The sequence below is a fragment of the Jaculus jaculus genome, chromosome 23 (assembly GCF_020740685.1).
Source record: "Jaculus jaculus isolate mJacJac1 chromosome 23, mJacJac1.mat.Y.cur, whole genome shotgun sequence".
Classification (NCBI taxonomy): domain Eukaryota; kingdom Metazoa; phylum Chordata; class Mammalia; order Rodentia; family Dipodidae; genus Jaculus; species Jaculus jaculus.
In genome coordinates, this window is record NC_059124.1 from 7,157,323 (window position 1) to 7,442,756 (window position 285,434).

A 285,434-nucleotide genomic window follows, 5' to 3' on the forward strand; every position below is an offset into this window, starting at 1 on the left:
CAGATGCTTGATCACACTTTTTTTTTTCTGGTTTGTGATTACATCTCACCCCCTCCCCTCTGCCCCCCCCCCCCCCCGCCAGCCCTACTTGCACCTAGAGGACCACAGCTCACTGCCACCCAAGCAGCCCACTGCCGCTTGGTGGCCTCTGAAGGAGAAAGTGTCTGGAAAGAGGTAGAATGGGCGGCGGGGGCGGGGGGGGGCACATCAAACCTGCTGACTGCACAAGTGACATTCTTGAAAGCAGATTCCTGCAATGATGACACCAGGAGAAAGAAACTCGAGGCTTTCAAAGATCTTTGCTCCGAGGATGTGCACCAAGATGCTTGGATTGTGCACGGGACACACGTCTTCCTTGGCCATTTCCTGCTCACAGGGTCACATGCCGCAAGCGTCGTGTATACCTTCTCTTTCAGTCTGAAATGCCAGCTGCAGCCCCCTCACCTGGGTGGGTTACAGGCCACGTGGTCCAGTGGCCAAGGATTTCAACTCAGGTTGATGAGATAAGCCTGAATTAGAAGTCACAGGGCGCAAGAGGACTGCTCTCTTGTGCAAAAGTCTAGCTGTCACCCTGTGATCCTTCATTCATGGGTCCTTATATCCTAGGAAGGAAGTGGGTAACAGTCATGATCGGGGACACCTTGCTGCCCCGCTTTACCCGTCCATATTTGCTCAGGGCGATGTAGGTCCCTCGGTACAGGTCGGACTCATAGGCGTTGTAATTGTTGGGCAATAGAGTCTCCCTGAACTTGCATTCCTCTTGGAAGCTGGGCTGTGAAAGAAACGGACAGACTTAGCGGTCAGCGAACGTGCGGCAGACACCCGCTGGCCACGCAGAGCCGGCCCCTGTGGCGTCCCTTCCCTCCCCTTTGGACTACCACGGGCTGCACATTGTCCTGGGATGACAGAAACATCCAAGCGTGTAGAAAGAGAGAGAGGTTTCAGAGCCCTCTCTCTCTCTCCATGCAGAGGAAGCCCAGGCCAGGGATGTGGTAGGATGGGTGGAGGTCTGTATCCTGTCTGATGGTGGGAGCTGAAGCTACATATTATGCATCCTCTTAGATTCCAGGTGAGGAGCCTCCTAGCAAATCCTCAGGTGAGGGCACTTTCCGTCCAGAGGAAGAGGGGCAGTCACACAAAGCTGTTTCCTCAGGATCGAGGCTCAGGGTTTTAGCCAGTGACCTTTCTACATCTTAGTTGCGTGGGCTTGGACAAGTTCCTCCCCTCTGAGCCTCAGTTCCTTCTCCTGAAGACCCATTTTGTGTGTGTGTCTGTGTGTGTGTGTGTGTGTGTGTGTGTGTGTAGATAGGGGAGAGCATAGAACGTTCCTGTCTTTTTCTTTCCTCTTGTGCTTCTCAGTTCTAAGTTCATTTTCCCTCAATAAAAGCACGTTATGAGCTGGAGAGATGGCTTAGTGGTTAGGACGTTTGCCTGCGAAGCCTAAGGACCCATGTCTGACTCTCCAGATCCCATGTTAGCCAGATGCACAAAGGTGAGGCGCGCACAAGGTCGCACATGCCCACTAAGTGGCGAAAGCATCTGGAGTTCCACTGCAGTGGCTGAGGCCCTGATGCAGCCATTCTCTATCGCTCACTTAAAAAAAAAAAACAAAAAAACAAAGCACATCCTGTTTTGACTTTGAACCCAGAAAGTAGGTAGGTCCTCCTAAAACTGCATCATTCCCTAGGATCACATGGGAGCTGAGATAGTAAGGAGTTGCCATTGGCACAGAAAAAAGAACCTGGTTTCCAGTGAGACAAGTGGTGCCAAGGTACCTGGGGACCATAGTAAATGTCCCTCTTCACCCCCTAGTTTGGAAGAGAACCACGTGAGGACCACCAGCTCATGAGATGAGTGTTGGAACTCTTGCCACACATCAACAAGCTCACCTCCGACAAATCACTCCATTGCCTTTTCCTTTTACACAACAAGAGGACCCCAGGGGTTGCTGCCCTGGGGCTGTCCGCAAGATTGCTCTTGAGCATCTACGGGAAGACAGATCAAAGCAGCAGCTAAAAGACCCCAGGTCTAGGGATGGAGGGATGGCTCAGCGGTTAAGGCCTTTGCCTGCAAAGCCAAAGGACCCAGGTTCAATTCCTCAGGACCCACGTTTAGCCAGATGCACAAGGGGGCGCACGGGTCTGGAGTTCATTTGCAGTGGCTGGAGGCCCTGGTGCACCCATTCTCATTCTCTCTCTCCCTCTCTCCCTCTCTCTCTGTCCAATAAATAAATAAAAATAAAATATTTTTTAAAAGAATGACCTCAGGCCTAAACTTTGATTTAAATGGAGAATTAATAATTAACAAACAAAAGAAATGGAGAATGAAACTGAGAGAAATAGAGTATAATTTCTGTTTCCAGTGGAAGATGAGACCATCTTCCACTGGAAATAACCCAACAAAACACTCGGTGTTGCCTCCCCCTCCCCATGCCAAAGGTGTCCTCTGCTCTCTTCTGAAGGCACCCTACCATGGGCTTCCTGGCCTGGCCAGCAGTGGGGACAGGTGGGCACCCCTTCCTGTTATCGTGAGAGAATGAATGGTAGAAGACAGGACATTAAGATCGCCAGACTCTAGAGCCCTCAGGGCACACCTGACAGCCTTTCAAACAGCACTGGGACCTTGTAGAAATGAGCTTCTTTCCCAGTAGCCTTCAAGATCCCTGAGAAAACTATGTCTGAACAACACTGAAATGGAAGCCTAGAATGAGAGTGGGGGACAGTGAGCCAGGGGTCGTTTGGCCAATGGGAACCTACTTTTATTTGTTTGAGAGAAAGAAAGAGAGAGAATGGGCACTGCAAACGAACTCCAGATGCATGTGCTGCCTTGCGCATCTGGCTAACGTGGGACCTGGGGAATCGAGCCTCGAACCAGGGTCCTTAGGCTTCACAAGCAAGTGCTTAACCACTAAGCCATCTCTCCAGCCCCAGTGGGAACACTTTAATTGCCCCTCTTCATCTCCGTACACACCGTTGAGCGCATTTCCCCTTTCCTCTTTCTCCTGTTTGTCATTTAGAAAGCACATTCACATATAAGGATTTACTTGAGATAAATGTGAAAATTTGTCATTGGCTCATTCATTCCAAACTATGGATATAACTTTCCCTTGTCATGGCTGCTTGGTAAATACTTGTGGAAGGCATGAAAAAAAGTAAGCCCACAAGTAGTGACAAAAACCTAACCAAATCCCAGCACTCGGGAGGCAGAGGTAGGAGGATCACCATGAGTTCGAGGCCACCCTGAGACGACATAGTGAATTCCAGGTCAGCCTGAGCTAGTGTGAGACCCTACCTCAGAAAACCAAAACCAACCAACCAAACAACAAAGAAAAAAGCTAATCAAAGTGGATTATTACTATTTAAATGGTTTATTTGTGCCATAGCTTTGAGACTTTTTTTTGGTGTTCTGGAGAAAAAGTCTTGTTATAGTTCAGGCTGGTCTTGAACTCACAGAAATTCTCCTCAACCTTCCAAGTGCTGGACATTGTGCTACCACAATGTTGGGTTGAGCTCAAGACTAATTATCAACATGAACCTGGGCCTCAGTTCACGCACTGGCACATTGAGAAGGGTGTCACGGGAGCGAGGGTCCACAGAAACAGTGCACGAAAAGTCCTGGGTCCGGAAAATAAAGCAGAAATCTTAGTAACAATTCTTTTTAATTATTTTGTTTTTATTTATATTTATTTATTTGAGAGTGACAGACAGAGAAAGAGGCAGTAGAGAGAGAGAGAGAGAGAGAATGGGCGTGCCAGGGCTTCCAGCCTCTGCAAACGAACTCCAGACGCGTGCGCCCCCTTGTGCATCTGGCTAACATGGGACCTGGGGAATCGAGCCTTGAGCTGAGGTCTTTAGGCTTCACAGGCAAGCGCTTAATCACCAAGCCATCTCCCCAGGCCCTTAGTAACAATTTTATTGCTCTTTTATGATCTTCTAGCTGAATTATGTATTCGCTTACCGTTAAATCCCTAGAGGACCTTTTCTTGCCCCCAAAAACCAATCCCACCTGATTTGCTTCCTGGACAACTGAGCGTTGAAGCTCTGCAGCTTTTGAGCGACTGACAGGGAGGGGAGACTGTGACCTTGCCTCAGCAGGACGAGGGACGACAGGATGGCCAGTGTCACGCCGCTGGCCAGCAGACGGCATGGACTGTGGGCTTTTTACCTGTGTACCCTGGGCAGCGTTGGCCACAGGACTTAAGGCTGCGGGTGTGCAAAACTTGGAGTCATGAGCCTAGGAGGAACTGAACTCGAGGTCAGTTGTCAAAGTGAAATTCGAACTGAAGAGACTCTAGTTAAAGGTCTGCCTCAGACCAGCAAGCAAAGCCAAGAGCCCAGCCGGTGATCCAAGATGAACTCGTGTCCATGGGTCCACCAGGCTGCAGAGAGATGGCTGTAAGCCCAGCCCTGTGGACAACAGAGACTGGACTGGTTGGTCGGCCAGTCTGACCCAAACCGGCAGTTCCAGGCTCAGTGAGAGACTCCACCTTAAAGTCACATATGAAGGAGCAATGTCAGAGGGCACCAAGCTTCTCCTTTTGCCTCTGCCAGTGTGTGCATTGTACAAAGGCATATGCACACCCTACACCACTCACACCGTATCATACACACACACACCACACCCAGGGCATCCATATGGAGCAACAAAAATTAAAAATTAATCTCAAAGGAATATAAATTACCAGGGAAAATCATGTTGGTAAGAGTAAATCATATCATAATTAATACGTTTAGCTGGGGATGCCTGCCCGCTGTACTCAGGGAGCGGACACTGGAAGATCTCAAGTTTGAGGTTGGCTCGGGCTACGTAAGTGAATCTCTGTCTCAAAACAAACCTAAGGGCTGGAGAGATGGCTGAGCGGTTAAGGCGCTCATGCCTGCGAAGCCTAAAGACCTAGGTTCGATTCTCCAGGTCCACGTGAGCCAGATGCATGGGGTGGCCCATGCATCTGGAGTTTGTTTGCAGTGGCTGGAGGCCCTGGCGTGCCCATTCTCTCTCTCTCCCTCTCTCTGTCTCTAGTAAATAAATAAATAAATAAAAATAAAATCTTTAAAATAATAATAATAATGCTCAAGTTTGATATATGTATGGCTTCTTATTTCATTTCATTTCATTTATTTATTTATTTTTAGGTGAGTTCTCGTTCTAGTTCAGGCTGACCTGGAATTCACTATGAACTCACAGCGATTCTTCTACCTCTGCCTCCCGAGTGCTGGGATTAAAGGCGTGTACCACTACGCCCAGCCAAGGCTTCTTATTTCAAACTACCCCCCCAAAAAAAATTAAAAATGAAAAAGGTAATAATTGAAGTCTAGGGAAAAAAATAAATAATTTCAGAGTCAGAAAGCTATTTCTAAGCAAGATACACACACACATACACACACACACAGAATCACAGGACATGAAAAAGAACTAGTAAATCTTACTTCTGTCTGAAAAACGTTATCTCAAACAAAATATAAATGGCAAACTGGATTAAAATACAAGCTCACATAGGTCAAGGAGAACATTTCATAACTACAGTCAGAATTCTCCACTTACTGGAACATGAATATTTATAAACAGAAAAGTCTTAGAATGGAGCTATAAATAGCATTCACGCATAAGAAAACATGGCTAATTAAAGAAATGCAAATCATGGGGCAGGGATCAAGTGTGGGGTTGTGAATTCTCACTTAGTGCTCTTTGCTGTATATTGCTAAAACCTCTATTAAAAAAAATCGGACAATATCTACCAGAATTAAAAATGGCAAGCCAGGCATGGTGGCGCACGCTTTTAATCCCAGCACTCGGGAGGCAGAGGTAGGAGGATCACCGTGAGTTCAAGGCCACCCTGGGACTTCATAGTGAATTCCAGGTCAGCCTGCGCCAGAGTAAGACCCTACCTCGAAAAACAAACAAAGAAACAAACAAACAAATAAAGAGATAAAATATCCAGCAGCTCTACTTCTAGAAAATTGCCTTTCTCTTGTCCTTCTACTTGCACAAAAGTTGTCAACGTTCCTTGTAACAGTAACGGGCCAAAACCAACCAGAGCATCTAAAAAGGAGGGAGCAACTGACTCAGTTATGATGGGTCCATGCAATGGGCTACTAGAAGCTACAAGAATGGGGCTGGAAGGATGGCCTAGCAGATAAGGCTCTTGCCTGCAAAGCTAAAGGACCTCGGTTCAATTCCCCAGGACCCACGTTGGCCAGATGCACAAGGGGGCGCATGCGTCTGGAGTTCGTTTGCAGTGGCTGGAGGCCCTGGAGCACCTATTCTCTCTCTCTCTCCCTCCCTCTGTCTCTTTTCCTCTCTCAAATAAATGCATAATAATAAAAGAATATAAGAAACCGGGGATGGGGAGCTGGCTTGCAGGGTACAAGCACTTGCTCTGCAAGGATTAGGGTCTGAGCTCAATCCCCCAGAACCCACTATGTTTACAGCCACCCACGGAGAAAAAAAAGTGTAAGTGGGACGTTCTGGTTTTCTAAGAGTCTCTGTCTCGGGGAGGTAAGGCAGGCCAGGTATTGAGCAGCACACCCGATGTTTTCCTTTGGCTTTCTTTCACATGGATGTGCACAGGGAAGGTGTGTGCATCTACACACACATGCACATACCATGCATAAACACACACTCTCTCACGCACACACACACAAAAGCCTTTGTGCATTGACATGCAATTATCTCGAAGACATATTGCCAAGTGAAGATGCACGGTTTGTGTAGTGTGCTCCTGTTAGCATGATTTAAAAAAGAAAAATAAGTGTGTCAGGCTGGAGAGATAGCTTAGTGGTTAAGCGGTTGCCTGTGAAGCCTAAGGACCCCGGTTCGAGACCCGATTCCCCAGGACCCACGTTAGCCAGATGCACAAGGGGGCGCACGCGTCTGGAGTTCATTTGCAGTGGCTGGAGGCCCTGGTGCACCCATTCTCTCTCTCTCTCTATCTGCCTCTTTCCCTCTCTGTCTGTCACTTTCAAATAACTAAATAAAAATAAACAAAAAATTGAAAAAAAATAAGTGTGTCGGCACACATGCGCATACCTAGTCATTCCTGGAATAGTTCACAAAGGAGTTTCTGAGGAGGACTTCATAGGTACCAAGACAACGCACGCCAGTTCTCTGGAAAATTCTTCTGTGATTAATTATGTTCATAGTTTTCTACCTGAGTATTTCTTTTAATATTTCATTTTCATTTTTTAGGGTTTTTTAAATTTATTAGAGAGAGAAGGAGAGAGAAAGAGGCAGATAGAGAGATAGAGAGATAGATAGAGAGAGAGAGAGAGAGAGAGAGAGAGGGAGGGAGAGAATGGGCACACCAGAGCCTTCAGTCACTGCAGATGAACTCCAGATGCATGAGCCCCCTTGTGCATCTAGCTTACATGGGTCCTGGGGAATCGAACCTGGGTCTTTGGGCTTCATGGGCAAGTGCCTTAACCACTAAGCCATCTCTCCAGCCCCCAGATAAGTAATTTATTTAAAGTGGGGAAGGAATTCAGGGTGGAAGAAGGGCTGAGAAGTGGAGTGAGAAAGCTCATTTATTTATTTTTCCAGCAGCAGTGGTCTCCCTGGGTGTTGCTTCAACCCCTCGACCCACTGCTTTTCCTTTTGTCCTAACTTGGTGTCTCTGGAGAGGGACCTGCCCTGCCGGTTTGCAGGAGAATTTATTTATTTATTTGTTTATTTTGGTTTTTTGAGGTAGGGTCTCACTCTAGCCCACGCTGACCCGGAATTCACTGTGTAGTCTCAGGGTGGCCTCGAACTCATGGCGATCCTCCTACCTCTGCCTCGCAAGTGCTGGGATGAAAGGCGTGCGCCACCACGCCCGGCAGAATTTATTTCTGATCCGGATGGTGGTTAAGGAGGAAGGTTTGTGTGCTGCTTGCAGACGTCAGGATCTTAGAGTGGTAGGAGACAGGGCGGAGGAGGAGAAAGGGTGCGTGAGGAGCTGAACGTTTGGTTGGAGAAATGTAACAAGCGCTGCCCACAGCTGTGGTCTAAGTGAGTCCACCTGAGAACCAGCCTGCCCACACTTGGGTCCCTTGAAACATCACTGAACTGGGCATCACTGCTATATGCAGGTGGCCTTGCATACTGCAGGGCTTGTGCCTCCACATCCAATCAACCACGGACTGAAAACGTTTGGAAAAAGCTTCTATCGAGCGTGGTCAGAATGTTTAAACCATCCCTTAAAGAAATCATCTGACACCCGTGTACAGAGTATTTACCGTGTATTAATCATTAAAAATCATTTAGGGGTCTGGGCGTGGTGGAGCACACCTTTAATCCCATCACTTAGGAGGCAGGGCTAGGAGCATCACTATGAGTTTGAGGCCAACGTGAGACTCCATAGCGAATTCCAGGTCAGCCGGGGCTAAAGCGAGAGGTAGGGACTTAGAAGAAGAAAAAAAAAAAAAATTTAAAGCTGAGCGTGCTGGTGCACACCTTTAATCCAAGCACTTGGGGGAGGCAGAGGTAGGAGGGTCACAGTGAGTTTAAGGCTACCCAGGATTACATAGTGAATTCCAGGCCAGCCTGTGCTAGAGTGAAACCTTACCTCGAAAAACCAAAATAAATAAATAAATAAATAATAATAATAATAACTTAGAGGGCTGGAGAGATTGCTCAGTGGTTAAAAGCATTTTAGCCTGAAAGCCAGATGCATTAAGCGGCACAGGTGTCTGGAGTTTGCTTACAGTGGTGAGAAGTCTTGGAATATCCTTTTGTTTCTCTCTCTCTCTCTCTCTGCTTGAAAATAAAAATAAAAATGAGTAAAAGCGTCTAAAAGAACTTTGCTCACTGATCATCATACTTTGCGGGTGGGGGTTGTTGAGGCTGGAACCCAGTGTCTTGCACACCCTAGACCAGCATTCTCTCTAGCTAAGACCCCAGACTCGCTCGGCACGTTTGTGAGGATTAAGTCCGTCACCCGCTTTTAAAGGATTTTCTACTTTTGTGGGTCTCCTGTCTCTTCTCTGTAGCCTGTTGTGTCCCTGGCCTTCCTATAGCTCTGTGTGAACCTGACGGGGAAAACTGACCAAGAAGTTCTGGTTCTGTCAGTGGCCTGCCCTGTTGTGCCCCCAAACCTCTCTGATGCACTTTGGGACCACCATAATGCTCAAAGTGAATGTCATTTTAATAAAAACAACTACCACCTATCATTACTTGAACAAACGAACATGATTCTGCCAGGTCACATGTCCCAGGCCTTCCAGTCTCAAACACAAGTGTGACAATGTTTTATATTGCACGGAAGTCTAAAAAGACACGTGTGGAACAAAATCTACTTGAAAAATAGCCTTCAGGGCTGGAGAGATGGCTTAGCGGCTAAGGTGCATGCCTGCGAAGCCTAAGGACCCAGGTTCGATTCTCCAGGTCCCACGTAAGCCAGATGCACATGGCGGCGCATGCATCTGGAGTTCATCTGCAGGGGCTGGAGGCCCTGGCATGCCCATTCTCTCTCTCTCTCTCCTTCTCTCTGTCTCTAATAAATAAATATAATGAATGAAAACTAGCCTTCAGCTTTTCCTGTGGAGAAGGGCACTTTCAAAGGAGCACATTTCTGTGTGTTTGAAGTGAGATGCCTCTGGCATAAATACACCTAAATCACCTATCCTCTTTTCTTTATTCAGAGTCAAGCCACACCTGTCCTCAAAGATCTTTGTCCTGTGACTACTGGTCACATGCAGGGAAGGGCACCAGGGAGAGGCAGGGCGTAGGGAGGTATGAAATGAGGGGCAAATATCAGAAAACTGTTTTGTAGCCTCTGACTGCTTCTTTTCCCATCTTAGGTAAAACGGGGGAAGCTTTTCTAGCTCTGCAGATGTAAACTCTTTCTTTCTTTTCACATGTGAACGTGTGTGTGTATGTGTGTGTGTGTGGTATGCATGCACGCAGATTCCCGTGTGTGGGCACGTGTGTGTGTGCAGATGTGGGTGCTCTTGTGTGCATGTCTGTGGAGAGGCCAGGAGTCTATGTCCAGTATTTCCTCTCTCCATTTCATTTTATAAAATATTTTATTTATTTATTTGCAAGGAGAGAGAGAAATGGTCACCGCAGAGCCTCCAGCTGCTGCAAAGGGAATCCAGATGCATGAGCCACTTTGTGCGTCATCCGGCATTATGTAAGTACCGGGGGAATCGAACCAGGGTCATTAAGCTTTGCAGGCAAGCTTCACTGTACTTCGTTGAGACAGGGCCTCTCGCCGAGCCAGGAGCAAGTCCCAGGGTTCTGTCGGGTCTCCACTTGTCCAGTGCCTGGCATGCCAGGCGTCTGCTGCTATGCCCAGCTTCTACGTGGGTGCTGGGGATCCGAACTCACGTCCTGGTGCCTGCATTTCACCCACCGAGCCATCTCCCCAGCTCGCGGGAGATTCTCCAGCCCTCACCCTAACACACGATTGGCCGGAAACTTGTGTTGTTTAAACTGCACTGGCGACGCCAGTGGCGAAGTCCTATCATCAGCTGTACTGCACAGCCCCCCTTTTGGCTGCGTGTCTCCCTTCCTGTAACCCAGGCCCACATTGCTGTGCTCCCCCACAGAGGGAGGCACCCCCTTCTCTGCTAGGTGACAGTGGCAGCTGAGTGGAGGAGGGAAAACCCGGTCCTCTGGGCCCCAAACCCATGTCCCAGATAGTCACCAGGAATGAATTCTGCGTCTTGCGTGTTGTCATCCCACTGCTGGTTGAGAGTGCAAACACAGGGCTGGAGAGATGGCTTAGCGGTTAGGGCACTTGCCTTCAAAGCCTCAGGACCCTGGTTCGATTCCCCAGGACCCATGTAAGCCAGATGCACAAGGTGGCACGTGCGTCTGGAGTTTATTTACAGTAGCTGGAGGCCCTGGTACACCTATTCTCTCTCTCTCTCTATCTGCTTCTTTTTGTTGTTGTTGTTCACTTTATATTTATTTATTTGAGAGCGACAGACACAGAGAGAAAGACAGATAGAGGGAGAGAGAGAGAATGGGCGCGCCAGGGCTTCCAGCCTCTGCAAACAAACTCCAGACGCATGCACCCCCTTGTGCATCTGGCTAACGTGGGACCTGGGGAACCGAGCCTCGAACCGGGGTCCTTAGGCATCACAGGCAAGCGCTTAACCGCTGAGCCATCTCTCCAGCCCTCTATCTGCTTCTTTTCCTCCCTCTCTCCCTCCCTCGCCCCCCTCTCTCAAATAAATAAATAATTATTATCATTATTATTATTTTTGGTTTTGGGGGTAGGGTTTCGCTCTAGCCCAGGCTGACCTGGGATTCACTATTTAATCTCAGGGTGGCCTTGAACTCACAGCGATCCTCCTACCTCTGCCTCCTGAGTGCTGGGATTAAAAGCGTGCACTGCTACGCCTTGCTGAACTTTTGTTGTTGTTTATTTTTATTTATTTGAGAGTGACACACAGACACAGAGAAGGAGACAGATAGATAGAATGGGTGCGCCAGGGCCTCCAGCCACTGCAAACGAACTCCAAACGCGTGCGCCCCCTTGTGCATCTGGCTTACGTGGGTAATGGGGAAATCGAGCCTTGAACAGGGGTCCTTAGGCTTCGCAGGCAAGTGCTTAACCACTAAGCCATCTCTCCAGCTCCTCCTTTTTATTTTATTTTTTGTTTTGTTTTAAACTTTTTTTTATTGACAACTTCCATAATTATAGACAATAAACCATAATAATTCCTTTCTCTCCCCCATTTTCCCCTTCACAAATCCACCATCCATCATCCCCTCCCTTTCTCAATTAGTCTCTTATTTATTTACTTTTTTTTTGAGGTAGGGTCTCACTGTCAGCTCCCCCTTTTTAAAAGAGTGTAAACACAGTTATCATCAGTAAAACTGAAATCACATCAAAGCACAACAGAATTCCTAGTAACACGTCAGTGTGTATTTTTCTCTATCAGTGAGGCCAACACAGCCTCCTTCAGATTCTTATAATTTTAACGGGAATGAACAGGTTGGACTTATCTTATGTCTCCCCTCCAGTCTGGGGACAGTGACTATGCCCAGACTCAGGCAAGTAGCTAGAGGTAGGGCCACAAGTTAGAACTTGGGTACCAGTCTGTCCTGCCCAGTGAATGCATGTGAAGATCTTCCGCAGGACGCGGGGTAGGAGCCCATGGACTCCCCAACGTCCCCATCTGAAAAGAGGGGAGAAAGAACGCACGCTTTTCCCCGGGGGTGCTGTGGAATCATGCTGGTGACAATCTGTGGGATCCCAGAGAAAGAGTAGGAATCAGGTAGATTTAGAGGGGACTATTCATGTCATTCGAGGAGAGAGCGGGGTGATCTGCGCTTAAGCTCTGTACCCCGTTGTCTGAGAAAGGGGATGTTGGGGAGCCTTTCCTAGGTGATCTTTCTCATTCCCTGACCGCACGCACGTAGCTGATTTGTCCCTTCTCGTCACCCCCTATACGCTGCCCCGCCCGCCCTCCCCCCTCCCCCCTCCCCCCAGCCATGAGGACTGTCATTTAGAGGCGGTAGCAGCTGAGCCAGAGGGGGCTTAGAGAGAAATAGTGTGAATGAAATCACCGCCCCGCAGGAGTCTTCCTGGCTCCCTGGATCAGTTGGCAATTGTTTTTTTAGACTGTGATAACTGCCTCTGAGGGGTAGGGTGGGGGAGGCCTTGTTCAGGACCATCTGGTCCCCAGTCACACAAAGCATCAGGTGCCCTGCTTTGGGGCACTGCAGTCCAACTGCACTTTCCAAGGAGGCCCCTCCTCCGCCTTAGAGATGTACGGGCAGGAAAGGCGTTGTCTCAGAGATGCCCTGCCCGCCCCCCTGGCCACCCTTGGGCTCTACTGCTTAGTGAGCCTCTGGAGTTGCCTGATGGGTCTAGGTGCCCCACATTCCCGTTTCTCTCTCTAGGTCAGCGGATTCTAAGGACTGCGGGGCCTGGTGGGAAGGGACTCTTTGGAAAAGACTCACCCCACGGAATGGGGGTGTCTGTTTCACCAAAGCCTCAGCTGGCCACAGGCTGTTCTTGTCACTTTTCCAGAGATTGGCACGACAGGCCCTGGAGAATCCCAACTCCAGCATTTTCCCTATCTGGCCCTGTAGCCCCTCCCCCCCAACCACACACACCCCAGGACTGGCCTGACATTGAAGCAACATGATGCCCCTCACCTGACCGCCTACCCATGCCTCAAATGCACCCAAGGACTTTAAAACGCAAAAGTGGACAGACAGGCGGCCCAAATCCGCCACTCTGTCGAGGCAGGTCTCTTAAGCCGGTCTCTGGAAATCCATGCTTCCAGGCAAGGTTGACACAGACGCACAAGTGCCCCCAAAACTGTGCTGGAGAACCCCTGGCTAGGCCGTAGACCTACCCAGACTTGAGATGTCCACAGTACAGGTTGGAAAGCAGAGGGCGTGTGGTCAGCTCACCCCAGATGTCAATGGGTCAGCTTTGCTTAGATGGTCCCTGAAACCAAGCACCTGTCCTAGGTCTGTGGTTCGCGTCCTGATCCTCACGTCTGTCCTGCCAGGAAAAACCACTTGTTCCACCCCGGGAACAACTCCTGCGTATCTTCACGAACATCTTTCTTGTTTAAATATTTTTAATTTTTCTGGTTTTTTTTTAATTTATTTATTAGACAGAGAGGGAGAGAGAGAATGGGCGTGCCAGGGTCTCCAGCCATTGCAAATGAGCTCCAGACGCATGTGCCATCATGGGCATCGGGCTTACGTGGGGCCTGGGTCCTTAGGCTTTGCAGGCGAGTGCCTTCGCCTCTAGGCCACCTCTCCAGCCCTCTTTTTTTGCTTTCTTATTCCTCCTCTTTCTCTTTCTTTTCGGTGCTGGGGATGGAACCTGGAGCCTTCTGTAAGTGCTCTACCACTGAGCGACACTCCCAGCTCCTTAGCCTCCTTATTTCTGTGAAAAGAACTCTCCAGTCCGTGAACTTTGCAGGATGTTTTCCTAACCTGCATTTGGATTAGGCCAAGTCATGAGCTGAGAGCCCTTGGCAGTGACTAGGTCAGAGAAAACAGGCATTTGGAAAACGTGTTTGCCACTGCACGAGAGCGTGGCATTGCCTCTCCCAAGTGGGCCATGGCAGCAGACAGGTGGGTTGAGACATAGTTCCTGCCGAGGACACTTCTCCAGCCTGTGGGGACTGGGGTACAGGACATAAGACCTCTAAGGATATAGATTTCAACCCACTAATGAAGATGAAAGATGCAGCTCCAACAGGGTGTCTCTAGAAAGGGGGCCATGGGGCAGTGCACCTCTGAACCCAGATGAGAGCTCATACTCTGGTATGGGCTTCTCCCCGCCCTGGAGCTCTCCGAATCACAGTTCTCTTTCATTGCAAAGGTCCCGGCGGTGGAGAACGAGACCACCACGGCCCAGTGCAGAAGTTTTCACTGTGACTCTAGGAGGCGCGAGCTCCAAGCCTTTCACTGGCAACTGTTCCTGTCCCGGCCTTTCTTTTCTCTTCCTAGGCAAAGATTCACCTCTCCAGATTGTACCTGTATTGGCTCCTTCAACTATATACGGCCAGACTTCATGCAGCCTGGAGCGTCCCCCAGCCCGAAGAACTTACCGTGGTGTACAGTCTTCCTTTACTGTTCATGGCAACGAAGAGGGCACTTTTCACTCCAAAGAGGCTCACCACACCTCGCTCCACTGTAGAAATTTCCAGCAGACCTGACAAGGAGATGGGGCCGACATTACCATAGGCTCATGCAAATCGGGAGTGGGGACTTGAGTCCCAAGGGGTATCTAGTTAACCCTCTCTTTTCTAGGTCAGGCCCTCCGTAACCTCTGCCCTTGACCTCTCGAACTTTAGGGTTGCTATGCCCGTTGAACATCCAGTTCCGCAAAGAGGAGTTCTGCATTGGTATTGGAGGCCACTGAGCATCTACTTAAGATTAGCTTTCAGGGCTGGAGAGATGGCTTAGCGGTTAAGGCGCTTGCCTGCAAAGCCAAAGGACCCAGGTTCGACTATCCAGGACCCATGTTAGCCAGATGCACAAGGGGGTACGTGTATCTGGAGTTCATTTGCAGTGGCTAGATGCCCTGGCACACCCATTCTCTCTCTCCCCCACCTCTGTGCTAGCAAATAAATAAATAAAATAAAGATTTTTTTTTTAAAAAAGATCTAGCTTTCAATCTGGCCTTTCACTGACTTGTCTCCCAAAGTCCTTGACTTGGGTAAAAAAAAAAAAAAAAAAAAGGGAGGGAGGGGAGCTGGTAAAACAAAATGTACCTCAACAGTGTGGCACATGCCTGGCACCCTCTGGGTTTAATCCCTAGTGTCATAAAAACACCCCACCTTTTTTTTTTGTTTGTTTTTCGAGTTAGGGTCTCACTCTCATCCAGGCTGACCAGGAACTCACTCTGTAGTCTTAGGGTGGCCTTGACCTCGTAGTGATTCTCCTGCCTCTGCCTCCTGAGTGCTGGGATTAAAGGTGTGCACCACCACGCCCGGCACCCCACCTTTTTTGTTGTTCGTTTAAGATAGGGTCTCATGTAGCCCACGTTGGTCTTGAACTCGCTATGTCATCAACGATGATCTTGATCTCCTGATCCTCCTGCCTCCACCTACAAAGTGCTGGTATTACAGGTACACACCATCACCACCATGCCCAGCTTAAAACATCAGTGTTTAAAGAAAAAGATAGAAAAAGCCAGGCATGGTAGTGCACACCTTTAATCCCAGCACTTGGGAGGCAGAGGTAGGAGGATCGCTGTGAGTTCAAGGCCAGCGTGAGATTACATAGTGAATTCCAGGTCAGCCTGGGCTAGAGTGAGACCCTACCTCAAAAGGGGTGGAAAAAAAAAAACAGTGTTGATCATTATTATTTTAAAAATATTTTATTTATTTATTTATTTGAGAGATAAGGAGAGAGAGAGAATGGGTGCGCCAGGGCCTCCAGCCACTGCAAACGAACTCCAGACGCATGTGCCACCTTGTACAGCTGGCTTACGTGGGCCCTGGGTGATCGAACCTGGGTCCTTCGGCTTTGCAGGCAAGCGCCTTAACGGCTACGCCATCTCTCTAGCCCTTGATCATTATTATTCAACGTGTGTTTCCCACGTTCCGATCTCGTAGACAGTGTGGCTGCCCAAGGCATCCGATGCCTTGTCTGGGCCCAGCAGCTTGCACTCAGCCTGCACCGAGAGGTATGGCCCATGCAGCCGCGGGTCAACACGCAAGACCGGGTCCCGGCGGGGAGAAAAGCGCAGTGAGATAAAGGAGGCGTGCTCTGCCTGGCAACCTCACATCCTTTGCATTTCCTTCTCAAAGAGGGGCGTGTCATACAAGTAGGCGCGTGTCTAATTTGGTCCAGGTATCCTAATTTATCTTGCCGGGCACTGCCTCGTGGTGTGATGGCTCCCAGTGGCCACTGTGGTAAGAACCGGTAATGCTGTGGAAAGTGCTAGCCCAGGAATGGAGGAGCCCCTGGCATCACAGCCTCAGCCTACTGAACCTGCACCTGCGTGGGCAGGGTCAAAAGCAAGATGCCTAGGCGGGCATAGCGTTCCTCCCTTTCTTACTGTGCGGCCCCACCCACCAACCCCAGCCCCTCCATCTCTCTGCCTTGCTTGCAACCCCCCCCCCCCACCAGGCCCATGAGGCACCCAACTGGCCGCTTCCAACACTCACTGTAAGGGCTCTCCTCGTGTGTTCCACGGATCCGGCCGTCGGGGGGCACCTGGAGGTGGAAGCCGATGCCCACGTTGCAGTAGAGTCTCCGCTGCCGTTTGATCCCCACCAAATAGCCACTTTCCCAATTCACCCCTGCGATCTCTCCGGCTAGCCCAGCACGAGACCTGGACAGCAGGGTGCCCCAGCCTCTGGAGTCCAGCGGTGTGCTGTTGGTACGGGACCCCGCGGGCGAGGGCACCGCCGTGCCCACGAGGGCGCCCAGGAAGACAAGAGCCTGCAGCGTGCCCTGGAGATGTGCTCCTCTCCGGAACATAGTGATGAGCAGCCTCTGTCCCCGGGCCATCCACCTTGCCTCTCAGGCACGTGGTCAGAATTAATGGCCCTAAAAATACCGCCCTTCTGGTTTTCCTCCCCTCGGCATGGTGGCAGGGGCTTATTTTTGGAAGGCAAATGAAGGCTGCTGACATGAAACCGAAGCTTGCTTCAGGCACTTGGGTTGAGGCTGAACCCGGGCCGGTGGGGACCATGGCTTTGGGGCTGCCCACTGGTGCCTACCCAAGTTTATTCGATGTGATTTGACCTGTCTTTATAGTTCAGCAGCCCAGCCCTCCCCTCCACCCTGACGTCAGCCAGCCCAGCTCACTTATCCAGAGCTGTAACATTAACCTGCTCCTGGGCCTGGCTGCCTCCCCAGAACCCCCCCCCCCATCACCCTCCCCACTCCCCAGGGATTCTGGGAGTCTACTGTCATTCCAACTATGAGGTAGGAATGAAGTTAGCAGGGAGCATCTCTGGGGGAGGAGGGAGCTGGCTGGGGGCCCAGGGGAAGAGAGAAGCTGAGGCCACCAGGACCCAAATTGGGCAGCACTTCTTGGCCTGGCCACTCTAGCTTCCTTATTTAGAGGGCAAAGGGTAAAGCCGGGGATGGGAGAAGGCGTGCTGGTGACAGGTGATGACAGTGACCTACGAGCCATTCTCAATACCTTTTTCATGGAAAGAGCTCAGGGCTGAGGAGGAGGGCCCTTCTAGCGGGAGAGACCAGAGATTTGAGGCTCTGCATGCAATTGTCTCTCCAGGGAGTCTAAGGGTTGCAGAGGCGGAGAGTTGGGACCACCTTCTCCTGCCCACCATCCTTCTCCTGGCTTTCCTCCAGGCTGGAAGTGCCCTTCCCACAGCCCGCTGGCCATCCTCCTACTTCAGCTCTCCCCTGGCTTCTGATGGATATTATTTTCATTTTATAGATGAGCAAGCTGAGCTTTAGCGAGGTCATGTGGCTTGCTTGAGTTACTGTGACCAATAAGCGACAAGGCCAGAGTTGAAAGACGCTGTGTAGGCCCAAACTCTGTGTGACATTCCTTGGAAATAGAATTCAGAAACCAGGCGCGGTGGCGCATGACTTTAATCCCAGCGTTCGGGAGGCAGAGGTAGGAGGACTGCTGTGAGTTCAAGGCCACTCTGAGACTACATAATGAATTCCAGGTCAGCCTGGGCTAGATTGAGAAAAAAAGAGAGAGAATTCAGATTTCCAGACTGGCCTACACTCAATTTTGTTCTTTTTTTTTTAAATTTTTTTTTTCGTTCATTATATATTTATTTATTTGAGAGTGACAGAGAGAGAGAAAGAGGCAGATGGAGAGAGAGAGAATGGGTGCGCCAGGGCCTCCAGCCACTGCAAACGAACTCCAGACGCGTGCGCCCCCTTGTGCATCTGGATAACGTGGGTCCTGGGGAATTGAGCCTCGAACCGGGGTCCTTGGCTTCACAGGCAAGTACTTAACCACTAAGCCATCTCTCCAGCCCTCAATTTTGTTCTTTCTATGCCAAGTGGCTATCACAGAATTGTTTCAGTAGCTCAAAAAGTGACTGTTATTTATTTGTGCAGGCATGCATGTGTTCATGTGAGTGTGCATGTGCCCTGTGTGCACATGCATGTGGAAACCAGAGAAAAACTTTAGGGGTCAATCCTCAAGAACGCCTCAGGGTCTCTCGCTGGACTGGAACGTGCCCGGTTAGGCTCAAATGAATGGACAGAGAGCTCCAGGAATCTTTCTGTTTCTGCCACCCCACTGCTGGGATTAACATGCCACGACTCTGTGTGTGTGTGTGTGTGTGCGCGTGCGTGCGTGTTTGTGTGTGTGCATGCGTGTCCAATATATCGTAATCCCACTTACACCTAATTATCTTCTCACTTACCTCTTCCTCCTGGAAAAATCTTTCTTCTCTCCATTTAATCCCCTTCCCATTTTTCTGCCTTTTGTTTTTTACCTACTCAGTTAAAATAGGGTCACTTGGCATAATGATGAGTGGGGTTATTTACTGGAGAATGGGCTATAACTGGAGGCCATAACCCCCTCCCCAACTCCCAGCAATTGTCAGATGCCACCTAGCTATTCTGAGAGGTATGGGGGTCTCATGGACCCTTCCCCAATCCATGATGAAATATAGGCAGGCTCAGTCTTGTTCAGAACGCATTTGCTGTGAGTTCATGTGTGCAACCATAATGTTATACCCAGAAGTCAGCATTCCTCCATTCCCATTTTTTTTTTTTTCCGCTCTCAGCCACATCCTCTGCCTTGGAGGGTGTGGCTTAGATGTTCAGGGTTGAGCATGCGCCATTGCTTATTCTTGGTTACTTTGCCAGCTATGCGTCTCTGCCCGTTGCATAAAAATCTTCTGTGGCCAAGGCTAGAGCCGTTCCACTCTGCGGAACAAACACAGATGTTTAGAAGGCAGTTGAACACGATGTCTGTTTAGCATAACCACAGTCATAGTTTCCTTGCTAAGGCTTATTTCCCTAGCCACAGGCTTTTGGCATCATTTACAGAACCAGACATGTGATTTACCTTCTGTGAAGCCGGCCTCATATCCACGCGGAGAGCAGTTAGTTACTTCCATAACTTTCATGCCATTCTTGCTCCAGTGGGCACATCTTGCCTGGCAGTCAGTTACGAAGTACACTGGATCCACAGCTTGTTGATGAGTTTTCTCCCCCAGATGCTTGCATGTCACAGAAAGAAAGCTGGCTGGCAGGGCTGGATAGATGGCTTAGTGGTTAAGGCGCTTGCCTGCAAAGCCAAAGGACGCAGGTTCAGTTCCCCAGGACCCATGCAAGCCAGATGCTCAAGGTGGAGCATGCATCTGGAGTTTATTTGCAGTGGCTAGAGGCCCTGGCATGTTCATTCTCTCTCTCTCAAATAAATACATTAAAACAAAAAAAAAGCTAGCTGGCCAAGAGAAAGCTTCTGGCTCCGTTGCAGCATGGGCTGTGGGCACAAGCTCAGGCCTTCATGCTTGCAAGGCAAGAAGCTTACTGACGGAGCCATCTCACTCTTCCCACAAAATGATCCTTATGTTTTAAAACTATTTATCTGAGCTGGGCGTGGTGATGCACGCCTTTCATCCCAGCATTCGGAAGGCAGAAGTAGGAGGATCACTGTGAGTTTGAGGCCACCCTGAGATTACATAGTAAATTCCAGGTGAGACCCTACCTCAAGAAACAAATCTATTCTACTTATCTATCTATCTATCTATCTATCTATCTATCTATCTATCTATCTATCTCAAACATTTCTCAAGTACACAGTAATTTCTGAATCTGTAACTAACTTTTTCAAAGTTGATGTTATGGTCAGAAACTAGTAAAAATATTTCTACAGTTATTCCTACATGGAATTTTCCTTCTATGTCACTTTTAAACAGATTGCATGACTATTAGATGAAGTTAAAAAAAAAATCTTTAAAAAATCTGGACCTGGTGGCGCACGCCTTTAATCCCAGCACTTGGGAGGTAGGAGGATAGCCGTGAATTCGAGGCCACCCTGAGACTATATAGTGAATTCCAGGTCAGCCAGAGCCGGAGTGAGACCCTACCTTGAAAAACCAAATATATATATGAAGGAGCTACACTTTGAGAATGAAATAAATCAACAAGGATCACATGGGGAAAGAAGTTGAGTTTAACATTTCGCTTCCTTGCCCTTCAATCCAAGTCTTTAATGGTTAATGGACTGTTAGTGCCCAGTACGCCCAGCATAGCGGATTGGAAGGGTGAACAGTGGGGGAGGGAGTGGGGGTGGTCTTCCAGGCGGGCACAGCTTCTACAGGGCAGGATGCACTGGCTTGGGGAATTAGGAGAGGGTTTGGATACCCCATGCGGGTAGGATCTGCTCTCAGGTCTTATTCTATGCAGACAGCATCTGGTAGTTCACCCACGTACGTCCCACACTCCAGCTTCTGGAAACCTGGAAGAGCTCCCACGGCAAGTTCCACTGCTCAGGAATGATTTCTCTCATTCTAAACGTCCTGCTGTGGCCTGCGGTCCAGCCTCTAGTCTTGGATGCTTTCTACCCCTCTGCCTGTTCACATTGGATCAGTGCTTTCTCTCTCTCTCTCTTCTTTTCTTTTCTTTTCTTTTCTTTTCTTTTCTTTTCTTTTCTTTTCTTTTCTTTTCTTTTCTTTTCTTTTCTTCTCAAGGCTGGGTCTCGCTCTAGCTCAGGCTGGCCTGGAATACACTATGTAGTCTCAGGGTGGCCTCGAACTCTCCATGAGCCTCCTACCTCTGCCTCCCGAGTGCTGGGATTAAAGGCATGCGCCACTACTGCTCGGCGTGGATCGATGCTTTGGTTACCATTTCTTTGAATTGTATGTATTGATTTTGCCCTAGACATGTTCTCTTAGATCCCCGGGAGCCAAGGCATCTCTTGTTGTTACCCTTGATTGGTAAATTAAGGGAGTTTTTATATCTCCTGTTGCTTACTATGTCCTCACAGTTGGGCCCCTGGCTTCCTGACCATCTGTCACCAGTACCTGTCACCTCTCTTGCACAACCTCACCCTCACCAGCAGCCTCATTTGCCACAGCAAATAAAGACTTACGCCTTGTGGGCACAGATGGAATTTAGTGCAGAAGGTTTTGCTGGGAAATTGCTTAAAAAGTCAAAGAAACAAAAGGAGTTTTGTGGGGGGCACATGCCTTTAATCTCAGCACTCAGGAGGCAGAGGTAGGAGGATCGCTGTGAGTTCAAGGCCACCCTGAGACAACATAGTGAATTCCAGGTCAGCCTGAGCTAGAGCACTACCTCAAAAAAAAAAAAAGAAAGAAAGAAAAGAAAAGAAAAGAAAAGGAAAGGGAAAGGGAAAGGAAGGGAAGGGAAAGGAAAGGAAAGGGGCTGAGGACATGGCTCAGCGGTATTTGCTGCACAAGTTGGAGAACTTGGGCTAGGATCCCCAGCACCCATGGAGAAGCCAACACGGCACTCTGCACCAGGGAGGCAGAAACAGGAGTCCTGGGGTTGGCTGGCAGGTAGTCTAGCCAAATAGATGAACTCCAGGCACAGCAAGAGACCCTCTCTCAAAAACATAAGGTGGGAAGCCGGGCGTGGTGGCGCACGCCTTTAATCCCAGCACTCGGGAGGCAGAGGTAGGAGGATTGCCGTGAGTTCAAGGCCACCCTGAGACTACATAGTGAATTCCAGGTCAGCCTGAGCCAGAGTGAGACCCTGCCTCAAAAAACCAAAAAAAAAAAGAAACCAAAAAAACATAAGGTGGGGCTGGAGAGATGGCTTAGTGGTTAAGGCGCTTGCCTGAGAAGCCTAAGGACCCATGTTCGACTCTCCAGATCCCACGTAACCCAGATGCACAAAGGTGAGACAAGAGCAAGGTCGCACATGGCCACTAGGTGGCGCAAGCATCTGTAGTTCGATTGCAGTGGCTGAGGCCCTGGCCATGCCAATTCTCACTATGTGCCTCTCTCTTTCTAAAATAATAATAATAAAATAAAGTGAAGAGTGATTGAGAAAACCAGTTGACCTCTGGTTGCCATGTTCCCCCACACACGTATGCACCAATTTACATATGAAGTTACATACATATGCCACATACAAGTGCAAAAAAAAATATAAAAGTATATAGCAAAGACCATAGTGTCTATGAATAAATACAAAGGGTTAATCTTGGGACTTGAGATGCTCAGCGGTTACAGGTGCTTGCTTGGAAAGCCTGCTGGGCCCGGGGTTCAATTCCCTGTTACCCACGTAAAGTCAGATTCACAAAGTGGTACATGCATCTGGAGTTCGTTTGCAGTATTAAGAGGCCCGGAAGTGTCCATTCTCTCTGTCTACCTCTCTCTCTCTCTCTGTTTCTCTCTCTCTTTCAGATAAATAAATAAGATATTTTAAAAAGGGTAAATCTCCTTGGATTTACTTCCCCCATGTTCCTGTAAGTGCAGAGGCTGAGGTTTGGGGTTTTTGTTTTGTTTTTGGTTTTCTGAGGTAGGGTCTCACTCTAGCTCAGGCCGACCTGGAATTCACTGTGCAGTCTCAGGGTGGCCTTGAACCTCAGAGCACTCCTCCTACCCCTGCTTCCCAAGTGCTGGGATTAAAAGTTTGTGCCCACCACACCAGGCCCTGTTTTTTTTTTTGTTTTTTTTTTTAATGAAGCAATGAACTTTGGAATGGACACATCTGGATTTAAATTCCAGTGGTATGTCTTGCTGGTTGTGTGAATTTGAGAAAGTTTTGGGCCTTCCTGAGCCTCATTCCTTCTCATCTGCGAAGTGAGATCATCTCCTCATGCCACGGTCCTAGCAAGGAGCATGAATCCAAGAGGCCCCTGCACAGCCCTCAGCCGGGGCTCTTAGCAGAAGGTTCTCCGAACACACCCCAAACCTCTCACCCAATCAGGGAGGCAGAAGCTCTAATTGAGAAGCCTGTGGGGGTGGGAGAGGCTGGGTGGGCTTCCCTCTACAAAAGCTATCCCGGGGGCATAGGCAGGGATGGCTGTTAGCATAAGCAGAGGCCAGCGGCCCAGATTCCTAAAACATTCCGAAAACCAGTAATAGCCTCGGTGTCGTCCCTTGTTAAATATAAAACTTAAGTAATTTGTTCTATTAAAAAGCCCGGGGTGGTATTTTTACCGGGTGATGTGATGAGGCGCTGTTCTAAGCGCCCTCCTGTGCCCGTCTCTATGGCGACTCCACCGTGCTCAGAGATCCAGATAATTTTCCCGAAGGCTAATTAAGCTGACAACTGCTCGGGCTTCTTGGCTTACCACACTTGTAGTTGACCCTTGCCTTGGGGCTTAGGGACCCCCTGTGGATGAGCAGTGATAAAGAAGAGAGGAACAGATGAGGGAGGCCTCCCGCGGACCCCCTCTTTCAAAGGGTTGCTCAGCAGCCTTTGGGGTTTGTCAATCACTCCTGCTGGATGAGCCAGGATTTAGTGGACAGGAGTTCCATCGCCTTCTATGAGCAGCAAGTGGACGTGGCTCTGATCACTGGTGGACTCCACCTACCTTTCCTCGTAGCTGCTCAGGGTGACTGGCTTGTGCTGTAGCAAAGCCGGTTTATTATGTCATACCATAGGCTCAGACGGCACAGGGCAGTGAGTGAGCTCTGCAGAGCCTTGGATATGCCTGCTGATTGTCAAGACTGCTGATTTCTACTTCCTTTTTAAAATATTCTTTTGTTGTTTATTTTTATTTATTTATTTGAGAGCAACAAACAGACAGAAAGAGAAAGAGGCAGAGAGAGAGAGAGAGAGAGGGAGAGAATGGGCACGCCAGGGCCTCCAGCTGCTGCAAACAAACTCCAGACGCATGTGCCCCCTTGTGCATCTGGCTAACGTGGCTCCTGGGGAATCGAGCCTCAAACCCGGGTCCTTAGGCTTCACAGGCAAGCGCTTAACTGCTGAGCCATCTCTCCAGCCCATGATTTCTACTTTTTGTATTTGGCTTTGATTTTCTTTTTCTTTTAAACTTTTTTTGTTCTTTATTTGTGTGTGTGTGAGAGAGAAAGAGGCAGATATATATAGAGAGAGACAATGGGCGTGCCAGGGCCTCTAGCTACCGCAAATGAACCACAGATGCATGCGCCACCTTGTGCATGTGGCTTACATGGATCCTGGGGAATCGAACCTGAGTCCTTTGGCTTTGCAGGCAAGTGCCTTAACCGCTAAGCCATCCCTCCAGCCCTGTATTTGGCTCTGAAACAATACCATTTGCCTTTTTCCTTTCTGTTGGTCATTTTCAGAGGCCTCCCCTCTACTCCTGTCTCATGCTCAGACTGGCATCTTTGTGCCTGCTGAAGTTGCTCACCCATCTTAATCAGCATGAGGTGAGCATGCAGTGAGGTGAGAGTGAAGGAATGACCCCACAATAGATCTGAGCCAAGATGAACACTTAGACCTCAGGAAACTTGCAACCAGAGAGAGAGAAATCACGGAGAAAAGTTTAAGCTAGACCCAAGGCCTCCCAGTGTAGCTTCTGCAGGGTAGAATCTACTGCCCCAAGGGGCTGGGGAGATGGCTGTGTGGGTGAGCATATTGGCTGATTTAAGCACGAGGGCAGGAGAATGCCCACGTTTGATTCCCCAGCACATACAGAAAAAGCTGGGCATGGCCACGCTTGCCTGTAGCCCTGATCCTGTGGGGGTGGGGAGTCAGGGGGTAGGGTCCGGAGGAAGGAACCAGAGAATCAGTGGCAGCTTTTGGTTGAGGGACATTTCAAGCTGGGTGATAGAGGAGGGCACTGGATACTCTCCTCTGGCCTCTGATCACACTCAGTACACGCACAACTGTCCACACGTGTGCATACACCACACATCACATCATATTACATAACACACACACACACACACACACACACACACACACACACACACACACACAATATCTACTGTTGGGTCAGAGATACAGCTCAGCCAATAAAGGCACTTGCTTGCAAAGCCTGATGACCTGGTTTTGATTCCTCAGTACCCACGTAAAGCCAAATGCATGTGTACCTGGAATTCGTCTGTGGTGCCAAGAGGCCCTGGAGTACCCATTCTCAGTTGCTCTAGCATGTTCTCTCTCTCTCCTTGCAAGTACATAAATAAAATATATTTTTTTAAGGGCTGGAGGGATGGCTTAGTTGTTAAGGCATTTTCTTGCAAAGCCAAAGGAGCCAGGTTCGATTCCCCAGGACCCACGTTAGCCAGATGCACAAGGGGACACACGCGTCTGGAGTTCGTTTGTAGTGGCTGGAAGCCCTGGCGCGCCCATTCTCTCTCTTTCTCCCCCTCCCTTCCTCCCCCCTCCCTCTTTCTCTGTCAAATAAATAAATTAAGTTAAAAAAAATTTTCTTTTTAAAAGAATTCACTGTCTTACTGGCTGCTTAGTGGGAAAACCAGTGTCTCATGCTTCCCAAACAGAGCTCAGCGTTGTCCAGGCCAGTCAGTGGAGGTGGAGCTGACTCAGTCTTCATCCAACTTTCGGTTACCGTGAACCCTTCTCCAGGGATTTCTGGAGGTGCTGAGCATACCTCACACGTGGACCTCAGCATGTGACTGCTCCTGCCTGGGGCCACACTGGGGCATCTGCCTCTACCGCCTTCCTCCTCTGACTGGCACCTCATGCACATATAACTTTATCCCAGCAGCCAGTGGCCGATGCCCTGACAGAGCCAGAGCAAGCGTGCCGACCTTACGCCTTTCCTCCTGCTGCGCCTGTGCAAGCTCGGATCTCATTTACTTACTTCTTGCCCAGCTCAGAATGACGATGGGCTGAGCTCATCAGGGTGGGCTCCGTTTCCTTTCCCTTCTGGATAATTCTTTGCCAGGAGGTCCGTTAGCTTTTGAACACATTGTCCTGGCATGTCGGAATGTCTGGGGGCTTTCAGACTGGAGACCCTGCCCCACTGTACTTGGGAGGAACCCAGATGCCCAGCGTTGTAGTTAGCCCACCTGCGCGGTTTCCTCTCTCTCATCCATCCTGGAAATCAGCTGCCTGGCTTCACTTGCTGGAAGGACCCGCCGTTTCATCTACCTGACTCTCAGTGTGATGCCTTATCTCCTGTGCCTCACACATTCTCTTTCTGCTGCCTCGGCCCTTCGCCTCCTTGCTGGCCCCCAGCCGTGCATTCCAGCCTAGGAGGCTAGCCAGGGGCAGCCCACGGTCTGACCACCACAGCTGCATTTCTCGGCTGAATCTCAAAAGGTTGCCCAGGAGTCAGATCACCTCCCGGGGCCTCGGAACCTTGGCTCCGCTCACAGCTTGCAGTTTCTCCGGTCTGCCTTCCACACTCACATCGTCTAATACCTGGAGCATGCTGAGCAGGGCATGGCCCCCTGCCCGCACCCTGCACCGTTATGTAAGAGTCTCAGGACCTGAATGGCAGGCTTCCCAATGAGGCACAGAAACTCTCATGTCCTGACCTCTTCTTGCCTCTTCAGCTCCATCCTCTGCTCTCCCTCACTGGGAATTTATGTTTTAGCCATCTCAAACGGTTCTTCCAGCTCTCAGAGACACGTTTACTGTTCCTGCCTCTTGTATCTGACCAAACTGTCCTCTTTTATTTTATTTTATTTTTCTTCTGGTGGATGGATTCTCATTTTAAAGACAGCGTAAATGCCATCGACAGAAGCGATTCCTAAAATTCCCCCACCCGTCCCCATTTGGCCCGGGGTGCTCTCTCTGCACTCACCTCTCCCTCCGTCCTGTTTCACGAGTCATTTTCACATATTATATCCACTGTCTCGCCCTTACCTGACTCACAGTAGTTGAATGAGGTGCTCACTTTGAGAGTGAGACCCTTCAGGTGGTGGGATCGCCTGTTTTACAGTTAACCCTCTGATTGCTGGGACAAACATCTGACCACGTGGGAAGACAGAGTCTCTTTCAGGCTTACAGATCCCGGGAAAAGACTCATGATGGTGGAGAAAGCTGGCTCCGCAGCACAGAGGCGGAACCAGCAGTCTGAGCTGAAACTGGCTCTCTACACCCCTAGGGGAGCTGCCCCTAGAGACACACCTCCTCCAGCAGGGCTCCACCTGCTGAAGACTAAGTAGAAAGCTTAATCTTAATCAAAAATACTCTAGACTATGGGGAAGGGCACGTGCAGCTGCATTCAAACCATCACGTTCAGCCTTTGGCCCCCATAGACTCATGATCATCTCACAATGGGAGATAGACTATCCAACTTACCACCTTAAAAAGTCCCCATAGCCTTTGCCAACTTTTGTTAAAAATATTTTTTGTTCATTTTTATTTATTTATTTGGGAGTGACAGAGAGAGAAAGAGGCAGACAGAGAGAGGGAGAGAGAATGGGCACGCCAGGGCCTCCAGCCACTGCAAACGAACTCCATACCCGTGCGCCCCCTTGTGCATCTGGCTAACATGGGTCCTGGGGAATCGAGCCGCAAACCGGGGTCCTTAGGCTTCACAGGCAAGTGCTTAACCGCTAAGCCATCTCTCCAGCCATACCAACTTTTTAACATTGTTCAAAAGTCCAGTCTCATCCCAAGATTCAAGTCTGTCCCTACAATGTGAGCACGATCAAATCAAAACACAAGTTACACACTTCCAGCACATAATGGTGCACAGTGAGCACTCTCATTTCAAGATGAAGGCATAACAAGGAGAGACTGGACCAATAAAGAAATCCATCACCAGCAGGCAAACGTGAAACACTTGGAGTCCCAACTCCAGCTATTACCAGAGATGAAGTCTCTGGGTTTCCAATTCTGTCCCTGCAGATGGGTTATTCACAGGAAAACTCCATCTGCAGCTGGTATTTCTGCTTGGCAGCTATTCCAGAGACCTGACATCCAAACTCTGGGGTAGGGGGAGGGATGTTCTCACTGCAAACCGCGATCCATCTTCATAGCTCTACACATGCCCTTGCTTGGTCTCCACACAGAGATGTTAACACTGCATCACACTGCCACATCTCACTGGCTCCTGGAGCTGACTCCATACAATGGCCTCGCTGGGTCTCCACACAGGGATTTCTACGTCCCAGTGCCAAACAACCAAACAAAAATGTTGGCTCACCTTTAATAGTGGTAATCTCCCTTACAATTGCAGCTTATGTAACCTAAAATCAGTTTCCATGCCTACGACTTGAAACTTGCTTATATTTTTCCTGTGAAAAACTACATACCGTTCATATCTTTCTGTTCTATACCGTCTGCCAAACACACCATCCCATTACTTTTTAAATTCAACCTTGCTCAAATTCTCAGATACGGGCAGAACACAGCTAGCCTGTCTGCCAGCCGCACAGTTCCCACAAAGTTCTCTCCTTTCCCTTCAGAAGCCAGGCCTTCACAGTCCACAATTCCCTCTGCATTTAGCTTTTTTTTTTTTTTTTCCAAAATCAAACCAGAATAGCCCATAAAACTCTGCTTACAGCAATTGCAAGGCTTCTCCAGCCCAAAGTATCAAATCTTTCCATATCCTCTTGCAAACACATTCCAAAAGACCAAAAACCTCACTGTCCGATTCTTCACAGCAACAACCCCTGCCACCTCCACCCCACCTCCGCGCCTCGGTACCGATTTTTTTTTTCCTGTCACAGTTACCTTCTCATTGCTGGGACAAACACCTGACCGGAAGCAGTTTATGGGAGGAAAAATGTTTATTTTAGGCTTGCCCATTCCAGGGGAAGCTTCATCATGGAGGAGGGGGCCTGGCTCACTTCATACATCCACAGTGCAGAAGCAGAACCATCACCAGAGCTCACACGGGTTCTCTACACGCTAACTAGAGCTGGACTTGAGATCTCATGACATACTCCCAGCAGGGTTCTGCCTGCTTGAAGACTAAACAGGAAGCTTAATCATAATCAAAAATACCCAAGGCAGGCTGGAGAGATGGCTTAGCGGTTAAGCGCTTGCCTGTGAAGCCTAAGGACCCCGGTTCGAGGCTCGGTTCCCCAGGTCCCACGTTAGCCAGATGCACAAGGGGGTGCACACATCTGGAGTTCGTTTGCAGAGGCTGGAAGCCCTGGCACACCCATTCTCTCTCTTCCTCTATCTGTTTTTCTCTCTGTGTCTGTCCCTCTCAAATAAATAAATAAATAAATAAATAAATAAATAAATAAATAAATAAATACCCAAGGCTACGGACGACATGTATTTACATTAAAACTACTGAGGTTTGAATCAGATGGTTCCATGTACACTCACGTGTTTTGAATATTTGGTTTCCCACTGGTGGCGATTTGGGGTGTTAGAGCCTTGCTGGAGGAGCTGCGTTGCTGGGGGCAGGATCTAGGGTGCCGTAGCACATCTCCCCTCTTGCCACAGCATAGCCTACTCTCTTGCTGCTTTCTGCCAGCTGCTGGGGCAAGAGGAAACGTCCAGCTTCTACGCTACTGTTCCTTCCCCACCGTGCTGAAATTCCCCACCTCCGTAGGCCAAAATAAACCCCTTCCTCCCATCAGCTGCCTGTGGTCAGGTGCTTTGTCCCAGCAGCACAGGGATCTCTACAGCTGGGAGCAAGGGTGCACTCCTGGTGTTTGTACACTGAGGACCACGTGACGTCTGCTACATAGCGTCGCTTAAGGGACGTGTGAACGAGTGTTGGATGAAAGGCTTGAGTCCTTGGATTTCGGTGATTGAGTGATTGTCAAATAAAGGGAAAGTCCTTTGTGGAGGGTTACTTGGATAATTGGCATGGGTGGGGCACATTAATTTGAAAAAGAAGCACTTTCTTTTTAAATTTTTATTTATTTATTTGGGAGTGACAGAGAGAGAGGCAGAGAGAGAGAGAGAGAGAGAGAGAGAATGGGCGTACCAGGGCCTCTGGCAACTGTGAACGAACTCCAGACGACTGTGCCCCTTGTGCATCTGGCTTACGTGGGTCCTGGGGAATCGAGCCATCTCTCCAGCCTTTTTTTAAAAAAATATTTTTATTTATTTATTTGAGAGTGACAGAGAGAGAAAGTGGCAGAGAGAGAGAGAGAGAGAGAGAGAGAGAGAGACAGCACTTTCAATAGTAGGAATCACATTTTGTCATTAAAAAGTTACATTGGGGGGCTGGAGAGATGGCTTAGAGGTTAAGCGCTTGCCTGTGAAGCCTAAGGACCCGAGTTCGAGGCTTGATTTCCCAGGACACATGTTAGCCAGATGCACAAGGGCGCACTCGCAACTGGAGTTTGTTTGCAGTGCCTGGAGGCCCCAGCGCACCCAGTCTCTCTCTCTCTCTCTCTCTCTCTCTCTCTCTCTCTCTCTCTGCCTCTTTCTCTGTTCGTCGCTCTTAAATAAATAAATAAATAAAATTTTTAACCAGTTACACTGGGAATGAGAATAATAAAGGACAAACTATTCCAAAGAGAGAAAGAGCATCCGAAATCACAAAAGAAGTAGCAGGACAGCTTAAAAAAAAATCCAGAGAAAATAAAAAGGGTCACTGAATGAAGAAAGCTGCACAAGACTCCAGCCTTTCGGTTCCCTAGGAAAGGGGGGGTAGAAAGTGCCCATGGTGGAGTGATTGGTAGTGTTATCACAGGATGGCCAGTTCTCACAAGCCTCACATCTTGTGCAGGTCTTGAGTCCTGTGGTAAGAAAAGTGGGGAGTCCCGTGGTGGGAAGAGGGGCACACGTTGTCACTGAGTCCCACAGTGGTGAGACAGGGGAATGCTGTCACTGAGTTCTGTCGTGGGAAGAGAGATGCGTGCGGTCATCCTTGTGGCCTCTGCCTGCAGGGTTCTGGCTGAGCGTCATGTTAAGAGGGGGGAAAAGATAGAGCTTAACTGGGAGCCTGGAAAACAAGAAACAATCACGAGTCAGGTGGTTTGACATCAGCCTGCCCAGCCCCAGCATGATGGACTGACCAGAACCGGTCCTATGGCGAGGGAGGACCAGAAGCTGACAGGTCAAAGTGCACAGGTGGCGGGAAGATCTGCCCAGGACGGGAGGTGCAGAGAGGGAGGCACAGTCACAGTTGGGTGCTCAGGGTTGACATCATTTGATAATAACTTTAGAGTCTGACCCTGAACCTTTGGTCAACAAAGTGACCAAGCTCTGGCTCCACCTATTCCCCACAAAGCCCATTGCTGTGGACGGCAAACCCTCAAGCCCCTACTTGATGCCCTCCAGCTGGGTGCTTAAGGCTTGGTGGGCGATGGAAGAGCCGAGACGCGTCCGCCGGCTCTGACCTCAGTGCTGGGCTCATTCCCCTCGCTTCCAAACCTCCCCCCCCAACACGGTAGCCACCCTTCCACAGCTTAGGACGTTAGCCACCCCATGACGTGCACACCGAGGAATCAAGGAGACAGAGAGAAGCTGCCCAGGCTGCAGACTATAACACTGAGGGTGACCAGAGTTCCTTTTACACACACAAAAAGGGAAGGTACCACAGTGGGGACAGCTAGCTGGACACCAGGTACTTGTGATGTATACGAGCAGCCATAGCAACATTGCAGGAGAGATAAAAGTCTCCAAGTCACCATCCACCAATACCTCAGTCACCTGGTGGGCTCTGAGTTTTAGGAGACCCAGAAAAAAAAAAATAATCCCAACATTTCATCTCTCTCATTTTTGCCTCTTTTATTCCTCACTCACTCCTCCTTTTTTATTTTTTAATTTTTGAGGTAGGTTCTCACTCTAGCTCAGGCTGACCTGGAATTCACTTTGTAGTCTCAGGGTGGCTTCGAACTCACAATGATCTTCCAACCTCTGCCTCCCTACTGCTGGGGTTAAAGGCGTGCACCACCATGCCTGGCTTCCCTCCTTTTATTAGTATACTTTTACTGGCATTTTGACTTCCATCTTTTTTTTTAAACTAACTTTAAGTTTTTTGGTTTTTTTTTTAGAGAGAGAGAGAGAGAGAAAGAGAGAGGGAAAGAGAGAATTGGTGCACCAGGGCCTCAGACACTGCAATCAAACTCCAGGAACTTGTGCCCCCTAGTGGGCATGTGCCACCTTGCTCTTGCCTCACCTTTGTGCTGCTGGCTTATGTGGGATCTGGAGAGTTGAACATGGGTCCGTAGGCTTTGCAGGCAAGTGCCTTAACCACTGAGCTATCTCTTCAGCCCAACTTCATCTTTGTATGATTTTTTTTTTGAAAGCATTTAGAGACATGTGTAGGCCACCTGCCCAGAGCAAGGAGGACCTGGCTGGTTGGCACAGGCCCCTGCCTCTGACTTACATAGACCACCTGGAGTAGTTCAGGCCCAGGTGTGACAAACTTGCAGTCCAGATGCATGTCTGTTACTGGAGCAGTCCCAGGCCACCCAGCGACTCCCAGGAGAGCAGCTGCTGTCACATTCCTGGAACGACAAAGTGATTATCTCCAGATGGGCAAAACCAAATGCAAACCCAAGTAACACAAGAAACCAAGACAAGATATCCCCACCAAAAATACCATAGTTGAAGTCTCCAATGAGAACTGCTTAGAGGAAACTCCAAATAATTCTAAAACATGACCATGATAAGGACATACAAGGAACTTAAGGAGGATATGAACAGGTGGCTGAATGAAATGAATCAACTAGAAGAACTCAATAGAACGAATTTTAAAAAGGGCACGGGGGCTGGAGAGATGTCTCAGAGGTTCAAGCGCTTGCCTGTAAAGCCTATCAACCTGAGTTCGATTCCCCAGTACCCATGTAAAGCCAGTTGTACAATGGTATGTGGGTCCGGTATTTATTTGCACTGGCTGGAGGCCCTGTAATACCGATTCTCTTTCTTCTTTCTCTCTGTCTGTGCTTGCAAATAAAAATAACTAAGTAGACTTAAAATTCAATAAACACCCTTAACAAAATGGTGGTATCACCATACCTGATTTTAAGATATACTACAAAGTCATAGCATTAAAAACAGCATGGCACAAAATCAAACATATAGCTCAATGGGATGGGATGGAATGAAATAGAAAAGAAGAGAAGAGAAAGAATATAAGATAAGACCCAGGTCTAAGTTCAAGTAATTATGGCACCTGATGTTTGACAAAGATACCAAAAACACTCCCTGGAGAAAAGTTGGCATTTTCAACAAATGGTTCTGGGGAAGTTGGATAACCACATGTAGAAAAACAAATCTAGACTCTCTTCTCTCACCCTGGACAAAACTCAAAGCCAAGTGGATCGACTTCAACATAACACCTGAAACTGGGAGGTGACCAGAAGAGAAAAAGGGAGAACGCTAAAGACTAGGCACAGGGGAAGATTTTCTGAACAAGACTCCAGTAGCCCAAGGAATAAGACAGACACTCAACCAACGGGATCTCACGAAACTGAAAGATTATTGTAGAACTAAGCAAACCATCAACCAAGTTAATAGACACCTTACAGAATGGCAGAAAATCTTTGGTAGCCATATATGTGACAGAGGTTTCATATCTACCATATGCAAAGAACTCCTCAAAGCACTAAGTCATTAAAAAAATCAATCATGGCATGGTGGTGCATGCCTTTCATTCCAGCATTTGGGAGACAGAGATGGGAAGATTGCTGGGAGTTTGAAGCCATTCTGGGATTGCAGAGTGAGTTCCAGGTCAGCTTGGGCTAGAGTGAGACTCTACCTTGAAAACAAACAAACAAGGCTGGAGGGATGGCTTAGCAGTTCCATCACTTGACTGCAAAGCCCAAGGACCAGCTCTCCAGGTCTCACATAAGGCAGAGGCACAAGGTCACGCACGCAGGCAAGGTTGCCCAGGAGCACAAGATGGACCACGGCATCTGGAGTCACTACAGCGGCTAGAGGTCCTGGCATGCCAATTCTCCCCTCTCTTCCCCCCGCACAAAACAAATGAAAAAAAAAAAAGAAAGAAAGAAACCTGTTTGTTGGGCTTGCCTCAAAAACAAAAACTCATCAGTCAAAAAATGCATCCATCAACCCAGTCAAAAAATAGGGCAGGGAACTTAACAGAGAGTTCTCAAAGGAAGAAATGCAAATGGACCATAGACATTTAAAAAATGTTCCATACCTGTAGCCATTAGGAAAAGGCAAATTTAAACTCCTTTGAGATCCCGTCTCATCCCAGGCAGAATGGCTTTCATGAAAACATCACAAATGAGGACACATGCTGGCCAGAGTGTGGGGAAAGAGGAACCCTTTATTTACTGTTGGTGAGGTGTAAACTGCAATAGCCACTATGGAAATCAGTATGCAAGGTTCACAAAACCTAAACAGTTATCTACCATATCGTCCAGCTGTACCGTTCCCGGCCATACACCCTGAAAATTCTCTGTTTTGCTGTAGATAGTGCTCCGGGGTTTCGTAGCCGCTCTGTTCCTTCACAATAGTGGGAAATGGCATCAGCCCTGACGCACATCGACCAAAGAGTGGAGAGAGAGGCAGTACCTGTGCGTAATGGAGTCTTATAAGCTGTGAAGAAAAAGGAAATTCACGGGGAAATGGATGGATCTGGAAAGAGCTATAATAAGTGAGGTAACACAGGCTCAGAAAGACAAATGTTGACTGCTCTCTTCCCATGCTAGCTCAGACTACTGAGATGTGCTTGTAAGTTATAGCGAGCTTCGGTCATACTTCTCCCGGAAGCTGCTTTGAGGCCTGGAGAAGGGACTCATGGAGGGGATAGTAGAGAGTCCAGGGGAGGCACCGACTACGGGGAGTGGGGACTGGGGAAAGGGAGGGCCGTGAGAGGGATACACAAAACTAGCCATGAATAAGCACTATAGCCGGGCGTGGTGGCGCACGCCTTTAATCCCAGCACTCGGGAGGCAGAGGTAGGAGGATCGCCGCGAGTTCGAGGCCACCCTGAGACTGCATAGTGAATTCCAGGTCAGCCTGGGCTAGAGTGAGACCCTACCTTAAAAAACTAAAAGACTAAAAAAAAAAAAAAAAGTACTATAGAGACCTGTTTCTTTTCTTCTTCTTCTTTTTATGATTTTTCGAGGTAGGGTCTCACTCAAGCCCAGGCTGACCTGGAAGTCACTATGGAGTCTCAGGGTAGCCTCGAACTGTCGATGATCCTCCTACCTCTGCCTCCTGAGTGCTGGGATTAAAGGCATGTGCCACCACACCTGGCTAGAAACCTATTTCTTTCTCAGCTAATTAAAAGATATAACTTCGGGGGGGGGGGAGAGTTAGCTTGGGAGGCAGTACCCTGAGTGGAGAAACCTTTACTCTAAAGCAACAGGCAGTTGCAGGTAAATTCCAGTGCTGAGATGGATCACCTACCCCAAAGAGTTGACCTGTTGGTCCGGGAGGCCCATGAGACACTCAATACATTGCAGGCCACTGCCAAGAACCTTCTTTTCTTTTCTTTTTTAATTTTTTTGTTTATTTTTATTTATTTACTTGAGAGCAACAGAGAGAGAAAGAGGCAGGGAGAGAGAGAATGGTCGCACCAGGGCCTCCAGCCACTGCAAATGAACTCCAGACTCATGTGCCCCCTTGTGCATCTGACTAACGTGGGTCTTGGGGAATCGAGCCTTGAACTGGGGTCCTTAGACTTCACAGGCAAGTGCTTAACCACTAAGCTGTCTTTCCATCCCTTTAAAATATTTTTTTAAATTTTCTTTTTGCCAAGCACTTTCTTTTTTAAAAAATATGTATTTATTTTCTTTTTTCTCAATTTTTATTAACATTTTCCATGATTATAAAAAATATCCCATGGTAATACCCTCCCTCCCCCCACTTTCCCCTTTGAAATTCCATTCTCCATCATACCCCCCCCACCATCTCACTCAGTCTCTCTATTATTTTGATGTCATCATCTTTTCCTCCTCTTATGAGGGTCTTGTGTAGGTAGTGTCAGGAACTGTGAGGTCATGGATATCCAGGCCATTTTATGTCTGGAGGGAGCACGTTGTAAGGAGTCCTACCCTTCCTTTGGCTGTTACATTCTTCCCACCACCTCTTCCACAATGGACCCTGAGCCTTGGAAGGTGTGATCGAGATGTTACTCGGTACTCCAGTCACTTCTTTCCAGGACTATGATACTTTCTGAGTTGTCCCAAGGTCACTGCCCATCTAAAAAGAGAAGATTCTCTACCCAAAGTGAGAGCAGCGTTACTATAAGGGTATAAATATTAAGGGAAGTGGCCAAGCACTTTCTTACTCACCGGAAGTAGACGGTCGGACCCTATTGCTTGGGGACACCGCAGACCGCAGTTGTACAATGTTGACCCCTCAAGCTGGAACCGAGATGAAGGTCAGCCCCATGCTGACCAGCTTTCATTGCGCAGCAAGTGCTACAGGAGCTGCTGGGCATGAAAGTCCTGCACAGGGTGAGCAGCAGTGGATCCTACAAGCTACAAAAATCAACCAGCTCGGCAAGATGTACCCACCAGGGCAGTAGTGGCACATAAGTTATAGGGGTAATCAACTGATCGCTGAGTGTACATGAGGTCCTCTCCGTGGGAGGGAATTTATGCTTGGAACTCAGAACCAAGTCAAGAATCCTATGGCTTAGAAGGTCATTGACCTCTAAAGGAAAGCTTCCACTGTTCTTTGGCTAAATGGAGGCATTGTGCATTACCCAAAAGCCTTCTAAGTATATATATATATTTTTTTTTGGTTTTTCGAGGTAGGGTCTTACTCTGGTCCAGGCTGACCTGGAATTAACTCTGTAGTCTCAGGGTGGCCTTGAACTCACGGCAATCCTCCTACCTCTGCCTCCTGAGTGCTGGGATTAAAGTTGCCCGCCACCACGCCCGGCTAAGCCTTCTAAATGTATATGCTTATCTCCTTTGATTAATGCTGCTCTCACCTTAACCAATGGCAGTGAATACTGGGGAGACTTAAGACTCACCAAATGACAAGAAGAAGAAGAAAAAAAACAAGTGCCTCTCCCTGGAGGGGTCATCTCTCTTATACCCTTCAAGGCAGGGATAATAGTGTGGAGGGAGTGACAGACGGAACTTGAGGGCTGCTCTCACTTCTAGCCAGAGAACCTTCTCTATAGAGATCGTGGACACACTGAAGAGATTCAAAACTTGCCAAAGCAGAAACCCAGAAGCTATGAAGAGCCCAAACACTAAAGGATATGACTGCCGTGCTCTGCGATGTTCAGGGAACACTGTAGAAGAGGGGGCAGCAAGAATGTAAGAGCCACAGGATAAAAAGGCAGAGCCACAGGGTAGAAAGGCATTTCGCGGGACACTGTCCTCACTGTCCATCAACACAAACTGACCGGCGCTGTCAACACCTACCGTGGTTACCAACACCCTCACAAGACCTGCCCTGTTCTGAGCCCATACACGTTGTGACAGAGAGGAGGATGGAGAGAACAACATCAAAGCAGAGGAAGGGGATGAAGGGATGGCTTAGCAGTTAGAGCACTTGCCTGCAAAGCCCAGGGACCCAGGTTCGATTCCCCAGGACCCACGTAAGCCAGATGCACAAGGTGGCGCATGCATCTGGAGTTCATTTGCAGTGGCCTAAGGCTCTGATGTGCCCATTCTTCCCCTCCCCTCAAATAAATAAAATTAATTAATTAAAGAAAACAGAGGAAAGGCTTCCTTGAAAGAAGAAGGGCTTCAGTGGAATGGGGTGGGAGAAAGGAGACAGACGTTAACATGATGGGACTACAAAGTATGGTCATATATTAAAGTGCACAGTAAAGTTGTTTTTTTTAACTTTACCTCTCTGGAGCTAATTTTTAAAATTTTATTTATGCATTTGAGAGAGAGAGAGAGAGAATGGGCATGGGCATGACAGGGCTTCCAGCCACTGAAAACCAACTCCAGACACATGTACCACCTTGTGCCTCTGGCTTACATGGGTACTGGGGAACTTCACTTGGGTCCTTAGTTTTTTGTAGGCAAGTGCCTTAACTGCTAAGCCATCTCTCCAGCCCTAAATTTTTTTTAAATAATTTATGTTTTTATTTCTAGCCTCTTCTTATAATCACCTAATTTTGTTTATGAATTTTTTATTTTTTTTCTGTTTTATTTATTTATTTGAGAGGGACAGACAGAGAGAGAATGAGGCCGATAGAGAGAGAGAGAGAGAATGGGCGCGCCAGGGCTTCCAGCCTCTGCAAACGAATTCCAGATGCGTGCGCCCCCTTGTGCATCTGGCTAACGTGGGTCCTGGGGAACCGAACCTCGAACCGGGGTCCTTAGGCTTCACAGGCAAGTGCTTAACCACTAAGCCATCTCTCCAGCCCTATGAGACTTTTTAATATTTTGTTTATTTTTTGTGTATTTTTATTTATTTATTTGAGAGTAGAAAAGACTTAAGAAGAACAATGCTAGAGGTACCTCAGTACCCGATCACAAATTATATTACAAAGTCAGAGAAACAAAAATGCTTGCACAAAACAGCCATTTAGACCAATGGAACACAAGGAAGGATCCACAGATGAACTCCCGCAGTTAAAGACCATATTTCAAAACTTTTCTTGTTTATTTTTTATTTTTATTTATTTATTTGAGAGCAATAGACAGAGAAAGAGGAAGAGGGAGAGAGAGAGAGAGAGAAGCGTGCACCCCATTGTGCATCTGGCTAACGTGGGTCCTGGGGAATTGAGCATATATATATATATATATATATATATATATATATATATATGTATGTATATATATATGTATATATATATGTGTGTGTGTGTGTGTGTGTATATATATATATATATATATATATATATATATAGTTGAAAAGAGCAGACAGATGGTTTCTGGTATAACATATAAGAACTTTTGAAGTTCCCACTCTAAAAGCTTAGACTGAAAATTCACATTTTCTCATATTTGTCATAGAAATTAAGCCACAGAATAAACAACTGTTACCAAAGCCAAGAGACCAGATCGGTCAAAACAGGAAATTCAGTTGCTGATACAAAAACTGGCATCTCTTTGGGTCACAGTAGTGGATAGGGAACCCTGAGCTAGACAGAAACGAAAACTCCAGGGGGACCCACTTTTGGACCAATTATTCTAGCTGGAGTATTCATCATCCCTCTATCAAAAATGGATATATCCAGGGCTAGAGAGATTGCCTAGTGGTTAAGGCGCTTGCCTGCAAATCCAAAGGACCCAGGTTCGATTCCCCAGGATCCCCATAAACCAGATGCACAAGATGGCATATGTGTCTGGAATTCGTTTGCAGTGGCAGGAGACCCTGGCGTACCCTTTCTCTGTCTCTCCCATTCACTCACTTTCTCTCTGTCTGCGTGCAAACAAATAATCAAAGGAAATGAAATCAAACCTGGCTTTTTATTATTTATTTTATTTTTAAATTTTTAAAATAAACTTTATTTATTAGTTGTAAGCAGGGAGAGAAGGGGGGAGAGAATGGATGCACCAGGGTCTCTTAATATGCAAATGAGCTCACCACATGTGCTCCCTTGTGCATCTGGCTTCATGTGGGCACTGGGGATTCAAACCTGGGTCATCCGGCTTGCAGGCAAACGCCTTAACCACTAGGCCATCTCTCCAACCCAAACCTGATTTTTTTGAAAATCATGCTAAAACATTAACTTATTGTCAGGATAACTAAGAAATCGAAAGTTGGGGATGTAAGTTTCTAGCATTAAAAATGAGAGGAGGGCTGGAGAGATGGCTTAGTGATTAAGTGCTTGCCTGTGAAGCCTAAGGACCTTGGTTTGAGGCTCAATTCCCCAGGACCCACATTAGTCAGATGCAAAAGGGGGTACAAGCGTCTGGAGTTCGTGTGCAGTGGCTGGAGGCCCTGATGCACCCATTCTCACTCTATCTATCTGCCTCTTTCTCTCTCTGTCTGTCTGTGTCAAATAAACACATAAATAAAAATGTTTTTTAAAAAATGAGAGAGGACACATCATTAGTTTCCAAAGATACTAAAATGCTCATGGCATACTATGGACAATTCTGTGCACAGATTTGACAATTCTAGGTGAAATGAATTGTCACAGTCAGGTCCGCATTGCTGGTAGGAATCACCCAACCAAGAGCAGCATGTGGGGGGAAAAAATAAGTTTATTTTGGCTTATAAGCCCGAGGGGGAAGCTCCACGAAGGCAAGGGGAAACGATGGCATGAGCAGAGAGTGGACATCACCCCCTGGCCAACATAAGGTGGACCACAGCAACAGGAGAGTGTGCCAAACACTGGTAAGGGGGAATCTGGCTATAACACCCATAAGCCCACCCCCAACACTACACTGCCTCCAGGAGGCGTTCATTTCCAATGACCATCAGCTGGGAACCTTCAGATCACCTAAGTTTATGGGGGACACCTGGATCAAACCACCACATGGACCAAGCCCTTGAAAGACACAATCTGCCCGAATGCACGCCACGAGAATGGCACCTACTTGCTAACAGAAGGTAATCTGTACTTAATAACTGCTAGGATTTGAGTCTGGAGTTCTCCCTCCCACATTTATACTTTCTAACTATGCATGTGTGTGTATAAATGTGTGCATGTTCGTGTGTGTGTGTGTGTGTGTGTGTGTGTGTGTGCTTGGAGACGTAGAGGACGACTTCATTCCTCAGGAAAGCCATTGTGGTGGTTTGGTTCAGGTGTTCCCCATAAACTCAGGTGTTCTGAATGCTAGATTCCCAGCTGAGGGAGATTTGGGAATTAACGCCTCCTGCAGGGAGTGTATTGTTGGAGGCAGGTTTATGGGTGTTATAGCCAGTTTCCCCATGCCAGAGTTTGGCACACTCTGCTGTTGCTATGGTCCACCTGATACTGGCCAGGGAGTGACGTCCACCCTCTGCTCATGCCATTATTTCCCCTGACATTGTGGAGCTTCCCTCTCAAGACTGTAAGCTAAAATAAACCTCTTTTTCCCACAAGCTGCTCTGAGTTGGGCGACTTCTACCAGCAACGTGAACCTGACTGCAACAGCCGTCCACCTTTTTCTAAGACAAAGTTTCTTGTTGGCTCAGAACTCATCAATTTAGGCTAGAACTTAACCAGAGAACCCCTAGTGCTGGCCGCACAAGACTGTGCCACCAGCCTGGCACTGTGCATGGGTTCAAACTCAGGTCTCCGTGCTTGCCAGCTGTGGTGGTTTGGTTCAGGTGTCCCCCATAAACTTAGGTGTTCTGAATGTCAGGTTCCCAGCTGATGGAGATTTGGGGATTAATGCCTTCTGGAGGTAGTGTGTTTTGGGGGCAGGCTTATGGGTGTTAGAGCCAGTTTCCCCTTGCCAGTGTTTGGCACACTCTCCTGTTGCTGTGGTCCATCTTATGTTGGCCAGGGGGTGATGCCCACCCTCTGCTCATGCCATCACTTTCCCCTGCCATCATGGAGCTTCCCCTTGAGCCTGTAAGCCAAGATAAACCTCTTTTTCCCAGAAGCTGCTCTTGGTTGGGTGATTTCTACCAGCAATGCGAACCGGACTGCGACACCAGCCAAGCGCTTTACCAGCTAAGCTATCTGTGAGCCTCAAGGCTCATGTGTTGAGTGTTTTGTCCCCAGATTGTGGACCCTTTTGAAGGCTGTGCGACCTTCAGAAGACGGGGCCTCGCTGGTGGGCGTAGGAGCAGGCGCAGGGCTTTGAGGGTCCTAGCCATTCCCGGTTCCTGATCCCTGGCTGTGGTTCACTTTACCGTCCGCCTTCTCTGGGCCGGTGGACTGCCGTCCCGTGAAGCTATGAGCCAAAGCGAGCCTTTCCTGTAATACTATCAAGTTGTCACAGCAGCGTCAAAGCAGGCTGGCACAGAAAGCTGGTGTCAAGAGTGGGGGTGCTCTTGCCGTGCCTCATTCCACTTCTGGCCGCAGATGTCCCTTTGCAGGTCTCACTCACGTTTGGCCCCAAGGTACACGTGCTTGTGGATATTACATGTCAAGACCCCCGCACCACAGAGAACACGCCGTTTTGGTCTTTCTGAGTTTGGAATTGATTTGCTTAGTGTGATTCTTTCCAACTCCATCCATTTTTCCTGCAAATTTCACATATATATATTTTTTCTGTCCTGCTGTATAGAATTCCACCGTGCATATGGAGGGCATCTTTATTACACACTCATCCATTGATGGGGCATTTTGGCTGATTCCAATTCTTAGCTATTATATTATATTTATTTATTTTTTTTTTGGCAGAGAAAGAGGGAGAAAGGGAGAGAATGGGAGCTCCAGACCACTGCAAACGAACTCCAGATGTGTGCGCCCCCTTGTGCATCTGGCTAATGTGGGTCCTGGGGAATCGAACCTGGGTCCTTTGGCTTTGCAGGCAAATGCCTTAACCGCTAAACCATCCTTCCAGCCCAATTCTTAGCTATTATAAATAGAGCAGAAATAAACATGGCTGTGCACGGATCTCCTTAGGATATGTGCTCAGGAGTGATATTACAGGGCCACATGGGAAATCTATTTCTAACTTAAAAAATTTTTTGGGGGGGGCTGGAGAGATGGCTTAGTGGTTAAGTGCTTGCCTGTGAAGCCTAAGGACCCCAGTTCGAGGCTCAGTTCCCCAGGTCCCACGTTAGCCAGATGCACAAGGGGGCGCACGCGTCTGGAGTTCGTTTGCAGAGGCTGGAAGCCCTGGCGCGCCCATTCTCTCTCTCTCTCCCTCTATCTGTCTTTCTCTCTGTGTCTGTCGCTCTCAAATAAAAAATTTTAAAAAATTTTTATTTATTAATTTATAAGAGAGAGAGAGAGAGAGAGAGAGGGTGGGGGAGTATGGGTGCACCAGGGCCTCCTGCCCTTGCAAACAAACTCCAGATGCAGGTGCCACTTTGTGGGTACTGCGGTATCCAGCCCAGGCTCTCAGACCTTGCAAGCAAGCACCTTATCTGCTAAGCTGTCTCTCTCCCCAGCCTTCTTTCTAACCTGTTGAGATGCCTCTGTAGTAATTTCCGCAATGGCTGCGGGGAAACAGGAGCCCTCGTCCACGGTTGGCGGGAGTGCAAACTCGATTTCCGCCGTGGCTGCACTAGCTAGCTCTTCCGTCAACCGTGGGCGAGGGTCCCTCATGCCCTGCAGCCTGTCTGTTTTCTGGGGTTTAGCCGAGATAAGATGCTACCTGAAAGTTGTTTTGATCTTCATCTCCCTGAGGGCAGGGGATGTTAAACATTTTCTAAGTACTTATTGGCCATTTTGTTTTCTTCATTAGCCCACTTGGTGATGTGTAGATTTATTTATTGGTGTTTAATTTTTGCAATTCTTTGTAAACTCTGGCAGTTAGTCCCCCACCCCCCCTCTGAAGGATAGGTGGCAAAGATTTTTCTCCCATTCTCTAGGTTACTTATTTTGTTTGGTTGATGTTTTCTTTCGCTGTGCAGAGACCTTGTAAATGTCATGGGGTCCCATTTGTTGATTCTTGGGACTGTTTCCTATATTATTGGGAATCCGGCTCAGAAATTATTGACTATGTCTACATCCTGGACTGTGTTCCTTACTTTTTCCTCTAGCATTTTCCATACTTCTATTTGTACTTTGAGGTCTTTGACCTACTTTGAATTGATACTTGTACAGGAGACACATATGAATCTAATTCCATTCTCCTGCAGACAGCTATCCAGTTCTGCCAGTGCCATTTGTAGAAGCTGTCTTTTTTGTTTGTTTGTTTGTTTATTCAAGGTAGGGTCTCGCTCTAGCCCCACCTGACCTGGAATTCACTATGTAGTTTCCGGGTGGCCTCGAACTCAGTGATCCTCCTACCTCTGCCTTTTGAGTGCTGGGATTAAAGGCATGCACCACCATGCCAGGCTGTGTTTTTTTTTTAAATTATTATTTGTTTTATTTTTCAAGGTAGGGTCTCACTCTAGCCCAGGCAGACCTATAATTCACTATGTAGTCTCAGAGTGGCCTCAAACTCATGGCGATCCTCCTACCTCTGCCTCCCGAGTGCTGGGACGATAGGCTTGCACCACCACATGAAGCTTATTTTATTTATTTGTTTGAGAGAGAGGAGAGAGAGATAGGGCATGCCTGGGTCTCTAGCCACTGCAAACTCCTGGCACTGGTGCCACCACATGCAGCTGGTGTTACATCGGTACTGAACATTTCTGCTGACAGCTATCCTTTTGCCTATTTTTTCTGAAGTTTCTTCCCAACTGCAGGTTAATGATCACATGAGGGCTGCCCCTTTACTGATTACACAGCTCTGAATGAAACAAAGAGAGACTCTCAAAAGCAATACCAACTGCTCAAGCCTGCACATTCATTTCCCTCTACCCCTCAGGTTACCCTGTTTATCAAGGGAGAGGGGAATAGAATGTACCCCTGTTTGAATGTAGCCCACATGCTGTATACCAGACTACATGCTGTGAGGCCACCTTCAGTGTCAGTGTCCCTCCTTTATGACCACAGAGATAAGTGTCAAGGATCCGATGGGAAAGGGAATAGGAGGGTCATGGCCCACTTTTTAACTGGGTTGATTCCTTATGTTGTGTTTCTTTAGTTCTTTGTATAGCCTGGATATTAATCCTCCATCAGATGTGTAGCTGGCAAAGCTTTTCTCCCATTCTGTAGGTTGTCTCTTGGCTTTGCTGTACAAAATCTTTGTAATTTCATGAGGTCCCAGTGGCTGATTAGTGGTTTTACTTCCTGAGCCAACTGGGGTTATATTCAGAAAGTCATTACCTATGCCAACATGTTGAAGGGTTTCCCCCACCTTTTCCTCTAGCAATTTCAGTTTCAGGCCTGATGTTAAGGTCCCTGGTGCATCTGGACTTGATTCTTGTGCATGGAGAAAGACAAGGATCTATTTCTCTCTGTCTCCTTCTCTCCCTCTTTCTTTTCATTGTCTCAAATAAATAAAATAAAATAATTTTAAAAATCCAAGCAGGCTTATGTAGACAGGCAACTCTAAGGAAGTCCGAAGTCGTCCAGACAATTTTGAAAGAGAGAAAAATTGAGGACTTACGGTGTCTGTCTGATTTCAAGCACCCATGTTTTCAACCCTAGGACCAGGGAATGTTACCTTACACTGTTAAACTTGAAGATCGCGTGTATTGCAAACAAAAGCCTTTGCAATAGAAGGAATACTTCTGAATTACTCAGACGGGCTCAATCACAAGGATCCTTAAACAAGGACGAGAGAGGTAGAAAGGAATCAGAGGAAAATGAAGATAGCAAGAAAGTGGGCGCAGAGCAGTATGTTCTTGGCTTTTATAATTAAGAGGCGAGGCCTCCTTGCAAATAGATAAATAAAACTGTAGAAAAAAGTTTTAAAAATCCTTCAAAAGAAAACATGAAGAAACTTTTGATGGCTTTAGTTAGATGGTAACATCAAAATAAAACCTATGCCAGGCATGGTGGCACATGCCTTTAATCCCAGCATTCAGGAGGCAGAGGTGGGAGGATTGCCTTGAGTTCGAGGCCACCCTGAGACTCCATAGTGAATTCCGGGTCAGCCTGAGCTAGAGTGAGACCCCACCTCGAAAAACAATAATAATAATAATAATAATAATAATAATAATAATAATAATAATAAGACTCACAAAACCTTTAAAATTGAACTACTGTTATATGCAGTAAAATGATGAATCTCAAAAGCAGTCTACAAAGCCCCTAAAAGAGTTCATACTTTATGATTACATTTTTTTAAAAAATAAAATGCTAGAATTGGCAAAACATGATCTGCACAGACAAAAGACAGCTGGATGGCCACTGAGCCTGGAATAGTGCGCCCAGAATACCAAGGGGCGTGAAGACACATTCCAAAGTGACGAAAATTACCTGTATCTCATTTATCTCCTCTGCATTTTTGCCAAAGTATATTTGAACAATGTATTTATATATTAATATAAAATGCATATTAATATGTTATTAAATGACATTTCAAATGATTACATTTTCTCCTGTGTAAATTATATTTCAAGAAATGTAACTGGCATAGGAATTTGAAGCTTCAAAACCAAAAAGGAAAGTTGTAAAACGCCGAATCTGATCTACAGAAGCCCTGGCTCAAGCGTACCCAGTCTCTAAGATTATACCTGCTCTGGTACTCTGTAACGTCATGAAATCGGTTAAAAGATTAACTAAAGAGGCATAGATTTGATAGAAAGAGGTAATGCCTGGAACTGCATATAGAAGATTAATTGATTTCGGATGGAACTTAGTGGTCACATTGTGCAATTTGTCACCTTATACAGAAATGAGCAATGGAAAAAAAAAGAAAGACCAAAAACAAGAAAAAATAATAAAAAACAAAAAAATTTAAAAATTTATAAAAAAGAAAAAGAAAAACAAGCCATGAAGAATCTTCTACGTGTCACTCCAGACCCACTGAGGCAGACACCATCCTACAAAGCAAATCCATTGCTGAGTCATTCTACTTGTGTCGAAACCGTTGCCAGCATTGCCCTGGCAGCCTCTGTCCTGGTAACTTTGACTCGTCGGGGTTCGTTCTCCAATGCTGGGCTGCGCCGTCAAAGAGAAAATGTCATCGCCTCCCTGGAGCTCACCGGGGACAAGACGAGACCCTTCTCGCAGTGGCAGTCAGAGTGACTGAGCAGTTTTTTTTTCACACAAAAGTCGTGCTCACGTGATTTCTAATACCAGTCCAGGCCTTGGGGGTTGATCCCCAAGAACCTGGGGCTCAACGTTTCGTATTTACTACAGTTCCTCCCTTGGTTGAAAGGCTCTGTCCCATTTCTGTGGTCATTCTCATTCACTACCGTGGAGGCCACCAGCAGACATGTGGAGCAGACCGCCCCCCACAAAACCCTGTCAAGCTGTGGGTCGGCTAATGCAGTCTGGCTGACTGGGGGACTGTACCTTACGAGAATCCATGAGCCAGACCACGTGGCCATTCTCGGATTCCACAGAAAGGATTAGAAATAATAAATATGTACTTTTAGAAATCACCAAGTCTGTTGCATAGAAACAGACAGCTAACACAAGTAGCAATTCCATTCATATTAGACTCCAATTTTACTCCTTAGTTTATGCTATCTTCCTTGGAACCTACTTGAGGTCCCCCCCCCCAAATTATACACAAATTATGATGCTTATTCCCTGTGTAGCAAGGTCATGAGCCCAGATATTCCAATTATACCTCTTATTTGTTTTTCTTTTTGTGTGTGTTTGATGCAGGGTGCATGGTGTTTACTCCTCACATGCACGTGAAAACCAAGGGAGAAGGCCGGGTGGTCCTCCTCCGTCACCCATCTTCATAGTTCCTTGAGATGGTCTCTCACTGGTTTCTGACCTTGCTGTTTTTGTGACCCTCAGCAGTTCTCTCGTCTTTGTCCTGCACAAAATTGGGATGGCAGACCTGCATCGCCAGGGCGATTATGGAGGCGCTGGGGAATCACACTCAGGTGTTCTCAAGAACCCCCTGGCTTCACGCTTACACAGGAAGTGCTCTTGCCTGCCGAGCCATCTCTCTGGCCGTTTTCTAAAGACAACCATAGTCTTCATCTCTTTCTACTCTACTTTGCTTCGCCAGCCTTTCTGATTCTTCACTTATTCTGAATGTTTCAAAGGCTGGAGAGACTGCTTAAGCAGTTAAGGTACTTGCATGCAAAGCCTGAGGACCCAGGTTCGATTCCCCAGTACCCACATAAACCAGATGCACAAGGCAGCACAAATGTCTGGAGTTCACTCGCAGGGGCTGCAGGCCCTGGAGGGCTCATTCCCTCTCTATCTGCAGCCCCCTCTCTCAAAATATGTAAATAAATAAAAATATTTAAAAGTTTCAAAGCTAGGCCCTTTATACTCTTACGTACCTCAGGACCAGGCGCAGTAAATTATAGCCTACCAGTCAAATCCAACTGTCTGCCTGTTTTTTTTTTTTTTTTTTTTTTAATTTTTTTTTAATTTATTTATTTGAGAGTGACAGACACAGAGAGAAAGACAGATAGAGGGAGAGAGAGGGAATGGGCCCGCCAGGGCTTCCAGCCTCTGCAAACGAACTCCAGACGCGTGCGCCCCCTTGTGCATCTGGCTAACGTGGGTCCTGGAGAACCGAGCCTCGAACAGGGGTCCTTAGGCTTCACAGGCAAGCGCTTAACCGCTAAGCCATCTCTCCAGCCCTGTCTGCCTGTTTTTAATAAATAAAGTTTCACTTTCACATAGTCATGCTTATTACTTTACATATTAGCTTATGTTGGGATACAACGGCAGGGTAGAGTGGCCATGATAGAAGCCACGTCCTTCACAAAACCTAAAATATTGACTACTTGGCCTGTTATGGAAAGTTTGTCACCCCAGGGTAGGGTTTCTGGTATCTTATATTGAGCGTCACCCCACCCAGGACTCCTATGGCAAAACACCTGGGAGAGCCGGGAGCAATGGATCTTCACGTTCACCTTCATAATTTAGGGAGGCGAGCACTTCCCAGTTTGATCTCTTGCCTCCGATAACCATCAGCACACCACAGGCCAGCCTACTGCAGTGTTTCTGTCTCGCCCATAGAAGACTTTTCATCCATAATCTCCCCACCTTCCTTCTCTCCTCTCCTCTCCTCTCCTCTCCTCTCCTCTCCTCTCCTCTCCTCTCCTCTCCTCTCCTCTCCTCTCCTCTCCTCTCCTCTCCTCTCCTCTCCTCTCCTCTCCTCTCCTCTCCTCTCCCCTCCCCTCCCCTCCCCTCCCCTCCCCTCCCCTCCCCTCCCCTCCCCTCCCCTCCCCTCCCTTCCCCTCCCCTCCCCTTTCCTTTTCCCTTCAATCCTTCTCCCTTCAAAAGAAAGGGTGCCATGACAAAAATATTTAAATACAAGCCAGGTTGGTGGCACCCATCTTTAATCCCAGCACTCAGGAGGCAGAGGTAGGAGGATCGCCATGAGTTTGAGGCCACCCTGAGACCACATAGCAAATCCTAGGTCAGCCTGGGCTAGAGTGAGACCCTACCTTGAAAAAACATTTAAATATGTTATATATGAATTGAAACTCCATGCAATGAGATGAGAATATCTGATTCTGAAAGCAGACACACACACACACACACCCTAACAGCACAAACCCAGAGCCAGGCAAGTTTGGCTCGGAGAGAGAAGCCAGCCCCTGACACATAACCACAGCGCTCTCCTAAGCGCTGCCTGCAAAGAGGAAGAGGAACAAGGGTAATTCAAGTTATTACAGGCTCCTGGGAACCAAATGAAACACTCGGCTGTAAATTGTATATAATCAGTAAGGAAGACTTATTTCTCTGTGGTTATGAATGGGACTTTTCCTTCCTCTTGTCTAGGAGGAAAAGAACTTGTTTAGATCATTCCGGGGGAGTTTCCTTTGGCTGAAATGACCAGTACTCTCTCTGAGTCCTAACAGGGCGCTTGTCCTATAATCAGGGCCGGTGTCATGGAAATTCTGTGTCTCTTATACCAAAATTTCCCTTCTCCTGACCACATAGTTTCTGTCCTTAGGACCTGGCACATCCACCACAAGAGGGTAGAAGTTCTCAGATGGCTGGAAGTGATGCACTCCTCACACAAGCTGTTGTTTGCTCTGTAACATTCTACAACCCGACAGAGTCCCTTCCCTCTGAGAGCTCACCGTGTTGCAAGGGACATGAAGCATTTATAAGAAAACGCAGTTACAAGCATCTCAACCCTTAAGAAGCATGGGGTAGGGAAGGTACCAACCTGGTCCCACACACATTCTTCCTGTACTGAAGCGTGCTAACACGTTCCCTCTAGGTTACGCTGGGATGTCCTACAGGGTGGAGGCCAGAGTGTCCTCCGATTTCACCTATGCAGGAGTCTTGGACAGATCCCTTGACTCCACGGGGAGGGATGCTAGGAGCAGAGTGGAGCCCCTTTCACTGGGGGCCACCGTCTTTTGGAATGGAGAAAAGAAACCACATACATCAAATAGTTAGAAACCCGGACAGAAGAAAACAGACTTCTGAACTGTTATGAGACAGGAACAGAGGAGCTACAAAATACAGAAAGACAGAAATGTGGTCTGGGAGTCAGTGGCGATGGAACACAGATGCGTCAGAGCAGCGTGATGGGTCATGGTGCCGTGGGCACAGAGGAGGAGGGAGGGCTGGAACTAGGAAGCCCTTCACTTTTTATTTTTTGCATCTGTCATGGTTTTTAATATTTATATCTAATGGGCTTTTTCTGTTTCATTCTGAATTTATTACCTATCTATATTACTTGATCTCTGCCACATATTTGTCTTATTTATTTTTTGCTTGCGTGCGTTTGCATGTGCAAGTGGCCAATGCACATGCATGTGCCCATGCAGCAAGCGCACTGTGGACCTGTCTGTGGTGGGGTGCCCTCACCTAAGCTGGCTGGAACTAAAAGGCGACGGGCATTCCACATTGAAACCGTTAACACCGAGATGCACAGAGGTTAAGAGAGACAGCAGCGTCCTGACCTTTCACTCTTCCAGTCACGCTTAGTTGAGCCGGAGTCTCTTACTGATCCGGGAGCTTGTCAAGCCCCATCCCCACCCCACCGCGGTGGACTCTGGCAATTCTCTGGTCTCTGCTTCCCTGTATTATGGGAGTTAAAGACGTATTACTGGGTTCTGAGGATTGAACTGGAGGTGTCTCTAGAGCCTCCTCAGATCCTCATGCTTGCATAGGAAGTGTTCTTAACCCCTGACCAATCTCTCCAGCCTGGATCACTTACAGAATTTTATTAGTTAAATTTGGTCATCAGTTTCTACCTCTATAATGTTTTTATTATGGGAACTATTTATTTCTCAATCTCTGTTTACAATCTAACTTTTTACTACTTACTCTTTGTCAAGTCATTCTGGGTTTTTTTTTTTTGTTGTTGTTGTTGTTTTGTTTTTTGTTTTTTGAGGTAGGGTCTCACTGTAGCCCAGGCTGACCTGGAATTCACCATGTAGTCTCAGGGTGGCCTTGAACTCACGGTGATTCTCCTACCTCTGCCTCCCGAGTGCTGGGATTAGAGGCATGCACCACCCCACCTGGCAAAGTCATTCATTTTTATTTCTAGTTATTTATTATATGTGTTTTTATAACCTATTTAAAAATCTCTTTTAAAACTTTATTCTGAAAATTGTTATCTACACTAAACTGTATCTGCCTACAGATGACATAATCATATATAGAAAATCCCAAGGACTCCACCAAAAACTGACAGAATTAGTAAATGAATCTAATTAATTTTACAAGATCCACAAATAAAGTCAATGACATTTTTATGTAATAATAGTTAACTAATAAAGAAAGATAACAAGAAAAGTAATCCTTTACAATGGTATCAAAAATTAAATGCTTAAGAATAAATTTAACCAAAATATTAAAAGACTTGCATGTTAGAAAGTATAAGACATTGATGAGGCCAGGCTTAATGGTGCACACATTTAATCCCAGCACTCGGGAGGCAGATGTAGGAGGATCACCTTGAGTTCGAAGCCACCCTAAGACTACCTAGTGAATTGTAGGTCAACCTGGGCTAGAGCGAGACCCTACCTCAAAAAAAAAAAAAAAAAAAAATTGAAGAAGAGGGCTGGAGAGATGGCTTAGCCGTTAAGTGCATGCATGTGAAGCCTAAGGACCCTGGTTCGAGGACCCAGATGCACAAGGTGGCGCACGCGTCTGGAGTTCATTTGCAGTGGCTGGAGGCCCTGGCACGTCTGTTCTCTCTCTTTCACTCTCAAGTAAATAAAAATAAACAACAACAGCAACAACAAAAGTACGTGAGATAGAACTTAACGAAAGGAAAAAAGCCTTTGCCTCTGATCTTGAAGGTAGAGGCAATGATTGCTGAGCCCGTGCACCTGAGCGGAACATCAAGGCAGACAGGAAGCATCAGAAAATGAGGAAGAGGCGGGGCATTGGCACACAGCCTTCAACTACATGCCCCAATGGTCTCCTTCCTCCAGCTACACCCCACCTCCTAAAGTTCCCAGATCTAGGCTGGAGGGAGGGCTTAGTGGTTAAGGCGTTTGCCTGCAAAGCCAAAGGACCCAGGTTCGATTCCCCTGGACCCACATTAGCATGATGCACAAGGGGACGCACGCGTCTGGAGTTCATTTGCAGTGGCTGGAGGCCCTGGTGTGCCCATTCTCTCTCTCTTACTCCCTCGCTCTTTCTCTGTCAAGTAAATAAGTAAAAATAAAATATTTTTTTTTAAAAAGTTTCCAGAACCTCTGAAAATAAGACTAAACTGTGACAGACATTTCTTTCACATTTAAACCATACACCTAGATGCACAGAGGTTAAGAAACACACCCAGCATCCTGCAACTAAGGAATCATAGACTCCTATGGGCAGTTACTGGGCAATTAACCATATCACATGACATCTCAACCACACACACACACACACACACACACACACACACACACACAATATGCCAACTTCTTTTTTTGTTTTGTTTGTTTTTTGAGGTAGGGTTTCACTCTAGCCCAGGCTGACATGGAATTCACTCTGCAGTCTCAGGGTGGCTTCGAACTCATGGGTGATCCTCCTACCTCTGCCTCCCCAGTGCTGGGATCAAAGGCGTGCGCCACTATGCCTTTAATGTGACCTTGTACTTCATTGTGCTCCAGTAGCAGCTCATCTCATCTCCTAGGGCAGGGCAAGCTCGTCCCCCTCGCTTCAGCCAGGAGTTTTACATAGAACACAATATTTAGGAGAGCCTTTTCCACCTCAGATTGACATGTTCACTGACCGAGACCCGTGATCCGTGGTGCAGCATTAGGCTCCTCTAGACGTCTTACTGGGATGTAAGAGTCATTAGTGAGTCTCTGAGGCTGGAGGTCTGGGGCTTGGCTGGGCCTTCTAGTGACTGACTGCGTGCTGTCCTTCCTCCTGAGGTCCCTGCTCCTCTTTGAGCTGGAATACACTGGCAGCTTCTAAAGTTTTGGGGAATCTCACTCTGCCTCCTGTTCACGATGCTCTTTGTCTTGCCCCTCGATAGTCCCCTTTTCCCTCCTCCCCAGCATAATCCCAACACTGAGTACCAAATTCCTAAAACAGGATTCGGAGAAGGTTGGGCCTCGCTTTTCCAGTACAGCTACAGAACACAGACATCTCGCTCTGTTTTTAGAATGAGGGTGAGGAAGATAAGAAAAAAAACAAAAAGATGAAGATTGTCTGAAATTATCCATCACAAGTCCAGTGGCCATGGATGGGGTGAGAATATCATTTTGCTTCAGGTCCCCAAGCTGGGACTGATTTTCCAGCTTAGCCAGGATCCTCCCCTTGCAGTTCATCGCCAAGAAAGTGTAAAATGGGCGACGTTCTCAGCCAAGCCATCGGGTAATTAAACGACTGAAGGGCCAGCTGCATGTCCTGTCTGGAGCTTGCGTTAAATCTCAGATGAAGACCTAAACCCTTCTTACTGGGCGTTACTGTCTGATTGAAAAAAAAAATCAAAATAAGGCAAGAACATATGAATCCCTAAGAAATGAATAAAAATGCAAATAATTAACTTATTCATTCATTTACTTTTGCCAGTGTCTACTCAGTGCCAGATGCTAAGTAGGATGCTGATTTACAAAGATGAGGAAGGCGGGCTGAGCAGTTAAGGTGCTTGCCTGTGAGGCCTTAAGGACCCACGTTCGACTCTCCAGATCCCACATGAGCCAGACATGCAAGCTGTTAGTTTGCCTCTGCGTCCCATTCTATTCCCTCCGTGGCCATGCCTGCTCTGGTTGCTAAGCTAATCTGTTTGGAAAACAATTTTATCCCACGAGTTTTCTGTTCTAGGACTGGCGGATGAGGGCTCCCTACCTCAGGGAACACAGTTAAGCAGCATTGAGTTGAAGACTTTGACGGAGTGGGATTCATAGCTCAATTTAATACAAAAAAAGAAAGTCAATATAATCATTCCTCCTTGGCATTAAATTCTAGGTCTGCAAAGCCTTCCACGGTGTGATCTCCCATTGCCTCGCACAATCTTGCCCCCCACTGTTAGCTCTGTTCTCCCCTCCCCGCCCCCGGCCCCCTGTCCTCGGCCGCATGGCTGGCCTTGCCGTCTCCTCCGACTGAAAGCTGCTCCTCTCATGCAGCTCCGTCCCACACTCGCCTGGAGCTGACTCGAGCCCCGCTCCAGGACGACTCCAGCCCTTACCCCTTTCTTCAGAGGATCGCTCTCCACATTCATCCTTTGGTATAGGCTCTGTAGGAAGGATGAGAACTTCCTCACCTTTTTATTTATTTATCTTTTTATTTAAATTATTTTTTATTAACAACTCCCATGATTGTAAACAATATCCCATGGTAATTCCCCCCGACACGTTCCCCTTTGAAACTCACTCTCCATCACATACCTTCCCCCTCTCAATCAGTCTCTCTTTTATTTTGATGTCATCATCTTTTCCTCCTCTTATGAGGGTCTTGTGTAGGTAGTGTCAGGCACTGTGAGGTCATGGATATCCAGGCCATTTTGTGTCTGGGGGGAGCACGTTGTAAGGAGTCCTGCCCTTCCTTTGGCTCTTACGTTCTTTCTGCCACCTCTTCTGCAATGGACCCTGAGCCTTGGAAGGTGTGATAGAGATATTGCAGTGCTGAGCACTCCTGTCACTTCTTCCTAGCACCATGCATGATGCCTTCTGAGTCATCCCAAGGTCACTGCCATCTGAAAAGAAAAGGTTCTCAACCAAAAGTGAGAGTAGCATTAATATAAGAGTATGAACATTAAGGGAAGTGCTTACTGGGCAGTTTGATGAGCATAGTATATACATTTAGCCAGACAGCTGCAGACCCAGGACTCATGACTACCCCTGTTTTAGGTTTTCAGTATCAGAAATGTATTCCCTCCCATGGAGTAGGCCTCCGGTACAATTATAGGGCAGTTGGTTTTCACCATGACAGACGTGCCACTATTGCACCTGTTGGCTCATTTGCCTGGCTGGCAAAATATAAGGCTTGCAGTGCCCACTGTTTTCTCCTCATTAAAAAAAAAAATTTTTTTTTAAAGAGAGTGAGAGAAACAGAGAGAGAGAGAAAATCGGTGCACCAGGGCCTCAGCCACTGAAATTGATCTCCAGATGCTTGCACCACCTAGTGGGCATGTGCAACCTTGTGCTTGCCTCACCTTTGCGCATCTGGCTTATGTGGGATCTGGACAGTCAAACATGGGTTCTTAGGCTTCGCAGGCAAGTGCCTTAATTGCTAAGCCATCTCTCCAGCCTGCCTTCCTTATCTTTGTAAATCAGCATCCTACACAGCATCTGGCACTGCGTAGACACTGGCAAAAGTAAATGAATAAATTAATTAATTAATTTCATTTTTATTCACCTCTTAGGGGTTCATATGGGCTTGCCTTATTTTGATTTTTTTTTTTTCAATCAGATGGTAAGGTCCAGTAAGAAGGGTTTAGAACAACGTGCTTCCCCCAGACATAGAATGGCCTGGATATCCATGACCTCACAGTGCCTGACACTGCCTACACAAGACCATCATAACAGGAGGAAAAGATCATGACATCAAAATAAAAGAGAGACTGATTGAGAGGGGGAGGGGATGTGATGGAGAGTGGAGTTTCAAATGGGGAGGGTGGGGGGAGTGAGGGTATTACCAAGGGATATTGTTTATAATCATGGAAGTTGTTAATAAAAATAAAAAAAAAGAAGGGCTTAGGTCTTTATCTGCAATTTAACACAAGCTCCAGACAGGACATGCAGCTGGCCCTTCAGTCCTTTAATTGCCCAAAGGCTTGGCTGAGAAAGTCGCCCATTTCACACTTTCTTGGTGATGAACTGCAAAGGCAGGAGGATCCTGGCTTAGCTGGGGAGTCAGTCCCAGGATGCCTGTATGAATGGTGGTTGTTCCACCCGTCACCAGAAATGCTTTGGGCATAAGAACATTTGGAAAGAGATGTAGCAATTTCCCCAAGCAGTGGCGGAGGAGGTCTCCAGAAGGGGTTAGCATGCCCAGTCTCGCTTTCTTTCTCTTTCTCTCTCTCTCTTCCCCTTCTTTACTGCTTTCAAATAATAATACATTTGCTAAATATTAAAATATAATATGGGTTTATCAGTTATTGTCTCATTGCTGGGACAAAATACCTGACCAGAAGCAGCTTATAGAAGGAAAGGGACCCGGGCATGGTGACACATGCCTTTAATCCCAGTATTGGGGAGGCAGAGGTGGGAGGATTGCGGTGAGTTCAGGACCACCCTGAGACTACATAGTGAATTCCAGGTCAGACTGAACTACAGTGAGACCCTACCTCGAAAAACCAAAAAAAAAAAAAAAAAAAAAAAAAGGGTTTATTTTGGCTGAAAGTTTTTTTTTGACAACTTCCATAATTATAGACAATAAACCATGATAATTCTCCCCCCCTCACTTTCTCCTTCACATCTCCACTTTCCATTATATCCCCTCCCTCTCTCAATCAGTCTCTCTTTTATTTTGATGTCATCATCTTTTCCTCCTCTTATGATGGTCTTGTGTAGGTAGTGTCAGGCGCTGTGAGGTCACGGATATCCAGGCCATTTTGTGTCTGGGGGAAGCACATTGTAAGGAGTCCTACCCTTCCTTTGGCTCTTACATTCTTTCTGCCACCTCTTCCGCAATGGACCCTGAGCCTTGGAAGGTGTGACAGAGATGTTGGCTGACAGTGGAGGAGAAGCTTGACAGGGCCAGACAGCCAATGTCACACCTTCCTATTAGCAAGGAGGAGATATCAAGAGTGAGCTAAGTGTGGTGAGTGGGACTGGGCTTTGACACCCCAAGACCCACCCCTAGCGACTCCCTTCCTCCCATAAGCCTTCACCTTCCAAAGGCTCCACAACCTTCCCAAACAGCAGCATCAGCTGGAGATTAAGCATTCAAACACAGGGGGCTGCGGTGGCATTTTACATTCAAACCTCCACGGTGGACTCAGCTGTATATAGATGACCTCAGGTAGGGCCTCACGCCTCTCCTAGATATTTTCTGGGGATCTCACAAATGAAGCTATTAACTTTTGTTTATAATAACGATGGATACCCTGATTTCCTGCATCCTTGCAATTTTTTCACCAAGTGCAATCCTGTAGAGCCACCTCAGGAGCCATCTTGGCTCTTACTTAAACTTCTTAGCAGCTCCTTAAAGATAATATCCTCAAGGCTTGAGACATGGCTCAGTGGGTAAAGAACTCTTGCTGTGCAAGTTTGAGGACCTGAGTTCAATCCCCAGCACCCACTCAAATAAAAAGCTGGGCATGTCATGCATGCCTGAAACCCTGGTCATTGTATCGCAATTAACCTCATCTAGAAAATCTTGTCAAAAGTCCCTGTTGTCTTTTTTATTATTTGCTTTTATTTTTTTAAATTTTTATTAGCATTTTCCATGATTATAAAAAATTTCCCGGGCTGGAGAGATGGCTTAGCGGTTAAGCGCTTGCCTATGAAGCCTAAGGACCCTGGTTCGAGGCTCAGTTCCCCAGGTCCCACGTTAGCCAGATGCACAAGGGGGCGCACGCGTCTGGAGTTCGTTTGCAGAGGCTGGAAGCCCTGGCGCGCCCATTCTCTCTCTCTCCCTATATCTGTCTTTTTCTCTGTGTCTGTCATTCTCAAATAAATAAATAAATAATTAAAAAAAAAATTTCCCATGGTAATTCCCTCCCTCCCCCACACACACTTAACCCCTTGGAAATTCCATTCTCCATCATATTACCTCCCCATCACAATCGTTGTACTCTTTTTTTTTTTTTTTTTTTTTGAGGTAGGGTCTCGATCTAGCTCAGGCTGACCTGGAATTCACTGTAGAGTCTCAGGCTGGCCTCGAACTCACAGTGATCCTCCTACCTCTGCCTCCCAAGTACTGGGATTAAAGGTGTGCGCCACCACACTCCCTGTTGTTTTTAACACCAAAACACCCATCCAATTCAACTCTATCAAGAAAACAGCTGGGTTTGTCTCAAGCTGCATATTCAGACCAACCTTTGGAGGGTTTGGGTTTTAATGGGATTTTCAACAACCTTGCAGTGTCGTTTGAATTTAATATATGAGCTACTGTGGGTCTGGCGTCTGGTGATGGTCTGTCACTTGCTTCCATTTGGAAAGTCTTTGGTAGGTGCTTGGATTCAGAATCATCACAGGCCATCTCTGGGTGAGCCCAAGGTCCCTGGACAGTATAAGGGGTAGCTTCTCTGTCTGTGATTTCCCAAGTACTCTTCTTGGGGTTCCCATTGATTGTCTCACTCAGGGGATATATGTCCTGTACTACTGTTTTCTTGATTTTTTTTTTAAATTTGCTTTTTGTTTTGCTTCCTTGGCCTGAAAAAATGCCTTCTTCTCCATTTTGGATAGCTACTACCAATTTTTCAGGTCTCAGAATAAATATCATTTCCCCCTATTTTCATATGAGTCATATTGCCCCTGTTATTTTCTCATGATCAAAATTTACAATTACATATGTTTTGTTTATTTAATATGTCTGTTCTAATAGACAAATGCAGAAAACATGGCTTTCATCATAATCCCACACACACTTCACAGTTATGCTCTGTAGGTCTGCATTAAAACTATAAATACTTGGGGGCTGCAGGGATGGCTTAGCGGTTAAGGCACTTGCCTACAAAGCAGAAGGACCTAGGTCTGATTCCCCAGGATCCACGTTAGCCAGGTGCACAAGGGGGTGCACGTGTCTGGAGTTCGTTTGCAGTGGCTGGAGGCCCTGGCACGCCCATTCTCTCTCCCTCTCTCTGCCTTTCTCTCTCTCTCTCAAATTAATAAGTAAAAATAAATAACTATACATACTGTGGCCAAGCAGATGGCTCTGTTGGTGAGTGCTTTGCAAGCCTGAAAACCTGAGGTCATTCCAAGTCCCCATGTAGATGCCCAGGATCCAGGTGGATGGTGGAACTCCATAGCAAGAGGATGTAGCCTAATTAGTGAGCTACAATTTCGTGAGGTCCTGTCTCAGGAAAGAGCTGTCCTGGGCTGGGGAGATGGCTTCGCAGTTAAGCGCTTGCCTGTGAAGCCTAAGGACCCCGGTTCTAGGCTCGATTCCTCAGGACCCACGTTAGCCAGATGCACAAGGGGGCGCATGCGTCTGGAGTTTGTTTGCAGTGGCTGGAGGCCCTGGTGCACCCATTCTCTCTCTTTCTCTCCCTGTGCCTCTTTTTCTCTCTCTGTCTGTCACTCTCAAATAAATAAAGAAAAAAAAAGAGCTGTCCTACATACCTGAGAAGGATGCCCCAGGCTGGCCTCTGACCTCCAGACACACCCGCTTGCACACACATCCACACGTGTGTGCCTGCCACGCACAGGACTACGCATACGTGCACACCACAGGCAGACACCAGCAATCTCGAAGGACTCTGAACTCTTGCAAAGGGACAGAGAGAAGATCCAGACGGTGGCTCGTGCTGAGGAGAGAGACAGAATGGCCCAGTGAGGGCCAAGCCAGGCCAGGCCTCCCCCCCACCCTGCCCTGGCTCTTCATGCTATTTATATAGCTCCTTCTCATGGAAAGGTGGAGTCTGGGCCAGGCGTGAGCGCGCACCTTTAATCCCAGCACTCGGGAGGCAGAGGTAGGAGGATCGCCATGAGTTCAAGGTCCCCCTGAAAATGCAAAGTGAGTTCCAGGCCAGCACGGGCTAGAGTGAGGCCCTACCTCGAAAAACCAGAAAAAAAAAAGAAAAAGAAAGGTGGAGTCTGTTACCCACCTCTTGAGTCTGGGGTGATTTTGTGACTGGCTCTAGTCAATGGAATGTGGTGGGAGTCATGTGTCACTTGTCTCTTTTTTTTAAAAAAAATATGTTATTTTTAAAATTCTTTTTGTTTATTATTTATTTGAGAGCGACAGAGAGAAAGATTGAAAGAGAGAGAGAGAGAATGGGCACACCAGGGCCTCCAGCCACTGCAAACCAACTCCAGACGTGTGCGCCCCCTTGTGCATGTGGCTAACGTGGGTCCTGGGGAATCGAACCTGGGTCCTTTGGCTTTGCAGGCTAAACATCTTAACCGCTAAGCCATGTCTCCAGCCCCATTTGTCTCTTTTAAACATAATTTCTTTCATGTGTTCATCTGGGAAGACGAGACCCAACGAAGGAAGACCCAGGTGTGCCACACGTCCTTCAGTCCCGCCAGACAACCTCACTCGTGGGCGAGAGCCCGTCATGAGCAGTCCACGAGCAGCTGCCAACTGAAGACTCCAATGAGCAAAACGGAGACCAGAACCGCTTACGTGGCCCACAGCGTCACGTGTGAGCCACGGAGTTTTGGGTGGTTTCTTGTGTCGGAAATAATTGATACAAGAAAGGGGAAAAGGGGAGGTGAAAAATGACTCACTGGGTTCAAAGTGCTTCCTGCCCAAGGGCCTGATTCCCTAGCACCCATGTCACAGCTGGGCAGGGGCATCCACACCCGTGACCCAGTCTTGTGCGGAGTGGAGACTAGAAAGTCGCTGGGGCTCACTGGACAGCCCATGTGATACTAAAAAGGGCAAGAAAACATGCACATGAGCAAAAGAGGAGGACACCGGATGTCTCCTCTGGCCTCTACATGCCTGCGCGCGGAGTGCATGCGTCTGCACACATACATACGTCACAACACACGCACACACGCACACACATGCGTGCGCCAAAAGAAAAATGAAAGGAGAAAATAAAAAGGGTGGTGTTGGTCTGCACTTACAATGCTTCACGGGTTCAAAAGAGAGCCCCGAGTCAAATGTGGTGGCACACTTATAATCCCAGCCCCTGTGAGGTCAAGGCAAGAGGATCAGGATCACAAAGCCAGCCTGGGCTACATGAAGGCCCTTTCTCAAAAAAAAAAAAAAAAAAAGAAAAAAGAAAAAGAAATTAAAAAAAAGAAAAGCAATCCAACCAAACAACAAAACAGAGAATCCTAATAACCCTAATGCTAATCTAGTGAAATATTATGGCTTAATAATGCAGGGATTAGGTGGATAAGTATGTATATAGGTAGATCGCTGGCTACATTCTGTGAATGTTACATGTTTCAAATATTTCACCACAAAAGGAAATCCAGCCAGGCATGGTAGCACCCAGCTTTAACCCCAGCACTGGGGAGGCAGAGGTGGGAGGATCACTGTGAGTTCACGGCCACCCTGAGATTCCATAGTGAATTCCAGGTCATCCTGGGCTAGAGGGAGACCCTACTTCAACAACAACAACAAAAACGAAATCCAGTTCGAAAACATACTAACTACACTAGCCAGGACAGTTTTGGAAACGAACACTTATCTGCTGCCCCTCCGCCCATCCCACCAGGCCCACGGGGCGGGCCTGTAATTTTTGGCGGCAAATCTCCGGCCCTCATTCCAGGATATTCCGTCTCTTCCTTCCTAGCGCTTAATCCTCCTGTCTCAGCTGCTCATCGGCCGGGCAGGAAACACATCCGGGCAGTTCGCTAGCAAGAGGCTTGGAAGCGTGAGCAGGGCAGCCTAACAGGGGGCGATGGTAGCTCGTGTGGGGGCAGACTTTAAGTTTCATAGCTACGTCATGCTCTGGTGACGACTGGGATCTGGACTCACCTGATGAAAATATGCAAGTCCTTCCTGCTGTCACCTACCCTGTGACTTCCTGCCGGCATTGTAACCTGCCGAACCCTTTGTATCTGAAGCTCTTCCCACTCCTGGCACAGGTGGTAGCCTGTCTGTCTGCCAGGAGGATTTGGGCTTAACCTCGCTCAGAGTGGCAAGGGCTCTCAGGCAATGTCACAGAAAGGCAGGGCCACCCCTCCCGCTCCCAAAGGACTCAGCATCTGCTTCTGCCCAGTGAGCTGCTGGGGTTTTAGCCTCTTTTTTTAGGCACTGGCAGTCCACGCCTGGTATATTGGTGCTGTGAGTTACCGTGTGTTCTCTTGTCCACACAATTAGCCCGTAAGCTCAGCGAGGACACAGGGTTTGAAGTGACTTAGTAACCCTACTATGTCGGAGAGGAAGGAAGGAGAAAGGTCAGTCAGGAAGGAAGGAAGGAAGGGGAGACAGGAAGGAATGAGGTAAGGAAGGATAATAACGGCAAATATTTATAGAATGACTATATGCCAGGTAGTGTGCAGTGTATTTCATTCGATGACTCCATGAGGTAGGCACTATTATTAATTTCCCCTCCAGCACAGAGATGAGAAAGCGTGCTTAGGAGGGTTAGGTAAGAGGCTTAATGTAACAAGCTACAGTTAGTGCCAGGGTCACACAACGTCTGTCTAACTCTTGGGTCACATGCCCTTGACCTCTGGTGCTATACTGTTGCTTGAGATGACTTTTGGACACAGTGAGCTAACAGGAAAGCAGGATTCATTCTAAAGAAAGGAACAAGGAGAGAAAGCTAGAGAGCAGGGAGGAAGAGATGTCCATCATTTTCCTCCTGGGTCGTATCTAATCTATGACACCTGAACGTCTGCAGAAAGGAACCACTTGCTCTTCGGGCTGGTCTCCTTGAGAAGTCCCACAGAGAGCTCTCTTGCTGTGAGCAGACAGGCTGGGCTCTCGCTAGTCACAGAAGTGAGTTCATGTCCTGCAAAGTTGCAGCAAATGTAAGTAAGTAAGTGATGTTCCTGTAAGCTTCTGGCCACATGTTCAATAGCTCATCACAAAACTTTATCTAGGGGGTTTCTGTTGAAGACATTTCATATCTATTGTTGGTTCATTACCATTGGATTCTCTCTCTCTCTCTCTTTTTTTTTTTTTTTTTTTTTTTTTTTGAGGTAGGGTCTCACTCTAGCCCAGGCTGACCTGGAATTCACTATGTAGTCTCAGGGCGGCCTCGAAATCATGGCGATCCTCCCACCTCTGCCTGCCAAGTGCTGGGATTGAAGGCGTGCGCCACTACGCCTGGCTACCATTGAACTCTTGATCGACAGCATAATATCCTTGAATCAAAGAAACTTCTCTGACATATTTTCTCCAAAGTTACTTCACAACTTTTTTGCACTTATGAACACTAGGTAGCAGTTCACATTATACTTTAGGGGCATTTTAAATAGGAAAGACCAATGAAAAGCACAAAAAATACAAAACCCACAGCACATTCGAAAAAATTTATTTTCAAGCAGAGGAGAAAGACAGACAGAGAGAGAGAGAAAGAGAGAAAGAGAGAGAGAGAGAGAGAGAGAGGGAGGGAGGGAGGGAGGGAGAGAATGGGCATGCCAGGGCCTTCAGCCACTGCACACGAACTCCAGATGCATCACCTTGTGCATCTGGCTTTACGTGGGTGCTGGGGAATCGAACCATGGTCCTTTATCTTTGCAGGCAAGTGCTTTAACTGCCGAGCCAGCCGCCACAGCGCTTTCAAACCAACTTTCCACTACCTTACCTTGGAGAATGAGACCCAGTGGTCCACTGAGGAAATGCCTGGTCACACTGTGAGCTGAAACAAGGTGGGATGAACGACTCTGCCCCTGGGAACTCGGTGGGGGAGGGGTTACTGATCAACTGGAGCTTTGCCGCTCTGTGAGCACACATGACAGAGCCTGAAGGTGCTGCCCCGGGCCCCACGCTTCATCCCAACACGGATGAAATCATGGCTGTTGTAAACACCGTTGTCGGTTACTTTTGTTGGCCCACATACGTTTTGATGACTGAGTGGATTCGTACATGTAGACGCTGATTGATGTGGCATGAAGTTTGGCCCACTCGAGAGTGTACCAGGAACCGTTTTCCCGTGGGAGAACAGGAAAAGAACAAGGAGACCCCAAATGCAGTGATCTGAGCTGTGTGTACTTGAGTAGGGTGCCACGGTACATCCTGCAGGTAATGTCAGAAGAGACGTAACCCATTCACTCCTCAATACCTCTGTCTAAAGCTGTTGGGACCCCTGGTGTTAGTGGGACTGTCACTGGGCTATTTAAAGAATGGTCCTCACTCGGGAGGCAGAGGCAGGAGGATCGCCGAGAGTTCCAGGCCACCCCGAGACTCCATAGTGAACTCCAGGTCAGCCTGGGCTAGAGCGAGACCCTACCTTGAAAAGCCAAAACCAAAACCAAAAACAACAACAACAAAAAAAATCAGTTTGACTAGACCCCACAGGTTAAACCCAAGTTTTTATACAAGTCAATATACCGTATTATCATACTATGTTAGAAATGATGCAAGGCTAATCTTACGTGATTAGCACTATGTGCTGCTTGCTAATCACAGTCTTACCTCTTTAACAACAACAACAACAACAAAAAAAAAAAACTGCTTAAATTGCGGATTTAAGAGCCAAAGGAAGGGTAGGACTCCTTACAACGTGTTCCTCCAGATGCAAAATGGCCTGGCTAGCCATGACCTCACAGTGCCTGACACCACCTATATAAGACCATCATACTAGGAGGTAAAAGATGATGACATCAAAATAAAAGAGAAACTGATTGAGAGGGGGAGGGGATATGATGGAGAGTGGAGTTTCAAAGGGGAAAGTGTGGGGGGGAGGGAATTACCATGGAATATTGTTTACAATCATGGAAATTGTTAACTAAAAAAATTTTGAAGGAAAAAAGTAATAATAAACTCAGGAGTCAAAGTGAAAAAACATTTTTAAAAAACTGCTTAAGTAACTCCAACTGTTGGCTAAGTTTTCAAGACATAGAAATATGAGAAAACTAACGGGGAAAGTTCTCAGATGGTTAAAACACAGAAAAATACTAACTTGGATAGTTTTTGAATCAATAAATGTAATAATCGGGAGATGGAGAGATGGTTTAGCGGTTAAGTGCTTGCCTGTCAAGCCTAAGTACCCCGGTTCGAGGCTCGATTCCCCAGGACCCACGTTAGCCAGATGCACAAGGAGGGCGCACGTGTCTGGAGTTCGTTTGCAGTGGCTGGAGGTCCTGGCGCGCCCATTCTCTCTCTCTCTTTCTGCCTCTTTCTCTGTCTGTTGCTGTCAAATAAATAAATGAAAATATAAAAATGTAATAATTTTTTATTACTTCACATTTATGATAACTGTTTTTTCCCAGTGTGATCGCACTTTTTGAGCAAGGCAATCCAATGCAGATGGGCAAACGAAGTCACAGGAGAGCAGCTGTTTTCTATGGGAACTGGAGGCTAACTATACGCTCCCCAGGCTCTCTCTGTGCAGCTCGGGGCAGAAATGCTTCTGTCGTGAAGGAGTTTCCCTTCTACTGAAGTGACATAAATGATGGCATGCGCTGTGTCAACAACGGGACTGCCAACTCCCAGGCAAGCGGGTTTCTCCTGGTGAGATCCTTCTCCGTGCAGTTTCTCCATGTCGGTCACAGCTTCGTGCGGAGGCGTGGCTAGCGCCGCACTTGCAGATCCATGGCAGGGCCCGGGGACAGGTGGGCAGCGGGGGCCTGCGGCTGGGCACTCTGCTCCGGCTTCCTAAGCATGCCGCTCAGCCTCGAGGACTTCCCTGCCCCCTATCTCAGGCACGTTCACGTGCACTGCAGACATCAAGGATGTGCGCTAAGACGCTTCTCGGCGGTGCTCCGCTAAGCGCGCCGCTGCCGTCCCTCCAGACTTTCTCCGCGTCCCGGCAGCTCAGGCATTGCCTGCATCTACAGACCCAGGATGTATTCCGAGGCCCCTGTCTGTGCTTAGCTTGCCCAGGCCCTTTCCTCACATCTGGCATGACCTGAACCTGCAATGTTCCCCAGGAGCCTGTGGATGGGAGGTCTGGTCCACACCAAGCGGCGCAATGGGGAACGTGGTGGGACATGTGAGATGCAGCCTCACCAAAGGAAGTCAGGTTACTGGGGGGGAGGGGGGCGGGGCCTTGAAGGTGGTGTGAGGAGGACTCCGCTTCTCCTCCTTTTTACTTCCTGGTCTCAATAAAGTCAGCAGCTTTTGCTCTCACCCCCCCCCCCCCCCACCACCACAATAGCCTGTGCCGTCAGAGGATCAAAGCCAAGAGTCGAGCGCTCAAGCACGGGCTGAGACCTCTGAAACCAGGAGCCAAAACAGATCTTTGCTCGTACTAAGGGGATTACCTCGGAGTTTTTTAAAATAGTAACCTCCCTTTTTATTTATTTACTTGACAGGGAAAGAAAATGGGCATGCTAAGGCCTCCAGCCACTGCAAACGAACTCCAGATGTGTGCGCCCCCTTGTGCACCTGGCTAAGGTGGGTCCTGGGGAACTGAACCTGGGTCTTTTGGCTTTGCTGGCAAACGCCTTAACTGCTTAGCCATCCCTCCAGCCCTACCTCGGATATTTTGTTTCAGGGACAGAAAGCCAAGCTAATAGCCCTTCATGAAAAGCTTTCCTCCAAGAGGTCAACTGGGACACTTGGAAATGGATCATAATCTCATCCTTTTTGACTCAAATATAAAATTCCAAGCTTCCTTAATTACTGCACTGAAGTTCTCCCCCATTTCAGCACATCTGATGGATGCTTTAAATGACACAGAACCATGAGCTTGGTGTCCCGTGCGTCCTCACGGGCGGTATTCATACTGTAGCGTGGTTTTCCCGTTCTACCACCGATGGGTATCTTAGGAACGGTCCCAACTGAAAGCTGAGTCTCATTAAACTTACCTTGATTTTACAGTATGAGAACTACCTTCAAATTGCAGTTAGGCAACAGCCCGGTTTATACGTGACTTAATAGAACGGCCTTGAGGTGACAGGAAGAGCTTTCAACAGGCTGCGCTGACCAAGCTCTGTGACTGAGACTGCTCGTCTATCTTGACGCCTGGAACACGTCGCCCCCAAGTTGTTGAGTTAGATGAGCTAAGTTCCTCAGAATCTGTGGACTCCTAGGACATCTCTTGTAAGTCCTCCCCCACTGGGGAAATGCCAGATAGCGCCTACCGCTGAGCTGAGCCCCAGTCTTGAGTGGCTTTTTCTAATCCCACTACCCCTAACTCCAACTCAACCGCTCATAAATGCGGAAACAGTCTCTGACACAGGTCTGTCCTGCCCTGGCTCCTGCCTGTCTGTCCTGCTCTACGTTAGAATCAACCTTAGTGAAGACGGCGGTGGCGGGAGACTGTTTCCTCAAGGTGCCGAGTAGAATCTGTGAGATGGGTCAGCGGGCTCCAGGACAAAGAATCCGGGAAGTTTAGCGCCCAATGGGCGTGACGTTGGAGCGGGGTGGGTGTTCTTAGTGTTGTTACCGGGTGCATCACCGTGAGCAGACAGCCAGGAGACAGTCCGTTCTGGAAAGGACTGTGCTTGCCAGGAGACCCTCCATTCTCACTCACACCTTCACGTGTGCTAAGTGGTAGAGTGTTTGGTTTCTTGTACTCGGGAGACACCACTCTACCCTCCCTCCCATCCTACCGACTAGGTTCAGTAGCTACACAGCATGGACTTGATGACCTCTTGTTCATACACGTTTGTAAATGTCTTTGTTAAATGCAGTCACTATTCTTCTTAGAAAGAAGTTATAATGGGAGAAGCAAATGACAGGCAGCATCCGAAGAACCAGCACCCCAAAGGCGATTCAGAAAAAGGAGGGGGACAAGGTGGAGTTTCTATGATGACCCACAGGGCCTGTAGAGGAATGGGGGGAGCTTCAGGGAAAGCAAGGAAAACGGAGGAGTAAAAGTGATACTCGCCGTCTGGTTGTCTCGACGTTGCAGGATTCCAAAATAATGCCAGGTGCCGGGTTAGACTAACTTTACATCAGGCTGGCAAAAAGAACACTATTTTCTCAGCCCATGAAATGTTATTAATAGACAAGGGCAGGGTCACAAAGGGAAGATGAGGCAGAGGTAAGGAATTCAGAGACTTTTCTGACTCTAGCTTATACAACCTTAGAAAGAGTACAGGGGCAGCCAGAGTTAGAAACAGGAGAACTGAGAATAACGTGCACAGGTGTCCTACGTATTCATACAAAAACATTTGCATAAGAAATTTTGACTTGAGTGTGTATTTAAGTTTTGATTAGACAAATAAAGCAGACAAACATTTTATCCACATGCATAATTAGCCTTGTACTTGTACGATTCATGCTTCTGGTGACGTCGCAGGCCTTCGTGAAAATGTAGCGAACAGCGTCTTACAGGCCGCGTCCGTCTGCGATGTCTGGCTAAGCCTTAACTTACTAACACTCCCCGGCAGGACAGTAAGTAGAAAAAGAAGAAGAAATGCTTCAGCTGGAGCCAGGCTGGTCACCGGTCGGCCGCACACGGGCATTTTTGGAATGATTAGCAAACACAGCATGTCGTGATTTGTGGCTGAAGTCGCGGGTTCTGCCAGGTGCTCAGCTGGGCAGATTCCAGCTCGGCTCCCGTTCCTGGAGCGCGCGGCAATCCTCTCGGCCGTGCGTCCATCCACCCGTCACGCTCAGTGCTTGGATGTCAGAGTGAGTGTGGAGGAGACTCGGAAGATCTGGGGGAGCATGTTGCTAAGCTGATAAAACATTTCTTCAGAAATACTCTGTAAGAGGTAAAAATAAAACGGGGGGGGGAGTTTGCACTTACTAAATCATCATTGATGTTTTTAGTTTTTAGAAATATTTTACAATACAGACATGAGGATGCTTGGCTAGCTCAGTTGGTAGAGCAAGAGACTCTTAAGACATGGGCCTAAGCACACGTTTGACCCCAGCACTCAGAATAGGAGGCAGCAGAGGTAGGAGGACTGTCATAAGTTTGAGGCCACTGAGAGACTACACAGAGAATTTCTGGTCAGCTTGGACTAGAGTGAGACTCTACCTTGAAAGAACAAAAAAAGCAAAACAATACAAAACAACAACAACCACAAAAAATGTGCCTAATTCTAGACATGGAATGCTATGTGGGAAAATCACCTTACGTGGTACATGAAACTGTGTAACTGGATGGAGGCTGTTTACCTGACTACCCTCTGATAACTTGGTTCTGCTAAACAGTAAGTTTGAGAACTACAAAAATCCTTACATAGCACCAATGTAATTAGAAACAAATTGCACTAATTTTGCTAAATTCTATATAGGAGGGGCAGGAGAGATGACTCAGCGGTTAAGGCAATTGCCTACAAAGCCTAATGACCCAGGTTTGATTCCCCAGTACCCATGTAAAGCCAAATGCACAATGTGGCATTCATTTGCAGAAGTTAGAGGCCCTGGCATGTCCATTCTCTCTCTCTCTCTCTCTGCTTGCAAATAAATAAATAAATAAAATATTTTTAAAAACAAGTAAATTCTAGATAGAATAGAGTCATTTGCTGCTAATGTCCTTCTTTTTGTTGCCTCCATAATCTTCGTTAGTTATGGGAACGAAGACAAGTCGAGGTGTGTCTGGCTTGGGGGTTGCAGAGGGTGGGTGCTGCCACCTGGGGTGGTCACTAAGCACCCCATGGTGTTTACGTGCTTCTCCCATGAAACAGAAAGCTGCTAGTACTTTGGGTGACACTGAGCAGCTGAGGGCAGCACACACAACGATCTGTGAGGAATATTTTAAAAGACAGTGCAGGGCTGGAGACACGGCTCTGCAGTTAAGGCACTTGCCTGCAAAGCCTAAGGGCCCAGGTTCAACCCCCCAGAACCCATGTGAGCCAGGTGCACAAGGGGGCACACTCGTCTGGAGTTTGCTTGCAGTGGCTGGCGCATTTCCTCTTTCTCCCTCTGTCTCTCTCTCTATTAATATGCGGGTAAGTAATAAAATAGAAGACATTACAATGAGGTGACATCTATTCAAATAGCACACCTGTGGTACCAGAAATTGTACTGTCCTAGAAATTCCTCCATCCCATGAAGCCATTTCCATCATGAAACCTGAAACAGAAAGCAGACTCTGCATTAGGAGTTCTGGCCTTGTGCCCAGCAATCACTTGCTGTGATGGGCGGGCGGAACTTCCGCTGTGAGGCCTCGGTCCTGCCCAGACAGGTAAGCGCCTGCATGCTCCCGTCCACACTGCAGAGCTTAAACAGTTTTCTTTTTTTAAAAAACCTTATTTTTATTTATTTATTTGGGAGAGGGAGAGGGAGAGAGAACGAGCATGCCAGGGCCTCCTGCCACTGCAAACGAACTCCAGACGCACGTGCCACCCTTGTGCAGCTGGCTTACATGGGTCCTGGGGACTCAAACCCGGGTCCTTTGGCTTCACAGGCAAACACCTTAACCGCTAAGCCATCTCTCCAGCCCCATAGTTTCCTTAACATGCTCACAGGCCTACGTGGCCTCCATAAAATGAAGTTAAGACAGATTATAAACATTTAATTTGGGCTGGAGAGATGGCTTAGCAGTTAAAGCACTTGCTGGCAAAGCCAAAGACCTAGGTTTGATCTTCCAGTGCCCATGAAAAGTCAGATACATAAAGTGGCGCATGCATCTGGAGTTTGTCTGCAGTGGCTGGAGGCCCAGGCATGCTCATTATCTCTCTGGTTTGCAAATAAAATATTTGAAAAAAAAATTTAAAGTTAATTACATTTGTGGCTCTATTGTTTTCTTTTTTAAGAAACTAGAATTAAGAACACGCTAGAATCAGAGGAAAATGCCAATTACATCCAGCATCCTTACATTGCAGAAAGGCTGGCATTCACTTTGTGACAGTCTGTGGTAACATGTGCTTAACTATCTCACCCAAGGGCCCCGTGGTAGAGATGACTTGACATTCTTCTAGCTTACTCATTCTTCAACAATGGGAAGAGACACAGGCTAGACTCACCTTTGACACACTTAAACACCAGCTCTGCTCTCCGTAAGCACCAGGGAATAGTCATTTCCTAAAAACACAAGCAAAAAATATGTTTTCAACAAAACTGCACTGAAAAATAATCAGATTTTTTAAGAAAAAAATTTAGAGTATGCGAGAGAGAGAGACAGAGAGAGAGGGAGAGAGTTGGTGTGCCAGGGCCTCAGCCACTGCAATCGAACCCCGGACGCGTGCACCTCCTAGTGGGCATGCGTGACCTTGCACTTGCCTCACCTTTGTGCGTCTGGCTTATGTGGCATCTGGAGAGTTGAACATGGGTCCTTAGGCTTCGAAGGCAAGTGCCTTAACCGCTAAGCCACTTCTTCAGCCCAACTGTCCTTACTTTGAATAGTCAGGGTAACTTATTAATCCCAACAGGATTTCTTCTGCTGTTCTTTTAAAAATATTTTCTTTATTTGAGTGTGACAGAGAAAGACGGGGGGGGGGGAGGGAGAGGGAGAATGGGCACACCAGGGCCTCCAGCCACTGCAAAGGAATTCCAGATGTGTGTGCTCCCTTGTGCACCTGGCTAACGTGGGTCCTGGGGAATTGAGCCTTGAACTGGGGTCCTTAGGCTTCATAGGCAAGTGCTTACCCGCTAAGCCATCTCTCCAGCCCCTGCTGTTCTTTTTAGATGTAAAACTTCTAGTTATGAGGTTATACAAGTAGAGTGCAAACTCACTCAATTAGCCTAGTAAATGTGATTTTTTTTAAATGGGCAAGTTTTTCAAAGTTTCCAGATAATTTTTTAAAATATTTATTTATTTGATACAGAGAAAGAGGGAGAGGGAGGGAGACAGGGAGGAAGGAGGGGGGGAGAGAGAGAGAGGAAGAGAGAGAGGGAGAGAATGGGCACACCAGGGCCTTCAGCCACTGTAAACAAACTCCAGATGTGTGTGCCCCTTTGTGCATCTGGCTTACGTGGGCCCTGGAGAATCAAACCAGGATCTTTTGGCTTTGCCGGCAAATGCCTTAACTGCTAAGCCATCTCTCCAGCCCCAAAGTTTCTAGATAATTAAAAAAAATTATTTGCTCCTGTGTATTTGTGTGTGTGTGTGTGTGTGTGTGTGTGTGTGTGTGTGTGTGTGTGTAGGGGGCGGGCCAAAGTCTCCTGCCGCTTCAAAAAAAAAAAAAAAAAAGAGCCAGATGCTTGTGCCACTTTCTGCATCTGGCGTTGGCAGGTAACTGGCAAGCAGGTGCTGTAACTGTTGAGGTACCCCCCTAGGTCCCTATAGTTAATTTGAAAGATAATTAATAGGCTGAGGCGATGGCCCAGCAGTTAAAGGTACTTGCTTACCAAGCCTGCTGACTCAGGTTGGATGACCCAGTATCCACATAAAGCTGGATGCACAATGCAGCGCATGCATCTGGAGTCTGTTTGTAGGCAAGAGGCCCTGGCACAGCCATTCTCCTCCCCACCCTCGAGTAAATAAATAAGCTGAAGATAACTAGTGACACAGGAACTCACTGACTACGCCCAGTGCTGGCGGGAATCAGTCTACTGAACTGTACAACAGTAAAATGAATACAGAAGAAAATATTTACTATGTGCCCCTACAAAACCAATGAAAATAGACAGATCAGCCTATCCCACACACCTAATACACTAGATACATTCACTTTTTTCATTTTTCTTTATAATCTTTAGCCCAATACACTCATAAATGAATCACACCACAACCAATACCCTTTACTGTCTGTTTTGTTTTCAAAAATATTGTGTGTGCATGCCAGGAATTGTGTGTGTGTGTGTGTGTGTGTGTGTGTGTGTGTGTCTACGTATGTATACACCAGGATCTCAAAAAGGCAATCAAATGCTTGTCTGGCTTCATGTGAGTATCTGGGGAATTAAAATGGGGCCAGAAGATTTTGCAAGCAAGCACCTTTAACCACTACGCCATCTTCCCAGGCCCCATTACACTTTAGAACTTTCCATAGCATGACGAGTGAGCATGCCATTTTAAATTCTATTTCTTTTTGCTGTTGTCAGAACTATTTTCCCATTTTGCAATCTTTATACTTATAAGACATGGTTGCTATTTCATTATGGTTAATCTCAGATTTTCTGTCCTCATAATCTTTTTATACTTTTAAAAATTACCAAGGACCCCAACAAGTTTCTGTTTGTGTGAATTATAGCTTATCATATTTATTACATTATAAATAAAACATTAATTTCATTAGAAAACCAATGGTAAACTATTAAATGTTAAACATAAAAACATCTTTTAATGGAAAATAGTTCCCCACCCCAAAAATATTAGTGAGAAGAACAATGATGATGTATTCTTTAAAAATAGCATCAAGGGCTGGAGAGATGGCTATGATCATGGCTAAGGAACTTGCCTACAAAACCAAAGGACCCAGGTTCGATTCCCCAGGACCCATGTAAGATGCACAAGGTGGCACATGCATCTGGAGTTTGTCTGCAGTGGCTAGAGGCTCTGTCATGCCCATTATCTTTCTCTCTCTCTAATAAAAAAAAATTAATATCCATCAACTATTCATGGTCTGAGTCTCCAGTGTGTGTATCGGTTTTGCTGCTCAGTTGTTCTTGTTGGTGGTCACGTAAGCTGTCTCACCTCCGTACAGGCCTCTTTCCACTTACGTTAAACACTGTGTTCAAAGTCACATGTAGGACAACCATGCACATTATCTTAAAACATTACTCTAGGGGCTGGGGTGATGGCTCAGTGGCTACAGATACTTGCTAGCCAGGCCCGACTGCCTGGGTTTGGTTGACCGGTACCCACATAAAGGCAGGTACACAGTGGCCCATGCTTGTGGAGTTGGCAGTGGCAGAAGGCCCCAGCACACTTTTTCTCCTTGCAAATAAATAAATAAATAACATATTTTTAAAAAATTACTCTCTAAAACCTGTTTTTATTTATTTGTGAGGAGAGCGCGCGAGAGAGGGACTGAGTAGGCGTGTCAGGCCTCTTGCTACCACAAAGAACTGGAGGTGACTGTGCTACTTTGTGCAACTGGCTTTCCATGGATGCTGGGGAACCGAACCCAGCCCAACAGGCTTGACAGGCACGTGCCTTTAACTGCTGAACCGTCTCTCCAGCTTGAACATGTCACTTTTGAAACTCTACATTAATAACTAGAATCAAGGAATTATTATTCAACTATTTTAATGAAGCAGATAAAAGCGTTACTTGACAATAACCCGACTTGTAATCCATACACTAAGATCAAGTGTAAGGAGAGCAGCTGCTGAGGACTATGAGCCCCAGCGGGGAGGGCAGCGTAGATGTGCATCATGACCAGGGTGACGGTGCAGGTCTGGTTCAGGTGTTCCCCCATCAACTCAGGTGTTCTGAATGCCAGGTTCCCGGCTGATGGAGATTTGGGAATTAACGCCTCCTGGAGGGAGCGTATTATTGGGGGCGGGCTTATGGGTGTTACACCCAGTTTCCCCATGCCAGTGTTTGGCACACTCTCCTTTTGCTACTGTCCACCTGATGTTGGCCAGGGGGTGATGTCCACCCTCTGCTCATGCCATTGTTTTCTCTGCCATCGTGGAGCTTCCCCTTGAGCCTGTAAACCAGAATAAACTTTGTCCCCACAAGCTGCTCCTGGTTGGGTGATTTCTACCAGCGATGCAGACCTGACTGCAACAGTGACCATGGTACTGATGGTGGGCTGCCACGTTGGAGCACACAGAACACAGGCAGATGAAGAGAAGGGATCAAGTCTCTGCTTGCCCAGAGAGCCCCGCATTTATCCATGGACACAATGCTTTCCTGCGTTTCTATAGATGACTGGTTAACAGTGTGGCCTAGAATGAACAGCTGTGAGGCAAATGGAGAACTCCCTACTGTTCGGGATGATGTGAACTGACAAGGTTTCGACGCTACTTCAAGGACATACCAGAGACCAATCCACGGTAAGATCTTAGCATGGCTATAAAGGGAGGGCTATACTCTAAAACTCTAACTTTCTGATGGTATGCACCCTAATATTCAGTTTATTTAACTTGGTGTTGCTTAACAGTCTAAGAATTTGTACAGCAATACTGGAGAGCTATATGATACGTAGGCTTCCAAATCTGTCCAATAGCTACACGAGGCTCCATCTCATGCACAAGAGAGATGGCTCCCGGGTGCTACGGCTGTGCTGTTTCTTGAGCTGAGAATCAGTGACAAGGGCGTTCAGTGTGTGAGAATGAGCTGGGCACTCACGTGTGCTTTTCTACACGCGGGCCACATGCCAGTACAAAGTTTAAATCAAATGGTCTATTGTTGAGGCTCAGTATAAAACTGGAAGTCCCAAGCCCCAAGCAAAGTCAGAGCTCAGGATTCCCAATATACCGATTCTTTCTACAAGAGGTAAGAATGAATGCAGGGCTGGAAAGATGGCTTAGTGGTTAAGGCGCTTGTCTGCAAAGCCAAAGGACCCACACAAACCAGATACACAAGGGAGCACAGGTATCTGGAGTTCATGTGCAGCAGCTGGAGGCTCTGGCACACCCATTCCCTCTCTCTCTCAAACAAATGAATAAAAATTAAAGATTTTTTTAAAAGATGGGAAAAAAAAGAATGATTCCAATAGGATGGTGTTTGATCACAAAGATCACAGACTTGTAAGAGGGTCATTTTCCTGCTGAGAACTTCAGGTTTCACTTTTTTTTTTCTTATTAAGATTACACAGCTCTCTTAACAACATATAGGTGTTGGAACTATCTGGGACCTCAACATTACCATGAACACAGAAACATGTGGCCACTATGTCCAGATGTCTGTGAGAAGAGGAAAACGGCCCGTGGAAATACTCTGGGATCCTGCACAAAGCTAATCCACCGCCTCTGCAGCCTGTGCAGCGTCATCTGAGTTTGCAGAATGAACTTCTCAACCCGGAATGGATGGTTAGATACAACAAACAGGAGGATGATGGCTCAATATACTTTTGTGAATAAACCGGGCACTTCCGAAACAAACAATGTTCTGCAGCTGGCTGTCCCGATTTAAAACACGAGCTTTGTAGCGCTGTGGGGAGCGGCTGCCTGTAGTGTTAGATGTCGGCAGTAAATCTGAACCGAGTGACTTTTGGAAACCCTGTTTTTGAGGTTGTTTCCCACCTACATATAACCATTTTTATAAACTGGTTAACCAGGAATCCAGCTGCAGGAATGTTCGGATGTTTCCTTGTGGCAGGAATTCATCACGGTCATCACTCCCCAGAGACCTTTGACAGATGGCCTGGTGACGGCAGCGTAACAGCAGCTCGGCCTCCCCAACGACACTAAACTTCCCCAGAGCTGCGCCCTTCCTGTCTGACACCACAGCAGGTACAAGAGGCTTGAGGAGCGAGTGAAGTGAGCTGCGCAAAGTCTGGGGCAGCCTCGGCAGGACGGTCCCGGAATCTCCTTGGGCACAGCAGTCATGTGCCTGGAGGGCGAGTCCGGAGCCGCCGACCGAGCTCAAATGAGGCCTTTCCCCACGCGACCCGTCTAAGCAAGGACGTCGTTCAAACGCCAGCCATGACATCTCCTGTGCCGCCTTCTACGCTGTAGTCCTGGCACACATTTTTATTTTTGGAGATCATGTTTAATACGTGATGGTCAAACTCTGCTCCTGTGTTATATCTGCCCAGCAGTGAGCAATTCCGCCATCCATTTAAAGTTCCTCTAGGTCAGTGGAGTGCACCTCAGGAGGCAGAGACAGGAGGATTGCTCTGAGTATGCTGCCAGCTGGGGTTACATGGCAAGACTTTGTCTCAAGAAAATAAACCCAGAAATAACTCACACTAAGACATGCCAGTCCCCAAGCAAACAGATGGCTTCTGATCCCAGGGGCACGGTCAGCAGCGCGGAGAGTGCCCGCACCAGGGGGGATTTAAGAATCCCACACAGACATCTGGCCTGCAGCGCACTTTGTCTGTTAAGCCAATTCAAAGTTGAGTTTTACCCTCTGTGTTATTTCTACAACTAATGCTCGGCACTGACTTTTTGTGTAGGGGAGGACAGAAAGTAAGAGGCCATATATGGAGACTATAAAATTATAAATGGTTATAAAATTATAAATGGTTAAAGGCACCTGCTTGCAAAGCCTGATGGGTTCAATTCCCCAGTACCCATGAAAAGCCGACGCACACACTGTTATGGATATCGGGGTTGATTTTCAGTGGTAGGAGGCTCTGGTGTGCCCGTTCTCTCTTCTGCCTGAACATAAATAAAAATATTTTTTAAACATTAAAATGTCAAATAAACCAGGTGAGCACTCAATAGAGGAGGGCTGAAGTCAGTTAAAGACATCCTGGGCTACAGTGAGACCCTGCCTCCACACAAGAAAGCCAACTCAGTTATGGCCCATAGTCAAATGGATGGGCGACTGTTACATCTTGAGTGGAGAAACCAGTATTTGTACCATCCAGAGAGTGTCCTGGAGCAGCTGCTGCCTAGAATCTCTTCACGGCCTCCCCATGACATGAAGGCAGATCCGCTGCTATCTAAGGCTGGAGGAGGCTGGGGAAGAGAGAGGGGGTGGAGAGGGCCCCTCTATCTCATCTCAGGCTAAAGATTCTTGACTGTCCAGTTTACCAGCCACAGGCAGGCCAGGGCAGGGCAGGGCTGTCAGTCTCTCAACACGAATGGCTGGGCATTATCGTTATCTTGTATGTCATGTGGTTTTGTTAGCCAGACAGGCAATACAAAGGTGTGAGACTGGAAGGAAAAGAGGGCGTGAAAACGTGGATTATGAGTATTAATACAAAGCGCTCCAGTCGCTGCTTACCTCCGACATGTCATGCACCAGCAGCAGAGGAATGCTTATTGTTGTGATGTCGTGGGTGCAGCAAACCTTGAGAATATTTCTGAGTCCCATGATGGCAGGATCACGAGCAGTGATATTTCCTGACTTCACGTTGTCGTCCACACACAGATGGAAGGCAACGTGGATTTCTGAGAGATTAGAATGCCGCGTGATGTAAAACTCGCCTGTGAGCAAGAACAGAGGCGTGATCTTCAAATGCGTGACTCGCGTTCATCAGCAGGCTTGTTCACAAATAACTACAGGGCAGTCAACGTGCTGAACTGGGGTCAGGAACCTACAAGGGGCTCAGGAAGCAGCCACGATTACTGCTCCTCATTCTCGGAAAGAGGGCAATGAACATAAGAGACAACAGCCAAGCTGTCGGGAGGTTCCTAAGTGACCACCACGCGGTCCGCAGGCGAGCCCTCATGATCCCCGTGATGCGCATGCTTGTATGTGCTTCCCGCCATCACTGCTCTTCCCATGAAGCTGAACAGCCAGGACGACGCTCATCCGTTTTCATTTCCTACAGGTCTGTCACGATAAAGAGCTAACCTACAAAACGCATGTGAATGCTTTCACAGGGGCGCGTGTCTCAGTGGAAGCGTCACCTGTCCTCGTAGGAAGTCTGCTTATCTGAACTCTTCCACTCTTTGCATGTGGCGCTCACTATTCTGCTCTCCCTTGCCTCGAAGTAATTAGCCTATGGGGTTTCTTTAAAAAACTCAGTAGGGGCGCGGAAGACTGCTCAGTGGTTAGAGGTACTGGCTTGCAAAGTCTTTCAGCCAAGGTTTGATTTCCCACTACCCACAAAAAGGCAGACACAAAAAGTGGCACATGCGTGCACACACACAAAAATAAATACAAATATTTAGAAAAAATGGGGGCTGGAGAACAGGTACAGCAATTAAGGCAGTTGTCTGCAAAGCCTAATGACCTGGGTTTGATTCTCTAATACCCATGTGAAGCCGGATGCAGAGTTGCACATGCATCTGGAGTTTGTTTGTAGCAGCTAGAGGCCCCGGCAGGCCCATCTTCTCTTTCTCTACTTGCAAATAAATAAATGAATAGTTTGAAAAACACTTGGTATATTTGTCCTTAAAAGTACTGAACAGATCTGTGCAAGGAGCTGGGGCTGGAAAACAGGGACAAGCACTGAGAGGGAGCTGGTGGAGAAGTGTCTGGGGTGGAGGACGGGAACAAGCACGGAGCGGGAGCTGGTGGAGAAGTGTCTGGGACTGAGTAAGGGGAGCAAATACAACTGTGCCTAAGTGACAGGTTCTAGTTCTTCAATCAGCGGCCCAAGCCTGACAGGACTGACTCGTACAGCAGCCCACCTTGCCAGGCCCAAAGAGCATCTGGAGAGAACCGGTGAAGAAAAGGCAGGAGGTAACAATGGTTAGATCACAGTAGTATGAGGACATCCCACTGCTCCAGGGACTCGGTGACCTGGGAGAGGAAGGCTGCCTGGTGAGACCGGCTTTTCCTCAGCAGACATGCTGCTACACTTCCCTGCTTTAGAGCTGAGGAGACAGTTCAAGAAAAGGAAGCCCATCTCAGTGGGTCTCGCTGGTTCTGTCACATTCAGCATTACCCGGGCCACATCAGGCGAGATGGTCTTCGTTGGTTACAGACTACATTCTAACCCCACTACAAGTTATCTGCGCCGTTCAGAAGTGTGACTGGAAGTGTTTTCACATGTACTCTGGACCACAGCCACCAACACAGTAAATATCTGTGCTGTTCAGGAATGTGACTGGAAGTATTGACAAACTAAATTGAAGTGTAGTCACTACTTATTCACAGATGCTGGGAGAATGTGCAAAACGTTAACTCCTACCTGAATATTTGGTAGAGCACTAAGAAACCCTGGTATGTATGTGCATGCACATGCAACACACACACACGAAAATAACATTTTAAAGTGGTTATAAGTATTTTAATCCTAAAAGTTAGGTAGACCTTTCAATGGCTGACATATCTAGCTATTTATATTCCACTTTCATACTTTAAAATTAATTTTCCTCTTGTGGGTACTTTTGTTTACTGAAACATCAAGAAAGGGAAGACATGTTCACAGATTTTTTTTTCAAATTTTTTTAGTTTTTATTTGAGAGCAACAGACAGAGAGAGAAAGAGGCAGAGAGAGAGAGAGAGAGAGAGGGAGAGAATGGGCGTGCCAGGGCCTCCAGCCACTGCAGACGAACTCCAGACGTGTGCGCCCCCTTGTGCATCTGGCTAACGTGGGTCCTGGGGAACCGAGCCTCGAACTGGGATCCTTAGGCTTCACAGGCAAGCGCTTAACCGCTAAGCCATCTCTCCAGCCCCCCCCCCGTTTTTTTTAAATTTTTGTTTGTTCACAGATTTATGGGGGATGGTAAATGCAGCTGGAAACTTAAATGCAAGATATACCCACAGATGCCTCTCACGGGCTCCAAATTTTCTTTCTTTTCCTTTGCTTTTTAAACTGGAAAAGCTAAGGAAATGCACAGACGACAGTGATAAAGACATGAAAGTCAAGTGGAGAAGGAGAAGCAACAAGGGAACTGTCTGGCAGGAACTGTGCAGTTACCGCCTCCTGACCGGGCAAAGAGAAAGGACAGACTTGCGGGAAGCCCGGTGGGCGGCGCGAGGCAGCACTCCGGCGACCCAGGGCGGCGGCCCGCCTCCCGCACTCCCGCTCACGGCTGATCCGACCGGAGTCGCAGCACGGCCTTCGGGCCCTGGGCCAGCAGTGAGGGAAGGGAGAAGGACGTACTGAGCAGTCAGGTGCTCTAATCCCCGTCTGGCACTGCTTCACTTGACCTTACATGGCTTGCCTCTAGTTCTCGTTTTACCCATTAATAAAATGGGGTCCAATCCCGGAGTTGGCTGCAGTAACCAAATTACTGTACTATTGAAAGGGGACGATATGCTCTACAACTTTTTGGCTAAGTGACATTGGGACCTTAACTCGACTCATCCATTATATGTTAATTTTTATAGGAAGCAGACAAATAATGCCTATTTTCTTTCTTAACAAGACTGTTGTGGGAATTAGATGACAGAAGCTGCAACTACTGAGATCATGATAAATTATGCTTGCCTGAAAAGTGTGTAAATGAAGTTGATTTTTTTTCCATGACTTAAAATAATTTGTGATTGAGGGCTGGAGAGATGGCTTAGCAGTTAAGGCATTTGCCTGTGAAGCCAAAGGATCCAGGTTCAATTTCTTAGGACCCAAGTAAGCCAGATGCACAAGGGGGCGTATGCATCTGGAGTCTGCAGTGCCTAGAGGTCTTGGCACGCCCATGCTCTCCCTCCTTCTCTCTCTCTGTCTCTCTCTCTCTCCCTCTTTCTCTCGCAAATAAACAAGTAAGTATGCTGCTAGTAGATCTGGTGGAATAGTTTAACACTCTAACTCAGATATAAGCCATGTCCTCCTGATTGGATGGTGGGGATGCTGATGCACAGGCCTTTTCAAAACAGAGAGGCAGGAAATAAATGCAGAAATAAAGAGTTAGGTTAAAAAAACAACAACAGCGGACTCGGGTCCCCTCAGAATAGCAATGACTGGCACATTTTAAGAAAGCCACAAGGCACGGACGGGTGATTTAAATTACGGACCCATGGAGAGTATTGTGATAAATCCCTCACGGAAGGTAATTTTAGCTGGAGAGGAAAATGGCTCCCTGCTCCCCAGGGGGAGGAAATGGCTTGTGGCGGCTCCGGCGTTACACGGGAAGCTGGGGGTCTGAAGGTGGGAGGCCAGTGGAGGCAGCTGACCACAGTCTGACTGGCGGGCCATGTAAGAACCACATCAGAAATGGGGGCGGCATCTGCTTACACTAGATGTGCTGTGGCCTGCATGGTGAAGATCTGAGTAAGGAAAAGTGAGGAGCTACCTTAAATGAAGGCAGAGAACTGTCAAGAATGCCTATTTTTAAAACTATAAAACTTACCGTGAGGTTTTAGGGACTTCCCCTCCCTTGCTGTGCTGTGTCATTCAAACGACACTAACGATGACGAGAGCAAACTTAATCAGAAAGAGGGGAGAGACTGAACTCCCGCTGTTAGCCACATGTCAAATCATAATAAAGGAAATGAAAGAAATGGAAGGCAGAAAAATGTCAGAGGAAATGGAAATAAATCCAACAACCGAGGTCCTCTCTACAGATTCAGCTGTTTCATCGCTATGTACTCCTGCTTACATTTCAGGATTAAAAATGATCTCTTGATTCATTTCTTTCTTTTTTTAAAAAATATTTATGTATTTATTTATTTAACACACAAAGAGGGGGTAGGAGAGAGTAAGAGTGCGTCAGGGCCTCCAGCCACTACAAAGGAACTCCAGATGCATGCATCCCCTTGTGCATCTGGCTTACATGGATCCTGGGGAATCAAACCTGGGTTCTTTTGTTTTTGCAGGCAAACGTCTTAACCACAAAGCCATCCCTCCAGCCCTTGGTTCATTTGTTTTTTTTTGTGTGTGTGTGTTTTTATTTATTTTTTATTTAATTAATTTGTTTGACAGAGAAAGGGGAGGAGAGTATGAATGAATGAATATGGGCACACCAGGGCCTCCAGCCACTGCAAATGAATTCCATACACGTGTGCCACTTTGTGCATCTGGCTAACGTGGGTCCTGAGAAATGGAACCTGGGTCCTTTGGCTTTGCAGGCAAACACCTTAACTGCTAACCCATCCCTCTAACTCCCTTGGTTCATTTCTTAAGAAACTAAGAAACACAGCCTAAGAGAAAAATTGAAATAGCAAATAACAACATTTGTGTAACTTTGGGTGATTTTTCTAGTACTGACCTAGAAGTCCTTGCTAGCGTAAGCACAGGGCTTACCCTGGGGACCATCTATGAAAGTGTGTTGCAGACATAAGATGTAGATTCAAGGGATAGACTGGCAGGTGTTTTATAAAGGTTTACCATTAAGATCTATATTTTGAGGCTGGGGAGATGGCTCAGTAGTTAAAAGGGCTTGCTTGCAAAGCCTGCCACCTGGGTTCAATTTCCCAGTACCCATGTAAAGCTAGATGCACAAAGTGGTGCATGCCTCTGGAGTTCATCTGCTACAGCAAGAGTACCTGTTTCTTATTTTCGCTCTCTCATCTCTTTATTTGTAAATGAATTTGTAAAAATATTTTTTTAAAAAAGAATTTGTATTTCAAGTCTATTATTTCACTGTGTGTGACTACATGAAATAGTAATTCGAAACACAGTAATACTTACCAGGTAAGATATTTAAATAGTTTCTCTCAGTGTTCTTTGATTTATCATCACTTCCTCCATTTTGGTTTCCAGAATCTATTCGTGAGATAATTAACGCAATGTGAAATAACTGCAGTGAAACACATCACTAGTACTATTTCACATCAACAGCAGCAGCACTTCACTAAGCACCTTTGGGAGCTTGGCATTCTGCTCCATGATTTCTGTGGATCACCTCACTGAAATCTGACAAGTCCAGACAACCAGAACTCTGTGAGGGAGGAAATACGAATCCTCCTTCCTTCCCTTCCCCACTCCCTCCTTCCTTCCGTCCCTCACTCTCTCCTTCCTTCTCTTCCTTGCTCCCTCCTTCCTTCCCTCCCTGCCTCCCTCCTTCCTTCCATCCCTCACTCTCTCCTTCCTTCCCTTCCTTGCTCCCTCCTTCCTTCCATCCCTCACTCCCTCCTTCCTTCCCTTCTTTGCTCCCTCCTTCCTTCCATCCCTCACTCTCTCCTTCCTTCCCTTCCTTGCTCCCTCCTTCCTTCCATCCCTCACTCCCTCCTTCCTTCCCTTCTTTGCTCCCTCCTTCCTTCCATCCCTCACTCTCTCCTTCCTTCTCTTCCTCGCTCCCTCCTTCCTTCCCTCCCTGCCTCCCTCCTTTCTTCCCTTCCTTAACTCCTCCCCTTCCTTCCCTCCTCCCTCCCTTGCTTCCCCTGTCCCTCTCTTTCACCCCCTTCCTTTCTCTTTTGCTTAGGGCTGAACTCAGGCCTTGTAACCGCCAGTCACGTGTTCAACAGTTGGGCGATGCTCTTAGTGCAATCTTTGTTTTATATGTGAGAAAACAGGGGCTTAAGAAGGTTAAGTAACTTGAGCCGGGCGTGGTGGCGCACGCCTTTAATCCCAGCACTCAGGAGGCAGAGGTAGGAGGATCGCCGTGAGTTCGAGGCCACCCTGAGACTGCATAGTGAATTCCAGGTCATCCTGAGCTAGAGTGAGACCCTACCACGAAAAAATCAAAATAAATAAAAAAAGACGAAGTGACTTAAACAAGGATGCACAGGTAAGAGGTTGAGCTCAGTTTCACACTTGCACCCTGACTCCATGTTATGGTCAGCCACATCTGACTTGCCACGGCTCTGAGTTTCATCTGGGAGTTCAGGGCATGAGACCGACTACACACGGAACAACTTCACTGGACAGCCGTGGCGCGGTCATGGCTATCTTTAGGCTCTGAGTCACTGTTGTTGACACAACGTGCTGAGGAGTACAAATAAATCACCATGGCGGCCAAACGCCACCGCACACTCGCTCCATTCTTGAGAGGTACACTTCATCTACCATGACACGCACTTACTTCAAAAAGATATGTGACCCTGTTCCAAGCAAAACGTCATTCTAGATATTTGATAGCTTTTTAAGGCATATTTTTGTAGAAGAATAAATGCTGGTAAACTGAGAAGCAGGATTAAACAAGTTATTAAGGCTGAACACAAATTACACACACACACTTAAAAGACAATATATCTGCATTTTTAAAGAGTTCTACCAAGACAGATACAAAATACATGTTACTGTTCCCAGAAGCTGCCTTAAAGAAACTGTGTACTGGGATGCGCGATGGCTCAGTGGTTAAAGGCACTTGCTTACAAAGCCTGACGTCCCTGGGTCCAACTCCCAGGACTCATATAAAGCCAAATGCACAATGTAACTCATGCACCTAAGAGTATGTGGCTGCAAAAGGCACTGACACACCCGTATTGTTCCTTCTCTCTCTCTCAAATAATAAATAAATACATATTTTTTTAAACAAGCTACATATTTATTCCAACTGAATGAAGAACCATTCATTTTGGAATGGTCTTCCACATTAGAGAAGTTGAGACTTTCAAATGAATGAACTGCAAGTACCAAAGCATCAGGGCTTACAAGTGCATCCAATGGCTGGAGAGACAGCTCAGTGGGCAAGGTGCTTGCCTGCAGAGCCTAAGGACCCCACAACTCCCCAGTACCCTCGTAGAGCCAGATGCACAAAATGGCACATGGATCTGCAGTCTTTATGCAGTGGCTGGAGGCGCTGGTGTGCCCATCCTCTCTGTCTCCCTTCTACCTCTTGCAAATAAATAAATTTAAAAAATAAGTTCACTCAACATTTTTGTGTAGTGACCAATAACTTTCATGAACTGCAGGATGCCATGTGTATGCACTGATTTTATAACCCAACAGACAAAGAGATAAGAGCAGGCAGACAGAGACTCCATGTTGCTGGAATGAATACATATTCCATATAACATTCTGTTTCTAATGCAAAGTACAGCCAGGTAGCTGACGGGCTTTGAACAGTGTCAGATCATGTACAGGTCACAGGACCAATAAAGATTCTAAATTCTTTAAATTTGAAAGAAGAATATTCTAGCTGGGCCTGGTGGTGCACGCCTTTAATCCCAGCACTTGGGAGGCAGAGGTACAGGGATTGCTATGAGTTCAAATCCAGCCTAAGACTACATAGTGAATTCCAGGTCAGCCTGGGCTAGAGTGAGACCCTACCTCTAACCCCCCCCCACAAGGACCCCCCCAGAATATTTTAATTTTGAACACATGTGGAATGAACAAGCAGAACCCGGAGAAAACAGCTCACTGTACATTCTCCTTTTGAAACTTGCCAGATTTTAATAGGCTAACACCTTGTTTAGTAATTAGGAATGGCTATTTTCATTTAAAAATAAATGAGATGTGCCCCAAACAGCCTTTCCCATCTGAAGCCTGGGCCGGTGCGTGTGGGGGGCACGTGTGTACCCAGGGTGTCAGAGCTCGAGGCCGGGGTCTTCCTCGGTCTCTCCTTGCTCTGCAACGCAAGGGCTTTCACGCTGAACCTACAGCTTGACTTGGCTTGACTAGGTGTCCAGTGAGCCCCAGGGGGCGCCTGTCTGCGCCCTCAGCACTGAGAGACAGGCACGTCTCACCACACCAGGCATTTTACATGGGTATAGGTAGGGATCTAACTCAGGCCCACGTGCTTGCTTAGCAAGCATTTTTACCCACTCAGCCATCTGGCTAGCCCATTTCTTGACTTAACCAAGGATTATAAAAATGCTAATATAATGAACACAGTATTAAAATTAGGTAACTTAGAACACTCAAGTACTTACAAATCAGGCTGTAAACTTGCAGAATGAAAGACCCAGAAGCTAAATGACGCCATGACAGGCTTCAGTAGAAGCCCTGGAACATCACAGACAAAAATGAGATTTTGGGGCTTCAGCAATCCTTCTTTCACCGTTAATTGGATCTGGCACTGGAACTACAGCCTTAATTAGGGCAAATCAATTTCCAGGCCCTAAGTAATCTTATAGATTCAGATCTTGCTCAATTAGAAAAGTCCATTCGTCACTTAGAGCCATCAGTAGGCTCATTAGCTGAAGTGGTCCTCCAAAATAGAAGGGGGCTAGATTTACTCTTCCTACAACAAGGAGGACTATGCCAAGCTCTAGGAGAGCAATGTCGTTTCTATACCAACAACTCAGGAGTCGTTAGTGATAGTTTAGCTATGGTCTGCAAGAAACTGGAGGAAAGGGCCAAATCTAGACAAAAGAATCAAAATTGGTATGAATCTATATTCAGTTGGTCCCCATGGCTAACACCCTACTTTCGGCCCTAGCTGGACCCCTGATTCTATTATTGTTGTTACTAACCCTTGGGCCCTATATAACCAAAAGACGGGTCTCTTTTGTCAGGAATGAATTAATGCAGTGCCGCTCACGGTGCTAAGAGCTCAGTACCATCCTCTACAACCTCTGCCCCAGTAAAGACCCAAGGTGGGGTCTCCCGAAGTTACAAGTAGAGCGGGAATGAAAGACCCAGAAACTCATGACGCCACGTCACGCTTCAGTAGAGCACTGCCCTGGCTAGGCCTAAGTTCCAAGTTTTAGCTTAAACAAAGGGAGAGATTTCCACCTGAGACCCTGAATCAGCCCCCAGCCTCGCCCAGGACATGCCTGAGAATTGTCAAAGCCTTGTCCCGCCTGCTTCCCTGCCCTGGCCAATGGAAAGACTTATTTGTCACTCCTGCTTCCCTGCCAATCAAAAAACATACAAAGGTTATTGCTGCTTGTTTAGCCAATCACAATGGAGATTACCTAGTTCCCCCCCCCCCACCCCATAGTCCCTGCCTGCCAACTTTGCCCGCCAATGTTCTAAGCCAATCAGAAGGGCAGAGGTACAGTCACTTTTTAAATCAACCAAATCATGTACCCATCCCCTACTTCTTTGTTGGAATCCCTATACAAACCCCACCCTCCTGCTGCTTGGAGCTCTTGTACGGATCCACTGCGTTGGAGAAGTCAAGAGTCTGAGCTTAAGCCCGAAATAAAAGCGCCTTGCCTTTGCATACATGTCTGGTTCTCCTGGATGGTCACTGGGGGCGCCGAGAACTGGGCAGAACACAAAACAAAGCACTGGGCAGGCACAGAAAAGGAGGCTCAGGCAATGTGTTTTCACGAGACTTCTACTACAGGCAAGAACCTTACTTGGCCAAGTGAGGAGCATGACAGGTTCAAGGCTGGCTGGGGCTATAAAATTCCAGAACAGCCTGGGGGACACAGTGAATCCCCATCCCCCCCCAAAAAATGCATAAACAATAAAAAAAGGACATTCTTCTATAAACTGACTTGCTTCACTGACTCATAAACCACAAAGCAGTTGCCTTTAGGAAGAGCAGAGGAAGGCTTGGAAGCATGCAGAGCCTTCACCAGAGCTGGGTCAGAGATTTCCTGTCACTTACTACCGGCTTTAGGAAGAGCAGAGGAAGGTCTAGAAGCACGCGAAGCCTTGGCCACAGCTGGTTTGGAGACTTCCTGTCCCTTATTACCGACTTTAGGAAGAGCAGAGGAAGGTCTGCAAGCACGCGGAGCCTTGACCAGAGCTGGTTCAGAGACTTCCTGTGACACTTGTTACCGGCTTTCTCTCACAAATATACTCAGAATCCTCCTCCTGCACACCTGAAATGGTCTCAATGTTCATGCTTTAGGCATTATTAGGAATGGTATTAAAATATTTCACTCATCCCACTGCCCAAGAGGTGGGCGCGATGGAAGTATAAGAAGACAGTGAGGTTTTATGAAGGCCTTTGCCAGGGTATGCATCCGCACTGATTTCCTAATACTCTGCGTGGCTCCGAAACATGACTCCTACTTCCACGGCAAAGCCGCGGCTGCCCTTCGGTTGGAGCTGCTCTAGGGGGGTTGGTTCCCCACGAACGTTAAGTGGGACGTGTGTGCCCTTTGCTCTGACTCTGTAAATCGCCTTAGGCAGTACAGCCATTTCACAGAATTCATTCTGTCAATCCAGAGGCTTTGGGACATGTTTGTATCATCTCATGTCTGCAGGTTTTCTTCTTTTTTACACTGTTTCAGAGGTTTTTCTGTCAAGGTCTTCCTTTCACCTCTTGCTTAGGTTTATTTCTAGATACTTTATTATTTTTTTTGAGGCTATTGTGAATGGGACATTTTTACTGATTTCTTTCTCAGCAAGTTTGCTAGTGGTGCAGATGAAAGCTACTGAAATTGTATGCTGATTTTCTACCTTGTCCCTTTTTATTTAATTATTTGACAGAGAATAAAGAGGGAGAGAGAGAATGGGTGCACCAGGGCCTCTACCCACTGCAAATTGAACTCCAAATGCATGTGTCCTCTTGTGCATCTGGCTAATGTAGGTCCTGGGGAATCAAACTTGGGTCCTTTGGCTTTACAGGCAAACACCTTAACCACTAAGCCATTCCTCCAGCTCTTTTTTTTTTTTGTTTTTCAAGGTAGGATCTCACTCTGGTCCAGGCTCAGGGTGGCCTTGAACTCACAGTGATCCTCCTACCTCTGCCTCCCGAGTGCTGGGATTAAAGGCGTGCGCCTCCTCCAGCTCTATCTTGTTACTTTCATGAAAGTGTTTATCAGATCAAAAAAAATTGGTGGGCTGGAGGGATGGCTTAGTGGTTAAGGCACTTGCCTGAGAAGCCTAAGGACCCAGATTTGATTCCCCAGGACCCATGTAAGCCAGATGGACAAGGTGGCACATGTGTCTGGAGTTTGACTGCAGTAGCTGGAGGTCCTAATGCATCCATTGTCTCTCTCTCTCTCTCTATCTGCCTCTTTCTCTCTCCAATAAATAAATAAATAAATAAAATGTTTTTTAAAAAGAAAACAATGGTGGAGCTCATAGGGTCTTTTAAATATGGCATAATGTCATCAACAACAGGGCTAGTGTAACCTCCTCCTTTCCAATCTGTACCCTTTTATCTCTTTCTACCGTCTCATTGTTCCAGTGAAGACTTCAATCACTGTATTGAGTAACAGCAGAGAGAGGGGCTGGTGAGATGGCTCAGAGAGTTAAGTTTGTTTCCCACACAAGCATAAGGGTCTTCAGGGGGCTGAGACCACCTGAGTCATTTTTTACACATGTAAACAGCCTAGCATGGCCATGCATGTCTGTGACCTATGTCATATGGGGAGTGGAGGCTTCTGGAACTTGTGAAGATGGCAAGCTCTGAATCTGTGAGGACTCTGGCTCAAAGAAACATGCAGATGCCCACAGGAGAGCTCTGGCCTTCACACGCACACACGCCAGACCTGTACGTCTGCACACATGTGAGCACATGACCACACCACACCACACATAACATACTATACACACAAGAAAGAGAGTCCAGAGGGTGGGGACCCTTGCCTTATTAGATTTTAGAGGGAATGTTCCCAGTTGTTCCCATCAAGGTTAAGGTTGGCTGTGGATGTGCCGAATGTAGCCATTATGTTAGGGTGTGTTCTGACTATGCTTAGTTTCCTCAGGAGTTTTATCATGAAGGCACATTGAACTTGATGAAATGTCTGTTCGGCATCTATTGAGATGCTGATGTGATTTTCTGTCTTTAAGTCTGTTAACATGGGATATTAATTAATTAATACGGTTCCTAAGTGCAGTCCATTACAGAAGTGCACGTACTGAACCAACTGTGTAACCCTGGGGTCAAACCAACACAGACAAGATGTATGGTCGCCCTGATACAATCGCCTTCTGTGGTTTGCATGCTCATGTGTGGCAGGGCACATGCGTGTGTATGTGCATGTTTATATACATGCATTTGGAGTCCAAAGGTCAATGTGTGGTTTCTCCTCCAATCACTTTCCATCTCATTTTATTTTTGTTTTGTTTTTTCAAGGTAGGGTCTCACTCTAGCTCAGGCTGACCTGGAATTCACTCTGTAGTTTCAGGGTGACCTTGAAATCACGGTTATCCTCCCACCCACCTCCTGAATGCTGGGATTAAAGGCGTGCACCACCACACCCGGCTTCACCTCAAGTTTTGATACAGGGTGTCTCACCAAACACACATACTTTACCAATCTGATTGGCCTTCCTGTCTTCACCTCCCCATGCTTTAGTAGATAACTTTGCTGGAGACAGTAGTCTTGGTTGACGATTAGTTACTTGGGAGGTTTGAAACTGATCTTCCCATACTTCCCTGTCTTTGTGGTTGCTGGCGACAGGTCTGGTGACATTCTTATGTCTCTGCCTCCATATGTTACTTGGTATTTTTCTCTGATGGATTTTAGCACTGATTCTTTGCTTGTATTTTTGACATCTCAACTATGATATGTTGTGCAGGGGTTCTTCTCTGCTCAGATCCCTTTGGCGTTCTAGATGCTTCCTGGGTTTGAGTGAGAATGCCGGCAAGAGGTGCTGAGAGGACCCTGTGTGAGCCCGTGAAGCTTTAGCATAAGCCGCAGTGAGACCCCAGGACGCTGGAGATGCGGGGACCATGTGAGACCCACTTAGTAAAAGCTTTCGCAGGGGCCGGAGAGAGGGCTTAGTGATTAAGGCATTTGCCTGAAAAGCCAAAGGATCCTGGTTCGATTCCCCAGGTCCCATGTAAGCCAGATGCACAGGGGCACGTGTGTTTGGAGTTCATTTGCAGTGGCTGGAGGCCCTGGCACACCCATTCTCTCTCTGTCTTCTGGTTCAAGGCTTGATTTCCCAGGACCCACATTAGCCAGATGTACATGGGGGCGCAAGCATCTGGAGTTCGTTTGCAGTGGTTGGAGGCCCTGCAGTGCCCATTCTGTCTCTCCCAAATAAATAAATTTTAAAAAGAAAGAAAGAAAGAAAAGAAAAGTGCAACTTCCAAATCGATGAGCCAAAATAAACTCTTACTCCCTTGTCTGGCATTTTGGTCACAGTACACAAAATAACTAATAGCAATGTATATTTAATCAAATACACAGTCAGTCTTTAAGAAGAAGGGACTCTTGGGGATGGAGAGATGCTTCCATGGATGATAGTGCCTGCATAAAACTGAACGACTCAGTTTGACTCTCTAGAGCCCATGTTTACAAACAAAAGTCTGGACACTATGGCTCTTCTGCAAGCCCAGTGCACCTACAGCCAAAAGGCAGGTAGACACAAGAGAATTTTCAAGAAGCTCAGGGAAAGAGTGATGAATGACAGATCTCAAATAAAGTGGAAGGAAGGAAAGAACCACCCCAAAACTTGTCTGCAGACCTCACATGTACACTGTGGCACGGGAGCCCACACTCACACACATGAACACTCATACAAACATGTAAATACTATTTCTAAAGGAAGGAAATCCTGCCTTATAATTAAATCCACTCTTTTTCTTTTGGTGACAAGGTCTCTAGCTGAGCCTTAAGCGCCACGTCTCTGAGGATGACCCTGAGCGTCTGGTCCTCCTGCTTCCACCTCCAAAGCACTGGATTAGAGATGCACACGACCGCTCAGTTTCTTGTGGAGCTGGGGACCACACACCACATGCTAGATAAACCCTCTAACTGAGCCACATTCCCAGCTCTAAACCCAAGTTATATGTAAGGCTTTCAAACACTTCTAGCAAATTTTCTAAACAATTGAAAAGGACATATGTGTGTGTGTATATATATGTGTGTATATACATATATGTATATATTCTTTTCATATATACGTGTGTGTATATATATATATACATATACATATATATGGTGTATAAATAAAGAAAAAGTAGTCATTCAAGGACATTAAGATATTTCCAAAATAGCCACCAAAACAGGAACGGATGTCAAAGATGGAACAGGGCTAGGAGTGGAGCCTGCTGGGATAGCATGTAATTAGCATGTGCAAAGCCTTGGGTTCCATTTCTAGCATTAAAAACATAAGAACATTTATTACAATGCCTTTTGTAGTAATAATTCTGGCCACTTCAGAGATAACTTAGATGAGAATACTGACTGTTTAGCTATAGTACTTTCGTTTTAATTTTAACTTTAAAACAGCTTGAAGCGTCTGAAGGTGCTGAACTGTGTTCTTAATCCTCTCCCATCTTCTACCACTGCAAATCTCTCTGTGAGCTTTGAAGATCGCACCTCTCCAGCAGGGTGACTGGGGACTCTTAATTCCAGAGGAGTCACATACCCTGTGCTTCCTTCGCTTTGCTCCTGCGCTGGGTCCTTGCGTAGAGCGCCACCTGCTGGACAACTTCCAGCTGCTCTTCAATTCGTGGAAAGTGGAAATCTGTGCATTCTTGGCAAACGGTGGCAAAATCTAAGACACCCAAAATATTAACAACATTTTAAATATGAAAGATCGAATATTTAGCAACTATTAACAGACAGGAAGATAAAGGTAAATAGAATGTAAAACTCACAAGTATAATTTCTTTTGATTTACAATAACAATGCTTTAAATTAAAGCACAATTTTGATCAAACCTAAACCTTCAATCACTGCTAAGAGTAAACAATTAGTAGATAGAAGGATTTTAATATAGTTCCAGGACTTACTTAGACAACAGGTATTCTGAGTATAACCCACAAAGTATTACAAAGTGCAGACATTTGGGGGGAGGAGAAACAAGAGAGAAATAGATGAACTAAAATTCACTTAGTGGGCTCTGCTTCTATACTGAAAAATATATCCACAGCTTAATTTTAGCTACTAAAAAGAATTCTCTCAGCCAGGTGTGGTGGCTCATGCCTTTAATCCAAGCACTTGGGAGGCAGACGTAAGAGGATCGCCGTGTTCCAGGCCAGCCTAGGCTAGTGTGAGAACGTACCTTGAAAAAACTTTCTCTGTATAGGAGTGTTAGGAACAACAGAATTTGGGAAAATTTAATATCAGAAGCATTCTACCGGAGCTAAAGTAGGAAACTAATGTAAAGAACTATGGCAGGTCTGCTGCTTGGTCTGCCTCAGGTGCCTGAGTACTGGGTGATTTAAATGGATGGTTTCCGGGCTGGAGAGATGGCTTAGTAGTTCAGGTGCTTGCCCGTGAAGCCTCAGGACCCATGTTCAACTCTCCAGATCCCACGTAAGCTGGATGCACAAGGCGATGCAAGTGCAAGGTCACACATGTGCATTAATTGGCACACGCATTGAGTTCATTTTCAGTGGCTGGAGGCCCTGGTGCGCCAATGCCCTCTCAATGTCTTTCATTGAAAAATAAAAATAAAAAATGTACAGTTTCCTTTAATTCTCTTCTTTATAAGAATGGTAATAAGCTGGGCATGGTGGCGCACGCCTTTAATCCCAGCACTCAGGAGGCAGAGGTAGGAGGACCGCCATGAGTTCAAGGCCACCCTGAGACTACAGAGTTAATTCCAGGTCAGCCTGGACCAGAGTGAGACCCTACCTTGAAAAACAAAAAACAAACAAACAAACAAACAAAAAGAATGGTAACATTTAAATCTGGGAGGCAGAGGCAGAGGACTGCCTCAAGTTTGCAGCCAGCCTGGCTATAGTGTGAGAGCATGTAAGAAAGAAAGAAAGAGAAAAGGGTGGGGGGAGGAAGGAAGGGGAAAGGAAGAGAGGACTGTGGTACAGGGACGAATGTAACGATGTAAGCGTGCAGGCGGCCCTCACCTCTCTTAACCCCGCTGTATGAGTTAATGCGGTTATCCACCAGCAGCACCAGGCCACAGAGGGACGTGGAGTAGAGAGAGAGCGCCGTCTGCAGCCGATGCAGCTTCACGCCGCTCCGATGGCTTCTCTTATGCTTGCAGAAGTCGAGCGTGTCCGCCCTCAGCAACCTCAGGTTATGCATGGTCTTCAGCTGGGCTCCTGGGGGAAGCAACAGCCCCAGAAAGACATTCACACAGCTACGAAAATCCAGTCTCACAGGATGCAAGCATCTTTGGCCAGAATCCATGTAAATCTGTGTGCCAAATAACAACTAAAACCTGGGCTTGAAAAATAGCATTTGAATTAACCACTACAAATTTTATCTATTGGCAAACAATAATACATAAGCTAAAACACAAAATGTATGCCAACAATCTAAAGGCTTTCTTGGAAGGGACATATTCTGAAATTTAAAATAAGGTGTACTTCTTCACATGCTAAGGATTTTCTCTTACATTGTAAGGGAAGTTTCAAAAGTTATAATACATTATAACTGCAAAAAAATAATACTTACCTAAGTGAATGGTAAAACTTTCTTCTAACTTCCTTTGTTCCTCATAAATCCTTCCAATTGCATCTACAGATTCTCTGAACTGACTTGGCTGAACTTTAATTTCTTCACTGAAATTAATAAAATTATTAATATGCTTTCATTGCATATTTGTCAACAGTGGTCTTAAAGGAAAATGAGTCTTATATAAATTAGTGAGAACAGCTGATAGTCAAGCTTAATTTACTCCTACACTCATTTTTAAAAAAATATTTTATTATATTTATTTATTTATTTATTTGACAGAGAAAGAGGGGGAGAGAGAGAATGGGTGCACCAGGGCCTCCAGCCACTGCAAATGCACTCCAGATGCGTGCGCCCCCTTGTGCATGTGGCTCACTTGGGTCCTCGGGACTTGTTGGCTAACTTCAGGTGCAGTGAGAGACCCTATCTCAAAATGCAGTAGCGCCATTGAAAAGTACATTTAACATCAACCTGTGGCTTCCACATACACGCGTACACTCATGCACATGTACCCACACACACGTGTGCACCCAGATGTATACATACACATAAACCCTCTAAGGATGGACTTGACCTTATGTAACTGCTTTCTCAATAAACCTGCTTTGCCAGGTGCTGGAAATGGGGCTGGGAATGTGGCTTAGCTGGTAAGGATGCTTATGTAGCAGGCACTGGGTTTGACCCCTACCACCACGGAAAGCAGGCACAGAGGCACAAGTCCAGGCTCCCAGGAGGGCCAGGAGCTCAAAAGCAAGCTCACCTACACAGTGGGCTTGAGGTCAGCCTGGGCTACACGAGACCTGTCTCAAAAAAACACTTATTTGGCCAGATGTTGAAAATAGGGGTTTCCACTGTTCAAGGAAAAGTACCACAAATGAACCAAGCAATAGTAAAAGCATTTTCCAAAGTGCTTTTGGTTAAAGAACAGCAGCCGCCAGAGGCCAGTCTTCCCACGGCCGAGGTGATGATTTACAGGAGTGCTGTTCAGGGCCTCCTGCTTGTCACGTGAATGCTTCACCCACCGAGCCGTCTCTGCAGCTCCGGGTCCTTTCTCTTTTCCTACTTAGACGGTATCTGACATTTAGCCAATCATGCTAAGCAAAAAGCAACTTAAAGAAATAAAAGAAGCCAGGAGTGGTGGCGCACGCCTTTAATCCCAGCACAGGGGAGGCAGAGGTAGGAGGATCGCCGTGAGTTCGAGGCCACCCTGAGACTCCATAGTTAATTCCAGATCAGCCTGGGCCAGAGTGAGACCCTACCTCTAAAAACCAAAAAAAGAAAAGAAAAGAAAACCAGGTGTGGTGGCTCACGTTCACCACTATAAGGCTGAGGCAGGAGGATTTCTATGAGTTCAAGGCCAGCTTTGGCTACATAACAAATCGGAGCTTTGTGTGGGTTACACAGTAAGACTGTCTCAAAAAAAAAAAAATCGGAATTTTCATCAACATGCATACAACTAACAAGGCTCAATTTTGTAACAAGGGTTGCCAACAGTGGACTTGTGGGTGCACAGGAAGAGAACACAGTCAATACCTGAGGGAGCTGTTGTTAGGGTTTTTCAGGTCCTGGTGAAGTTTTATCACCCATTCTTGATACTCTTGTTTTTGGATGGCTGTTGACTGCTTCAGTTCATTTGCCCATTTATTCTCTAAGTCCTATGACACACAATGTGCCAAGTGATTAATCTGCTTTTTTTTTTTTTAACAGAAATAAACATGTAAAAGAAAATGCAATGATAGTATCGAAAGTTATTCTGTTTCACTTACCTGCTGGGATTCAAAGTGCTGGGCAGCCAGTGAGTTTACATCTTGATCTGTGAGTGACTTTCCCAGCTCCTGCATCACCTTTTCCATTTCAATCCCTTGTCTAAAACATGAATTAGCAAGTCATATAGACCCAGACTTTCAAGGTACATGTCCTGTTTTCAATAAATTTGAACCACTTAAATCAAAGTTCACTGAACAATATGTACAAAATAATTTTTTTATTTTATGGGACTACATACATATGGCAATTATAATACCTAGCAACTACTCTGAATCCCTAGAAATACAGCTGTGAAATAATGATAATATAGAATATCAGCATATCACTTCAGCAGCTGGATTTTGATATGAGCTTGATGCAGATATGAAAGCCATCGAAATCCAAGAGGCCTTCAGTCAGTGACAGTTCCAAACGTTTCTCACCTCAGTTTCTTTAAAGAAACCACTCTGCAATTTCAGCACAAGCTCATTTTCTATGCATTTTTGAGCTTGATCTCTAAAAACTTGTGCATATTATACCCATAAGCTGTCACTTAGATTCAAGAGAAAACTGTCACAAAGTTGCTTTAAAAGAGAAATGCAAAGCATAGTCAAAAGATATGCTACCAGTACTCGGGAGGCAGAGGTAGGAGGATCTCTATGAGTTCGAGGCCTCCCTGAGACTACATAGTGAATTCCAGGTCAGCCCGGACTAGACAGAGACCCTACCTCGAACCCCACCCCCCAAAAAAAAGCTATACCATTGCCTTTGCCATTTATACAAGGTGGTAATATACTGAAATGGAGGCGGTTCTCCACAGCACAGAGGGGTCAAGCACGGCTACGGCCAGAGGGGCGTGGCTGTCCGCAGCGCTGGCCACGGGTTACCCCACTTGGAGGGCGGCTATGAAAATGCACTTGCTATGAACATTTACTGAGTTGTGCCTCCACAACTTTTTGCCTTTTCTGTTCATATATTTTAATGACTATGTTCATTGACATTGTCAAATTAAGAATTATCTTTAGCAGGGCATGGTGGTACATGTCTTGAATTCCATTACTTATTAGAAGAGAGAGTTCCAGGTCAGCTTGGGCTAGACTAAGACTTTGCTTCAAAAGAAGAAAATTATCATTTGGGCTGGAGAGATGGCTTAGTGGTTAAGGCACTTGCCTAAGTAGCCTAAGGACCCAGGCTCGATTCCCCAGAACCCATGTAAGCCAGATGCATATGGTGGAGCATGCAACTGGGGATCATTTGCAGTGACCTGAGGCCCTGGTGCATCCATTCTCTCTCTCTCTCTCTCTCTCTGTTTCTCAAATAAATGAATAAATAAAATATAAAAAAATATCTTTTAAGACTAATGCATGCAAAAACTTTTTCCTAAAATATATTTTGTTTTTTTGAGGTTGGTTCTCACTCTGGCCCAGGCTGACCTGGAATTCACTATGGAGTCTCAGGGTGGCCTCGAACTCATGGCAATCCTCCTACCTCTGCCTCCCAAGTGATAGGATTAAAGGTGTGCACCACCACACCCAGGCTCTAAAATATATTTTGAATCAACCAAGCTACAACAAAACATACATACAAACTAAGGTTTACTATCATTCCACTTAATTCAAGTAAGTTGCTTTTAAACTTACACTTATTTATAACAATGGAATGGAATACTTATGTATGTGATAAATGAAGTTCATGTTACGAATATATACATTTTGACAAGTATCATCTAAAAGTAAATATCCACTTAACTCCTATTTTGTTCTAATACAGGTGAGCCCACTGACTTTTTGTTTTTGGTTTTTGCAACATAGGGTCTTACTCTAGCTAAGGTTGACCTGGATTGGAACTCTCTATAGTCCTTGACTGGCCTTGAACTCGCAGCAATCCTCCTACCTCTGCTTCCTGAGTGCTGGGATTAAAGGCCTGCAGCACCATGCCCAGCTCTTTTGCAGTTTGGGGGTGGGGTCTCCCCCGTGCAGCCCCGGCTGGCCTCAGCCTGGCACCGACGCTCCCGCCTGCCTCCTGAGTGCTGGCAGCGCAGGCGCCAGCTCCTGCTTGGCCATCAGGCTTTGCTGTTCACTCTTCTCGGCTGGCACCCCACAGTTTCAAGATGGCACCACACAGCCATGACGTTTTTAAGAACTACTACAAATCAAGACGCGGTTGTGATTACAAATGCGATTGGTATTTACAAACAAAAACATCAGGCTGGAGTGATGGCTTAAGCTTGCCAGCAAAGCCAAAGGACTCAGGTTTGATTCCCCGGTACCCATGCTGAGCCACATGCACAAAGTGGCACGGGTGTCTGGAGTTCGTTTGCAGTGGCTGGAGGCCTTGGAGTGCCCATTCTCTCTTTTCCTCTCTATCTGCCTCTTTCTATCTCCCAAATAAATAATTAATTAGAAACAAAAAAATCTGCTAAAAATTTATATACACACAGACCTAGATATACATTTACTTATATGATTTTATATTGTAAGTGTTCCCTCTAGTGGATAAAACTTATCACTGCCAGTCATTTTTAGAAATTTTTAGAAATACCTAGGATATAATTTTATAAAAGCAATTTTTGTAAGAAAAAAAGGACTCAGCAAATAAACTTTTATAAACATTTATTCTACCCAAAATGTGTCCAAAATGCAAAGAGTTAAACATACGGCTAATGATGTATTTCCATGTGCAAGACAAAAATACATTTTATTATATTTCAGAGAAAATACTAGATATAGATTGGCTGAGTATGTCAGGTATGAAAAGTGCAACATGGATTTCTCACGGAGGTGACGGGACTGCATTGAGAGAATGATATTGGCTGAGTATGTCAGGTATGAAAAGTGCAACATGGATTTCTCACGGAGGTGACAGGACTGTATTGAGAGAATGATATAGGCTGAGTATGTCAGGTATGAAAACTGCAACATGGATTTCTCACGGAGGTGACGGGACTGCACTGAGAGAATGATATAGGCTGAGTATGTCAGGTATGAAAACTGCAACATGGATTTCTCACGGAGGTGACGGGACTGCACTGAGAGAATGATATAGGCTGAGTATGTCAGGTATGAAAACTGCAACAGGGATTTCTCACGGAGGTGACAGGACTGTATTGAGAGAATGATATTGGCTGAGTATGTCAGGTATGAAAAGTGCAACATGGATTTCTCACGGAGGTGACGGGACTGCACTGAGAGAATGGTAAGAAAGTGAGCAAAGGTGAGTGTGGCTTCCCAGACACTCGTCTAACGTTTCAATCAACCTTCCTGCTGTTACACTGCTCAACCTTGCAGTAAATGCCACCTACTTTTCAGACGAAGTTTAGACACGTGCAATTTTAAACTATGTGCATTCCAACACATTTATATGTTTAAAAAGAAAAATAGGCCGGGCGTGACGGCACACACCTTTAATCCCAGCACTTGGGAGGCAGAGGTGGGAGGATCGCCATGAGTTTGAGGCCACCCTGAGACTACAGAGTGATATTCCAGGTCACCCTGAGCTAGAGTGAGACCCTGCCTCGAAAAAACAAAACAACAACAACAAAAAAATTGAGCAGTATAATTACAGAAGGCTGGACGGGAAGTTTCCAAGGAAGCAAGTTGACCTCAGTTTAGGGTAGTTTCCCAGTGGAACAAGTAAATTAATGGAAGCCCAGGTGGCTATGAAAGGATTCCTTGGTGCCCTGAGAGGACTGCTTCCAGAGGTCAGAATGGTCAAGTCCTTTATTTGCATGGAACCTACGCCAACCATCAGAATGCTCTGACTCTCTCGAGCACTTTCAAGGTCTAATGAGGCGTAAGTGCTATGCAGGCAGTGGTAAGATGAACATGTGTGGGGTTCACAGGTCTGCACATGTTCAGTGTAGCACAGTGCTTTTTCTTCTGAGTATTTCTGGTGGGCACTTGGCTGAATCTAAAGACACGAAGGCCCACTGCGCTCAAAAAGTCTGGGTTCGATGCATGCCATCACAGATTACCCTAACTACACCTCCGGAACCAAAAGAAAGATCATTTGCGTCTGCTAATCTGGTTTTCTAATGCAACGCTAATGAGAGCCAGAAGCAAACTTGCACTTTAGTTAAGATTACTTCTTTGAAATTATTACTAAATTAGCCAGAAAAAAAATAAGTGTGATTTGGTCTTGACTTACTTTCATGACCAAAACATTTTATATAGTAACAATGAAAATTTTAACTTGATGGTTATACACTGAATTCTTAAGTAAATGCTTTTTGAGGTCATAGGTGATCTGTTGAATTAAAACGGGTTATCCAGGCCTCTTCTCTGACTTTCTGTTCCTCTCATCAGAATGAAGTGCACACATGGCTAAAACAGGCTATTTAAAGTAAATCACTCAAGAAGTTTGATAAACCTTGAGGAGTCTCCCAGTTCAAATTACATATTTAAATCTACCCCAATAGTGAGGGAGTTTTCCTTTAATTTATAAGTGGAGACAAGCTGACCTGCAGCCCATCATACGTAACAATCACATTCTATAATAGCGTCAGGACGAGCAGTACCTCTCTCGTAATTTCTTCAGCTCCACATCTCTTTCCCCAATCAGTTCCGAGATGCTAACAAAATAATTATGTTCCAGATTCAGGAGCGTCTCAGAAGCCGGCGAGTGGATCAGGTCGTGGTACACGTCTGCAAAGTCTTCGTCCCAGCTTGGCTCCTCGGGCCTCGCGTGCTCTAAGGTGGTCTGCGAGACGACACAGACATTCTTCAATCACACGCGGGGCTCCTCCTCAACACGCTACTAGAAAAACAGGCACGTTACAGTTTCATTTTGCACACCAGACAAGGAGGGAAAGACCCTGCATTTGAATTTACACTGTCTGACCACAAACAGGAACATGGAGATGTAGAGAGCACAAGGTCACTGTAGGGAAAGCTACGGAGGTGTGGGTGGCACGGGCGCGGTGCAGTGAGGGGCGCACACACACACACACACACACCCACCCACACACGCACATGCCCCAAAGGGGTGGCCAGCAGGACCATGGACGTTCTGAGGATTGTCACTGTCCTTACATTCTAATGTATTTTATAGTAAAGTAATCTGCATGTTAATGCACTCTAGAAAAGACCTCAGGTTGTGCAGTCACAGGAGGCTACCGCCAGTGCAGTGTGAGGCACCTTCAAACCCAGTGCGCGCATACCTATATCGGCGGAGCATGCACACTTTTCTCACTTTGATCTTTTCATTTGTTCTCCTTTCCAAATGGTTTGAAAACAGGGTGTGGTGGCACACGCCTTTAACCCCAGTACTCGGAAGGCTGAAGTGGGGGATTACCAGGAGTTCAAGGCCAGCTTTGAGTACGCAGTGAGTTCCAGGTCAGCCCGGGCTATCAGGACCATGCTTCAAAACAAAAGCTGCTGGGTTTTTAAAATACAGTATGCCTGTAGGCATTTGAAAATGGTAGCTACCAAAACAAACAAACAAACAAAAAAGATGGCCTGCAGAGATTTCTTAGTTGTTCAAGTACTTGTATACAACGCCTAAGGACCCAGGTTTGATTCCCCAGGACCCATATAAGCCACATGCACAAGGGGGCGCCCGTGTCTGGCGTTCGTTTGCAGTGGCTGGAGGCCCTGGTGTGCCCATTGTTTCTCTCAATCTCTCTCAAATACATAATGAAAAATAAAATATACTTTAAAAAAGACATCCAACTTCAGAATTTCAGAAAAGCAGCAAATAATTTCCAGTGTCAATATGCAGTATAAACTTACGTTAAAAAATTACTTGTCACATGACATTCTAACTTCACTGAGTACCCTGTGTTTTTAATTACTGGATCTAACCATGCTGCTCAGATACACAAAAGCAGCCTCATGTCTCCACAGCTATCTTCCTCTGCAAAGGTGCTCCGTGACCATTTTGTCCTGCAGATGTGTCCTGACAGGAGGCCCAGAAGATCGTGGACCGTCTGTCGTGGGATGCAAGGCAAAGGGGCTGTGCGCACCGTTCACCCCCTTCCCTGAAGCCCCGGGCTCCGTGGCAGCAGCCCGCCCTTCCCGTCCTACCTCTGCGTACGCCTTGGCCCACGCGCTCGCCAGCTGATGCAGGTCGGCCTGGCCTGACGCCACGGCGTCCAGGGAGGCTTCGGCGTCTCTGTCACAGTCCCGCAGGGTCTCCTCTTCTATGAACCGGCTCAGAGCCTCCTTCAAGTCTGTATGGGGGACAAATGCCGTCTTCAGCAACACGCGCACAGTGAGTAGGGACCCCTGGCCCGACAAAGCCGTCCCATGTGCAGTTCCACTCTGCCATGCTAACGCCCTTCACAGATCTGTCCATGAAAATGCCGTCTGCTGTTGACAGGGCGTGGGGGCGCACGCCTTTAATCCCAGCATTCCAGAGGCGGAGGTAGGAGGATCGCTGGGGGTGCGAGACCACCCTGAGAACACACAGTAAACTGAAGGTCAGCCTGGGCTGGAGTGAGACACTGCCTCTAAAAAAAAAAAAAAAAAAAATAGGGCTGGAGAGATGGCTTAGTGGCTAAGCGCTTGCCTGTGAAGCCTAAGGACCCCTGTTCGAGGCTCGGTTCCCCAGGTCCCACGTTAGCCAGATGCACAAGGGGGCGCACGTGTCTGGAGTTCGTTTGCAGAGGCTGGAAGCCCTGGCACGCCCATTCTCTCTCTCTCCCTCTATCTGTCTTTCTCTCTGTGTCTGTTGCTCTCAAATAAATAAATAAATAAAATTTAAAAAAAATAACACAAACAAAAACAAAATCTGCTTTTCCCTGATTTCTCCTTTGGTATTTCTCAAGGTGTCTTGTTGTTTGATGCTCCATAGCGGCTCCCCTCACTTTTATTTTACTTAGTGTTTTATTTTTATTTATTTATTTCAGAGAAAGAGAGAGAGAGAGAGAGCAAGCGCATGCAAAAGGTCCACCAGGGCCTCCAGCCACCACAAATGAACTCCAGACACATGTGCCTAGCTAACACAGGTACTGGGGTATCAAGCCTGGATCCTTAGATTTTGCAAGCAAGTGCCTTAACCACTAAGCTATCTCTCCAGTCCTTCCCCCCTTTAAAATGTTTTTATTTATCTGCAAAGATGGATAGATATGATCAACACATGACAGATACATGTACTTTCGGGGCCCCCTAGATAGACTCAATGGAAAAGTTTCCCAAGTGCCAGACCCAGTGACTCCACTCAGCTCACTGGAGCGAGATCAGCCACTGTCCCAGCTCCCGAACAGTGGCAGGACTGCTTATTCACAGGGGTATTTGCAGTCCAGGGGGACTGGGCCTCTGAAAGTGAAAGCAGGGAGCGTCCTTGAGCCTGCCTTTGCAGCCTCCACTTTGTTAGAGGTCACAGAAAGGTCTGGATTCTCCTCTTCGCTTGCCTGATGCAGCTCCCTAGATCTTTTTTCCCATAAACCCAACCCGAGCTGTTCCCGAGGCAGAATGTCCCCTCTCCTAGAACCAAGACTCCTCGAAGGGGCTGGAGACGGCTCAGCAGTTAAAAGCACTTGCTTGCAAATTACGACAACCCAGATTGATTCCCCAGTACCATGTAAAGTCAGATGCACAAAGTGGCACATGGGTTTGAAGTTCCTTTACAGTAGCAGGAGGCCCCGGCATGCTGATATTCTCTCTCTGCCTACCTCTTTTTGCTTCAAATAATAAGCATATTTTCTTAAAGGTGCCTGGAAGCACCATAGATGGCTAGCTCAGCCCCCAAAACTTGACATCAGAGCTGGTTAGGTCAGTCCTCATTCAAAATCATATCATGGCTTGCCATGGTGGTACACGCCTTTAATTCCAGCACTTGGGGGGCAGAGGTAGGAGGATCACTATGGGTTGGAGGACACCCTGAGACTACATAGTGAATTCCAGATCAGGCTGGGCTAGAGCAAGACCCTATTTCAAAAATCAAATACAAAAACAAACAAACAAAAAATAAAAACTTAGAAATGACCCCAAGTTGGTTGGCTTTACCCCCTCCTGCCTTCTCCTGAATAGGTGCTCTATATAATTTTTCCTCTTTCCTTCTCTTAATCTAATAAAGTCTATCTAAACTTTAAAAGAAAATCTTTTCTACTCACAACTCTGTTAACCTGAGGAACTTTCACATGACTCAGATATAAGGATATGCAGAACAAACGCACAAATCAAACAGTTACTGATAATAAACCATAAAGAAATCTACTTTAGGGCTGGAGAGATGGCTTAGTGGTTAAGGCACTTGCCTGCAAAGCCTAAGGACGTAGGTTCAACCCCTCAGAACCCACATAAGCCAGATGCACAGGGAGACGCGTGTGCAGCAGCTCACACGCACGCGCAGCGTGACGCATGTGTCTGGAATTCGACAGCGGTGGCTGGGAGCCCGGGTGCACCAGTTCTCTCTCTCTCACTCTCTCAAAAAAGAAACCGACTTTAAACCAATTATTTCAGGGGCTGGAACATAGTTCAGCTGGCAGAATTCTTCCTAGAATGCACAAAGCTCTAGGGTTAATCTCCACTGTTCCAGGGTCCATTGCAGAAGAGGTGGCAGGAAGTATGTAAGAGCCAAAGGAAGGGTAGGACTCCTCACAATGCGCTCTTCCAGACACAAAATAGCCTGGATACCCAAGACCTTGTATACAAGGGCAATACAGAATAGGAGGAAAATATGATGACATCAAAATAAGAGAGACTGACTGAGAGGGGGAGGGGGTATGATGGAGAGTGGAGTTGCGAAGGGGAAAGTGGAGCAGGGGAGGGGGAGGGAATTATCCATGGTTTATTGCCTATAATCATGGAAGCTGTCAATAATTAAAGAAATTTTAAAAACCTCTCTCAAAAAATATAATCCAAAGAAACACTAATTTGACATGTTTGGGGAATGACCACAGTAAAGCATCAGTCTTTGTTTTCTAGATTTAAACTCTTATGTTTCGGTAAGCACAGAAAACCTTGCATGCACAGTAAAAACACTGTTATGGGTAATATACAACAACCTCTGCAGTTCATAGCACACGGCGATCCTGAACGTGAGGCCACGTGACGCAGGCGGGTCCGCTGGCACCGTGCGGCCCGGCGGCTGTGCGCGAGGGGTAAAGTTTCCCAGCGCAGCCTGGCACCAGGAGGTACGTGGGGGAGGACTGCTGTGAGTTAAAGGCCAGCGTGGAACTACAGAGTGGGTTCCAGGGCAGCCTGGCCTAGAGTTAGATCCTACCTCAAAAAAAAAAAAAAAAGAAAAGGAGTCAGGCATGGTGGCGCACGCCTTTACTTCCAGCTCTCGGGAGGCAGAGGTAGGAGGATCGCTGTGAGTTCGAGGCCACCCTGGGACTACAGAGTGAATTTCAGGTCAGCCTGAGGTAGAGTGAGACCCGACCTCAAAAAACTAAAAAACAAAAATGTCTGAAAGAATATAAAATAGAGCAGCGGGAGCAATAGAGAGTAAGGAACCAGCCTGTAAAGATGGTAGATGTCGGGATTATCAGGCACAAATGATAAAATTATGCATTGTTACCGGATTAAAAATGTAAAACATAGCCAGGTGTGGTGACACACTCTTTTACTCCCAGCACTTGGGAGGCAGAGGTGGGAGGATCACCGTGAGTTTGAGGCCACCCTGAGACTATATAGTGAATTCTAGGTCAGCCTGGGCCAGAGTGAGACCCTACCTTGGGAAAAAAAAAAAAGTTGTACAATGCAATATAGGTGAACAAGGCCAGAAACACCTTCGATCCATTATACATTTGATTTTGGATTGGTTTTGGTCACTGTGTGTTTAGAAACCTTTTACTGTTGCCAATTTCTCTTCAACTTCCATAAGTCATAACCAACGGTTTAAGAATCTGCATTCTAATATGAAATTTTGAGTGACAGAGATTACAAGAAAATAAACTTCCATGAATTCAAAGAAAACCTGGGGTAGGGAGATTGCTCAGCGGTGAAAGGTGCTTGCTTGTAAAGCCCAATGGGCCAAGTTTGATTCTCCAGGACCCACATAAAGCTAGATGCGTGAAGTGGGACGTGCGTCTGGAGTTTGTTTCAGTAGCAGGAGGCCCTGGTGTGCCCATTCTCTCTGTCTCAAATATGTGTACAGAAAATCAAGTCCTTACCATTTTCTATAAAACAAGGCAAATTGTGCAGCAGCATCAGACGCCCATGCAAGTGACTGGCATTCTCTTGGGCAGGAAACCTGAGGGGCACCCTCACTTCTAAGCACTCAGTGCCTACTTTGAATTTGTATACAAATTCTCTTTCTTTGTTGCACAAACTTTCTTGGGTTTTCTTCATATTCTTCAACAGAATTTCTACAGAATGAACAAAAAGAAACAAGTCATAAGTCCATAAGAAACAATGTAGCCCATGGTGGCGCACGCCTGTAATCCCAGCACTCGGAGGCAGAGGTAGGAGGAGCGCTGTGAGTTCGAGGCCATCCTGACACTACATAGTGAATTCCAGGTCAGCCTGGGCTAGAGCGAGACCCTACCTTGAAAAACAACACTATATTGTCTCATTACTGCTGTACCACTTATATAAAGCATTCTATCAGATTTTATTTTTGTGACATTTTAGTTTTTCCTTCCCTTCCTCTCCTTCCCTCCCACTTTCTTTTGAGACAGGTTCTCACCGTGTGACCCAGACTGGCCTAGAACTCACTATGTAGCCCAGGCTGGCCTTCAATTCGTGATTGAGTCCCTGTGAGGCTCGACTGTACGGGTCCGCAGCACGGCGCTAGCTTCTGATGCTCTCTGGAACGGGTCCCGTCAGGTGTAAGGAATCTGTGTGCTCCCTGCACCAGGCAGGAGCTGGGAATACAGCGGCAGGAACTAATGGAGCTAGTGACGAGGCTCTGACTCGTCTGACGTGTTTACTTTACACTACACATTAGAAAAGGACGGCAGAAAGCAAGTGTTCACTGTGCTTCAAACAGAGGTCACGGGCTGGGGTGATGGCTCAGTGGGTAGTGACTGCTGTGCAGCCGTGAGGACCTGCATTCGCGTCCTCAGTACCCACATAAAGTGCCAGGCATGGTGGCATGGGTCTGTAAACCCACTGCTGGGGAAGTGGAGGCGTGGAACCCTAGCTAGCTAGGCTATTTGAATAGGTAAAAGTAGCTCTAAAGTCATCAAGAGACCTTATGTCAAAGGTGGGGAGAGGCCGAGGAAGATCTGGGGCACACATACACGCGCTCCCACACACATACATGACACAAACCCACACAAGGAAGTCACCTGTCTAGCCAGGCGTGGTGGCGCACACCTTTCATCCCAGCACTCGGGAGGCAGCGGTAGGAGGATCACTGTGAGTTCGAGGCCACCCTGAGACTACAGAGTGAATCCCAGGTCAGACGGCGCTAGGGAGACCCTACCTCAGAAAAAAAAAAAAAAAGTCACTTGTCTGAAGGTAGATAGTTACTTCTAGGACTAGGGAGAATGCTGGGGTTGGGTGAAGTCAGAAGGATGGACGGACGGATGGATGGAGGGATGGGATCAACACGTGTTGGGTGCATGGACGGAATACCACCAGGAAATGCATTAATATGTACAGTTAATATGCATTAATTAAAAAAAGGGCCACATGAACTATAACCCTGACTTTCAAATAACTGAAAGGGAGTGCTTCCCACTTGAACAACTGTCAACTGAGATAATATTTCACTAGAAAGACTGATCAGTAGTTAAATACACACTGGCCGGGGGGGGGGGGGGCACAGGAGGCCAGCTTAAACTTCCATAGTGAATCCCAGGCCAGGCTGGGCTACAGTGACACTTCTTCTCAAAACCCAAAACATAAACAAATGAACGAATGACTTCCCAAAACTAAACAAGAGGCATCTGCCAAAGATAAAGTGATCAAGAAATGGAAGCCAGTAATGACATGTCATCAAACAGTATCAGCATAAAACTCCCAGGCTATGCTTAGCGATTAGGGCTTTTGCCTGCAAAGCCAAAGGATCCCGATTCGATTCTCCAGGACCCACGTTAGCCAGATGCACAAGGGGGCGCGCGCATCTGGAGCTCCTTTGCAGTGGCTGGAAGTCCTGGCGTGCCCATTCTCTCTCTCTTTCATAAAGAAATTATAACATATATGTTACATGTTATATACACATATATAAACATATACATAAACAGATATATATATATACATGTGTGTATATATATATATAAACACATAAATATATGCATGCGTATATATACATATATATATATATTTTTTTTTCTCTCTCTCTCTCTCTCTACCAGGCTAGAAAAGTGCACACCGTGAGATCCGAGTTAGCAGGGAATGAAAAGTTGCAGACAGACGGGAAGGGGGGGGGGTGTTGTACGGTCTCTCCTTCAGTTCAGCGTCAATGCATTCAGTAAACACAGCAACTCCCGATCACAAAGTAGGTTCCACATTTAGCCTCCTGTTTCTCAACAACGAGACACTTCGGTTCCGTTTTGCACCATCCCGTTTTTGTTCCCGGGGTGCGGCAAGAATGGGCCTAGTCTGGCCTTTTGTTACTGGTTGTCTAAAAAAATAAATACATAAAAAGTCTCGCTATATAGCCAGAGTGGCCTCGAACTCGAAACCCTCTGGCCTCAGCCTTCCGGTGTCAGCGCCTGGCATCTGTCCTGCACCGAGCCGGGATGCGCGAGGGCACAGTCGGGGAAGGAAGGATGGCACAGCCGGCCACCCCACCACCACCACCACCACTACCACCCCGAGCTCCGGGGACGCGCCCTGGGTTAGGGGACCGTCAGCCTGATCGGGGGCTTCCTAAGGACTCGGCTCCTCGCTCACCTGGCTGGCTTCGAACCCGCTCCGCACACCCACACAGATAACAACACCCAGGGATCGCCAGCTGACGCCCCGACCTGCCTTGTTTTTACAGCCAGCACATCGGCCGCCGCAGATTCGCTCACGCATCCCCCACCCCGCACACACTTTCCTGAAACCCGGAAAAAAAAATTACCTCTTAGGTATTACACTCCGCTTCAATGTATCCGTCGGAGAGGTGTATCCGTACCGCCAGGCTGTATTTCACACGTGGGACCCGAACCGCCGTGGAGACGAAAGTGCCGTGGCCAAACAACGCACTGAGTTCTGGTCCGAGCGGATGCGGAAAGGCGTAACAGCGCGCGCGCGCGCGCGCGCGCGCGCGCTGGCGGTGCCGGGCGCATGCGCGGCCCGCGGGGCTGACTGGCGCTGATTGGACAATGCGCGTGAGTAAGGGGCGGGGCGAGGGTGGGGGACTGGCGGGAGGAGCGCGACGTCCGGTTTTGAGCGGGAATTCAAACGGCCCGAGCTGCCGTGGGCTCTGCGCGCCCCAGTGCGTCGGGGACCATGGTGCGCTCGATGAGGTGAGTCGGTCCCGGCCGCGCCGCGAGGGCAGGGATGGATGAGGGGCCCGGAGGACGCCGGGGAGCGGACGACAGCCGTCACACTCGGCCTCGGGCGTGCACAGTTGCCGCGGGAGTCCCGGGTGAGCGGCACCCCGAGGTGCCCAAGCGTCCTTGGCGTCCTGCCTCTGCCTCTGCAGCTGCTGCCCTCGGGCCCACCCCGTTCCGCGGACACCGCCTTGCACGCTAGCTGTTGCAGTCAGGCTTGCATTGCTGGCAGAAACCACCCGACCAAGAGCAGCTTGTGGGAGAGCGGGGTGTAAAAAAGAAGAGGGCTGTTTTTGGCCTACGGGCTCCACGATGGCAGGGGAAAACGATGGCGTGAGCAGAGGGTGGACATCACCCCCCCCTGGCCAGCATCAAGTGGACAACAGCGACAGGACAGTGTGCCACACACTGGCAAGGGGAAACTGGCTATAACACCCATCAGCCCACGCCCCGCAATACACTCCCTCGCAGAGGCATTAATTGCCAAATTCCCCATCAGCTGGGGACGTCGCCTTCAGAACACCCAAGTTGATGGGGGACACCTGCATCAAACCACCACCCTAGCATTTCAACAAGCGCCCACTCTTATGCCTTCACTTACCTGTAGTCCCTTGATACACAAAGAGCAGGAACTCTCCAATTTTGTGGGTTCCAAGCTAGGCATCAAGGCCCACTTAACCTGAGTTCCACGGATCTTAAGTACTGAAACCTGTCCTGTGCGTCCACGTCTTCTGTCTCCCACTTTACCAGTGGAAAGCACACCTCTGCGTAAACACATTTGACAGCTAGGGGGATCCAGCCATTCATGTAGTAAAGTTGGTGAATATTACTGAGGGATATTTGCAGCCTAATGATATGTCAGTTGCCTAGGATGTGCGACTCCTGAGGTTCAGTCATGAACATGAAGCTGGAGACTGCACATAAACCTCCCCATGTGAAATAATGGGAAGGAGAGAAACCTTACCCTAAACAGGGTGAAAAGAAACTAGCTAGGTAAGAGAAGAAACAAGGCCAGGCATGGTGGCACACGCATTGAATCCCAGCACTCGGGTGGCAGAGGTAGGATGGTTGTGAGTTCAAGGCCGGTCTTAAGACTCCATAGTGAATTCCAGGTCAGCCTGTGCTAGAGTGAGACCTTACCTCGAAAAAAAATTTAAAAAAATGAGGCACTCCAGGAGCATGGAATAGAAGCCAAGGGCCTAACCTTGACCTTGTTTGAGGAACAGACTGAATCTGTAGCATTAAGAGGCATGAGGAGAACTGAGGATTAGGTCAGATAAAGGGGCCAGTGCCAGAACTGATAAGGCCTCCTTTTCACAGAACTCTTGTTAGTATTTGAAGGAACAGCCAACTTGTAACCTGGGTTATTCCTGAGTGGACATTTGGTAAAAGACAGGAAAGAAAAGTAGAAGATGTTACATTTAGCAGCTAGAGGAGAGGAAAAGTAAAAAAAAAAAACAAAAAAAACTACACTTTGAGTACCATTTTCTTCTAATGCCTACTTTTGGTAGTACAAAGATTCATTTCACATGGCAGAAACAGCCACCGGTTTTAAGTGTCTATTCCATTAAAAAAGAAACTGTTATTTGAAGAAAAAAAAAATTGGTACTGTGGAGGGATTTTTCTAAGACAGTTTATAATAAAACGAGAGAACAAATACAATAGGATGTATAAATGCCCAGCAGCCACTAAACTTAGGTTGTATTTTTAAGAGGCTCCAAATACATTTTCCTTTACTCAAGATTCTTTTTCTTTTTTGTACATGTATGCATGCATAATGCGTGTATGTGTCCGTGCATTTTTTTTTATGTGGGGGACGTGTTTATACATGTGGAGGCCGGGGATCAATGCTGAATCTCATCCTTGGCGCTTTCCCCCTTGTTATTTGAGACAGGAATTCACAATTTACCACTTCAGCTAGACGAGCCAGCCAGCAAGCCCTAAGGATCCTACTGTCCCCACCTTTCCAGCACTGGGATTATGTTAACAGACCACCACATCCGGCTTCCACAGGATGCATGCTGGAGACCAGACCTAACGTCCTCTTGCTTTCAGGGCCGGCACTTTGCCCTCTGAGTCATCTCCCCAGTCTCTATTCAAGTCTATCAGTCATTGTAAAGAATGAAAGTTGAGGGCTGGAGAGATGGCTTAGCGGTTAAGCACTTGCCTGGGAAGCCTAAGGACCCCGGTTCGAGGCTCGATTCCCCAGGACCCACGTTAGCCAGATGCACAAGGGGTTGCATGCATCTGGAGTTCATTTGCAGTAGCTGGAGGCCCTGGCACGCCCATTCTCTTGTCTCTCTCTGCCTCTTTCTCTCTGTCCTCAAATAAATAAATTTTTTAAATGAACAACAAGAAAAAAAAACTTAAAAAGAATGAAAGTTGACCTTTGCATTAATGAAAATTTTCTTGTTTTGATCATAGAAAGCAAAAACCAGTCAATTACTCACAATTTGAGGATTCAAGTAGTGATGGTAAGTACTGCTTTCTTTTTGCTTTTTTTTTTTTTTCAAGGTAGGGTCTCACTCTAGCCCAGGCTGACCTGGAATTCACTATGCAGCCTCAATGTGGCCTTGAACTCAACAGTGATCCTCCCTCCTCTGCCTCTCAAGTGTTAAGATTAAAGGCATGCACCACCATGCTTGGCTCTTTTGCCTTCTTAAGCGTATGTCTGCAATAGTATAGAATATAACTTGTGACTTTCCATCACCGTTATTGGTGTGTCTTCAGATGCTTGTAAACTGTCAGCTGTCTTCTAGATACTGGATAGTATTACATATTTGTGACTTTTCTTGTGACCAAATACCTGATAAGAAGCAAGAAGGGTTTATTTTGGCTTACATTTTTAAGGTGACACAGTTCCCAGAGAACTTGGTATGGCGGCAGAAATGAGAACAGCTGCTCACTTTGTATCTGTACTAAATAAATAGAGAGGGAATAGGAAGTGGGGCGGGGCTATATAAATTTAAAACTTACCCCACAGTGACCTTCTTCCTTTGGTGAAGTTCTAAAAGTTATACAACGTGGTAATGATATCCTTGACAGGATATTGGGAGTACCACTGCGGTAATGAGAGCCTTGACTGGATCTTGGGAGGACCACTGTGGTAATGGGCCCAGGAAGTGCTGCTGCTAAGTAATGGGAGCTACTTCTGCTCCCTGCTCCCCTGGATGCTTCCTCCTCTACTTTGCTTGCCTGAGGTGCAGGAATACACAGTGTACTTGGCCACCTTGTGAAGTTTAGTTGAAAATCATTTTCAGGACTTGTATGTCAACTCAGTTGGTAGCATCCTTGCCTGCCATGCGCTAAGCCATGGGGTCCCTCTCTCGCGCTGCATGAAACAGGTATGGTGGTGCACTCCCGTAATCCTAGCATTTGGAGATAGAGGCAGGAGGGTTAGAAGTTCATGGTCACCCTCAAACAGATAGCAAATTCAAAATCAGCCAGGAATACAAGACCCTGTTTCAAAAAATACTACTTCAACGTAAAATAAAATTGTTTTACTTGGGCTGGAGAGATGGCTTAGCAGTTAAGCGCTTGCCTGTGAAGCCTAAGGACCCCGGTTCGAGGCTCGGTTCCCCAGGTCCCACGTTAGCCAGATGCACAAGGGGGCGCACGCGTCTGGAGTTCGTTTGCAGAGGCTGGAAGCCCTGGCGCGCCCATTCTCTCTCTCTCCCTCTATCTGTCTTTCTCTCTGTCTCTGTCGCTCTCAAATAAATAAATAAATAAATAAATAAAAATTAAAAACAAATTGTTTTACTTATTCTTTTTTTTGTTTGTTTTTGTTTTTTGTTTCTTGGGGTAGGGTCTCACTCTGGTTCAGGCTGACCTGGAATTAACTCTGTCATCTCAGGGTGGCCTCGAACTCATGGCGATCCTCCTACCTCTGCCTCCCGAGTGCTGGGATTAAAGGCGTGTGCCACCACGCCCGGCTACTTATTTATTCTTTTACTTATTAGGAAGAGAGAATAGTCGTCTAGAACCTCTTGCTGTGCAAACAAATTCCACTTACATGTACCACATTGTGTGTCCGGTTTGACACCAGTGCATAAGGCTTTGCAAGCAAGTGCCTTTAACCGCTGAGCCGTCTCCCCAGCGGCCTTCTGCTTCTCTGTGACAAAATTCTAGGAAATTTTTAAAAAGATTCATCATAAATTTTCTTTGACATTTATCTTATATGCCCCCTTTATTTGCCTTTGTAATGTTTTGTAGTGAGTTGATTTTTCATAAATTAGCATTGTTGTTGTTTTGTGGCTGACTTGGCACTCCGAACCCCAGGTTGGCTTCAAACTCACAGTGAACCTCCTACCTCAGCCTCCTGAGCGCTGAGATTATAGATGTAACCCACCACACCCAGCACATGTCGATAAAAAGAGGAGTTGAGATAGAGGAACGAAAATAAAGAGAAAGACAGCATTGATTTTTATTTTCATATTTTTAAGTTTTTTGTTTTTTGTTTTTTTTTTTGAGGCAGGATCTCACTGTAGCCCAGGCTGACCTGCAATTCACTATGTAGTCTCAGGGTGGCCTAGAACTCATGGCGATCCTCCTGCCTCTGCCTCCCGAGTGCTGAGATTACAGGCGTTCGCCACCACGCCCAGCCATATTTTAACTTTTTGACAAAATCCATACATACGTACAATACACTGTGATCATAATCCCCTCCCACCACCCTCTCTTTTCCCTTTCCCTTATCCTCCCTCTACTGAATCCCTCCTTTACTGTAGCATTGAGTTTTAAACTGACTAAATGTGATCATATTGTTAAGAATTCTAGTTGAGAAAATAATTTTACTTCTTTTTAATTTACACAAAAATAGATGATTTTATTTCTGCAACTGTGCCTTTGAACAAGAAGTCCAAAACAGTATCAAAGGAGTTAAAGCAGGAGAAACCAAAACCTAGCCCAAAGAATCTCCAGAAAGAAGTCGTCCTCCCAGAGAAAACACCTAAGAAAAGGTGAGAGAGAAGACCCAGTAAGCGTAGGCTATGATCTTGGATCGTGTGAGAGACACCGTTTCAACACTTCGCATTAGAATTTGAAAAAAGAGGTTCTGCTTGATTACTGTAGGTTCTCTTTGTAGTAACATGGGAGAAGTGGGACATACTATTAACACATGCATGCATACATGCTTACTCACTCACTCTGGGGGGCTTATGAAGACCTTCTGGTTTAAAAACAAAATTGACTGTGGAAGAGGAGGAGGAAGAAGGCAGGAGCCAGAGGATGGGGAGGAGGGCTTGGCCACGCTGTCTTTCAGTTGTGATGGAGCTGTTGAGCTCACCACCTCACAGCGCCTGTCATTACCTGCACGGGCCACGCACATCAGGCCCATCAACATTCTGTCATGTGTGGTGGAGGGAAGCAGAAAAAGAAAAAAGACATAGGGGCTGGAAGATGTCTGTGCTGTTAAAGGCTCGTGTTACAAAGCCTGACGGCCCAGGACCCACATAAAACCAGACGCACAAAACAAAGCATGTGTCTGGGGTGTGTTTGCAGCGCCAAGAGGCCCTGGCACACTGAGTCTTTCTCTTTCTCTATCTTTTCCTGTCTCTCGTTCTCTCTTCCTGTCCTCACCAATAAATAAATTTACAAATATCCTTTTTAAAAAAAATAATTTGGGCTGGAGAGATGGCTTAGCGGTTAAGCGCTCACCTGTGAAGCCTATGGACCCCGGTTCGAGGCTCGGTTCCCCAGGTCCCACGTTAGCCAGATGCACAAGGGGGCGCACGCGTCTGGAGTTCGTTTGCAGAGGTTGGAAGCCCTGGCGCGCCCATTCTCTCTCCCTCTATCTGTCTTTCTCTCTGTGTCTGTCGCTCTCAAATAAATAAAAATTTTTTAAAAAAAATAATTTATTGTTTAAGAGAGAGAGAGAGAAAGAGAGAATGGGCGCACCAGGTCCTCCAGCCACTGCAGACGAACTCCAGATGCATGCACCCCCTTGTCCATCTGGCTGATGTAGGTCCTGGGGAATCGAACTGGGGTCCTTAGGCTTCTCAGGCAAACGCCTTAACCATTAAGCCATTTCCCCAGCCCAACGTTGTTGTTGTTTTAAAGACATCCAAGTAGAAGGGGGACTAGCTGGAAAGGAGGCGTTCAGTGGAAGGGGGAGGGGTGAGAAGTAGAGTCAGGAGAATTTCCCGGAAGGTGCACTTGAATAAGAGACCCCACGAAGTGGAAGGTGGGAACTGACCTGAATGCTGTCCTTTGACTTACACACACACGTGCCATGGCATGCACACATGTACTCGCACACACATACATACTAAGTGAGTGAACAAATAACTTCAAATTGTTTTAAAAGGTAAGGACAAATTGAGTACCTTTAAGCCATTCACTTTTTTTTTCTATAGAGAAAAGGTATTTTCTGTTTATTTTGTTGTAGTTTTTGTAGCCGTGAGAAGGTCCTATAATGCCATAGACAGTGTGTCCAGGAATATCATTCCATTGTTTGATACCAAGAGAGGAAAAGGGGAAGGAGGGAACTCTTAGGAAACCCGAGATTTGTCCTATGGAGGGGACAGGATGGACTGCATTACATTTTACTACTACACGTTCCTCTGTGGAAAATTATCATTCGTGGAGGAACTCAATGTTTTGTGTTCTTTTTTGTTTTTTTCAAAGCATTTTATGCTCTGAAGAAAATGGGCTAGAGGTGAAGCTCAGTTTGCAGAGTGTGCGCCTGGCGTGCCGGAAGCCCTGGGTTCCATCTCCAGCATCTCACAACAGCAAGTGCTGTGACAGATGCCTGGAGTCCACTAGTTGAGGGGCAGAGGTTGGTGACAGACATCCAGGGTGATCCTTGCCCACAGCAAGTTTGAGGCAGGCCTGGGATACATGAGACCCTGCCACAGACCAAAAAAAAAAAAAAAAAAAAAAAAGACCTCTAAAAATATTAAAAGCTAGTGATACATAAAAAAGAATGAATTTTATGGTATTTGAACCATAGTGTCACTTACTGAAAAAAAATATTACTTAAGGTATATTTCAGTGCTTCCTCCTTTATGTATATGACTTTGCCTTACCTGACTGATTTTCCTTCCTGATATAAATATTAGCACTTGAGATCAACTGGATTAGGAGTCTTACCACAATATGCCTTTTATAGATGGTTACTGTCTTATTTCCCACTGTTGCAGTCACGTTCACATTGCTGGCAGAAATCACCCAACCAAGAGCAGCTTGTAGGAAAAAAAGGCTTATTTTGGGTTACAGGCTCGAGGGGAAGCTCCACGGTGGCAGGGGAAAATGACGGCATGAACAGAGGGTGGACGTCACCAGGTGGGCCACAGCAACAGGAGAGTGGGCCAAACACTGGCAAGGGGACCCTGGTTGTAACACTCATAAGCCCGCCCCCAATAATACTCCACCTCCAGGAGGCGTTAATTCCCAAATTTCCATCAGCTGGGAACCTGGTATTCAGAACCCCTAAAGTTGATGGGGGACACCTGAACCAAACCTCCACAGCCTCCTTCCTCGTCACCTCGCAGACTTTTAGTATTCTACCTCGTGCAGTACTTTGTGTGCAACCCTTAGGAGAAAATCCTTTTTAACATCTAACACATACTTGTAAAATTAAATTTAATATGAGAGCTATCTTTTGTTATCTGCCAAAGAGAGAGGGTGATGCAAGAGAGGTCTCCAAGTGAGGGGATGCTCGGAAGTGTGACTCAGGACGAGCCTGAGCTTTTTGGGCAGAACTGACGGTAAGGAGAGGTGGCACAGTTAAAGGACAACCCACATGGGCTGAGGCTGCTGCTGCCCACGTGTGCTATGCACCTGGACCATGACCATGTGACATTTTGGGATTCTCACCATCAAAAACCAGTTAAATGGTGATTGTAAGAACAATTTTGCGAAGTCAGCCACTAAGTTATTAATAGGGAAAATCTGAAGCTTTATCTTTGAGTTGAGTTTAATGGTGTCAGTGCTTTAGCGGAATTGTTAAGCCTCGTTGCTCTTCACGTGTCTGTTTCAGGGCGGCTTTAGATGACAAGGTCTTCCAGAGAGGCCTGGAGGTTGCGCTGGCCTTGTCGGTGAAAGAGCTCTCGACAGACGCCCACCATGCGCAGCAGTCTCAAGATAAAAGTAACTATTTTCTATGTATTCCTCAGCATCTTTAAAAATATCTTTCTTTATTTCAGTTAGAAAGAGAAAAATAGAGAACGTGTGGACCAGTGCCTCTTGCCAGTGCAAATGAACTCCAAATGCACGTGCTACTTTTTGTACCTGGCTTTACATGGGGACCGGGGGATTGAACCTGGGCTGTCAAGCTTTGCAAGCAAGCACATTTATCCACTGAGTCATACCACCAGCCCTATATTTATCTTTTATTTACTTATGTATTAAAGGTTTAGAGAGACTTTATTAGATTAAGAGCAGGAAAGAGGAGGAAGTACGGGCAGCTCCTACCATGAGGGAGGCAAGAAGGGGTACAACCCACCCTGCGACCCATATGGAGGCTGGAGCCCTGGCTCAGGTCTAGGACAGCCCCTCGACTGAGGTCCCATACTGCCGCCCAGCCCACCTGCTCAGCTTAGGGGTTCAGCCTTGCTACGCATGACTGCCGGCCTCGCCCCCTCGGGAGAGCAAAGGAAGATGGGGGGCCATTCAAAACGTCCTTCTCCCCACTTCCCAGATTATCTTGGTTTGTGCTGACCTCGGCTCGTAGCAGTGGTCTGTGATCACAGATGGAAAGAGAGCCCTGAGACCCAGCACAGCAGTCCCGGGTGGAATGTGGGCTTCTCTTAGACTAGATTGGGAAGTAGAATCTGATAAGCAGGCCGGCAGAGGAAACACAAAGTGGCCGATTCCCAAGATGAAGGAAGTTGTAGCCAAGAAAAGGAAAAAAAAAAAAACTGAGTTTCTTAGCATGTGCACCAGTGTGAAATGGGAAGTTTGGAGTTCCTTGGTAGTGCACCAGTGTGCCAATAAATTTAGGAAAGCCCGGATTCTTGTGTTACCGATTTAAAGAGTTAAAATCCATACACCAGGGGAAAGGATGTAGAGAGACGTTATTAGGTTACGAGAAGGAAGGGGGCGCAGGGGGTGACCACCATGAGGGAGGTGAGGGGGCAAAGTGCCTGTATTTATCTTTAAAACCTTACTGTTTTTCATGATGTTCAGCCGGGCGTGGTGGCACATCCCTTGAACCCCAGCACTGGGGAGGCCAAGATACGAGGATCGCCTTGATTCAAGTCCACCCTCAGACTACATAGAGAATTCCAGGTCAGCCTGGGCTAGAGTGAGACCCTATCTCAATAAATAAATAAATAAATAAATAGGGTGAAATAAAAATAAAAAAAAGACTCATAGACATTTATAAGCACAAAATCCTCACTCTCACAAGGGATGCCAAACTTGCCACCTGAATTCTTTGCAACACTTTAAATCAGCTTTAGGCATATCCGTTTAACACTCGTCTCACTGAAAAGCTCCCTTCAAATATAAGCAAGAGTGAAATACTTCACACTGGCCATGGTGGCTCGTGCCTCTAACCCCAGCCCTGACAAGACTTAAAACAGGAGATGCACCATGAATTCAAGGCCAGTCTGGACCACACAGTGAGACCCTGTCTCAAAAAAAGTTAAGGGAGCTGGGCGTCCCAGCACTCGGGAGGCAGAGGTAGGAGGGTTGCCATGAGTTCAAGGCCACCCTGAGATGACAGAGTTAATTCCAGGTCAGCTTGGACCAGAGTGAGACCCTATCTCGAAAAACCAAAAAAAAAAAAAAAAAAAAAAAGTTAAAGGGGGCTGGAGAGATGGCTTAGCGGTTAAGGCACTTGCCAGCAAAGCCAAAGGATCCCGGGTTCGATTCTCTAGGTCCCATGTTTTTGGTGGGCCTTCACAGAGGGAAGAATACAATTTGAACTTCATTTTAAAAAAATTATTGCGCTGGAGAAATGGCTTATCGGTTAAGCGCTTGCCTGTGAAACCTAAGGACCCTGGTTCGAGGCTCGATTCTCCAGGACCCACGTTAGCCAGATGCACAAGGAGGCGCACGCGTCTGGAGTTCATTTGCAATGGGTGGAGGCCCTGGCGTACCCATTCTCTCTCTCTCTCTCTCTCTCTCTCTCTCTCTCTCTCTCTCTCTCTGTCTGCCTCTTTCTCTCTCACTCTCAAATAAATAAATAAAAATGAACAACAGCAGCAAAAATTTTTTTAAACAATGATTTCTCTGCAGGCAGGGAGAGATAAAAGGAAAATGGGCACACTAGAGCCTGTAGCCCTACAGAGGAGCTTCTGATGCACGCGCCACTTTGTGCATCTGGCTTTACACGGGTACTAGGGAATCAAACCCAGGTCATGAGTCTTGGAAGGCAAGTGCCTCATTGGCTGAGCCCTCTCTCCAGCCCTAATTTGACCTTTAAGAAGACCAATTTTACTTAGGGTACCATTGGATTCAGTTCTTTTATTCAGCTCAGTGCCACAAAAACATAACTCTGCTTGACATACAAAGGGAGCCTGGGGAGATGCTTCTACCCTGCTATCCAGCGCAAATCTCATCTTCTGACCGAGTGACCTCTATAGTCCTAACAATGTACTTTTCCTCTAAATCCAGGGAACTTGAACACAACCTAATGATGATAATTTATTTTTCTTTTTGGTTTATAATTTTTTTTAATTTTAATTTTTTTATTTGCAAGCAGGCAGTGAGAGAGATAGAAGATAGACAGACAGAGAGAGATCAGGTGTACCATGGCCTCCAGCCACTACAAACAAACTTCAGACGCTTGGATCCCCTTGTGCATGTGGCTAATCTGGGCCCTGGGGAATTAAACCTGGGTCCTCTGGCTTTGCAAGCAAACACCTTAACCACTAAGCCATCTCTCCAGCTCGATAATTTATTTTATTTAATTTATTTATGTGTATGCATGAGCACACTATGGCTCTTGCTGTTGCAACTGTCTGTACATGGGTGCCGGGGAATTGCGGGTCAGCAAGCAAAAGCCTTGAACCGCAGAGCTATGCCCCTGGCCCAGTGGTCTATGAAGGTTCAAGGTACTAATTTGGTTAGCAAGCTCTGAAGACTTTCTTTTTTTGTTCGAGGTAGGGTCTTACTCTAGCACAGCTGACCCAGAATTTACTCTGTAGTCTCAGGGTGGCCTTGAACTCATGATGATCCTTCTGCCTCTGCTTCCTGAGTGTTGGGATTAAAGGCGTGCACCACCACACCCGGCTTTGACGTCTTTTTTTTTTTTTTGCCACTGTGCAAGCATATAGTGATCTTGTAAAGCTTTTGTTTGGATGCTTTTTAAATTAGTATTCCTAAAACTAAGCAGTCTTGACTAGTGAAACTTTATTAGTCAGTACAAAAAGTTACAAAATAGCCGGGCGAGGTGGTGCACGCCTTTAATCCCAGCACTTGGGAGGCAGAGGTAGGAGGATCACCATGAGTGCAAGGCCACCCTGAGACTACAGAGTGAATTCCAGGTCAGCCTGGACCAGAGTGAGACCCTACCTCAAAAGACCAAAAATGAAAGTTACAAAATAACATTGTTAATGTATTATGTCTCATATTGAGAAAATAAAATTTAACTCTTCTACATAACTGAGGCTGACAGAATGTCGTCTCTTGCTGAGTAACCCACTTTTTAACAATGAGATTTAGTGATACAGATGTCGTGACTTAAAGGTCTCTTAAGGGCTGGGGATGTGGCTCAGTTGGTCAAATACTTAACCAAACATGCATGGAGTGCTGCATTGGACCTCCCAGCGCTGCAGGAGCCGTGCATGGTGGCACCTGCCTTAGTTTCTAGCACTCAGGATGTGGAGGCCGGAGGATCGAAAGTTCAAGTTCAGTGCCAACCTGGGCTCCATGAGACTGGCTGAGAACAAAATGATCTCTCACCCTGCACCGTCCTTAAACCCCCCCCCCTTCCCTCCTCCCTCCCCGTTTCTGGTTGCTGGTGATGCCCTTGGTCACGTCACATTCGCAGTCACGGGAGAATGCTCATGTTCGTGGAAGCATGAACTTGTCCAACTGGAAGTGATAGTCAGTTTTATTGACTGCTTCCTTGCACTTGGCAGCGTAATAAGCCATTTCTGCTTGATATCGACCCTTAATCCCCGTAATCCTGTAAGGCATTATTTTCATGTGCACATTACCGACGACGAAGTTGAGTCTTAGAGAAGATAAGCTAGCTTACATGGTAGATTCAAGCTTTGAACCTACCTGTTTGCCATCTTCTCTAGATAAAACCACGGGGGTAATGTGGGTTTGGGATTATTGGTCGGGATGTGAATGTTATCATCACCAGCCTCCCTATTTCTAGAGGCAGCTCGATTGGGATGCACCTAAATTTTCTTCCTTATTCCTTGTTCAGGCACTGCCAGTCAAGACCACAGTAAAGTGGAAGTAACGCCCAAGTGTCTTCGCATCTCTAATTGCAGTGTGGCCAGTAATTGTTTAGGTAAGTAATAATAATCATTTTTCAGTGCTATATTTTTCTTTTTTCTTTTTTTTTTTTTTTTTTTGGTTTGGTTTTTCAAGGTAGGGTCTCACTCTAGCCCAGGTTGACCTGGACTTCACTCTGTAGCCTCAGGGTGGCCTCGAACTCATGGAGCTCCTCCTACCTCTGCTGGCATTGAAGTCGTGCGCCACCACGCCCGGCTCAGTGCTATTTTTGTAACTCCCTTCCGTTCCTGTAGCAATATACAGCAAGTGCTTCCTTACGTCCCGGCCTCTGTTTCTTCACGCTTTAGTCTTGTTCTCCCTGACTGCTGGACCGTGAGGACTGCCCGTGGCTCCCAGTCCATGACAGTTAACTGGACACTTGATACTTCCCTCCAGTGCCATGTGGAATGTTGGTTGGCAAAGGTGTTCTCCGTTTGGGGGTTGGACTTATCTAAACCAGGGTCCGTTAACCGTGGGACCCAGCCACGCTGCGCAGTCTTTTATTAGGAGCAAGGCTGGAACGAACCTGGGCGAGGGAAAGCCAGAGGGGCCGTCGTCTCTGCTCAGAGCACTCGTGGGTGATTACTTTTTCTGCTCCTGACGACGCAGACGAGGTCACTGAGGAGCAGCAGGAAGAGGAGGACGCACGTGGGCCTCGAGGGAAAAGGCACGCTGCAGCTAAAGCCCAGGCCGGCCAGGGGAAGGTGCTGGCGGACGGCCGCGGTGGCGACAGCGCCGGCGACTCTGAGCCCCGCGCTGCAGCTGGTGAGAAAGTCCTGGAGACCAGCCCGTGTGCAAAGCACCGTGGTCAACCTTTAAAGTGTGTAAACGTGAGGAACACACGGAAAAGTTAAATTCAGCTATGGCATTTGAAGAAAATGTCTAGGAGGTAACCTTTAAGCCACAGCTAGGAAAACATCACATTTGGACAAACTAGAGGGATGAAATCACATTTCTGACTGATGGCAGGGCACAGCAGTAGTGTGGGCAGGGGTGCCTACCGGGTGCAGTGAGGCTTGCCCAGAAGAACGTGGGAGCTGAGGCTGGCACTGTTGTAGAGCATCTCGCTCTACTCTAAGAGGCAGTTACTTGATTTCCATAACTAATAGGAACTCAGGAAACTATATCGAGTTAGAACTGATATGAAGCCTTTTATTTTTTTGGGGGGGAGAGGGGTTTCAAGGTAGGATCTCACTCTACCCCAGGCTGACCCCGAATTCACTATGGAGTCTCAGGGTGGCCTCAAACTCACGGCGATCCTCCTACCTCTGCGTCCCGCGTGCTGGGATTAAAGGCGTGCGTCACGCTGGCTTTAAAGCCTTTTACTGTCGTAATTGTTCTTAAACTCATTCAGAAATTATGGCAAAGAAAAATATGACGATCTTCAAGCATTGTAATGCATTGAACCTTAAAGGGAATAAATATGTCCCTCAGATCAAGTACTATGCCTCAGAGGCAGGAGGATCACGAGTTCAAGGCCTGTCTGGGCCCCACAGCCATCTCAGAAAACAAGAGACAGCTTTGAGTCCCACTCAGTGGCTTAGTGCCTGGTTAGCGTGCACGCAATCGTGGGCGTGGGTTTTATAGTGCAAAAGTTACCGATCGAGTTGGGGCACAAAAGTTTCCCTGTAAGGACCAGACAAGTGTCATCTGTTCTAGATGAAGTCTCCGAGCAAAACGCCGACTCTGAGGAGAGTGAAGGTGATGATGAACTCTACTCTGTGAGAAAAAGTGAAGCCAAAGAAACGAAGAAGAAGGAAGCGAAGGCGAGATCCGCAGCAGGGAAGGAGGAGAAGAAATCGAAACACAGGCGAGACGCGGCAGGTAAGCCCGGTGCGAAACCCTTCCCTGACCTGTTGGCGGTTCTCTGTTCTTGGGCTTCACTTCCGTCGTCCTTAGCAGCTTTCTGAAGTTCATTTCTGTTGAAACATTAAAGGGACTGGGCGGAGAATGCTGAGCCCAGTAGCTGTGTGAACACTGGCCACGTTTCAGCCCTGGCTGGCTCACAGCCATCCGCTGCGAACTCCGTTAGAAGCCCGCGCTTCTGCCCGAAGGCTGAGGGTCAGAGTCTAAATATACCCCGGAGCTGGTGTGGTGGCGCACGCCTTTAATCCCAGCACTCGGGAGGCAGAGGTAGGAGGATTGCTGTGAGTTCAAGGCCACCCTGAGACTCCATAGTGAATTCCAGGCTCACCTGGGCTAGAGTGAGACCCTACCTCGAAAAAGCAAAACTAAATATATACTGGAAAGCATATACCTCGAAAGTGAGGGGCTGAAATTTAATCGCAGACTAGTCCATTCAGAGGTGAAACTCTAGGTTCAAGATATCTGAATAGTTAAATGGAAGCTTCCTGAGTCTTAAGTAAGTGGAATGTTTTCTAAATTGATAAATTCATCTGGTTTCTACACCATAGACTTTTAGCTTTTGTTTGTTTTTTTGTTTTGTTTTGTTTTGTTTTTGGAGGTAGGGTCTCTCTCTGGCCCAGACTGACTTGGAATTTACTATGTACTCTCAGGGTGGCCTCGAACTCATGGCGATCCTCTTACCTCTGCCTCCCAGTGTTGGGATTAAAGGTGCGCGCCACCACGCCCGGCTAATTTTTTTTTTTTTTTTTTTTTTTTTTTGAGATGGTCTCAGCCAGTAGCCCAGGCTTCTCTTGAATTCATAGCCTTCCAGCCTTGGCCTCACAAGTGTTCGGATGGTGGGTCTATGCCACCATACTGGACCACAGATTCAACTTTATATTCAACTTATATATAAAATATATAAATATTTAAATATAAGTACTTTATAAGTTGAATATTGGTTTCCTAATGCTATTACAACAAACTACCATGAACTCTGGCCTCAAAGGATCCATCTGATTTCGGTTCTGAAGCAACAAGTCCCAAAGTGCCTAAAGCTAAGCTGCCCGCAGAGCCAAGCTGCCTTATAGAGCCTCCAGGGAGAGCCCACGCCGCCCGTGCGACTTGCCTTGTGGCCTGCTCCCGTCTCACGCTGGTCTCTTTCTCTCCACCCTGTCTCTTTGACATAGAAGGACTCTGGTGACTGCACTGGGCCCATCCACATACTCAAGACACACTCATTCTCTCAGGATCAAAACTAGCTTGACAAAGTCCCTTGATAAATGAGGTGACATGTTCACCTGTTCTGAAGGTGAAGGTGTGGCTGTCTTTGAGGGGCAGTTCTGCCTATGACAAGCTGGTAATATAAAATTTTTTTTGTAGATGCTTCACCCAAGACAGCAGAAATGAAAAAGAAAATTTTAATTTTCACGTTGGAATATACCACTTAAAGTCTTTTCTGTATGTTTTGGAGTTCCTTTACAAGAGAGATTAGCATGTAAAATTGAAAGTGCAAAAATCACTGATAGCCGGGCATGGTGGCACACGCCTTTAATCCCAGCACTCGGGAAGCAGAGGTAGGAGGATTGCCATGAGTTCAAGACCACCCTGAGACGACATGGTGAATTCCCGGTCAGCCTGAGCCAGAGCGAGACACCTCCCTGTAACTCCGATGTGCATATCCAGGATTCCAGCTCCCTACTGGGCATTCCTCGAGGGTGGCATTTCTCTTAGCACACTGCACTGAACTCTTACTTTGCTGTCCTTTCCACCAGAGTCCAGTCACAGCACCATAAACTCCTGGGAGCAGAATCTATGAGCCTGCCACACAGTAGACTGACATCGTGTGTGCGTGTGTGTGTGTGTGTGTGTGTGTGTGTGTGTGTGTGTGTGTGTGTTGCAACAGTGAATATGAGCAGGACTATGGAGTCAGCCTGGTTTCTAATTGCAGCTTAGACCCTAGCTGTGAAGTACAGGAAAGTCAATTAGCTGTTTTCTTCTATGGCAGTGGCAGTGATCCCTGCGTAGTGACGGGTGAAAGGTGGTGTGTGACACAGGATATCCAGACACAGAAGTGTTCATTGACATCACAGTCCTGTAGTTTTCAGTGATTTTTAGTCTTTTTTTCTTTCTTTTTTTTTAAATTTATTTTCCTATTTTTTTTTAATTTTTATTTATTTATTTGAGAGCGACAGACACAGAGAAAGACAGATAGAGGGAGAGAGAGAGAATGGGCGCGCCAGGGCTTCCAGCCTCTGCAAACGAACTCCAGACGCGTGCGCCCCCTTGTGCATCTGGCTAACGTGGGACCTGGGGAACCAAGCCTCGAACCGGGGTCCTTAGGCTTCACAGGCAAGCGCTTAACCGCTAAGCCATCTCTCCAGCCCTTCTATTTTTTTAATTAACAACTTCCATGGTTATAAAAAATACCCCATGGTAATACCCTCCCTCCCCTCACCCCTTTGAAACTCCACTCTTCATCATACCCCCTCCCCATCTCAGTCAGTCTCTCTTTTAATTTTGATGTCATGATCTTTTCCTCCTCTTATGATGGTCTTATGCAGGTAGTGTCAGGCACTGTGAGGCCATGGCTATCCAGGCCATTTTGTGTCTGGAGGGAGCATGTTGTAGGGAGTCCTGCCCTTCCTTTGGCTCTTACATTCTTTCTGCCACCTCTTCCATATTAGACCCTGAGCCTTGGAAGGTGTGATAGAGATATTGCAGTACTGAGCACTGTGGTCATTTCCATCACCATGATGCCTTCTGAGTCATCCCAAGGTCACTGCCATCCGAAAAGAGAAGATTCTCTACCAGAAGTGAAAGTAGCATTAATATAAGGGTGTGAACATTAACTGAAGTGCTTACTGGGCAGTTTGATAAGCATAGTGTATACATTTAGCCAGACAACAGCAGATGTTAACAACCCTAGGGCTCATGACTACCCCTGTTTAAAATTTTCAGTATCAGGCATGTATTCCCTCCCATGGAGAGGGCCTCCAGTCTAATTAGAGGGCAGTTGGTTTCCCCCATAACAGATGTGCCACTATTGCACCCATTGGCTCATTTGGCCTGGCTGGCCAAATACAAGGCTTGCAGTGTCCACTGTTGAGTATCTTCACTGGTGATTTCTCTTTCTCCCATCGAACTGCATGCAGAATGACTTCTTCCAGCTTTCTGTCACCTGGTCTACATGGAGGAGGTTTTCAGCCCAGATCCAGCAGGATTTTTCAGTGGTCTTGCAGCCCAAATGTATGGAGTCTTCAGCAATAGGGTCTTACGATCTTTTTTTTTTTTTTTTTTTTTTTTTTTTTTTTTGGTAGGGTCTCACTCTAGCCCCAGTTGACCTGGAATTCATTATGTAATCTCAGGGTGGCCTCAAGCTCATGGTGATCCTCCTACCTCTGCCTTCCGAGTGCTGGGATTAAAGGCCACCATACGTGGCTCGCTTTTTTGGTCTTTTAAGGCAGCGTCTCACTTCATTGTCCATGCTGGCTTTGAACTCGCCATACCCCTACCGGCCTTGGCCTCCTCAAGTGCTGGGATTACAGGAGCGTACCACCACCCCTGCCAAGTAAATGTAGACTGCAAGGACTGCTTCAAATTTGTAATCTCACTTCAGGTTTTGTCAGGTTTTGAGACTGTAATTTTTACACATACATTTTAGATTTGACTGCTATCTTATGTAACAAGTGTTTTCTTATGTATATTTTTCAAATCAGTGACCTCAGTAGACCCAGCTCCAGCTGCCGCCAAGTCAGAGTCTCGGACCTCGCCCGAGGCGATTTCTCTCTCTCCTGAGGCCACCAGGAAACCAGCAAAAATGTGCAGTCCTTCAACTGAAAGCAGAAGACCTAAATGGGTCCCTCCAGGTATGAGAGTTTGTTTTGGTAACTATTGGGGACAGGGGCTTAGAAATGACCATTGGTAGATTTTTTTCTTTTAAGTTTTGGTTTTTTTTAATTGACAACTTCCATGATTATAGACAATAAACCATGGTTGTTCCCTCTCCTCATCCCCACGTTCCCCTTTGCAGCTCCACTCCCCATTATGCCCCTTCCCCCACTCAATCAGTCTCTCTTGGTAGGTTTTTTTTTGTTAATTACAAATGTCATATGAATTGTTTCCATATTATTTCATAATCTTTTAGTTGCATTTATGTGTCATTTTACCATCTCATTATTAGGCATGGAGGGTGTACATAATTTTTTATCGCTATAATAAAGTTGCAGTAGTATACATAATTTTTTATCGCTATAATAAAGTTGCGATAGTATACATAATTCTTTGTCTTCCTGGCACTCAGTCTTTGGTTCAGGACGGGCTGACCTCCACAGTCTCGGGCCCTTGCACGTATGAGAATTTCAGCATTTAACAAACGCCCTAGCAAGCTCGGTGTCTGGCTCTTAAAAATGTGACTTTGCAGGCGCGGTGGCGCACACCTTTAATCCCAGTACTTGGGAGGCAGAGGTAGGAGGATCGCCATGAGAGCTTGAGGCCACCCTGAGACTCCATAGTGAATCCCAATCAGCCTGGGCTAGAGTGAGACCCTACCTTGAGAAACAAAAAAAATAAAATTTTTTGACTTTGTTTTCTGAATATTACTAAAAACCTAATCCAGGCCTGAGCCACTGTTGCCTTTCCAACTAATCCAGAGCCCGTTTTTGTCCAAATGCGTTAACTCTAGGCTTCCGTAAAATGAACATACGTGTGTGTGTGTGTGTGTGTGTGTGTCCACTATTTAAGTTCCCATCTGGTATGTTTCTCTTTTCTGTACTCCCAAACCTACTGAGGTTTACTTATGTGTGTGTGTACGTTTACTTTGGTGACCAAGGCCACAGGAAGCTATCCCATGACCTTTGTCACTTTTTTGCCTCTGTGTGTGTGTGTGTGTACGTTTACTTTGGTGACCAAGGCCATAGGAAGGTATCCCATGACCTCTGTCACTTTTTTGCCTTTGTGTGTGTGTGTGTGTGTGTACGTTCACTCTGGTGACCAAGGCCACAGGAAGGTATCCCATGACCTCTGTCACTTTTTTGCCTGTGTGTGTGTGTGTGTGTGTGTGTGTGTGTGTGTGTGTGTGTGTGTGTGTGTATACGTTCACTCTGGTGACCAAGGCCACAGGAAGGTATCCCATGACCTCTGTCCCTTTTTTGCCTTACTTCCGTGAAACAGAGTCATGGAAATGAGAGCTCCCTGTTTTGGAATCAGACTGGCTGACCAGGGAGCCCAGTGCTCCTCCGCCCTCCGCCCTACGCCGAGCTGGGGTTAGACCCGCGGTCTCGTGCGTGCGCAGCAAGCCTGCTTACCCCCCGAGCCGCCTCTCGCGATCGCCCTCGCCAGTCACTGAACGATAACTGGGTTTCCACGAAGTCAGGCTTCCGCGGTGAGACGCCATGGCTCCTTAGCTCGTCTGAGCATTCCTGTCACTGGAACTACCAGGAACCAATATGATCTCTAAAGTCATTTCTGAGTGTTGTTTTGTTTTGTTTTGTTTTTCGAGGTAGGGTCTCACCCTGGCTCAGGCTGACCTGGAATTCACTATGTAGTCTCAGGGTGGCCTCAAACTCACAGTGATCCTCCTACCTCTGCCTCCCGAGTGCTGGGATTAAAAGCGTGCGCCAACACACCTGGCCTGAGTTTTAAATTATAAGATTTTTTTTTTTTTTTTTTGTCAAGTGTGATAGCATGCACCTGTCCCGTTCTTTGGACGTGGACTCGGGAAAATCAGGGGTTCAGGGTCCTCCTCAAGTAAATACCGTGTTTGGCTACATAAAACACACACACACACACACACACACACACACATTTTTTTTCCTTTTAAATAAAGACTTAAGGGCTGGAGAAATGGCTCAGCGGTTAAAGGCGCTCGCTTGCAAAGCCTGCAGCACAGGCTTGACTCTTCAGGACCCACATAAAGGCAGGTGCACAATGTGGTGCACGTGTCTGGAGTTCGTCTGCAGAAGCTGGGGGCCCTGGCATGCCCATGCACACACACTTAACTTTCTCTCTATCTCTGTCAAATATATATATATTTTAGAAAAAGGACTTAAGGGCTAGAGAGATTGCTTAGTGGTTAAGGCATTTGCCTGCAAAGCCAAAAGTCCCAGGTTCCATTTCTCAGGTCCCACGTAAGCCAGATGTACAAGGTGGCACATGCATCTGGAGTTCGTTTGCAGTGGCTAGAGATCCTGGCACACCCATTCTCTGCACATACCTCTTTCTCATAAATAAAGGAAGTGTTGGGGGGGGGGGAATGAGAATTGTGTACATTTCTTGATGCCTGTTGCTTAGTTGCTCTTTCCTATTTTGTCTTTCCTGGCTAAAGTTTGGATTCATAACCCTGGCTTCTTGAGATGTTTGAAAATAAGCAGTGCAGGTTGAATATCCTTTAACCAAAATCCCAGAAGTAGTTTAGACATGGAAAATTTTTGGAGTTTGGATTTTCAGATTAAGGATATTCAGTTTGTATTTATTATTTCTGCTCTTCAGTGTTGTGCTGTGTGTGTGTGTGTGTGTGTGTGTGTGTGTGTGTGTGTGTGCGCGCGCGCGCGCGCGCGTGCATGCGCACGTGTGTGTGTGTAGACCAAAGAACAGCCTCTGGCACTGCTCCTCAGGCATGCCATCCACGTCTTTGTGCCACAAGGTCTCCACTTGGCTTAGAGCTCACCAGTTGGGTTAGACCAGCAGGTCATTGAGTTGAGATCTCCCTGTGTCCGCCTTCCAGTGCCGGGATGACAGGAGCAAGCCGCACCCCTGTCAGTTCTCTGTGGCTCTTGGGACCAGACACCCCGCCAACTGAGCCGGCCCCGGCCCCCGCGCTGGTCGTGGTTTTGATCTCGTGTAGCGCCCGGCAGGCTCGGAAAGGAGACCGACGCGCAGCTTAGCTTCTTGGCTGCGGCCGTCCCGCGAGGCAGTCTTCATTAAGTAACGCCAGCATGCCACCCTGTGTTTCCTTACAGCCCCATCGGGAAGCAGCGGCGGTCCACTGCCCGGAGCGGCTGCCAGGTCCCCGAGTCACAGCCTCCGCCTGGGCTTGTCTCGGTTGGCACGCGTGAAGCCCTTGCACCCAAATGCCACCAGTAGCCAAGTGTGGTAGCGTTGAAAGGACTGCCGGGAAAACCCCGTGTGCCCGACGCGTCTCTCTCCGGTTTGCGTCTGAGGTCGAGGAGCACTAACGTCAGGGGAGAGGGAGCCCCGGACGCATCAGAGACGCCCTCTCTCCCGTCTGTGACTCCGGTCCGGGAAAAGCGTGTTTGTCTGCGCGTTGCTTTCTCCCGGGGTTCCTTCTGAAGGGCAGATTGTGTTTGCCTACGTGTCGTGGGCACGGGCCTCCACGTGCTCCTCTCTAGTCACAAGGTGCCCTTCCTGGCTGAGTGCTCCTCGGTCCTTCCCTTGAGTCTGGCCAGGCGACCGTCCCCCCCGTTTCCCCCAGGAGCCCCGGCCGCACTCCTGTGCCTTGGGCTGCACCAGCACCTGCCCCGCCAGCTCGCCTTCTCCGTGAGCCCGCGTCACCCCGCGCGCTGAAATGACGATTGTCCCGCAGCGAATGTCTGCCTCCCACTCAGAAACAGCTACCGTGCAGCAAACGAACTTTTCATTGCTAACATTTGTAATAAAATTGAAAGAGCTTTAAAATGTTTTATTTGATACCATGTATCTGTCTACTCGTCTCTCATTGTTTACATTTCTTTCTAAACTGAGAGTTCTACCAAAAAAAAAAAAAAAATTAGCCTATCAGATAAACACAAGCAAGGGAGGATGGTTCTTAAATGCTTTAAATTAGTCCCATGCATTAAAGACTGGCCACTGAGTGTCAACCCATTATGTAATTAGATAATATGGCTTTTTAGGAAGCTTATATTTGAATTTGCTGTGAATAAAAAATAAGCATTTTATATTTATGGTGAGACTTGTCAACCTTCTCTTGGTAGATTTTTTTTTTAAACAATGTTAACCATTAAAACGTGTTATACCTAACTCAGTATCTCTGACACTAAAGGACATCTATATCAATATGAAAATACCTAATTTTGAATGATGACTGTCTGTTGCTGCTGTACATCTTTTTCTTTCCCAGTATACATTGTGATATCCCAGTTTACCTACCCTGCCCAGCTACTTTTTAAAAAGCCCATTTTTGCTGGGTGTAGTGTTACATGCTTTTAATCCCAGCACTTGAGAGACAGAGGTAGGATCACTGTGAATTCCAGCTCTGTCTGGGCTAAAGTGAAACCTTACCTTGAAAAAAAAATTTTTTTTTAATAATGTAATTTTTTTGCCTTTGGGTTTTGTTGCTGTTGTTGTTTTTTGTTTTTCTTTTTCGAGGTAGGGTAGCTCAGGCTGACCTGGAAATCACTCTGTAGTCTCAGGGTGGCCTCGAACTCTTGGTGATCCTCCTACCTCTGCCTCCCTAGTGCTGGGATCAAAGGCGTGCGCCACCATGCCCGGCTGCCTTTGGTTTTCGAAGCCGGCTCTCACTGCACAGCCAGCCTGTTGTTGAGCCCAAGGTGCCCCTGCCCCTGCCCCAGCGTGCCAGTGCTGGGATTGCGCACGCAGTATGCCTGGCTGATCACGTGGCGCCGAGCTTCCTGGTGTGGCTTTTCCTGTGGCTCACGGTCATGGTTTCCGTGTGAGAATGCCCTCCCCGTGGGCTGAAACTGGCCTGGCTGCGGGCGTTCGTTATCCGCTGCCGAGCCAAGTGTGAGTGAGGTTCTCCTCGCTCACCTCGCAGCCCCCGGCCCACACCTGATTGACTAAGACACTGCATTCCTTGGCTAACGTGGCAGCTCTCCATTAAACCCACAGTAAGAGCAAGAGGTGTATAGTTTCTTCCCACACAACTCAGCCTGCCTTTGTTGGTTTGTTTTTTAAGTTTAGGTGCCCTCAGTCCCTAGTGGTCACTTCTGTGGTAGTGACCACCAAGGCAGGATCTTTGGTCAACATCCTGCTTGAGACACCAGAGCCACTGCCTAGTCCACGGGGCGAACTGGTGCGAGTCTCGGAGTCCGCGCTGGGGCCTGCCTTCCTGGAGTGATCAGTCAGCCACCGTTCCTTCCCTTGCCTCATCTCCAGCCACCAAGCTTAGTTCCGTGGAGTTTCCCAGAGCCGCGGGTCATCTGCCCCATGATACATCATTCCTGCAGCTCATCTGCACTCCTGCCCGAGCCATCGCCGCCTCCTGATCACCTCTGTGTTGTCGCAGAGCGTGAATTGCCCTCTTGAGACACGTGCATGCACACGCACACACCCTTGGTCTCTAATTCACAAGTTCCTTCACAGCTGGCACACACTCATACACACATGCACCCTTGGTTTCTAGTTCACAAGCTCCTTCACAGCTGGCCCCTGGCTGGGCTTCAACCCTGTCATGGCACCGTGGACCTGTGCCCCATCACACAATGCTGGTACCAGTGGCATCAAGCTTGCCCTCGGCCCAGGCCCTGCGGAAGACGGACTCTAGCTCGCTTGTCAGCATTCTCCTGCTTCACCCGTTTGGATGGTGGCTTCTCCGTGCTCCAGATCCCTCCGGGATAAACTGCAGCATCCCGATCACGGTTCCTTTACATGCAGACCAAGTGCCCCCAATACGTTCATCTGACGGGTACATAAATCTGAGCCACATACCTGTACTGCATACTTACTTGAGGGAAAGAAGCAGGTAGAGAATGGGCACCCCGGGCCTCCAGCCACTACAAACGAACTGCAGATGCATGCGCCACCTTGTGCATCTGTGGTTGCCGGGGAATCGAACCTGGGTCCTTTGGCTTTCCAGCCAGCGCCATAACCGTTAAGCCATCTCTCCAGCCCCCTCATACTTTTTTTTAAAAAATCATGTTTTTTTTTATTTTAAGAGAAAAAAATAACCTTTCTGCTCTGCTCAACCCTCCTTAATCTCTATATCATGGAATTTCACTCACTTCCTTTCTCACCTATTACAGAGTTGGGAGGAGGGAAAGCAAAGAGGAAAAAGATGTGTTCTTTAGGCTGCTGTGATATGGTGAGGTAGGATCACCATGAGTTCCAGGCTAGCCTTGTCTAGAGTGAGAAGACCCTGCCTTAAAAAACAAACGATGCTGGAGGGATGGCTTAGAGGTTAAGGCACTTGCCTGCAAAGCCTATGGACGCAGGTTCAATTCTCCAGGACCCATGTAAGCCAGATGCACAAGGTGGCACATGCATCTGGAGTTTGTTTGCAGTGGCTGGATGGCCTGGCACACCCATTCTCTCTCTTTCCCTCACTACAAATAAAAATAAAATATTTTTTTAAAAATTAAAAAAAAGACACTTTCTGGCCTTAGGTCACAGTTTACCTTCAAAGACCTTGATCACATTTCTGTTCTGCAAGACATCACACTGGTCTATTTAAAAGAAAATGTGGTTTAGGACTTGACCTAAGCCTATTCAGCTCGGAGTCACAAAAAGGGCCTGAGTGGTTTCTACAGCAACGGAAGGAGGGTGTGGCCCTTTCTGCCCCGGGCCCACCTGCCACCCAAAGTCCCGGCGGAGGGAGGCAGAGGTGGCCAGAGCCCCCCCCCGAAGCAACCCTTCCCACTTACTACCCACGCCCCAGACAAAGTAAGGGCCTGAGAGGTGGGAGCGGCTGGGGGGCCCGAACCCTGAGCCAGCTGGGGTCAGCTCCTAGGGGGGAGGCAGGTGGACGGAGAGGATGCCAACCGGACAGCAGAGGCCCGGGTGGGTGCGTGGTGTGGGAAGGGGCTTTTCGAAGTTGCTCCATCCATCCCGCCGGCTGCACGCTCAGGACTCCCTGGGGGTGGTCCATGTGGTTAATAGAATGTAGCCCTAGAGACTGAATAGCTGAATATGGGAAAGGGAGAGAGGGGCCCTAGGGAGCTGCTGAGGCCCACTGTGAAACTGCACCCAGCCCCTGGCCCCAAAAGAAACAAGCCGGGAACTCATTCTTTCTGCCTTTCACCCTCAGTAATGCACGTTAGCTTGGCTGTCTTAAGGGGTCCATGACTTCCCTCTCTTCTCTCTCTCTCTTCTCTCCTTCTCTCTCTCTCCCTCTCTCTCTCTCTCATGATGATCCACCTGCCCTGAAGTCCCCTGTGCAGAGCTGAGCTCCAGAGTATAATTCACAGGAGTTGAGCATCTCTCCTCTTTTTAAAAAAAAAAATATATTCTTATTTATTTATTTGCAAGCCGAGAGATACGGTGCCAAGGCCTCCAGCCACTGTAAATGAACTCCATCCAGATGCATGCTGCCACTGTACATCTGGCTTTAAGTGGGTACTAGGGAATCGAACCCATGTCATTAGGCTTTGCAGGCAAGGGCCATCTCCCCAGGCCTGCATCTCTCCTCCCTCGCTCTCACCCTAGGAAATCCCCCAATAGTAGTGAATTGTTCACTTACAAGGTCATGAGAAGCGCACCCTCTGAGGTTTTTGTTGTTGTTGCTGCTGCTTATTTCTGGTGTTTTCTGTGTTTGAAACGTGCAGCTCCAGGTAGAGAATGTTTGTAACCTTCAGCCACCGCGGGTCTTAACTAATTTCGTTCTTCAGGTCTCAATGGATATTGGGCAAAAGGCACGAGGCCATTTAAATGGAGGTGTTCAAATTGTGGAAGCATCCAATGTAAACGCCTTCCGTCTCACTTGAGGAACATAATGGATGTGGTAGGTATGACTCGGGACATGGGCAGTTTCCTCAGCTCCGCTAAGAACAAAGTCACAACGACTTAAGTCATTGTCTAAATATTTTTAATTTGTTTTTTGAGGCAGGGTCCCACTCTGGCCCAGGCTGACCTGGAATTCACTATGTATTCCCAGGGTGGCCTTGAACTCATGGTGATCCTCCTACATCTGCCTCCCGAGTGCTGGGATTAAAGGCGTGCGCCACCACGCCCAGCTTTAAATTTTTTATGTATTTACTAGAGACAGAGAGAGGGAGAGATTGAGAGAGAAAGCGAGAGAGAGAGGTAATGGGTGTGGCTGTCCCAGTTCTTGAACCACGTCTCCGGGTCTAGCTTGTGTCCTTGTCACTGTGAAGGCAGTGACATAGTTACGTCCCTTGCTGTCGTCAGAGTACTTCGACGAATGCAATCTAGACCAGCTTTTACCTTTCTGTAGCTGCCATGTCACGTGTGTGGGCTCGGGGGTCGTCTAAAGTCGCCGAGAAGCGTGCGTTTTAGACGAGGTGTAGGTGACATGGACTTAGATGGACAGTCAGAGAGGGGTTGGCATATCGCCAAAGATTCCCTTCAGATCTGCATCTTCTAGGTCGACTCCAACAGAGTAGGCTTTAGTCCCAGAACCAATTAGGCATGGTCCACAGTTTTTTTGTTGTTTTTAAAAAGAATATTTTATATATATTTTTATATATATAGTATATTTGGTTTTTCGAGGTAGGGTCTCACTCTAACTCAGGCTGACCTGCAATTCACTATGTAGTCTCAGGGTGGCCTTGAACTCACAGAGATCCTCCTACCTCTGACTCCCGAGTGCTGGGATTAAAGGTGTGCACCACACCTGGCTATCTTATACATTTAATTGAGATAAAAAGAGAGAGAGAGAGAGAATGGGTGCACCAGGGCCTCCAGCCACAGCAAAAGAACTCCAGAAGTGTGCACCACATGGTGCATCTGGCTCACGTGGGTCCCGGGGAATGGAACCTGGGTCCTTAAGCTTCACAAGCAAGCGCCTTAACCACTAAGCCATCTCTCCAGCCCTAAATCATTTTTTTTCTCTTTTTAAAAAATTATTTATTTATTTATTTGAGAGCAACAGACACAGAGAGAAAGACAGATAGAGGGAGAGAGAGAGAATGGGCGCGCCAGGGCTTCCAGCCTCTGCAAACGAACTCCAGACGCGTGCGCCCCCTTGTGCATCTGGCTAACGTGGGACCTGGGGAACCGAGCCTCGAACCGGGGTCCTTAGGCTTCACAGGCAAGTGTTTAACCGCTAAGCCATCTCTCCAGCCCCCTAAATCATTTTTATAAGACTTAGATGATAACTTCAGTGATGCCATCAGCATGAACAAAGCAGGAACCACCTTAAATCCCAGAACTCAGGAGGCAGAGAGAAGCAGGAACATCACTAGTCAACTTAGCAAGCACCAGGCCAGCCTGGCATACAGAATGAGACCCTGTATCACAAAAACAGGCTAAAGAGATGGCTTAGCGGCGAAGGTGTTTGCCTACAAAGCCAAAGGACCCCGGTTCGATTCCCCAGGACCCATGTGAGCCAGATGTACAAGGGGAGCATGCATCTGGAGTTCATTTGCAGTGGCTGGAGGCCCTGGCGCGCCCATTCTCTCTCTCTCTCTCTCAAATAAACATATAAAAAATATTTTTTAAAAAAAAAGAAACTGTGGACCATGCCTAATTGGTTCTGGGACTAAAGCCTACTCTGTTGGAGTCGACCTAGAAGATGCAGATCTGAAGGGAATCTTTGGCGATATGCCAACCCCTCTCTGACTGTCCATCTAAGTCCATGTCACCTACACCTCGTCTAAAACGCACGCTTCTCGGCGACTTTAGACGACCCCCGAGCCCACACGCGTGACATGGAAGCTACAGAAAGGTAAACGCTGGTCTAGATTGCATTCGTCGAAGTACTCTGACGACAGCAAGGGACGTAACTGCGTCACTGCCTTCACAGTGACAAGGACACAAGCTAGACCCGGAGACGTGGTTAAGGAGCTGGGACAGCCACCTTGCAGGCTTTCCCGGTCCCACCTGTGGAAGCTTTGCCACAGACTCGGAGCAAAGCCTTTGCAGAGTGCCTGGAAGGTGAAGTGAAGAGAAGAAATCTGTTTCTTTCTTTATTTATTTCTCTATTCAAATTTTGAACAATCAAGAACGCTGAGGTCGGGCTGGAGAGATGGCTCAGCGGTTAAGCGCTAGCCTGTGAAGCCTAAGGACCCCGGTTCGAGGCTCGACTCCCCAGGACCCACGTTAGCCAGATGCACAAGGGGGCGCACGCGTCTGGAGTTCGTTTGCAGTGGCTGGAGGCCCTGGCGTGCCCATTCTCTCCCTCTCTCTCTCTCCCTCTTTCTCTGTGTCTGTCGCTCTCAAATAAATAAATAAAAGTAAAAAATTAAAAAAAAAAAAGAACGCTGAGGTCTAACCACCTGGCTGGAGGAGAGGGATATCACCGGGGCAGATCCTGGAGTCAGGTGCAAAGGTGTCCTTGGGGTTGGAGGTTGGACCTCATTCCCATCTTAAAGGTATACAGAGAGGTCTGAGCTCTCTGAGGGGCCCTGCTCCTTCCTGCCGCTGTACCACCCTGCTGCCCACCATAGCCCCCTCCTGTTTTGCTGCCCTTCAGTGTTTGTTTGTGCTGCTGGCTGGTGGTGGTTTCTCTCTCTTCTTGGGTCTGTGAAAGGAGCCTGTCTCTTCCACCAGAATGGAACTCGCCCTGCATCTGTAAGGAGAAATAAACCCCTCTTCCTAAAAGCTGTGCCTGGTTGGCATGTCCATCCCAGCCACGTGGAGCTGGCTACAACAACCCCTTTCCTTGCAGCTGCCAGGGTGAAACACAGAAAAGAGCCCAGGCAGGTGGAGGACGCGCGTTGACTCTCACAGTACCGCGTCCCTATGCAGTACAAGGAAGGGCCTGGTACAGGGCCTTAGCAGGAGAAAAGTCTTCATGTTCTCTCGGGGGTTGGGAGCTTATAAATCTCGTGTCCAGCTGGAGGCCAACACTCTACCCGTTCACACTCGCCCTGCCCTCACCTTGGCTGAGGCTCTCCCCCACTGTCTCTTGCATAGATATCAGAATGACTTTCTGGGGGAGGGCGGGACTGGAGAGACAGCTTAGTGGTTAAGGCACATGCCTGCCAAGCCTAAGGACACAGGTTCGATTCTCCAGGTCCCACGTAAGCCAGATGCACATGGTAGCATGTGCCTCTGGAGTTCGTTTGCAGTGGCTGGAAGCCCTGGCATGCCCATTCTCACTCTGTCTCAAATAAATAAAGAAAATTTTTAAAAAAAGTTTTTTTTTAAAAGAATGGCTTTCTAAGGGAGCCTCTCCAAACCATGCCCGATGCTACCGTCACAAAAATGGTCCTGACGCCCAGAGCTGCCTCGTCAGCCTAGACTTAGAAAACCCCACACAGGTCTCAGGCTACTGGGACTGCACGATTTTTCACAGGCTGACCTACCTCCGCAGCCCTCCTCCAGCTGCATCTGGAGGCTGTGCCTGCAATCCTGGGAAATGAATGACAGCTCTTTGACGGCTTTGCCCTCTCCGCCCCCCGTGCAGCCTTGTCCATCTGCCCTGGACCCTGCGCCCGCCCTGCCCTTTCCTCAAGGACAGCCCTCTCTGTTTAGGTGGAAGGCCGCCTCAGCTCTCCCGACGCAATCACACCAGCTCCCATGCACTCTTTGCGGATGCCTGTGGGAGAGCATCGACCCTCTCTGTCTTCTCTCCTGCCGCCTGAGTCCACCTCAACGGTAGAGATCGTGGCCACAGCCCCAGTTGAACTGCCTCAGCCAATGTTTGGAGAACACCCAGGAGGAAGAAGTGAAACCCTGATCTTGATCAGAGAACCAACTGTTACTTTTTGCTGACTTTCACTTGGGATTTAAAAAAAAAAATTATTTATTTATTTATTTATTTGAGAAAGAGAGAGAGAATGGGTGCACCAGGGCATTTAGCCACTGCAAACGAACTCCAGACGCGTGTGCCCCCTTGTGCGTCTGGCTTACATGGGTCCTGGAGAATCTAACGGATCCTTTGGCTTTGCGGGCAAACCCCTTAACCACTAAGCCATTCCTCCAGCCCCTCACGTGGGAATTTTTGTAATAATGTGTGTGTTTGTGTGTGTGTGTGTGTGTGTGTGTGTGTGTGTGTGTACATTAAACATTCCCATAGCTCGAAACCATGGCATGAGGCTGTTGTCCCAGCAACTTTAGGATTAGGTGGGTCACTTAAGCCTGGGCTAAAAAGGATGAAAACCCAAATCTTCAAAATTTTTTTCTTTTGAGGTAGGGTCTCGGTCTAGCCCGGGCTGACCTGAAATTCATTATGTAGTCTCAGAGTGACCTTGAACTCATGGCGATCCTCCTACCTCTGCCTCCTGGGTGCTGGGATTAAAGGTATGAGCCACCATGCCCAGCTTTGTTCTTTTCTTAAATTCTTTTATTAATATTTCATTTATTTATTTGAGAGAGAAAAATGCAGACAGAGAGAGAGAGAATGGGGGTGTGCCAAGGCCTCTGGCCACTGCAAACACACTCCAGATGCATGCACCACTTTGTGCCTCTGGCTTACGTGGGTCCTGGGGGATTGAACCTGGGTCCTTTGGCTTTGCAGGCAAGTGCCTTAACCACTAAGGCATCCCTCCAGCCTGCTTTATTCTTTATTCTATTTATTTGTAAATGGGTTCACCATTGAGCCCACCTTGAAGGTGCTAGCGTTACAGGGGTGTGCACCGTGCCCAGCAGTGACGCGACTGCATATCATTAAAGAGGAACAATTCCCACTCACCTTCCCCAACCCTACTGCCCAGAGCTCCTTACTTTTTTTCAGCTCATCCAGTCCTTCAATGTGCCTGTATATGGACGTGACAATCTTGCCTTTTATTAAATAAATATAGATTCACTTTATACTCTTGCTATACTAGTTTAACACAGTGTATCACAGGTATTATCAGATCTACTGCATTTTTAAATGAACTATGTCATGTTCCGTAAAACATATGCATACCATATTTTTAGCTTCCCATAACATACGGATGAGTTCTTATTTTTTAATATTTATGCTGCACTAAACGTTTGTGTGACTTATCTTCAATTCTATGAATAGTTTCAAAATTATGCTGCTGCCATCACTGGTTGGCTAAAATGCCTGCAAAGGTTCAAAATGGAGTGATTTGCAGAAGCCATGATTATATTTGTATTGATCCTTGTTTTGCCCCATTTCATATATTTGATTCCCTTGGCTCCTGTTAGATGGAGGATAAAAGGGTCTTCCATGGGACACGGAGTTTCAGCAATATTCTGCGAATGTGCCAATAAGTAGAGATGCTTATGGAGCCCTTTAAACCTCACCATCCAGGCAGGCGTGGTGGCTCGCGCCTTTAATCCCGACACTCGGGAGGCAAAGGTAGAAGGATCCCCGTGAGCTTGAGACTACATAGTGAATTCCAGGTCAGCCTGAGCTAGAGTGAGACTCTACCTCACAAAACCTAAATAAATAAATACATAAATAAAGTTAAAGAAAACTCACCATCCATTTATAGGTCACAGCTTTAACTAGATTCCATAATCACATTCATGATTGTGTGTGTGTGTGTGTGTGTGTGTGTGTGTGTGTGTGTGTGTGTGTGCGTGTCCCAGGGGCTCCTCTGTGTCGGGGTGCTCTCTCTCTGCCAGTGCCTATAGTGGCACATTGTGTGCCCTAGTCCATCATTCCACGAGTTCTTGCTTGAGCCAGAGCCTCTTCCTGACGTAGGCAGGAGCTCGCCGTTTTTGCCATGATCTCTAGCAAGTCTCCAGTCTCTACTCCCTCACAAGGCTGGGGCTACAGACGCATATGGCCACAGCCCGCTGTTTGTGTAGGTCCTGTGGATCAATCTAGAACAGTCTCCCAGCCCTCCTTAGTTCCTCGTGCTTACTCGGGAAGTGCAGTGAACCGCCCAGCCATCTCTCCAGTCCATAAACAAGATTAAAAAAATAAAATAAAATCTTGCAGTGAGTTCATTATTCATGGAGCTGTGCACTGAATGAAAGGTACAAAAATGGCAAAATGACACCTTGGTTTCCCTCTTTTTTGTTTTCTGTAGACATTAAATGTGCAAGTACCTCAGCATGGACATAGTTATCATATGGCAGAAGGTATTTTGTGTGTGGCAACACAGTGACGTTTGCTTTGCAGTAACGAGGGGGGGTGGTCTGAAGCATTGCTCTGACAAGTTGACGGTGTTCTTCCCCTCCTCCTCCTCTTCCTCCTCCTCCTTCTCCTCTTCCTCCTCCTTCTTCTCCCTCTCTTTTTTTTCTCTCTCTCTCATGTCCTGCATTCATTTGACACCAGGACAGGAAGAAAGAGGGAAAACAGAATCTCTAACCCTGATTTTCTTTTTTTTTTAAATTAAGTTAATTTAATTAATTTTTACTTATTTATTTGACAGAGAGAGAGGGAAGGAGGGAGGGAGAATGGGCGCGCCAGGGCCTCCAGCCACTGCAAACGAGCTCCAGACACGTGCTCCCCCCTTGTGCATCTGGCTTACGTGCGACCTGGAGCATCCAAGCTGGGTCCTTAGGCTTCTCAGGAAAGTGCCGTAACCACTAAGCCCTCTCTCCGGCCCGCCGCTAGCTTCTCATATCAGCATAAGTATCAGTTTCGAGATACACTCTTGCTATATGGCCAAGCTTGCAATCCTGTCGCCTCAGCCTCCCAAGTGCTGGGATGATAGGCACGTGCCACCATGCCCAGCGCCAAACTTACTTGTTACTCTCTCCTGCAGGATTCCAATGGATGCTAATAAACCACGGAAACGCAGTTTGACTACCTTCCCGAACCTGAAAACAAGAAATCAGCCAAGCTTCACGCCTATGAAGGTAAGCAGCTGACTTCACCCCAGACTGCAACTGAAGCACACCCATGAAAACGTGGGCACCTCAGACCCGCAGGTGATCATCACTTCTTTTTTTAATATTTTTATTTATTTACTTGCGAGCAACAGACAGAGAAAGAGGGAGAGAGAGAGAGAGGAGAGAGCATGGGCGCGCCAGAGCCTCCAGCCACTGCAAACGAACTCCAGATACGTGCGCCTCCTTGTGCACGCAATCTGGCTTACATGGGTCCTGGGGAATCGAGCCTCGAACCGGGGTCCTTTGGCTTCACAGGCAAGCGCTTAACCACTAAGCCATCTCTCCAGCCCGGCCCAAGCACCTTTGAGGCCAGTGTGAGGGTGTGGTGGTATGGATATAAAATGTCTCCCATGGGCTCACGTGTGTGAATACTTAGACTTAATTCCTCAGCCGTTGGCACTCTTCAGGAAGGTTGTGGAACCTTTAGGTGGCGAAACCTTCCCGGGGAAATTGTGTCACTGGGAGGTGGGTCTTGAGGTTATAACTGGGCCCCGTGTGCTGTGCTCTCTCTCTCTCTCTCTCTCTCTCTCTCTCTCTCTCTCTCTCTCTCTGTCTCGCTTTCTCTCTCTCTCCTTCCTGTGGCAATGTGACACCTGCTGTGCTTTTCTTTCCACGATGGACTCTCCCCTTTTGATCTGTAAGCCAAAAGACAGTCTTACCTTCCATAAGCTGCTTCTGGTTGGGTCCTTTTTCCCAGAAATAATAATAATAATAATATAAAGTAACTGATGCAGAAAGTTGGCACAGAGAAGCGGGGTCATTGCTGCTGTAAACCTGACCATGTGCTTCTTAGCCTTTTGGAACGGTTTTGTGGGAGAAATGTGGAAGTCTCTGCAGCTTTGTACTAGAGAAACCTTTCCATGCTGTGAGGAGGGCTTAATGGGCCATTTTAGTGAGAGTATGGAAGACCAGAAGGGTGAGAGAAAAGAAAGAATAGCTTGGTTCATGAGGTTTCAGAGGGGAATAAGGGCTTTACCAGTAACTGGGCCAGAGAGAGTTCTTTTGATATTATGGCAAAGAAACTGACTGCATTCTGCCAGTGTTGTAAGAACTTGGGTGTAGATGAATTTAAAAGTAATGGATTAGGGCTAGAGAGATGGCTTACTGGTTAAGCACTTGCCTGTGAAGCCTAAGGACCCCAGTTCGAAGCTCAATTCCCCAGGACCCACATTAAGCCAGATGCACAAGGGGGCCCATGCATCTGGAGTTTGTTTGCAGTGGCTGGAGACCCTGGCACACCCATTCTCTCTCTATCTGCCTCTTTCTCTCTCTGTCGCTCTCAGATAAATATATAAACAAAAAAATTTTTTAAAGTAATGAATTAGGTGTTTGGTGCAGGAAATTTCAAGGCAGAATGGCGTGTAATCTATGGAACGGCTCCTCTTAGCTACTCTGATTCAGATCTGCAGTGAAATAAGAAAACACAGAGCAGAAAGATATGAAAACTGTAAAGTTTAGACAGAAATGTGAGCCAATTTAATTTCCCAGACTGCTTGGGCTGTAATTGTTAAAGAGATGACTACATTTAAAAAGAAATCTGCCGCTCTGCCCTGGGACGTCAGGAAAGATTTTTCTAAGGGTAAGACCCAACCCATTGAAGGCTTAAGAATGTGAATTCTTTCGAAGTGAAAGGGCAATAAGGAAAAGTGCTGAAGGAGGTCTCTGCTCGGCAAAGTCAGCAGGCACAGTTTTGCTTCACGGGCGTCAGGCCTCATCTCGGGCTGGTAGCAGACCTTGACAGCATCGCCCATGTGATATTGGTCCTAGCGGCATAACAAAGGCAATCTATGCGAGGTTGTAGAGTCTTTTCATGGTTCCAAAGCTGCTGAGGCTAAGAAAGACAAAGCAGAGTCAGGTCAGAATCCCTGCACAGGGGCGAGAGAGAGAGAGAAAGAGAGACAGAGAGAGAGAGTGGGAGAGAATGGGCATGCCAGGGCCTCCAGCCACTGCAAACGAACTCCAGACACATGCGCCACCTTGTTCGTTGGGCTCGCATGAGTCCTGGGGAATCAAACCGAAGACCTTTGGCTTTACAGGCAAATGCCTTCACCGCTAAGCCATCTCTCCAGCCCTCTCATAACTTTAACTAGCGCAGGTGAAATGCTATTCAGCCTTAAATTTTCTTCCACAAAAAATAATTTTGTTTTTCACTTCAAGCTCACTAAGTTCTCAGGACAAGAGCAGCATGCAGCCAGATTCTTTGCCAGAATGTTCCATAACCTGCCTTTAGCTTAATCCCCAGCAGACCCCTTGGTCCCCTCTGAAACCTCGCGAGCTGAGTCTCCGTCGCCCAGGTTTCTGTCAGCATTCTGGCCTTCTAAGCTCAAACCAGAAAGCCCTGCTTTTTTTTTTTTTTTTAATTGGCACACACCTTTATTTATTTATTTATTTAACAGAGAAAGAGGGGGAGAGAGAGAGAGAGAGAGCCAGGGCCTCCAGCCGCTGCAAAGGAACTCCAAATGCACGCGCCCCCTTGTTCATCTGGCTAGCATGGGTCCTGGGGTATCAAGCCTGGGTCCTTTGGCTTTGCAGGCAAGAGCCTTAACCGCTAAGCCATCTCTCTAGCCCTTGCCCAAATTTTTAAAGTCCTCAGAGAGCCCACAATATCTCTAAACAATATTTAATATGTGTCAATTTATTTACTAAGAAATAAAATAAGACAGTGGGATTCAGTCTTCAGATTAAGACCTGAGTTTTAATCAATTGCACTTTACTGCCCCTCTGTGGACAACCACCTCATAACCAAATAGAGGCGTGTGGTTCTAGAAGGGTTTGGGTGTTCTAAAGCCTGGCATCTGTAGACATATATTTTTGGAGTTTCATGAGCTCAGATTTGAAACATACTTTCCTAGAAAACTAAGGAAGTAAGGCTTATCAGTCACACAAAGAATTTCAGTGGGTAGATCTCTTAAACATGGTTATTTAATTCAGAACACATGCATTGATTTCCTACTGTTTGTCAGGCCCTCTGCATGACAGAGATTCAGCGACCAGGACTAGTGAGAAGCCCTGCTTTTTGCAGCATTGCAAGACTTCTCTAACCCAAGGTTTCAAACTCCTATATTCGTCCTACAAACCAGTTGTAAAGGCCCGAAAACCACGGTTTTATCACAGCAACAGCCTTACTTCTTTCTTTTAAAATATATTTTATTCATTTGCAGAGCTAGAGAGGGGAGAGAGAAAGGCAGAGAATGGGCATGCCAGGGCCTCGTGGCACTGAAAACAAACTCTAGATGCATGTGCCACTTTGTGCATCTGGCTGTGTGTGGGTCCTGGGGAATCAAAGCCAGGCTGTCAGGCCTTGCATGAAAGTACTTTCAACCACTGAAGCCATCTCTCTCCAACCTCAGCCCTACTTTTGGGGACCAATTTTTATATTTGTCCTTCTACTTATTGCTGTGACCAAATACCTGACAGGAGTCAGCTGGAGGAAGGAAAGGGTTTAATCTTGTTGACAGTTTCGAGGGGATACATTCCATCACAGTGGGGGAAGGAATGAGGGAAACAGGAGGCCAAGTGGTCATACAGCGATCAGACAGGGAAAGAAAGGACCAGTATTAAGCGGGGCTGGGCTCTAAAGCCTCAAGGACCGCCCTCAGTGGACAACTTCCTCCAGCAAGCCTCCACCTCCTAAAGGTTCCCCAACCTCATCAAACAGAGCCACCCACCTGGGAAACCAGGTATTCACAAGCAGAAAGGGGGACCTTTGACACCATCTACGGACAACATCTAAATAAGGGGTGTTCAGAAGATCATGTTGTTTGGGGTTGCAGTCAGGTTCACATTGCTGGCAGAAAACACCTGACCAAGAGCAGCTTGGCTTATTTATTTAAAAAAAAGGGGGGGGGTTATTTTGGCTTACAGACTCAGGGGGAAGCTCCATAATGGAAGGGGAAAATGATGGCATGAGCAGAGGGTGGATATCACCTCCTGGCCAACCTCAAGTAGACAGTAGCAACAGGAGAGTGTGCCAAACACTGGCAAGGGGACACTGGCTATAACACCCGTAAGTCTGCCCCCAACAATACATGGCCTCCAGGAGGCGTTAATTCCCAAATTGCCATCAGCGGCAGACCCAGCATTCGGGAACACCTAAGTTTAGGGGGGTCACCTGAGCCAAAGCACCACATTTGGAAACTCCGTGTGGAGCGTTTACAGCCGACTTCATCCCAAATCATTCTAGAGTGACTGTTCCTTGCTGCTTCCGTGGTCTGGCTCATAGCATGCGTGGGGCATCCTACAGATTGCATGCTTCTTCCACAAACTCGGGACTCTGGGCTGCCTCCTCCAGGCAGTGTTCCTGATTTAACTCTGGCATTCTGCTCAGGGGAGTAACTCACGAAATGGATCCATGGTGACACACTTGGGAAGAAGAGGCAGAGAGCCTTAACTACATTTTTGAGTTACGTGTTTGTTTATTCTCTCTCACTGTTTATCACATGGGCTTTTGAAGTCCTAACAAGCTAGGCTTAATCACCATCTCCAAGATTCCAATTAAAAAGACAAGTAAAGGCTGGAGCGATGGCTTAGCGGTTAAGGCGCTTGCCTGTGAAGACTAAGGACCCAGGTTCAATTCCCCTGTACTCATGTAAGCCAGATGCACAAGGTGGCACAGACATCTGGAGTTTGTTTACAGTGGCTGGAGGCCCTGGTGTGCCCATTCTCTCTATCTGCCTCTGCTCCCTGTAGCTCATGTAGCCTTCACTACAGAGTGAGTTCCAGGTCAGTCTGGGCTAGAGTGAGACCCTACCTTGAAAAAAAAAAATGATGGATGGATGGATGGATGGATAGGTGGATAGATAGATAGATGATAGATAATAGACAGATGATAGAGCCGGGCGTGGTGGCACACGCCTTTAATCCCAGCAGAGGGAGGATCGCCGTGAGTTTGAGGCCACCCTGAGACTATACAGGGGGATTCGAACCTGGGTCCTTTGGCTTTGCAGGCAAACGCCTTAACCGCTAAGCCATCCCTTCAGCCCACTTTATTGGTTTTAAAGTTGATGATCATTCAGTCTTTTCTTGTTTCTGCTACTGAAAATGGTGCTGTAAGAACACACTGTTTTTGTGCATGTGTGTGTATGTGCAAATGTGTGTGGGGGGAGGGGATAATGCATGCGTATGTGTGGAGGCCAGAGGACAACTTTGGGTGTCACTGCTCTGGAATTCCACTCATCTTTTGTGTGTGTGTGTGTGTGTGTGTGTGTGTGTGTGTGTGTGAGAGAGAGAGAGAGAGAGAGAGAGATAGGGTCTCTCATTGGCTTGGATCTCAGCTATTAGGTTAGACAGACTGTCCAGAGAGCTCCAGGGATCCTCCTATCCCTGCTTCCGCGGTGGTGAGATGCCAAGCGCATAACCACCACACTCAGCTTCCTCACGTGGGCTCGGGGGGGGGGGGGGTTAAAGTCAGGTTCTGATGCTTGCAAGGCAAGTGCTTTGTGGACCGAGACATCTCCCCACCCGCTGCTCTCAGGAGAACTCGTGTGCACATCTCCCGCGTGCAGGTGCGGAGGGATTTCTTTCTAGGTCACTTCCCAGGAGTGCAGCTGCGGGTGAGAGTTCTGAGGACGCTGAACCTTGCCCAGGCGTTGCCAACTGTTTTCCAAAGCACTGGCATCGGTGTGTGCCGTCCTTAGCCGTGCATTCATGCTCTGGTTGTCTCGCACCTCTTTGAACAGTTGAGCCCATGTGACTTTTTTGTTTGTCGGTTTTGTGGATGGGTTGACAGTGTTTATGATATTTGTACTTGGACTTGGCGATTGTTCCTAATGAGTTTGAACTTCCTTTCCTCCGTTTAGTGGCCGTTTGTGTTTCCCCTTCTTTTCCTTCTTTTTAAATATGTATTTATTCATTCATTCGTTTGTTTTAGAAAGAGAGAGGAAGAGAGAGAGAATGGGCATGCTGGGGTTTCCAGCTGCTGCAGACGAACTCCAGATGCATGCGCCACCTTGTGCATCTGGTTTATGTGGGTCCCAGGGAATTGAACCTGGGTCCTTTGGCTTCTCGGGCAAATTCCTTAACCGCTAAGCCATCTCTCTGGCCCTGTGTTTCCTCTTCTTTAAGATTTCCAGTCATATCTTTACTGCTTAAACATGGCTGTTGTTTGTCTTTTTCTTATTGACTTGTAGGCTATTTTATAAATTCTGTCTTCTGATCTTTTGCCACTTGTAAATGAATTCATGACCCACCCCCCCCCCCGCTTCAATGTCCTGAGTGCTGGGATTATAGTCATGTTTTACCAAGCTCTAATATCATTCTAAAATCTATTTGGTCATTTGCATGATATCTTATACTTCACTTATAAATCCAGTCTTTTCATTTTTTATTTTTTAAACATATAATGCCAGGTGTGGTGGCATACACCTTTAATCCTAGCACTTGGGAGGCAGAGGACTGCTGTGAGTTTGAGGCCAGCCTGGAGCTACAGAGCGACTTCTAGGTCAGCCTGGACTAGAGTGAGACCCTACCTTGAACAAAATATATATTGTGCATGGTCAATTTATAATTTTTTTAATTAATTAATTTATTTATTTGAGAGTGACAGACACAGAGAGAAAGACAAATAGAGGGAGAGAGAGAGAATGGGCACGCCAGGGCTTCCAGCCTCTGCAAACGAACTCCAGACGCATGCGCCCCCTTGTGCATCTGGCTAATGTGGGACCTGGGGAACCGAGCCTCGAACCGGGGTCCTTAGGCTTCACAGGCAAGCGCTTAACTGCTAAGCCATCTCTCCAGCCCTCAATTTATAATTTTTATCTGGGGTAGCACTAATACTTGGAGTTTTGAAGGGGGGAGGAATTTGTTTCTAACATCTATAACTTTCTGCCAGTTCTCACTCATGGTGCCTTTTTTCCACAGTATACTTTGTAACATTTTTAAAAATATCTTATTTTTATTTATGTATTTATTTATCAGAGAAACAGGGAGAGGCAGATCGAGAGAGAGAGCGTGCGCCAGGGCCTCCAGCCACTACAAACGAACTCCAGACGCGTGCGCCCCCTTGTGCATCTGGCTAATGTGGGTCCTGGGGAAGCAAACCTGTGTCCTTTGGCTTTGCAGACAAATGCCTTAACCGCTAAGCCATCCCTCCAGCCCATACTTTGTAACTTTTTTTTTAAATTTTTTATTTATTTGTTTGAGAGCGACAGACACAGAGAGAAAGACAGATAGAGGGAGAGAGAGAGAATGGGAACGCCAGGGCTTCCAGCCTCTGCAAATTTTTTTTTGTTTTTGTTTTGGTTTTTTGAGGTAGGATCTCACTCTGGTCCAGGCTGATCTGGAATTCACTATGTAGTCTGAGGGTGGCCTCGAACTCACGGCGATCCTCCTACCTCTGCCTCCCGAGTGCTGGGATTCAAGGCGTGCGCCACCACGCCCGGCTCTTGTACTATCCTTTATTCTGCGAACGTTTAAAGATCACTGCCTGATGAATTCTTTTATACTTCATTCTGCAAGGGCTAACTTAGAGCCAAAGTATTATCCTGTGCAAAAACCATACTTCCTCTGGCCGTGTGCAGGTAGGGTTATGGCACAAACGCGTAAACAGGCAGGCGCAATAAGGCTTGGTAAGGGCTTTCATTTGGGGGCAGAAACAGATTTCTCTGGAAACCCAGAGTAAGTTTTCTTAAGCTCTCGGCTGCTGCCCAGAACGCGTCACACTTTGGTGACGTGCCAGACAGCAGCCCTTCCATTACGTGGCACAGGAATGGTGCCCATTATTTATGTTTCCTTCTGAGCCAGTGAGGCCCCTGGACATGTTCAGAGGGGCTGCGTGTGAGCTGGAGGGAAAGTATTTCATGACCGAATTACCGAACAAAGGCATGGCGTGAGGCCAAACCAGCGGACACAGCCCCCGACGTCATCAACTCCGAGTCCTCCAAGACACACCGGTCTGCTCCAGTACAGAAAACTTGGTGCTTAACGTACACCTGAATTACGTGCTTCTGATGCAGGACTTTGAGGATCACGAGGGGGGCGGCTTCCAACTTATGAACCCCAATTTTGGGTTTTTACCCTGTCCTTAACAAAGAATGAAAATGGACTCGAGAAGGATAAATTATGGATCGATGAGTTTATTTGGTGTTTATTTAAGGGAGCCTGGGGTCCAGGAAAAGACTGGAGCCGAGTCAGAAGCACATGAAAGATAGGAAGCGCACTGGTGTGCAAGGCACAGCATCACCCCGATGCGCCCCACGGAAGAACGCTGAGAGAAGGGATGATGGTTTAAGGAGGACGAGTGCGGGCCAAGCACCCCAGCAGAGGACGGGGACGTCAGAAGAGAAATGAGAAGTAAAGACAGCGTCAGCCACAGTAACCCGAGTGTAGAGACGCTGCGTGGGTAGCAGGCCCAGAGTGTAAAGGAGACACACACGTGTACACTCAGAGATCGGAGGAGAGTCACGTGTGTAATTCAAGTGCGAAGTCACCCCGAGGCGTAAAGCAGAAGCAAGCAGAAACCCCCAGGCCAAGCAGTGGTCCCCTGAGGCCGAGCAGGGGAAAGCCAGACTTGTGCGGGTCCAGACCAGACCACAGGGCAGGGCGAGCGGGGATCAACGCAGACAAGTCTTTATAGTTGATTAAGAAAAGGGATTCGGGCTGGGGTGACAGTTTAGCGGTTAAAGGCGTTTGCCTGCAGAGCCAAAGGAGCCAGGTTCTATTCCCCAGGACCCACGTTAGCCAGATGCACAAGGGGCTCACGTGGCTGGTGTTCATTTACAGTGGCTGGAGGGCCTGGCGCGCCCATTCTCTCTCTCTCTCTCCTTCTTTCTCTGTCAAATATATATATACATAAACTGGGTCAGTCACGACTTTCGGTCCTATCAAGGCGAGTGGCATCTTCTGGCTTCCTCTCTGGGCTTCTGTCCCTAACTGAACCTGCCTAAAAGAAGCTAGCATTCTCCTGTTCCTCCTTCATTTCCTGCAACTGTATCTAGGCACCATCGGAGGTGGGCACGAAATGACTCTAAGTATCTGGGCTTCCAGGCCTGTGCGCCCTTCCTTCAAGGCTGGCCATAGAGACAGAGGCTGGTGGGTAGGACCCCAGGGAGGGCCCTCTCTCTGTGACTAGGAAGCTGTTCTTCCCACAAGGCTGGTCACGTTCATCCTGCTAATGGGTCTCCAGAGTCCATCCTAGCCTGTGCGTTAACAAGGAGGTGGTTCCTTCCCGCCCAGGCACCTCGGCACCCACAGCAGAGGGGGTTTCGGGGTCAAACTCTTAGCTAGAGGTGGCGGTCAGAGAGGACGCTTGACTTGCCTGCGCTCTGCAGCAGAGGGGACTGGCTTAATTCCCTGAGCTGGGCAACAGAGTCCAGAAGTCTCCCCTTCTCCCCAGTTCTTTGCTGAGCTCCCCTGTGCCCCATTGCGTAACATGTCGCGTGCTCTGCACAAAATCCCTAAAGGTTTCTCTTCTCTCTCATCAACCCGTTTCCCGTGCTTCAAGCATTTGTTTTGATGTCGCAGTTGTGCTGGCCTCTGGGAGAGGCTTGCAGAGCCAGGAAGCGGCGAGCTGACAACCTCATCTTCCTCTCACCTGGCCCAAGTCAGCCTCTAGAGATTCAGAGGGATGGAGCAGGAGGAGGAGGAAGAGATGAGGAGGAGCCGACTGAAAAAAAGAAAAAACAATATATAGAACAGCAGCCGGTGAAGGAGGACCGAGGTTGGTGGAAGTGTGGCTTTCTAAACAGTCCCAGTGGCCTATGGGCAAGGAAACTGGGTGACCTGACACCGGCTGAGATCCCAGATGTTTTCTCCCCTGTGCGTTACTGATGCACACATCCAGGGCTCAGTCCAAGGTAATAACACCACATGGTGCATCCTGGGATCCTGCTCCACGTAGCCCTAGATGGAGAACCGACCTACTCTCCTTTAGCTCTCAAAAGCCAGAGGCCGGATGCCGAGCTTGGCGGCGCGCACCTGTGACCCCAGCACTCGGGAGGTAGAGGTAGGAGGATCGCCGTGAGTTCGAGGTCACCCCGACACTACACAGTGAATTCCAGGCTAGTGCAAGACCCTCCCTTGCAAAACAAACAAACAAAACAACAACAAAAAAGTGAGAGGCCGGGACATCTGCTTCTCTGGGGACCTTGAGAACTGTATAGAGCTTTTTTTTTTTTTTTTTTACCCAAGGTGGGAGAGCGTGAGCATGTTGGGGTTGTGGCTTGCTGGGATGAGAGTGCAGACAAAGACAGGGGAAATCGAGTGTCCCAGGCAGGGGACAGTGACCGGAGATTCCACCTTTCTGTGTGTCTAGCACAAGAATGGATGTTCCGTTTTTCTCCTTTGTGACAGGAAGGTTACATGATTGGGTTTTTGTGACTCATAATAGGGATGGACTCCTGCCCACTAGGTCTTGTGAGGACTTTGTTTCTAAGATGGGCCACCTTTATAAAAAAATTAATATTTTATTTATTTATTTGAAAGAGAGAAAGAGGTGTGTGTGTGTGTGTGTGTGTGTGTGTGTGTGTATGGAGAGAGAGGGAGAATGGGCATGTCAGGGCCTCTAGCCACTGCAAACAAACTCAGACGCATGCACTCACTTGTGCATCTGGCTAACGTGGGTACTGGAGAATCGAACCTGGGTCCTCAGGCTTTGCAGGCAAGCGCCTTAACCACTAACCCATCTCTACAGCCCTGGAACACCTTTTCAATATGGTTCGCCCACACCTAAACAGCTTTTAAACTGAGCTCAGCTTCTATCTGAGAAAAGGTGAACTGGCTATTGTGAAGCAAGAGAATGGAACCTGCCTTTGTTTTCAATTTTTTTTTTTTTTCCTGAGGAAACAAAAGAAGTGTGTGAACTCAAGCCCCCTGTGCAGTGAGAACTAGATAGGCCGCTCAGAACCCAGAGGCAGGCGACAGCTGTTAGAGGCGGCCCAGGTCACACTTGCTGGCATGTGGATGCAGGGTGCGGTCCCGCGGGTCTGTCACCAGGCAGTGGCACATGCCACTGGCGACAGCAGAGGAACCTGGGCATCCAAACATGCCTGGGGGCTGGGTGAGGAGGGGTGTGCGTGGAAGTTCAACGACCTCACCTGCTGTGGGCGCAGGGTCTCTGGTTTCCAGCTTCCGAAGCTGTCAGGAGCCCCAGGTCCCTCGCTCTGCCCTGTTCTATGGAGTAACTCAGCCCCATGGCCTCTCATGAGGAGAGTGCTCCCAACTCTCTCTGTCGCGTCCTTCTTCCAATCCCCTGGTCACACTGGGCCTATGGCTCCTAGCTTGTGTGTGTGTGAGTTTCAATCATTTTTACTTATTTATTTGAGAGTGATGGAGAGAGAGAGAATGGGCACACCAGGGCCTCAGCCACTGCAAATGAAGTCCAGATGCATGGGCCACCTATTTTTAAAAAATATTCTATTTATTTATCTCAAAGACAGAGAAAGAGGCAGACTATATATATATAAAGAGAGAGAGAGAGAGAGAATGGGCATGTCAAAGCCTGTAGCCACTGCAAACAAACTCAGACGCATATACTGGCTAACGTGGGTCCGGGGGAACCGAGCCTCAAACTGGGGTCCTTAGGCTTCACAGGCAAGCGCTTAACCACTAAGCCATCTCTCCAGCCTGTATCTTGTGTTCTTTAAATAATGGTATACCTTATTATAAAAGCAGCGTGCCTTTATGAAAGCTTGAACATAAGAAGGTGCTTCCCATTTGACTTCTGGCTGTTTAAAAATCTCCCAAGATCCACCGCTCCCCCGCAATCACTGACTGTTGTTCCCACAACGCATAACCCACAACCCCATGGGGAATAGCAGCAACCCCACTGAGGAGGGCAGGGAGGGGCAAAAGGATGGTACCAACACACGATGTATCCATACAAAGTATATTACTTTGTTTTTCAATTTTTTAAATTAATTAATTTGAGAGAAGAGAGGAAGAAAGAGGGAATGGGCACACCAGGGCCTTCAGCCACTGCAAACGAACTCCAGATGCATGCGCCACCTTGTGCATCTGGCTACTGTGGGTCCTGGGGAATCGAACCTGGGTCCTTTGGCTTTGCAGGCAAGTGCCTTAACTGCTAAGCCTATCTATTCAGCCTCAAAGTATATTCTTTTTTTAAAAAAAAATTATCTTTATTTCTTTATTTATTTGACAGAGGGAGAGAAAGAGAGAAAAAATGGGCACACCAGGGCCTCTAGCCACTGTAAATGAACTCCAGATGCATGTGCCACCTTGTGCATGTGGCTACTGTGGGTCCTGGGGAATCGAACATGGGTCCTTCCACTTTGCAGGCAAGTGCCTTAACTGCTAAGCCATCTATCCAGCCCCAAAGTATATTCTTAAAAAAAAAAACATTTTATTTTTATTTATTAATTTATTTGACAGAGGGACAGAGAGAGAGATAGAATAAGCACACCAGGGCCTCCAGCCACTGCAGACTAACTCTAGACGCGTGCGCCCCCTCGTGCATCTGGCTAATGTGGGTCCTGGGGAATCAAACCTGGGTCCTTTGGCTTTGCAGGCAAACATCTTAACCACTAAGCCATTCTTCCAGCCTCCCCCCAAAGTATATTCTTAAAAAAAAAAAAAAAAATCCTTCCAAGATCCATGATGAACACTAGGGAAAGACTACCTAGAGCTTAGGGGTTCCAGCGACCCCGGGCAGCGTCGGGAAGCGCGGCAATGCTGCGAGCTCAGGCTTGCTGGTGCACACCTTTCCCTCCCAGCAGCTGCGAAGCAGAGGCAGGAGGATCTCTGTGAGTTCCAGGCCAGCCTGGGACTACAGGGTAAGTTGCAGGTCAGTCTTGGCTAACGTGAGACCCTCTGCCAGGCAGAAGTGAGAAAAACAAACACGAGACTCCTGCTGCCTCGGCTAAGGGTCGGTGAGGGGCCAGCGGATAAATCACAAAGCTCACTTTCTGGAAGCCTCTTCTCTTTCTCCTGCCTTTTGGGGGTCCTTGGAGGGGGTGGGGGTAGTAGAATGAAGTGTGCTACAGCATTTTGTGACTCTTGGGGAAACTGCTGGAAACAAACCATCTGTAAATTCACAATCTAACGCAACATATGGCGTGCACGTATTCACGGAATTAGAAGCCACCAGTCCTCAGGGCGGCTTAGCGAACCGAACGGGGGGGGGGGGGGGGGGGGGGGGGGGCGGTAGCGGTGACCCGGCTGTCAGCTTCAGCCTCTCCTTAGCTTAGGTTGCTGTACAGATCATGACATGACAAAGATTGGGAATCTCTTGGTCTGGAACTGTCCTCAGCTTTGGAGCCACAACAGGAAGGGTGAAGGCTTATGCTGGTCGACTTTCCATTACTGTACCAAAACATCTAAGAGAACCAACTTACACGGAGGTGGCTTCCATTTTTTTCTCTTCTTGTTCTACGTGGGTTCCGGGGCTCTTCAGCCACTGAGCCATCTCCCCACCCCACAGTTGCTTTTCTTGTCTTAAAAATAAATAAATAAATAAATAGTTGGGCTGGAGAGATGGCTTAGTGGTTAAGCGCTTGCCTGAGAAGCCTAAGGACCCTGGTTCGAGGCTCGATTCCCCAGGACCCACGTTAGCCAGATGCACAAGGGGGTGCACGTATCTGGAGTTTGTTTGCAGTGGCTGGAGGACCTGGCGCGCACACTCTTTCTCTCTATCTCCCTCTTTCTCACTCTGTCTTTCTCTGTCAAATAAATAAATAATAAATAAAAAAAAAACATGTGAGAGCAATTGAGGAAGACATCCAGTGTTGACCTCTGCCTGTACTGTGTGCATGCACTGTGCACATGTACGTCCATGCGTGTGTGTCCACACACAAATGACCACACGGACACACACACATGCACAGAAAGGAAGGAGGGAAGAAAGAAAGGAAGGCGGGCTGTAACTTCCAAGTCCATATCCATACGAGCATTATTTCTCGCCACATTTTGCCAGAGGGGTCATTCCGAAAGGTTACTCTGCATATATGGGCACCAGCTGTCAGTGGTTTGCTCTTACCCGGAGGATAAAGACCACTTTTCTTAGCCTCGCTTTCAGGGTCTTCCACAATCCCCGGCCAGCCCTGAGGAGCGGTGGAGGCACCTGGCCCGGCCCGGACACTGTTGTGGCCATGGAGTGGCTCAGCTAAAGCCCAGCCCAGCCCCCAGGCCTTCCGGCCCGCGCCCAGCCCGGGCTCTTAGCTGCACTCATGATGATCTCTGCTCTTTGGGTCGACACTTGTCCGTGCTCTCTGTCCGACTCCTGCAGTCCACCATCTTCCGGCAGTCGGAATTGTCTTTGGTTATATTTATATTTATATTTATATATTTATATTATATTATTATTATATTATATTATATTATATTATATATTTATATTTATATGCTTTTCAGTTGCCTGTCAGTTTCCCCACTGTCCACATCCTCAATGTCCCTCGTTGGTATCGATGGCATTTATAAGTTCTTGGTTTGTGTGTGTGAGAGATGTGGTGTGTATGGTGTAGCGTGTGTGGCATATGCCCCACCTGCAGAGGCCAGAGGGAAACTCTGGATGTCCCACTCCATCCCTCTCCCGTTTCGCCAGCCAGAGTCTCTAATTCAGAAGCTTTTTTTTTTTTTTTTTTTTTTGTTATTGCTGTTGTTGTTTTCATAAACCTCAGGGATTCTCTGATCTCTGCTCTCCTATGCATCTGGGATTACAGGCGTGCATAGCTGTAGCAGACGCTTCAGGTCCCTGAGCTGAACTTCCAGAGCAGGCACAGTGATGGAGGAAGGGCTATTTATTGAAGCTTACAGATCCAGGGGAAGTTCCACAATGGCAGAAGAAGCTGGCCTACCTTCCCAGGACCAAGCAGAGAGAGAAAAAAGCACAAGCCAAAAACCACACAGCACAGCACAGCACACTTCAGGAACTCCAGGCGGAACTAGGCACTTTGCATATCTTTAGATTGGAATTTCAAACTCTCCACTACACCTTAAGATCCACAGTGACACCTCCTCCAGGCAGGTGGCTGCAGATCCAGACTACAAACTGATAACACACTGAACATATAGGGGGGGGCATCTGTTCAAACCCCCACAGTGGCCACACCCAGTTGGCACATAGGTCCTGGGGACAAGTAGTCTTTCAGGCCTCCTCAGGTCCTCCGGCAGAGGAATACTCAGCTGCTGGGCCATCTCTCCAGCCCCGTTTATGAGTTTTTAAAAAAAATATTTTAGAACTGGAGAGATGGCTTAGCGGTTAAGTGCTTGCCTGTGAAGCCTAAGGACCCCGGTTTGAGGCTTGATTCCCCAGGACCCACGTTAGCCAGATGCACAAGGGGGCGCACGCATCTGGAGTTAGTTTTCAGTGGCTGAAGGCCCTGGTGCGCCCATTCTCTCTCTCTCTGCCTCTTTCTCTCTCTGTCTGTTGCTCACAAATAAATAAATAAACAAAATTTTAAAAATATTTTATTTCTTTTATTTATTTGAGAGAGAGAGAGAGAGGCAGAAAGAGGGAGAGAGGAAATGGGCATGCCAGGGTCTCCAACCAATGCGAACGAACTCCAGATGCATGTGTCCCCTTGTGCATCTGGCTTATGTGGGTCCTGGAGAATCGAACCCGGATCCTTTGGCTTTGCCGGCAAACGCCTTAGCCGCTAAGCCATCTCTCCGGCCCATACCCCTTTCTAGCTGTGAATTATTTTCTAATTAGATCACTGGTATTCAGGCTAGCATCCAAATTCTGGCAAGTTCCATTAATATACTTCTGGACACACTGAGTGTGAAGGCAGCTCTGGGCAACGTTATAAGCATTTTCTTTCCTAACAAGCAGAAGTCCAGAGTTAATTCCTGTCATGCTCAGGAATTCAAGGTAAATTTTTTAAAAATATTTTATTATTTATTTATTTGACAGAGAAAGGAGAGAGAGAGAGACAATGGGCACGCCAGGGCTTCAAACCACTGCTAACGAACTCCAGATGCTTGCGCCCCCTTGGGCATCTGGCTAACATGGGTCCTGGGGAATCGAACCTGGGTCCTTTGGCTTTGCAGGCGAATGCCTTAACTGCTAAGCCATTCCTCCAGCCCATAAAGGTAAAATTAAAAAAAATATATTTTATGTATTTATTTGTGAGGAGAGAGGAAGACGTGGCCCAGGGCTTATTGTCACTGCAAACAAACTCCAGGTGGAGGTGCCACACTGTTCATCCGCTAGCTAAGATTTTTTTGTTGATGGGAAATTCTATGATTGCTGGTTTTGTAACCCAGGCTGACCTGGAACTCACAATCCTTCTGCCCCAGGCTCCCAAGTATGATTATAAACATATGCCACTGCGCTTGGCTCTGTATTGTTTTTTTTTTTTTCCCCTCCTTTCCTTCTTTCATCTTTCATTTCTCTCTCATTCAAGCATTAAAACTGTGGGGCCAGTTAGTCCACAATTAACACCTCTGGAAAGATCATTCATGTGGGTAATTATTCATCCAGGCATTCACAGAGTCCTTTTTCTGAGTTTCTCCTAACAATTCCTAACTGTAGTATCAGGGGGACTGGCTTCAAGTGTACCTTGCTTATTGAACTGAGACAAATGTCCTTGTGGCAGAGGACAAAGCCAGCCAAACACTATTTCAGTTCTCCTCCACTTAACCCAGGTCGAGAATAAGTCTTTGGTTCAAGTCCAGCAGCCATCTTCCAAGGTTAAGAACACCACAATGACCCGACGCTCACATAAGGTAAGACGTGATGGCTACGGACTGTTCTCGAGAAGAGGGTGGGGGCAAGTGGGTGGCCAGGATAGATATGTCAGGTGTTTCTGTTCAGCTTAGGATGGCGGTGAGGGTACTGTAAATAGTGCTAAGGGTTGGCTGACCCGTAAACCAACCAATGTAGAGAGATGAGGATGCAGTGATGATGTTGTATCTATAATGTACCCATAGAGAAAACGAGGGTCTATAGGCTGCGTGAAAAGCAGGAAGAACTTCCCATTGGCTGTGACCTCTAACGTCCATGCCATGCTCGGGACATTGTATGAGAGTCAGCTAGATACTTCCTTCTGTAGAAAGAGAAAACCTGCCATCTAGTGACTGTTCCCTGCCCCCCCACCACCCCTTGGGGAGGAAGGGCAGGATTCTGACTGAAGGTCAGATAGTATGGTCATAATAATGGCAACTTGCACCTTTGCTGTCTCATGATGCAGGTCCCATTTTTGTCACCTTGGTAGCAATGAGATAGCTGAGGCCAATGTGACCTCCTCAAGGTTTACAGATTATAAAGGGTAGAGGATTCAAACCCAGAGTCCATTGGCTAGATTTCCCTACTGCCACCAGCCATCTCTCCTCCAAGAATCGAACTGAGGTTAGGTTTAACCTTATGGGGACAATGCTAGAAGAAATGACCTCATTTGCTTTCTGTCATGCTTTTTTATTTTGGTTTTTCAAGGTAGGGTTTTACGCTAGTCTAGGCTGACCCGGAATTCACAGGGTGGCATCTAACTCAAGGCAATGCTCCTACCTCTGCTTCCCGAGTGCTGGGATGAAAGGCGTGTGCCACCACGCCCGCCTCAAAATTTTTTATTAACAATTTCCATGATTATAAAAAATATCCCCTGGTAATGCCCCCCCCACCTTCCCCTTTGAAATTCCATTCACCATCATATCCCCCCCCATCAGTCTCCTTCATTTTGATGTCATGATCTTTTCCTCCTCTTATGATGGTCTTGTGTAAGTAGGGTCAGACACTGTGAGGTCATGGATATCCAGGCCATTTTATGTCTGGAGGAGCACGTTTTAATGAGTCCTACCCCTTCCTTTGGCTCTTACATTCTTTCCGCCACCTCTTCCGCAATGGACCCTGAGCCTTGGAAAGTGTGGTAGAGATGTTTCAGTGCTGAGCACTCCTCTGTCAATTCTCAGCACCATGGAGCCTTCTGAGTCATCCCAAGGTCACAGCCCTCTGAAAAGAGAAGGTTCTTACCAAAAGTGAGGGTAGCATTAACATGTGGGTATGAACATTAAGAGAGGTGCTTACTAGACAGTTTGGTGAGCATAGTATATACACTTAGCCAGCCAGCAGCAGACGTTACACGCCTAGGGCTCATGACTACCCCTGTTGTAGCTTCTCAGTCTCAGGGACGTATTCCCTCCCATGGAGCGGGCCTCCAGTCCAGTTGGAGGGCGGTTGGTTTCCACTGTCGTTCTTACAGCTTATCCGATGTCTCCTTCTGCAGAACACAAGCACCAACCTTGCCTCACTCCCTTTTGTGGACACCAAAGGGAAGAAAAACACAGTGAACTTCCCACGAATCGACAACAAAATTGTGCCAAAGTCAACCCACCACGTGAGTACAGACGGTGTGCGTGCCTTGATGTAGACCAGTGGGTGGCCGGGACTCAAGCCCGGACCACGTCGAGAAAGGGCAGCTGGAGGAGGAACCTGTCAGCGGAAGGATGGGCTGCTGGCCCTGCTTTTCTCCACAGCGAGCGAAAGCTGGAGCCAGTGCGCGCTGATGCGCTCCTATCCCTAAACTTAGCTTTCTGTGGCATGATGGGCAACGATCAAGGAAAGGGAAAATGGAATTCTGCTGTGAAGATGGAAGAATTATGCAAAATATTTTTCCTTCCCATGTCGTTTACCTTTTCTGAATAAGGATGAAAAGAGACGATACGGGGGAAAGTAACAAGTTAAAGTGATACCATGCTCACATAACCTCAAGTTTATATGCCCTTGCAACTTACTTTATCTAGTTGAGAATGGGCTTGTATTAATTAGATTTATTTTTTTTTAAAAAAAATCTTTATTTTTATTTATTTACTTGAGAGAGAGAGCAAGAAAGAGGCAGAGAGAGGTAGAAAGAGAATGGGCATGCCAGGGCCTCTAGCCACTTCAAATGAACTCCAGATGCATGCGCCCCCTTGCTCATTTGGCTTATATGCATCCTGGGGAATTGAACTGGGGTCCTTTGGTTTTGCAGGCAAAACGGCTTAACCGCTAAGCCATCTCTACAGCCCATATTTTTAAAAAATATTTTTGTTTGTTCATTTTTAATTTATTTATTTGAGAGTGACAGAGAGAGAGTAAGAGGCAGAGAAAGAGAGAGAATAGGCACACCAGGGCTTCTAGCCACTGCAAACGAACTCCAGATGCGTGCGCCCCCTTGTGCATCTGGCTAACGTGGGTCCTGGGGATTCGAGCCTCGAACCAGGGTTCTTAGGCTTCACAGGCAAGCGCTTAACTGCTAAGCCATCTCTCCAGCCCTCTACAGCCCATATTAATTAGATTTCTTGTTGCAATAACCAAAAGCTTGGCAAGAAGCAATGTGAGGGAGGCGGGGTTCATTTTGGCTTTAGTGTGCAGGCATACAAATTGTCACGGTGGGGAAGGTAAGTTGACAGAAGCGTCAGGTGGCTGGTCACATTGCCTGTGAAGCTGGGAAGCAGAGCTCCATGAAACTGGTGCTCAGCTTTCTCCTTTGTAAAATATTATTTTTATTTATTTATTTGAAAGGCAGAGAGGGAGAGAGGGAGAGATGAAGAGAGAGAGAAAGAGGCAGATAGAGAGAATGGTTGTGCCACGGCCTCGAGCCACTACTGATGAACTGTAGATGCAGCGGTCCTGGGGAATCAAACCTGGGCCCTTTGGCTTTGCAGGCAAGGGCCTTAATTGCGAAGCCATCTCTCCAGCCCTGACTTTCTCCTTTTTATGCAGTCTGGTACCCTAACCCAGGAGGGCTCTTTTTCCCTCCTCATATAAACCTATCTGGAAACACCCTCATAGACAAACCCACAGGTGTGTTTGATTGGGCTTTCTAAATCCAGTCAAGTTGTCAATGAACACTTACCATCACAACTCCATTCCTGGTTAGCTCGACACCAAAACACATCGCATAAATCACAACATGACATTAACCACTGCCCCTGTCTCATTTTCATCTCGTAATGCAAAACGCCTTGAGCCCAGCTTAAAAAGTCCTGGTAATCTTCATCAGTGCCCGCGCTGTTCAGAGGCCCGAAGGGTCTTTGGATGCTGAGGGCACTTTTCCTTTGTAAGTTCCCGTAGAAATCAGAAGGGAACTTACATACCTATGGCACAGGCATTGTCACAGAGTAAATAGTTCCTTTCCAGAAGGGAAGATTGGGGTCACAGCAAGGGAATATTAGACCAGAGCACTTCCGAAACCCAGAAGGACAAACACCGCAATCTGCAGCTGCGAGTCCGGTACCTGGAGCTTACGAGTGAGTCATTCGGGCTCTAAAGGGCATGAGCAGCCCGGCCCCTTCATCTCCGTTGCCGGCATGCAGAAGCCTCGCTCTTGAGCCAGTTCTGCTCCGTGCCTGTAGCTTTCCTTGGCAGATGCCCCATGGTCTTGGCATCTCCATCATCCTGGGGTCTCCACTGTAACTTAATCTCCACCTTCACAGCCCCTCACGGTCACTTCTCGTGGTCTCCTGGCAGGGAACCTGACCACGCCAGCAAATGTCTTGGTCTGAGCAGCTTCATGAAACCTTAGCGCAGGCTGCTATGATTCCCTTCATTACGCATCCCTGGAAAACCAGTACCATGTGGACAATGCTGCAAAGCTCTGCTACCAGTTTGAGATGTTGCCTGAACCCCCATTGCCACAGTGGCCTCGGTCTCTGGGTCCTGGCCCTGGAGAAAGACTTCTCTGAGTGTTTTTCCACCCCCCACTGGAGAACTCCTTCAATGGCATTCTCAGTTTGTGTTCACTTCCTTCATAGGAATTCACATTTTCACAAGATGTAGCCTTTGATAGTTCAGAGGGGTCTTGCCCTCAGAACATATTTTCTATTACCCTAGTTCAGAGAAGGTATATCTCTTTATTGGTGCTAATATCTTTAAAAATACTAGTTGTTTCGGGCTGGAGAGATGGCTTAGCCATTAAGGTGCTTGACTTTGAAGCCCAAGGACCCAGGTTCAGTTCTTCCAGGTCCCACATAAGCCAGATACACAAGGGGGCACATATGTCCGGAATCCAGTTTGAAGTGGATAGAGGTCCTGGTGTGCCCATTCTTTCTCCCTGCCCCTTTCTCTGCCTCTCTCTGTCTTTGATAAATAAATAATTTTTTTAAAAAAATAGCTGTTTTCAGCCGGGCGTGGTGGCGCACACCTTTAATCCCAGCACTCGGGAGGCGGAGGTAGGAGGATCGCCGTGAGTTTGAGGCCACCCTGAGACTCATAGTGAATTCCAGGTCAGCCTGGGCTAGAGTGAGACCTTGCCTTTGGAAAACCAAAAAAAGAAAAAGACAAAAGAAAATGAAGGTTAGCTCCTCAAGGGCCACAGGGAGGTCGCCTCCCTCCTCCTCCCTGAGTCTCAAGCCACTGAGGCTGTCAACTTCGTACCGTAGCGTACCGGCTTTCCAGGGCATGGTGTCATAACCAGCCACATACTTCCTCTGAGAGAGATGAGATACACTCCTCTCTCTTGAGTCTGAACTGTTCTCTCTCTCTCTCTCTGGAGAGGTAAGAAGAGATTTTGGGTCTTTTGGTTCGATGGTTGACTTGTGCTGATGCGGACCTTTGTGGAAACCACTTTCTCTGTGCAGGAGAGTCAAACTCTCAGCCAGGTGCTGCCTTCTGCCCCTAAGGATTCAAAGACGTCGTTCCACACTAACAACAAGTCGCAAGAGTCCAAGCCGCATCCAGAACTTCTGAGACAGCACAAAGTGCCACTTACGGCAGCAGGTATGGCTTTGATGAGGTGGGGGTGGTGTGGGTGGTCAGGGTACCGAGAGCTGAGCTGCCATGGGCTGGAGTAACAACCAAGGTAAAGGGTCAAGATGAGAGCCGGTGTGGTGGCGCACGCCTTTAACCCCAGCACTCGGGAGGCCGAGGTCGGGGGATCGCCGTGAGTTCGGGGCCACCCTGAGACTCCGTAGTGAATCCCAGGTCAGCCTGGGCTAGAGTGAGACCCGACCTCAAAAAACCAAAAAAAAGAGTCAAGATGAACAAAGCCAATCTGGTAACCTCACCCTCACCGGGTGGTCAGGTAAGCTTGAGGCAAAGTGGGGGTGAGCATCAGCTCTCTGCTGCCCGCTTTCCCCGTGGAAGTACAGCGGGCGGGTGCCGGGGCCAGCTGCGGCGGCGCAGGCGGAGGGCACTGTCCTACTACCTGGAGCCCAGACAGAGCGTTTCTGTCAACGTGTAGGCTCCAGGACAGGGGAAAGTTTGACAGCAGAAAAGAGCTAGGGTGAACCAGTACTAGGTAATGGGTCAGATTAAAATGCCGTGAAATTTCCCTCTTTTTCTTTCTTTTTTTTTTTTCATTTATTTATTTATTTGAGAGTGACAGAGAGAGAAAGAGGCAGATAGAGAGAGTGAGATTGAGAATGGGCGCGCCAGGGCCTCCAGCCTCTGCAAACAAACTCCAGACGCGTGCGCTCCCTTGTGCATCTGGCTTACGTGGGTCCTGGGGAATCGAGCCTCGAACCGGGGTCCTTAGGCTTCACAGGCAAGTGCTTAACCGCTAAGCCATCTATTTTTTTTTTTAAGGTATGGTTTCACTCTAGCTCAGGCTAACCTATGTAGTCTCAGGGTGGCCTTGAAGTCATGGTGATCCTCCTGCCTCTGCCTCCCGAGTGCTGGGATTAAAGGTGTGCACCACTACGCCTGGCCTCCCCCTTTTTCTTTTCTTTTTTAAAATTTTTTTAATGTTTTTTTTTTTAATTACTTAGTTATTGGAGAGAGAGAAAGAGAGAGGCAGACATATAGACAGAGAATGGGCACTCCAGGGCCTCTAGCCACTGCAAACAAACTCCAGATGCATGCGCCACCTTGCGCATCTGGCTTATGTGGGTCCTATGGAATCGAACCAATGTCCTTTAGCTTTGCAGGCAAGCCCCTTAACTGCTAAGCCATCTCTCCAGCGCAAAAATATATATTTTTTTAAAAAGTCATGTACTACCGTCTGGCTCCCTTTTTAAAAATAATTTATTTATTTATTTACTTGAGAGAGAGAGAAAGAGGCAGAGTGAGAGAGAGAGAATGGGTGTACCAGGACCTCTAGCCACTGCAAATGAACTCCTTGTGCATCTGACTTACATGGGTCCTGGGGGATCGAACCTGGGTCCTCTGGTTTTCCAGGCAAGGGCCTTAAGAGCTACGCCATCTCTCCAGCCCCGTTTTCCTTGATAAAAGAGCTCTGGTAGAGGTTCCAGGGGAAAGACCTTCCATACGACTCAGACTCGGGGCTCCTGGGCTCGACACGCAGGTGTGCATGAAGACACTGGTAGCCAGGGAAGTTTGGCCTTTGCCTAAAGTTCTAGTCAGTCAGAGATTACCATGCCCAAGCAGGGCACCTGGAATGACAAGGGCAAGCTGCCCCCGTGAGGCCTGACAGGTAGTTACCTGTGGTGGGGCCTGAAAGATCAGAAGCAAGATTTCTCGTGGATTGCAGGGGCTCATGACCTCTTTAGGGTTCAAATAGAACCCAAGTCTCCTGAAGCATCTCCCAGTTGCAACAATGCCCAATGTTTGGGATTCTCCTGCCACAGGACCGTAATGGAAATGGTTTGTCCTTCCGGAACAATCCAAAGAACGACCCAGCTGGGAGACAATTTTAGCTTTGAGATAGGACTGTCACGTCCAAAGGCCGCATCTGCCTCTCTGATGTTTCGGCTTCTATGCTCACAGAGAGAACAACCTGGTTTAGATTCTGTGTGATTCTCCCTCCACATACAGAGAGACCGAAGCCTTGGGTCCAATTGTTTTCCTCCTCTAATTCCTTCTCTAACTCTTCAGCAGTTTGCAAAATAACAGACACTTCTCCCTAGCGCTCAATTTGAGACACCCTTAGTTTATTTATTCAAGTATGACTCTCCAAAAACACAGGATGTAAAAGGCTAGATGTGGTGGTGCATGCTTTTAATCCCAGCATTTGGGAAGCAAAGGTGGGAGGATCACTGTGAGTTGGAGGCCAGACTGTGACTGCAGAGTGTTCTAGGACAGCCTAGGCTAGAGTGAGATTCTATCTCAAAAAAGGGGGGCGGCTAGAGATATGGCTTAGCAGTTAAGATGCTTGCCTGTGAAGCCTAAAGACACAGGCTTGACTCCCCAGAACCCACATAAGCCAGACACACAAGGTGACGTATGCACACAGGTTGATGCACACACACAAGATGGTACACAGGTTAGGAGTTTGATTTCAGTGCCTAGAGGCCCTGGTGTGCCAATCCTCTCTCTCTCTCTCTCTCTCTCTTTCTCTCTGTCTCATAAAAAAATATGGCTCTCTAATTCCCCACCACTGCCCTAATGCCAGAATGGATGTGATGATCTGGCCGCCAATTCTTTCCTGCGCTCAGAGGAGTTCTCTGGGCTGGCTTGCCACAGACTTGGCTAGAATTACCGAATGACCTGCTGGGATCTTGAAGTTGCTTTTCTGTTATCTGCTTGGCTCCAGAAAATGCGGCCATTTTCAGTGCCTCACAAGATAACTTAAACGTATAGGTCCATTCCACGCGAATATGGGCAGATGCCACCTCTGGTGTACTATTGCTGACGCAATGGTTATTCCTGGAACGTTTACCCGTGCTGTGGCAATCTACAGCTCTTCAGGCAGTAAATGATCCTCTGTGTTTCTGTTTTCCTCTTGACTTGCTGAAATAAATAAAAGGCTCCTCCATTTGTCCTTGTTACATTCCCACTGGCTGTGGTCCTTGGGAAGCCACGGGACAGAGGAAAGACCTCCTAACTCCGAGAGGTGGCATATGCCAACCACCTTCTGGGCTGGTCTCATGTTGACTCAACTTAGCTAACGACTTGCATGCTTTTCACACAGAGGCCCTCAAGTTTTTTAAGAATCAACTGTCTCCTTTTGAGCAAAGCGAGATCCTGGGCTACACGGAGCTATGGTTCCTGGGCTTGGAAGCTAAGAAGCTCAAAGTGGCTCCTGAGAAATTCAGCAAGACAAGTTTTGATGACGAACACGGTTCCTACATGAAGGTGCTGGGGGAGTGGGCTACGGAAACTTTGGGGGGAGGGGACTTAGGGATTAACGATAGGACAAAAGAAAAAAACGCAGAGGAAGGCAAGTGTGGTGGCTCACGCCTTTAAGCCCAGCACTCGGGAGGCAGAGGTAGGAGGATCGCCGTGAGTTCGAGGCCACCCTGAGACTCCATAGTGAATTCCAGGTCAGCCTGGGCTACAGCGAGACCCTACCTCAAAAAACAAAACAAAAAGCAGAGACTATTTTACAATGCTTTAGATGTATATTGGCTGTCCTGAAGGATTCTAGTAGGTTCTACAAGAGAAATCATGTTTGAAACATGGGATAGCATACAATTTAGTGAGGAGCAAAATCCTTTGCGGACAAAATGTTGATCTCCCCCAAGAGGGTATGGGGCGGCAGGCTTGCATCCCGGGAGAACTCCCCACAGGCTCTCTGGAACCTTCTGCAAAGGACAGACTGGAAAAAGACCTATCTCCCAGTGCTTCATTTTTCTGCTTCCTCCTTATATACTTTATCCGTAGACACTTTTCAGTTTTACAGTAGAAGTCATTTTCCCCCTGCAGACAAAAAGACAGCCTTCGTCTCTGTAGTCCCTGGTGTACAGTGCTTAATTCCATTTATTTTTTTTAAAGGTGACTCCCACAACTCCTCCTCTACCCCCCCTTTTTCTTCAGCATCCACTGGGCAGAGCCTTTTCCCAGCCCGAGGGTGAGACGGGGGCCGAGTCTCCACTTTGCACCCTGTCTGAGTGTGTGACTCTTAGCCCGGCCGGCTACAAGCTGCCTGGTGTCTCCTGTTTTGCACATTTTATTTATTTTATTTTTAGGAGACGAGTCTGTGACGGCTTCTTAGAAGCAGTGTCGCATAATGACACACAGCGCCCCCTTTTATTTCCCCTCAAGCTTCACTGTGCCTATTTTACTCAGATCTTACTAAACGCCACCGGGTGGGGTGGATACAAGTTTCTGCCTTGGTTCTTAGATCACACTTTGAGGAGCAAACATGTATGTTTTGTCACACAGCCTCCACAGAGAGCTTATCAATAATTTTAGGTCAGGGAGATCCCTTTACGGGGGCTGGGTAAATGCTCAGTTGGGTTTGCAGAGCTTGCCATCCTGGGTCTGATTCTCCAATACCCATGTAAAGTCAGGTTCAAAAAGCCGTGCACATGCCTGGAGTTTGTTTGCAGTAGTAACGGACCCTGGTGTGACCCTCCACAAATAAATAAATTAATTAATTAAATAATAAAAATGCATTTTAAGATATTTAAAGATCGATTTAAAAGCCTGATAAATGTTACGGTGTTCATTCCACAAAAGCAATCTGCATATGTATAAAACTTTAGGGGAGGGGCTGGAGAGATGGCTTAGCGATTAAGGCGCTTGTCTGTAAAGCCAAAGGACCCAGGTTCTATTCCCTACTACTCACATAAGCCAGGGGCACAAGGTGATGCATGCACCTGGACTTCGTTTGCTGGAGGCCCTGGTGTGCCCATTCTCTCTGTTTCTCTCAAATGAATAGATAAAATATTTTAAAAAGTGAATGCGGCTTTGACTGCACACCTGTCCCCTGGTTTCGCACATAAAAAAAAAGACATGGGTGACTGGTCTTAGAAAATATTTCTCAGCCAAGAAACGCCCAAGTTCTACACTTCCTAACTCCAGGATGGCTAAATTGGGGCTGGGGGAGGGGAATGGCAACATTCCAGATCTGGCTAGGAAGAGGCAAGAGCTTTTGGTGAGCTAAGGAGGCGCATCAGGGGCCAGAGCTGCACTGCTCCTTCTCAATTGGAAAAAACCACTTTCAATTTTGTCCAATTCTTTCAACACTGCAGGTCCTAAACCACGCAGAGAACTAGTTTCTTAAAAAGAAACAAACAAACAAAAAACCAGTGTAGGCTGGAGAGATGGCTTAGTGGTTAAGGCACTTGCTTGCAAAGCCTCAGGACCTAGGTTCGATTTCCCAGTACCCACATGAGGCAGATAGATGCACATGATGGCGCATGCATCTGGAGTTCCTTTGCAGTGGCTAGAGGCTCTGGCGCCCCCATTCTCTCTACGCCCCCTCTCAAATAAATAAATAAAATAAAAAAATATTTTTAAGAGGCTTTTTTAAAAAATTTATTTATTTATTTATTTGAGAGTGACAGACACAGAGAGAAAGACAGATAGAGGGAGAGAGAGAGAATGGGCGCACCAGGGCTTCCAGCCTCTGCAAACGAACTCCAGATGCGTGCGCCCCCTTGTGCATCTGGCTAACGTGGGACCTGGGGAACCGAGCCTCGAACCGGGGTCCTTAGGCTTCACAGGCAAGCGCTTAACTGCTAAGCCATCTCTCCAGCCCTTAAGAAGCTTTTTAAAAAAAATCCAATGTCCTTTGCACTCTGGGCATGCATTGCGCGCGCCTGTGGGACTTTTTTTTTTTTTTTTTTTTTTGGTCCCACATGCACGACCTGGGATCTAGAAACAAGGAGACAAGGGCAGAAGTTCCGAGTAGCCCCCTTACCGGGAGTGGGTGCTGGGCTTCGCAGGACCTGGGATGAGAGGCACCTTTGGGCCCAGAGCTCTGTTCCTCACTTCTGCCCTGGCTCCGGCAGGTGCTGCATGACCACATCGCCTACCGCTACGAGGTTCTGGAGATGATCGGGAAAGGGTCCTTTGGACAGGTGGCCAAGTGCTTGGATCACAAAAACAATGAGCTGGTAGCCCTGAAAATCATCAGGAACAAAAAGAGGTACCAGGGAGAGGAGGGGGGGGGACCCGGCCTTGGGGGTCGCGGGGAAGGTGCTGAGAAAGCATGCTGACTGCTGCGCGGCCTGACGGTGATGCCTTTGTTTCCTGTCCCCCTTGCTCACCTTCTCGGACACTCCCAATCGCCTCAGGTTTCACCACCAGGCCCTGGTGGAACTGAAGATCCTGGAGGCCCTCAGGAGGAAGGACAAAGACAACACCCACAACGTGGTCCACATGAAGGACTTTTTCTATTTCCGTAACCACCTCTGCATCACCTTTGAACTCCTGGGGTCAGCTGCTTTTTAATGTTTTATTTATCATTGATTTATTTTTCAAAATATATGTTTATTTATTTACTGATTTGAGAGGGAGAAAGAAGCAGAGGAGGCGGGGAGAGAGAGACAGAGAGGAGAGGGAGAGAATGGGCTTCCCAGCCACTGTGAATGATCACCAATATGCATGCGCCCCCTCGGGCATCTGGCTTACATGGGTCCTGGAGAGTCGAACCAGGATACTCTGGCTTTGTAGAGAAATGCCTTAACCGCTAACCCATCTCTCCAGCCCTTATTTATATATTTATCATTATTTTGGTTTTTCAAGGTAGGGTCTCACTCTAGCCAAGGCTGACCTGGAATTCACTATGGAATCTCAGGGTGGCCTCGAACTCACGGCGATCCTCCTACCTCTGCCTCCCGAGTGCTGGGGTTAAAGGCGCGCGCCACCGCGCCCGGCTGTGCTGCTTGATTTTTTTTTTTTCAAGTCCCTTCAGTTTGCTCCGTGCGCACCTGCGTTTTGGTTCTGTCACTGAGTCTGGTACGCATGGTGAGGGCCGCTCAACATGGGGGCACATGCCGCGGAAGACAGGCTTGCTCAGTGGAGGGCAAGACGGCGGGTTTTGCTCCTGGCACCTTCGGAGTGGCTACTGTGTCCAGTCTAGTCATTAAACAGTCACATTCAGAAAAAAAAGAAAGAAAAAAGAAAAATCTAGCATTCTGACTCAAAGTTGCTCTTCTCCACTTATACAACTTTTCAAACGGAAATAAAAAGCAGCCGGGCGTGGTGGCGCACGCTTTTAATCCCAGCACTCGGGAGGCAGAGGTAGGAGGACCGCCGTGAGTTCAAGGCCACCCTGAGACTCCATAGTGAAATTTCAGGTCAGCCTGGAGTACAGTGAGACCATACCTCGAAAAACCAAAAAAAGAAAAAAAAAAAAAAAAAAAGAATATCCGGCCCGAGCCCTCGGTGGTGGCCAGGGGTTACTGCCCTTGCCGAGCTGGGGGCTTGGCCCTCCTGCCTGCCATGGGTGGTGACCTTCTGGGAACTGGCTGAATTCAGCCCGGAAAGTGGACATTCTACTCACATGCTGTGATCACAACGTGTGGTCCACTCTCCAGCGTTCACAGGTGGATTATCTACTCGGTGGCAAAATGCGCACGGCAGGCTGCCTCTCTGGGGGCCACTAAAGTGCAGAGCTCACGCAGGGTAGCGTTACACTCCCAAGGCAAGTCATGAGACGTGAGTACGAGGTGGCGAATCTGAAACCAAGCAAGGTTGGGGACTTGCCTGGGGTCAAAGGCCGTGGTGGGCCTAGAGCCAACTTTCCCATCTCCATTGTACTCTTCAAGGATGAATTGCTGGGGGCTGGAGAGATGGCTTAGCTGTTAAACACTTGCCTGGGAAGCCTAAGGACCCCGGTTCGAGGCTCGATTCCCCAGGACCCACGTTAGCCAGATGCACAAGGGAGCGCATGCATCTGGAGTTTATTTGCAATGGCTGGAGGTCCTGGTGCACCCATTCTCTCTCTCTCTCTCTCTCTCTGCCTCTTTCTCTCTCGACTGTTACACTCAAATAAAAATAAAACAACAACAACAGTAAAAGAATGAACTGCTTTCTGGGGCTGGAGAGATGGCCTAGCAGTTAAGGCGCTTGCCAGTGAAGCGTAAGGATCCAGGTTCAATTCTCCAAGCCCCACCTCATTTGCAAGCGGCTAGAGGCCCTGGCACACCCATTCTCTCTCTCTCTCTCTCCTCTCTGTCTCTAACAAGTAAATAAATAAAAATAAATATAAAAACGAATGATGACATAAAAAAATAAGAGAGACACTGATTGAGAAGGAGAAAACGTAGGATGGAGAGTGGAGTTGCAAAGGGGAAAGTGTCAGAAGGGAGGGAATTACCATGGGCTATTGTCTATAATTATGGAAGTTGTCAATAAAAATAAGTAAATAAATAAAAAGAGTGCCGGGCGTGGTGGCACACACGGGAGGCAGAGGTAGGAGGATCGCCGTGAGTTCGAGGCCGCCCTGAGAGTACATAGTGAATTCCAGGTCAGCCTGGGCTAGAGTGAGACCCTACCTCGAAAAACAAAACAAAACGAAACAAAAGGACTGCTTCCTAAACGCTGTCAGATGGAAATAATGTCAGAAATGGAGGCTGGGAGAAAACAGCCAGGGGTCCATGCAGAGTCATGGGGCTGAAGGTCTTCCGGCCTTTCCCCACCTATGTGCAGTTAGGAAACGGCAGTCCACAAGTAAGGGCGTCTTTTTAAAACGTTTCGCGTCAGTTTCCAGGACGCGCCGGTCAGCAGGGCTCATGCTGTTACAGGCTGTGACGGGTCTGGCTCCTGCCGGCTCTCTTGCTGACTGACAAGCTAAGGGTCCAAGCAGCCACGCTTGCCTTCGGTTGAGCGGTGGCTCCCCGGCTTGCCGAGGTGTCCATCAGCCCATTCTCTTGTTCCCTTGCGTGTCAGGTACCAAAGTGCTTACAGAGCCTTAGAGGGGGCAACGGGAGTGGCTGGTTGGCTGGGGGCATTGCTGGATCCCACCCAAGGGCCTTTAGAAGTTTGATCCAATTTCTTTCTTATTAAATTTTTATTTATTTATTTATTTATTTATTTATTTATTTATTTATTTTTTCTGAGGTAGGATCTTGCTCTAGCCCAGGCTGACCTGGAATTCACAATGTAGTCTCAGGGTGGCCTTGAACTCATGGCGATCCTCCTACCTCTGCCTCCTAAGTGTTGGGATGAAAGGCATGCTCAACCACACCCAGGGAAGCTTTACCTTTTTATTTTTTATTTTTTTAAAATATTTTTATTTATTTATTTGAGAGTGACAGACAGAGAAAGAGACAGAGAGAGAGAGAGAGAGAGAGAGAGAATGGGCGCGCCAGGGCCTCCAGCCTCTGCAAACGAACTCCAGACGCGTGCGCCCCCTTGTGCATCTGGCTAACGTGGGTCCTGGGGAACTGAGCCTCGAACCGGGGTCCTTAGGCTTCTCAGGCAAGCGTTTAACTGCTAAGCCATCTCTCCAGCCCCTATTTTTATTTATTTATTTGAGAGTGACAGAGAGAGAATGAGGCAGAGAGAGAGAGAGAGAGGGAGAGAGAGGGAGAGAGAGGGAGAATGGGCACGCCAGGGCTCTCCAGCCATCTTGCCTCCTGATACTAGAGGGAAACCAGGCGGCACAGGGTTATCTGCAGGTCCAGACAGCATGGTGTTTTTTGTTTTTTTTTTTAATACCCCAGATCTCTTTCTCTTTCCCAGAATCAACTTGTACGAGTTGATGAAGAATAATAGTTTCCAAGGCTTCAGTCTGTCCATCGTGCGGCGCTTTACCCTCTCGGTTTTGAAATGCCTACAAATGCTTTATGTAGAGAAAATCATTCACTGTGACCTCAAGCCCGTGAGTACACCCTTTGGCCTGCCCGTGGGGGCTGGGACAAGGTGCGTGGCCAGGGCTCCCTGGGTAGAAGTCTCGCAGTGCTTGTTTAGGGGTTCACTGGCAGTGAGAACTAGGAAGAATAGAGGGGAGATGAAGGGAGATGCGGTATAATTGGGGCGTGTTGGAAAGGAAGACCAGAGGACCTTCCCACAGAAGGGAGGGAATGTGATTGGTATCTTACATCAAGATAGGCTGCAAGAAGTCATATGAGTACAGGTTTGCTCTTCTTTCTTTCTTTCTTTCTTTCTTTCTTTCTTTCTTTCTTTCTTTCTTTCTTTCTTTCCTTTTTTTTTTTTTTTAATTTAAAGTAGGCTCTCACTCTAGCCCAGGCTGACCTGGAATTCACTATGTAGTCTCAGGGTGGCCTTGAACTCACAGTGATCCTCCTACCTCTGTCTCCCGAGTGCTGGGATTAAAGGTGTGCGCCACCATGCCCAGATGTTTTTTTTTTTGTTTTGTTTTTTGTTTTTAGGCAGGGTCTCACTCTAGCTCAGGCTGATCTGGAATCCGCTATGTAGTCTCAGGGTGGCCTTGAATTCATGGCATTTCTCCTACCTCTGCCTCCCGAGTGCTGGGATTAAAGGTGTGCGCCACCACGGCTCGCTTCTTTTTGTCCTTTTGATCATCAGTGACTGCAGCCTTTAAGAGTACTCTTACACACACACGCACGCACGCACGCACGCACGAACTCTTGTCATTGACGCTGTTCCACATCCCCATGACCCCAGCACTTGGGAACGTGGAGGCAGAAAGATCAGGAGTTTAAGATCATCCTAAGCTGCTCCATAATGAGTTCAAGGACCTTCTGGGCTACATGAGACTCTGTCTCCTCCTCCTCCTCCCCCTACAAAAATAAAACCGAGGAAATGTAAATGAGAGCTCTGGGGATAACTCAGGCCAGTGTCTCGGGACCCACACAAAGGAAGCATGCTGAATCTGTTGGGGAGACTCATACATATTCATCCCAGCACTTTCCCATGGAGACCCCGCTTGGCATGTCAGAAATGGTGGACAGTCAGGAATGGCCTCACACGCCTGTCCTTCCACTTTGGAGGTGGGAGAGGCGGAAGGATCAGGAGTTCAAAGCCAGCCTCAGCCACAGAACACACTGGAGCCCCACCTAGAATCCCTAAGACCTTCTCTCAAAGACCCAACCAAACAACAACAACGACAAAAAAGTTCTTTCGTCCACTCTGGAGAAATGTGCACCATGCATACGGGCAGGTGGTTTCTCTTCGATGCATTCCAGAGCCACTTTGCTCTCAGCGGCTCACAGGGCACAGCGAGCTCTAGAATATTCTTTGGTTTTTTTATTTTTATTTTTTGGCTTTTTTGAGGTAGGGTCTCGCTCTAGTCCAGGCTGACCTGAACTCACTCTGTAGATCCAAGCTGGCCACAGATTCGCAACAATCTTCCTACCTTTGCCTCCCAAGCGCTGGGATTGAAGGCATGTGCCACCAAACCCAGCTAATTTGGAGATGGCCTTCCTGCCATGTCTTGCCAGTAGTGGGCACTGGGCAGGAACTGTTGCTCTATCTGTGCCACACACAGGGCCACAAGAGCTCTCCCCAGAATAAGGAACTGTCTCCTGTCACCATTGTGTGCCCAAGACGCAATGTGACACCTAACCCAAGCAATGGAAGGCAAGAAATAAATGCTTGTGCGTGACATACGGATTGAAAATATGAGGAAGCCATGCAGAGCAGTATCTAGGGACAGGGTATAAAGAGCTGGTTCAAAAAAAAAAAATGTGAGGCTGGAGAGATGGCTTAGTGGTTAAGGCGCTGCCTACAAAGGCTAAGGACCCAGGTTCGATTCTCCAGGTTCCACATCAGCCAGCTGCACATGGTGGCACATGTGTCTGAAGTTCGTTTGCAGTGGCTGGAAGCCCTGAGGCACCCATTCTTTCTCTCTCTCTCTCTCTCTCTCTCTCTCCCTCTCTGTGTCTAATAAATAAATAAAAACAAATCATTTTAAAAATGTGCACGCCTTTAATCCCAGCACTTGCGAGGCAGAGTTAGGAGGATTGCCATGAGTTTGAGGCCACCCTGAGACTACATAGTGAATTCCAGGTCAGCCTGAGCCAAAGTGAGACCTTGCCTCGAAAAACCAAAAAAAAAAAAAGGAAAAAAGTCATCGTTAGCCGGGCGTGGTGGCACACGCCTTTAATGCCAGCATTCGAGAGGCGGAGGTAGGAGGATCACCGAGAGTTCAAGGCCACCCTGAGACTACATAGTTTATTCCAGGCCAGCCTGGACCAGAGTGAGACCCTACCTCAAAAAAACAAAACAAACAAACAAACAAAAAAAAGTGATCCTTACAAACAGATAGCTGCTCAACTTCTCCTTACTCCCTTAGCTTCATCTTCCACCCAAAATGGTTAATTATTATTATTTTTTTTGAAAACTGTAAGCCCTGTGGTGAACTGGGGATATTTTCATGATAAAAGATTGTCAAGGTACAGTTGCTCTATCATAGCTGCCTCATAAAAATGGGGGGTTTTGCTCCACCTCCATCTCCTAACCCTCAGCTTTGTGGCTTCAGAGAGTCCCACAGCACCCAGAGTCTTTGGGTGTAGGGGTTGATTTTCATTAAGACACTCAGTGAGCAACATATTAGGTAATAGCTTTCTTAAAGAAACAGATCAAGGATTCTCAATATATGCATACATCCAGGAGTGTGTTTTATGCCTATGCATTGAAGAATCAGAGAATACTTCTTTTTGGTTTCTTTCTTTCATTTTTGTTTTTTGAGGTAGGGTCTCATTCCATCTAGTCCAGGATGACCAGGAATTCCATGTGTAGTCTCAGGCTGGCCTCGAACTCACAGTGATTTTGCTATAGGGTGCTGAGATTAAAGGTGTGTACCACCATGCCTGGCTATTCTATTTTTTGTCTGTTTTAAAATGTGCATCTGACAAAATGGCCTGTATGCCCATTACCTCACAGTGCCTGAAACTACCTACACAAGACAGTCATATAGGAGGAAGAGATGATGACATGAAAATAAAAGAGAGACCAATTGAGAGGAGGAGGGGATATGATAGACAGTGGAGTTTCAAAGGAGAAAGTGCGGGGAGGGAGGGAATTACCATGGGATATGGTTTATAATCATGGAAGTTGTTAATAAAAAAAATAATTAAACCGGACATGGTGGCGCACACCTTTAATCCCAACACTCGGGAGGCAGAAGTAGGAGGATCGCCATGAGTTCGAGGCCACCCTGAGACTCCATAGTGAATTCCAGGTCAGCCTGGACTAGAGTGAGACCCTACCTTGAAAAAAAAAATATTAGAAAAAACAGAAAAGAAAAAAATATTTTAAAAAAAACGATTGGGTTAGAGAGATGGCTCAGCAGTTAAAGTGATTGCCTACAAAGCCAAACCACCTGAGTTTGACTCCCCAGTGGCCAAGTAAAGGCAGATGCCCAAAGTGGTTCATGCATGTGGAGTTTGTTCGCAGCAGCTAGAGGCCCTGGCCTGTTCCCCCATCCCCACTCTCCTAAAAGTAAATAAATGAAAACATAAAAAAAAAAAAAATCGTGTGTCTGTATATGCTGGGTGTGTGTTCATGTGTACAGAGGACAGCCTCAGATGTTCCTGGGGCCTCTCACAGGCCTGGAGCTCAGCCATAGACGTTCATAGACTTTCAATAGACTGGGTGACCAGTGAGCCCCCAACGATCCTTCTGTTCCTGCCTCCTCGAGAGCTGGGGTTGCAGAGACGTGTCGGCACACCCCATGTTTTTACTTGGCATTTGGAAATGAAATTGGGTGTTTATGCAAGGGCTTGGCTGACTGGACTCTCTCCAGCCCAAGCATGAGACAAGTTCACATCCTGTGCTCTTGCTTACTGCGCGCGACCTCCAACTGCCCCTCACGTTCCTTCCTTCTACGGAGATCTCTGCCAGTCAGATGGGAGAAGGGGGTGCGTGTCACTCAGCTGGCTTTCCATAGCCGCGTTGAAATATTTTGAAAAATCAACTTTTTTGTTTGTTTTTTTGAGGTAAGGTCTCACTCTAGTCCAGGCTGAGCTGGAATTCACTATGTAGTCTCAGGGTGGCCTCGAACTCACGGCGACGATCCTCCCAATGCGCTACCACGCCCGGCTCTTTTGGTTTTCCGAGGCGCGGTCTCTCTCTAGCTCAGGCTGAGCTGGAATTCACCGTGTAGTCTCGGGGTGGCCTCGAACTCACGGCGATCCTCCTACCTCTCTGCCTTCCCGAGTGCTGGGATGAAAGGCGTGCGCCAGCCAGCCTGGCCTCAACTTCTGGGGGAGGGGATGATTTCTTTTGGTCGTGGTTTCAGCCCATGCTTGATTGTCGCCCTTGTTTTGGGGACCGATGGCAAGACAGGACATCATAGCAGGGAGCCGGTAGTAGTAGGACAAAGCGCCTCATTTCTCCGCGGCCAGGAAGAAAGAGAAGGGAGGAAGCGCTGGTTGTCCACGGCCGCTTCGGCACCATGCCCCAGGGAGCTGCCTCCCGTGCTGGACTTCACCGCGTAAAGGTTCCACCGCCTTCCTATAGTGCCGCAGCAAGTCACTGGGCTTTGTCACGCTGGGGCGGGGAGGTGATTATGCTCCAGCATCATCATCATCATCATAATAATAATAATAGTGAAGGGCCCTCGCTATTGCACAGGAGACATGAGAAATGCATGCTCCTGTAAGGCCTTTGCTGCTCCCGATGTCTACATACATGTTCGTTTCCCATTAAGTAAGACCCTGGCAGGGAGAGCCTTGAGGCACAGTTCAGACATGATTTTATATTTTTAATTTTTTTTGCTCGTTTTTATTTTTTTATTTGGGAGTGACAGACAGAGAGATTGGGCGCGCCACTGCAAACGAACTCCGGACGCGTGCGCGCCCCCTTGTGCATCTGGCGAACACGCGTCCTGGGGAATCGGGCATCGAACCGGGGTCCTTAGGCTTCACAGGCAAGCGCTTAACCACTAAGCCATCTCTCCAGCCCAGTTTGGACATTGTTATTTCACTGGCCAGTACAGTGTCATGTAGGGATGGGAGCCCAGGAGCTCTGCCTCCCACCCATGACTCAACTAAAATACCTGGATGTTCAGTTTCCCTAAATTAGTGTGAGAACCAACCCCTCTCCACCTATCAAATCATTGCATTGGTTTTTTTTTGTTGTTGTTGTTGTTGTTGTCCTTTGTTTGTGGTTTAGTTTTACAAGGTAAGGTCTCACTCTAGCCCAGGCTGACCTGGAATTCACTATGGAGTCTCAGGGTGGCCTCGAACTCATGGCGATCCTCCTACTTCTGCCTCACGAGTGCTGGGATTAAAGGCGTGCGCCACCACTCCTGGCTTAGTTTGTATTGTTTGATTCTTGCTTCTGCACCATCACAGCAGAATGTCAATAGGACCATTTTGTGTGAAAATCACACACATTTAGTCAATAGCATTTGTAAAGCCTGCTGCAAGCCAGACACAGAATGAGATAACGAGGGCCATACAAATTTACACTCTTCAGATTTTCCACAACCACTGTGGGGAGACGGGGAAAGCACGTGCAAAGTGTATGTGCAAAAATATGGGCAGAGGGCTGGAGAGATGGCTTAGCGGTTAAGCGCTTGCCTGTGAAGCCTAAGGACCCTGGTTTGAGGCTCAGTTCCCCAGGTCCCATGTTAACCAGATGCACAAGGGGGCGCACGCGTCTGGAGTTCGTTTGCAGAGGCTGGAAGCCCTGACGGGCCCATTCTCTCTCTCTCCCTCTATCTGTCTTTCTCTCTGTGTCTGTTGCTCTCAAATAAATAAATAAATAATTTTAAAAAAATAAAAAAAAATATGGGCAGAGCCGGGTGTGGTGGCGCACACTTTTAATCCCAGCACTGGGGAGGCAGAGATAGGATCTCTGTGAGTTCGAGGCCACCCTGAGACTCCATAGTGAATGCCAGGTCAACCTGGGCTAGAGTGAGGCCCTACCTCGAAAAAACAATTAAAATAAAATAAAATAGTGCAGAGCACTGAGTACTGGGTCTAAATCAGATACAGATCACTAGTCAATGGAAAGTCCTAGGAGGGGAAGGAGAAGGAAATGTGGAAAGAATGTGGGAGGAAGACCTTGGCGATAGATGGTCATATTTGAGCTGGGCCATATACAGGGATGGCATATGGGTGAAGAGGAAGCCTACAGCAAGATTAATTTTAATAAACTCAACGTGTCATCTTTCCTTCTTCTCTTTAGGAAAATATAGTGCTGTATCAAAAGGGCCAAGTCTCCGTTAAGGTGATTGACTTTGGGTCAAGCTGTTATGAGCACCAGAAAGGTAAGCCCTTGCCAGCCCCTGGGCAGAGTTCTGACCCTGCAGCTTCTCTCCCTTCATGCTTGAGGCATCCTGGGTACCAGCCTGGTTCGGCCCTCACGGTTGCCAGCATGAATTGGAACAAGGTGCTTCACTGCTCCGAGCGCAGGCTTCCTCGTCTATAGCAAGAGGGGACTGGATTCAAAGCTCCTCTGAGCTTGAGGACCTTCTCGCGTCCTGTGACATAGGGACGCTGACCTCACATTCTGTGATGGGGGACGCTGACCTCACATTCTGTATACGGGGACGCTGACCTCACATTCTGTATACGAGGATGCTGACCTCACATTCTGTGATGGGGGACGCTGACCTCACATTGTGTATACGGGGACGCTGACCTCACATTCTGTGATACGGGGACGCTGACCTCACATTGTGTATACGGGGACGCTGACCTCACTTTGTGTATACGGGGATGCTGACCTTCTCACGTTGTGTGACATGTGAATGACTCAGGAGCACTGTGTCCCCAAGCTGACCGGATGCGCAGCAGCGTCACTTCTGGCTCTGCAAAGCTGTACTTCTGGGGACCTCCCCTTGGGTGTGCCAGATCCACATTTCTGGTGAGCTCTCAGGAGTCTACACTTCCAAAGTCAGCTGTTTGAAAGTCTGGGCTTCACTGTCCTGGATTCTCTCTAGATTTGGGGCTTTTAATAAGCTAGATTGCAGAAAGAAGCCCAGAAAGATATGTATAGCAACATTTCCTGAACTTGATTTCAACAGCTCCTTCCTCTTCCACAAGTTTGATGTACAGCACATAGACCATCAGCAAACACGTGTGATCTGTTAGGCGTCACTCACTCAGTCCGGGTACAGAGAAATCCTGTCCTGGGTTGCTAGTAGAGCCAGGAAGCTTTTTTTTTTTTTTTTTTTTTTTTTGAGGTTGGGTCTCATTCTAGCTCAGGCTGACCTGGAATTCACTATGGAGTCTCAGGGTAGCCTCGAACTCACGGTAATCCTCCTACCTCTGCCTCCCAAGTGCTAGAATCAAAGGTGTGCGCCACCACGCCCGGCTAGGAAGCTTTTGAAAAATACAGTAAGTAGCCGGGCGTGGTGATGCACACCTTTAATCCCAGCACTCGGGAGGCAGAGGTAGGAAGAGCGCCATGAGTTTGAGGCCACCGTGAGACTCCATAGTGAATTCTACGTCAGCCTGGGCTACAGTGAGACCCTACCTCAAAAAACAAAAAAAAAAAACAAAAAAAAAAAAGAAAAGAAAAGAAATATAGTCACTATATATTTCTAATCATTGTACTTATTGTATTTTTTCTGTTTTGTTTTTTAAGGTAGGGTCTCACTCTAGCTCAGGCTGATCTGGAATTCATTATGTAGTCTCAGGGTGGCCTTGAACTCATGGCAATCCTCTTCCCTCTGCCTCCCGAGTGCTGGGATTAAAGGCGTGAGCCACCATGCCTAGCTTCTTCTTCTTCTTTTTTTTCTGAGACAAAAGTCTCAAGTAGCCCAAGCTGGACTTGAACTCTTTACATAGCCGAGGATGTCCTTGAATTCATGATCCCCCTGTGTCCCATCTCCTGAGTACTGGGATTACAGGCAAGTGCCTCCACACTCAGTTTATGGGGTGCTGGGGACGCATGCCAGTAAAGCAGTCTACGCACTGAACTACATCCACATAGGCAGCATGAAGGGCATGCAAAAGAGGAATTTTGGGACCACTAGCCTTTTGGTGGTAAGGGTTGTCATAGGAAGCCTAGGAAGTCTGAACAAGATGACTGGATAAATATTCCCTGATATCCTGCAGAACCATCGTTAAGGACCCTGTGTCCATTATATCTGAGAAAATCGACCAGCTACACACTTTTCACAAAGAACGTGTGTGTTTAGTCTCCTCAGACAACAGACTTCATGTACCCGGTCGTCATCTTAGGCTGCAGAGATGCTCAGAGCTAAGTTGGCAAATTTTTCTCTCCCTGATTTCTGACAGTTACTTCCCATTTTATGTGTCACCCGACTTCCCTTTTATCTTCAGTGCAGCCGTGAGGCAGGATGTGGATGTGAGCGCTGTAATTCCAGCTCCTTCCCCGACAGCCAATTAACTGTGACAACTCAACTTCCCTATCTCAGTTCCCTCACCGTGAGGATGGAGACAGTAATGGCATCTGCTTCCCATGGTTCTTGTAAGAACGCAGAGTTCATCCATGTAAAATGCCCAGAATAGTGCCTGGAGCCGGCTTGGCACTATATAGGCCATTCCATTCATGGGTTTCTTTTTCTTATATTTTATTTATTTGAGAGAGAGAAAGAGACAGAGAGAGAGAGAGAGAGAGAGACAGAGAGTGGGTGCTCCAGGGTCTCCAGCCACTGCAAACGAACTCCAGACGCATGCGCCCCCTTGTGCATCTGGCTAATGTGGGTCCTGGTGAATCAAGCCTCGAACTGGGGTCCTTAGGCTTCACAGGCCCACATTTAAATTCTGCACTTGGCATGCTTCCTTTCCCACTGTGACATGCCCACTCCCTTGCAGGTAGCAGCCCTCTCCAAAGCTGCCTACCCAAAGTCAATCTGACAATTTGCAAGCCTACTTGACATCACCTTAATGGTTTGTTTCTGTTATTGGCTTTGGGTTTTCTTTTTTTTTTTTAATTTTCAAAAATTATTTTATTATTTAGTTATCTGATAGAGAAAGAGATTGAGAATGGGCGCACCAGGGCCTCCAGCCACTGCAAATGAACTCCAGATGGGTGCGCCCCCTTGTGCGTCTGGCTAATGTGGGTCCTTTGGCTTTGCAGGGCAAAGGCCTTAAGTGCTAAGCCATCCCTCCAACCCTAATTTATTTGAAAATTTATTTGAAATATATATATATATATATATATATATATATGGAGAGAGAGAGAGAGAGGGAGGAGAGAGAGATGATGATGGGCATACCAAGGCCGCCAGCCAGTGCAAAGAAACTCCAGACACGTGCACCATCTTGTGCATCTGGCTTACATGGGTCCTGGGGAATTGAACCTGGGTCCTTTGGCTTTGCAGGCAAGTGCCTTATCCACTAAACCATCCCTCCAGCACCCCACCCCCTTGCTGTTTTCTTTTATAAAAATATTTCTGTTTACTTATTCGAGAGAGAAGTAGAAATTACAGACACACCAGACAGGACCTCCTGCCACCGTAAATGAACTCCAGGCACATTTGCCACTTTGTGTGACTGGTTTTGCCTGCGGACTGACAAGCAAGCACCTCTAACCACTGAAGCATCTCTCCAGACCTCCCCCCAACTTGTTGAGATACACTCTCACCGTACAGCCCAGGCGCACTTCAAACTTTCCATCCTCCCAAAAATCCAAAATAAATAAGTAAATAAACCACTTACTTAGTCCCCACCTAGTACAGCATTTAGGAGGTGGAACCGTGCTAGAGGAAGTATATCACCAGGGGAAGGCATGTGGGGGGAGGTGGAGCATCTCAGCGCCCCCAGTGACCCCCAAGGAGAACCAAACCCGCATGCAAAGGCAAAGAGCTTTATCTGGGGCTTAAGCTCAGACTCTTGACTTCACCAATGCAGTGGATCCATGTAGGGTTTTTATAGGGATTTGAGCAAAGAAGTAGGGGGCGGCACATGATTGGTCAGTTTAGACAGTAACTGTACTTGTACTCTTCTGATTGGCTGGGGCAGAGAGGCGGAAGGGACAGGTCTTGGGCATGCCTGGACATGTCTAGGGGCTGACTCAGGGCCTCTGGCTAAGCAGGAACCTGACACTCTGGCCTAGCCTGGGCAGCGCCTTACTGAAGCCTGTCATGGCACCAGCCTGGTTTCTGGGTCTTTCAGAGCCTGTTCCTGTGTGTGTTGCTGTTCTCTCCTCTGTGGATGTATGATGAAGTGAGTCGACTTTCTTTCCGCCATGGTGAGGCTTTCCTTGGGAGCTATAAGCGTGAAATCAACCCTTTCCTCCCACAGGCTGCTTCTGGTTGGCTGTTTGTCCCAGCCACAAGACAGACGGGTAACTGCAGTAACCCACTTCCTGGAGAAGAGGGCTGGCTCTTTCTCACGTCGGCTTTCTCTGTCCCTGTCCACCCTGCAGTGTACACCTACATCCAAAGCCGGTTCTACCGGTCCCCCGAGGTGATTCTGGGTCACCCCTACAACACGGCCATCGATATGTGGAGTCTGGGCTGCATCATGGCCGAGCTCTACATGGGTTACCCGCTGTTCCCTGGGGAGAATGAAGTGGAGCAGCTCGCCTGCATCATGGAGGTGAGGTGGAGGGCTGGCCACTGGCAAGGCTGATGGCACCAGAGGCTGGCATCAGTGGGCCCAAGGGCAGCACACTGTGCACCATCCCAACTCCACACACACACCCCGATTGGGTGTTTGAAACAGTATTTTGAAACTTATACTCCTTTGTACACTATTGCATGAATTTCTGGCATTTTTAAAAATTATTTATTTATTTATCTGAGAGTGACAGACACAGAGAGAAAGACAGATAGAGGGAGAGAGAGAGAATGGGCGCGCCAGGGCTTCCAGCCTCTGCAAACGAACTCCAGACGCGTGCGCCCCCTTGTGCATCTGGCTAACGTGGGGACTGGGGAACCGAGCCTCGAACCGGGGTCCTTAGGCTTCACAGGCAAGCACTTAACCGCTAAGCCATCTCTCCAGCCCCTATTTTTTTTTAAATATTTTAAAACTTTATTTCTTTGTAAGGAGAGAGAGAAACAGACAGAGAGAATGGGCACATCAGGGCTTCTAGCCCATGCAAACAAACTTCAGGTGCATGCACTATTTTGTGTATCTGGCTGTATGTGGGTGCTGGGGAATTGAAATCGGGTCATTAGGCTTTGCAGGCAAGCGTCTTGACCACTGAGCCATCTCTCTAGCCCCAGACTTTTTTTTTCTTTCGGAGGTAGGGTCTCATTCTAGTTCAGGCTGACCTGGAATTCACTACGTAGTCTCAGGGTGGCCTCAAACTCATGGTGATCCTCCTACCTCTGCCTCCGAGTGCTGGGATTAGAGGCATGTGCCACCATGCCCAGCCAGACTATTTTTTTTTTTAATGTGAGGGAGAAAAAGAGAGAGAGAGAGAGAATTGGCACACCAAGGTCTCCAGCCAGTACAGTCGACCCCCAGATGTGTGCACCCTCTTGTGGGCATGTGCAACCTTGTGACTTGCCTCACTGTGCATCTGGCTTATGTGGGACCTGGAGAGTAGAACACGTGTCCTTAGGCTTCGCAGGCAAGCACCTTAACCACTAAGCAATCTCTCCAGCCTATTATCTAACATTTTTATCGGTATCTTAAATAGTAGCAGAGGACCTAATTTCCCCCTATTGTAAATACTGACATTTTTAAAATAAAACTTATGCCAGTCTTTTAACTACATCAAACAATAATAAGACCAGAGGGACTCAACACCTACCAAACCTACCTAAAAAGTAGGCAAACGAATTGACCTCTAACAATTGTATGTTTCTTATATTTATTTATTTATTCACTTATTTATTATTTATTTTGTGGGTTTTTTTTTGTTTTTTTTTTTGAGGTAGAGTCTCACTCTAGCTCAGGCTGACCTGGAATTCACTATGTAGTCTCAGGGTGGCCTTGAACTTATGGTGATCCTCCTACCTCTGCCTCCTAAGTGCTGGGATTAAAGGTCTTTCTTTATTTTCTTGTTTTTCTCCTTACAAAAGCAGGAAGGTAGCTAGATTAAAAATAGCTAGGGCGGAAGGAAAACTAACCCAGGAATTAGTTAAACCACGGCGTATCCCTGTCAGTCTTCTAGCAAGACAGACAGCTTCTTTGAAGTGGACTGTAAGGGTGTCAGATAAATGATTCCTAAGGTGAAAGCATTCCTAAGCCCTCCTCTCTCCCAGAACCAAGGAGACTGAGAGGTGGGTGGGTTCGACTTAGGATGCTCAGGATGGGCTCAGCTTCCTCTTGACCCCCAAAGGGCTGCCCAGCTAGAGACCAGGGCTGTGAGAGTCTGAACGTGATACTTTGAATGTATGGTCCCATAGACTCAGGTGTTCTGTTAAAACTGAGCTTGCAGACGGTGGGAGAGGGGGCAATCCTAGCAGGCAGATCCTTGAAGCAGGGACGTGTCGCTAGGCACAGATCTCGGAGTCCGCCCTAAGGTGTATGGAGAGCAGTTTGAGCTCTGGTTTCATGTGTATCTTTTTAATTTTACTTTATTTATTTATTTGTGTGTGAGAGAGAGAGAATGGGCGTGCCAGGGCCTCCAGCCACTGCAAGCAAATTCCAGATGCGTGCGCCCTCTTGTGTACCTGGCTTATGTGCGTCCTGGAGAGTCAAACTGGGATCCTTTGGCTTTGCAGGCAAATGTCTTAACCGCTAAGCCGTCTCTCCAGCCTCACTTTGCATATCTTGAGATTGGAATTTCATATCCACCACCACCCCTTAGGGCCGTGTCCAGCCCAGTGACACCTCCTGCAGCCAGGTAGCTGCGGACCTAAATTACAAACTGTAATAAGACACTGAATATAGGACTGCAGAGATGGCTTAGTGGCTAAGGCACTTGCGTGTGAAGCTTAAGGATTCAGGTTCGATTCAGCAGTACCCACGTAAGCCAGATGCACGAGGTAGCACGTGCATCTGGAGTTTGTTTGCAGTGCCTGGAGACCCTGGTGTGTCCATACTCTCTCTCTAAAATAAATTTAAAAAACAACCACGGGATATATCGGGGACCATCTATTCAGGCTACCACACAGTTATAAGACCTAAGGTCTTGGTCTGCTTCGTCATTGACCTGATGTCGTTACTTAAATCTCCTAATCTTTAAACATAGAAGGCAGTTTGTGCGAAATCTCACCCAGTTCTTAACAACCATTGATTCTGTGACTCTACGAAGAGTGACCCAATCACACTGTGCTTTATTGAAGGTGTTGGGTCTGCCGCCAGCCCACTTCATCCAGACGGCCTCCAGGAGACAGACGTTCTTTGGTAAGTCCACAGGTCTTACTCTCTTTGTCCCATTGTGTCTAATGAAGTGTCAAGGCTTTGGAGAAACCTAGCATTCCCTAGACCATACACGCAATTAGGAGCCGAACAGATCCTGAAAAGTGGTACCCAACAGCACAAGAGAGATTAGATGGGGAGTTGCAGCGGGATGCCAGGAAGCATGGATGGCAACAGTTCCTTGGAAGGTGTGCCAGTGAGGACTGCAACCGGAAGAGATTCAGACTCGACCCTCTCCTAAAAGTCCTCCCCACCTTCCCAAGCATCGTGGCCTGCGTCACCATGCGCTGTGCAGAGAACTCAGACCAGGGACTTCCAGATGGGCAGGAAACTCCATGGTTCTAGCCTCCATTGATAGAACATTGGTCTTTCCTGATAGCTCAGTTCAACGCAACTCAACGTTAAGATAGGCTAGCAAGCGGGTCTGGGTGGTTGTCCTGTGGAGAGGTGACAGTGACAGTGGGGTCCTCTGTCTCATTGCTGGGGACTGAGCCTCTTCGGCAGGCCCCTGCTCCCATTCGCCACAGTTCCCAGACGCAGCGCGGCGACTGCTCCTCTTCCTCTCTGGGTGAGTGTGCCCAGCAAGCGGGACAAGGGGAACAACAGCATGCCAACTGAGGCAGGGTGGCAGGGCTCTCTGCGCCAATGAAATGAAGCGAGTTCCAGACCAAAGATCCGCTGGAAGACCCACCGGAAGTCTAGAGAGTTCCCAGGCAGGACAAGCCGCAGTAGCCAAAGGTTAGGCAAGTGGAGGGAAGCTGGACACCAGGAAGAGAGGCTCCATGGACAGGGTCCTCACCACCAGGACGTTTCTGACCAGCCATTGTTGTCAGGTTGGTTCTTAGGCTCATGCTGGCTATGGAGGCTCTCCCATTCTTCACAGTGTGTTTATTTTTTTTTAATATTTTTTATTTATTTGAGAAAGAGAAAGAAAGAATGGGCATACCAGGGCCTCCAGACACTGCAAATGAACTCCAGACATTTGCACCCCCTTGTGCATCTGGCTAACGTGGGTCCTGGGGAATCGAACCTGGGTCCCTTAGGCTTTGCAGGCAAGCCCCTTAACTGCTAAGCCATTTCTCCAGCCCAGCTCTCCCATTCTTTTTTTTTTTTTTTAGTTTAGAATATGCACACTTGAGACAGGCGTGGTGGCACGCAACTTTAACCCCAGCACTCGGGAGGCAGAGGTAGGAGGCTCGCCGTTGAGTTCGAGGCCACCCTGAGACTCCATAGTGAATTCCAGGTCTGCCTGGGCCAGAGGGAGACGCAAAAGAATGTGCACATTTGTTTATCTAGGGTCTCCTAAATCCCAGGTGGCAGCGTGCTATGCAGCTGAGGATGGCCTTGAATTTCTTTTATTATTATTATTTTTATTAACAACTTTCATTATTGTAAACAATATTCCATGGTAATTCCCTCCCTCCCCCCACTTTCCCCTTTGAAACTCCATTCTCCATCATGTCCCCTCACCATCTCAATCAGTCTCTCTTTTATTTTGATGTCATCATCTTTTCCTCCTATTGTGATGGTCTTGTGTAGATAGTGTCAGGCACTGTGAGGTCATGGATATCCAGGCCATTTTGTGTCTGGGGGAAGCACGTTGTAAGGAGTCCTACCCTGCCTTTGGCTCTTACAGTCTTTCTACCACCTCTTCCACATTAGACCCTGAGCCTTGGAAGGTGTGGTAGAGATATTATATTGCTGAGCACTCCTGTCCATTCTTTACAGCACTGTGGTGCCTTATGCCTCATCCCAAGGTCACTGCCAGCTGAAAAGAGAAGGTTCTCTACCAAAAGTGAGAGTGGCATTAACATAAGGGCATGAGCATTGAGAGAAGCGCTTGCTGGGCAGTCTGATGCAGCTCTCTCTCTCCCATGCTTATTGTCAACTAAGAATGGCCTCAGAAAAGACAGACAGATCACACAAGTTCCCTTGACTGCTTCTTCCGTCAACAGGACGGCCAAGACAATTCAGAAGCGGGGGGCCATTAGGACAAACTGGCTTCAGTTGTGGTGGTCAGTATGTGCCAGTTCAGCCACACGGGGGTTAGGCTGTAGTGTTCTTCTATGCCATATGGTTCAAAAGCCACATCTCTGAACCTTGCCACAGCTCCAGGCTTCCTGGCTTCTCTGTCAGGTCTCCTCAGGCTGCTCATGACCCAGAAAGTAAACGGTGAAGGCCCAGCAAGCGGAAGTGCTCCACTCAGATTGGTCAGAACCGTGCCAATCGCAATCATTACACTTCTTAAATGTCACCTCCCATTGCTGGCTGGAGCTTTGACAGCCTCGCGTCTGAGCGGGACGGTCCTTGTGGCCTCCAGGCAGAGCCCACACACTCCCCTGTCTTCGGAGCTCTCAGCTGACTCCCTGGAGCCAGGGAAATGGACTTTTGACCCCAAACGCTTTCCCCACCACTTAGAGAATTCATCCTTTGGGAAGGATTTGGGGGAGGGTAGAAAGTAGGGGTGTTGGTGTTCCCTCCTGCTAGACAAAGACACCAGTGGAAGAGTCACATCCTAGACCCTCCTCCAGTGTGGCCTTGAAGAGAGCGCAGAGAGGGCATCTTGGTCGTCAGATGCCTGAGCTCTGCAGTCAACACTAGGTTTTAGGGTTTAAAATGTTGGTAACCACATTCACATGTCTGGACTTCTGGTGTAAGAAGAGACTTTGCTGGGAGCTGTACTCCCCACTTTATTGTTCCCCAAACTTTTTTTTTTTTTCTTGTTTTGATTTTTGAGGTAGGGTCTCACTGTAGCCCAGGCTGACCTGGAATTCACTATGGACTCTCAGGGTGGCCTTGAACTCACTCACGGCGATCCTCCTACCTCTGCCTCCCGAGTGCTGGGATTAAAGGTGTATGCCACCATGGCCCAGCTTTGTTCCCCAAACTTTTAAAGAATCATTTGGACACTTGGCAAAGGTGCTCAGTCCAGTGATCCTTCTCTGTGACCCACAATACGGTTAGTCGGAAGCGGGACTCTGTACTCTACGTTTTTGACCAGGTGGCTTTGGGAAACATCTGCCTCCCTTCTTGACTCTTCTCTGAGGTTTGAGCTGTCCGTAGATCCCCAAGCCCACTCACGCCTGGTGAACGCTCCTCATCAGTAGCAAAGAAATGTTGCCTCGTGGGGTGGGAAGGCAGCGAGAAGGAGATGAGGAAGAAGGGTTATCTTTTAGGGAAGTTCAGAGAGTGAAACAAAATTATTCAGAAAAACAGTAGCGGACAGGTGACAGGTAACACAGGTGCTGCGTTATTTGTAGGGCCGATTTTCCTTGGGTACTTGTAACAAGAGCAATATTGGCTAAGGTGGAAGCCCCAGTGCAACGGTCCAAAGGGAAGGATTTATGAGAGTTTATAGGACCAATGCCATTCCCTGGCCCGTTCACATAGCCACATCTTTTTTTTTTTTTAATTTATTTATTTGAGAGCGACAGACACAGAGAGAAAGACAGATAGAGGGAGAGGGAAAGAATGGGCGTGCCAGGGCTTCCAGCCACTGCAAACGAACTCCAGACACGTGCGCCCCCTTGTGCATCTGGCTAACGTGGGACCTGGGGAACCGAGCCTCGAACCGGGGTCCTTAGGCTTCATAGGCAAGTGCTTAACCGCTAAGCCATCTCTCCAGCCCTAGCCACATCTTTTTTTTTGTTTTTGTTTTTTCGAGGTAGAGTCTCACTCTAGCCCAGGCTGACCTGGAATTCACTATGTATTCTCAGGGTGGCCTCGAACTCTTGGCGATCCTCCTACCTCTGCCTGCCAAGTGCTGGGATTAAAGGTGTGTGCCACCATGCCCGGCTGCGTCTGGAGTTTTTTGCAGTGGCTGGAAGGCCCGGGTGCGCCCATTCTCTCTTTCTCTGTGTCTCTTTCTCAAATAAGTGAAGAAAAATACAGGGATGGTAGAATGGAAGCTCAGAAAATTCTAAATAGTAGCAAAAATTGCATTTAGCATTAACTCTATTCACTGCTTAGCACACACAGCCATTTCAGGTTGACTAGAGTGGTGTGTGTGTGTGTGTGTCTGCAAGTGCGCATGTGTAACACGGGGTGTGATGGGGAAGACCCGTGGGACAGAACACAGAACAGTCTGTGGACGCATCCCTGCAGGGAGCAGCGTGGCCGAGAGGATGGCTGTGATGGGACTGGTCAGTGTTTATGCCTGGAACTAAATACACGATGTTGTGTCTCTAAAGATTCCAAAGGTTTCCCTAAAAACATAACCAACAACAGGGGAGAAAAAAGATACCCAGATTCCAAGGATCTCGTGACAGTGCTGAAAACGTACGACGCCAGCTTCCTGGACTTTCTCAGAAGGTGTTTGGTGTGAGTTTCCTAACTTGTCGGTATCCTGCCCTCACAAGTGTGTGCTGGGGAACGCCTAAGGCTGGGGGACGCTTATGAAGATTACATTAAGGGTAGAGCTCTGGTTTCCAGATCACTTTACACAAGGCTGTGTCGGTGATCTCTCCGCTCAGCTCGGTAGACGTGCGGACTGGTCCGAGAGGTCCGGGCATACCCCTGACCTGCACGGTGAGCCAGCGGGGCTCGGCATTTTCTTGGCCTCACACTTCCTGGTGGTAAGATTGCAGGCAAATATTGACGGCTGTTGCTTCATAAATTAAACCAGCCTCTTCAATGGGCTTCCTTCCCAGAAGCAACTTCAGAGACCCACCCAAAAGGGGTTTCTGTGGATTACTAAACAGATCAAGTTGACCACACCTTAACCATCACAAGTCCACCCCTTGTCAACTTGACACCAAACCGTATCTCCTCCTTACGTCATACTTAATTTCCAAATGAACACAGTAACAAGCTCATAATTCTGCCCACATACAACCAGAACCGCAAAATCTTCCCCCAACACAAAGCAAGATTCCTTGAGGAATGCTTAGTCTCAAATATAATAAGCCTAATATAAATTCAACAACAGTTAGCTAGTGATATAATCTTGATACTGGCATAGATATGTACCAACACCCTGTATCAAGGCAGGACAGAAACATGGCCATCACAGTCCTCGGTTCTGTCACTGGTCACGTGGCCTTGGCTGGTATTTGTAACTGCCTTCTGCTGCTGCCCATTCTGTACGTCCTCCACCTTCAGCAAGCACCTCAGAAGGTCTTGGTTCTTTACCTGGAGGGGAGACCCATCCTTCATTCCTGAAGGATCTGGGTCATTTATCACAGTACCTCGATTGGGTTGTTGCCATGGTCCCTTGACTTTGACAACAGGACATGGTAACACCAGGAGACGCCCTAAAGGATCTCCTGCACTCCAGACACGCTCTTCCTTCCCTCCACTGTGGAGGAGCAGTTCCAGTTCCCCCTGGTAGTCTGGATCGGTCACCCCAGCTACCACTGTAACTCCTTTCTCACCCTGTTCACTCAAGGGCATCAGGAGCCCAAAGTGGCCAGGGGGAAGTCTTGGCTTCCAGTTCAATGGAATGTTCCTTGTGCCTCCTGGCAAAAACACTGTAGATGAGCTCACTGGCTCATGGGCCCTTTTCCTGTATCAGGCAACTATACGGCAGGGTAAGCTATAAACTGCAGCTCTTAATAATCTGTACATAGAGTTTGAGTCTTAGAACTCGGGGCAGGGCAAACTACAGACGGCAGTGGGTTTACAACCTGTGGGTAGAGTTTGCATCTGAGAAACTGAGGCCGTGCTTGAGTGATATCTGAGTGAACGGGGAGTTGTCCCATGAAGCATTCGGCCCCCTGTGCCCTGGTAAGGTATTTGGAAAACTGTTGGCTATGGTCGCTATTCAAGATGTTTTCGTAAGTTTTCACCACTGAGCATAAGTAGATTGGCCATGTGCCGTCGCTCCCTTTTCTATAAAATGTCGCTAGTCCTCTGGCTTTTACCTCCCAAAGTGTTGGGATTACAAGCACATGCCACCATGCCAGCCCCCTTTATTAATCTTAATATTCTAGAATTCTATAATTTTCTCTGTCATTCTATGTGAAGGCCCAAATTCTATAGTTTGAGAAGGGAAAGTGTATATTTCTTTGTTTCATCATCTTAGCTTGCCAATTCTAAATCCCATGGCTAAGATTTAAAATATATATATATGTCTTTGATTTTTGCTCATGTTTGCTTTTGTTGAACTGGGGATTTGAACCTAGGCTCTTACACATGCAAAGAAAGTGCTCTACATCCCCAGTCCTAAATAATATATATATATTTTGAGGCAAACCCAACAGACTGGCCTCTTTTATGAAAGAGAGAGAGAGAGAATTAGTGCATCAGGGCCTCCAGTCATTGCAATCACATTCCAGACAAGCGTTCGCCACCTTGTGTGCATGGGTGGCCTTCCATGCTTGCATCACCCTGTGCGTCTGGCTTATGTGGGACCTGGAGAGTTGAACATGGGTCTTTAGGCTTCACAGGCAGCCACCTTAACCACTAGGCCATCTCTCCAGCCCAGTAATATTTCGTGTAAAAGAATTTCTAGCAATTCTGTAATGCTTGGGATTTAATAAATCTCTCGTCATGCCAACTTTCTGAAAAGATTATCTTCAACATTTATTTCTGGCTTTCAAATGATGTCCTCATCTCTGTTCTCTGACACCACCTTCGAGATGTGTCCTAGCGAAAACGAACATACCTTTACTGGGTTTAACGTATTTCAGTACTAAAAAGGGAAGCCAGACAATAACTCTGTCGGTCTTTGTCGCTGTGCAGATGGGAGCCTTCTCTTCGCATGACCCCCGACCAGGCCCTCAAGCATGCCTGGATTCATGAGCCACGGAAACTCAAGACGCTGCCCAAGCTTCAGACCCTGCGGAAATCCAGTTTCTGTCCAGAGATAAGCAAGGACAAGGCGCAGGCGCATCACCACTCCAGCAAAAGCAAGAAAGGTACAGCTAGTCCCATTGCCACAACCCAAGGAGCCTGGTACACACGAAATCCAACCCAGGCTCAGCCAGGTCTGTCTGTGCCGAGAACAGCCTGCTAGGTCTTCATGAAACTTTCTCCTTTTGGAAGACTCGCATTTAGCTGAGCTCCTCCTGTTGACCTGTTGCGATTAGGATTTTGTTTTCCTCCCTCTTCCCCTTCCTTCCACTGTGTCCACTCCGTAGGCTGTATTGTGATGTTGTCAATCCCTTACGGCACAAGGCAAATCTTGAATGGCCAGTGCAGTCTAGAATAAGTACAGGTCACCAAATTCAAGTTAGCTGGGAGGAAATTCTACAGAACTGGGTGGGTCCTTGGGCAGCTGACCTCTGTGTCATTTGTGTACTTGTGAGAATAAGAGTAATGCTTACTTTGGGGTTGGGGAGATGGCTCAGAGGTTCAAGACTCTTGCTTGCAAAGCCTGCCAGCCCAGGGTTCAACTCCTCAGTATCCAGGTAAAGCCAGATATACAAAATAGTGCATGTGTCTGAAGTTCACTAGACAGGTGCCCTAACCAGCTAAGCTACGGAGCCCACATGTGTTTGAAGTTCATTTGCAGCTACAAAAGGCCCTGGCATTCTCATTCTCTCTCTCTCTCTCTCTCTCTCTCTCTCTCTCTCTCTCTCGCATGTGCACGCCTTCTCTTTTACACAAATAAATAAACTTAAAAAATAATGTTTATTCTGTGGGTTTTGGAAAGGATTAGCTTAGTAAGTGTAAAGTGCTCACACTAATGCCTGTCACATAGAATGTGCTTTGCCCGTGAACTATTTTTATATCACCACAGCCCCAACTCCAAACGATGTGTACCTCATGGGAAAGTTAGCTTACACACGGCAGCTCACATTTGAACACGCACTCCTTGAGTCTTTTCTCTCCTTGGCAGATGAGAGTACCAAAGAGCCTTCGGACAAATCAAAAGATGGCATCGAGCGGCATGTTCCGAGCTCAGAAAGTCAACGTGACTCCCCGCAGCACGCAGCTGACACAGTCCAGCTGCCTCACTTAGCAGAAGCTTCTGGAAAGCCGGAGCCTGCTGTTGGGTCAGCATTGTCCATGTCCTCCCCGGAACAAAGCAAAAAGTCCTCTAAGAATGCAAACATTTTACCACCCATCGTGTGACCCTGATGGAAGGTGTGTCCTGTTCCCTTCCACAACGATTTGTATCAGAAATGGCACTTATATTGTACATTGTTTTTTAATGCATAAAGGTTTGGTTAAAAAAAAATTAAAACTCTGTTCACATGGATGGCTGGCATGGTTGCTGTAGTGAAGGGTGGGAAGGTGGACCTCAACTCATGTGTGTCTGTCTCTGTGTGTGTGTGTGTGTGTGTATGTGTGTGTGTGTGTGTGTGTGTGTGTGTGTGTGTGTGTGTCAGGGTGGTGTTAAACATGATATATCGTCATTAATGGAACTGTAAATAAAATAAGCATTTTTTCCTGTCCCATAAAAGAGATACAGTCTTCCTTGCTAACAAGAAAGGTATCAAGAAAGGAAATTCTACAGAACTGGGTGGGTCCTTGGAGAGGTGGCTTAGGGGTTAAGCGCTTGCCTGTGAAGCCTAAGGACCCTGGATCGAGGCTCAATTCCCCAGGATCCACGTTATCCAGATGCACAAGGGGGCACATGTGTCTGGAGTTCATTTGCAGTGGCTGGAGGCCCTGGTGCACCCATTCTCTCCCTCCCTCTCTCTCTCTCTCTCTCTCTCTCTCTCTCTCTCTCTCTCTCTCTGCCTCTTTCTCTCTCTGTCTGTTGCTCTCAAGTAAATAAATAAAAATAAAAAATACTTAAAAAAAAAAAGAAAGGTGTCAGAAATAAATGAACCTGCACCCATCCCTGGGTCTAAGATGGGGCCCCTCTGACGGGCCAGCCTGGGTCACAAGGTCACATCTTTGTTGGGAAAAGGCAACGCGGCTTCTAGAAGGCAGCAGGGGATGGAGGCTTCCCAAAGGGTGGGGTTGAAATAATTGCACAATGGAGGCTGGGGCAGGAGCCAAGGCAGACCACCAGGGGAACCCCAGTTAACAGCAGAACTCGGGCTTTGTTAATTCAGGTGGGAGAAGAGAAGGGTTAGACAAGGTCTCTCATGGCCTAGACTGGCCTTGAACCTGATGTTGCAGCTGGGGGGTGACCCTGAACTCCTGACTGAACTGCTTCCAACTGCCAGGCACTGGGATGAGAGATGTGTCTTACCACGCCCCCCCCCCCCATCAACCTGACTTAGCTTGACCCTCAACTCAGGGAAGCCAGACTCACAGGGGGGGGCGGGGGCCCTTTAATTGTAATCTTTTAATTTTACGTCCTTGCTCGCATGGACAGGAAAATCTGCAAAATCCAGTGAGTAGCATTTGATGGCGGTCTGGCGTGGAGGTAATGTCAGGGCTGTGCGGTGGGGGGTGGGGGGGGCGGGGCGGGGCCCACTGCTGGGACTCGGGGTGCAGGGCGTGGGCCCCGGTCACAGGTTCACCATCAGCCAGTCCAGCAGCTGCAGCCGCGTGACGTTGCCCACCGCCTCGTCCAGCTGCCGCTCCTTCTCGTACTGCAGGACCGACTGCAGCACCTCCCCGACGCTGCGGCCCTTCTCCACGGCGCTGGCCGACAGCTGCAGCAGCTGCGGAGAGGACACACACGGAAAGGGCTGGGCTTGCGGGCGGGCCGGGCGGGCAAGCACCCGCCGCCGCCACCTGGGCACCCGGGAAACCGCCGCCTGGGGGGGGGGGGGCTCTGAGGTTGAGGTCGAAATGGCAAATCTGTAAAGGGTTATTTTTCCTCTCTTATTTTTATTTCTTTTTATTAGAGCAGGGCTTGCTGGTGCACCCCTATTACTATTAGCAATCGTTGTAGTATTTATTTATTTGAGAGAGAGACTGAGAATGGGTGCCCCAGGGCCTCCAGCCACTGCAAACGAACTCCAGATGCGTGCACCACCACCTTGTGCATCTGGCTTCCGTGGGTCCTGGGGCATCAAACCTGGGTCCTTAGGCTTCGCAGGAAAGCACCTTAACCGCTAAGCCATCTCTCTAGCCCAAGGTTTCTTTTAAAGATTTTATTTTACTTATTTATTATTATTTAATTAATAATTAATTTGGTTTTTTTTGAGGTAGGGTCTCACTCTAGCTCAGGCTGACCTGGAATTCACTATATAGTCTCAGGGTGGCCTCGAACTCAGGGGCGATCCTCCTACCTCTGCCTCCCGAGCACTGGGATTAAAGGCGTGTGCCACCACGCCTGGCTTTTATTTAATTTTTTACTATAGTCAGAGAGACAATGAGAGAGCATCAGGGCCTCCAGCCACTGCAAACGAACTCCAGACACATGTGCCACCATGTGCATCTGGCTTATGTGGGACCTGGAGAATCGAACCTGGGTCCTTAGGCTTTGCAGACATGCGCCTTAACAGCTGAGCCATCTCTCTGATGCTTTCTTATTTTTTAATTTATGTTTTAAATTTTAATTTATTTTTATTTGAGAGTGACAGAGAAACAGGCAGAGAGAGAGAGAATGGGCACAACAGGGCCTCCAGCCACTGCAAACAAACTCCAGATGCATGTGCCACCTTGTGCAACTGGCTTAAGTGGGTCCTGGGGAATCATCAAGTCTCGAACCGGGGTCCTTAGGCTTCACAGGCAAGCACTTAACCATTAAGCCATCTCTCCAGCCTTTTCTTTCTTTCTTTCCTTTTATTTATTTATTTTTTTTTTTTATTATAGGGTTTCACATAGTTCAGGCTGACCTCAGACCTGCTTAGTGTAACTGAGGATGAGCTTGGATTCCTGATTGTCCTGCCTCCCTCTCAGTTTTCTGGCTTGTTTAAGGCAAGGAAGCTGGTCTTCACCCCCTTAGTTCAAAGAAATATTAGCCACCTATGTGGTTTCTCACCAAAGGTCAAAGTTCCCCAGTTTTCCCCTTGAAATATGGTGTTTCCTCCGGATGCTTGTCAGTACTGTTCTTATTGCATCAGATCTAAGGTTTTTTCTCTTTTTTCCAAGGTAGGGTTTTGCTCTAGCCCAGGCTGACCTGGAATTCACTAAGGAGTCTCAGGGTGGCCTCGAACTCACGGGTGATCCTCCTACCTCTGCCTCCCGAGCGTTGGGGTTAAAGGTGTGCACTACCACGCCCGGCTAGGACTAAGGTTTTAAGCTCCCTATACTGTTATAAAACAGTTTCCCTACTGTTGTACAAAGACCAAGAAGAGTGAGAGGAAATCAAATGCATGCCCCATGCATGAGAGAGCCTTACAGCCCTAGAGCAGGTGGCATCCCAGAGGTCAGTTCGATCTCAGGAGATGTCGCCCAGAGAGGTGAAGTGGGTCACAACTGGGCATCAGAACCCCACCTTAACTCCCCACTTCAAGTCCGCGATGGGGAGAGTGAGTTCCTTCCCTCCCAAGGACATAGTCGTTCATCTGAACTCTAAGGACCACAAGCTGACGTAAGGCAAAGGCACAAGGTTTCACTGTGTGCATTCTGCACCAGACGGGAAGAAAGAACCACCAAAATCCAGAGAAATGGGCCATAAATTGTGAATTTGTTTCAGAAGGAGAAATTTCCAGCACATGTGGATATTCTTGAGAAAAGAAGGTTTCACTGGATGTTGGTATTTGACATCTGTAATTCTAGGACTGGGGAGGTAGAGACAGGGGCCTGTGAAGGGTTAATAGCCTTCCCTGAAAACTAGGGGGAATTACAGAGTTAATAACTATCCCTAAGACCAGCAGGCAATAAACATGTGGCCTTGATGGGCTTGTCTACTCCAGATTGATAAACTTCCCTTAGCTCAGAAAACCTCGAGTGAACAGAAACTGTCTGGTGGTGATATCCTCCTGGAGCAGACAGCCTCAGGTTCGCTGAGATGAACTTCCAGACCAGGCACAGTTATGGAGGAAGGGATTTATTGAAGCTTACAGATCCAGGGGAAGTTCCATAAATGGCAGAAGAAGCTGGCCTGCCTTCACAGGACCAAGAGAGAAAGAAGCATAAGCCAAAATGCCAAAAACCACACAGCGCACTTCAGGAACTCCAGCTAGGCACACTTTGCATATCTTTAGATTGAAATCTGAAACACATCACCACAACTTAAGATCCACCCAGTGACACTGCCTCCAGCCAGGTGGCTGCAGATGCAAACTACAAACAAATAAACTGAATATATTGAGGATCACCTATTCAAACCACCACACCTCCCTAGACCATTTTGCTAAAAAAAAGCTTATTCTGAGTAAAGACACAAATAACTGTAGTTCCTTAACCATTTCCTTGGACCTGAAGCTGGTCCAGTCTATTTTGCTTAGGATCCTCCTTACAAGCTGGCACCCCAGGCTGGTTCAGGGCTTCAGCCTTCATCCCATGGGAAGGCTGCTGCCCTGCACTGTTTTCTCTCCATAAACAGTCTGTCTGTAGAGATCAGGTCCAATGTTCTCTTCTGCCTTTCTCTCATACTTTCCTTACAGACTGCTACAGTCCTGAAGCCATCTTGTTCTACAAATTGAATTCCAGGAGTCAGAAATAAAGAGGATTTTTGGTTTGTTTGTTTTTGAGGAAGGGTCTCACTCTAGCCCAGGCTGACCTGGAAATCACTGTGTAGTCTCAGGGTGGCCTCAAATTCATGACGATCCTCCCACCTCTGCCTCCCAAGTGCTGTGATTAAACACGTGAGCCACCACGCCTGGATCAGAGCTGTTTTTTTGTGTTTTTCTTTTTTTTTTTTCAAACCCAGCCTGTCATCACAGTTACTTGGGAGGCTGAGACAGGAAGAGTATTAGAGTTCATGGACTGCATGAGCTACAGAGAAAGATCAAGGACAGTCTGAGAAACTTAGAACCTGTCTCAAAATAAAACAAAAAATAAAGATAGCTGAGTATATATCTCAGTGTTATAGTGCTTGCCTAGAAGTTGTTGGGTTTGATCCCCTATGCTGGGAAAAAAAAAAAAAAAGTGTCTGCAAAGAAATACAAGATAGAAGAAAGGAGATGCTGGCTAGCTCTCATCGTGTTGGGAAGTGCAACGCAGCTCGCTTGGGGGAGAAAAGCCAACAGCAGCCTTATCCGGCAGTGGACCCTGCAACTGGCCAGCCAGACAAGATGTGCCCGCTGGTTCAATAGTGGCATGTCTGTTATAGGGGTGACCAGCTGCTCTCCACTTGGATTTGGGGCTTCATGGGAGGGAATTCATGCCTGGCACTGAAAACCCAGTCAGAAACCTATGGCTGAGGAGGTTATAGGCCCTAAGCGGATGGTGCCACTGCTGTTTGGGGAAATGGACCCATTGTGCCCATCCCATCGTTCTCTAAACACCTGTGCTTATGCCCGTAGGTTATGCCACTCTTGCTTCTGACCAGAGAAGCTTCTTTTTCTTTGCGGATGGCAGTGACTTGACATGCACCAAAGTGCTGTGAAGAGATGACCCGTTGGGTGCACAGCAGTGAATGAGACATCATCACATCCACTGAGGCTCTGGGAGGCTCCATTGCATTCATGGCCCCAGAGTGGCCGCTGTTACCTGCACAATACTGTGCCCATCAACACGTCATCACGGAGGAGGGAGGACAAACAAAATGCCATCAAAATAAAGGAGGAGGGCTGGAGAGATGGCTTAGTGGTTAAGGCGTTTGCCTGCAAAGCCAAAGGGCCCAGGTTCGATTCTCCAGGGTCCACGTAAGCCAGATGCACAAGGGGGCGCACACATCTGGAGTTTGTTTGCAGTGGCTGGAGGCCCTGGCATGCCCATTCTCTCTCTCTCTCTCTGTCTCAAATCAATACGTAAATGAAATATGTATTTAAAAACTAAAGGAGGGACTAGCTGAAAAGAAGGGGTTCATTGGAAGGGAATGTGAGATGAGACAAAAAAAAAGTAATGGGAGGGGATATGATCAAACACATTACGTACATGTGTGGAAATGGTCAGTAAAAATGGTCTGGAAAGATGGCTTAGCGACTAAAGTGCACGCCTGCAATTCTACAGTTCCCATGTAAGCCAGATGCACATGGTGGCACATGTGTCTGGAGTTCGTTTGCAGCTGGGAGTGGTGGCACAAGGCTTTAATGCCAGCACCCGGGAGGCAGAAGTAGGCGTGGGCTGTGAGCCAGAACCAGCCCGGGAGAACAGGGTGGATTCCAGGTCAGCCTGGGCTCGAGAGTGACCCCTACCTTGAAAATCAAAACACGATATACATGACTTGAATATGCTCCTGCATATTTTGAAGGGTGAAGAAGAAATACTCTAGGGGATGTTTTCTCCACGGAGGGCAGCGAGATGACTGTTATGAAAGAGGAAGTTCCCTCGATTTTCACCGCGCTTTCTTTTGTACTTTTGGAGTTTTGAACTTGCGTCCATATTAAAATTTTAAAATACTACAGGGATTTGGGTCCATGGGCATCCGAGGGTCACCAGGTCCAATCAGTTGCATTAATCTTTTGCCAAAACAAAATCAGTCAAGGTACCCTCCTTGGCATGTCTATCACCCACATCATCTAGCTGTTCTTAAACATATGGAAGTTTGCTGACCAAACTGCTGGTCATTCTCTCCGCTATTTTCCTTGAAAGAAGTAAGAGATATCTGTGTTTATCTTTAGAATGAGGGGGGGGGGGTAATCATGGTGATCTAACCCTCTATAATTCTAGCCCAGGCTGCCCTGGAATTCGAGGGTGGCCTCAAACTCACGGCGATCCTCCTACCTCTGCCTCCTGAGTGCTGGGATTAAAGGCGTACACCACCACGCCAAGCCTCATTCCCATTTTAGATAAACGTTTTACAGAAACTCTTGATTCACAGTCACTATATCCAGAATTATCTATGCGATGCATGGGTTTGACTTAGAAGGCAGCCACAGAACAAAAGCCTTTTTCACACATTGCGTACATGAAGGCACACTTATGTTCAGATTCTTCACTGATGTGCTTGCCAGAATATAGTGTTCTTTCCTTCCTGCTAGTTGCTATGTAACAAACACCATGGTTGTGCCTTGCGAGTTGAAAACACTAAGGAGACAGAGCTTGCCCAAGATCCCGAGGACCAGCCCTAGTGAAGGAGCGAGGAGGCTGACTGACTGGTTGATCAATTCATGGATTCTGCACGGTTCCAGTCATTAGGTAAACCCAGTAACAGTTACAAAGGCCACGTGCACATATATCCCCTGGATATTGTGCTGAAAATGAAGCTTGTGTTCAGTAGGTCAGGAAGGAAGCCTAAGATCTCACTTAGGTAAGCACCCTATGGCTGCCAAACACCCTTTGAGAAGCAGCTCCACTCTTATTAAGATTGAGAGTATTGTCAAGGCCAAAGTCAAGATTTCAGTATCTTGTCTAGGCCTCATGTAGCCTGATCTCTCTGCTACACAGTCCTGCATCTTCCCAGTCACTAGATAAACCCAGTTACAAGAAGCCGGGTTGGAGAGATGGTTTGGCAGTTGAGGCACTTGCCTGCGAAGTCTGAGGACCCATGTTCGACTCTCCAGATCCCACGTAAGCCAGGCGCGCAAAGGTGAGGTAAGCGCAAGGTCGCACATGTCCACTAGGTGGCGCAAGTGTCTGGAGTTCAATTTCAGGGACAGAAGCCTGGAATGTCAAGTCCCTCTCTCTTCCTGTTTCTCTCTCTCTAACATAAATAAAATAAAAATAAATTTAAAAAAGAGAAGCCCTCTTTCTTCACATCTGATTCCTCTAAGAATTTTTTTTTTCTGGTTCTGGAGATTGAACCTAAGGCCTTTAACATGCTAACATGTGCTTTACTATTTAAACACACCCTCAACTCCAAGGATGAGTTTTTCTAAAATTATGAAAAAAAATTATTTCTAAAATAACAATCCCCAGCCCTGATGATTTCCCTACTTCTTCATCAATAACAGCTGTTGCTCCACTTTTCTCAGTAAAAAGACATACTCATGAGCAGATAGAAAGGAGAAGTGAGCCGGGCATGGTGGCGCACGCACCTTGAATCCCAGCACTCGGGAGGCAGAGAGATAGGCGGAATGCCGTGAGTTCAAGGCCAGCCTGAGACTACGTAGTGAATTTCAGGTCAGCCTGGGCTAGAGTGAGACCCTACTTTGAAAACCAAAAGAACGAACGAAAGAAAGAAAGAAACAGAGAGAGAGAGAGAGAGAGAGAGAGAGAGAAGAGAAGAGAAGAGAAGAGAAGAAAAGAGAAGAGAAAAGAAAAGAAAAAAGAATAGAAAAGAAAGAGGGAGAGAGAAAGAGAGAAAGAAGAAGGGAGATAGGAGAGAGTGCTTTGTGGGAATGGTCTTGCTCTTATTTCCCACACTCTATGCAGCAGAAATTTGGGAGAGAGAGATACACACACGAGAGAGAGAAAAAGAGAATGGGTGCTCCAAGGCCTCCAGCCACTGCAAATGAAATCCAGATGCATGCACCCCCTTGGGCATCTGGCTTACATGGGTCCTGGGGAATCAAACCTGGGTCCTTTGGCTTTGCAGGCAAGCTCCTTAATGGCTAAGCCATCCTTCCAGACCCTCTTTCTCATTCTTTAGTCTAACTTCTCAACTGATTCAGAACTCCAGGCAGTGGAGGGGTGTTTATCAAATCTCTCCAGACCCCCAACACTATTGGGCAATTAGCTACGAAAGTTGTGACAGATTTGTAGGAAGCATCAACTTAAACCTCCCGGAAGCAACATCTCACTGATCAGGCAGTCCTGTTCTCTCCAAAAGTCAGCCTAGAGCTCAGATCTGAACCTGACGCCTTCAACAAGTGGTAAGTCTGTCATCCAAGCACTCCCACCTAAAGAAAACAGAAAACGCCCTTTATCCTGCCTCCGACTGCTACGTCTCTGCTTGGATATTCCCTCGCCTTTACCTCTGCCGGAAGACATAACCTTCAAATTTGTTCTTTTCCCTTTCTTCCCCACCTGTGTGTCTGCAAAAAGCAGCCAGACCGTACAGCCCAGCCCTTAGGAGAGCCCCCCCACTCCTCTCGTTACCTTCTCCTGGATCCCTTCATCATCGCCAGCAAAGTACAAAATCGGGACGTTGAGCTCCGAGGCGGCCACCCACTGCAGGACGGCTTGGAGCTGCTTGTTCTGCACGGTGTCAGTGAAGTTGTGGTTGCTGACGATCACCTTGGGCACCTCGCAGCCCTCGGGGGGATGTCCTGACAACCCTCTCAGCTCATTGTGGATGGACTGATAGGCAGTCTGCAGCAGAGCTTCTGCTGTCCCAGTCCCCTTGACGGGTAAGCACTCATATAAATTATCCGGGAAGGCCGAATTCGGCCTGCTGGCATCCCCCGATTTCTCATCTCCCAGCTCTGCCAGGGGGGAGTCACAGGACTTGGCAATAATGAGACATAGCTTCATCACAGAGTCCATTAGGTGTTCCACCATCTGCCCGTTCATGGAGCCGTCGAGCTGGTTGGCAACCATCTTGGTTAGCCCAGAGAAGGTGCCACCAGTCTCCTCGTCTTCACAGTACTTGGGTGGAGAAGAGGTCATGGATCTGTCACACGGGTCGAAGTCTTCGTCCTTACACTGCGGTTCCGGTACCTTGGGCTCACACTTACATCGACTCTTGAAGATGGTCTCGCTGAGTAGGTTCCGGATAAAATTGAAGATGACGCTCATCAGATCCTTCTTTTCGGACTGTTCCTGGTCACACATCCTGTGGGGAGACTTGAGCCTGGACTCGTCATGCGTCCCGGGGGGCTTGGTGGGAAAGTTGGAGGTGCTGGCGGCCTCCAGGAAGCTCTGCGCATCCATCTTCCCTCCCTGGGCCAGGTGGTACTGAATGAGAAGCAGGGCGGAAACGATCAGGTCCTTGGCCCAAGAGTTGGAATCGCACATGAAGTTCTCAAAGTTCTCTGGCTGCTGCGGACAGGCGTTGAACTCACACGTCTCCTGCTGCTCGAAGCACATGTCCGGCGGGGGGTTCGAACACGGCTTATCGCAAGCTGGGTTCTCCAGTCCGGGAGACTTGCAGTCTCTTTGCTGGTGTTTGTGCCACATGGTCAGCCCCTCCTTAATAAAGTGCTCGCCCAACGTCTCCATGCACGTCTTCTCCTTCTCCGGTTTGCAGGTGGAATACATATTCTCTCTCAGTTTCGCTTCGGATTTCATGGCAAAGTTCACGTTGCGGTTCCTGGGGTCGCCCCTGGTTTTCATGGAGATGAGGGAGTAACTCTTGTCCTTCGTTTGCCTGACGTTCTCGGGGCATTTCTTGGCAAACATAACATTGTACAGCTTCCCCAGCATGGCGTCCATGATATCTGTGGCCTTCTGGCTTCCTTGAGAAAAGAGACTTCTTTTCACAGCTGAGACGAAGTCTGTGTCCGTCATGAGGCTGCCGGTGACATTATGCATGTTCCTCATGAACGAGTCGATGAGGTCGGAGACCACCTCCTTGGCGTGCTTGATCAGCACCTGCTTCAGAAGGATGGTGACGATGGTCGTGTCCTTCACCTGGATCCTCAGTGTCTTCATGATGGACACCATCATGTCCGACACCACACTGTTGGCGTAGGTCATGATCCCTTGGCTGACAGAGGTGGAAAAATCATCAGGCCTTTCCTGCATCCTGAACATCTTCCTTTCTCCGGGTAAGGTCCGCCCACCCTCCCTGGCATCTCCCGCGTTCCGAGACTCAAACACTTCCTTGTAGAAGAAGGACTTCCTGGAACCGGGCTTGTCACTCGGGCCCTTGTTCTCATTGCTGTTCTCCTTGATCTTCAGGGTGCTTTTGTATTTTAAACTGGAGGGGTTCTGCAGGGACCCCAGGGCCCTGTCTCCAGAGCCCGGAGTCTTGTCGGCCATATTTTTGGAACATTCCGAGACGGTCTCGTTCACCAGCTCTGAGGCCACCGTGCTCAGGCTTTTGTGGGGCACGGGCTCGTCCCCCATGTAGAATGACTGATGCACGCATTTGTTCTCGGAGCCATGGATCTTCTCATTGATCTCCTTGCGGGCCATGGCTATGACCAAATTGGTCAGGCGGTTGGCGTAGAAGGAAACTTCGTCTACTGAGCTCGTGTTCCCTGGCTGGGCGTTGGGGCCCTGGGCTGGGTTTTCCGTGTGAGTCACCTCGAAATGCAGTCTCCCTGGATTGCCCTTGGTGGTGGTGTTGTAATAGTCGATGCAGAAGCCTTTGCGTTGGTCTCCCAAGTTGGCCACTTCCTCATCAAACAGTGACTCTCCGGGCTTGAACCTAGAGTCCTGGAACTCCGCTGTGCTTTCCTCCAGGTCTCTGCGGAGCCAGCTGAGCACTCGGACAGGATCTGTTGATGCATCCTTAAAAAAAAAGAAAGGAAAGAAAGAAAGAAGATAGGGCTGGAGAGATGGCTTAGCGGTTAAACGCTTGCCTGTGAAGCCTAAGGACCCCGGTTCGAGGCTCGATTCCCCAGGACCCACGTTAGCCAGATGCACAAGGGGGCGCACGTATCTGCAGTTTGTTTGCAGTGGCTGGAGGCTCTGGCACACCCATTCTCTCTCTCTCTTTGCTTCTTTCTCTCTCTGTCACTCTCAGATAAATAAATAAATAAAAATAAACAAAAACAAAAAAGAAAGACAAGGTTGCATCTGATTATAAGGAAGTAAAGTAATGGGCCACTCAGAACAACCCCAAAGACCAGCTACAAAAGCCATCACCTCTCTCTTGCTGGCTCCATTAATATGATTAAAAGGAACATATGCTTACTGTTTATCATATATCACACACAATTTCAAGGGTTTTAAGACTATGATCCTATTTAAATCATTCTCCCCATAAATATAAATGATGCTTTTATTTTCTTCCAGTTTTCAAGGGAGATTAAATTGTTCTGTTAGTCACAGATGAAGCAAGAACTCTGACCCAGGAAGTTCAACTACATTCTAACGTCACGACGACTTAGATCCTTAGGATCCAGTGGCCATCTGCCCCACAGGGGAGTCAGCACCTAAATTGAATTGGTATTGCTATTAATAATTAATTAATAACTAATTATTTTCTATGATTTATCTCTTTGTATTGCAGGAATTTTTTAAATTTTATTCATTTATTTGAGAGAGAAAGACAGAGAGAGAGAGAGATCATGCACACACACTCCTGGGCCTTCAGCCTCTGCAAACGAACTCCAGACACATGCACCACCACCTTGTGCATCTGGCTTATGTGGGTCCAGTGGAATCGAACCTGGGCCCTTAGGCTTTGCAGGCAAGTGCCTTAACTGCTAAGCCATCTCTCCAGCCCTATTGTAGGAATTTTAAACTCAAACAAGCTTCATGAATATTAATAAACAATAGAGAACATAGAAAATAGACTGAGCCAGGCATGGCAGTTCATACCTTTAATCATAGAACGCAGGAGGAAGAGGTAGGGGGATCACTGTGAGTTTGAGGATAGTCTGCGACTACAGAGTGAGTTTCAGGTCAGTCTGGGCTAGAGTCAGACTCTACCTCAAAAACAAACCAAAACAAAATCTACATACTCCCCACACACACTCTCCTTTGCCCCCCCTCCCTGTCCCCCGAGCCCCTGCCATTCCTCTGTTTTCTCTTCTATATTGATATCTTTTGTTTCTCTCTTTTTTTGGGGGGGGGGATTTTAAAGCTTTTTATTGACAACTTCCATAATAATTATAGACAATAAACCATGATAATTCCCTCCCTGCATTCACAAATCCACTTGCCATCATATCCCCTTCGCCCCTCAACTTTAGTCTCTCTTTTTTTAAAAAAATTTTTTATTTATTTATTTGAGAGCGACAGACACAGAGAGAAAGACAGATAGAGGGAGAGAGAGAGAATGGGCGCGCCAGGGCTTCCAGCCTCTGCAAACGAACTCCAGACGCGTGCGGCCCCTTGTGCATCTGGCTAACGTGGGACCTGGGGAACCGAGCCTCGAACCGGGGTCCTTAGGCTTCACAGGCAAGCGCTTAACTGCTAAGCCATCTCTCCAGCCCTAGTCTCTCTTTTTTTGATACCATCATCTTTTACTCCTATCATGAGGGTCTTGTGTAGGAAGTCCTGGGCACCGTGAAGTCACGGATATGGGGGCCAATTTGTGTCTGCCATCGTTGATGACAACCTGTTGGGAGCCCACTTTTATGCAGGTCAGGCTATACCTAATCTTGATATTGTAAGTGGCTTTCAACTAACAAGCTGATACCAATGAACAATTACAGATTCTTGAGGGGTTAACAACACGGGGCAATTAGTTCTGTGTGATTACAGACTCTGATGGGCCCCGGCTGTGACACATATTTAGATGTCTCTATAATCTGTAAGTGGGGAAAACTCTTCACATGAACATAAGATAAAGCAAGACTGCGTACACGGCAACGTCTCTTTATGATCAAATACAAAGGCTCCTGTGGTCATATCAAGGTAGGATTGACCACAGCTATTACCGTCTTTTGTGTGTATATGTGGGGTGTATGCACATGTGTATGTGTGTGCATGTGTGTGTGGTTGCATGTGATACTGTCCTTATTTAAGGAAAGTTTGGTGCCTTAATTACCAAATTTCCTAGTATGTCACCATCCTAAGTACTAAAGTAAAAACCACTGTCTACTGTTTGTTCAGCAGCAGTAGTCTTTGCTAGGTGCTCTGCTAGACACCTTGCACACAGGATTTCATTTAGTCCTCATACGCATCCTGCAAAGGAGGGTTTGTTAAAAATTATTTTATTTTATTTATTTGAGATAGAGATAGAGAGAGAGAGAGACAGAATGGGTACGCCAGATCCTTCAGCCACTGCAAATGAACTCCAGACGCATGTGCAACCTGGCTTACGTAGGTACTGGGGATTGAACCTGGGTCCTTTGACTTCGCAGGCAAACACCTTACCTGCTAAGCCATTCTTCCAGCCCCAAAGGAGGTTTGGCTTTTCTAGTATCACTAACAAGAGAACAGAAGCTTAGAGACGCAGAATACTTGGGCTAGCATTTCAGAACGGTGCAAGGTGGGGATCCACATGCAAATCCAGTCTTGCCTCTAACTAATACCCTGTGCTGGATGCTGGTGACTTGGCAGAAAGCAGATGCTCTGATCTCCTGGTAACTAGGTTGAAGCTGCTTGTTACCATGCTGGGGTTAAGGACTGGTGTTTAACACCCCTCATAAAGGTTCTCCCAGATGGGCTGGAGAGATGGCTTAGCGGTTAAACGCTTGCTTGTGAAGCCTGAGGACCCTGGTTCAAGGCTCGATTCCCCAGGACACACGTTAGCCAGATGCACAAGGGGGCACACGCGTCTGGAGTTCATTTACAGTGGCTGGAGGCCCTGGCGCGCCCATTCTCCCTCTCTCTCTCTCTGCCTCTTTCTCTCTCTGTCTGTTGTCTGCTCTCCCAATCTGAATTGTTATTCCCACAAGGAAAACGCTGTGTTTCCAGGGTGGGCAGAGCGCATGCCAAGTATACACAAAACCCTGGGCTCAATCCCCAGCTCTGCATCAGTCAGACGTGGTAGCTCATGCTTATAAGCCCAGCATTTGGAAGCAAGCACCTCTAACCACTGAACCGTCTTCCCAGCTCAGGCCCAGCATTTGGGAAGTAGAGGTGGGAACCTCAGAAGTTCAAAGTGAATTCAAGAACAACCTGAGCTACATGAGACCTTGTCTCAAAAACAAAAACAAAAACAGGGCTGGAGAGATGGCTTAGTGGTTAAGGCGCATGCCTGTAAAGCCTGAGGACCCAGGTCTGATTCTCCAGGTCCCACGTAAACCAGGTGCACATGGTGGCACATGCATCTGAAGTTTGTTTGTAGTGGCTAGAGGCCCTGGTGCACCCATTCTCACTTTCACTCTCTCTCTCTCTCTAATAAATAAACAGAAAACTATACATTATCCATAGCACACTTTTCCACATTATCTGTCTACAACTCTGTAAACTAGATAAACATCAGCAATGTAAGGTAATTCTTTTTCTTTTTTAAAACGTACTCTGGAGCTGGGTGTGGTAGCTCATGCATTTATTTTATTTTATGTTATTTTATTTATTTGACAGAGAAAGAGGGAGAGAGAGAGAGAGAATGGGTGCACCAGGGCCTCCAGCCACTGCAAACCAACTCCAGACGCGTGCGCCCCCTTGTGCATCTGGCTAGCGTGGGTCCTGGGGAACCAAACCTGGGTCCTTTGGCTTTGCAGGCAAACGCCTTAAGCGCTAAGCCATTCCTCCAGCCCGGTAACGTAATTCTTATCTGTTAAGTGGAGGCTCCACTGACTACCTTGCCCATCTGGAAATGGTGAGTCCTAGCACACAGACACCTCAGGATTTCTGGTTGCGTGCATACTGTGAACCTCAACAGTGCCTAAACAATGAGTTAAGTCTTTAACATATGCTCATTTGGTCCACAGACGAGAGTCCTTATTTTATTCTTCTCTAAAAGTTGTCTTTTGATTGAGGAGCTTGGAGTCCTCTACCAAGATGCTGGTCAGAGGGACTCAGTGGAGGTGTGCCAGCACAAGAAAGGTTCACCACAGCCTCGTTTCCTGTCTGCCTTCCTCCAGTCCCACTCCGTAGGACTTAGCAGATATCCTGGTTTCCTACTTTTAATTTTCCTCTCTATTAATTTTGTTTTTGGTTTTCCACTGGGTCTGTTTGTGGTCCATACCTACTGGTGGCAATACGGATTGTGCCTTTGGTTGATTGTCTGACAATTTGGTGATCTAATGAATTAATCATTTCATGTGTTTATTCTCTGATGAGCGCAGTCATTCATGCCTGTGACTCCAGCACTTGAGAGGCTGAGCCAGGAGGAGTTTGAGGCCATTTTGCAAGTTCGTGGCCGGCCTGAGCTACTATGCCCTTGCCCTAGCATGGCTTCTACTAATGTTTAATGTACTAAAAATATAAATTTGTGGATTGGAGAGATGGCTTAGCGGTTAAGCACTTGCCTGTGACACCCAAGGACCCCGGTTCGAGGCTTGATTCCCCAGGACCCACGTAAACCAGATACACAAGGTGGCTCATGAATCTGCAGTGGCTGGAGGCTCTAGAACATCCATTCTCTCCCTCCCTCTCTCTCTTTCTCTCTCTCTCTCTCTCTCTCTCTCTCTCTCTCTGTCTGTCTCTGTCTCTCCCTCTCTCACCCTCTCTCTCTGTGTGTCTGACTCTTTCAAATAAATAAATAAAAATAAACAAGTTTTTTTTTTTTTTGATTTTTCAAGGTAAGGTCTCACTCTAGCCCAGGCTGACCTGGAATTCACTGTGGAGTCTCAGGGTGGCCTCAAACTCACGGCAATTCTCCTGCCTCTGCCTCCTGAGTGCTGGGATTAAAGGTGTGCGCCACCACGTCCGGCCCCAAAATAAACAATTTTAAATATATATACATACATATATATGTGTATATATATACATACATATGTATACATACATATGTATACATACATATATATATTTGTACTTAACTTTATCTCAATACTTACCATGGTTAATAGTATGCTCACTTGATGATAAATTTCCAATATTTAACAATTTTTTATTTCCTTAAGCGTGTGTGTGCCTGCATGGGCATTGCAGGGCCTCTTGCCACTGTAAACAGAGGCAGAATTACGTTTTGTGCCTGGCTTCTGAGAGTGGCTTATGAATTGAACTCAAGCAGTCTTTGCAAGCCATCTTTTCAGTCCCCCTCCAATATCTTTAAATAACTGAAAACACCAGATTGGTATTAAATTGAGTTAGCATTATTGATTGGGTACACTTTTCTTTATTCTTTTATTATTTTCCTTTCCTTTTGATATTTTTATTAATTTTTCAGTTGGCACACAAATTTTTTTTTTTTTGTTTTGTTTTCAAGGTAGGGTCTTTCTCTAGCCCAAGCTGTCCTGGAATTCACTCTGTAGTCTAAAGCTGGCCTCGAACTCATGGCAATCCTTGTATCTCTGCTTCCTGAGTGCTGGGATTAAAGGCATGTGCCACAACGCCTGGCCCAATAGTGTGTCTTATTATGACATTACACACCTATATCATGGTACTTTGCTAATCTTTGCTCCATTATTCTCCCAAATCCCGCCCCCCCCCCCCCAGTACCCTGCTGGTCTCCTATTGGATATGTTTCTAATAAGACAGAATGCTGAAACAGTCATTGTTCATATGTTTTTGCTTCTTTAAAAAAAATATTTTTATTTATTTATTTGAGAGAGAGAAGGAAAAAGGGAAAGAGAGAGAATAGTCCTGCCAGGGCCTCCAACCACTGCAAAGAAACTCCAGACGCATGCGCCACCTTGTGCATCTGGCTTACGTGGGTCCTGGGGAATCGAACCTGGGTTCTTTGGCTTTGCCCGCAAGTGCCTTAACCACTACTAAGCCACCTCTCCAGTCTTGTTTTTGCTTCTTAATTTAATTACTATGAAGAGGGTACAGCTTTAAGTCTGTAAATGAGTGCGTTCTTCTTTGCTGCTAGGAGACATTACAGAAGAAATGCAGGCAGCTGGACACAGCAAGCGGACTCCGTGTGCCACTGAGCCCGGCTTGTCTGAGTTTTAGCTGGCGGGTGACAGCCCAGTTATACACAGCACCCCTTACTTGTTTGTTGTTGTTGTGTTTGCCTTTTGTGTATGCAATATAGAAATAGGAAAAGCGGGGCTGGAGAGATGGCTTAGTGGTTAAGGCATTTGCCTGCAAAGCCAAAGGATCCCGGTTCGATTCTCCAAGACCCACATAAGCCAAATGCACAAGGGGGCGCATGCATCCGTAGTTCATTTGTGGTGGCTGGTGGCCCTGGCATGCCCATTCTCTCTCTCTCTGTCTCTCTTTCTCCCTCTGCCTCTTCCTCTCTCTCAAAGAAATAAATAAACAACTTAAAAAAAAAAAAAGAAATAGGAAATACTTTGGATAAAAGTTATGATGAGCTGGGCGTGGTGGTGTATGCCTTTAATCCCAGCATTCGGGAGGCAGAGGTAGGAGGATTACTGCGAGTTCAAGGCCACTCTGAGACTCCATAGTGAATTCCAGGTCAGTCTGGGCTAAAGTGAAACCCTACCTCGAAAAACCAAAACAAAACAACAACAACAACAACAACAACAACAAAAAAAACGTTATGATGAATGTTTCATGCTACTATCAGGAACAGTTCTAGAGAAACTGAGGTGTGCCCGGGCCTGTTTGTCTAGGGTCTGCAGGTGAAACCTGGGCAGATTTCCTCACTTCAGGATGGCCAATAATACAGGCCTTTATAATTCCAATCTGTGCTTCCTCATGGAAACTTCCAGTAATGCAAAGGTAAGATGATAATCGGCCAAGCCCTTATTTTTGTGTACAACAGAATTCTTACTTTTAGATTTTATTTTATTTTATATTTTTTATCAAAATGGAAGAGACTGCTGGGGTGGTGGAAACTTGTGCTTTAATAGAAAGAAAAAATCTTCAGTTAATACACAAAGTGTTATCTAAGCCTTCCACATTACTTACTGTTAGAAAACAATTCTTTCCTAGAGACATGCAACTTATGTGTAGTGAAGGTACCCCGACTTCCCTTTCCCACTGTATGTGAGCTTCGATGTTTCTGATCTACAAACACCTTTTGTCTTTACTTACTTTTTCTCAGGGTGGCCTCAAACTCATGATGATTCTCCTACCTCCGCCTCCTGACCGACCGAGTTCTGGGATTAAAGGTTTGCACCACCTCGCCTGGCCTTACTTACTTTGTTGTTTTGACTCAGAGACTCATGTATTCCTGGCTAGCTGTGAATTTACTATATAGCTAAGGATGATGACCTTTAACTCCTGATCTACCAGCCTCTGCCTCTAAAGTGCTGGGATTAGATAAAATGTTACCATGCTTAGTTTATAATTACCCTTTTCAATTTGCCCTTGAACTGGCTACATTTCTCCTACTTCCTTATTACTGAGCTAACTAAAATCTTAAATACACATTCATTTTTCTATCTGTATGAGAGTGCTGATTACATCTTAAAGTTATTTAAAATTTTTTTTCAAAGACTTTTTATTCATTTGAGAGAGTGACAGAGAGAAAGGGCCAGATTGAGAGAAGGAGACTGTTTCGCTAGGGCCTCCAGCCATTGCAAATGAATTCCAGACACGTGCGCTCCCTTGTGCATCTGGCTAATGTGGGTCCTGGGGAATCGAACCTGGGCTCATTGGCTTGGCAGGCAAGAGCCTTAACCACTAAGCCATCTCTCCAGCCTGAAAGTTATCTTTTAATGCTTCTAGTTATTTACAGATGGGCACAGAAACCTACACACAGGCACATTTCCATGACTGAGCTACACCATGCTCAGTGAAACTTTATTATAAAGCAAGTGTGGGGATTATTCTTTTGTTCTTTTCTCAATTGAACAGCAAACACTGCACAGCATAGAGTTTTCTAATAGCATGTGGAGTTGTGTTAGCTTTCTGTCCTTAATGGGATTTTTGTTTTGGGGGGGTGGGTTCGAGGTAGGGTCTGGCTCTAGCCCAGGCTGACCTGGAATTCACTATAGAGTCTCAGGGTAGCCTCAAACTCACAGCAATCCACCCACCTCTGCCTCCTGAGTGCTGGGACTAAAGGCATGTGCCACCATGCCCGGTCTTAATAGGATTTATTATCTCTTTCTTGCCTCTCTCTCTCTCTCTCTCTCTCTCTCTCTCTCTCTCTGCAATAGCTGCTTTCTGCATTTATTCCTGGTCCTTTTCTTATATCTTTTAGTAGTGCCTTACCTTTTCATAGGAAGCAAATTTTTAAATATTAAATCACCAGAGTGATTTTCATCACTTATTGGACCCTGTCTGATATAGTGCCTGATACAGAGAAAGCATTTGATAAACACTTATTGGATATTAAAAACATAGTGACAATGTTACAGCAGTGAGAGTGGATAGTCAGAATTTTCAGACATTCCCCTTTTAGGAAATTATTTTCTATGAAGGTTTCTATGAAGGAGACACTTGTTTTGAATATTCCTGCTTGAAAAGTAAATATATATATACATATACACATATGTGTGTGTGTGTGTATACATACATACACACACACACACACACACACACACACATATATATATAATTATATATATATATAATCGTGATGCATAGTTTTTCATTAGTTGTAACATTGATCTTACAAAGTATCATATAACGAGTACCCCCTCCCCCAAGGCAAACCTATAGAATTTGCTGGAAAAAAACTTTTCTTTTGTTCTACATGAGCTCTCCCCACCAGCAATGACACCTTCAAAAATAAAAGGATGTAGCAGTAGTGGCGCAGAGAATAAGGGTACTGTTGATGACAGTTCAAATGTCCTGCCACTAGAGAGGATGAAGTGATTGGCCCATACCATTCTCCAGTCTGTGGACTGGTGATCTCCAGGTGAATAGACATCTACTTTGCATACTCCATTTTGGCTTTGTAACCAGTCAACCTTATCCGTCATCTGGAAGCAGAAAAAAAAAAATCACAAAATGAAGAGCCAGCAAAAGGACAGGATAAATACATGAAAGGAAGGAAAAAGAAAGCTAATGGTAAATATTTCTTAAACACATTTGTATCTCTAGAGATGAGGCCAGTGTCTGGTACCTAATTATCAACCTGTTGAGTAAATGAACCTGACCAGTGAGGTCCTGCCTGCCTGACTTTGCCTTTCAATCCTCCCCTTTCCTGCTTAGATTTTCAGCAAGACACTCAAAACTCAATATGACCAAGAAAGAATTTTCTTTTCCCCTGCATGTCTGTCTATGTACATGAGCTTATTTTTAAGCGATACAAGCTTTTTTTAAAAAAAAATTGTTTATTTTTATTTATTTATTGGAGAGCAACAGACAGACAGAGAGAAAGAGAGACAGAGAGAGAGAGAGAGAGAGAGAGAATGGGTGTGCCAGGGCCTCCAGCCACTGCAAATGAACTCTAGACACGTGCGCCCCCTTGTGCATCTGGCTAACGTGGGTCCTGGGGAATTGAGCCTTGAACCAGGGTCCTTAGGCTTCACAGGCAAGTGCTTAACAGCTAAGCCATCTCTCCAGCCCTCCATGTTCACTTCTAACCTTCCACACAGAACCACTCTTGGTTCATTAGAAATTTGACTCACATCTATACTTCTCCTGAGTAAGGTGGGATCTGATGGCCAGGTTTTCTTCTCCGATGTCCTGAATAGCCTTATGAAACATATATCTTTATATTTTAGCTACAGTAATATACTGGTACAAAATTCCATTACAATAAAGTTCAATAGTCTATCCCAAGCTGAAGTTGTGAGGTCTTTTTTGTTTGTTTGTTTGTTTGTTTTAAGGTTGGGTCTCACTCTAGCCCAGGCTGACCTGGAATTCACTATGTAGTCTCAGTGTGGCCTTGAACTCACAGCAATCCTCCTACCTCTGCCTCCCAACTGCTGGGATTAAAGGCATGTGCCACCATGCCTGGCATAGAATATTTGTTTTTTCTAAATATTTATTTATTTGGGAGAGAGAAAGAGGTAGAGAGAGAGGGAGAGAGAATGGGTGTGTCAGGGTCTCCAGCCACTGCAAACAAATTTGATATGCACATGCTACACCGTGTATCTGGCTTACATGGGAAATGGAGGACTTGAACCTGGGTCTTTAGGCTTTGCAGGAAAGCACCTTTAAGTGCTAAGCCATCTCTCCAGCCCTGAAGTTGTGTTTTGTAAATAATTGTTTGATGTAAAGTGGAGCATTATTCAGCAGTGTGAATAAATACTTGCTTTAAAGGACTTTGGCTGTGGTGGAAGTTAGCATCTTCACTCAAAAATGAAACCAGCAAGCCGGGCATGGTGGCACGTGCCTTTAATCCCAGCACTTTGGAGGCAGAGGTAAGAGGATCACCAGGAGTTCGAGGCTATCCTGAGACTCCATAGTAAGTTCCAGGCTAGCCGGAGCTAGAGTGAGACCCTACTTCGAAAAACCAAAAAGGAAAAAAAGAAAAAGAAACCAGCACAAATCAAAGGCAGGTTAAATACATGTTCAAACATATGCAAGTGGATATATGAGGTTTGTTGTGAATAATAATATGGACAATTATTAAATGGAAAATATAAAACCATTCAAGAGTTGTTTTAGACCTGTTTCCATGTTCTACCATCTCAGATTACTAAACTAGGAAAATCATTTTTAATTTTTTAAATTTATTTGCAAGGAGAGAAAGACAGAGATAGAGAAGGAGAATGAATGGGTGCACCAGGGCCTCTTGGCACTGCAAGTGAATCCCAGGCACACGCACAAACTTTGCACATCTAGCTTTTATTTTACATGGGCTCTGGGGAATCAAACGTGGACCATCAAAACCGAGCCATCACGCTTTGGAAACAAGGACCTTTGACCACCACTCAGTCATTTCTCCAGCCCGGAAAATGGTTTGCTTGTTTTTTTAATCACTCCTCCAGATGACATGCTATAGGAGAGTCCTGGGATAGACAGTGGATGCTCCATGTGACTTAACCCTTCGAGTCACTCAGAGAACTGTACAAAGACACTAACTCTGAGACTGAAGGTGTAGCTCAGAGGGAGAGCACTTGTGGTGTATGAGGAAGGTCCTGGACTATATCCTCAGCACTGAAAAAAGAAAAAGGAAAGAAGGGAGGGAGGAAAGAGGAAGAAAGGATGAAAAGGAGGGAGGGAAAGAGGAAGGAAGGAGAGAAAGAAAGAAGGAAAGAAGGAAGGAAGGATAGAGAGAAGGAAAGAAGGAAGTCTGATTGAATTTGGTTGGCCCTGCCTAGAGTCCTCAAATCTTGAGGGAGGAGGAGTAAAAGTTTAAGAGGCTGTGCTATATCAACAACTTGAATCTGAGTCACCACTTCCAGAAAACATAATTTCCAATGGTTTTGGATTAAGGAACTTTGGGCACTAAATTTCTTATCAGCTCCTTGGGTGAATTTAATGTACATCCAGAATTGGTCATTCCTGGGCCTGGTTTATCTGAAGAACCCATTCTGAGAAAGATTGGCTATTTGGGGGGAAGTTAATTTACTCTTTTTTTTTCCTGAGGTAATATTTTCTAAACTTCTTTGGTAGTATACATTTTTCTTTTCCTCTTTTTAAAACATGAATGCATTTATTTAGTTATTTGAGAGAGAGAGATAATGAAAGTAGAGAGAGAGGGAATAGGTATGTAAGGTTCTCTAGCCACCGCGAATGCACTCTGGATGCATGTACCACCTTGTGCATCCGGCTTACGTGGGCCTTGGAGAATGGAACCTGGGTCTTTAGTCTTCATAGGCAAGTGACTTAACTGCTAAGTCATCTCTCCAGCCACCCCCCACCCGCCTTTTTTTTGTTTTTTTTCGAGGTAGGGTCTCACTCTGGCTCAGGCTGACCTGGATTGGAATTCACTATGTATTCTCAGAGTGGCCTCGAACTCTCGGCGATCCTCCTACATCTGCCTCCTGAGTTCTGGGATTAGAGGTGTGTGCCACCATGCCCAGCTCCCCCTTTTTTCTAAATGGGGCTGGGGATGGAGCCCACAGCCTCTTGCATGCTAGGTACATGCTCAGTCCTATATAAATATCCTTATGCTCACGTCATGGTACCATTATTTGTCTAAAGAATGAGAATTCTAAGAAGCTGCTCGCACCTAGATTGCTGACAGTACAAGGGCCGGAAAGGCATGCCTATTCTCTAAACGATTTACATCTATTAGCACCCAACAAAGTCTATAGAAATCCACTTGGCCAGCCTGTCTGCCCTGCATCAAAACAGACAAAAAGCAAGTATAAAAAGTAAGGAAATCCTGTGGTCACTTACTTTTACGTGACGGATTCTGTAATCTGCGGCAAGCTCTTGACTAAGTTTGCTGTTTTCTTCAATATCTCTGAGTTTGCCGCCCACCCCTCCTGCCATGTAATCTATATGGAATCTGCCAGGAGAGATACAAGCCAACGTGACTAAATTAATATCATCAATTCCATTGCTCTTATCGCCAAATACTGATCTTAACGCAGTCACAATTTTCACATGCACACACCCCAGTAATGACTACAAAACAATGCTGAAATTTCACATCTTCCTCTGATGAACTCTGACATTTTCCCAAGATTACAAAATGGTTCCACTTTTTGGCCAATGGCTTCTTAAATCACTGCTGTTCTCCACCTTTAGGGCATTGGGATCTAGGATCATTTAATGATAGGAATGGTAGCCAGGTGTGGTGGTGCACACCTTTAATCCCAACACTTGGGAGGCAGAGGAAGCAGAATCGGTGTGAGTTCAAGGCCCTCTTAAGACTACATAGTAAATTCCAGGTCAGCCTAGGCTAGAGGGAAACGCTACCTTGAAAAAAGGCCAAAAAGAAAAAAAAAAAAAAAAAGAATGGTGAAAAAATTTTGTCTAATCTCAAGCATGGTTGGAGAGGAAAGTGGAGGATAAATAGCTGGGATGGAGAATAAGCATCTCTTTAAAAGAATTTTTTTGTTTATTATTTTTATTAATTCATTTGAGAGTGACAAACAGAGAGAGAGAGAAAGAGTCAGAGAGAGAGAATGGGTGCGCCAGGGCCTTTAGCCACTGCAAATGAACTCCAGACATGTGTGCCCCCTTGTGCATCTGGCTAATGTGGGTCCTGGGGAATCGAGCCTCGAACCAGGGTCCTTAGGCTTCACAGGCAAGCGCTTAACTACTGAGCCATCTCCAGCCTGAGAATAAGCATTTCGAGTTTATGGATCTTAAAACATTTTCTTTGGTGACTTGACAAGCATGCACATTTCTGGGGGGCCAAGGGATCAGCAGTTAAAGGCACTGGCTTGCAGTGTGCTGACCTAGTCACCCAAGTAAAGCTATTCACAGGGTATTCACTTATGGTGGCAAGAGATGCTTGTGTGCACGCGCATGTGCAAACAGATAAAAATTGAAAAGAAAAATAAACGTCTTGATGTTACAAAGGGACTTCACAGTTGAAGTCTTCTAGTTCAATGGACTTCTTTATCCTATCTCTACTAAGACATTTCAATAAAACACATTAGAATGTTTTACTCCCACCTTGAAATATCCGCTCACCACCCCCCCCCGCCACGTGCCTCCATGATGTCTCCATAAACCCATCCAAAGCGTTAAGTCAAACGTTACCCGACCCGTGAACTCGTTCCTAGATACAGAACTGGATGTGATTTCCCCTTCTTGACATTTTCCTCATACTTGGTTCCAACCTTCATGTCCTCTGTAGTATTATCTATGAGATCCTTCATGAGATCCGCTCTTTTACTCATTTTGGCTTCTTTATAATAGCTAGAGCCTTGTGTTATGTATCAAATAGACAACCGAGGCTGGCAAGATGGCTCAGTGGTAAAAAGCCCTTATTTGCAGCCAGCCGTGGTGGCGCATGCCTTTAATCCCAGCACTCGGGAGGCAGAGGTAGGAGGATCGCCATGAGTTCAAGGCCACCCTGAGACTACATAGTGAATTTCAGGTCAGCCTGGGCTGGAGTGAGACCCTACCTCAAAAAAACAAAAGAAATAAAGAAAGGAAGGAAGGAAGGAAGGAACGAAGGAACGAAGGAAGGGGGGAAGAAAGGGATATTTTTGGGCTGGAGAGGTGGCTTAATGGCACTTGCCTGCAAAACCAAAGGACCCAGGTTCAATTCCCCAGGACCCACATAAGCCAGATATATGCACATGGCACAAGCATCTGGAATTTTGTTTGCAGTGGCTGGATGCCCTGGCATGTCCTTTCTCTCACTCTCTCAACCTCTTTCTTTCTCTCTCAAATAAATTATGATAAAAAAGATATTTTATATTTATTTATTTATTTGAGAAGGAGAGAAAGAGAGAGAGACATGGGAAGGGAGAGAATAGGTATGCCAGGGCCTCCCGCTGCTGCGAATGAACTCCAGATGCATGTGCCCCCCTAATGCATCTGGCTTACGTGTGTCCTGGGGAATAGAACCTGGGTCCTTTGCTTTGCAGGGAAGTGCCTTAACTTCTAAACCATCTCTCCAGTCCCCACTTACCTTTTTTTTGGATTTTCGAGGTAGGGTCTTGCTCTAGCCCAGGCTGACCTGGAATTTACTCCGTAGTCTTAGCGTGGCTTTGAACTCACGGTGATCCTCCTACCTCTGCCTCCCAAGTGCTGGGATTAATGGTGTGCACTACCACGCCTGGCCCCCACTTACCTTTAAATGGACCATGAAAGCTAGTGTGTGTTTGTGTGTGTGTGTGTGTGTGTGTGTGTATGTGTAATCCAGAGGACAGCCTCCCGTGTCATTCCCCAGGCATGGTCAACTGAGACAGGGTTTCTCACTGGTCTGGAATTTACTGATTAGGTTAGGCTTGCCAGACAACCCCAGTGGTCTTGTCCCTGCATCCCTAGCACTTGGCTTTTTTTTTTTTTTGTATTTTTAACATGGGTTCTGGAGCTCAAACTCAGATTCTCATCTTGCAAAGCAAGCAATTTACTGACTGAGCTATCTCTCCTGACCTGAAAATATTTAATACACTCATCTTACAGATTAGAAAAATGAGATCTATAAAGAGAATATTAGGGGGACTGGAGAGATGGGTTAGGGGTTACGTGCTTTCCTGTGAAGCCTAAGGACCCCGGTTCGAGGCATAATTCCCCAGGACCCACCTAAGCCAGATGCACAAGTTGGCACATGCATCTGGAGTTTGTTTGCAGTGGCCGCAAGCCCTGGTATGCCATTCTCTCTCTCTCTCTCCCTCTCCCTCTTTCTCTCTCTATTGCTGTCAAATAAATAAATAAATAAATAAATTTTAAAAAGAGAATATTGGGGGCTGGAGAGATGGCTTAGTGGTTAAGCGCTTGCCTGTGAAGCCTAAGGACCCCGGTTCGAGGCTCGGTTCCCCAGGTCCCACGTTAGCCAGATGCACAAGGGGCGCATGTGTCTGGAGTTCGTTTGCAGTGGCTGGAAGCCCTGGCTCACCCATTCTCTCTATCTCTCTGCTTCTTTCTCTCTCTGCCACTCTCAAATAAATAAATAAAAATAAACAAAAAAAATTTTAAAAAAGAGAATACTGGGTCTAGTGGATTTATTTCTTTAGATATTCTAACTCTGCAGTTTAATAGTCTAGAAGATGTGAAATTCTCTTATGGCCAATAAAAGGATTCTGTGGCCTAGAAGAATTGATCTAAAATGCTCCCCAACTTTGTTAGTGTTGCCTGGAGATGTGGCTCGGTGGTAGAGTGTTTGCCTAGCATGCATGAAGCACTGGTTTCAACCCCAACACTGCATAAAACTGGATATTGTGGTCCACATCTATAATCCTAGTGCTTGGAAGGCTGAGGCAGGGGACTGCTGCGAGTTTGAGGACACTCTGGGCTATGCAGTAAGTTTCAGGCAAGCCTGGACTACAGTGAAAGACCTGTCTCAAAAATTATTAAAACCCTTCAACAGCAAAATGATGCCAACGTCAAAAGACTGACAAAATGCCAAAGTTATTATTGCCTTAAATTAAAGGGGGTACCAATCATGAGTGACAGTGGGGAACCCCTGAGCAATGCAGGGGGACGGGGCTTGTTAGGATTGGTGGACCCCAGACCACACGATTTGAAGATTGCCCCAGTACCCATCCTAAGAGGCTCCTATTTGCCCAAGATTACTAAATCCATCAAAAATCCTCCAAATTCTAGGCAGTGCAGTTAAGGCTATTGTTGACTTTCTACGTATCTAATCTTTGAGGCACATCCAACCAAGTTGTATTATTAATCTTTAAAATACTTTTTGGAATCAGTTTTCCTAATTTTAAAAATATTCCCCCCCCCCCGTGTGTGTGTGTGTGTGTGTGTGTGTGTGTGTGTGTAGGTTAGCATGTCAGGATCTCTTGCCAATGCAAACTCCAGACACATGTGTCCAGCTTTATGAAGGTATTAGGGAATCAAACTTTGTCCAGCAGGCTTTGTAAGCAAGTGGTTTTAACCACTGAGCCATCTCCACAGCCCTAGTATTAATTTTTAAAAGGGATGAATGTATTTGTTATATTCGTTTCTTCTTCTCTACCCCCATACTTTCTGAATCTGGTGCACTGTTAGAAACAACAAAAATATTGCTTTCGTTGAAATGAGAGTTTCACAGAATTTGTTAAAATAAGCATTAGAAATACGTAAGTTTTATTTTTTTGAGATTCTGTGTTACTCTAGCCCAGGCTGACCTGGAACTCACTCTAGACCCTTGAACTCATGGCAATCCTATTACCTCAGCTTTCTCAGTATTAGGGAATCAAAGATGTGCACCACCACGCCCAGCAACATGTGGATTTAAAAAATATTATTCATGGGCTGGAGAGATGGCTTAGTGGTTAAGGAGCTTGCCTGTGAAGCCTAAGGACCCATGTTCGACTCCCCAGATCCCATGTTAAGCCAGATGCACAAAGGAGAGGCAAGCGCAAGGAGGTCGCACTGACCACTAAGCATTCCAGCAAACACGTGGAATTTGCTTGCGGTGGCTGGGGCCCTGGCATGCCAATCCTCTCTCTCTCTCTCTCCCTCTCAATAAAATAAAAATAAAATTAAATAAATAAAAATTTAAAAATAGGGCTGGAGAGATGGCTTGGTGGTTAAGTGCTTGCCTATGAAGCCTAAGGACCCCGGTTCGAGGCTCGATTCTCCAGGACCTATGTTAGCCAGATGCACAAGGGGGTGCACACGTCTGGAGTTCGTTTACAGTGGCTGGAAGCCCTGGCGCACCCATTCTCTCTCTTTCTATCTGCCTCTTTTTCTCTCTGTTACTCTCCAATAAATAAAAATGAAGAAAAAAATTAAAAAAATTAAAAATATTATTCATTACACTTTTCTATGAAGTGCCATTATGATTGTTTTTCCTTTCGAACAGCCTGTCAGTACTGATACTTTTTCTCCACGGGTACGCATGGCCTGTGTGCATCCCCAGGACTCTCTTGTCTAACCAGGGCCTCGGTAGTTGAGAGGCTTCAGGTGGATGAGACTTGGAGTCAAGTATACCATAGAACACTGGTCAGAAAACACATCCCCTGGCCAGATAGTGAAGTAGGAAAGTTACTAAGTAGGCAGCCTCTACTCTTCATGACACACTGGCAAGTGGGGAAGAGTAAACAACTCACACGTTCACGGGTGAAGACGGTGCTACCAAGGGAAACTCACTGTGTCCAGCATGCATGAAGTGTAGGCTTTAAGTGCCTGGACAGGGCGAGGTGGCTGACGCCTATAATCTCAGCACTCAGGAGGCTGAGGTAGGAGGTTCACTGTGAGTTTGAAACCAGCCTGTGTTACAGGGTGAGTTACAGGTTAATGTGGGCTATAGGGACACCTGCTTTAAAAAAAAAAAAAAAAAAAAAGGCCACAATTAAATTTTAAAAAAATTGGCTGGGCAGAAGGACAAGGCTGGTTGGACATAGAACAGCTGCCCATCACTTGTCAGTGAATTTTCCCTCCAAGTACTGGGGATCAGAAAAGAGGCTATTTTAACAATCCAGTGGGATTTCCTACCTCTATGGCTCCGGAATACTGAACCACAGAAGACTCCAGAATATACTTTTAAAGTAAATGAAGATGCTGGGATGTTCTTGCTCAGCTCAAGATCTTGTTTCCTCCCCCAGCCTTCCATGCACCTCCTCCTTGTTGGGACTGGGGAGTGACATCAGAATTGCAACTGATGATGTCGCTGTCACTATAGCAACACTGTCAGGCTGCCAGAGATGGAGGGATGAGCAAGTCAAGAGAGGTGAAGATGCCCTGCACCCATGGCGCTGCTGCTCAGAGACAAGAGAAGGAGTGACGATGTGTTCTGTGGTTCTGACGTTTAGATTGGAAGGACTGGGTTTTCTTGCTCCTACTCAGTTTGCGTGTTTAAATGATGTTGGGGAGAAGGGGAAGGGAAATGTTTGCCAATAGATCACACTTAAAACAGTAAAAGTAGGGCTGGAGAGATGGCTTAGCGGTTAAGCGTTTGCCTGCGAAGCCTAAGGACCCCGGTTTGAGGCTCAATTCCCCAGGACCCACATTAGCCAGATGCACAAGGGGGCGCACACATCTGGAGTTCGTTTGCAGTGGCTGCAGGCCCTGGCGCGCCCATTCTCTCTTTCTCTCTCTCTCTCTCTCTCTCTCTCTCTCTCTCTCTCTCTCTCTCTTCCTCTCTCTGTCTGTTGCTCTCAAATAAGTAAATAAAAATGAACCAAAATTTTTTAAAAAAAACAGTAAAGTATTATTAACAGATCTAATGGGCAAAGAAGAGAATATGAAATAATTAATAGTACCCTAAATTTCTTACACAAAGCTCAAGGAGCCACTTCATTTGGGGATCCAGACTGAACTCTTTTTATATATGTATTTTGTTGTTGTTATTGTTGCTGTTGTTTTGTTTTTCGAGGTAGGGTTTCACTCTGGCTCAGGCTGACCTTGACTTGATCTCACAGTGATCCTCCTACCTCTGTCTCCCCAGTGCTGGGATTTATTTTTTTAAGATTTTATTTTTATTTATTAGAGACAGAGAGAATGGGCACACCACGGTTCCCAGCCACTGCAAACAAACTCCAGATGAATTTGCCACCATGTGCATCTGGCTTACGTGGGACCTGGAGAATTGAACCTGGGCCCCTACACTTCACAAGCATACGCCTTAACCATTGAGCCATCTCTCTAGCCTCCAGTGCTGGGATTTTAAAGGTGTGCACCACCTCGCCCTGTCTAGCCACTTAAACCCTACATTTGAATCCTCTGGACCTAGGTGAGTCATAAGAAAAATAACTTCGGGGATATTTTGCCTTAACTGACCATCTCTGGGCCAAAATTTACCTTAGATTGTCAAATGCTGTATCACTAACCCATCCTCTAGCACGCCCAAGCTGAGAAACTGTACTAGAAGAAATCAGACCACAATGCACTTACCTAGCAATTGCTTCTAGGCCAGAGGAAAACTTTAGTTTATTGTCTTTGAAAAGGTTACCAGAGGTGTTCACTAATTAACGGTTAGGTACAAAGCATGTGGTTTGGGGGCTAGAGAGATGGCTCAGAGGTTAAAGGCACTTGTGTACCCAAGCCTTTGCTTTCTTGTTATCTTTCTCCCTGCTTGCAAATAAATAACTGTGGCTTTTTTGTTTTGTTTTGTTTTGGTTTTTCAGGGTAGGGTCTCACTCTAGCCCAGACTGACCTGGAATTCACTATGGAGTCTCAGGGTGGTCTCGAACTCACTGCGATCCTCCTACCTCTGCCTCTCGAGTGCTAGCATTAAAGGCATGCGCCACCACGCCCGTCTTGCATCTGGCTTTTTACTTGTGTGCTAGAGATCTGATCTTAGATACTCACACTCGGGTGCAAGGGGTTTTTGCACTGAGCCATCTCCCCAGCCCCACAGTGACCTTTTGAGGCAACAGGGAATTTTCCCTGTTAGATGGACAAGCTTGTCAAGGTTACAGCTATAATAAATGTCAATACTGGGACCGCATTTAATATTCTGAGTGTTAAATGTAATGCTCTTTTTATTTTTTAAATTTATTTATTTATTTGAGAGAAAGAGGTGGGGTGGGGGGAGAGAGGGAAAGAATGGGCGCACCAGGGCCTCCAGCCACTGCAAATGAACTCCAGATGCATACGCCCCCTTGTGCATCTGGCTTATGTGGGTCCTGGAGAATCGAACCTGGATCCTTGGGCTTTGCAGGCAAGTGCCTTAACTGCTAAGCCATCTCTCCAGCCCTGTAGCACTCTTAACTGACACCTTGAAACCAAAACTGAGAGTGAAGGCCAATGTTTGACTCCGAGGTGTTAAGCTACATGGGGATTAGGAGGTGGCTCATGATGTGGGTGGTGTCAATTTATCAGAACCTAGAAATATGCCAATATTCCTGTTGACCCCCAAATCCAATAGTAGCAAATTTTACTTGCTGAGTCAACACAGGATGAGGCAATGAAGCGGGACAAGCTCCTCTAATAAAATTTCAAGGAATTCTTTCCTCTTCCAATTCAAGTAGATCAATGAGACTTTGTCCACGGTGGGGCTGAGCCCGGTCTGATGGCGATGCTACAATCTCAGCACACCAGTGATGTGAGCGGCTGAGGCTAGCCTCGGTTACAAAACTGAGGCTAGCCTCAGTTACAAGACAAGCACAATGGTTATATTGAAGTATTCTTTGGTGCCTTTAATTTTCGTCTCCTCCTCCGTCTCGCTCTCAGACTGTTATGATCATGACTGCTCCATGGGCACCCCACAAAGAATGGAGACTTTCAACAGGCTCGGGACAGTTCCAACAGTAGTCCACCATCCCTGAAGCACAAATCCCCCCCCCCCGCAAGAAACCCAAAAGAACCATGCCCGCCTGCTGCCCTCCCGTTACAGAATAGAGACGGCTGTCCGGAGGCTTGAAAGGCCTGACTGTCTCTGAAACAGAACGCCCAGTGTTGGGGGTCAACGTTCAGCTGCCAGGTTTAACAGTCAGTCTCTAAGTCTATAGGTCTGAAAACCTTTTGGCTATATACGGTGGTGGTGGGGGGGAACGTGGAAATTTCCATCTGCCCTGGCAAAACTTCTTAGATTCACTGATAAGTAAACAAACATGGGGATCTAGCAAGTATATTTCCCCCTTTTGCTATAAACCCATAGTGGCTGATTCAAAGTCCAAGAGAATCAGAAAGTAGGTTCTTTCCTGACAAGCTGGTGTGTACCTCACAGGCTTGATGGATGGTTGTCTTCTACTCAGGGATGGCAGGAGGTTGACCAGAATAAAGTGTGTGTTTGCTTTTTTAAAATTTTAACATTTTTTTTTGGTTTTTCAAGGTAAGGTCTCACTCTAGCCCAGGCTGACCTGGAATTCACTATGTAGTTTCAGGCTGGCCTTGAACTCACAACGATCATCTTGCTACCTCTGCCTCCTGAGTGCTGGGATTAAAGGAATGTGCCGCCACACTGTGTTTTTTTGTTTTTTGTTTTCCCCCTGATGTAGGGTTTCACTGTAGTCCAGGCTTACCTGGAATTTACTATGTAGTCTCAGGGTGGCCTTAAACTCATGGTAGTCCTCCTACCTCTGCCTCCTGAGTGCTGGGATTAAAGGCGTGCACCACCACGCCCGGCCCTGGGTTTTATTTTTATCTGAGACAAGGTCTCACTATGTTGTTCAAGCTGGCGTGGAATTCATGATGGTTCTACCTCAGCCTTTCAAGGGCTAGGACTTCAGGCATGTAGTAACACACCCTATGGGATAAATGATTCAAAACTTGGTTTAGGGCTGGAGAGATGGCTTAGCCGTTAAGGTGCTTGCCTGCAAAGGCAAGGACCCATGTTCGACTCCTTAACAATATGAGATACCCCCCACCTTTTTCTTCAAGGTAGGGTCTCACACTAGCCCAGGCTGACCTAGAACTCAAGTCTGTAGTCCCAGTCAGGACTTGAACTCAGTGATCCTCTTATCTCTGCCTCCCCAGGGCTGTGATTAAAGGTGTCCACCACCATGCCCGGCTTCGTGTGTGTGTGTGTGTGTGTGTGTGTGTGTGTGTGTGTGTGTGAGAGAGAGAGAGAGAGAGAGAGAGAGAGAGAGAGAGAGAGGGAGGGAGGGAGGGAGGGAGAGACAGAGAGACAGAGGGAGAGGGAGAGGGAGAGAGGGAGATAGAGAGAGAAAGGGCATGCCAGAGCCTCCTTCCTCTGCCAACAAACTCAACCCAGGTACCACTTAGTCCATCTGGCTTTAAGTGGGTGCTGGGAAATTGAACCCAGGCCTTCAGGCTTAGAGAGGGGAGAGTGGGCGCGCCAGGGCCTCCAGCCGCTGCAAACGAACTCCAGACCCATGCACCACCTTGTGCATCTGGCTTACATGGGTCCTGGGGGAATCAAACCTGGGTCCTTTGGCTTTACAGGCAAGCGCCTTAATCGTTAAGTCATCTCTGCAGCCCTCTTTTTCCGTTCTTTTAAAGACCGGGTTTGATGTAGCCCAGGTTGGATCCGAACTCTGTATGTACCCAAGGAGGACCTTGAGCTGCGGGATCCTCCCACCTCCACCTGCCCGGGGCTGGGATTGCAGCCGTGCGCCCGGATTAAACTTTATAAACCCATTCCAAATTTCGGATTCTAACAATAAATAAATGAATGAATGAATAAAAATTAGCCTTTCTCTCCCCGTCTCTTCGACTTTTCCTCTCTTCCTCTCTCTCTCTCTCTCTCTCTGGCCACAGCTCCCGGACTCCATCGCCAAGGAGCGACCAGTCCCTTTCGCGTGCCCGCTCCGCGCGCGTGAACGAGAATGTCCCAGCGCAGCAGCCGTAGTCGGGCGGAGCGCCGGGCCGCGGGGCGTTGTGGGAAATGAAGGCGGCCACGGGCATTGTGGGAAATCATGGCGGCCGCCGTTCACTCCCGGGTCGTCCGGGCATGGCCAATGTCACGTAAGTGTCCTCGGGAGCCGCGGGCCGGGATCTGGAGTCCTCGGTTCGGGTCCCTCGACGCCGTAGGCACCCGGGTGGGCGAGTGAGGGTCGGAGCGGGCCTGTCCGGTGGGAAGGGAGCTCGGAGAACGTGAGCTGCGGGAAGGGGAGAGAAAGCTGGGGGGCGCGGGGGTGGGGGACATCCCAAGGACTGGGGTGACCGGAGTCCTGGCCGTGGCCTGGGGGTGTGAGAAGCGTTTATTCGTTGCAGGCGGGGGAGGAATCAAGAGGAGAAGGGTTTTGACGGAGCGACTCTGTGACCTTGTGCAAACCCTTCTATGGTCTCGGCTCCAGGGTGTCACGAGGGGAGATTTAAATGAGATGGGTGGAAAGGCTGCTACAGAACGGTGACAGCTTAAACTTAAAAAAAAAATAATTTGTTTATTTATTTGCAAGCAGAGAGAGAGAGAGAGAGGAGATAGAGAGGATGGGTGCACCAGGTCCCCCAGCTTCTGCAAACGAACTCCACATACACGCACCCCTCTTGTACATCTGGTTTACGTGGGTCCTGGGGCATCGAACCTGGGTCCTTTGGCTTCACAGGCAAACGCCTTAACCGCTAAGCCATCTCCCTAGCCCGCCTGAGGTATTTTTCCTCCCTTCTAATCTGATTGAATCTGTACTCAGCCCTCAAATTTCATCATCTGTTCTTTCATTCACTGCTAGACAAAACAAACTGAATGCAGTTACACTTCATCCTTGATCTTTCGTCCTTCTCCATAAAACCGGCTCAATTAAATCACCCAGAGTTTTACATATATATGTATACACGCACACACACACACATATATGTATGTATGTATGTGTACACACACACACACACACACACACACACACACACACACACACATACATGTGTATTTTAGTTATTACAGAATGGCATTTACCCCCAAAAATGCCTGGAGTTCGTATCACATAGAGATTTATGAAGAATGGAACTGGGGAACTCATTGAGGAGCTAAGGAATCAGGTGTTTTTATAAATGTCTTATTTATTTATGGGGGGGGAGAGGCAAAGGAAGAGAGAGAATGGGCGTGCCAGGGCCTCTAGTCACTGCAAATAAACTCCAGACACACGTACCACTTTTCTTACGTGGGTAGTGGGGATTGGAATCTGGGTCCTGAGGCTTGGCAGGCAAGCCCCTTAGCCGCTAAGCCATCTCCAACCACTGAATCAGAGTTTTTGAGGTTAGTTCCGGTGCTCGGAGGTCTTACAAATACTACATTCAGTCCTGTGGCAACAGTCACGGGTGTTCAGATCATTCCTGTTTGCTTTCTCGGTGAGTTAGAACTCCAGCATGCTACTGCTGAGATGGTTTTTTAATGATTTTTTTTTTTTTTTATTTATGATGGATATGTTGGTGACTGTGTCTTTGCAAAAGGATTTTCTGCCTCTTGCCAAACAGGTGCATTCGTGAGACAACAAAGAGTACAAGTGAAAAGTCCATTTACTGAGAATTTGCTACCTGTTAATTGTAGTTCTAGATATTTCCATCATTTTTTTTTTTCTTGACCAGTCTCCCTCTCCCTTCCTTTTCTTTCTTGCCTTGCACTCTCATGTAGTTGAGGATGACCTTGGCCTTCTGATACCCTGCTTCCACGTCCCATTGCTAGAATTACAGGTGTGTGCCGTCACACCTGGTTTATGGGATTGGATCCAGGGCTTCATGCATGCTGGCCAAGAACTCAATCAACTGAGGCTCAGCCCTTTTATAACATTTTTCTTGACGCGATAGGACATGATGGCATATGCTCTTAACCACCCTGTTTCATTGTCCCTAGTAAAGTCAGGTTTAGGGCAAGCTCTTCAAAGGTTTGGCATAATCCAAACACTGCCAAATAGAACTATAGAAAACAGTTATATTTACTTTAGTGTGGCAAGACTATTATGTATAACACAAAAACCTGAGGGGGGGGAGTGGAGTGTAACTTCTAGCAAGGGACGATTGGGGCACCAGTGGAGCACCCTTGTCCACCTCCTTAGGGGGGTTTGAACCTGGGAAGTCCGAGGTTGAGCGTTTTCCGCTGGCAAAGGCATACTGGTGAGCATAAGAGTGTGTAGTCTTCCCGGAGACAGTGAGATTGCCCTGTGCATCCGCGATAGTTGTTGGGAAGGACTGACCACGCCAGGTGACAGGCCTTAGACTCAAGCAGAGTGTGGTGGCCTCCGGAGTGGGTGTGGCAAGAGGAGTCAATGGGAATGAAGACACAGAATTACAACTCAAGCCATTTTGTGCAGGGTGCGAGGCGGCCTTGATGTGGTTTTGACTTAGATTTGACTTCCTGGTGTACTCGGGGTTCTGAGCCCTTGTCAGATGAAGAGCCAGCAGGGATAGCCTCCCATTCTGGGCCACATCCTCACTTGTCATGGCAAGCTTTGCTTTGCTCCCAGGAGCTTTCCATTTGATACACTCCAACACCTGCTTTTGTTTCTTGCACCTTATTGAACTATGTTTCCGTCTCTAGCTGGCTCTCTGGGTTCACCACCAGCCTCTCTGAACCTTACTTCCCTCATCTGGAAAGCAAGAGAGAAAGTAGCGCTTAGAACCGTGCTGGGCACATGGTCAGCTCTCTTTAAGTTACCAGGATTCTGTTTCATTGGCACTGTGTGTGATCTCTATTCTTAGGCTCTTTCTCCCATTCTGAACTTTTTGTTTTGTCTTGCTTTTGAGATAGTGTGGTGTATTAATAGCCACACTAGCCTCAGCCTCCTAGGTTCAAGCATCTGCCTATCTCACCTCCCAGTAGCTGGGACTACAGGTGTGTGTCCCCCATGGAAGGCCTGAATTGTGTGTGTGCCTGTTGCTGGGCATTGAATCCACGCTAGGCAAGTGCTGAACCTATAGCTGACTGTGCTCTTCTTGCTTTTTTTTTAAAGGTAGGGTCTTGCTGTAGCCCAGGCTGCCCTGGAATTCACTCTGTAGTCTAAGGCTGGCATTGAGGTCATAGCCATTCTCCTACCTCTGCCTCTCAAGTGCTGGGATTAAAGGTGTGCGCCACCATGCCCGGCGTGTTTTTACTTTTATTTGAATTAACATGTCACTTTGTTGCCCCATGTGCTCTTGAATTCCCTCTAGTCAAACAAGCTTGGAACTTGTGACTCTGTGGTCTCACCTCCCAAGTAAATGGGATTGTGGTCCTGTGCCATTAGGCCTGGCTCTCACCTAAAAAATTATTTTTGTTTATTTTTAATTATTTATTTGAGAGCAACAGACAGAAAGAGAAAGAGGCAGATAGTGAGAGAGAGAGAGAGAGAGAGAGAATGGGCACTCCAGGGCCTCCAGCCACTGCAGATGAACTCCAGACTCATGCACCCCCTTGTGCATCTGGCTAACATGGGTCCTGGGGAATTGAGCCTCGAACCGGGGGCCTTAGGCTTCACAGGCAAGTGCTTAACTGCTAAGCCATCTCTCCAGCTCCTTGGCTCACAATTTTGACGAGGAAGAACAGTGGCTTCTGGGCAGAGTGCCACTGGAAAGGTGTTCCCAGAAAATTTAGGTTATCTTAAATTAATTTAATCCCATTTGCTTCTCACCTTTCTTCAAGCACATAGCACCACGGCTAAGCCCAAAACCCATTGACTGGGACAACAATTCTTTACCAGTTTAAACTTTTTAAACTTATGTGAAAATTGGGTAAACTTGTCTAAAACTGTGTAAGTGAGAAGGAACGAGAAGTCATCAAAGGGCACGCACAGTTCTCTGCTAGGAGCAGCAGTTGATAGACCTGGAGTGGGGCGGGCTGAGGTGGCGGCTCAGGGGGTAAAGTGGGTGTCACACAGCGTGAGGATCGGAATTTGGATTCCCGGCATGGAAAAGTGGGGCGTGGTGGTGTGTGCTGACTCTCGAGCTGGGGAGGTGGAGACAGGAGATCCGCAGGGCTCAGTGGATTGGAGGGCTCCAGGTTCATTGAGAGACACCCGACATCAACCTTTGGCCTTCACATGCATGCGTGTATATACACACACAGACACTCACACCCGCATGCTCTTACACACATATGAACATACAGACACTTAGATGCATACTACATACCACATACACATGCAGAATAAGAATAAACACTAGAGGTGAGGTGCTGAGAAGGCAGATGATTTGTAGTGAGCAGCTGTGCTCAATCCCAAGAACCTACATTAAAATGCTAAGCATGGGGCTGGAGGGACGGCCCAGCGGTTAAGGTGCTCACCTGCAAAGCCAAAAGACCCAGGTTCGGTTCCCCAAGTTCCATGTAAAGCCAAATGCACAAGGTGTCACTTGCATCTGAAGTTTGTTTGCAGTGGCTAGAGGCCCTGGAGCGCCTGCTTTCTCCCTCTCCCTCTTTCTCTCTCTCTCCCTCTCTCTGTTTATCTGCCTCTTTCTCACTCTCTCAAATAAATAAATAAATAAATAAGCATTTTAAAATGCTGAGCATGGTGGCATGTGCTTGTAATCCCAGTGTTGGGGAGGCAGAGAAAGGAAGATCCCTGGGGTTCACTGGTCAGTCACCCTAGCCTATTTTGCAAACTCCACATCAACGAGAGACCCTGTCTTAGGGAACGAAAAAATAAAAATGGATAATATCTGAGGAATGACATCCAAGGTTGCCCTCTAGCGCCCACATTAACAATCATGTATGTATACAACACACACATTTTTAAAAACGCTGGATGTGGTGGCTTATGCCAATAATACCAGCTCTTGGGAGGCTGAGGTACGAGGATGGCTGTGAGTTGGAGGCCAAGTCTGGGCAAGTGAAACCCTGCCTCAGAAAGCAGGGGAAAAAAGAGAGAGACAGAGGAAAGAGAGGGAGGAAGAAAGATAAAGAGGGAGAGAGAGGGAAGAGGAAGGGGGAGGGAAGAAAAGAAAAGGGAAAAAGTGCTCAAGAGGTTCACCTGCACGGGGGTGTGCTTAGTGGGGATATATGCATGGTATTTAGATGTAGAATCCGACGTGTTCTTTGCAATTCCAGGAGACACAGGAGGAAACCTGGAGAGGACCGGCCCCACGTGGGCAGTCTTCAAACTGAGAGTGGCCCAGGTTAGAAAGAGCTGCTGTAAGAAGCAGCGAATCCCCCCCCCCCCCGCCCCCGCACCCGCAGGTGTGAGGCTGCGACCAATACCACTTTCACTTATACTGGAGAAAGGGGTGAACAATAGTGTGTCTTCCAGTACCTAGAAACTGCATCCGTGGGGGGAAAAAGGGAGGGGAAGGTTTGACAAATCACTTGTTATTGATCTTTCTAAAACTCAGAAGCCATTTTCTCAAGTACTCATTTTAATCATAATTTTCTAAATATTTTATTTTATTTATTTATTTGAGAGATACAGAAATAGGCAGGGTGAGAGAGAGGGAAAGAGAGAATGGGAGCGCCAGGGCCCCCAGCCACTTCAAATGAACTCCAGATGCATGCGCCTTCTTGTACATCTGGCTAACGTGGGTCCTGGGGAATCAAACCTGTGTCCTTTGGCTTTGCAGGCAAATGCCTTAAGCCCTCCCTCCAGCCCTAAACTGTGTGTTCTCTCTTAAGTGCTCTTTACCTGCCACTTCTGCCTCCAACCCACGCCGTCAGCTTCATCAGAGTGTGTCCCATAGGTCTTCTGCTCCCTGCTCACTCTCATCCATTCTTTCCTTCACGTTGCCACATGGCGTGTGTTTCTCTGGAAGCCAGGAGTCTGTGTTAGTACTCTTTAAAACCTTCCTCAAACGCGTTGCCCAGCACTCCTTCCTTAGCATAGCATGACTTAATGTTTTGTACCCTATATGGTGTAGTGTTTACTTTCTAAGTTTTGGATGTTTCCTCATGCTAAGGAATTTATGTTGTAATGATTTGCATATGTTGTTGTTGCTATTTACACAAAGGTGCTTTTCACAAAATAATGTTGAAAGTTTCTAGCGACAGGAGCTATTGGTATTGATGGTTACTTTCTTTTGTTCTTTTTCTTTTCTTTTTTTTTTTTTTTTTTTTTGCGGTTGGGTATCGCTCTAGCCCAGGCTGACCTGGAATTCACTATGTAGTCTCAGGGTGGCCTCAAACTCATGACAATCCTCCTAACTTTGCCTCTCAAGTGCTGGGATTAAAGGCGTGCGCCACCACGACTGGCTGATGGTAACTTTAAAAAAATTTTTTTTGTTTAATTTTATTTATTTGAGAGTGACAGAGAGAAAGGCAGAGAGAGAGAGAAAGAATGGGCATGCCAGAGCCTCCAGCCACTGCAAACGAACTGCAGATGCATGTGCCCCTTGTGCATCTGGCTAACATGGGTCCTGGAGAATCGAGCCTTGAACTGGGGTCCTTAGGCTTCACAGGCAAGCGCTTAACCACTAAGCCATCTCTCCAGCCCTGATGGTTGCTTTTATATGAACGTTTTTCTATGTGTTGGGATTTTGCTTAAGGTCCCACCATTGCTGCGGCAGCAACGTTCCCCGGGCCGCCCCGTCGCCAGCTGCACTATGCGCTCATACCTCATGGGAAAGGCGGGCGCTCCTCTGTCAGCGGGATTGTGGCCACTGTGTTTGGAGCAACAGGATTTCTGGGCCGCTATGTCGTCAACCATCTCGGTAAGTGACCTTCCTTGAGCTCAGGATGCACAGACAGAGCTTCTTGACTAGGGTTGGCCAGTGTGAGGCCGTGAGCTGTGTCGTCACTTTAACAGCAGTACACGTTACTTCTGTCTCAGCTTTATGTGTTTGTTTTCTCAGCCCTGGCGTTAAGTGCACTCCTGTGCTTCCTATATACGCCACGAGGATGGCCTGTATAGGGAATAAAGGAATCTTGAAAAGCTGTCACGGTGGGCTGGTGAGATGGCTTAGTGGTCAAAGGCTCTTGCTTAAAAGCTTGCTGGCCAGGGTTCAGTTCCCAGTGCCTATGTAAACCACATGCACAGAGCGGTGCTTGAGCCTGGGGTTTATTCGCAGCAGCAGGAGGCCCTGGTGTGCCCATTGTCTCTTTCTGCTCTCGAGTAAATCAATAAAAATACATTTTTCTTTAAAAAGTCATGACATCTTTAGTAGGGCAAAGTGTATCTTAATTCATGTGTCATAGTGGAATTTAAGTATTTACCGTGTCACTGTTGAATGACACATGCGTACCGTTATGCTGACGTTTATACTTGTTTCACCCCATCCTTGTTTCAGGACGTATGGGGTCACAGGTGATCATACCCTATCGGTGTGACACGTATGATTATATGCACCTTCGTCCCATGGGTGACCTGGGCCAGCTTATCTTTCTGGTAAGACTTTCTGCCTGGTAATGGGAGTCGATGGGGTATGTTGCTAAGGTTATTTTTAGGAGTAAGAGGCAGTGTAGTAAAGCAGCAGTTTAATCACAGAATGCTCTGCTAGAGCCGGCCGTGGTGGGACCCCCTCGTCCCGGCGCCCGGAGGCTGACGTGGAGTGCCAGGGCTCGGGCCACCCTGGGTTGTGGGTTCCAGGCCAGCCTGGGCTCCAGCGAGACCCTAAAGAGCGGACCACGGGATCCTCTACTTTGTTAGACTCCGGCCTTTCTTGTTATACCACATTAACATTAAACTGGGCCTTTGGCAAACTTTTTCTGTAAAAGGCTAAATAATTATTTCAGGCTTGGCACATAGTTGCTGGGTTCTGCCTTTAAGACCTGGAACCAGCCATAAAGAATATGTGTATGAACAGATATGTCCGTACTCCAGTACAACTTTATGTATAAAATTAGGCTGTGGACCATTGCCTATACTTTGCTAACCCCTGCTTGGGACCTGGGCTTTCCCATATGGAAGATGATCGTGATGTGTGGGGCTGTAAGTATAAAAGTACAGACTTCAAAGACTGTGAAAAAATACCACTTTTGTAATGACTGCATTTTGAAATAATAGTTTAGATATAGTGGGCTGAATAAGGTATATTATGAATGCCGCTTTGCTCTTTTGTACAAGACTCAGAACAGTAAATTTAGGATGGTGTGGCTTGTGTTTGTGCTGGAGAGAACTTTTACAGGCAGAGGTCACGAGCAGGCTGTGGTGAGCTTGGCTGTTAAGCACTCCCTCCCGCCTCTCTCCACTCTGGGCTCGCTCTTTGGCCGGAGCTGTCAGTGAGGACAGGCAGGCAGAGGAGCAGGAGGGAGCACGCGCCTTCAGGGAGGGGCGGAAATGCGGCAGCGCCTGGGTGTGTGTGGTCACTGGAGAGCTGAGGACATCCGTATCCAGGGCAGTGCCTGTGCACAGGGGCTCTGCTGCCCACCCTGCTGTGCCAGGACAGTCACCCTCACCAGTCGTGGAACTGAGCTCTTCCATTTACACTTGTTTGTTTCTTTTTGGTTTTTCGAGGTACGGTCTCACTCTAGCCCAGGCTGACCTGGAATCCACTATGGAGTCTCAGGGTGGCCTTGAACTCACTTTGATCTCCTACCTCTGCCTCCTGAGTGCTGGGATTAAAGGTGTACACCACCATGCCGGGGCTAATACTTTGTTTTGTTTTGTTTTTGGTTACATTTGACCTTTTTAAATATCTGGCTAACTTCTTTAATATCTTTGAAAATACAGGCATACAGATTTTTTTGAAATTCCAGCATCCTGAAATTCCCTTAATTGTTTCGCATGTGTATGTATGTATGGCGTGCATGCATGTGCATATTCACATCTATATGTGTGCAGATGTGTGTGTGCATGCACACATGTGGAAGCCAGAGGTTGACATCAGATGTCATCCTCAGTCGCTTTGAGGCTATAGCTCACGAGTTCAGCCAGTCTAGCGTTCCTTCTCTGTGGCTTCTGAATGCTAAAACACTGGAGGGCTCTACCCTCACCCAGCATTCACATGGGTGCTCGGAATTCAAACTCTGGTCCTTCGTTGTTGTTGAGAAAAGGGCTTGTTGCAGTCTGGTTTGTATTGCTGTTAGAAATCACCCAACCAAGAGCCGCTTCTGGGAAAAAGAGATTTATTTTGGCTTACAGGCTCGAAGGGAAGCTCCATGATGGCAGGGGAAAATGATGGCATGAGCAGAGGGTGGACATCACCCCCTGGCCAATATAAGGTGGACCATAGCAACAGGAGAGTGTGCCAAACACTGGCATGGGGAAACTGGCTATAAAGCCCATAAGCCCGCCCCCAACAATACACTCCCTCCAGGAGGCATTAATTCCCAAATATCCATCAGCTGGGAACCTAGCATTCAGAACACCTAAGTTTATGGGGGACACCTGAATCAAACCACCACAGGGCTCATGGTAGCCCCGGCTGCTTTGAACTTCCTGTATAGCCAAGACAAGCCTTAAACTCCGATCCTCCTACCTCAGCTCCACCAATACTGGGATTTCAGGTGTGTACCACCATGCCCAGCCTGATTTTGCCTCTTTCTTTGTGTGTGTGTGGAGGGGGGCGCATGCCTTCACGTGGGTATGTGTTGGGGAGCCCGTGTGTTTGGAGGCCAGGTGTAACCGTGGTGTGGTTCACAGGAATACTATCCGCCTCTTTTTGAGACAGGGTCTCTCATTGGCCTGGAGCTGGACGGGCTGGCCCCGAGCTGCAGGCCTCCTGCCTCTGCACCCCAGAGCTGGGTTATCGGTCCTCACTGCAGTGCCAGCACTTTCTCATGGCTCCTGAGTTTTGGTTTTCTGAGGTAGGGTGTCACTCTAGCTCAGGCTGACCTAGAACTCGCTGTGTAGTCTCAGGGTGGCCTCGACTCACGGCGATCCTCCTACCTCTGCCTCCCGCGAGTGTTGGGATTAAAGGCGTGCTCCGCCACGCCCGGCTTTCCATCCATACTTTTGACTGACTTTGATGGCATTTAAAATTTTTTCCTTACCAAGAACTCATAAGCTAAATAATAATATTTGCACCGGAAAATTCTTTTTAAAAAACATGTTTTCCAAATTTCATCATCAGATGCCTTTTTGTTAGCATCGGCACGGGAGATGAACGGCTCTCTTGTTCTTCAAAGGGAAGTGCACCATTCGCTCTCGCACTTTCTGTCGAATGCAGGTACCCGCAGGACGGGTGGAGGCCGCGGGCACTGGCGCTGCGCTGCAGGACAGCATTCTCTTCTTCCTGCAACACTGACTGGCCAGGTCTTTTTTTTTTTAATGTTTTTTAAAATTAATTTTTAATTACAGTGCAAAATAATGGGTTTTGATATGACATTTTCATCCAGATCTATCCCTGTTCTTGCTCATAACTCACCCCCTAGCTACCTTCCCCACCTCCACAGTGCTGCTCGTCCTCTTCCCAAAGAGCTCCCCCTTTTTGCTTTCTTGTCTCCCCCACTGTGTTTTGTCTCCCCACACACCTTATGACCCTCACAGGAAGCTCAGTCTTCTGTGTTTGTTGTTTGTGTCTCAGCTGACTTCTGAGAAAGCTGGGCCACCTTGCCTGTGGGATGCGGCTTTCTCACTTGAGCCCCTGTCTAGATGGCCACTTAGCTCCGCGGCCTCTCAGAGCCTTGTCCCTGAGGATGGGGCTGCTTCTTTATTTTTCTCCTGCGATTGCCCCATAATCTTCCTCTTGAGCTATCTTGGTTGGACTCTTCCTCTGTATCCCAGCACCTTTTCTTTTAAAAAAAAATTTTTTTTATGTATTTATTTGAGAGCGACAGACAGAGAGAAAGAGGAAGACAGAAAGAGAACAGGTGCACCAGGGCCTCCAGCCACTGCAAAGGAACTCCAGACGCGTGCGCCCCCTTGTGCATCTGGCTTGCGTGGGTCCTGGGTAATCGAGCCTCGAACCGGGGTCCTTAGGCTTCACAGGCAAGCGCTTCACCACTAAGCCACCTCTCCAGCCCACAGCATCTTCTCTGATAAAGCCTTGACGCGGAGCTAGCTTTCTGTTGCATGGGCAGCGTGCGGCCGAGGTACCGCGTGCCTGCCAGCGCATGGCCGACAGGGTTTGCGGTCCTGGCTCGCTCCAGAGCCACTTCTCTTGCGCCCGTCTCCTTTCCTGCAGTCTCATTTTCCTCTTCTCTGAGCTGCAGAGGCGTTGGGTACACGCATTCTCATCCTCTCCTTCCTCCTCCACCTGCTCCTTTCTCTGTGTCCCTTTCCCCTCCCCGAGAACGCGGAGTTCCACATACGTGCATTTAGTAGTTGACTCTAGGAGTCACAGTACTGTCTTCCATTGAAATGCTTACATAACTCAATTTCCTTTTTGGCTCTTTTGTTTTTTATTGGTTTTTCGAGATAGGGTCTCACTCTAGCCCAGGCTGACCTGGAATTCACTATGGAGTCTCAGGGTGGCCTCAAACTCATGGCAATCTTCCTACCTCTGCCTCCCGAGTGCTGGGATGAAAGGTGTGCGCCACCACGCCCAGCTTTCCTTTTTGGTTCTTTGAGTCAGAATCTTTTTTTAGCCTGAACTGGGCTGATACTTGTACATAGCCTAGGCTAGCTCTAAACTCGTGGTAAGCCCTCTGCCTCAATCCCCTAAGTGTTGGGATTGTATGCATAAGTCACGATACTGGCTCAATTTCAATTTTATTTATTTATATATTCATTTTAATATTTATTTATTTGAAAGAGAGACAGAGGCAGATAGAGAGAGTTTGAGCATTCTAGGGCTTCAAGCCACTGCAAATGAATTCCAGACACATACACCACCTTGTGTATCTGGCTTATGTATACACTAGAGAATTGAACCTGGGTCCTTAAGCTTCGCAGGCAAGCACCTTAACTGCTAAGCCATCTCTTCAGCCCTCGGTGTCAATTTTTGATTCTTTTGCTTTATTTATTTTTTTGTTTATTTATTTATTGAGGTAGGGTCTCACTTTAGCCTAGAATTCACTGTGTAGTCTCAGGGTGGCCTCTTAACTCACAGTGGTCCTCCTACCTCTGGCTCCTGAGTGCTAAGATTAAAGGCTGACCTGGAATTCACTACATAGTCTCAGGGTGGCCTTGAACTCATGGCAATCCTCCAACCTCTGCCTCCTGAGTGCTGGGATTAAAGGTGTGCGCCACTACGCCTGGCATCTTTTGCTTTATTTGAGGTTACCTAACCTGCAGTTATTGTGGACACATTCCTCAGTCCGACTTTACATCTGACGTGATGCTAAGAAGTTAGTTCTAGGCCACAACTCAAGGCACTTCACTTCTCTTGTTCTTATGTTCCTGTTTTGAAATAGGCCCAAGGTTATTAAAAGGGAAGAATTGAACTGACGAGAAATAGGAACGCCACGAGCCCCCTGGTTTACCCCTGGCCTTTAAGAGCCCGAACTCTCCCTTGTAGCAGTCCGCACCTGCTTGCTTGCTGCCCAAATGACCCGGTTCTTAGGCTGTTTGTCCAGAAGGGAAACTGCATGATTGGATCCCTTTACAAGTCTGTGGAGCAGTTGCACAGACAAAAGTTAAGATATGCCATACTAAATATACAAAGCCTCTTTGGTAGTTCTATTGTGTGATTTTTGTCAGCAAAGTGTATTTTTTTAAATAATTTTTTTTTAATTTTTGGTTTTCCGAGGTAGGGTCTCACTCTGGTCCAGGCTGACCTGGAATTCACTATGGAGTCTCAGGGTGGCCTCGAACTCATGGCAGTCTTCCTACCTCTGCCTCCCGAGTGCTGGGGTTAAAGGCGTGCGCCACCACACCCCGCTAAAATAATGTTTTTTATTGGAGAGCAAGACACACACACACACACACAGAGTCTATGGGCATGCCAGGACCTCATGTCACAGCAATCCAGTTCCAGACACACGCACCACTTTGTGCCTCTGCCTTTAGGTGGGTACTGGGGTATTGGACCTAGGCCAGCAGGTTTCACAGACAAACGCCTTTAACTGCTGAGCCATCTCCCCGCTCCAACAAGGTGCATTTTGAGTTGTGTCTCCAGCAGAGCCGGGGACTCAGCCGGAAGCCGATGCGTCAACATCAGTCTGCTGTGATCAGCGCAGCCTGAACGCAGCGGCCCCATGCTCGGGCCTCAACGACACATGGCCCTTGTGAATGGTGCCCAGGGTGCTATAGACGTATTAAGTGCCAAGGTGTGTCTGCTCTGCTCTTACCTGAATGGCTCCTCCTGTCATAGGAATGGAATGCGAGGGACAAAGAGTCTATCCAGAGAGCAGTGGAGCGCAGCAACGTGGTCATCAATCTGGTCGGCAGGGACTGGGAAACCAGGTACGTTGTAGTCGGCCTGTGACCTGTTCCATTCTGTTCTATTTCCTTCCTTCCTTCCTTCCTTCCTTCCTTCCTTCCTTCCTTCCTTCCTTCCTTCCTTCTTTCTTTCTTTCTTTCTTTCTTTCTTTCTTTTTGCATAAGTCTTGGGGTTCTGTAACATTTATTGTATTCCTTTAAAAAAACCACCATATTTTATTTATTTATTTGAGAGAGAAGGGGGGATTGATAGAGATAGAAAACAGGCATGCCAGGGCCTCCAGCCACTACAAATAAACTCCAGATGCTTGCGCCACCTTGGGTACTGGAGAATCAAACCTGGGGCCTTAAGTAAGCTTCACAAGCAAGTACCTTAACCACTAAGCCATGTCTCCAGCCTCTGTGTACCTTCTTTTTAAAATTTAAAGTTTTTTTTTGTTTTATTTTTATTCATCTATTTGAAAGTGACAGAGAAAGAGGCAGATAAAGACAGAGAGAGAATGGGCGTGCCAGGGCCTCCAGCCCCTGCAAACGAACTCCAGATGCATGCGCCACCTTGTGCATCTGGCTAACGTGGGTCCTGGGGAATCGAGCCTCGAACCAGGGTCCTGAGGCTTCACAGGCGAGCGCTTAACCGCTAAACCATCTCTCCAGCCCTCTGTGTACCTTCTTCATGCTTAGGAATTGTAGAGACATTTCCACTGAGCACGCCAGGAAGGGATGGTGAGATTTCATTGGCATTGTATGGTAGCTGTCACCATTGTTAGGTGTCACGTGAGCACAGTTGGTGGTGTGAATTTGATAGTGACTGGTATCGGAGCTGTGCTTGAATCATTGTTAGGAAGAAGGGTTTTTGCTTATTTATTGTTCAGCAAGCTGAACATTGGTTTTTCTCGTGCAGCCGTGTTCTAAATTGCTGCTGTGCATATTCATTGAAGATAGTATGAGTAAGGTTAAGTTCTGTTTAGCCCCCACACCGTCTTTTTTTTTCTTTTCAGTAATTAGGCTTTGAATCTGCTGGGTATCCCAGGCTGGCCTCAGCCTCACAATCCTGTTGAATACTGGGATTACAGGCATGAATACCTGACCCAGTAAGTAATGTTGTAATCTCATTGTTCCATGACTCTTTATTATTATTATTATTATTATTATTATTATTATTATTATGAAGTAGAAGGTTGTGTGTATACAGCACGCGTTAACGCCATCACTTCCCTCCTCCTGCCCCATTCCCCTGAGGGCCCTCCTCAGTGCGATTCCTGGTCTCCCCGCTCGTCTTGTGGGTTATAAGATGTGAGAGCATCAGTTAGTCATTGGGGGGGGAGCCATGCCTCTGGACATTCCCTTCCACTCTGTGGTTCTCACAGGCTTTCCATCTCCTCTCCCACAAGCTTCCCTGAGCTGTGGAGGGCGGGTTTTAGTCTGTGTTAAGAGTTGGGCTCTCAGCAGGGTCTGGATTTCTGCTTCGGTGGGCTTTGGGTCTCCTCAGTGTCTGTCTCCACGACCCTGGTGCAGATGGTCAGGTTCATCTCGCCAGCTCCTCTGTGGTCTCACTTGGGCCCTGGCTGATGTACGAAGGGTGGTTTATCTCCCCATTCTAGCTCCTTCTGGAAAAGGAAAATAGACTCTCCAGAGGAAAGAGGCCAGCATAGGTTCCGTGGAACAGGCGTTACTAATGAAGAGAGACCTTGCTGGGTGTGGCCAATGTTCTGGCTGAAGGTTCGTGGGAGCTTCTTGTTGGCATCCCTGATTTTGGTCTCCACAGGGTCCTGACTTGGTTCCCAGCTCCATCAAAGGGTTCCTTCCCGCTGAGGGGTCTCTTAGCTAATCAGAGCTGGTCACCCACCGAGGCTGGGTGCCGCCGTTGCACAGGTGTACCCATCTTGTTGCACACTCAGTGGGCTGACCATCGGGGAACTGGCTTTCTTCCAGGTTCCATCCAGATCTTTTGATGTTGTATGTCAACAGCATGTGGTGTCTTTAGCAGTAGGGTCTTAGTTTTTACCTCAGGCAGGTAATCAAGTGCTTTGACAGAGCCTCTCTGGTTTTGGGGGCCTCGTAGTTCCTCTGATCATCAGCTCCGTGTGAATTGGAACTGGCTTCTGGCGCTGGGAGTTACAAGCTCGAGCCAAATGTTTTAGGGTTAGGCTTCATCCCACCCTCGCCAGGGTCCTTCTGGACTTAATTTTGTATGTATTTCCTCCACCTTCCCCTTCCCTTTCCCTAACAAACCTCCCTCTCTGTTACCTGACCCTCGAGTTGCCTGTCAGGTATGCATGCAACTTGGGGTGTTCCAGGTTAGGAACCACAGGTGAGGGGGGGCATGCAGTGTTTGTGTTTCTGTGCTTGTGTGAGTTCACTTGGTATAATCTGTGCCAAGTCTGCCCATTTTCCTACAGATTTCATTGTATTGTGTTTTCTTACTGCTGAGTAGAATTCCATTGTGTCAGGGAAATGCAAATTGAAACAACTATGATAATCCTCCTTTCTCTGGACATGATGGCAATTGTTAAAAAAAAAAAAAATCAGCCAACAGGGCTGGAGAGATGGCTTAGCGGTTAAGTACTTGTCTGTGAAGCCTAAGGACCCCGGTTCGAGGCTCGATTCCCTAGGACCCACGTTAGCCAGATGCACCAGAGGGTGCATGTGTCTGGAGTTTGTTTGCAGTGGCTGGAGGCCCTGGCGCGCCTATTCTCTCTCTCTCTCTATCTGCCTCTTTGTCTGTTGCTCTCAAATAAATAAATAAAAATGAACAAGAACAAAAAAATCAGCCAACAATAAATGTTGGCGAGGATGTGGGGAAAGAGGAACCCTCATTCACTGCGGGTTGGAGAGCAAACTTGTACAACCACTGTGGAAATCAATATGGAGACTCCTGAGAAAGATGAAAACAGGGCTGGAGAGATGGCTCAGCGGTTAAGGCGTTTGCATGCAAAACCAAAGGACCCAAGTTTATTTCCCTAGGACCCACATAAGCCAGATGCACAAGGGACACATGCATCTGGAGTTCATTTGCAATGGCTGGAGGCTGTGGCATGCCCATTCTGTCTGCCTGCCCTCTTCCCTCCCCTTCCCTTTCCTTCCCTCTCTGCTTGCAAATAAATAAATAAAAATTTTTTAAAAAGATGAAAACACAGCTACCAACTGACCCAGCTATTCCTCTCCTGGACATACACCCTTAAGGCTCCACTTTTCGCTGCAGAGAGATTTGCTCAACCATGTTACAGCTGCTCAATTCACAATTGTTAGGAACTGGAATCAACCCAGATGCCCATCATTTGATAGTTGGATAATGAAGATGTGGCACATACACACAGTGGAATTCTATTCAGCAGTAGTTCTTTTCCTTTAGCATTTATTAAAATTTAACTTAGATTTATCTCAATATACCTGTTTCATGAAATTTTTAAAAAATTTTACTTACATGTTTGCACCAAGAGTTTCTTGCAGTGCAAATGACCATCAGACACTTGTGCCACTTTTGGCTTTGGCATTATGTAGACGACTGGGGAATTGGACCTGGGCTGGAAGGCTTCGCCAGCAGCTGCCTTTAACCACTGAGCCGTCTCCCCGGCTCCTCACCAAGTATTTTAAGTTTATTGATGGCTTGCAGGATGTTTTTCAGGTCTCTCCTGCAGTGGCTAACACCGTGGCTTCTGTAGAGCACACATTTCGCTTGTATTCTGCATTGAGTTGCTGTCAGGCTCCTGTTTTCTCCAGTGCTGGGATTGATCCAGGCATGGTGCACAGGCAAACGTTCCACCACAAAGCCCCTTCCAGCCCTGTGTTCACTTCTCACTGAGACAGGCTTTCACTAAGCTGCCTGGGGATGGCCTTGAATTTTCTCTGCAGCCTATACGTGCTTGGAACTTGTGAGCACCCTGCCCCAGCCTTCTGACTGCCCTGCTAGGACTGGTTTTTAGTGTTTTTTTTTTTTTTTTTTTTTACTTTTTGAGGTAGAGTCTTGCTCTAGCCCAGGCTGACCTGGCACTATGTAGTCTCAGGATGGCCTCGAACTCATGGCGAGCCTCCTACCTCAGCCTGCTGAGTGCTGGGACTAAAGGCGTGCGCCACCACACCCGACTCTTAGTGTCTTTTTTTTACCTTGAGGGAAACAAACTTTCAGGAAAAATATGCATCACCTTCTAGTCCCCGGTATAGCCAGGTTTTCTTTTTTTTTTTCTGGGATAAAAAGATTTATTTTGGCAGGAAGCTTCCACGATGGCAGGGGGAAAAGATAGGCCTGACCAGAGGGTGGACATCACCCCCTGGCCAACATAAGGTGGACAATAGCAACAGGAGAGTGTGCCAAACACTGGCATGGGGAAACTGGTTGTAATACCCATAAGCCCGCCCCCAACAATACACTCTCTCCAGGATAGGCAGATTTTCTTAAAAGGCCTTAGCTTCAGGATTCCTTGAAAACACAGAGTATTTTATATTCTTGGTTATAACTTAGAGTAAGTGTCTAACTATATGACAGCAATGACGGTGAGCAGACCTGTAAACCTTGAGAAAAACATTAGCCTTGGCTTAGAGTTAAATCATTGCTGTTTAAAAGTTAACTGTCACATCGCTTCTTGGCCTTTTGGCTAAGATCAAGTATAAAAGTTAACTAACACAAGAACCAGAGTATCAATCAAAGTCTTTGAAATCCTGAATCTAGAATTCTTACCTGATCCTGTTTTTCTTCCAGAAACTTTGATTTTGAGGATGTTTTTGTGAAGATTCCTCAAGCAATAGCTCAAATTTCCAAAGCAGCTGGCGTTGAGAGGCTTGTCCACGTGTCCCATCTCAATGCTGACATAAGGAGCACCTCGCGGTACTTGAGAAATAAGGTCAGTGCCAGGCGGGTGCGGCGGGTGCTCTGGGGCTGGGCGTCGTGGCTCCTTTGAAAGCTGGTGTGGGTGAGAAGGGGGGAGCGTTCCGTTCTCCGGGTCCACGGTCAGGAATGCACGTGTGCCCAGGTGGCATGCTTTGGTCGAGTGCCTTCTGTTTGCATGCCGATGGGGGAGACCTGTAGCACTGACAGTGTCTTTGGAGCACGAGTGAGCCGCCCGCCCGTGTCGGGAAAGATGGCGTGACTCCTGCCGGCGGAGATGTGCACCCGTGTCTGCCTCAGACCTCCTGCGCAGTCACGGCCAAGACAGTCCTTTCTCGACGTGAGCGCCGAGAAAGTTTGCTAGAGAAACGGCTCTTTACATAGTACCCAGTTTTTTACTCCCAGAAGGCCCAGTCCTGGTGATGCCCCGGGAGTCCATCTGCAACCCCACATGTCTTCACGCTCAGGGTCACGACTTGAGGGGTGTCTGGTTCTGTCCTTAGCCTTTGGCTTGTGCCGCACTGTCTCGAGTCGTACAAACAAGGACAACAGAGACCCTGACAGCTTTTTGTCCTGCTGCTCCATTTATTTACTGAAAAATATAATCTATTGAACACCAACCATGAGCCATGTAGTGTGCTAGACACCGGACAGACAATACCCAGACCTGCTTCCAGTCCACATGGAGTTTCTAGTCCCCTGGGAAAGATGCTCTTTCAGTGCAAAGTAGCAAACTGTGCCATAGGAGCAGTCGGCAGTGGGCGAGGCGAGGCGCTTAGCTGGAGCGTCGGAAAGTCCCGTATGTGTAAGCCTGGGGGATCCTGTGTAAGCCTGGGGGATCGGGCGATTCTCCTATGCAAAGCCAGTGCGCGGGTCGCAGGGCTGGCCGAAGCGGGCTCAGGCCTCGTAGTGACGTGATGCTGGAGCCCGTGAGCGCAGCCAGAGCTCCTGGGAGCCCTGGGAAGAGGGGAAGGGTGGTGGGTGTGGAGGAGAGGCCGCCGGCTCATGGGTCCTGTCGGGTGATGAGGGTCCTTGAGGACTGAGGCCTGGGCGGTGGTGCTCGGCCGCAGCGCATAGACCCCCTGCAGATCGTCTTCCTGCTCCCCACCTAGCGCGCTTGCCGACGCCGAAGCTGTCCTGGGTGGAACCTGGCTGTCAGCGTTTTTAACTCTCCAGGTTATTCTCCCTGCCGCACAGGCTGGGGCGGGGCCTTGTTTCACGTGAGAAATGGCAGGTGGTGCAGTTTGGGGCTTGGGTTTCAGGGATGTGGCAGATGTGCCAGTCGTGCAGGGTTTATGACTTGGGGGCTCCAAGGAGAGGTCTGGGCTACAGACGTGGGTTTGAGAGTCAGCAGGATGTTGGGTGGGGGAATGGCAGGGCGTCCCATGGCCTGGCCACTAGCGTGGACTGAACACTAAGGGGGAGCACTGGGCGCTACCGAAGCCGAGGCAGAGCCGACGAGCTCACTGAGAAGGGCCGGGCCTCGTGGCTGGAGGGAGGCCAGAGAGGCCAGGGCTCTCGAGCGTCACAGCAGGAAGCATAATTGAGAGCCACGGAGCAGCCTGGAGGCGAGAAACGTGACCTCACAGCCACCAGTGTCTTCCCCAGACACCGGGTGTCGCCGTCAGGTTCACGTTGCTGGTGGAAATCACCCAACTGAGAGCAGCTTGTGGGGAAGAAAGGTTTATTTTGGCTTACAGGCTCGAGGGGGAAGCTGGCATGGCAGGGGAAAACAATGGCATGAGCAGAGGGTGGACATCACCCCCTGGCCCACATAAGGTGGGCAACAGGAACCAGGAGAGTGTGTCAAACACTGGCAACGGGAAACTGGCTATAACACCCATAAGCCCGCCCCCATCAATACACTCCCTCCAGGAGGCGTTAATTCCCAAATCTCCATCAGCTGGGAACCTTCAGAACACCTAAGTTTATGGGGGACACCTAATCAAACCACCACACCAGGCCACCAGTGTCTCTCCAGACACCAGTGTCTCCCCAAGCTGTTTCAGACCCGCTGTTGACGCAGAATCCAGAATCCGGGCGAGTCAAGCTGAAGGCGGCCCAGCGAGGATGGCGCATTTTCAGCTGGGCAGGAGAAGAGCTCGCAAGGGCACAAGCTGGGGCAGTTGGTGGTGGAGCTGGGTGTTCTGTGAGGTGGAGGCTCTGCGTTAAGGGGAGGGAAGGAGCTGGACGAGAGAGCGGGAAGGGAAGAGTGCAGGGGCTGCCGCACCGTGCTGAGAAAGAAGCGGCGGTCTCGCCTCGCCCTAGGCTCGTGCTTATCGAAAAGTAGATTGGTCACCGGAAAACAGTTTCCGGAAACTCGAAGGCCCAGTGAAAAATGGTGGTGACTTGGATTTTTAGTGGAGCCAATTTGTGGTTTTTATTTCTTTCCTGTAGCTGCAGAAGGTGGTGGGAGGGCAGGGCCCCGAAGAGTCTCAAGAGACCGGGGTTCTGCCCGGGGGGACTGAGGGACCAGTGGCGGGTCATGTGTAATACTGAAAAGGGGAAAAAGGATGGACCGTGGAATCTAATGGGGAACGTGGGGGGCAGCCAGCAAGTGTAGTAGGCTGGGTAAAGGGAGAATATGACCAGTGGGACAGAGTTCCAGGTTCGGGGGTCGCTCTGATAGGTACACACTGCTGCACTCAGGCTGTTGAGCTACCACCACCACCACGCTGGCCTTTCTTCTTTGTTAAAAATAAGATTTTTACTTTTATGTATTTATTTGACAGAGAAAGAGAGAGAGAGAGAGAGAGAGAATGGGCACACCAGGGCCTCCAGCCACCACAAACTCCACATGTGTGTGTCCCCTTGTGCATCTGTCTAACGTGGGTTCTGGGGACTCGAACCTGGGTCCTTTGGCTTTGCAGGCAAATGCCTTAACCATTAAGCCATCCCTCCAGCTCCATGTTGGCCTCTCTCTGGCAGGCTGCTAGTTTGTTGACACATGCCAGAGACTCTGTAAATAGGAAATAGGGAAGCTGGAGGAAAAATTTCCCTTCAGCATAAAATGGGAAGAACGTCAACACGAGTTCTAAGCGGCAGGGAGTGTGCGCACGCTTACCATTGTGCAGGGCTGCGGCTGTGCGCAGCGCCAGTACGTTGGTACGTTCCATGTCGAAAGGTGAGGTGACTGTGGGAAGGATTGGCGCTTTGCTCACGGGTCTCAGAACTTGAACGGTGGTATTTTTGGTGTTCTGTCTAGGCTGTTGGAGACAAAGAGGTGAGAGATGCATTTCCGGAAGCCACGATCGTAAAGCCCTCGGACATGTTCGGAAGAGAGGACAGGTTCCTCAATCATTTTGCAAGTACGCGCGCATTCTCTTCCCGGGGAGGTGCGCGGGTGGGCTGTCCACGTTAGGGCTGCGCTCGAGCTGGTGGCACTGCTCTTCTGGGCAGCCTCATGGTTCACTTCCAGTGGCCCTTTTCGCCTTTTATGTTTAAAAAATATTCTATTTATTTATTTGACAGAAAAAGGGAGGTAGAGAGAGAGGAAGAGAGAGAGAATGGGCGTGCCAGGGCCTCCAGCCACTGCAGACAAACTCCAGATGCATGCGCCCCCTTGTGCCTCTGGCTAAGGTGGGTTCTGGGGAATCGAGCAGGGATCCTTTGGCTTTGTAAGCAAATGCCTTAACCACTAAGCCATCCCTCCTTTTTTTATTTTTTGGTTATCAGTGTTTGGTTATCATTTTTGGGAAATGTTGAGGGCCTACTTAAATTTGGTGGGTTGGGTGTTAGGAGATTCAACTTTTATTTGCCTCTGGCTCCTGAAAGCAACACTCATCTGTGTCAGAGAAGCAGCTTAGAGTGTTAAAGAACACGGATGCCAGTGTCTGCGACTTCACTTTCAACCTTGGCCTCCTCAGCCCTGTGACGGTGGCCCACTGGAGTGTCACTGCCCTAGATTCCCTTGAGTTCCACGTGCTGTCTTCCCTCGAACCCAGACCCCGGGTCCTCACTGACCTTTGTACTGCGCGAGTAATTTTACCTGTTTGAAAATATTCCTCTGCTGTGCAGTCCTTTCAGGTTTACGTCTTTCCCTTGTCCATATGCATTTCAGATTGTCCCTGGGTCTTTTCGTGGCTTGCCTCGTCGTAGAGCTGAATAGCCTTCCTTCATAGAACTGACTGTTGTCTACACAGTTCGGTATTTTTACCATGTGCTTCCATCTGGTGCTTTGTGTCCTCTGGCAGCCCATCTTAATTTCTACTTTGTTTTTGAAATTACAATATACTACACTGCAATATATAATGTACCATTATATAATAGAATAGAAAGTTTATCACCTGCTACGGACTTAATTATCCGCGCCCCCCCCCCCCACGCCGACGACAATTGAAGCCTTAACTCTCAGTGTGACTTGATGTGGACAAAGTGCCACATAAAACCGGGTGTGCTGACGTGTACTGTGATCTCAGTACTTGGGAGACAGAGGCAGAAAAATTAGAAGTTGAAGGCCAGTGTGTTCAGGAGCAGTCCTGGCCATGGGAAACCCTGTCTCAGAAACCAGTAACAGGAGGAGGAGGAATGGGTTTGGGGTGATGGCTTAGCCCCTTAGGTGCTTTTTACATACTCAATATCTGAGTTCAGAGCCCCAGTGCTCAAGTAAAAATGCTAGGCACAGGGCTGGAGAGATGGCTCAGCAGTTAAAGATGCTTGCTTGCAAAGCCTTATGGCCCAAGTTCAAGTCCCCAGGACCCACGTAAAGCCAGATGCACAAGATAGCACAAGCATCTGGAGTGGGTTTGCAGTGGCAAGAGGCCCTGGCGTGCCCGTACTCTTCCGGTGTCTGATTCTTTCAGTCTCTCTCAAATAAATAAACAAAATATTGTATTTGTTTATTTATTTATTTATTTTGAGGTAGGGTCGCACTCTAGCCCAGGCTGACCTAGATTTCACTGTGTAATCTTAGGGTGGCCTCGAACTCTTGGTGATCCTGCTACCTCTGCCTCGCAAGTGCTGGTATCAAAAGTGTCTGCCACCACGCCTGGCTTAACAAAATATTTTTAAAAACATGCCGAGCATGGGGCTGGGAGGACGGCTAAGTAGTTAAGGCGTTTGCCTGCAAAGCCTAAGGGTCAAGGTTCGATTCCCCAGGACCTACATTGCCAGACGCACAAGGTGGCGCATGTGTCTGAAGTTCATTTGCAGCTGCTGAAGGCACTGGTGTGCCCGTTCTCTCCCTGCATCTGCCTCTCTCTCTCAGATAAGTAAAAAAAAAAACAAAAAGCCAGGTCTGGTGGCACGTGTCTATAATGTCACCGCTGGGGAGCAGAGATGGGGAATCTGGCTCACTGGCTAGCCGGACTAGACAGGCGTGTCAGCTCTGGATTCAGCAGTGGACCTCACCTCAAAGAATGAGGTGGACAGCGATTGAGAAAGACCTTCAACATGGACCTCCGCCCTGCACATGCAGATGCACACACAAGCACATGCACTTGGATATCCATGTGACCTGTTCACACTCACACAAACATGCACACACACCACATATGTACACACATGCAACAAAAAAAAATGAAGTACAGTTCAGTAGGCTTTTTTTGAAGACAGTCTCACGTAGCCCAGGCTGTCCTTGAACTTCTGATCCTCCTGTCCTCACGTGCCCGGTGCTTACGTCCCAGGCGCATGCCCATGCCTGGCGAGCGGGGCGCCGTAGGACTACGTACAGCGCATTGTTGTCTGTCGGTGTCCAGTTTTCTTTCGTCACGCAACACTGAACATCTGCACCCAGCAACCCGACCACCCCTCGTCCCCTGTCCTGGCAACCCCGTCCCCCTCCTTCCTCATCGCTGTGAACTTGACACCTCTGGCTATATGTACAAGTGTCATTTTTGTGTATAACCCATCGTGCCATATGTCTGTCTTCATGTCACTGTTTTTGTTGTGTTTTGTTTTATTTTTTTCTTTTTCCCCCAAGGTAGGGTTGCACTCTAGCACAGGCTGACCTGGAATTCACTGTGGAGTCTCAGGGTGGCCTCAAACTCACGGCGATCCTCCCACCTCTGCCTCCTGAGTGCTGGGATTAAAGGCATGCGCCACCACGCCCAGCTTCAAAGAAAATTTTTTATCTTTACTTTTAGTCTGTTTGGAGCTTGCTCTCGTTTATGGTGAGATGCAGTCATTATCTTTTGAATTTTAATTTCAAATGGTAGAACGAATGTATTAAGTAATGCGCTCATGTCCTACGCATTTGTAATGCTAAATCCTCACGCTCGCTCTGCTACTCATATCTGACCCCCTGCCCTCCCTCCTGAGAACCAGGTAGGCCTGGAGCTCAGTCCTGGGAGTGGCCACTTGTTTAGCACGCTGGGGACCAGCGTGTCCTTAAGTGTTGGCCCTCCTTACCTCCCGTCTTTATTGCTCGGAGCCAGGTGAGCGCCGCCTGTGGGAGCGTCAGCCTCACCTCTCAGGTCATTTCCACCATGTGGAACAACGCTGCTCTCCTACCGACGGACGTGCCCTGGGCACCTTAGGCCTTCTTGGGACAGTTCTCATTTCTTCTTGCAGATATCCGTTGGTTTGGTGGTGTGCCTCTGGTTTCCTTGGGCATGAAGACGGTGAAGCAGCCAGTCTATGTAAGTACCTGCACCAAGGGCTTAGCTGGATTTGAGCTTAGGTGTCTATTTTCTGATTTTATTCTGACGCAGTCATTTCATCATTTTCTTTGTCAGCTTGCTTTTGCTGGTTGCCTCCCAGCTTGCCCAAGACATTCATTGATTTAAGAAAGCTTAACCTAGGCTGGAGCGATAGCTAAGTGGTTAAGGCACTTGCCCGCAAAGCCTAAAGACCTGAGTTTGATTCCCCAGTACCCATATAAAGACAATTGCATAAAGTGCCATGTGCATCTGGAGTCCGCTTGCAGCAGCTGGAGGTCCCCGGCATGCCCATTTGCTCTGTAGCCAGGCATAGTGGCGCACACCTTTAATCCCAGCACTCAGAGGGCAGAGGAAGGAGGATTGCTTCGAGTTTGAGGCCAGCCTGGGACTACAGAGTGAATTCCAGGTCCGCTTGGGCTAGAGCAAGGCCCTACCTCAAAAAAAGAAAGAAAGAAGGAAAGCTAGCTTGACCTGTCTTTAATGCGCTAGGTATATTGTGCTACTGGAACTACAGGGGTTTTAATAAAATGGCCATAATTTTTTAATATTAATTAATTAATGTGAGAGACAGAATGGGCGGGCATGCCAGGGCCTCCAGCCATTGCAAATAAAATCCAGATGTATACACCACTATGTGCCTCTGACTATGTGACTCTGTGGGTTCTAGGGAATCAAACCTGGGTCCTTAGGCTTCACAGGCAAGCACCCTAATCGCTAAGCCATCTCTCCAGCCCTGGTCATAAATTTGTATTTATTTATTTATTTGAGAGCGACAGAGAGAGAAAGAGGCAGAGAGAGAGAGAATGGGTGCACCAGGTCCTCCAGCCACTGCAAACGAACTCCAAATGCGTGCGCCCCCTTGTGCATCTGGCTTATGTGGTTACTGAGGGATGGAGCCTCAAACCAGGGTCCTTAGGCTTCACAGGCATGTGCTTAACCACTAAGCCATCTCTCCAGCCCTCCCTCCCCCGTCATAAGTTTTTGTCTTCACATTTTTCTCAGATGAATAAAGCAGTTGTCATTCAGTGTGGTAAGTGCTAGGAGAGGGAGAGGCTTTTAGCTCATAGCACAGGGCACGTAGTGCCGAGTCAGCTGATGGAAGCTGGGGAAGTGTTTCATGCAGAGAAACAGAGGTAAAGGAACAGGGTGGATTCCATTTTACATTGACCAGGCCTTCCCAATAATAGCTAGAGATGTTTGCGGCCAGATAATTTTCACTGTGGGGACTGTCGTAAGATACTTGGAATAACCCTGTCCTTTAGCCACTAGGTGCCAGTAGCACACTCTCCCTACCTTGTGACAATTAAGAATTTCCAGACAGTTGTCAGATGTTAGGGCCTAACTAGGCCTCTGCGTCTGAAGCTGTATAAAATTCCTATCTTTGGTCATAATGGCTGAAGGTCAGTATTTGCATGTGGCTCGGCCTGATCGGTTGTAGCGTCTTAGGTGACAGTGGTGGGGGAATGGTAAGAGATCAGAAGGTGAGCTGGTCGCCAAGTCAAATCAGGAAAGCCTTGAGCCTACTGAAGATAAGGCCTTCTGGATGCACCTTGAATATGATTACTTGAACTCCTGAGAAGGTAGGGTCCTTAAGAAATGTTCTGAAAATTGACGGTGCCATTATTTTGGTTTTGTTCATTGTCATTGGTGTTACCTTCTGCCCCCCCCCCCCACCTTTCTGTTTTCTTGGGATTGAATCTAGGGCGTCATGAATGACATGCTAGTGCTCTGTTGCTGAAATGCATGCCCAGGCGTTTTTGTTTTCTCCCAAAGAGTTGGAATTACAAACCCGTTTCACCTGGGCTGGCTTCTCTTCTTCATAAACATATCTTATGGTTTTAGGTTGCAGATGTGTCCAAGGGGATCATTAATGCCATTAAAGACCCCGACGCCGTAGGGAAAACCTTTGCATTCGCTGGGTAAGTGACTAGACAGAGTCAGGCCTTGACGAAAACAGCTATGCTGGCTTGTAGCAACAGAACTTTCTAAAGAAGTCACTGACAGATGTACTTTTTACATCTCCACAACGTCAGACCCTCTTGAATGCATGCGTTCAGCATGTGCGGTGCCTGGGACTCTGCTTTAGAGGCCGCGAGTCCTCTCTCAGCAGACTGGGACCCCGTCCTAGGGAGATCCCTACGAGACAGTCAGCCCTGTGTGCCTGTGGGTTCCTGTCTGTAGACCCATGTTCGACTCTCCAGTTCCGATGTAAGCCAGATACACAAGGAGACAAACACACAAGGCCACACATGAGCACAAGGTGGCACACACATCTGAAGTTTCATTGCAATGGCTGGAGGCCCTGGCACACCAATTCTCTCTCCCCCTCCCCCCCTCATTGTGTGTGTGTGTGTGTGTGTGTGTGTGTGTGTGTGTGTGTGTATTGCTTACTCTCATAAAGTAAAAATAAATAAAAAGCTGGGTGTGGTAGCTCATCCCTGTAATCCCAGCACTCAGGAGGCTGAGGCAGGAAGATCACAAGTTTAAGGCCAACCTTGGTTGCATAGCAAAACCCTGTTTCAAAAGAGGAAAATTGGGCTGAAGAGATGGCTTAGCAGTTAAGGTGTATGCCTGCGAAGCCTAAGGACCCAGGTTTGACTCTCCAGATCTCACATAAGCGAGATGCACATGGTGGCACATGCGTATAGAGTTTGCAGTGGCTGGAAGCCATGGCACACCCATTCTGTCTGTCTGTCTGTCTCTGTCTCTCACACTCAAATAAATAACAATGAAATCTTTTTAAAAAGAAAAAGAAAGAGGCCTGGCATTGTGGTACATGCCTTTAATCCCAGCACTCGGTAGGCAGAGGTAGGAGGATCACTGTGCAACTACATAGTGAATTCCAGGTCAGCCTGGACTAGAGTGAAACCCTACCTCAAAAAACCATAAAAGAAGAAGAAAATTGTGTCTTGTACTGAATATGTGATCATGTGCCCTTAAAAATAAAAAAGTCTTCCTTGTCCTGGTGCTCTAGAGAAGACTTGGCACACCCAGGGGAGCACGTGCAGCTCCTGTGCCGACGCCGCACCGCTCTGTGAGGGACCGGCGCGTCCGTGACTGTTGGTGTCTAGTGAGGGTCTAGACCTGGTCCGGGGAGACCGAGGAGCAGCTGAACCTGACAGTGGTCCTGGACTTGGTTTCTGCTGCTCCTTCAGTGGTGGTGTTAGAGTATAAAAAGGTGTTGCTGTAAATTCTAAAACACAAAAGGACACTTTTAGAAGTGAGTATAGTGGTAAAATAAAAGGAATTGTAGGCTATCACCACGCCCCAAGAGTGTGGATTGGTCAGAGCGCTCCCTGGTGCTGCGCTGGGGCCACCGCCTGTTCTCTCTCTCCTCTGTCTCTTTCTGCTTGCAGATTTATTATTTGTTTATGTGTGTGTGTGTGTGTGTTTGTGTGTGTGTATAAAAGACCAAGGGTCCAGCTACTCTGTAGACTCCAGCATTCATTTTTGTCTGGTAGCATGATAGAGAAAGTAATACCAGGTGTCAGCGTAGGCACATTGCCTTATGCAGCTGTAGATGCCCATGTGTCTGTACTTCTCTTCAGCCTCAGGGAAAACGTTTTCATACGTCTCTTAGTTTGAGGCTGAAGCAGAGGCATAATAAGCCCTTTCATTCCTCGGTTTGTTTGTTTTCTGTGGAATCAGTTACATAATGTTGGCTGATTCTGTCATCCCGTCACTAAGTATCTATCTAAAACGGGGGGGGGGGGGGGTCACGAGCTGTGACAACATTTCCAAGCTCAACAAAGTCACAGAGCACAAGACAGTAGTAGAAAGACTGGAAAGGCAACAGTCTGCAAATAAAATTAAGAAACTCTTATTTACAACCATATCAAAAAGAAGAAACTACTTAGGTGTAAAGATCAACATGAGTGAGTTCCAGGTCAGCCTGGACTAGAGCGACCCCCCTGCCTTGAAAACAAACAAACAACAAAAAGTAAGACAAAAGACCCACTGCAGCGAAACAATTAAATTTCCCACTTATAAAACTTGGGGAAATGGGCCAGCAGCTAAAGGCACTTGCTTACAGAGCCTACTGGCCTGAGTTCAGTTCCCAAGCTCTCCACATAAGTGAACACAGGAAGTGTCTGGTATTTGTTTGTTGTGGCAGGAAACCCTGGTGCCCACCCCAACCCACACACATGCAAGTAAAGAAAAGTTTAAGAAAAAATTATTCTAAAGCAATAATCGTCAAGACATTTTGGTACTTAGACCCTGTCTTGCAGAAGAGCAAACAACAACAAAATAAAACCCCACCAACCTAAGGAGCAAAGAATGTGAGTAATGATGTGTTTTTGTTTCTAGGCCAAATCGGTACCTGCTCTTTGACCTGGTGCGGTACATCTTTGCCATGGCCCACAGGCCCTTCATCCCGTACCCTTTGCCACACTTCGCCTACCGGTGAGTGCAGTGCCGCTCTTGTGCCCCTAGAGAAAGAGCCAACAGACTCACTGTCCCGGTGCCCTCTAGAGCCACGGGAACGCGTCCCTTTCAGTCTCCGGGTGTCGGGGGAGGGCCGCTCCGGTGTCCTGGGCCTGTCCTCAGGACGCTTCACGGTGCTGAATAAAAATGCAACGAGCAGCCGCCCGAGGTCTTCATGAAAGCCCTGGGGTTGCTTGCAGACCTGGCTCAGTGCCACCCTTGCCTGGCATATGTGAGGCCCTGGGTTTGAGCCCCACTGCTGCAAACAGCAATAAAAACCCCGGATTTGAGTTTAGAAAAAGGTGCTGCTGCCGAGGCTGAGAGCAGAGTCAGCCTTGCCTTTGCCCCAGGCGCCGAGGAGACGGCCATGGCTGTCCTGAAGGCAGACCAGCAGGTGTCAGCCAGGTGCGGCCATGCCTTCCTCCCCGTGCCGGACGCTGGAGACGGGCGCTCAGGGTCGACCCTGGCCAGCCTGGGCTACATACGGCTGTACCTAATACAGACAGGAAGAGGACAGAGACAGGCAGGCATGGCTTCACAGAATGTAGGTAATAGAGCCAGGAAGTTGGCCCTTTTCTGGAAAATATAAAAGAATAAGACTAAGCAAAGTCCCGCCCTCTCTGTGGGCATCACGAGCTGGCTGAGCTGCTGCGCGTCGCGCTGCATCCCCACATGCCGCGTGTTTTCCTTTCTGCAGGTTGGTGGCTAGACTCTTCGAAATGAGCCCCTTTGAGCCCTGGACATCGAGGGACAAAGTGGAGCGGGTGAGTGGGCGGGTGGGCCCGCCGAGATGGAGCAGTGAATTCGGTGTTGCGGGATCGCCACCAGGGTCCTGCGTGGTGACAGTCCTGCTGGTTCATGTGTGTTTCTGCTGTGCTGGGGACCAAGCCTGCGCACCACACGTGCTGGGCAGCTGCTGTCACTGAGCTGTGTGCCCAGAATTCTATTTGAACTTTTTTTTTTTTGTTGATTATGTATTTTTAAAAATATTTTTTACTTATTAGCAACATTTCACATGGATACATCATGTGTTGGTACCCTCTTTTCCCTTGTCCCTGCTCCCAGTCCATTGGGGACCCTCCTCAGTGGGGTTGCATGTTTTCCCTATGGGTTTTAATATTATTTATTTGTTTGTTTGTTTGTTTGTAAGCCAAGAGAGATAGGGAAAGGAGAGAGGGCAGGGGTGGTGGGGGGGGGGAGAGAATCAGCATGCCAGGCCTCCAGCTACTGTGGACAAATTCCAGATGCATGCGCCACTTTGTGCATCTGGCTTATGTGGGTCCTGGGGAGTTGAACCTGGGTCCTTTGGCTTTGCAGGCAAGCGCCTTAACCACTAAGTCATCTCTAGCCCCCAATTGCTTATTTTTGAGATTAGTCTCATTTAGCCCAGTACTCACCATGAGGTAGAGTCTCACTCTAGCTCAGGTTGACCTGGAATTCACTATGTAGTCTCAGGTGGCCTCGAACTCAAAAGTGATCCTCCTACCTCTGCCTCCCAAGTGCTAGGATTAAAGGCGTCCGCCACCACACCCGGCATTGAATTCTTCTTCTTATAACTTTTCTTATTGAAAACTGCACTGAACACTAAATGTTCACCTTTACAGTGAACAAATTCAGTAGTGGCTGCTCACACTAAAACTAAAGAAACTTCTGATAGCCATTCTTTTTCTGTTTGAGGTAGCTTAAAGTTGTTTTTTGGTTTTGTTTTTTTAAATTTTTTCACAAAAACAGGAATGTACCTATGCAAAGGCAATGATGACCTTGAGCCCTCCATCTTCCCTTCGCCCCCTGAATGCCAGGGTTATCCGTGTGCACTGCTCTGTGTGGTATGCAGGGCTGGGACTAAAGCCAGTGCCTCATGCTTGGTGGGCAGGCGACAGTCCCATCCCAAGCCCTGCTTGTCACCGGCACGCAGTCACTGCTGTCCTGCTGCACGGTCACTTCTCCTCGTGGGGATCGCTCTCGTTAGCACTCGCATAGGCACGCGGGGTTCTCCCTCCCGCCTCGTCCCTCTAGTCGTTGGCCTGTTTGTCCCTTAACAGCTTTTCCTTTTTAAAAAAAAAAAATTATTTATTTGTGTGAGAAAGAAATAGGGAAAGAGAGAGAATGGGCGTGCCAGGGCCTCCAGCCCCTGCAAACGAACTCCAGACACGTGCACCTCCTTGTGCATCTGGCTTATGTGGGTTCTGGAATCGAACCTGGGTCCTTTGGCTTTGCAGGCAAACGACGTAACTGCTAAGCCGTCCCTCCAGCCCCTCATTTTCTTTCTTTCTTGTTTTTTTTTTTTTTTTTTTGTCTTTTTGATACAAACCTCAGACTTGCTGTGTAGCCAAGGATGACGTTGAACTCCTGAGCCCCCCGCCTCCACCTCCACGCGCTGGGCTTGCAGGCACGTAGCGCCGCGCCTGACTTTCCCCTTGCATCTTCGCCCCACGTCCCTGCTCCTCTCTTTAGCTTCTGTCAGCTTGTATTCCCTTCTCAGTTCTGTAAGTGCTTTTCAAGGTCGCTGGTGAGCTCACGCTGCCGCCTCGCCTCTCTCAGCCAGCTGGGTGACCTCGCCCCGCTCCTGCTGGGAGCTGTCGCCTCGGCTCTCCCTAGGAGACTGCATCGCGGTGGCGTCCATCCGTGCTCTCTGCCTTTTGATGCTCGCTGCGTGCTCCACCGAGGCCCCTCTCCTGTCTCCCGCTCTTCCTGATTGCTGTGAGATGGGGGTCACAACCTCAGCCTTTCTCTTTCTGCCTTTTCTCATCTTGGAAATTACACTCACCCGTTGTCAGCTGCCGACTGTTCAGGTCGCGGCTGCAGTTTCACCTTCCGTCCCGAGTCGCTCCCTGAACTTAGTCTTACGTCTCCCCCGTTAGCTGTGGTACAGAGTGCTAAAACATAACAGGTCCGTAAACAGAACTGGAGACCTATTTTTTTTGTTTTTTTAAACAGAGGTAAGATGGAGGTGTTGGCTTGCCATCTCCTTTTAGATTATTTTTACTTTTTATTTATTAGTTGCAAGGAGGGAGAAAGAGAGTGTGTGTATATGAGAGAGAGAATGGGCATGCCAGGGTCTCTTGCCACTGCAAATGAACTCCAGACGCATGTGCCACTTAATGCATCTGGCTTTATGTGGGTACTTAGGATTCGAACCTGGATCATCAGGCTTGCTAGCAAGTGCCTTAACCACTAAGCCATCTCTTCAGCCCTTGTATATTTTTTTGCTTTTTTTTTTTTTAAAACTTATTTATTTGCAACAGAGAGAATATGGGCATGGCAGGGCCTCTAACCACTGCAAACAAACTCCAGATACATGCACCACTTTGTTCATCTGGCTTTACATGGGTACTGGGGAATTGAACCCAGATCGATAGGCTTTCTAAGTAAGCACCTTAACTGCTGAGCCATTTCTTCATCCCCTTGTTTATTTATTTAGTTTTGTTTTTTGAGGTAGGGTCTCACTGTAGCCCAGGCTGACCTGGAATTCACTATGTAGTCTCAGGGTGGCCTTGAACTCACAATAATCCTCCTACCTCTGCCTCCTGAGGGCTGGAATTAAAGGTGTGCGCCACCACATCAGACTCCCTTGTTTAGTTTTTGAATGTATGTCTCTCCAGTTGGCCTGGTACTTACCGTGTATCCCAAACTGGTCTTGAACTTGTGGCACTCCCCTGCCTCAGCCTCCCTGGTGCAGGATTACAGGCATGCGCTGGCTGTCTCATCTCAACAATATACCTGTTCTCTGTTTTTCATGCCAGAAACCTAGTCATTTCCTTTCTCATCACGGACCGAGTCCAGCAGTGTCAGGACTTCCCACACTGGAAGTGACCTGTATCTGCGCCTTCATGTCACCCCCAGCAGTGTGTCTGTTGTGTGCTTGGCACATGGCTAGTGTGCCCGTGGACATTAGATTCCACCCGGCTTGTGCGCGTGGCTGGTACGTCCTGATAGCACCGAGCCAGACACTCAGCTTCCTCCGCAGACAGCAGCTCTGTCCCCCACTCCCATTCTTGCCTTGTACCCTGGCCATTTGTTAGGTGCACGCTGACAGTGATACTGGAAGTTTCAGTGTACCTGCAGCAGAGGGAGTGGCTCTCTCTCTTGCCCCAGGCAGCTTGACAGCGACCTGTCTTCCTCTGGCCACCACTCGCGTGCTCCTGCCCAGTGCTACGCTGCACCCTTCTGTGGTCGGTCCCCGCCTGCCTCGCAGCTGCTCTTACGCTAACACGCCGCTTACGCTGGCGATGGAGAACGCGCAGGTCCAGTGGGCGGGAGGCCTCGCGCGTGGTCTGCACCCTGCCCGGCAGTCCTTGTCAACACGGCGCGGCCTCACGGGAAGGGGACTGGCATAGCTCTGCCCGCAGATTGCGTCTGTCCGGTGCTTTGGGGTGAGCTGGCCTCGTAGGTTCAGTCTTTGTCCTGAAACAAGGTAGGGTTCGCTTTTAGCTTGGTAGTGAGCATCATGTAACCAAGTGGAAGAAGCAGGCTGGGGGAGCAAGCCCGGTGGCCCTCACCTGCAGTCCCAGGACTTTCGAGGCCGAGATAGAATTGCTGCTAATGTGAGGCTTTCCCTGGGTGTACAGCGAGTTCCAAGCTAGCCTGGCCTACAGCGTGAGGCCTTGTTTCACAAAAAGGTTAAGGGACTGGAGAGATGGTTTAGTGGTGAAGGTGCTTGCTAGCAAAGCCAGAGGACCCAGGTTCGATTCCCCCGGACTCAAATGCACAAGGTGGCCCATGCAAGTAAGTAATTTTTTTTTTTTTTTTTTTAATTAAGACTGAAGCAGAAGGCTGGAGCTCAGAGCCCACTTACAAAAGGGAGCTGGGGGCTGAGCTCACTGTGCCTCATCGCCTTGTTAATCCCTTGCCGGAGACAGCTCTTGTGTCTCTCGGGAGCTGTCGTACGTGCCTGTAGATCACTCATTCTGACCCTCTGTCCTCAGTCCACTGTCTTGGATGCTACAGGAGTCTTTGATCTGGGATTTGGTGGTTTTTACTTTTTTTTTTTTTTTTTTTTTTACTGCTAGACTTTCAAGAACTCCATTAATTAGGGGTGTGGGACTGTAGCTCGGTGGGAGTGCTCGCCTCGCATGCCGGAGCCCTGGGTTCAGTCCCCAGCATCACTTAAGCTAGTGGTGATGGTGCTTGCCTCTAATCCCAGCTTAGTGCGCAGCGCAGAAGTTCAAAGCCAGTTGAAAGCCAATCTGGGATAGTTGAGAGAAAGAATTCCAGTAGTCCCAGGTTGTGCATGTGTCCTTTGAAAGTCCTCCAGTGCCCGTGGTGAGTGCCAGCCAGCTCGAGTGCGCGAATACTCTGTCCAGGTGGCGCTCTCTGTTCTCAGCCACTTTTCAGCCTTCTCTGTGGTCCTCTGTTCAAAGATACACATCACAGACATGAAACTGCCCCATCTCCCCGGCTTGGAAGACCTGGGCATTCAGGCTACGCCGCTGGAGCTTAAGGCCATCGAGGTGCTGCGGCGTCATCGCACGTACCGCTGGCTGTCCGCGGAGATTGAGGAGACAAAGCCCGCCAAGACTGTGGACTTCTAGGCGCCACCTCGTCCCCACCCGTGGCCCCAGCAGCCCTGGCTCTTGCGTCATTTGAGTCACCTGCCTTCTGCAGAGGGTCCTGTACATAGCAAGCGAGATCCTCTATTAAAATACTTGAGTCCAAATGCTGTGGAATGTTCTTTGTTGACTTGTCAGATGAGGAATGCCAGCTACTCAGCATAACTTTCTTTAAAAAGGTATGTTTAGGGCTGGAGAGATGGCTTAGCAGTTAAGGTGCTTGCCTGCCAAGCCAGAAGACCTTGGTTCGATCCCCCAGGACCCACATATGCCAGATGCACAAGGTGGCGCATGCTTCTGGAGTTCGTTTACAGTGGCTTGGAAGCTCTGGTGTGCCCATTCTCTCTCCCTCCCTCTCTCTCTCTCTCTCTCTGCCCCCCTCTCTCTCTCAAATAAAAACAAAATATTTTTAAAAAGAGGTGTATTTAATAATCATATGTGTGTCCTTCCTTTTCTGAAGTGGTGGTGGGTTTGGGATTCTCCAGACCCTGCTCCTTCTAGCAAAGGAAATAGCACTTTCTGAAAAAGAAAAATTCCAAAATATTACTTGCAAACAAATGTTATTGGTCAAAGTGAAAAAGAAAAACTCCAAGATATCATTGCTGTCAGGTACGTGTCCTTTCCCATCCCTCTGCACTATAAGCAGGAAAATAGACAACATCTCACCTGAATCCATTAACACAGCATTTAAAATTTTTGCTTTAAAGATGTCTATATTTACACAAACAGTGTGTAGACACGGATTCCCAGCTGCTCTCAGGGACTCCAACACTTAGGAATCGGGCTTTTGCTTACGTCCCGATGTCGCGGCCGCAGCCCCTTTGAACAGTGTGCAGAGCTGACCAGGCTCAGTGCAGGATGATTAGAAATGCATCACCGCTCTGAGAGACTCAGTTGCTCATTGCTCCATCCTGGACTTCAGCCCTGAGCTGGAGGGTGGGAAGTGATGCAGAGGAAGGTCTGTAAGCATTGGAGGTGTGCTCCAGAATTGTTTCGGCCCAAAGCGGTCAACTGCGTGGTCCATAGATTTCGCCATGTCACCATCACCTGGGGAACTTGTCCGAGACACGGACTCCCTGAGCTGGGTGTGGTGGTGCGTGCCTAAAATCTCAGCTCTTGGGAGACAGAGGCAGGAGAAACGGAGTTTTAAGGCCAAGCTCAGCTACATGAAATCCTGTCTCAGAAAACCAAAATGAAAACACAGACTCCCAGACCCAGTCAATCACACCTGCATCGACCCAGGTCCCCAGCAGACAACCGTGCCCGGTGCAGGGTGAGAAGTGTACCCGATGCACAAGAGCTGGTTCCGAGTTCAGCGTGCTCCCTCTCGCTGGTCTGGGTTACCGAGCCTCACCAGGCTCCCACCGAGTCACTGAGTCGGCCTCGAGAAGCAGGGCCCAGGAATTCTCTTTGTATGAAGCAGCCCACTTTGTTTCCATGCCCAGTCATATGTATATGTGCATGTCATAGGGAAAGAAGCCAAACTCAAGCGTCACGTCGTCTTCATAATCCATTCCCCCAGCTAGATCAGGGGCTAAGGGAAGGTGCTGTTCTGAGTCCAAGAGCCTGGACATGTTGTTTGACACTGGGTTTTGCTACGGTAACTCGGGCTGCCCTGGAACGCGCAAGTCTCCCGCCTCAGCCTCTTGAATGCAGGGATTGCACCGCACACGCCGGGGCCCGGCTGAAATCCTGTTAGGATGCGGCTCCAGCATGGTCAGCTTGGGAACTACCGAGCCTTCCCGGGTCCCTGCCATTCCTGTACTCCTCTGTCACTGGTCTGTGGTGGTGACTCTTGGAGACTATCTATATAGAGAGCAATCCTGGGATGTGCACTGATAAGGAAGGACTCGGTGACTACCAGCTGCTGGCATTGTTCTCATTACCTACTCTTCTGGTCACTTAAGATGCAAAGCAATGAGACTATGAGGAAAATGTCACTGCTCAAGGAATGAGTGAATGAAAGCCTTCTTTTTGTTATTAGTTTGGTTTTGCCTTTTCTCACTCTAGCCCAGGCTGACCTGGAATTCACTCTGTAGTCTCAGGGTGGCCTCAAACTTATGGCGATCCTCCTACCTCTGCCTCCCGAGTGCTGGAATTAAAGGCCTCTGTGACCACGCCGGGTCGGAGCATCTTTAACTGGAGGACTGGGAGTCTATGGTGAAATTCCACCCATATCAAGAACATCGTGGCGACCCCCAGAGGCTGATGGCCAGTCCATTTTAACTAGCCCTGGAGGACTTCTGAAGGCAGCATGATTATTGTAAAAAGGACGAGGCTAGAGTCCCCAGGACCCAAGTTAGCCAGATGCACAAGGGGGCGCACGTGGCTGGAGTTCCTTTGCAATGGCTGGAGGCCCTGGCACCCCCATTCTCTCCCTCTGCCTTTTTCTCTGTCGCTCTCAAATAAATAAATAAATAAAAATAAGCCACAACAACAACAACAAAAGTAATGGACTAAGAAAGGATAGCACTCACACTGAAGCCTGGTTACTGCTCAGTGCTTTGATACAGGACTACAGTGAAAGACAAGAAGGGAACCAGTGGAGCAAACAGATGAGAGACTGAGTTGTTTGGCAGGGAAAGGAGTGGTTTCCAGTTGCAGACCAGGCTGGTACAGAGAAAGCGGCTGCAATTGTTACAGAGATTAGCATCTTTAAAGAGAAACTGTTCTTGCTGCTGTGGGACTAAATGAAAGGTTGCCTGAAGACAAGACCAGACTCACTAAAGGCTTTCTGTTGTGAAAATGCAAATTCATTTGAAAGAAGAGCCTAAATAGAATGCAGCCACCAAAGGGCTTCCCTCCCTACAAAAACACCAAGGGAAGTGTTTTCTGGAAGGTTAGTGCACAGGCAGACGCAACTGTGTTCCAAAGGAGGTAGGCTAGTAGTGGCGTCCACAAACTTTGATAAGTTCCCCCCCCCAAAAAAAAAATCATGTGAATAGAATATGAGGGAATTGTGGGATACCTAAAACAACTAAACATCCAGATCATGGGGAATTGCCTCAGATCTTTTCACAGAAACAGTGAAAGCTAGAAGGGCTTGGAATGGAGCACTTCAAAGTCCAAAAAAGCTATGGCTTCCAGCCCAAACTACCATAGTCAGCAAAAGTGTCCCTCACAGTAGAAGCAGAAAAGAAAATTGTCAGTGGTAAAAGCCAGCTCGGGGATTACATAAGCACAAAGCCAAACATACAGAGAGTGCCTTGGAGAATATTACACACGGAAGAGTCAACCAAGCGACCTCAGGAGCCTACAAGAGGACAAACAGTGACCGAAACTAGAGCAGGCGTGAGGAATGTACAAGGCTCAAGAAAGCACCAAATTCCATAAGGCCTTCAGCATGGCAGGGACTAAACTGAGCCTCACAATTATGCCTTTAAATATTAGTGGTCCTAACTCACCCATCAAAAGACACAAGTTGGGCTGGAGAGGTGGCTTAGCGGTTAAGGCGCTTGCCTGCAAAGCCAAAGGACCTCCGTTTGATTCCCCAGGACCCACGTAAGTCAGATGTACAGATGGCACATGCATCTGGAGTTTGTTTGCAGTGGCTGGAAGCCCTGGCGTGCCCATTCTTTCCCTCTCTCTCTCTCTCTCTCTCTCTCTCTCTCTCTCTCTCTCTCTCTCTCTCTCCTTTTGTCCCTCTCTCAAATAAATGAATAAATTTTTTTTTTAAAAAAAGACACAAGTTGCTGGGCGTGGTGGCGCACGCTTTTAATCCCAGCACTTGGGAGGCAGAGGTAGGAGGATCGCTGTGAGTTTGAGGCCAGCCTGAGAATACATAGTGAATTCCATGTCAGCCTGGGCTAGAGTGAGACCCTACCTCAAAAACTAACTAACTAAATAAATAAATAAATAAAAGAAAAACACAAGTTAACAGGGTGGATCAGAAGGATTCTTCCTGTTGTCTTCAAGAAACCTACCTCATCATTAAGGACAGATACCCTTCCTCAGGGTGTCCATTCTTTTTTGTTTGTTCATTTTTATTTATTTATTTGAGAGTGACAGAGAAAGAGGCAGAGAGAGAGAGAGAATGGGTGTGCCAGGACCTGCAGCCACTGAAAACGAACTCCAGATGTATGCGCCCCCTTGTGCATCTGGCTAGTCCTTCGGCTTCACAAGCGCTTAACGGCTCAGCCATCTCTCCAGCCCTGGGTGTCCATTCTTACCATTGTTCTTCAACATAGTACTAGAAGTCCCAGACCAAGCACAAGACAGGAGAGAGATTTATAAAAGTGATATAAATCGGAAACAAAAAGAAGCCTAACTAGCCCCATTTGTCAATGGCATGACCCTACGCACAAGTCACCCAAAAGACTCTACCAAAAAACACTGGTAAAGGTGATCAATTCCCTCAAGGGCTCATGACTACCCCTGTTGTAAGTTTTCAGTATCAGGGATGTATTCCCTCCCATGGAGCGGACCTCCAGTCCAATTAGAGGGCAGTTGGTTTCTACCATGACAGACGTGCCACTATTGCCCCCGTTGGCTCATTTGGCCTGGCTGGCAAAATATAAGGCTTGCAGTGTCCACTGTTGAGTATTTTCGCTGGTGATTTCTCTTTCTCCCATTGAACTGCATGTAGAATGGCTTCTTCCAGCTTTCTGTCAGCTGATCTACATGATCTAGCAACAATCTACCTCTGCCTCCCTGAGTGCTGAAATGAAAGGTGTGCTCTGCCACGTCCAGCCTACTTGATCTTTGACAAAGGTGCAAGAAGAAAAGTCAGCATTGTAAACCAATGGTGCTGGAGAAACTGGATAACCACACATGGAAAAATGAAACCAGACCACACCTCTCACCATGTACAATAATCAACTCCAAATGGATTAAAGACCCTCAATGCAAGACCTGAAATTCTTAAATTACTGGAAATAAAAATAGAGAGAACTCTCCATGATATAGTAGTGGGGAAAGACTGCCCAAACAACACCGCAGTAGCCCAGAAAATTACAGAAAGGAAGTGAGGTTGTACTTATAGGATGGTATTGTATATATGTAAGTAGGAGAATAGATTAATGGTGGTGAAAAGGCCTTAGTGGGGTCAGGGGAAGAGACTGAGTAAAGGAGAGGTGGAGGGAGGGCCGATCAAAATCTAAGAGGATATAAATAAATCATATGGAAACCTACTTTTTTGGGCAATGGAACACTCAGGAGCCATAGATTGTTGCTAGAAAATTTTCAGTGCCAGGGATGGGATACCTTCCAGTGAGTTGTTGGCCAGAGAGACCCCTGAGGCCTCCCAAACATTATAGGCCATTGCCGAGGCCCTTAGTTTCCCACCAGGAATAGATGGTAAGACCCTACTTGCTGAAGACTCCACATACTTGGGCTGCAAGGCCACTGAGAAATCCTGCTGGAACTGAGCTGATAACCTCCTCCATGTAGACTGGCTGACAGAAAGCTGGAAGAAGCCATTTTACATGCAGTTCAATGGGAGAAAGAGAGACCACCAGTGAAGATACTCAACTGCCCTCTAATTGGACTGGAGGTCCGCTCCATGGGAGGGAATACATCCCTGATACTGAAAACCTACAACAGGGGTAGTCATGAGCCCTAGGGGTGTAATGTCTACTGGTGTCTGGCTAAATGTATATACTCTGCTCATCAAATTGCCCAGTAAGCATTTCTGTTAAGGTTCATACACATATTAATTCATTTTTGGTTAGAAAAGTTTCTCTTTTCAGATGGCATTGACCTTGGTATGACTCAGAAGGCATCATGGTGCTAGGAAGAAGTGACTGGAGTGCTCAGTACTGCTGTATCTCTATCACACCTTCCAAGGCTCAGGGTCTACTGCAGAAGAGGTAGCGGAAAGAATGTAAGAGCCAAAGGAAGGGTAGGACTCCTTACAATGTGCTCCTCCAGACACAAAATGGCCTGGATATCCATGACCTCCAGTATCTGACACTACCTACACAAGACCATTATAATAGGAGGAAAAGATCATGACATCAAAATAAGAGAGAGAGTGATTGAGAAGGGGAGGGGATATGATGGAGAGTGGAGTTTCAAAGGGGAAAGTGGGGGGAGGGAGGGCATTACCATGGGATATTGTTTACAACCATGGAAGTTGTCAATACAAAAAATAATTTAAAATAAATAAATAAAAAAGAAAATAGGTATCCCTTCTCCTTTGAGGAGTAGCAGGTGTTTGTTTGTGTTTGTAATTCATATCACCGAGCTACACTGTCAGTTCTTTTTAAAATATAGTTTGAGACAGAATCATTCTTTCCCTGGGCTGGCCTGCCTCAGATTTACAATGTAGCCCTTCTCTGGCAGCCTCAGCAAACTAGGCTTGGTCACTCATCATTTATCGGCCAATTTAAAACATTTTTAGTTTTATTTATTTATTTGAGAGAAAGGGAGAGAGAGAAATAGGCAGGGTGAGAGATAGGGAGAGAGAGAATGGGCGTGCCAGGGCCTCCAGCCACTGCAAAGGAACTCCAGACCATATGCACCCCCTTGTGCATCTGGCTTACATGGGTCCTGGGAATTGAACCTGGGTCCTTTGGCTTTGCAGGCAAGCGCCTTAACCGCTAAGCCATCTCTCCAGCCCATGATTGGCCAATAGAAGGAACAAGTAATTGTGGAAAGCTGCAGGCTAATCCAATGTTGTCACATTCATTAAAGAAATGAAGGCCAGTGATCCATCTGTACCCCTCACGGAGTGCATCTTGGGGTTCTGCCATAAGAGTCAGGTTTAAAGAGAAGACAAGAGATCTGCACAACTAAGAAATCTTATTCCCACCATCATTGCTCGCTTCCACTCTCTAGTGCAAGATGATCTGTCACGTTGTCAGGGCTGGGTGAAATCTCTTCCCAGAAGACAATTTTTCTTCTATCTGACATCAGGAGTTAGCCTTTTCTTTCTCCCAGCATGAGGTTCCTGAGGAAATTACAATTTCTTGGAGACCGTTGTTTCAATAATCTCTTAGCCAAAAAGAGGGGCCTCAGCGCCTTTAGAATCTTCACTCCTGCCATGGCCTTTACATCGTGATGCCTTATAACTCCTAAGGATGCCTGACTGCTTTTCTCAAATCGCTGTCCTCAGGAAGGACACATGCTCTTACAAAATTTGCTAACAAAGGCCCTGTCACTAACAGCTCCGGTAACTGTCCCAGGTCAGGCTGTGTGGTAGACATGTGATGGGAGACGGAAACTGGCTATGCAGCTTTAGGGTTGACAGACCCCCAAAGTGAACGACCTTCTCTTTGGTAAGTGCAGGAATTATCCTTGGCCCTGTAGGAAAAATCTAGGTCTTTACCTTTTCCTGCAGGTCAGAAAACCTCAGAAGGATCTGAGTCTTCCTTCCTTCTGCCCCTTGGGGAGTGCTTCCACTTCCTTCCAGGAGTAGATCGGCTAAACCTGCCACCCATCCACAGGGCTCATAAAAGAAAAATTCTGCAAACCTGGCCTTCCTCAGAGAGCCACCCCTCCACCCCATAAACAAGCCAGAACTGAGTCTTGAGGAGGCTCCTCAATGCTCTCTTGCCTCTCTGGACAAGAGTGCCATCTTGCTTCTTTCCTTTATGTTCTATGCTTAAACCCCTCTTCCCTTCTTCCTCCTAACGTTTCAAGCTATATAATACAATCTTTCTGAACCTTATCTTCCGGTCCATGGATTTCATTCTTTGAATTTGTAAGATAAGGATCTGGGAACACCCAAAATTATTGGTGTGTTGGTGTCCAAGGAACCTGAAATTTTTGTATCTTGGATCAGAGTCCAAGGGGCACCCACTGGGATTTCCAGGTTCTTGTGACCCATGATAAAGAATTGTACCAGGGGACACCTGTTGGGTTGATAGAAATAGAGTCAATTTATTAAGAAAGAGAAAGGCATTCCCAAGAATGGGAGCTGGCTAGTGAGCCGGGGAAGAGGTTCTGCTCAAGAGCGCTGGGTCACGAGTCTCACGGTCTTCAGGTTTTCAACACACACCTGCTCACTCCTTCCTGTGTACGCCGTGGACCTTCTGTTCATGCTCCATGTGTTGCACGCACGCCAGGTGAAGGGGGTCTTCAGTCCTCTCTAAACCCGCTTCTATCATATGCCGATCTTATTAACGTATGTATCTGTTTGCAAGCAGAGAGAGCTGGAGAGAAGAGAGACGGACAGAGAGAACAGGCACGTCAGGGCCTCCAGCCACTGCAGACCAACCCCAGACGTGTGTGCCACCCAGTGCATCTGGCTTCACGTGGGTCCCGGGGAATGGAACTCGGGTTGTTAGCCGTCGTTGATGAGAGCCTTAACCGCAAAGCCATGTCTCCAGCCCTCATATGCTAAGCTTTTTTCTTTTTTTTTTTTTAAGATTTTTATTTATTTATTTATTAGAGACAGAGAGAGGGATGGGAGGGGGAAAGAGAGAGAGGGAGATAGAGAATGGGCACACCAGGGCCTCCAGCCACTGCAAATGAACTCCAGATGCATGCGCCACCATGTGCATCTGGCTTACTTGGGACCTGGAGAATCCAACCTGGGTCCTTAGGGTTTGCAGGCAAGTGCCTTAACCGCTAAGCCATCTCTCCAGCCCTCGTATGTTAATCTTGATGCTCCTCTCTCCTGGCCTTACTCTTCTGTCACTGATATGTGAGTTTGGGGTTCTTCTGTGAATGTGCCAATAACTTGGGGGTGTTCATGGATCCTTGTCTTATGAATTCAATGAATGAAATCTACAGAGAAAGCGGATAAGGCTCAGAAAGATTTTATTGTAGCTTAGAGCTTTAGGAAGGAGAGCTTCAAGGGAAGGGGAACTATTCTTGTTTAGGGTTTTTGGCAAGGGCAGGGGAGCAAAAGGAAAGTTCTGAGATAAAAACATAGATGTTATGAATCGAAGTACTTTATTAGTCTGCCCCAATTAGGGAGATCGCTGTGGCTTCAAGAGTGGGGAAAAGAAGAAGGAGCTTGCTACTAGCTTCTGGGTGTGCAATGTTTTCCTGGCCCGCCACTGTGGGCTGTAACATTGAGGCCGATGACGGGGAAGCTGGGATCTGGGAGACAAGCATGAAGGTTGGAAGTGGCCTGGGTCAGGATGGGAAATGAAGAGAAAGGACCTGGAGTGCTGCTCGGGTTAGTCCACAGGGATGCCTGTGGCAGGGCTCCTGCCAGGAGACTGGCTCAGGTTCTCCAAGGCATGGCAAGGGAAAGGACATGGGGAGAGAGAGGGGTGTGGGCGCTGTGGGGGGCTATGGAGACATATGCTGCACACCAAGGGAAGCGTGGTGTTGGGGAGAGAGAAAGCGGCAATAGAGAGAGGTGCACACATAGGCAGGGAGCAGGGGTCTACCATCTGTGGCGAAGGCAGGGGTCAGAAGAAGAGAATAAGACTCATGGCTGGAGGCCTCTTAGGACCCTTGGGGATGTGGTGGGCCACAGGGCGAGAGGGGTTGGTGGAGACGCAGCTCTAGGGTCCAGGTTGATTCCCTGTGGAGAGGAATATTCCAGTTTGGGAGGGGAAGGGAGCTCTGAGACACACAGGTGGGAAGGTATCATGATCGTGATATATTGTCTATACCTACGGAGGTTGTTGATAAAAAGTCAAAAGGGCTGGGGAGGTGGCCCGGCGGGTAAGGGGGCGGGGCTTGCTTGCAAAGCTTTCCAGCAGGAGTTCAATTCCCAGTTCAGTTCACACCGACGCACATGGGTTTGGAGTTCCTTTGCAGTGGCAAGAGGCCATGGTGTGCCCAGAGTCTCTCCTGTAGAATAATAAAACAGTTTAAAAAACTCAAAAGAATCATTAAGAGAGCTAAAACTTCATAAACCATTGCTTTCTGCAGACGGCTTTTCAGTGATTACTGAGCATAGAGACAGATAAGAGGCCCAAAATAAGCAAAAATCTCCACACTTCATCAGACAGAGGTAAACAAAGCTAGCAACAGTCCTTTCTTGGGTCACCTCCCTCTAGACATATTTTTCCCTCTTTTCCTATGCATCATCACCCAGAACCTCCTGTTTATAGTTTGTGCTCAGGCACGTCCTGATAGAAATAATTATGAACCTCAGAATTTATGATTTCTCCATAAATAAACTCAATAATCCATGATATAGCCTTCTTGAATCTGTTTTTTTAATTTAATTTTTATTAACATTTTCCATGATTATAAAAAACTACCCCATGGTAATACCCTCCCTCCCCCTGTTTTTTTTTTTTTAATCAATTCTTCATTAAAATAGGATAAGTGGCCGGGCATGGTGGCGCACGCCTTTAATCCCAGCACTCGGGAGGCAGAGGTAGGTGGATCGCCGAGAGTTCGAGGCCAGCCTGAGACTGCATAGTAAATTCCAGATCTGGGCTAGAGTGAGACCCTACCTCGAAAAACAAACAAACAAAAAAATAGGATAAGGACCCAAAATTGGGCTCATAAGTTTGGGGAAGCCCTCCTGAAGCCCAGAATCTTACCTTGGTGTTTACTGGGTGTTGCAGTCAGTTCCACGTCGCTGGGATGAACATCCAAACCAGGCCCAGTTAATAGGAAAAAGGAGTTTGTTTCAGCTTACAGGTCCAGGGGAACGTTTCATCGATGGCAGGAGAAACTGGCTCCCTTTCACAGACCCAAGCTGCCCAAGGCCCCGGCCCGCCTACCCTCTCTGTCTCTGTCTCCTTCTTAAAGAGATAAATCAACACAAAATAAATACGTAGATAGTTTAAATAGACCCCTAAAAAGAATCCTGGGGAATGGAAGATTGCTCAGTGGTTAAAAGTTCTTGCAAACCCTGCCAGCCCCTGTCTGATTCCCCAGTACCCATCGAAAGCAAGAGACAAAAGATGGCACGTGTTTGGAGCTCCTTTGCAGCAACAAGAGGTCCTGCTGTGCCCATAATTTTTTTTTTCTCTCTCTCTCCCTTCCCTTTCTCCTCCTTCTCAAATACACAAATAAATGCAAAATTTCTCTCTCTCTCTCTCTCTCTCTCTCTCTCTCTTTTTTTTTTTTGTTTTTTTGAGGTAGGGTCTCACTCTGGTCCAGGCTGACCTGGAATTAACTCTGTAGTCTCAGGGTGGCCTTGAACTCACGGCGATCCTCCTACCTCTGCCTCCCAAGTGCTGGGATTAAAGGTGTGCACCACCACGCCCGGCTCTCTTTCTCTTTTTTTTTTTTTTTTTTTTTGGAAAAGAATCGTGGAATGGAACCCGGGTGGTATCTTAGGCCATCTCACGGGAGGCTGCAGACCCCTTGCAAGGGTATTTGCCTACTACTGTGATTTTCTTCTTTTATTTATATCTCTGTCTGTCCACTGCAACCTTGTATGTGCTTTCTCAATTCTTCGGTTAAGTCTCCAAGAACCTAGAACCCTAACCAATTGCAGAGACTCCCTGGTAACAATACTTTGACTGCTTGGAGCCTAACGTGGTAACTCGTGATGTCTTACCTGAACATTTTTACTTATTTATTTTTTGCATGTGTATGTGTGTGCATTTACCTTGCTGTTGGAATTCCAAACTCCTGTCCTCATGCTTATATGACAAATACCTTATCCACTGAGACATGTCCCTGGTCCCTTATATAAATATTTACAGCCTGACTCCCAATGACTCATGTCACCTGGCCCCGAATGGCCCGTTTCAGGAAATTTCTGGTGCTGTAAAATTTACTACTTGAGAAGATAGCAGGGAGTCAGCCTGTCTTCTCAGATACGGACTGCGCACAAACGCTCCACGTGATAAGGATAAATGACCTTCTCTTTAAGTGCGATAACAGACTCCGGTTCCTTCTTGGTGATGCAATCCCTTCTCGGGAACTCATTTCTCTGGGAGCTTGCCCACTGCGGCTGCGCTGCAGAACGGTCAATAAACGCCGCCTTTTCTATCCTTCTGATAAATTCCTTTACAGCCCGTGCATCACCAGCCTGTCAATATTCTACACATGGCACTGGAGAAACACTCCTGGGTTCTTCTTTCTTCCTTTTCCTTTGTTTTTAACATTTTATTGATTGATTGATTGATTGATTTGACAGAGAAAGTGGGGGAGAGAATGGGCGCGCCAGGGCCTCCAACCACTGCAAACGAACTCCAGATGCGTGCGCCCCCTTGTGCATCTGGCTAACGTGGGTCCTGGGGAATCGAACCTGGGTCATATGGCTTTGCAGGTTAACACCTTAACCGCTAAGCCATCCCTCCAGCGCTCCTTTTGTTTTTGAAACAGTCTTGCTATGTGGCCTAAGGCTTCACTTTTTCTTCAGCCTCCCTAAGTATCGGAGATTACAGCCATATGTACAGGTCTAGTGTATATCCCTAAACACTCCTTTCCCTCTGTCCCAAGTTCTTTTTATTTTAATTTATTTTTATTTTAACTTATTTATTTGAGAGCAACACAGAGAGAGAGAGAGAGAGAGAGAATATGGGCGTGCCAGGACCTCCAGCCACTGCAAACGAACTCCAGACACGTGCGTCCCCTTGTGTATCTGGCTAACGTGGGTCCTGGAGAATCGAGCCTCGAACCGGGGTCCTTAGGCTTCACAGGCAAGTGCTTAACCACTAAGCCACCTCTCCAGTCCTGTCCCCAGTTCTTGAAGCCCAAGCTACGACTCTTAATTCAGGACCCCCCTGCTACCCCGAGCTCTGGCTTGACAATTAGTGCCGGTCGGGTGTGAACTGTCCTTCGTAGGCTCCTGTGTTTGCACACTTTGCACACCCGGTCTCCAGCCTGTGGTGCTGTGTGGGAAAGTGGTGGAACCTTTAGGGGTGAAGCCTTGCTGGAGGAAGTGGGCCACTGGGGGGTAGGTCTTAAAGTCTCAGCGCCTAGCTCTACCTTCCTGCCGCCCTTGGCTTCCTGACCGTGGCTACTATGGGAGCAGCAAGCCAGCCTCCTGCCTGCGTGACTGCAGCTGACCTGGACGGCTTAGTTATGCCCGACTCTAGCCCCCCACCCCCACCCTGGCTGGTTCTTCCTCCGTTTCCATCCTTCTTCCTCTTCCACAGCGCAAGCACAGCGGTCTTTCCAAACATAAACCCGGGGCAGCGGCTTTGCCTCCCGCCCGCCTGTGGCTCCTGTCCCAGCCACGCACGTCATCCGAGGCCCCCACGACTGGCCTTGCCGCATTTCCCATCAGATGGCTTTGGCTCTCCATGGTCGCCTTGATCTGCCTGTCTTGTCAATGCATGCACTGACTAAGTCTCCTTTCTCTGATTGCTTTCCCCCATTTTTTAGTCACTTGAATGGACCCAGCCTGGTCCTTTGGGACTCAGAGCTAGGGCATTTGCGCTAAAACTCTGCTTTCTAGAGTAGCATAAAGAAGGCTGTCAAGGCAACCACCAGACAGCCAGCCTTTCTCCTTCAAAAGCCAAGCCTGACAGTCCACAGTTTGTACTGCATTGAAGGCTTTTAACTCTCTGATCAGAATGATCCATCGAGCTCTGCTTGGAACACTACAAACTTTCTCTTAGTCCAAAGTTTCAGTACCCTTCCACGTTCCTCCCTCACGTTATTTCCAAAAGACCAAAAGCCTCAAGTCAGATTTCTGTTAACAATGATCCCACTCCTCTGGAACCAATTTTCGGCTACAGTTACCTTTGTGTTGGGAGATGAGGGATTTGAAGAGCACAAACCAAAGTAACACCAGGCTTTAAAGATATCAATAGGCCTAAGTTTCTGTTTCCCTGCAGGGCCCAAATTACTGACACAGCACTTTGCAGTTACTGGGGAAAACAAACACAAACTGCTCAGTACCCAAAATGATCCCTGTAACGGGCCAATCAAAAAGGACCAAGTGGGCTGGAGAGATGGCTTAGTGGCCAAGCACTTGCCTGTGAAACCTAGGTACCCCGGTTCGAGGCTGAAGGTAAATGATTTCAGATCATTAAAAAAATATATATTATGGGCCAGGCATAGTGGCACATGCCTTTAATCTCAGTACTCAGGAGGCAGAGGTAGGACGATTGCTGTGAGTTCAAGTCTACCCTGAGACTACATAGTGAATTCCAGATCGGCCTGAGCTAGAGTGACACCCTACCTCAAAAAAAAAAAAAAACAACAAAAAACACACACACACCCAATAAATAAATAAATAATACAGGGGCTGCAGAGATGGCTTAGTGGTTAAGGCACTTGCCTACAAAGCCAAAGGACCCAGGTTCAATCCCCAAAAAACCCTTATAAGCCAGATGCACAAGGTGGCACATGAGTCTGGAGTTCGTTTGTGTGCCTATTCTTTCTCTCTCTCTTTCTCTCCTTCTTCCTCTCAAATAAATAAAAGTAAAACGTAATGAATAAAATGGTATGGAAATTCTTCACGATTATCAGCTGGTTCTTCAGTCAGGCTGACGTCATACAGGCGTCTCCTGTCACACTTACCACACTGGGTTGCCACACTTATCACACTGGGTTGTCACACTTACCACACTGGGTTGTCACACTTGCCACACTGGGTTGTCACACTTGCCACACTGGGTTGTCACACTTGCCACACTGGGTTGTCACACTTATCACACTGGGTTGTCACACTTACCACATTGGGTTCTACTCGCCTGAAGATCATTTCAAGCAAATCGTCCAGTTTCTGTACAAATGAGCAGTTTCACCTTAAGTTCTTTAATGTCTCACTGGAATTCTGACTGAAGTGGAAACTAAACTCTTCACTGGCAGGTGGCAGCTTCTCTGCAAGACAATGTTTCAGGTTATCACCCATCAGATTGCACAATAATGACAATGAAAGCTTATTGCTCCACCGTATGAAGCGCTGTCTCACCCAGCAAGCACTTCTCTTAACGTTCATACCCATATATTAATGCTACTCTCACTTTTGGTTAGAGAAGCTTCTCTTTGCAGATGGCGGCGACTTTGAGATGACTCAGAAGGCACCATGGTGCTGAGAAGAAGTGACGGAGGAGTGCTCAGCACTGAAATATCTCTATCACACCTTCCAAGGCTCAGGGTCCATTGTGGAAGAGGTGGCGGAAAGAATGTAAGAGCCAAAGGAAGGGTAGGACTCCTTACAACGTGCTCCCCCCAGACACAAAATGGCCTGGATATCCATGACCTCACAGTGCCTGACACTACCTACACGAGACCCTCATAAGAGGAGGAAAAGATGATGACATCAAAATAAAAGAGAGACTGATTGAGAGGGGGAGGGGATATGATAGAGAGTGGAGTTTCAAAGGGGAAAGTGGGATGGGGGGAGAGGGAATTGCCATGGGATATTGTTTACACTTATGGAAGTTGTCAATTAAAAAAACAAAAAGACGGTGTCTCCTCAGAGTAACTCCTATGGCAGTGGCCAGGCCTTCCTTGCATGTTATTGACAAAACAACCAGATGTGGTTGACGACAACAAAACAAGCCCAACAAATAATGCAAAATTCATGTGTTGGCTCTGGTTCGTTCTCTTCTTTTTTTTTTAAATATTTTTGTTCATTTTTTTTATTTATTTATTTGAGAGTGACAGACACAGGGAGAAAGACAGATAGAGGGAGAGAGAGAGAATGGGCGCGCCAGGGCTTCCAGCCTCTGCAAACGAACTCCAGACGCGTGCGCCCCCTTGTGCATCTGGCTAACGTGGGACCTGGGGAACCGGGCCTCGAACCGGGGTCCTTAGGCTTCACAGGCAAGCGCTTAACCGCTAAGCCATCTCTCCAGCCCCATTCTCTTCTTTTATTGCCTTGTTCTGCAATCTATATTGATCTCTACTCCAGGCAAATGTTTTTCCTTGAGCCGATTCCTTCTCTTATAGGTACTTAGAGCTGATAAATTAATTGCAGAGCTGTTGCCCTGCCACTGGCCAATGTCAAATACTTATCAACCATATTGACTGCACTCCAGGCGCTCCCTGATTTTTCACTGTGTGCACAGACACATTAGATGGTAGGATGTAATCCAGTTCTGCAAAACGATTCTTTCTCTTTTTTATTTTTTAAAAATATATATCTTATTTATTTAGTTAGTTGAGAGAGAGAAAGATGCAGAGGGAGAGAAAGAGAGGAGAGAATGGGCGCGCCAGGGCTTCCAGCCACTGCAAAGGAACTCCAGACGCGTGCGCCCCCTTGTGCATCTGGTTAACGTGGGTCCTGGGGAATCGAGCCTCGAACCGGGGTCCTTAGGCTTCACAGGCAAGTGCTTAGCTGCTAAGCCATCTCTCCAGCCCAACATCGTATTTTTGCTTTGTGCACATGGCATGTAGCTGTTGCCCCCACGGTGGTAGGGAGCTTGCTCCTAGGATCTGTTGCAGATGAGGTTGCATAGACAGGGAGGCAGCGCTTCAGGAGAGGCGCAGTTAACAGAGCCGTTAGGAAAGAAATCCACTCGGTCACATTAACCTATTAGCCACTACGTTCCTGTCTTTTTGTTTGTTTGTTTCGAGTTAGGGTCTCACCTTAGTCCAGGCCAAAATCGAACTCATTCTACAGTCCTGGGCTGGCCTTATACTCACAATGGCTTTCTTACCTCTGTCTCCCAAGTGCTGGGATTAAAGGTATGCACCACTGTGCCCGGTTTATGTTACTGTCTTTATATAGATTTTTTTTTTGGTTTTTCGAGGTAGGGTCTCACTCTAGCCAAGGCTGACCTGGAATTCACTCTGTAGTCTCAGGATGGCCTCAAACTCACGGCGATCCTCCTACCTCTGCCTCCCGAGTGCTGGGATTAAAGGCGTGCGCCACCACGCCCAGCTAGAATAAGTTTTTAATCCATCAAATAGAGCCTTCACCCAATGGGAAAACACATAAGAACAGAACAATATTTGAGAAACCTTATAATTGTAAACAAAGACTATAATAAAAGATTTACCTAATGGGAAAACGTGGCATTTTACAAATATCATTAAGAGCAGAACGGTACTTAAGAAAACTTGAAATTTCGATCTTGGAAATTTAATAACCTTTAATATAATCAGGCCATCTTTTCTAGTTTAGTTCTGAAGTATCCTGTAATCAGAAATTCAATATCCTTTACTCTAAACTTTGTGTTTAACTATTTCATTTAGAAGCATATATCATAGCTTTTCTATCTACATCCATGATTAAGCCTCTGGTCAGGAAGGAGTGGCTCTCTTCTTCATAACGTTACCCTGGGAACAGGAAATTGAGTCTATCATCCAAGACCTCTGCGCCTAAGGTCTGCCTAGACGTTTATCATTTCCTACGTCAAGAGTTAAGACACTAAATTTATTTAGGAAATGAACTTTATTTGACTGAGCTACTTCAGGCTGGAGTGGGGTGATGAGTGTTTTTGGTTCTGTTCTGTTCTAGGTTGTCCACTATTGTTGACTTTTAGGCCTTTATGAGAGTTGGTGGGATTAGAACTCCCAAACCAGCAGCTCTCAAGTCTCATGTTCTTTTTTTTTTTTTAATTTTTTATTTATTCATTTGAGAGCGACAGACACAGAGAGAAAGACAGATAGAGGGAGAGAGAGAATGGGCATGCCAGGGCTTCCAGCCTCTGCAAACGAACTCCAGACGCGTGCGCCCCCTTGTGCATCTGGCTAACGTGGGACCTGGGGAACTGAGCCTCGAACCGGGGTCCTTAGGCTTCACAGGCAAGCGCTTAACTGCTAAGCCATCTCTCCAGCCCTCATGTTCTTTTTTTAAAAAATATATATTATTTATTTACTTATTTGTGAGAGAGAGATAGAGAGAGAGAATGGGCATGCCAGGGCCTCCAGCCACTGCAAACGAGCTCCAGATGCATGCGCCTGTTGTGCATCTGACTCACATGGGACCTGGAGAATCGAACCGGGATCCTTCAGCTTTGCAGGCATGCGTCTCAACCACTAAGCCATCGCTCTAGTCTCGGCTTTTTACACATAATAGCAAAGAATTTAAAATGCATGCTCGAGGAGAAGGGTAAATTGTGAGATTTATTTTAGGGAGATTTAGGATTAAGAGGGAGAACCAAACAGGAAAGTGCCGAAGCCTGGTTGAGAAGGTGTAGGGGAGACCAAGAAACCTCCTCACAGAGAGAAAATGGAGAGGGGGTGCACAAGGCTCCGGCATCCAGTTAGAACGAGCCTCACTGCCAGGCTTGGGCACTTGCGTAAAACTTTCTTCCCCGGGGAGAGGCGAACACTCATCTTTTCTCCCCACGTGGAGCACAGATGACAAATCAAATTATGATTGCATCAAAATCCTATTTTGGTGAACCGGTGAGTTTATACTTGAAGATATGGATGAGAGATTACTTACAGGAGCTAAGGAAAGCTGCGCCACCCATCCCGACCACCCTGCCAAGGAGACTGTTTTGTTTGATTTGTTTTCCTGTGCTGAGGTTCGAACTCAAGGACTTCCGCATGCTAAGTAAGTGCTCTACCACTAAGCTATACTCCAGGACATTTTTTTTTTTTCTTGAGGTAGGGTCTCACTCTAGCTCAGGCTGACCTGGAATTTACTGTGTAGTCTCAGGGTGGCCTCGAACTCACAGCAATCCTCCTACCTCTGCCTTCCGAGGGCTGGGATCAAAGGCGTGCGCCACCATGCCTGGCTCCTATTTTTGTGGGTGTTGTTCTGTTTTGTTTCACTATTTAGCCAAGGCTGGCCTCAAACCCATGGCACTCCTCCTCCTTATCCACCCCCGTGCTAGGATTATAAGCACTATGCACCATGCATAGCTTGTTTATGGTGGTGCTGGGACCAAACCCTGGGACTTCTTCAGGCTAGGAAAGCACTTTACCAGTGAGCTATATTCCTAGCCCTGGAAACTATTATAATCTCCCATTTTGAAGATAAGAAAAATGAGGTTCGTGCGTTGGAGAGATGGCTTAGTGGTTAAGGCATTTGCCTGCAAAGCCTAAGGACCCAGGTTCAATTCCCCAGGACCCACATAAGCCAGATACACAAGGGGTGCATGCTTCTGGAGTTCGTTTGCAATGGCTGGAAGCCCTGGTGCACCCATTCTCTATTTCTATCTGCCTTTCTTTCTCTCTCAAGATGAATAAAAAGCCAGGTGTGGTGGCGCATGCCGTTAATCCCAGCCCTTTGGAGGCAGAGGTAGGAGGATCGCCATGAGTTTGAGGCCACCCTGAGACTGCATAGTGAATTCCAGGTCAGCCTGAGCTAGAGTGAAACCCTACTTCAAAAAACCAAGAGAAAGAAAGCAAGAAAGGAAAAGAGAAAAATGAGGTTCAGAGAGGTGAATTTATCTTGCTTGGCTAGTGTGGAATAGAATCTTGTCTCACTATAATCTCCCTCCAGCAAATTTTCTTCTTGCTACTCCTGGTATTATAAACTCTATGGAGCGGAGCTGCTCTAAGTGACTAAGTTCCTATGCTCTGCAAATTATTCAATCATCGCCTTGAGCTTGTGACATTTAGGTCCGATGATGAGGATGATTTTGTGTCATCAAAGGAATGAAATTAACTGCTCTTATCATCTTCATCCCAGTTCCCATCTCCGCACTTTGATCATCCTGAATTACTTGTCTCTCTTTAAAATGACGTGTGCCCTCTTGCCCCTGAAACTTCCTTACATATGTTCTTCTTGCTGCAAGGACTGAAACTTACATGTTTTTCAAGAAGCCATGCAGGGTTTTTTTTTTTGTTGTTGTTGTTTTTTTTGTCATTTAATAGCCCTTGGCTCATGCTGGTGCCCCCTGTAGGATGGTAAGCACATGGACTAACGAAAATTGCACAGTTTAGGGCTGGAGAGATGGCTTCGTGGTTAAGGCACTTGCCTGCAAAGCCAAAGGACCTAGGTTCATTTCCCCAGGACCCACATAAGCCAGATGCACAAGTGGCACATGCATCTGGAGTTCGTTTGTGGTGGCTGGAGGCCCTGAAACATCCATTCTATTTCTATATGCCTCTTTCTCTGTCTTTCAAATAAATAAATAAATAAAAATTAAAAATATTAGGGCTGGAGGGGTGGCTTAGTGGTTAAGGTGCTTGCCTACAAAGCGAAAGGACCCAGGTTCGATTCCCCAGGACCCATGAAAGCCAGATGCACAAGGGGGCGCACACATCTGGAGCCCATTTGCAGTGCCCAGAGCCCTGGTGTGCCCATTCTCTCTCTCCCTCTTTCTCTCCATTAAATAAATAAAGAAAAAATATATAAAATTAAAAATATAAAAAAAAAGAAAATTAGGCAGTCGACATGGATTTGTCAGCTCAGTCGGGGGAAGACATACGAACAGAGTCATATGAGGCATTTGTTACAGTGCTTGTGCCCAGGTCCTACACTAGATTTGCAGAATTAGAATCTTCCAAAAGCTCATCCACGCGCTGGAGAGCTGCGTTTTCACCCATCTACCCAGGTGATTTGTATGACCTGAAAAGCTTCATACACATGCCCTTTTCTAAGGAGCCTACCACGAGTGCCAAAGACTACAGAGAGAGAAGCCCCTGCACTGGGCACTGGAGGACACGCCTGTAATCCCAGCATGAAGGAAGGAGAGGAAGGAGAATCAGAAGTTCAAGGCCATCCTCAGCTACTTGGTGAATGAGAGGCCAAACTGGTTCCTCTAGCTGGGTGAACTTTTGCCTCACTTATGAAGTAAAAATTGACACAATTATCATGCAATTTTTTTTCCAAGGTAGGGTCTCACTCTAGCCCAGGATGACCTGGAATTCACTCTGTAGTCTCAGGGTGGCCTTGAACTCACAACGATCCTCCTACCTCTGCCTCCCAAGTGCTGGGATCAAAGGCGTGTGCCACCGCGCTCCGCAGTCCATAGTTTGGCTGGAAAGGCAGCACCCAGTCTGACAGTCACCATTTGTTGGATCCCATCGCCTTCACTTTCTTCCCTTGGAGCCCCACATGCTGCGCCAGAGACCCCAGTTGCTTCTGCCCAGGACAGAGAACATTCAACATGGAATAGCTGGGTGTGGTGGCTTATGTCTGTGATCCCAAGCCTTTGAGAGGCTGAGACAGGAGGATTGCTGTGAGTTTGAGGTCAGTGTGAAGCTATAGAATTGCCGAGGTCCAGCCTCAGCAGGGTCGTAGGGCTCGGAGGGGACATGTGAGGAAATGACGTGGACCAGAGGTTCAGGTGATGCACACTGGATGCAGAGCAAAACTCTGCTTCTTTACTTATACGTTTACAATACGTCATCATCGTTATTATTATTATTTTCAGGCAAGACATAGCAACTTATTCGCGTGGCTTCTGTTCCCTAAGAAATCTTGCACAATAATTCCTCTTTTCCCTTGATTTCCCTTGCTTTTGTTTAACTCTTGAATCTTGTTCCATAGACATTCTGCTGACATCTTAAACAAGAAACTCAAAGACTGTAAGCTGGTTCATATCTTACCCAGGCTCATGGAACCTAGCCAAGGGCCCCAGCAGGCAGTTCTTGTGGTTATGAGATGATAGACTTTTTAAAATTTATTTATTTATTTATTTGTGTGTCGGGAGCTGCAGCTGCTCTTTGACCTTGGGAGCTAAGGGTGGTCTCAAATCTCTTAACACCAAGGCCTTATCGATAAGGCACCTGATACAAAGGCATTGTTTAACATACAGCCTAGGTGGAGTGGGTACAGAGGCCCTGGTGAAGCTGACCTTAGGCACTTAATCTTCTGTATATAAGCTTGTGTCTGCCTGAATAAACCTGGGCCTTGATCAGTGCTTGTCTTGGCTCCATTCCTTGTGTTCTTGTCTCAGATTCATCCCCACTCCGTCCTTCAAGGCCCGTTTCGACCTTCATGCTGCAGGCCAGCACGTTTGTGAGAGGGAAACAGGCTGAGAAATCGAGAGAGAGAGAGAGAGAGAGAAAGAATAGGCGCGCCAGGGCTTCCAGCCACTGCAAACGAACTCCAGATGCGTGTGCCACCTGTGTATCTAGTTTATGTGGGTCCTGGGGAATCGAACTGAAGTCCTTTGGCTTTGCAGGCAAGCACCTTAACCGCTAAGCCGTCTCTCCAGCCCCCGTTTTTTAAAAATTGTTTTTTGTCTATTTTTACTTATTTGAGAGTGACAGAGAAAGAGGCAGATACACAGAGAGAGAATGGGTGCGCCAGCCTCCAGCTACTGCAAAGGAACTCCAGATGCATGCACCCCCTTGTGCATCTGGGTTACATGGGTCCTGGGGAACCGAGCCTCAAACTGGGGTCCTTAGGCTTCACAGGCAAGCACTTAGCTGCTAAGCCATTTCTCCAGCCCTGTGATAGACTTTTTTTTTTTTTTTTTTACTTCAGAAAGGGCTGTGTTAGTTGCTCTCTACATCATATTCTCTTGTGGCCTGAATACGTTTCTCTATTTCTAATCCAGCACTGATTTAATTGTCTCTCTGTGACCTTTCTTTGTTGCTCCATTTTACAGTTTGGGCCTGACCTTGTGAATCTCTCCATAATAGCAAGATTTTGATAATTTTTTTTCTTTTCACAATTTTTATTAGCATTTTCCATGATTATAAAAAATATCCCATGGTAATACCCTCCCTCCTCGCCCCCCACACTTTCCCCTTTGAAATTCCATTCTCCATCATATCACCTCCCCATCTCAATCATTGTACTTACATATATACAATAGCAACCTATTAAGTGCCCTCCTCCCTTCCTTTCTCTTCCCTTTATATCTCCTTTTTAACTCACTGGCCTCTGCTACTGAGTTTTTTCCTTCTCACGCAGAAGCCAAGTCATCTGTAGCTAGGATCCACATATGAGAGAGAACATGTGGTGTTTGGCTTTCTGGGCCTGGGTTACCTCACTTAGTATAATCCTTTCCAGATCCATCCATTTTTCTGAAAATATCATAACTTCATTTTTCTTTACC

The 285,434-nt window shown here is 47.4% G+C and overlaps 6 protein-coding genes and 1 non-coding gene across 10 annotated transcripts; 3 read left to right on the plus strand and 4 right to left on the minus strand.

Annotated features, from left to right (window-relative positions):
• Nucleotides 1-595: 595 nt before the first annotated feature.
• Nucleotides 596-16,920, minus strand: Fgf6 (fibroblast growth factor 6). The gene is made up of 3 exons (XM_004668690.2): nucleotides 16,575-16,920; nucleotides 14,508-14,611; nucleotides 596-772 (listed from the first exon to the last, which is right to left on the minus strand). Exons 1-3 carry the CDS (start codon nucleotides 16,918-16,920, stop codon nucleotides 596-598), a joined length of 627 nt encoding a protein of 208 aa, XP_004668747.1.
• A 27,479-nt stretch (nucleotides 16,921-44,399) lies between these two features.
• LOC123456494 lies at nucleotides 44,400-44,530 on the minus strand. The gene has a single exon (XR_006634569.1). It is a non-coding gene; the product is annotated as a small nucleolar RNA SNORA61 (small nucleolar RNA).
• A 23,219-nt stretch (nucleotides 44,531-67,749) lies between these two features.
• Nucleotides 67,750-108,501, minus strand: C23H12orf4 (chromosome 23 C12orf4 homolog). Of its 3 annotated transcripts, XM_004668689.3 has the most exons (14): nucleotides 108,388-108,501; nucleotides 105,717-105,911; nucleotides 101,683-101,828; nucleotides 100,176-100,357; nucleotides 95,680-95,779; nucleotides 95,447-95,568; nucleotides 93,914-94,020; nucleotides 93,361-93,558; nucleotides 91,917-92,045; nucleotides 82,492-82,566; nucleotides 77,253-77,455; nucleotides 70,489-70,546; nucleotides 69,528-69,595; nucleotides 67,750-68,277 (listed from the first exon to the last, which is right to left on the minus strand). In XM_004668689.3, exons 2-14 carry the CDS (start codon nucleotides 105,892-105,894, stop codon nucleotides 68,185-68,187), a joined length of 1,659 nt encoding a protein of 552 aa, XP_004668746.1. In that variant the 5' UTR covers nucleotides 105,895-105,911; nucleotides 108,388-108,501; the 3' UTR covers nucleotides 67,750-68,184. The 3 variants fall into 3 exon arrangements, with proteins under 3 accessions (XP_004668746.1, XP_044995613.1, XP_044995612.1); XM_045139678.1 differs by lacking the exons at nucleotides 105,717-105,911; nucleotides 108,388-108,501 and having other exon boundaries at nucleotides 100,176-100,411; nucleotides 101,683-101,820; XM_045139677.1 differs by lacking the exons at nucleotides 105,717-105,911; nucleotides 108,388-108,501 and having other exon boundaries at nucleotides 100,176-100,414; nucleotides 101,683-101,814.
• Nucleotides 108,502-108,845: 344 nt separating this feature from the next.
• On the plus strand, nucleotides 108,846-131,112 carry Rad51ap1 (RAD51 associated protein 1). 2 transcript variants are annotated; one of them, XM_045139683.1, is made up of 9 exons: nucleotides 108,846-108,947; nucleotides 111,399-111,448; nucleotides 113,794-113,932; nucleotides 116,953-117,062; nucleotides 121,300-121,386; nucleotides 121,980-122,135; nucleotides 123,030-123,194; nucleotides 126,935-127,084; nucleotides 130,175-131,112. In XM_045139683.1, exons 1-9 carry the CDS (start codon nucleotides 108,931-108,933, stop codon nucleotides 130,309-130,311), a joined length of 1,011 nt encoding a protein of 336 aa, XP_044995618.1. In that variant the 5' UTR covers nucleotides 108,846-108,930; the 3' UTR covers nucleotides 130,312-131,112. The 2 variants fall into 2 exon arrangements, with proteins under 2 accessions (XP_044995618.1, XP_044995619.1); XM_045139684.1 differs by having other exon boundaries at nucleotides 116,953-117,056.
• Nucleotides 131,113-141,646: 10,534 nt separating this feature from the next.
• Nucleotides 141,647-194,344, plus strand: Dyrk4 (dual specificity tyrosine phosphorylation regulated kinase 4). Its single transcript, XM_045139729.1, has 14 exons — nucleotides 141,647-141,734; nucleotides 158,304-158,384; nucleotides 159,878-159,988; nucleotides 163,212-163,350; nucleotides 166,442-166,605; nucleotides 169,209-169,345; nucleotides 169,494-169,634; nucleotides 172,888-173,026; nucleotides 179,266-179,347; nucleotides 183,421-183,593; nucleotides 186,236-186,296; nucleotides 190,502-190,631; nucleotides 192,993-193,168; nucleotides 194,092-194,344. Exons 1-14 carry the CDS (start codon nucleotides 141,648-141,650, stop codon nucleotides 194,325-194,327), a joined length of 1,857 nt encoding a protein of 618 aa, XP_044995664.1. The 5' UTR covers nucleotide 141,647; the 3' UTR covers nucleotides 194,328-194,344.
• Nucleotides 194,345-195,661: 1,317 nt separating this feature from the next.
• Akap3 (A-kinase anchoring protein 3) lies at nucleotides 195,662-214,492 on the minus strand. The gene is made up of 3 exons (XM_004668688.2): nucleotides 214,397-214,492; nucleotides 203,136-205,433; nucleotides 195,662-195,817 (listed from the first exon to the last, which is right to left on the minus strand). Exons 1-3 carry the CDS (start codon nucleotides 214,490-214,492, stop codon nucleotides 195,662-195,664), a joined length of 2,550 nt encoding a protein of 849 aa, XP_004668745.2.
• A 13,770-nt stretch (nucleotides 214,493-228,262) lies between these two features.
• Nucleotides 228,263-262,913, plus strand: Ndufa9 (NADH:ubiquinone oxidoreductase subunit A9). The gene is made up of 11 exons (XM_045139674.1): nucleotides 228,263-228,347; nucleotides 234,756-234,920; nucleotides 235,497-235,594; nucleotides 241,344-241,435; nucleotides 246,108-246,249; nucleotides 249,439-249,541; nucleotides 252,744-252,811; nucleotides 254,675-254,751; nucleotides 257,141-257,236; nucleotides 257,955-258,021; nucleotides 262,618-262,913. The coding sequence occupies exons 1-11, from the start codon at nucleotides 228,299-228,301 to the stop codon at nucleotides 262,786-262,788; spliced, it is 1,128 nt and encodes a 375-aa protein (XP_044995609.1). The 5' UTR covers nucleotides 228,263-228,298; the 3' UTR covers nucleotides 262,789-262,913.
• The last annotated feature ends 22,521 nt before the right edge of the window (nucleotides 262,914-285,434 follow it).

Bases quoted from the DNA above. Each gene is read 5' to 3' on its own strand.
- Fgf6 (XM_004668690.2), bottom strand. From the start codon at position 16,920: ATGGCCCGGGGACAGAGGCTGCTCATCACTATGTTCCGGAGAGGAGCA. The intron at 14,612-16,574 runs GTGAGTGTTGGA...TCTCCTTGTCAG, and splicing joins ACACGAGGAGAGCCCTTACA to GTCTGCTGGAAATTTCTACA. The intron at 773-14,507 runs GTAAGTTCTTCG...TTTCTTTCACAG, and splicing joins AAGGAAGACTGTACACCACG to CCCAGCTTCCAAGAGGAATG.
- Ndufa9 (XM_045139674.1), top strand. From the start codon at position 228,299: ATGGCGGCCGCCGTTCACTCCCGGGTCGTCCGGGCATGGCCAATGTCA. The intron at 249,542-252,743 runs GTACGCGCGCAT...TTCTTCTTGCAG, and splicing joins GTTCCTCAATCATTTTGCAA to ATATCCGTTGGTTTGGTGGT. The intron at 257,237-257,954 runs GTGAGTGCAGTG...TCCTTTCTGCAG, and splicing joins TTGCCACACTTCGCCTACCG to GTTGGTGGCTAGACTCTTCG.
- C23H12orf4 (XM_004668689.3), bottom strand. From the start codon at position 105,894: ATGAAGAAAACCCAAGAAAGTTTGTGCAACAAAGAAAGAGAATTTGTA. The intron at 95,780-100,175 runs GTACTGCTCGTC...TTCATGTTTTAG, and splicing joins CTGAAGAAATTACGAGAGAG to ACAAGGGATTGAAATGGAAA. The intron at 70,547-77,252 runs GTAAGCAGCGAC...TTGTGTTTTTAG, and splicing joins TGGTGCATGACATGTCGGAG to GAAATGACTATTCCCTGGTG.
- Dyrk4 (XM_045139729.1), top strand. From the start codon at position 141,648: ATGGATGCTAATAAACCACGGAAACGCAGTTTGACTACCTTCCCGAAC. The intron at 158,385-159,877 runs GTAAGACGTGAT...CTCCTTCTGCAG, and splicing joins TGACCCGACGCTCACATAAG to AACACAAGCACCAACCTTGC. The intron at 190,632-192,992 runs GTGAGTTTCCTA...GTCGCTGTGCAG, and splicing joins TTTCTCAGAAGGTGTTTGGT to ATGGGAGCCTTCTCTTCGCA.
- Akap3 (XM_004668688.2), bottom strand. From the start codon at position 214,492: ATGACGGATAAGGTTGACTGGTTACAAAGCCAAAATGGAGTATGCAAA. The intron at 205,434-214,396 runs GTATGGGCCAAT...TTTTTTTTTAAG, and splicing joins AGTCCACAGACTGGAGAATG to GATGCATCAACAGATCCTGT. The intron at 195,818-203,135 runs GTAACGAGAGGA...TCCTCTCCGCAG, and splicing joins ATGAAGGGATCCAGGAGAAG to CTGCTGCAGCTGTCGGCCAG.
- Rad51ap1 (XM_045139683.1), top strand. The intron at 111,449-113,793 runs GTAAGTACTGCT...ACACAAAAATAG, and splicing joins TGAGGATTCAAGTAGTGATG to ATGATTTTATTTCTGCAACT. The intron at 123,195-126,934 runs GTAAGCCCGGTG...TTTTCAAATCAG, and splicing joins ACACAGGCGAGACGCGGCAG to TGACCTCAGTAGACCCAGCT.